Source organism: Acanthochromis polyacanthus, chromosome 24, assembly GCF_021347895.1.
Source record: "Acanthochromis polyacanthus isolate Apoly-LR-REF ecotype Palm Island chromosome 24, KAUST_Apoly_ChrSc, whole genome shotgun sequence".
Taxonomy (NCBI): domain Eukaryota; kingdom Metazoa; phylum Chordata; class Actinopteri; family Pomacentridae; genus Acanthochromis; species Acanthochromis polyacanthus.
The window spans coordinates 597,321-885,678 of record NC_067136.1 but is presented as its reverse complement, the minus strand read 5'-3'; the positions used below and the strand labels follow the sequence as shown (position 1 = coordinate 885,678).

The 288,358-nt window shown below is 41.2% G+C and overlaps 7 protein-coding genes and 6 long non-coding RNA genes across 24 annotated transcripts in view; 7 read left to right on the top strand and 6 right to left on the bottom strand.

Annotated features, from left to right (window-relative positions):
• Window positions 1-20,470: 20,470 nt before the first annotated feature.
• On the bottom strand, window positions 20,471-21,702 carry LOC127532645 (uncharacterized). The gene is made up of 3 exons (XR_007940175.1): window positions 21,657-21,702; window positions 21,481-21,570; window positions 20,471-20,567 (listed from the first exon to the last, which is right to left on the bottom strand). It is a non-coding gene; the product is annotated as an uncharacterized LOC127532645 (long non-coding RNA).
• Window positions 21,703-27,630: 5,928 nt separating this feature from the next.
• On the top strand, window positions 27,631-35,138 carry LOC127532631 (uncharacterized). 2 transcript variants are annotated; one of them, XR_007940155.1, is made up of 4 exons: window positions 27,631-27,675; window positions 32,838-33,029; window positions 34,327-34,548; window positions 35,071-35,138. It is a non-coding gene; the product is annotated as an uncharacterized LOC127532631 (long non-coding RNA). The 2 variants fall into 2 exon arrangements; XR_007940154.1 differs by having other exon boundaries at window positions 27,635-27,747.
• A 539-nt stretch (window positions 35,139-35,677) lies between these two features.
• Window positions 35,678-38,316, bottom strand: LOC127532627 (uncharacterized). 2 transcript variants are annotated; one of them, XR_007940151.1, is made up of 3 exons: window positions 38,204-38,316; window positions 37,199-37,293; window positions 35,678-35,897 (listed from the first exon to the last, which is right to left on the bottom strand). It is a non-coding gene; the product is annotated as an uncharacterized LOC127532627 (long non-coding RNA). The 2 variants fall into 2 exon arrangements; XR_007940150.1 differs by lacking the exon at window positions 35,678-35,897 and adding an exon at window positions 36,431-36,637.
• Window positions 38,317-38,945: 629 nt separating this feature from the next.
• LOC127532641 (uncharacterized) lies at window positions 38,946-40,633 on the top strand. Its single transcript, XR_007940170.1, has 2 exons — window positions 38,946-39,007; window positions 40,543-40,633. It is a non-coding gene; the product is annotated as an uncharacterized LOC127532641 (long non-coding RNA).
• A 1,540-nt stretch (window positions 40,634-42,173) lies between these two features.
• Window positions 42,174-49,351, bottom strand: LOC127532604 (uncharacterized). The gene is made up of 5 exons (XM_051944574.1): window positions 49,306-49,351; window positions 44,818-46,344; window positions 44,573-44,728; window positions 44,137-44,226; window positions 42,174-43,096 (listed from the first exon to the last, which is right to left on the bottom strand). Exon 2 carries the CDS (start codon window positions 46,325-46,327, stop codon window positions 44,939-44,941), a length of 1,389 nt encoding a protein of 462 aa, XP_051800534.1. The 5' UTR covers window positions 46,328-46,344; window positions 49,306-49,351; the 3' UTR covers window positions 42,174-43,096; window positions 44,137-44,226; window positions 44,573-44,728; window positions 44,818-44,938.
• Window positions 49,352-60,728: 11,377 nt separating this feature from the next.
• Window positions 60,729-175,167, top strand: LOC127532602 (uncharacterized). Of its 10 annotated transcripts, none has more exons than XR_007940141.1 (17): window positions 60,730-61,332; window positions 87,814-88,155; window positions 98,747-99,076; window positions 103,233-103,325; window positions 105,116-105,153; window positions 105,964-106,047; window positions 106,703-106,777; window positions 107,078-107,146; window positions 107,474-107,527; window positions 109,271-109,330; window positions 109,659-109,712; window positions 110,013-110,081; window positions 110,602-110,685; window positions 111,508-111,588; window positions 116,705-116,812; window positions 116,919-117,764; window positions 174,974-175,167. XR_007940141.1 is itself a non-coding variant. In XM_051944570.1 (17 exons), the coding sequence occupies exons 3-17, from the start codon at window positions 88,023-88,025 to the stop codon at window positions 117,057-117,059; spliced, it is 1,473 nt and encodes a 490-aa protein (XP_051800530.1). In that variant the 5' UTR covers window positions 61,260-61,332; window positions 65,236-65,975; window positions 87,814-88,022; the 3' UTR covers window positions 117,060-118,069. The 10 variants fall into 10 exon arrangements, 9 of the variants coding, with proteins under 9 accessions (XP_051800532.1, XP_051800525.1, XP_051800524.1 ...); XM_051944570.1 differs by lacking the exon at window positions 174,974-175,167 and adding an exon at window positions 65,236-65,975 and having other exon boundaries at window positions 61,260-61,332; window positions 116,919-118,069; XM_051944564.1 differs by lacking the exon at window positions 174,974-175,167 and having other exon boundaries at window positions 116,919-118,069.
• On the bottom strand, window positions 146,656-148,424 carry LOC127532647 (uncharacterized). Its single transcript, XR_007940178.1, has 3 exons — window positions 148,303-148,424; window positions 147,880-148,046; window positions 146,656-147,627 (listed from the first exon to the last, which is right to left on the bottom strand). It is a non-coding gene; the product is annotated as an uncharacterized LOC127532647 (long non-coding RNA).
• Window positions 168,372-171,358, bottom strand: LOC127532601 (E3 SUMO-protein ligase ZBED1-like). The gene is made up of 3 exons (XM_051944563.1): window positions 171,177-171,358; window positions 170,701-170,959; window positions 168,372-170,292 (listed from the first exon to the last, which is right to left on the bottom strand). Exons 1-3 carry the CDS (start codon window positions 171,242-171,244, stop codon window positions 168,874-168,876), a joined length of 1,746 nt encoding a protein of 581 aa, XP_051800523.1. The 5' UTR covers window positions 171,245-171,358; the 3' UTR covers window positions 168,372-168,873.
• Window positions 175,168-180,471: 5,304 nt separating the features above from the next.
• On the top strand, window positions 180,472-193,394 carry LOC127532608 (cysteinyl leukotriene receptor 2-like). The gene is made up of 5 exons (XM_051944578.1): window positions 180,472-181,224; window positions 183,635-183,800; window positions 189,412-189,579; window positions 190,257-190,424; window positions 191,738-193,394. Exons 1-5 carry the CDS (start codon window positions 181,218-181,220, stop codon window positions 192,240-192,242), a joined length of 1,014 nt encoding a protein of 337 aa, XP_051800538.1. The 5' UTR covers window positions 180,472-181,217; the 3' UTR covers window positions 192,243-193,394.
• A 7,741-nt stretch (window positions 193,395-201,135) lies between these two features.
• Window positions 201,136-245,423, top strand: LOC127532599 (kinesin-like protein KIF1C). Its single transcript, XM_051944560.1, is given in 30 exon segments — window positions 201,136-201,714; window positions 215,627-215,754; window positions 216,976-217,052; window positions 217,163-217,241; window positions 219,113-219,213; window positions 219,284-219,349; window positions 219,432-219,610; window positions 221,172-221,283; window positions 221,360-221,437; window positions 222,580-222,645; window positions 222,725-222,803; window positions 223,196-223,274; window positions 223,358-223,506; window positions 225,794-225,898; window positions 225,997-226,127; window positions 227,294-227,373; window positions 228,797-228,872; window positions 232,417-232,496; window positions 232,681-232,775; window positions 236,289-236,372; window positions 237,009-237,189; window positions 237,371-237,443; window positions 238,864-238,962; window positions 239,061-239,222; window positions 240,755-241,048; window positions 241,479-241,568; window positions 241,651-241,873; window positions 242,152-242,199; window positions 242,202-242,701; window positions 242,704-245,423. Coding segments are annotated over 29 exon segments (3,765 nt in total). The 5' UTR covers window positions 201,136-201,714; window positions 215,627-215,648; the 3' UTR covers window positions 242,977-245,423.
• Window positions 245,424-254,417: 8,994 nt separating this feature from the next.
• Window positions 254,418-262,767, top strand: LOC127532600 (platelet glycoprotein Ib alpha chain-like). The gene is made up of 6 exons (XM_051944561.1): window positions 254,418-255,826; window positions 257,465-257,560; window positions 257,660-257,851; window positions 258,006-258,101; window positions 258,216-258,395; window positions 260,086-262,767. Exons 1-6 carry the CDS (start codon window positions 255,668-255,670, stop codon window positions 261,352-261,354), a joined length of 1,992 nt encoding a protein of 663 aa, XP_051800521.1. The 5' UTR covers window positions 254,418-255,667; the 3' UTR covers window positions 261,355-262,767.
• Window positions 262,768-268,762: 5,995 nt separating this feature from the next.
• On the top strand, window positions 268,763-270,915 carry LOC127532638 (uncharacterized). Its single transcript, XR_007940166.1, has 3 exons — window positions 268,763-268,907; window positions 269,576-269,673; window positions 270,027-270,915. It is a non-coding gene; the product is annotated as an uncharacterized LOC127532638 (long non-coding RNA).
• A 10,776-nt stretch (window positions 270,916-281,691) lies between these two features.
• Window positions 281,692-288,358, bottom strand: part of LOC127532619 (uncharacterized) — a 46,035-nt gene continuing 39,368 nt past the window's right edge. The window contains exon 4 of the transcript XR_007940146.1: window positions 281,692-282,061. The gene's annotated coding sequence lies outside the window, so the exon portion shown is untranslated. The remainder of the gene's footprint in view (window positions 282,062-288,358) is intronic.

Here is a 288,358-nt window from a genome sequence, read left to right as displayed (position 1 = left end):
TTTCCACTTACAGGAGGGATTCTTCATCAACTTAAATATTAATATCATTATTCAATATTATTTATTAAATAACCCCTTTAAGCTGCAGTCAATTCCAGCCATTTTCAGTACAAAAAATCACTAATATTCTATTTGTAAATAAAAATATGACGAGAAATACAGGGAATATTGGACTCGCATTGCGAGGTGCATTTCCTTAAAAACGACCTATTCGTGGATCATATACTGACTTCAGGACATGTTTTGGATAAAATAGTTTACTGGCTTGTGTCGTCTGGATGTAAAAGGTTGGATTATGGCTGTTTTTTGTGGAATCTTTTCATCTGTGTGTAATAATGAACCCAGAAATGTGAGTCGCGCTGTGTACGTTGAAGTCGTGTATAGAGAACGGATGGATGGATATTCGTTGTTTGTTGGACAAATGTGTTTATATTACCCGCTGTGGTAATCACATCTGAAAGTGGTTTATACCGGCGGATTCATGAGAATCTAAGCCTTCCATCGGCGTATAGTGTTTGTATAATAACGTTTGTCGTTTCAGACATTTAGCAAATTGCTTATGCAGATCTTAAAGTGTACCGCGTGCGGGACACTGAAGCGCAACGGGTTAAATAACTTAAATATTATTTCGCCACAACTTAGCCCCTCCAGAAAAAACACAGGTAAAAATCCTTGATTCTGCGGGCTAAATCCTTGATTATGCATTAGCTAGCTTAGAGAATGTTAGCACGTTTGCTAAATTAGCATAATATGAAGCCTAAAGTGGTTTTAACGCCACAAGGTTCTGTGTGGAAAAATATTATATACTAATACGTACAAAGAGAAACAGACTTACTGGCGTTTTCGAAGTCCCAGGTCCAGGTGAACTCTCATCCATGCTTGGTCAAACGAAAATGGCGTTAGCCAGCACAGGGCAATCTGCTCCTATCCCCTTTCCTCAAAGAAGCGCGTTCTGGCGCTATAAGCCCCGCCCCCCCTAGCCCCCGCCCCTCACGTGAAAACACTGCCAGTAAGATTGAAAGTTCAATGTTTGTATTTTTGCTTTGAATTCAACATTTTTCAATGCCAAAACTTACTGTCAGCATTATGGCTCCATATTAATCTTGCACCTGCTATTCAGAAGTGATTAATATCTCCTCACCAAAACAACTCCTCTCCAAAATATATAGAATAATAACAAAATCTGGCCAAACCATAGCTCTACCAATACAAAAATGGGAACAAGACCTTTTCATTACTCCTGCTGCCAACTTCTGGTCCCAAATCTGTAAAAACATCTACCTCATGACAAAAAATGCTAACCTACAGCTCATACAATATAAGATATGTAACCCGGTTGAAACAAGAAAAAGAAGCACTCACTTCATTTGTGTTTTTTTAAAATTTCATTGATGTATTTATTTTAATGTCAAATGCATAGTTTATGAAAAAAAAGTGTTTATAAATACCAAATATTTATGTTGAGTTCTGTATGTAAGAAGATACCATTAGTCACCGTGTGTGAAAGGTCGAGCGGATGCGGAAGTGAAAAAAGAGAGGAAGAGGAGAGAGGCAGGTGGAGTGTGGGGCAGAAGACGGACGGATGATAAAAGAAAATAGAACTGTACGGGCAAGAAGTTGGTGGAGAAACGGACTAAAAGAACCCACGGACAGTGAGTCTAACAGCGACCGTTCAGCCAGTGTTGCAGTTTATTTTTCCAGTTGGCGGAGGAGAGGTTGGAAAAACGTTTCCACAACCCGAGCAGCTAAAGCTAACGTAACCCACACTAGCCACCTGGTGGTTTCACTCACGTGCGCTCCCACAGCGCTTGCATCAGGGAGACCGGCCAGTTTGCTGCGACTGGACTATGCCACGGAGGTGTTGTTTACGGCAGACGATGTGACGCCGCAGAGGTTTCGTCTACCGCCGATGCCATTGACGCCCGCCGAGGTCTCGTCTACCGCCGATGCCGTTGACGCCCGCCGAGGTCTCGTTTACTGCCGACTACGTTGCCGCAACAGAAGTCTCGTCTATCGCCGCCGCCACTGAGGTTTCGTTTACTGCTGATGAAGCAACGCCGCAGAGGTCTCGTCTATCGCCGCCGCCACGGAGGTTTCGTCTACCGACATTGCCGCTGACGCCGCCATCATCTGCGTCGCTTCAGGGACGACAATGGAGCTCCTGCAGTGAGTGTGTGTGTGAGTGTGTGTTTTTTTTTATTAGAGCTAAACAGTTTTGCACCGCTCATGAGCGAAGAAACAGACCTGCAACGGTTTTGACTTAAGGGTACCCATTTTTTGACATCCGCTTCCGCCCAATGGAGTGAGCTGCACACCGTGGCACCTCCGCTGAATTTTCACTGATTAAAGTACTTTGTCGCACCGGGAAAGAAATAATAGATGGTGCTTTGCACTTGTGATGTGGACCTCGTCATGACAACAAAAAAGAAACCCGTAAATACACGCAAAAGACCCTCCAAACAACCTTGACACCTACGGCTAACGCTACAGCTAATGCTGCGGTAGCAGAAGCTAGCAACATGGACGACTCCAAACAAGCCGAGGAGCAGGCGGACAGCGCAATCCTCACAGTGCGAGCCTTACAAAATGAATTAAAATCACTCCGGGGAGGAATTGTGGCTGATATGAAAGCACAAGTGGAGGATATGAAGAAGGAACTCCAGGAAGAAATGACCTTACTCCGCCAGGAATCTAAAGCTGACATTGCCGCACTCAGAGTTGAACTCTTGCAACAAATAGGATCCCTGGGAGATGAGCAGGCAAAGACCGTACAAACACAGCTTGAAATGGAACGGTCACTTAACAATTATAGTGACAGAGTGGTCGCATTGGAGAATGCTTATGAAACGCTGTCGAAAGAACACAAAAGAGCCTGGGAGAAGTGTCTGCAAATCGAAAATCAAAGTTGCCGTTGTAATCTACGGATCATTGGATTGACGGAGGGAATTGAACGAGACAACCCTGTACGCTTTGTAACCCACTTTCTGCAGCAGGTTCTTGGGGCTGACAACTTAAGCTCCCCTCCGGTTATCGATCGTGCACACAGGATTGGCCCCCGGAGCATAACCGAGGCGACCGCCCCCGTGCGATGCTGGCCCGCATGCATTACTACATGGAGAAAGAAAAGATCTTAAAGTTATCCAGAGAGAAAGGTAAACTCACATATAACGGCTCCACAGTGCACATTTTCCCTGATATCACCCCTGAAGTCGGTCGGCTCAGAGCTTCATTCAACCAAGTGAAAGCGAAACTACGCGAGGCAGGAGTCCCATACAGCTTGTACTACCCGGCGCGGCTGTCCATTACCGTGAAGGGATCCAGGCACATGTTCACCGAGCCACGGGAAGCAGAGAAGTTTGTCCGGAGCATCGCGCGGGCAACAGACGGGGATGAGGTCATTCAGCAGAAGTAATACGATGTAAGCCAGGAACTGAGCAACACAGACACAAGGCCTGACACTTTGCTTTGGCAATTTGTTTTTGAGAAGACAAGGTATTTTTTTTCATTGTTTACAACAAACGGGTATGAATAATGTTAACAGGCCAATTTTGTTATGCAAATTACTGCTGTCAGAAGTATTTTTATTTATACACATTTTCCTATTAAGTATTTACTTAATTTAACAACTAATTTAAAAAAAGGTTACATAGATCTTTTTCTGGTCTTCAAAGGCAATTTCATAAGCTGTTTATTAATAGCGGAGTTAAGCAGGAAGTTAAGAGTTAGTTTTCCTCTCCAGTTAGGGGGTGTTTTGCTTGTAAATATACAAGTCGCGAGTCCTCCGTTTGAAGGAGGACTGAGAAGGTTCATTGTGTTTTTCTTTTTCCTTAGTTTTTTTTCTTTATGCATTCTTCCCTCCCCCTCCTCCTCTTTTCCCTCCCGGGGTGGAACCGGTCTAAAAATTATCGGTATGAGCACTGAACGGCAAGTATGTCTTTAAATACAGTTAATATTGTATCTTGGAATTGTAAAGGAATAAATGGGGCAGTAAAACGAGGTAATATTTTATCTCCTCTTGGAAAACTAGGCACAGATATCGGTTTTCTCCAAGAGACACACCTTAAAGATAAAGATCACAATAGACTGTGTAAAGGATGGATAGGGCAAATATATCACTCCAAATTTAATGTCAAGAGTAGGGGCACTGCTATAATTATTAAAAAGTCAATACCATTTATTGTGGATAAAGTAACTCCAGATACAAGAGGCAGATACGTAATTGTGACAGGGAAATTATACAATAATCTGGTTTCTCTCGCATGTATTTATGCTCCTAACATGGACGACTATCAATTTATGCTATCTTTCTTTTCAACATTACCCAATATGAACACACACAAGCTCATCATTGGCGGAGACTTTAACTTGGTACTTGACCCACAACTGGACAGATCCTCACAAAGAGCAGCAACCCTATCAAAATCAGCTAAAACAGTCCATTCCTTCATGAGCACGTATAGGGTTGTAGATCCCTGGAGAACACTATATCCAGACAAAAGTGAGTACTCTTATTTTTCACCAGTCCACCATACCTACTCTAGGATCGACTTCTTTCTGATTGACCAAGATCTGTTGTCAAAAGTACAGAGTTGTGAGTACAAAACAATAGTTTTGTCAGACCATAGCCCAGTATTATTACAAATTGCAATTGGGCAATACATAACAAAAATGTGGAGATTTAATAACTCTATGTTATCGGGCCAGGTCGGTAGGAAGGAAGTTGAGAAACAACTGGATTTGTTCCAGTTCACCAACGATAAACCTGAGGTAACCAGATGTATTTTATGGGAGACCCAAAAAGCTTATTTACGTGGTCAGTTGATTTCATGGAGCAGCTTCACTAATAAAAAAAGACGAGAGAAGAAATCTACTATTATTGATACGATTAGAAATATAGATGAACTATATGAAACTTCCCCTACAGCAGATTTGTATAATAAAAAGCAATGTCTCCATACTGAACTTAATCTACTCTATAGCTCAGAAACAACTAGGTTGCTGAAACAGCTCGGTCATGGTTACTATGAGCATGGAGAAAAAAATGGCAGACTCCTAGCATCCCAAATTAAGGCACAAGAGGCATCACGATCAATTTCTGAAATCAGGATGGGTGCGGGACGAATCACAACAGACCCGAAAGAGATTAACAATGTATTTAAACAATTTTATATAAAACTTTATATATCTGAATCGAAGGGGGACTCTGAATTAATAGATATGTTTTTTAAGAATTTAAATATCCCTCAAATTACTGCTGACCGTAAAGCCACATTGGAAAAATCTATAACATTAAAAGAGATAAAACAAGCAATCACTAAAATGCAGTATTCAAGAGCCCCGGGGCCTGACGGCTACACCGTGGAGTTTTATAAAACCTTTAAGGAACAAATATCGCCACTGTTACTGAAGGTTTTTAATGAAGCGCTGGAAAAAGGCTCCCTGCCTCCATCGTTTTATGAGGCCAGTATTTCGCTTATACACAAAACTGGCAAAGATCCTTTAGAGCCTGGCTCATACAGACCGATAAGTCTATTAAATGTCGATTATAAAATCCTAGCGAAAATCTTGGCAACACGCTTAGAGAACGTTCTCCCCACAATTGTGTCCCAAAATCAGACGGGCTTCATGAAAAATCGTCATCTTTTTCTCAATATTAGGAGACTCCTGAACATAATATACACTCATGATAATAAAAGAGATCAAGAATTGCTGCTCTGCTTAGATGCGGAGAAAGCTTTTGACAGGGTCGAGTGGGATTATCTCTTCTCGGCCCTGTCAAAATTTGGATTCGACCCCACATTTGTTTCTTTAATTAAATTACTGTATGTTAACCCAAAAGCATCGGTCAGAACTAACAATATACACTCAACTTACTTTCCTTTGGGCGGTTCTACGAGGCAGGGATGCCCATTATCCCCTCTGTTATTCGCCGTTGCAATCGAGCCATTGGCCATCGCATTAAGAACAAATACACACTTCTCGGGTATCATTAGAGGTGGAGTTGAACATAAGGTATCGTTATATGCAGATGACCTACTACTATATGTATCAAACGCAACAGACTCCCTACCAGTTATAATGTCAATACTGAAAGACTTTGGAATAATATCTGGTTATAAAACAAATTTCTCCAAAACTACTCTTTTTCTAATCAAGAGCAAGGCTAATCAACCTTGCCCCTTTATTCATTTATATCCATTTACAATTTCTGATCAATTCAAATATTTGGGTATTCAGGTGACACAGGAGTTCTCTGGTCTGTTCAAGCACAATTACTTAACCTTGTACGAACAAACAAAACAAAATTTAGATAAATGGATCAATCTCCCAATCTCCTTGGCAGGAAGGATTAACATTATAAAAATGAATGTGTTGCCGAAATTTTTATTTTTATTTCAATGTGTACCCTATTTCATTACCAAGTCATTCTTTTCTAAACTACATAGTCTAATCTCACAATTCATTTGGAATAAAAAGACCCCCCGAATTAAGAAGTCATTTTTACAAAGACCTAAAGAGCTCGGGGGGATGGGAGTGCCATATTTCAGATTTTATTATTGGTCCTGTAATTTACGTGCTATGTCTTTCTGGTGTAACGCTGGGGAGGCTGATTGGGTCGGAACTGAGGAGATAAGTGCCTGTTCAACTTCACTGCAGGCAGTACTTTATGCATCTTTAAATGCCGCCATTCCCAAATTTAAAAACCTTGTACTTTCCCATTCAGTAAAAATTTTACACCAAATCAGACAACATTTTAAATGGAAAGACATCTCAGTATTAACTCCAATTGTTCACAATCATGAGCTTAACCCAACTCTAATGGGACTCTATTTTAATCAGTGGGTAACGGCGGGAATACACTCTATACAAGATTTGTTTATACAAAAAACGTTTGCCACTTTTGACCAACTTTGCATAAAATATGAGATGTCAAAGAAGGATTTTTTTCAAATACCTGCAGATTCGCAGCTTTGTGAAAAACTATTTCCGTCCTTTCCTTATCAGTCTCCTGAGTATGAAATTAACACAATCTTCCTTAAAGACCCATTGAAGAATGGTGCAATCTCAAAAATTTATAACTGTTTGTTAAACATTGTTGATATGCCCACACTGGACCATTTAAAGGGAGCTTGGCAACAGGACATTGGATTGAACATCACAGATCTTCAGTGGACTAAAGCTCAAGAAAATGTTCACACATCTTCAATCTGCGCCCGACATGGATTGATCCAATTCAAAGTTCTACACAGACTTCATTTGTCCAAACTGCACCTCTCTAAGCTGTTTCCTGGTGTAGATGCAACCTGTGATCGTTGTGGGCAGGCCCAAGCTTCACTTGCCCACACATTCTGGAGCTGTCCAAGTATTTCCACCTTTTGGTCGAAAATATTCAGTATGTTATCAGAAGTTTGTCAAACTCAACTCTGTCCGGATCCTGTACTTGCACTGTTCGGTGTGCCACCAGCCACTGCTCATCTTTCGAACAAACAGAAAACACTTTTCAAATTTGTTACACTGCTGTCTAGAAGGCTTATTTTATTGAATTGGAAACAAAATAATCCTCCTACTTATACTCACTTGCTACATGATGTAATGAAACATGTTGAACTAGAAAAAATCAAGTTTGAACTTAGAGATAAAGTAGACATCTTTCATTTAATATGGGATACATTTTTGGAATATTTTGAGAAAAATAAAAATAACTCATGAAAATAAATAACATCATCAACAATAACGATGTAACTAAAAACAAACTAATGAAATAAATTCAAATACTGATCTGAGTTCCACCCCCCACCCCCCACCCCCCACCCCCTCTATCCCCCAAATAGTTTTCACTTTTTGTTTTGTTAATGGTTACAGGGTTAATGGCAATGTGGTTGTTTTGTTCATATTTATTTAGTATATTTTTGTCATCTCAAAACAACTCTTCTTGGCACTGTCTACAACATTGTTAGATTGTTGATGATTTCTATATCTGTGCTGTAAAATTACTGAAAAGCCAATAAAATTTTTTTTTTTTTTTTTAAAAGGGTACCCATTTTATTTTGGTTTGTTTAATTTTCATGATTTGAATGGTCATAAAGGACAAAATTGCATTCAAGTGCCATTCTGACTGAAAGTTAAGAGGACATATCAGACTGTGGTTTAAAACCAAAAGTGTCCAGTATTCCTTTTGAATAGTATTATTGACTTATTATTGTCCTTGTTTTTTTTTTATTTTTCATATACTTGTATATATTTAATTGCATTTACCACAGTAAATAATTAATGCTTGCTTGGTGTTTCTTTGACAATGTTTGAGTTCCTCTTAGAGAGTGCTTTAGAACGACAACAATTCGCTCAAAGGGTATCCATATTGTACATAAGAACAGTTAAGTATCAGGACAGAGGCTACCAGTTAAAATTAATAGCACATCAACATTTGTTACTCCCATGCATTAGTTTACCATTAGATAGTTTTTAAAAAGAACTTGGGGAGCGCACCTTATTAAAAGGCTTGGGGTCTAGAGGGCGCTAAATAAAATGGAGGCACCGCTGGGATTGGGTTAATTAATGTAACAAGTGATTGGTGACTGTACTTCTGTGGTTTGTGTTTTTTTGTGTGTGTATGTAGGAGCTATTCAATATTTAGTCAGTTCATTGAAAGTAAAAGTAGCATAAAATGGAGGCTCGCACTAACAATGCTGACCTGGTAAAACAGCTCAGACAATGGTGTCGTGGAGAAGGGTTAGATGAGAAACACTCTCTGATGGTCTTAGTTCCTGAGGGAGTTGAGGTTTCTAAGATTGAGCAGACCCTGGAGACTATTAAAGCTTTGGGGCGGGTTCGTGTAAGAGGGCGCATGTTTAACCAAACGCATAACCTCTTGTCTGTTCTCTGTGAGTGCAGAGGGGCAGTGGACTCCCAAAGAGTTCCTTCAGAAGTGTTGCCAGAAGGTGAAACTAAAGCCTGGAGCCTGGTCATTGTGTCTGGTGAAGCCGAGGTGGTTAGTGAGTCGCAAGGGGCATCAGAGGCTTCTGGTATTGCAGCATCTGGTGGTTCAGCAGAGTCCATAATCCGTGCTGTAGGGGATCTGCTAGCCAAGGTGGAGAAACCGTCTGGTGAAGGTAGTGGTTACCGCCGCCTGCGATTGTTTTCTGGAACTTTGCCCATCCCTGCTGGGGAAGAGGCATTAGATCACTGGTTGGAGCATGCACGCCTTATGGTTGAAGAAAGTGACTGCTCTGCTAAAGAGAAAAGGCGACGCATTATAGAGAGTCTCAAAGGTCCTGCTTTGGGTATAGTGAAAGCTGCCCGGAACGCCGACCCTGAGGTGAGTCCATCCCAGTGTTTAGATGCCATTGAGAGTGCATTTGGGTCAGCTGAGTCCGGTGAGGATTTGTATTTCACTTTTAGGTTGTTGCAACAGCAACCCAAGGAAAAGTTGTCTGATTTCTTGAAACGGCTAGAGTTGTCTCTATCCAGAGTTGTTCGCAGGGGAGGTCTTCCAGCTGACCGAGCAGATCAGGCTCGGGTGGAGCAACTCCTCAGAGGTGCTGTACACTCTGATCTAATGTTGGTTCAGCTCAAGTTGAGGGAGCGTAGGGAACGTCCACCATCTTTCGTGGAGCTCTTGAGCGAAGTCCGCAGCGAAGGAGAATATGAGTCCTCTCGCATGAAACTGAACTTGTCTGTGCGGCGGGTACAAGTCAATGCAGATGCTGATGGTAGGGAAGGGGAAATTCACAGTCTAAAGTGTGATATTAAAGAACTGAAAGCAATGGCGGCATAGCTCAGTGGGTAGAGTGGCCATCTCGAAACCGGAGGGTTGCGGTTTGATCCCCCGGCCCATCGTGCTCATGTCGAGGTGTCCCTGAGCAAGACACCTAACCCCTAATTGCTCCTGATGGGTCATGGTTAGCACCTTGCATGGCAGCTTCCGCCATCAGTGTGTGAATGTGTGCATGAATGGGTGAATGTGATGTATCATGTAAAGCGCTTTAGATAAAAGCGCTATATAAATACAACCATTTACCAATGGTCACTGCTATGACGGCGACAAATAGCCAAGCCACTGCCAGTGAAAAAGAACATGAGCTAAGGGAGAATGAGCTTGTCCCTGAGACACGTGTTGACCCTGAAATTATTGCCCTGAAAAAACAAGTAAGTAGATTGCAAAAACAGTTGACAACAAAGAAGCAGAGAGTACATGATGCCTCCACTGCAGCTTTAAAAATGGAACCAGTACAACGGGCTCAAAATGAGAGCCGACAGCAAGCATTTATCGACCCAGATGGAAATTTCTGTTATCGCTGCGGTGAGAGTGGCCACTATTCTGCTAAATGTAGAAATCCAGAGAACCAATCCAAAGTCATTCAGAAGTTGATAAGGTCCTTGAAAAAAGCTAAACAGGGTGAGCCAGCTCCTTCAACAAGCAATAGCCCCACCAACTGTGCAGCTAAGAAAAGTGAAGTGACTGTTTTGAAACCCGACATTCCACAGGGATTGATTGGACCTTCTTCTGTCGTTCCCGTTAAGATCAATGGTCAACAGTGTGACGCTCTCCTTGATAGTGGCTCCCAGGTCACAATCATTTTCGAACAATGGTACAAGCGTCACTTACCTCGTGGTTATCCAGCCAGTGTCCGGATTGGCTATATGGGGGTTAAGTGACACAAGTTATCCATATCTGGGATACATGGTGGTTGACATGGAATTTCCGGAAAAGGTCACAGGGGTGAATGAAACCATCTCTGTCTTGGCTTTGATCTGTCCCAGCCCCCAAAGTCCGGAGCAAACTCCTGTAATTCTTGGCACCAATGCCAGTCTTTTCCAGAGGTTAGCCAGACTGTGCAAAGACACAGCTGGAGTTGACATTGGTGAAACTTTGGGTATACAAGCAAAAGCTTTGGTTTCCTTTCCAAACCAGTCTTCCCTTGATGGAGAAGAGGAGCATGTAGGTGAGGTAAAATGGATGGGGCCTGGGTCTCTTAACTTACCTCCTGGTGCTGAGTGTTGTGCCATTTGTGAAGTCGAGTTAAATGGGCCTGTGGGTAATGACATGCTGATGGTGGAAGCCTCACCTGTTACTCCGTTGCCATCTGGAGTACTGCTCCAGCCCATGGTCATTCCTGGTACTGCACTAGAAGTCAACCATCTCACTATGTTGGTTCACAATGAGTCACTAAGAGACACTGTCATCCCAGTTGGGACTGTCATAGGCCAACTGTGTCAAGTTGATACAGTTGTTCCATTGCCAAAGGTGGACGTTGAGACTGTGACTGCACCCACACAGCTAGACCCAGAACTTATTCAGTTTGGGGATTCGCCAATACCTCAGCAGTGGAAGGATCGATTACGCAAAAAGTTGTGTGAGCGACCTAATGTGTTCTCCTTGCAGGAATGGGACGTTGGTCTGGTGAGAGACGTCGAACATCACATTCGCTTGACCGATCCACGACCCTTCAGAGAGCGTTCGAGGCTCCTGGCTCCCGCTGACATCAAAGAAGTGTGCAAACATCTGCAGGAGTTGCTGCAGCCTGGCATCATTAAAGAGTCTTGGAGTCAGTACGCGTCACCCATAGTGGTTGCGAGAAAGAAAAATGGGCGTATTAGGATGTGCATTGACTATAGGACCCTTAATAGGCGTAAACTCCTGACCAGTACACCACTCCCCGCATTGATGATGCGTTAGATTGCTTGTCTGGGAGTAAGTGGTTTTCTGTTCTTGATTTACGAAGGGGCTACTACCAGATTGCCATGGCAGAAGAGGACAAAGAAAAACTGCCTTCATTTGTCCTCTGGGTTTTTACCAGTTTGAGAGGATGCCACAAGGCATTACTGGAGCACCCGCAACGTTCCAAAGACTTATGGAAAAAGCAGTTGGCAAATGAACCTCCTTCAAGTGCTCATGTACTTGGATGATCTCATAGTCTTTGGCCGTTCACTGGAAGAGCATGAGGAGCGTCTCCTGCGGGTGTTGGACAGGCTGGAGGAGGCAGGCCTGAAACTCTCCCTTGACAAGTGCCAGTTCTGTCAGCCAAGAGTTAAGTATGTGGGGCACATCATGTCCGCTGATGGTGTCACAACTGACCCAGACAAGATACAAGCGGTTGCCAAGTGGCCTGAGCCCACAGACCTAAAATCATTACGTTCGTTCTTAGGGTTCTGTGGGTATTACAGACGCTTCATAGCGAACTACGTCACAGAACTGACGAAGGGCTATGTACCCACCCAGCGTGGAAGAAAGCAGGGATTGGACAAGAACAAAACTTACCTGATAGAGTCAGAACCATTCAACGACAGATGGAATCAGTCTTGTACTGATGCATTCCAGAACATCATTCAGTGTCTGATAAACGCACCAGTGTTGGCGTTTGCTAATCCAGCGAAGCCGTATGTCCTGCACACGGATGCAAGCTTCAAAGGGGTAGGTGCTGTGCTTTATCAGGAGCATCCTGAGGGGCTAAGACCGGTGGTCTTTGCAAGCCGAAAGTTGAGCTCACCTGAACAGAGATATCAAGTGCACCAGCTTGAGTTCCTTGCGCTTAAGTGGGCCATCGTTGATAAATTTCGTGACTACCTCTACGGGGCCAAGTCCACGATGCGCACCGACAATAACCCCTTGACGTACGTGCTCACTACGGCTAAACTCAATGCAACGGGCCATCGTTGGTTGGCTGCATTGGCCACGTACGACTTTGATGTGTAGTATAGGCCGAGCAAAGCCAATGTAGATGCCGATTTGTTGTCTCGCAACATTGCTGAGCTTGAAGATGATGGAGAATGGGTGAACGTGTCTCCCACAGCTGTGAAGTCCATATGTCAGCAGGTGCAAGTTAGGGAAAGTCCAGATGAGTCTCCGAGATATGTAGAGCAGCTAGGCGCATCACCGGCCTGTATTCCTGATGCATATGCTTTTCCATCTCAGTTGCACCCGAGTTCTCTGGGGCAGTTCTCGAAAGCTGACTTGATCAAAGCCCAGAGAAAGGATGATGTGCTTGAGCAGGTGATCAGGGCGGTGACGCATGGTGATTGGCCTAGAAGCAAATATATAAGTCCGGAGGTAAGGTTGTTCAAAAGAGAAGCAGGCAGTCTGGAGATGAAAGATGGGCTTCTGTGTCAGGTTGGCAAGAAATCCAATGTGGAGACAGTACAGTTAGTGCTGCCTGGTGAACTTCGTGGAAGTGTTTTGCATGCTTTGCATGATGAGATGGGCCACCTCGGAGTTGAGAGGCTTGCTGACCTCCTCCGAGCAAGGTTTTACTGGCCCTGAATGACCAGTGATGTGGAGGACTATGTCCAAAATTGTGGGATGTGTGTAAAAAGAAAGACTCCTTGTAAGAGGGCTGCCCCTTTGCATCACATTGTCAGCAGTGGTCCAGTGGATTTAGTTTGTATCGACTTCTTGTCAATGGAGCCCGATTCATGAGGCATCAGTAATGTACTGGTTGTAACCGACCATTTTACTAGATATGCCCAAGCTTTTCCAGCTAAAAATCAGAAAGCATTGACAGTAGCAAAGATCTTGGTTGAGAAGTATTTCGTGCACTATGGGTTACCAGCGAGGATTCACTCCGACCAAGGTCGAGATTTTGAATCCAAGCTGATAAAGGAGTTTCTTTTTCTTTTTTTATCTGCAAGTCCGCTCAGAAATGACACCAACCACCCATGGTGCCATTGCTTAAGCTTCATGTGCAATTTTTTTCTTCTTTGTGACTGTGACCATCACCTGTCCTCATGGCAAATTAACCTATCATGTTTATTTCAAGCTGTTTCCTGCATTATGCCATTGAGGGCTGTGCACACCCAAGTGAAACATAAAACAAACACACGACAGACAGACAGGTGAGGCATAGACAGTGTTCTAAGAGAAAAGGTGCATTTTATTTGTTTGTACTCTTTAATTCACACCTTAAAACCATTTACAAATCTAAAACCCTTCACAAACACCTAATACGAAAAAGTCCCAACTGGATCAATCATGAAGATGTCAGGAGGCCACAAGAAGGATAGATAAAGCAGAGTGAGATCCACAGACACAAACCCAGCAACCTCCATAGACTCAGCAACCGGAGGAACACACTCGATTGAGTTTTGGTAGGTGCCGGTGTGGTGGGTCTGGCATGCATGAAAACCTCCACCAAAAGGAGGGAGCTGTCCCCTCCAGCCCAAGGAGGTCCACCCAGCCCCCCGCAGGAGCCACCAAGCGGAGACCCAGCCCAGGAGCCCGGAGCGACCCCCCCCGACACAGCCAGAGCCCCCAAGGCCCGCGCAGCAGAACGGGCCATAGCAGACCCCCACGGCGCCCCACCGGCCCACAGCCCCACTTCCCCCACGACCACCCGCCCCCCCCGTCCACCCCCACAACCCGCCCCCCCCGCCCCCCACTCATTCCTGGTACTGCACTAGAAGTCAACCATCTCACTGTGTTGGTTCACAATGAGTCAACACAGCCTGACAACCTTGGGCATACGGATACCAAAGGGTCAAAGTGGTGAGGAAGTTGCTGTTAGGCCTAAAACAACAAGCACCAGAAAGACAAAACGCATGAACAAACCAAAAGAACGCCTCTGTGAAGTAGCAGAATCTTCATCAGAGGGGAGAGTGCCAGACCTGGTAGATCCTATCGAGACTATTTAGACTCTCTGTTGAAAAGAAAGGTCACAGTCACGGAAAGTGAGTTGGTGAGCTCAGATGAAGAACTGGTCAGGGACATCAGTCCACAACACTCAGAGCAGGAGGGTGAGACAAATGGGGATGACCCTGGAAATCGGGGTGAGACAGAGTCAGAAGTCACTGACTGTGAATCGGAACAGGAGGTTAGCAGAAATTCGGTTAGAACACCCAGAGCCAAACCAAGCTTTAATGCCAAACCATACTGAGAGCTGAGACCAAGAACAACAGAAAAGAGACAAGTAAAACCAGTATTCAGACTCACCTATGATGAACCTGGCAAGGCCAGTGAGCAACCAATCACCATAGTTCATAGAGGTATTATCATCAAGTTTGGAAATTAGTTGTTCCCTTTAGTGCCTTTGAGTGTGTCAGACGCAGTTTACAGTTCCATGTTGGTGTAGTTCCTAAAAGGTTGACGTCTGATGAGGACATCGAGACGGTTAGTAAGGGGGGATGTAACCCGGTTGAAACAAGAAAAAGAAGCACTCACTTCATTTGTGTTTTTTTTAAATTTTGTTTATGTATTTATTTTAATGTCAAATGCATAGTTTGTGAAAAAAGTGTTTATAAGTAAATATTTATGTTGAGTTCTGTATGTAAGAAGGTACCATTAGTCACCGTGTGTGAAAGGTCGAGCGGATGCGGAAGTGAAAAAGAGAGGAAGAGGAGAGAAGCAGGTGGAGTGCGGGGCAGAAGACGGACGGATGATAAAAGAAAATAGAACTGTACAGGCAAGAAGTTGGTGGAGAAACGGACTAAAGAACCCACGGACAGTGAGTCTAACAGCGACCGTTCAGCCAGTGTCGCAGTTTATTTTTCCAGTTGGAGGAGAGAGGTTGGAAAAACGTTTCCACAACCCGAGCAGCTAAAGCTAACGTAACCCACACTAGCCACCTGGTGGTTTCACTCACGTGCGCTCCCACAGCGCTTGCATCAGGGAGACCGGCCAGTTGCTGCGACTGGACTATGCCACGGAGGTGTTGTTTACGGCAGACGATGTGACGCCACAGAGGTTTCAAATACCGCAGATGCCGTTGACGCCCGCCGAGGTCTTGTTTACTGCCGACTACGCTGCCGCTACAGAAGTCTCGTCTATCGCCGCCGTCACTGAGGTTTTGGCTGAGAGGAGAACCAATAACACCATCACAGTTAACTATCTAACTAGAGGAGCGGCATGGATCAGTAGGTAGAGTGGCCGTCTTGTAACTAGAAGGTTGCTGGTTCGATCCTCGGCCTGTTGTGCTCATGTCGAGGTGTGCCTGAGCAAGAGACTGAACCCCTAATTGCTCCTGATGGGTTGTGGTTAGCGCCTTGCATGGCAGCTCCCGCCATCAGTGTGTGAATGTGTGTGTGAATGGGTAAATGTGACATATCATGTAAAGCGCTTTGGATAAAAGCGCTATATAAATACAACCATTTAGCTAGATGACCCACTCTCTACCATGACGACACTCTGGATTTTATGCTCCAGGTGGATTACTGAGCATCAATAAGTGAATCTGGTGGATTCCCAGGATGCATCAGCTGGACAATGGAGACAAACACACCAACACAACCTATCTGCACACAGAGTGCTAACAGCAGTGATATAAGGCTTTTTCTTTCTTATTTGTACCAAATATTTCCACTGATTGGTAGATGTTTCTGAAAAAGAACTACAAACTCGCAATACTTATATTATCAAATCTAATTCTGTGAAATAAGCAAAGAAATTACTCGTCTGACTTTGTAACTCACTGTTTCATTCTATGCAGATGATGCTCATTTCTACTTGTCTGTGAGGATCACAGTAAATCAACTGGAATAAATGTGTGAAAGCTGAGATACTGATGTCTCTGAATGTTCTCAGGCTGACTGAAGCAGACGTCCTGATAATGAGCTCATCAGACTTCACAACAAAACTACAAACATCAAACTGCACAGAGTCATTTTATTCTATCCCAGATATTTTATACATGATCAGAAGCTCATTTACGGCTTCTCTTGACAGGAACGTTCTCGGTTTGAACAGCTTCTGACCTGAACAAGGAGATGTATCATCAACTAAACAATCTGTTTAAACACGCCTTCTGTAAAAAAAAAAAAAGGGGGGGGGGGACTTCTGTACAGAGTTTTCAGCAGCAGAGTGATGCTGTTTATAGTCTGCGGTTGTGGTTTCTGTAGGTTTGTTCTTTGCTTTCTACACTGAACAGACACACACATCGGTTAGCCACAACCAACCAGAGCCAGTCAAATTTTTCCATCCAACATCTCTGAAACCTGCAGAACCACATGAGAAGAACAGCAAGCAAAACTATTGATCCTGCAGAGAAACCTGATCGCTGTAGCATAAATAAGATATAAATAAACAGAACACAGAACGACTAGTTACCATTACATTCTGTTTCAACAGGAGACATTTAAGATGTTCTGGTTTTACTATTTTAGTTCTGCAGTTTCTTCATTCTTTTGTATGAATTTAATTGAGTGAGAACATTTAAAAATCTCCATAAAAGTGAATGTACTGTGTTGTGACTGGCTGTGTGGACCAGTTAGAGGCCAGCAGCTCACTGGTTGGACTGGTGGACTACTTCAGTGATGAGTAGATGACCTGAGGCTCCAGTGGAAACTCTGAACAAAACAGAGAAAACAGAATGAGAACAAGCAGCTCTGCACAAAAACAACACAATCATGTTAATATGCAGCAAAATGATGACAGGAAATTAAAAAAAAAAACCCTTGTACATCATTTTGGACAAATTCTGAGTCATTCTGGGAACATTTTTGGAAACTTTTGAACTCATTTAGATTATTTTGAGTATTTTTAAAAATATTTTGAGTTATTTAATTTTATATTTGGACAAATTCTGCATCATTCTGGACAAATTCTGAGTAATTTTAGTAAGTTTTTGAGTGATTTTGGGAATATATTCAGCCATTTGGACAAAATTTTGCATCATTTGGACAATTTTGAGTATTTTTGCAAACATTTTGAGTTATTTTGGGAACTTTTGGACCTATTTGTGTCACACCCCCTCCTGCTCCTGTGCTCTGGTTCATCTAATTAGGAGCGGCTGTGGAAGAGCGCAGCTGAGCGCAATGAGTAATGAGCTCTGTATAAAGCCTGGCTCTTCCCTCAGCTCCATGCTGGATCATTGCCTCATGCCTCATGTCTCATGCTACACGCTACACGCCGCACGCCGCACTCCGCCGCGAGCACACCGCTCTCTGGATCTAAGGATTACCTCATCTGCTCATCACCCCTGCTGCACTCTGCATTCTGCACTCCGTCATGAGCACACCTTTCCCTGGACTTTATGGATTACCTCGTCTGCTCGCCACCACTGCCCCGCTCTGCACCTCCCTTCGCCTGCTCCTGATCTGTCTGCTCCTCGGTCCTCTCCACGTCCCCACCGCCGGCTCCCTCAGCTCTGTCCTCCACCTCGCCTTCTGATACCCCAGACATTTGTGAGTCATCTCTCCTCTATTTAGTTTAAAGTTCCCCACCACAGACATCAGGTCCGTTGCTCTTAGTTTCGTTTAGCTCCCGTTTAGTTCCTCTTCCCTGTGCCTCCCGAGTGGTTATTTTCTGTTGTTAATTATATATATATATAAAACTTCCTTTTTAATTCACCCGCCTGCCTGTTTTCCCTGCTTTCATGGTTTCACACCACCTAGTCCATGACAATTTGGACAAATTCTGCATCATTCTGGTCAAATTTTGAGTAAGTTGGGGCACAATTTGTGCAACTTTGGGAGCTTTTCGTGCCATTTGGACAAATTTTGCGTCATTTTGGACAAAGTTTGAGTAAATCTGTAAACATTAAGAAATTCTGGGAACTTTTGGAACCATTTGGACAAATTGTGAATAATTTGGACACATTTTGAGTAATTCTGGAAACATTTTCAGAAATTTTGGGACCTTTTGAACCATTTGGGAAAATTCTACATAATTTTGGACAAATTTTGAGTAATTTGGCACAATTTAAACTATTTTGGAACCTTTTGTACCATTTGAACAAATTCCATCATTTTGGACAAATTTTGAATCATTGAGTGGATGGTGGTTGATGATGACTTCTCGTGTCCCCACTAGTTTCAGATGCATTTTTTTAGGAACTGAGCCTGAATAAACTCAGACCTGTGGAGTGAGCAGAGAAGCAGCATGATGTTCTACAGCTGGTTTTAATGTTGTGGCTGATCAGTTAAAACAGCTCAGATAGTAAAACACTGCTGAACATTTGATGATTAGGATTAATAATCAGACACTGCAGATAATACTCCTGTACTTTTCCAAGCATTATTTTAAATGATGAAGCTGTGACAGAATATTTTTGAAGTGTGGCATTGATTCTTGAAGGTCACTAAAGGGTCTGAGTACTCGTGGACATCCCTGTGGTTTCTCTCCCTTATGACTTTAAAGGAACAGTTCAACATTTCAGGAAACATTTCTCTTCTTTCTTTCCAAAGTAGAGAATAAAGATCAGCTATACCTCTGCTCCTGTTTGGTCTGATGACTATTTGTCCATAGCTGGTTTCTTCTGTTCTCACTGCTGAGTAAACTGCACTGGATCTCTGTCTGCACAATAAAACACAGAAAATACATCAGTTCAGCGACACTGACACCAGCACGGTTACTTTACAGTGTTAAACTAATTATTTTCCATGTAGCTTTATAATCAGACTCATTAGGAGCTTTATAAATGTTGTTCCCCTTCTTCTGCTGCTGTTAATGACTAACAGCTCAAATATAACTGGACATTATTCGTGTGAAACAGTAAAGAAGACGACCACAAAGCTGCTGAATTCTCAGAATAATTCAACTCAGCAGATAAAACCACAGCAGCAGCTTCCTTCCTTCAGTGAGGTGTGGTGTCAAACTGGCCTGTTTTCTGAACAGTGTGGTCTGCTTTGGCTGATGAGTTTAACAGAGATGAGTTTTAACTCTTTCTGTGTTCAGACCAGTTTAAGAATCGGTCCTTCTGCTCTTTCACATCGTCTTAGAATCACATTTTTATGCAAAGGTGCTGATGTCTAGTTTTTCTACTCAACAAAACAACAAAAACAGTAAAATTAAACATTAACATCCGTGAATAAATCGGTAGAGTGAAGCTCTGCCTGCCAGACAACTGTCAGGGTATGAAAACCCACAGATTCCTTTAGATACATCTGTGCATCAGGATCCAGGTTTTTACACATTTCTACAAAAACATCCAGATTGTTCTGCTCCTGCCTGGCACACCTCTTTCTCACTGACCTCAGTGCTCCCACCACTGAGCCCAGCTGGGGTCTCCCTGTATCTGCCCTACATCCTGGCCTTCACCGGTTCCCAGTCCAGCCTCCAGAGGGGTCCACCTCGGCTGCTGTGGACAACAGCCTGGTATTTGGGGAACTACAACCCTTGGGCCCGTTTTTCCAACCAGCCTCGAGACCACCCACCAGATGGTTTGTTTCTCTGACCAGCCTGACCTCCACCTACCCCTGGATGAGCCTCCTCAACAGGGATTCTAAACCAGCACCCTGACCGGCCTAGCTGTGAACCAGGAGGAGCACATAAGGCGCTTCTCCACCAGCACCTACTCAGCTCTACTCTACTTGGTTTGTGAAGTTTTCTATCAAGATGTACCTGGTACCAGGTACTATTTTAGTACCTGCTCAGCCGCAGTTCCAAGCAAGTTGAGTCGAGCCAATATTGTGACGTTCAGCTGCAGCTGTGTTTCTGAGCTGTGAATAAAGCTACCAGTGTCCTCTATCGGTCGTCTCTACAACTGTTGGACTCTTGTTCTGCAGCTGAACCACCATGGAGACAAAGAAGAGCAGCTGTACCTCTGTCTTTGATCGGCCTCCACCGTCTTTGAAGACCATCTGTCCATAAGTGACGTCTTCTCTTCCTTTCACTGCCGAGTAGACTGCAGCTGGATCGCTCTCTGTAAAGTCAGATAGATCCAGATCACTGCAGGTTCTACAGCTGATACCAGAACAGAACCAAGACACAATGATCCTCTTCATAGAGGCTGGAATGGAAGACCAGGTTAGAACGCAGACACAAGTGTTACCAACAACAAGTACAGTTCACACTTTGACAGTTTTTATCTTTTTAACACCTCTGCTGCTGTACAGGATGGAAACACTGACCTCAGAGCTGCTAGATTTAGTCAACGCCTTCATGCATCAACTTTATCTGAATTTAAACACAGATACACTGAACTTAAGTGTTGGTGTGACATAAAGTAGAACTGTGTGAGGGTCAGAGGAAGGAACTCTCTGAATAACAGTTTTTAGAGCAGCCTGCAGTGGAACAAAGAGTTCTGATCAGAAACAGGAACCTTGACGACCACAGAGCTGCTGGTTTCCTTTAACAGACTCACCACAGGAGACACAACACACAGTCCAGCACACCAAGAACACACTGAAAATAAATCATCAGACGTAGAAACTGTTCTGTAAAGATGTGGAGGATTAAAGCTGCAATAAGTTTAAATCTTGGTGATCTGTGAGCAGAGACAACAAAGAAGAGGGCTGTGACGCTCTGAGGGGGAATTCCTACAACTACCAGAATGCTTTGCAGTCTGTTACTTCCTGCTTCCTCAGCTCTGTGATTGGCTGAAACACTGATCCTGCCTTCTGCTGAGGACGGACTCTAACAGTCTGAAGTCAAACCTGGATCCTCACAACTCCATCCAGGAGACTGAAGAAGAAGACGTCAGTGAAGAAACAAAGAAGCAGTGAAACATTCTTCATGGAGAAACACGTCTTATTGTAGAGTGACTCTAGAAAGGTCAAATAAATTATTTATGTTGTCTCAGAAGAACTTTGGACACTCAGCACATAAAACTCTACCTCTGCTCCGTCTGATTGGCTGCTGTTGATGATGTAATACTCTGATGTCACTGTATGTGATGTCATCTCCTCCAGCTTCTCCTCCATCAGCTGAAATCAACCAAAGAGACAGAATTTACTCTGAAAGAATCTTAATGAACATTTAATTGATAACATTGTTTTTGAGTTTGTCTCACCTTTAGGTCTCCTGAGAACACGACGTCTCACCAGTAGAACCAGTAGTAGAACCAGTAGAACACAACAACACATGCAACAGACAGGACACAGGAAGAGAGAAGAGTAGAGGAGAACCAGGAGAGAGGTGGATGTAGGAGTAGAGGTGGATGTAGGAGTAGAGGTGGTGGTTGGTTTCCTGAAGAGATATTTAATATTTACGATCCATAATGTTGAAACCCTGCTGAACGTCCGGCTGCCAGAAAACACCCTGTCCTCACCCTGTGACAGAGATTCCAGCTGGATGGAACTCTCCGTGACTGCTGATGTTACACCCTGTAGAGGCCTCATCAAGACCTGGAAACATGGAGATGGTCATGTGAACCTCGGGCCAGGTCCTGATTAGGGAACCATCTTTAATAGAAGCAGCTGGGAGGCCGGGAGGCGGGGTTTGATTGACACTCAGAGTGAGGGCGATCTCCCCTCCATCACAGGGAGGACAGGACTCTGCAGGATTCACTGACCACCTCAACACAGAGACAAACTACAGCATTCAATCCATTCACACACGCTTCATCAGCATGACTGCCAGCTCATCTTACCAGAAACAGTGAGGTTTGATGCTCTGACTGGCTGCTGCCTCCATGGACTTCACACCAGTAAACTCCACTGTCACCTGGAACCATGTAGGTCATGGTACAGCTGGAACCAGATGGTCTTCCCCATCCATCTCCACACTGAGTTCTGGTTCTTCTGTGGTGTTTCTCCTCAGAGTCCATCCAGCAGATCTGTCTTCATCCTCACAGCTCAGAGAAACAGAATCTCCTTTAAAAAAACTGAGATCTGTTTGGACTCAGGTTCAGCTTCACCTGGTTTGTTCTGCAGCTCATCAGTGAGAGCAGAACTAAAGAGAAATCACACTCAGGTTGATCAGAGTTTGATATAAAAAGAATTATGTACAGAAAGTAAATAAAGCTGAAGTGAATCAGTCAGAATGTAAAATATCAGTGAGGAAGCTTCATTCCAGGGTAATTCTAAGGTCTGTAGTTCATAATGTCTGATCTCCATGCAGCAGATTCTTTGTGTTTTAACTTCTGTCTCATTTTTCTTCACTGTGGTTCATTTTTAATCTAAAGTCCTGCAGCTCTGTGGAACCAGAACATCATGAAGAAGGAGAGAGAACTCAGAGATGTTTTCTGACAGTAGTCTGGTGTCTTTATTTATTTATAAACTGATAAAAACAGTTGTGTTTTTTCTTTTCAAAATTAGGTAAAAATAGTCCAGAAAAGTGAACTAAAACTTCATCAGCACACTTCAGTATTTTATATTATACTCTGGCTCAAACCCACTGAGAATCTCTCCGAGGTATTAAAGTCACTTCAGTGCTTTTTATCTGCTTTCTTCTTCCCTACATTGTTAGTATTGAAGCACAATCCTGATTAAAAGCATCTTCTGTTAGTTGAAAACACTTTCATCCACTTTTAATGGCATCCATCATTGTAAAACACTAACACTAAAACTGAATAAAACAACAGTCATGGATGCAAAGCTAAGATGCTAAAGTCTAATAAAGTATAAATAATAAACTTTCAAACTAAACGACTCCCAAACTTCTTCCATCTCAGCTTCAGTTGAGTCTGAGTGTTTCTAGTCTGGAGGTCAGTTTCTCTCAGTTTCTCTCTGATCCAAACTTCCAGCAGTAAACTGATGTGTTCCATCCAGGCCTTTCTATCTAAAATCCAGTTTAACACTCGCTCAGTCAGTCTGGCCTCGTCTGCAGACACATAGAGCTGAGTGTCGTCAACATAACTGTGGACAGAGAAGCCTCAGAGCCTCCTGATCACTCTGATCATGGACTGATTACAAAGGAACATTCCTAAAGCTGACCCATGTGCTACTTTGCAGTCATCTATAGATCAGAACAATCTTCTAATAGTAAATATAGCACCTGACTGAACATTGAATTTCTACAATTCTGCTTTAAAAAGTGAGATTAGAAGCTGGTCTTCAGTTACTGGATGTATAAAGCAGTAAAAGTATAAAGCAGACACATTTTATGGCTCTAAGTTCATCCCAGTCTGTTTCTTTGTGTCCACTTTCCTTGTTAATGGTTAAAGTTCTTCTGCAGACCTTTCATGTTTCCTCCTCCATCATCAGTAAAATCAAACAGATTCTCTACTTACAGAGCAGACATCGTACAGACGTTTCCTCCATTGTGCTACTGAGCTGTCTGAGGGATGGTTTTTATTTTAATGTGACTCCATGTAAAGCCCGCCCTCTTCCTCTCTGTTTTTTCTTCCTCTCTCACTAAGACAGGAGCAGATTCAAGCTTTTAGGAGCAGATTCAAGCTTTTATTTTAAATAATGTGAAAATACAGATCATGTTATAATGAATCGGTGAGTGAAGGACCAAAATGTCAATGCTAACAGCAGGTATTAAGAAGCAAAAGTGAACTTTAATCACAAAGTGAATACAAAAACACACCACAGTCCTGATAAATCCAAACAACAGGAAGCTGGAAAAAATACTTTATAATCCCAAACGGTATAGAAAATCTCTAAGTATAAGCCCAGACACCCTACAGAGGAATCTTCCTCCAACCCAGAGGGAGCATTCTCATGATTTCCATCAGAGAACCTTGGCTTTGGACTTGGAGGTGATGACTCACATACCCGCCACTTCACACTCCGCTGCAAATTGCTCCATGAGCTTCAGAGATGAAGGTCACAGTCTGAAGAAGCCAGCAGAACCACATCATCTGCAAATAGCAGAGACAAGATCCTGAAGTCCCCAAACTGGACAACCTCCTCACCCCAGCTGATCTTTGAGATCCTGTCCATGAACAGGATCAAAGACAAGGGACAGACCTGGAGGAGTCCAGCGTCCATTAATAACAAGCACAGTTCTAACTTTGGTGTTTCAGGGACCGAATGGTTCATCAACTGATTTTTCAAAGGCATTCAACTCCATCCAACCCACCATATTCAAGACAAGCTCACAGAAATGGGAGTGGATCCTTCCTGTGTTTCTTGGATCATAGATTACCTGACAGGAAGGCTGTTGAAGGTTATTGTATTGTATTGTACTGCATTGTATTAGTGAGCCTGTTGCTGCATACTCGCACAGTACCCCCCACAGAGCCCTAATGATAGGCCTTCTCCAGATCCACAAAACACCTATAGACTGGCTGGTCAACCTCCCATGACCCCCTCAGCAGCTCCGCAAGAGTAAAGATCTGATCCACTGTTCCACGACCGGGACGGAATCCACATTTATAATTGCTCCTCCTGAATCTGACGTTCGACTATCGCTCAGAGCCTCCCCTTCCAGCACTCTAGAGTAAACTTTACCGGGGAGGCTGACAAGTGTGATGCCTGGTAGTTAGAACACACTCTCTGGTCCACCTTTTTGAAATGGGAACCACCACCCTGGTCTGCCACTCCCCAGGTACCATACCTGATGCCACGCGACATTAGTAGAGATGTGTCAACCAAGAAAGTCCAACAATGTCCAGAGCCTTCAACATCTCAGGGAGGATCTCGTCCACACTGGCAACTTGCCACCGAGGTGCATTTGCCATGGATATGGATGAAGATTCTCCCGAGTCTTCAGGCTCTATCTCCTCCACAAAAGATGTGTTTGCCAGGTTCAGGAGTTCCTCAAAGTGCTCTTTCCGCCGTTCAACAATGTCTCCAGTGTGAGTCAACAGTTCTCCCTCGGCTGTACACAACCTGGGCAAAGTCCTGCCTCCCCTTCCTGAGGCATCAAAAAGTTCAAATCCTCAAATCCAACCCAAAAGTCCTTCTCCATAGTCTGTATGAACTCCTCCCACACTGACTTTGAGCTTTCACAGTTGCTGCAAGCTGGCAGACCTTTTGGCCGACTCATACCTGTCTGCTGTTTCAGGAGACCCCCGAGCCAACCAGTCCTCCTTCTTCAGCCTGACTGCTTCCCTCACTGCTGGTATTCACCAGCGGGTTTTTGGGTTGTTGACAGGCACCATTGACCTTCAGACCACAGCTCCTAACAGCTGCTTCTGCAATGGAGGCTTTGAACATGGACCACTCAGACTCCATGTCCCCAACCTCCCCCAGGATGCAGGAGAAGCTCTTCCTGAGGTGAGAGTTGAAAACCCCCAGCAACAAAAGCCTCCGTCAGATGCTCCCAGTTCACTCTCACTACATGTTTGGGTTTACCAGGTCTGTCTGGCAGCCTTCATCAGTGTGGGATCCAACTCCCCACCAGGTGGTGATCAGTTGACAACTCTTCACTTCTCTTCACCCGAGTGTCCAAACATACAGCCACAGGTCTGATGATAAGACTATGAAGTCGATCATCGACCTTTGACCTTAGGTGTTCTGGTACCAGATACACATTTGAGAACCTTATGCTCCATCATGGTATTTGTTATGGACAGTCTATCACTATCACAGAAGTCCAACAACAGAACACACTGAGCATTGAAGTCCCGCAGGAGAAATATGGAGTCATCAAGAATCACCCCAGAGACTCCAAGAAGGCCAAATACTCTTTACTGTTGTTCAGTGCATAAGAACAAACAACAGTCAAGAGTTTTGTCCTCTGTTACATGCAGCAGCAAAAGGCAACCCTCTTAAAAAAAGTGTGTGTCTGTGTGTGTGTGGAGGGGGCGGTGGGCCCTCATCTTGGGGGCGGCTGCTCACGGCTTGGGGGTGCCCGTGGCCCTCGGCGGCTTGCCCTCTGGCCCCCCTCCCTACAGACCTCATCCCCCGGACCTCTCGCCCCCTTTGCTCACCCTCACACACACGTAGGGCTATGGGAGGCGTGCTCATCACACTGGGTGTGGTGGAGGAAACGGCCTCATTCACTGCACCCTCTGGTGGTTCGCCTCTCAATTTTAATTACACTTAGTCACTAAACACAGCAAAATACTGATAACACACACTGCATCTGGGGGACACAGCATGTCGTGTAAGGTGGGCGGGGTTGCTCAGGTAGGCGGGACCTCCGGTTGACCCCGCTCCCAGCATGGCTAAGCTGTTGCCCCCCAGTTTATTTGCAAACAACACAATCGCACCAACACTCATGAGTGGGGGGGTGGGGTGATGGGGCTGGGGGCTGGGGTCCTGTGCCCTCGGAGGGGCGGCCGCGGTGGGCCTGCCCTGCTGAAAAATTCAGAGAAACCATCAGGCATATTCGATTGGTTTCTAATGGTTCCTGATGGTTTGTAATGGTTTCTAATGGGTAGTCATGCTTTCCTAATGGTCAGTTCGTTTTTCTAATGGGAATATATTTTTTCCCACACAAATCTACAGGACTTTTACTAATAGTTCCTCCAGGAGTCTAATGGTTCCTACAGGAGTCTAATGGTTCCTACAGGTGTTTTTATACCAGTCTAATGGTTCCTACAGGAGTCTAATGGTTCCTACAGGAGTCTAAAGGTTCCTACAGGTGTTTTTATACCAGTCTAATGGTTCCTACAGGAGTCTAATGGTTCCTACAGGAGTCTAAAGGTTCCTACAGGTGTTTTTATACCAGTCTAATAGTCACTATACAATGGTCTAGTGGTCACTGCAGGGTGTGTTCTCTAATGGTTCCTATTGTGATGGGGGAACACAGATGTCATACCCTTCTTTAGCGATCACGTCTTAGCTTTAATATTTATAAAATATAATATATATTCCATGATCACCTTTGGCTTTTTGGCAATTGAATTTGTGATTAAATCATATTTGGTCTCTTGTAATAAAATCTTTGTTCATGACTCATCTAAGAGGAGGAAAAAGAAAAGAAAACGATAGAGGCACTAACTACAAGAGAAATGCAGGTCTTTTATTGACAAACATACACACACAAAACAACACTTTCATTTCATTTTATTAGTATGTATTATTATTCATGTATCATTTCATAGTATCATAGTATCGCTGGAAAGCAAATCTTGTTCCGAAATCACGCCAAAACCGGTGTTTTAGCACGAGCTATCGCGCGATTTCGGAACGAGATTTGCTTTCCAGTGTCCTGAGATTTGGATACAGACCACAACAAACAGCGATCGCCAAGTAATGTGGAGGTTTTCGTTCACTTCTCATCTCTACTATGTTATGGGACACTCGTTGAGACTATCCGAGCCGGTCAGTGTGGGGGAAAAAAAGCACGTTAGGGCGGACTTTGATGCGGGGGGGCAAGTTGCCCCATATTTTTCGCTAGCTGAGCTGCTAGCTGAGCTGCTAAGCCATAGACATATATACATAGATGTCTCATTGACTGCGGCCGCCTACTCCAGCGATGTGCCTGCAGTGCCGCCATCTTGGATCGGGGCCACTCGCTCCAACAATGCATCACTTCCATAGAGGAATGATGTGCTTATACAATTAAAGTTGTCATAAATCGCTCAATTCTCAAGCAATTTTGACGGAGTTTGCTTGTAACAAACGCCAGACATGCTAGATAGATAGACAGATAGACAGACAGATATAAAAAAAACAACAAAAAAAACAAACAAACAGAAAATGTTCAGATGTGCTCAGGTTTTTTATTAACTTTACATTTACGGCTTTACATTGCATTGGAGTACAATTATTATTTTTGTATTATTGTACTACTGCTGTATTACTGTTATTGCTATTCATTTAATTACGTGTCATTATATTCCTATAATATTGTATGATTATTGTTTATTATTTTTATATTACAGTTACTGGTATTATTATTATGATTATTATTATTATTACTACTACTACTCTTATAATTACTCTTACTATTATTATTGCTATTATTACTCTTATTTTTTATCGTTATTATTATTATTACTGTTATTATTACTACTATTACTATTATATCACGTGTATAAATCACATTCTTTGGGAAAGCTTAAAAAGTAGCCAGAGATAAGAATTGTCTAAAACAAAATAATTCCATCATAAATCAGGGCTATTATTAGATCTATCAGATGCTGTATTCTAACCCACCAGTTACTGCAGTAAGTCTGTTTTTTTTCTTTGTAACAGGCTGATGCTAGGAACACTAGATTCATAACATCGAATTTTAAACAAAAAAATGTCTCAGATCAGTTATTTCACCGGTAATCAGCTGTGTAATACACAGGATGATGTAGAGAGCTGTTAGATCATGGGTAGAAGCCAGACACGGAGCTGATGGGGTTCTATCCGTCTTGTCAGCGTTTATTTCACTCTAGCTATGACAACCTGCTAACATTATTCCTTACATACATCTTACATGTGAAAAGTAATCCCACATGCTCTTGTTTCCTTACAGCGCTCATTAGAGCATCCATAGGCTGAACAGAAGTCCGGCATCTTTAAATAACTATGCTGGAGTCAGAGGGAGACAGTGTGTAGCTTAAGTGTTAAGTGGCAAAACCAGCATAGTAAAAAAATATCCGAGCAGCTTATACAGTAGCCAAACCTGTGACATTTCTAAAAATCAAACAGTTTGGCAATCGGTTCAAAATTCAGCGAATAATTCCACTTTGAGATTCAGCAGTACCTCTTGTCTCCATAGATGTTGTAGCGATATTGCCTTATTAAACGTTAATTTAATAAGTCTGCACTCGTTGATAGTTTATTAATCGGGGCACCACCCAGTCTATTTACTGGGAAATTATTAATCAATCTTAATAAAAATATTATTAATAGATTGAATATTTTGATTAGTTAATCAGTCTAATATCTGAATGTCGAGAATCCTCGAAAAACATTGACCCCAGTCAACACATATAAACGCAAAAGAGACTGTAATTTTGGTCTAAATGAACGATATTTATTAACCAATATAATGATAAACACAGGGATTAATACAGTGACAAATATGGAATGAATAAATGCTGTGGGTGTATGTGTGTGTGTGTGTGTGCGTGGTGTAGGTTCGTGTGAGTGTGTAGGTTATTTATGTTTGCATTTCTAATCTGAGATTATGGCACTGAGTAATCAGACCGTGAAAAACAAATATCGAGGAGTTTAACAATTTGGAATATGAACGACGGTAAGTGATCAAACGGAGTGATTAATATTAAATCAAGCTATTATTTTTGATATCAACCATTAGTTTAGATCACACGTCAGCTGGTCTTACTTTGCGTTGGAGAAGAGGGATCACACGAAGCTCAGAGACTGGGACGGGTTGCTGTGGCAACGGCACTCGTTGGTTTCGAGAGTCGGCTCGGGAGCTGCGCTGTTTGGCTGCTATGGCAACGCTTCGTCGTCCTGTCTACTTCGAATCCCGTGTGTCCCACGGGGGTCTGGCTTGACCCGGTTCGTCTGGTGGTCAGCTGGCGGTGGCGAGGGCTGGAACAGCCGGCGTTCTTCTGGGTCGACTGGTCAAAAATAATGATTTCGACGGCTGAGGCTCACGTTCTATTTCGGCCGGTCAGGTATAGGTGAGGGCCGAACAGACTGGAACTCTTCAGCGGGGAATGATAAAGCGACGGAACAGAATCGAATTGGTTCCTATCAAAAATAAATCGCAGATAAAACAAAATTGTAGATCTGGTTGTTGGAGATGAGCAAAAATATCTATTCTGAGCAAAAAGAAAAATTGAATAAGTTGTGGTTAACAGAGAGCCAGCCTCTATAACCTCGAAGTTTGAAATGTGGAAAAAGAACAAACAGGGCGCGCCTAAAGAAAAAGGAAGATTCGCTTAGCGTAGTTTAAGATCGTAAGAGTCGAAAAAGGCGAAAGAGAGCGAACAAAGAAACGTGAAGCTTCTTATAGTTTTGGCTAGAGGAGGAGGGTACCTAGGAGTTTAGGCGCGAGTCTGACACTCTGGGGGTCCCCCTCCCTGTGGGCTCCGGATGGGAGATTAGAGCCGATCAGATAGTGAATTAAAATATTAAAGCGCGCAAACAAAACGATCTGTTTACTCTGTCATAATCCAGGACACTACTTTTAACACAACCAAAGTGTATAACACGATAGAATATGCTAGCTACTAAAATATGTGAGTTATTTGTTTAATCATAGGTTTGTGTACTCTAATGATTATGTGGGTCACAGTGTACATAAGACAACATGGTGTACATAAGGAGGTAAAGAAACAATTTCCAACTCTTTTCGACCTGTATAAAACACAATTTTATGATTAATTTCAGTGAAATCCTTGATAATGTCATGGCATTCCGATGTCAATAGGGGGCAATGTTGAACTGTGGAAGAAATGGGTTAGGCAGACAATAAACTTTCAGAATTAATATCTCAGGACAGAAATATGCTAGAGACGTCGGAGTTGGACTAACATGTATAACAACTTAATATTTCAACTTTGATATCTTCAAAATCACAAACAAATTTCAGAAGCATGATTTTAGAAAGAGTGTCCTTCTGAGCAACAAACAGGCTGAGTGTCTTTTTGCAGAGGTGATAAGCAGGTCCTTAGATATTTATGACCCTCGGTATCTGGTCGAGAGGGAGGGAGACTGCATGGCGTCTGTGAAGATGAGTTCAGTTAATCAAAGGATAGGAACCAAAAGGGAATAAACAGTCCTTTAGATGCAAATTTAGGAAGGTGTGAAACATTTGTGTCCCCTTCCACTTCTCTGCAAGGGGTCTTAGTGTCTTCTGTGAAGGTAGGAATACAAGAAACATGCAAATATAACAATCCATGTGAGAGTCTGAAAAAGGGGGGTTTCTCCTAGTCAGATCACAGGTCACCGTAAATGAATTTTACGAGGCTTTTGGTGAAAGGTGCAGATGTCTCTGAAGTCATAAAAATCCACTTTGGGGCTCTTAGTTTGTTTGTTTAAGCTTTCTGAGAGGGGAGAATTTTGTTTTTCCTGTGAGATGATGTTCCTGTGGAATGTCTGGGGCCTCTTGAAGCTGGATGTTGACTACAGATGTCTACACACCGCTGCCTCCGCTGACCCCGGTCCAAGATGGCGGCGCTGTAAGCACGTCTCTCGACAGCCTATGAGGCGTCTATGTATATATGTCTGTGTGCTAAGCTGCCTGCCTGGCTAAATACTGGAGCTATGTCGAAAATTAATTCCTCCATCACTCACATGTATGAAATGACATGAAAACAGACCCCAGGTTGAAAATAAACAAAGTTCCCCTTTAAGGCGAAGTGCGTCTGAAGTGATTTTTTATTTTTTATTTTCTATGTTAGTATTTTTTGAATGTCAGTGCTGGCCAATCATGTTCTACTGTAACATCATGTTATACTGTAACATGATTGGCCAGCGCTATCGTCATGGCATAGTTCTGACCAACCGGGTTGAGCCCTCATAGAAGACGGGAGCTGGCGGTCTTTCATTTCCATTGCAAGGAAAGCTTGGTAAGTCGAAAATATATGAATGATATTCAAGTCAACGTGAGTCAAAAGCGTTAAACTTTAATGTTATGATATACATGTTCAAGTCAAGTGAGTATGTGCAGCCAACACATTGGAAAGCTAGCGCCGTTACAGCTAACGTTGGTAAATATGGCTAATTAGCTAACTTGTTACCCGCCTTTTTTTAAGGCCTCCTTTAAATCTGAACAACTGTACAGCGCACTGTGTTTCGCACTTAGGGGTGGATACTGAAATGAGGTATTAAACGGCTGAATTAATGAAGACCGGAGTACTAATAAGCTCCAACATTTAAGTTTTAATGTAATTTATATACTGCAGCGCCCATAAAATACACACTTGCTGAGGAGGTCGGCAAGTTTCTTTTACTGTTTACTGTGTTGATTTTCTTCATCAGCACGATGTTTTATAAAATCAACCCAAAACCCAAATTCACTGCTGCATGTGGAGGAGACTTGTTGTTAATGACGGATTTTATAAAAAGAAAACACCTAACGTGATGTAAATGACATGGACACCAACCATTATAAGATAATACAACCTTATAAGGAGGCCTTTATATTAAACACCAAAGTGTGTTTCTGTCAGAAACTGTCAGATCTTCTCAGAGCAAAGTGAACTGGTGAAGGAGGGGAGGAGGGCAGATCATCACTAATCAATCTTGGTCCTGTCGGACTGCTAAAATAATAAAAAATAAGAATGCTCAAACGATGTTCAAACGAATACATGTCTTTAGATTTATTAGATTTATTTTAACAGTCATAATTATGGCTAACATACATGAAGACCTAAAATTCAGGATCCCAAAAACTAAAAGGTAACTGGTTATAAACTAACTCTCTTCATTGTTATTTTTCTCTTTCTGTCTAGTAGTAATTTTTATATGACAGAAAAAGTACTGATATTTATGTCTTTCAGGTTTGAAAATGTATGCATATGTGCGATACATTGCTGACAATGTCCGCAAGACTGTGTCCACAAAAGAATCCGAAAATTTCCATCCCCGAAATCTGGATGACTTCAATGCCAAGAAGCGGTATAAAACCCTCTGGAGAAGGACCCCAGAGGAAAGCGGCTCTTATTATTATGGGCAAATTTTAAAATTGGCAGGTAAAAATTCATTATGGCCTTACAAATGTTGCATCTTTGTCATGTTAGTCTTGATGAATTAAAGAGGACATGAAACAGTCAACTAAGTTGTGATAGTTTACTAAATGGACTTCCCCTCTAATTAACTATTATACATTAAACATAATAAATGTAAGCATTCAAGAGAGAAAAAAGAAGCTCTGTTTTAGATTTCGTAGTAAGTAAAAAATAAAGACAATGAGATGTTATTGGCTGAAAAGAACGCCAAAATCCAAAAATTACAGCACAAAAATAAGGAACTTTCTGAAGAGCTCAAGACAATACGAAGAGCAGCTCCTCAGTACCCCAGGTTTCTTCTCAAGTTGTTTTTCTTATTAGATTAAGGGGCTGTGTCCACCAAACACGCTTTTTATTAGTGCTCTCTCTTCAGAATGCCACAGTTGCTAGGTTACAAAATGAGTCCTTTCATATTTCCGTGTTCTCTCCAGTTGTGTTGCTGTCACTAACATATGCCTACTCCTTCTTTATTTTTATTGGTCAGTGTGAGAAAAGTGACATTGACGAGCATCACGCTGTTCCAAAAGTTGACCAGATTACAACTCATTACAACAAATAAAGTCAGCTCTGAGAGCATTATTTCTGCCAAGGGTGCTGAGCGCTGTGAGCACCAAACTACATAGGATCGGAATGTAAAGTAGATGCTCAGAGTTTGGTGGACATGGCCAATAAATTAGTGCTTTTGTGTTTGAGTGGCATGTGCAGCAGCTTTATTATCCAGCCTGTTTGTCTGAGTGTGAGAAGAATTGATGCAGTGCCTGTACTGTAGCGACAACCAAACTCAGAGTTCATACAGTGCTACTTACTGGGTGTGTTTATTTTTATACAGTGTAGAATGTTATTCATATTTTTTATTCTATCCTACAGGGATCCTGAAACAGTCTCTCCCCCAGTCTGGAGAAACAGGTCTGGAAGGACCTGATGTGATCACCCCAGAGCTGGATGAAGAAGGAAAAGTAACCATTTCACACACAGTTTTGGTTTGATAATGTCTTTCAAAGGGATGTAGTATACCATTTGAAAGATTGATCATTATTAATAGGGTTGTACGGGGTCACGGTAATACCGTTTAATAACGTTGTTAAAAAATGTTGATGGTATTAACAATGCTGTCGGTGTCATCATGGTTTGGTGCGCCGTCACATACTGTAATGTTGCTGGCTACAGATTTCTGTCGTAGGCCTTAAGGTGTGGAGGCTGACATGACATTTGGCCGGAGTTCTCCTTTCAGTCTCGGGTCTAACAGAACACTTGTTTTTAGTTTTATAGATCAAACTTGGCCCAGGAGTTTCCCTGAACAAGGAGAAATGGCAGAGGGTGCAGGAGGCCAAATCAAACTCCCAATTCTGCAAGTCGTTGGCAGTTTGCATTTGGGGCACAGAGGGACTGAGGGAGAGAAGCGTCACAGGGGCCAAATGAAACGTGGTCAAAGACTCTGTCCACAAGCGTCCCCTGACCCCAGAAAAAGTGTCTGTCATAAGAGGTAAGTACCTTATAACCCATTATACAACAGTTAGTTCCAGCTGAGTAATTTAACTGGATGAGAGGCATTCTGTGAGTGCTGATATACAGTACAACATCACTGGGACTTTTTACAGACCTGTCACTCCAGTGTACAGTCATCCTATTAACTGTTAATTAGCATTACAGGGAACCCCGACACGCAGCAGAGGGATTACAATCACCGGCTCAAAATACATGATCTGAACTCATTTTATTGATCAAAAAACTGCATGCGGGGACCCGTGGCCATAGTGTCATATTGTCTGGGCTTGCTGCGGCGCTGTGTACGGAAGCCTGTGAGGGCGCACAGAGAAACAGAGGGAACATCAATAAAAATAGACTTTTAAAAATTATGAATGAATTGAGAATTGTAAAGGATAATAATCCCGACTCTTATATGAATGGATTTTTTTCTCCTAGCCCTACCTCTTTTTTCTTTTAAATTGATTTCTCACAGCAGCTTCATAGTTTGCTAAGTCAAATACTTTGTCTTTGGTGACAGACTGCCTGAGGGACCGGCTTCAGAAGATGGGCGATCCAAAGGAGGCCATTGAACAGCAGCTGGCCCTACCCAGCGGGCATCTGATGTCAATGCAACATCAAGTTGATGTCATTCATTGATGTCAAAATTACATTCTGATTTGGTCAAAAACGTAAATCAACATGATGTCAAACTTTGACATGAATTTGATTGATGTCAAATTTCAGCCAAATAATGATCAAATTAATGTTATTTTGATATTGCTTCAATGTTAAGATTCCTTTATCTTTCAGTCAAATATTGATATTGACATAATTTTGACGTTGTTTCAATGCGATTCTTTAAACTTTCGGCCATATGATACTGATGTTATTTTGACATAATTTCAATCTAGTATTGAAAGAATTGTCTTACTCTTAGTCTCATGAAACTGACTAAAGGATCTCTGTCAGGATTTAAAGATGATGAATTTCCTGTGATTCTAATACAAAGCAATACAAGACAAGACCCTTGCAGTTTTGCAGTATTACATGCACATAACCTTGTCTACATTGAGTGACAGTCCTTCATTTGCTTTTGCTACAGCACTTTCCACCTGGGAATATCTCTCAATGATCAAGCATACATGTATGAACAAAATAAGAACAATTTTATTTTCTATTTAGAGTACAAAACTCTTTCCAACATCAACAGATGTTTTCAACATTAACAGGCACTAACAGCTGCATTGGTGTCAGCAGTCTTTCGCCCACCACCACCTTTCCTGTCAGGTGCCGATCTAAGGTATGTCCCAATTCGGGACACAACAGCTGCCTCAGTTGCCCTAGGCTGTGTCCTTAGAATGGCTTCTGAAAAAAGGAAATATTGCAAGTGTTAAATAAATTGAGTTTTTTGATTGAGGATTAAACAGAATGCCTGTCTTGTTTATAATGCACTGGTGGAAACCCAGTGCATTATATAGTACATACACTGCTCAAAAAATTAAAGGAACACTTTTTAATCTAAGTATTGCATCAAATCAATGAAACATGTGGGATACTGATCTGGTCAAGTAAGTAACTGAGGGGCTTTTTAGTCAGTTGCAGCTGCTTTGGTGTTCATAAAATTAACAACAGATGCACGAGAGGGGTAACAATGAGACACCCCCCAAAACAGGAAAGAGTTTACAGGTGCAGTGGTCCTGGATTCCTTCTGGTGTAGACAATGTCCAGTCTTATGTGGTAAGAGAACTCATGCAGTTCCTGGAGGATCAAATCAAATCAAACTTTATTTATATAGCACTTTTCATCCATTTAAAATGCAACACAAAGTGCTTCACAAAATAAAAGAATAAAACAACAGAGAGAATAAAAAACATAGTAAAACCAACTATTATATGAAGGAACTGATACCATTAGCTGGCCCCCATGCTCACCTGACCTGAATCCAATAGAACACCTTTGGAACATTATGTTTTGTTCCATCAGACACCATCAGGTTGCTCCTCAGACTGTCCAGGAGCTCAGTGATGCTCTGGTCCAGTTCTGGGAGGAGATACCCCAGGACACCATCCATCGTCTCATTCAGAGCTTGTCCCGGCATCGTCAGTCTGCATACAAGCACATGGAGGCCATACAAACTACTGAATACCATTCCGAGTTGCTGCCAAGGAATTTCAGAAAGATGGACCAGCCTGCCACATCAGTTTTTCACTTTGATTTTGGGGTGTCTTGAATTTAGCCCTCCTGGGGGGTTGATCATTTTCATTCCCATCAAACAATGTGGCACTTTTCATTCCTAACACATTATCCAGTCGATATTGATGCTCATATCCAGTTTGGTTTTCCCCGTATTGAAATATGATGTGTTTTCAAAGTGTTCCGTTAATTTTTTTGAGCAGAGTATATTATATATACTACATAATGTGTTACGCTGCATTATGTAATAATGTAATAAATTTTCAGTGTATAATGTATTAACGCCACATTTTGTAACATATATTACATATTGCGTTCAAGATTTTTATTACAAAATGCAGCAGATTGTTACAAAATGCGGCGTTATTACATCATACAGTGAAAATTTATTACATTATTACATAATGCAGCTTAACAAAGCCTGCAATACAACTTATTTCAACAGGTGATGCACAAAAAGAGATTCTACTTACCAATCATGACCTTGCAAACGGTCATTCCTCTAAAGGTAACCTTGCCATTGCCACCATCCATACTGAGCCCTGCCATGATTTTGTTTGCGAGGACTCTGTTGAACACATACACATCGAGGTTATTAGCAGACCTTCCAACCATGGCGAAATATTTTGAGTACCACTTAATCTCTCACACGCACGCGCAAACACGCACGCACACAACACACACACACACACACACTCAATGACTCGGTCCGACAGAAACGAAGCGCGCTCTACAGTACCCGGACTCACAGAAAATGCGCCCTTCCATGTACAAATTAGCTTAAAAGCAGCCTGTTATCACCGTTAACAGTTAACCATAACTGTTTTTCGTTTTACGACACAACCTTTAACATTGAACAATCATCACGTCTAAGACAGAAACCAATAAGCGCGCTCTCCAATACCCGAGCTGCGGTGTGGCTGTCAGACGCGACAGAGGAACGCACATCACCTCCGCCAAATTACGGGTTGACAGTTAAATGCGCGCGTTTAATTGTCATTACATCTGTACATAAAAGGTTTATGGAACTTACAGTAATACGCATTTCGCCAGTCGGCTAACGTCTGCCCCCGGAGAGTCGCCCTCAATCTATCCCCTTCTATCTAGCAGCTCGGCTGCAGCTCCGTGTGTGTGTGTGAGGGGGAGGGGGGCCATTGCCGCCCGCCGTCGGTAAAACACGTCCAGACATACCTAGCAGGCCTCGCTAGTAAAAACGAAGCACTGCATAGACACGAAGTTTAATATTGCCATTCTTTATGATCTTACGTGGCTGTAAATAACATGACCAACAATGCGAGATACCAGTCTTAGCTAGCTTACCAGTCCATGTTTTTGAAAGTAACCTGGTTAACGGTCTTAGCTAGCTGCAGCACAAACAACCCAGACGGTCTGTAAAGTAGTTGTCTGTTCTTCCGCTAAACATAAATGAGCACACAAATACGCACATTGCCCCCGGAAACACAAATTTAAGGTCTTACCTTGTTTAATGAAGTTATCTTACACAGGTCTTCTTACACACAGGTCGGTCTTCCCTTGCGAAGCGAGGGAATTGTGGAATGGCGGACAGCGAACTTCTTCAGACTGAATTGATGTGACGTCACATGGTCACGTGACACCCAGAAACTCTGGTATTATCACTCAAGTCAAAGTAATGGTTTTAAGTGTGTCCAGAGGGCCTGCAACTTGCTTTGATACAAGTGAAAACAGCTACTGAAAACCACAAATTTTCATTGGACCAATATAAATATGTACTTTGAATGAATTACACTGATGTTTTACTTTTTTCAGTGTATGTTCATGTGAATTTAAATGCAGTATTTTCCATCTATAGAAAAAAAGAATCAAATCCACCACCAACTGTATCCAGTTACTGGCCATTCACTTTTTTTGGTCCCATGGGGCTCATGGAAATGGTCAGTTTGGACATGTTTTGTCAATTAAATATTTAGATTTCAATAGCTGCAGATTGACAGTCACCCCTAAAACAAGCCAAAAAGCACAAAAAAAAAAAAAAAAAAAAAGCATCAAGGAGCAACGTTGATTTGATGTCAAGTATTTTGATTGTCAATGTAATTGCGCAGTAAAATGATGTGGGATTGATCCCTTTGTAGGGCCTCTTTACCACAATAATGATCTCAAAGTCTCTTCAAGCTATTTATGGTAGTAGTCAAAATCTTGACTATTTCTAAACATCAAATTGACTTCAAGGTGCCCGCTGGGTAGTTAGACGAGCCATATCAGAAAAGATTAGTGATATTAGGAAGAGGAGCCCTCAGACAGAGGTGAGTATTGTGTTCAAACTCTTGCTCTAGTTTTTCAGCAGCAGTGGTTAGGGACTTCAGGTCCAGAGCTTTTTTCAGTGTATTCAGAATACACACTGCAGTCCCTTGCTTTGTACTGGAACATTTGTAAATACTGAAAATCACACCACTCATTGAGTAGAGCTGTAACAGTTCACCTAACCTGTGGTTTGGTTCAAACCTCGGTTTCTGACTCACAGTTTAGTTCAAACCTCGGTTTTCAAAACTACTAAAGAAATGTTTTTAAACTTTTGAGACAAAATGTCTGGATTTTATGAAAGAAATGTTGCACTGCAATAAAGAACATGAACGTTATATTTAAGTGTAACACTTTTCGTACCAGATCACAATAAAAAAACTTCTCTTAATCTGTTAAAGCAGCACTGCTTGTGGCGGGATTCTTCACAAAAAATTGAGAATGGCAAAAACTGCGTTTTAACGTGCTTTATTTGGTGCTGAACAGTGCAGAAAAAGGTGCCAAAAAATATATGAATAAATATTTACAGTGAAAATGACCCAAAATGTTAAAAGTCCATCAGGAGTTAAAACCCAACTTTTAACCAAAAAAACATGTTACCCCTTTAATTTCTGCATTACTCAGACAGAGCCCATGTTACCTCCTGTGTTACCAGCAGCAGACTGACTTGTGGAGCGGGGACGCTCCCTATATACCCTGCTGGCTCCTCCCGGGATACACCCCCAAAACAGAAAACTGAAGAAAACTCCATTTCTACAAGTAAATGGGTGATATGCTATGCCTGCACAATTTCCACATTTATAACAGGAACCACCAGCCCCAAACCCCTTCATATAAAGCCTTAAACCCATCAGAAAAACCTTTAATTGCTAAGGTGCGCCTCTTTTGAAATCACATGACCCGCTGGGCGCATGAGAACGGGATATTTAATCTATGGGAGCGGAAACATCTAGGTTTTGCCAGTGCGCACCCAGAGCGTGAGAGGAGAGGACGCAGAGCACAGAGTCTCACAACATGGAAGGTGAGTGTGGAAATTAGTGTATTTAAGATGGAAATGACCAACGTTTCTAAGTGTGCACCCTTAGACACGATGGAAAATGCGCTAATTAAATGGCATGAAACGAGCATATTGTTGGTGTTTGTGGAAAATGAATTTGGCGCCGCGTAGTACGCCGAGGGGGAGACAGGCTCTCCCGGCCTGTCTATACTTAGAGATGGACTCGCTCCATCACAAGAGCATTTTACTTTGGTCCACTTTAGCGGCCACCAATGGTCTTTCGGGTGCGTTGGAGAGGCCATTCTCTCTGTTACAGCACCAAGCTCCACAGAACAGACTTGGAAGAGAATATTTGAAGGTTCAAAGGTTCTGCAGTGTTGCTTTAGCTATCCAGGAATACAAAAAAAAGTGGATGGGAAAATAGGACCAGGGTGGATAAAACCATACTTCCCATATAGTATTGAAATGTTCTTGAAATTGCTGTGTCACTTGAATGAGGCTGTGGCTAAAATATTTTTAAAAAAAAATTCTGTTTCTCTCTAGGGAAAGCAGTAAACTGCTGCTGTCGACGCCACATACTTCTTTGCCAAAGTTGTTGGTTGGTTTAAAAATAAATAAAAATGACAAACTGCAATGAGTTGTCACACCCCATATGTCCTGTTCCCAATTCGGAGGGGAAATATCCGAATACATACACAATTACACACATGCATAGATGTCTCTGGTGCCCAGTGTTAAGATATTTTTGTTGCAGCAATAGGTTTCAGTAAGTTTTAGTTTTCAATGGGACCAGTTTTCTAATGGTTTTACATCCTGATGGCACCATTAGGTTCCTAATGGTTTGACATCCTGATGGCACCAGTACATTCCTAATGGTTTTACATCCTAATGGGTAGAGTTGCTCCATCAAGGGTATTTCACGATTCGATTTGATTTCGATTATAGGAGCCTCGATTCCTCGATTATGCCGATTCTAAAATTTGTTGAATCGATTCAATTATTGCTGCCCACATTTTTCGATTATTGCGCTTTTTTTGTGCTTTTCCATTTAAGATTAATTTTGTCTTCACCGGATGCTACATTTGTAAATAAATAGCCTATCAATTAACTCAGAATTAATCTAAACCTTCACTCGTGAAATAAATGTCAAGATTTATGAAGCATTTGACTCGTCATAATAATGACTTTCAAAGACACAAAGCATTCAGACTAATGTTTTGATTGTGTAAATAAAAACCCAAAATAATCAGCTATCAAAATAATCAATATATCAGAAAACATTTCTGATATATTGATTATGTTGATACTCCATACATGATTTATATATGTAGTATGATTTTCTCTGATATATAACTTTTACCTATTATATATATATATATATATATATATATATATATATATATATATATATATATATATTTGAATGATGTTGATACTCATCTCTGATTTATATATATTTATCTTCTCTGATATATAACTTCTATCTATTGTTTTATATAGAAATATGTGTTCATTAGTCAGTATTTTGTTTATATATGTATATATATATTGTAATCATATATTGTCTCTTCAAATTATTAAAATAATTGACTTTACTGCCATTATCTGCTTCTCTAACATATATTAGTGTGTGTGTGTTTACAGTGTTTGCAAAATACCTGTCTACAGTCGAGCTTAATATCAGAATATTCTATTACTGTTAATCCCGCTATGAATATTAAAATACGCCGAACCATTTGTCCTGTATCATAGCTACATGTACACTCAAAAAAAATCTGTCATTTGAACACAATTCAATTGCGTGAAGTTTTTCCACGCAATATATATATGTAGCTCCAACTCAAACAAAGTGCATTATAGGGAAGTAATGTTTTACAATTAGACCAACTCAATTTCATGACATTTAGCAAGATAAAATACATACATTAAATAAGTCAAATAGAATTTCATTTGTCCAACTCAAACTAAAATGAGTTTAATGTGTTGGTGCAACTCATTTCTATCCAACAGAATAATTAGTATTTTTAATATTATAGTGGTTATAATAACTCTAATCATTAAATATAATGATTATAATAATTCTAATAATACATTATAAAATACACTGAATAAAAAAACACGATACAATTTTGGTGCCTTCATTTTTTATTGTTTGAGATGAGGCGACCCTTTTATTTTAGCTTCTCTTTTTAACTCTTATAGGTGAGAGCATATGAACTTTCTGTACATTTTGTGTGTACAGTATGTATTACAGATTCACAATTTCTGAAACACGTAAAACTTCTTTCCCCTTTAAAAATCATTAAGAGCAATAAAAAGTGCATCCAGAACAAGGGGGTTGCTTACACTTTTCAAACATCAAAACAACTGATCTGACAAGGTCAAGGTCAATTATCTGCCGTCAACATGAGATGACCCTTTTATTTTAGTTTTTCTTGTATATTTCAGGTGACAGCATGGCAACTTTTTGTACATTTCTGTGTATAGTATGTATCACAGATTCACAATTTCTGAAACATGTAAAACTTCTTTCCCCTTTAAAAATCATTCAGAGCAATGAAACGTGCATCCAGAACAACAAGGGGGTTGCTTACACTTTTCAAACATAAAAACCTGCTCTGACGAGGTCAAGGTCAATTATCTGCCATGAGATGACCCTTTCATTTATTTTAGCTTTAAGATGAGAACATATTAACTTTTTGTACTTTTTGTTTATGTGTGCTGTATCTCAGATACACAACTTTTTTACAAAACAAGAAATCAAAAGATCCGGATTGGTGCTGATCTATTTTGCAAACAACTTGATTTTCAGCTGTTCTACCTTGCAACTGAGCTTGTGTGCATCCAAATTCATTATGATTTTTTGGATGAACTCAAAGGTGTACTTAAATTTGTCTGGGTAGCTCAAGTCCAAAGCATAAATCAGCCCAAACAGCATGATAAAGGCGAGAATGACACTGTCGACGTTGTTCAAAACATTTACACCTTCAATGATGATGCCGACATCCAGTGGCTCCCCAAAGTCATCTCTCCCAGCTGCGTAGATTCCAATGACTTCCTCCAGGTCTGTCCTGGCATTCTCAGCATCATTTGAGTCCTACAAAACACATACACACAATATTATAAACAAAATACTTTGCTGTGGGGGTGGCACAAATTAACTATCTTGTTACGCCATCGTAGGACAATTTATATGATATTCAGTGATTGCCAAATGTGTAAATTGATGAAGACACAAAAGCAGCAATTGATATAGATCTGATTCTATGTGCTAACTCAAATTGCTGGACTACAAATCTAAACGTTCCCTGCCAAAGACGTCTTTTGCTTTGCTCTCAATTTGGAGGACAAAAAAGTGTTGTGATCAGTCAAGAGGACAATAAAGACACTAACAATCATAGGGAGGTGCTTCAGCAGCAGCAGCGGGTAACGTTGAAGAGCTAGGTGGTCAGCACCAGAGCGCATGCTTTCAGTGCTGCAGCCCAGCTCATCTGACCAATCTGGATCACTTGGTTTAATCAGGTGAATAGAGGCCAGAGCTGAGGATGGAGCCTCATCCCCAGACGAGCCAGAATAAAAAGACGATGGATATGACAGAGGTAAGAACCAGCCTGCTATAGAGCAAACTTGTATCGCTTTGATCTATCAGTTTACTGGTTATATGATCCAGCATAAAGAAAGGAAAACTTTTTTTCTCTATCACAAAGCAACAATAGTTGACACAACAATAGTCAGTGCATGAATCCTGCAGACTCTGCAGTTCGATGTTCGTTCCTTGCAGAGGAAATACTTTTATAGCAACAGGGGAGGAGGTGGGGCTTCAAGGTGAACCGTTGCTGACATCAGTTCCCACCCAACCTACGTCAGTTACCACCAAGTGCAAGGCATGGCTATGACGATGTTCAATTCAGATGTAATAGCCACGTTTCAACCTGAAGAGGGCGCTCCATATGCAGTTTTTGAACACAAAATGCCAATTTAAAACTATTTGCACTTAAATGTTATATATTATATATATATGTATATAATATTTTGACCCGAACCAATCATATGCACTACTAAAGACACAGATGAAACACTTCTCAGCAGGAAAAAAAATAAGGTTTCAGGGTTTGGTTATTCTTTAAACTAGCTTACCAAATACTCCTTGAAGAGCAAGTCAGGGTTCTCACCGAGGTACAGCATCAGGCACTTCAAGATGCGCTCCCTCTTTGTGTTTATGTGACACTAAAGTGAAGAAAAATAAAAAGAGAAAATAGTAAATAATACATAACCCCTAAATGCAGCCCCACAGAAGATATGTCCAGATATGTGAGGAGGTGCATCGACTTCTGTCTTCAGCGCCCAGTGTTTTGACAGCGAGACAGAATACAAAAGAATATCAGTCACACCACTGGTTTACACAGCCATTGGTGTAAGTGTATGAATGGAATGCAAACAATGTAAAGCGTTTTGGATGAGAGCACCAAATAAGCAGGTCATATGAGATGTGTGCATATGTTCAACTAAGCGGATATGGACATTACAGTAAACATCTCATCACAGTGAAAGATTGTGAAGCCATCTGACTAACCAAATCTGTGTCAGCAAGGATGTCCTTCATTTTCTTCCCCTTCTGTCCGCCTTTGCCTTGGAATATCTGGAGGAGACTGTTTGAGAAGTGGTCCCACTCTGAGAGGAATTTTGATTGTAGGGGCTTGGTAGTTATTCTCATGAACTCCGCATTTACCTGAAAAACATTAGTATTTTTAATTACCATAAAAGGACGAAGAATTATCCAAAAATACATTTTGCAAATGAACATACAGACTAACTTACTTCACACTGCCGGAACAGTGCAGGCCATCTCTCCTTGAATTCTCCCACCATGGGTCTTTGGTCAACTACTTCTAAACGTCTGTGGGAGAAGGTGGTATTCATTTTTGCCTTTATTACTGCTTCATTGTCCCTTTTTTTTTATTTCTGATACCAAAGCGATTCTCTCTTTTTCCAAGCTTGCTGTTGTTTCGCCTTTTGGGGGAAGAGGAATGTAGTTTACCTCTGCTTTTCTTGGTTTCTTGATTTTTGCAGCAGGTTTGCCTTTTCCTTCTCTTTTATGCTTCAGTGAATTAATTCTGATTTCAGGATGCCCGAGTCGCCCCAGCTTCGTCCGATAGTTTTGCATTTTAAACTTCAATGATGTTTTCCATCCCCCAAAACCATCTGTGGCTCCCATCTGTGCCAAACAAGGATGGGCCCTTATCAAAGCTCCAGCTACCTCTTCCCACTGGTAGTCTTTAGGGTATTTGGTGTACTTCATAATTTCCTGGGCTAAGCCTTCCAGGATCACTCTTTTCAGATTCAAGCCAGGGGTGAAGTATGTGCCATTTGATTCAAATTCTGCATTCTTCTGCTGCAGCTCATATTCAGCATCATACGTAAACTTTGGAATAACAAAAACTTTTGGCCAAGTGGACAATCCTGAGACCGAAACTTCGGGGGATGAATGTGGGGTGGATGTGCACCATGTATCATCACAGCAGGATGAGGCTAAAGATGAAGGAGAACTTCCACCAGATGCCATGTAGGAGGGGGTTGAGGTCCCAGCGGGTGGCATGTAGGTGGCTGTGGAAGTCCCAGAGGATGGCATGTAGGTGGCTGTGGAAGTCCCAGCAGATGGCATGTAGGCGGCTGTAGAAGTCCCAGCGGGTGGCATGTAGGCGGCTGTAGAAGTCCCAGCGGGTGGCATGTAGGCGGCTGTAGAAGTCCCAGCGGGTGGCATGTAGGCGGCTGCAGAAGTCCCAGCGGGTGGCATGTAGGCGGCTGTAGAAGTCCCAGCGGGTGGCATGTAGGCGGCTGTAGAAGTCCCAGCGGGTGGCATGTAGGCGGCTGTAGAAGTCCCAGCGGGTGGCATGTAGGCGGCTGTAGAAGTCCCAGCGGGTGGCATGGCTGTCGAGGTACCAGGTTGGTAGGTGGTGGTTGATGTATCAGCATCTGGGTCAACTGACTGTACCATGACGTATGTGGTTGAGGACTCTGTAGGTGGTTGGTAGGTGGGGGTTGAGGTACCAGTGGGTGGGTCTACTGGGTATAGTGTGATGTTGCCAGAATCAAAGAGAGGAGTGTATATTATTTTCAATGTGCCCCTATCTTCAAGTTCAGAGACTGAATCCAAGTTCATGAACTCATTGAACATAGGATCCATGTCTTGCAGCCGGAAGTCATCTGGCAACTGGAAGAATGTCTTTATTATGGCATGGAGTTCCGACACTGTTGCTGGAAATCCAGACTCCAGTGGCAATTTTCTAGAGTCAGACTCCTCTTCAAAGATGATCCGCAGCACCACCATTATGGAACTCTTTCAGTCTAGAGGAGAAACATGAAAAGACAAGAAAAACATTCAGGAATTATTTCAACAGTGAATCGTAAAACAAGACTTAAAGGCATAGTTCAAGATTTTCTTAAAATTGCCCTATCGCTGTGATCCCCGTATTGATATGGGGAGGTACATTCACTTTTACATGCTCCAGCTGCGCTGCTCTGGTGACAGTGGGCACAGATGAGTAAAAGTGACTGTACCCTCCCATATCAATACAGGGATTACAGCGATAGGGCAATTTTAAGAAAATCTTGAACTATGCCTTTAACATAAATCTAGAATTCATTTTCAGAATCATGCTCAGGTCTAGATTGGTGAACGGTGTCACTACCTTCCTACCTCCAACAATGATGTATCTTTTCAACACAACCATGCGCAGACCTCCAACTATGTACTCCACAAGGGGATAGGGATCTTCCAATTCCCGAAGCTCAATCAGGGCAACTTCTGTAGTTGATGAGGCAGACAACTCAAAAGCACGATAATGCTCTCTATACCAGGCACATTGACCTTTCAGTAGGAAACACAGCCTCTCTTTAAGAAAGCACAGTTGAATTATCTTGTGAAATTTAGGCAGGCCATCTTCAGAGCCGTGTACAATAAGCATGCCCTCCCTGTAATTTATGCCACTGCAAGTCACATTTTTTGCAATATGAATCTCAGTCACATCTGGGTACCTCTGCTTCAGTGCAGACACTACTCCCTCATTAAGAACATCAACAGGCATGATTGAGACATTCGTGACCTCCAATGATGACTTCTTTAGACTGGAGTGTGTGTGATAGGCAAGCATGAACTGGTGTTTGATAGCAAGTGAATGAGCTATATTCTTGAAGCAATTTGTATGATGAGCCACCTGCTTGAAAAAGCTATGTTTAGCCTCAAATCTCATGGTCCACAGTAGAACTAGAGGTCCAAAGCAACGGATCAGATGTGGATAGTGCTCCAAGTAGTGATGTTTTGGTAGTAGTTTGACTTGTGGAAAGAGTTCAAGGTAGCGCTGTTTATGATCATAGATCAAAGACTCAAGATACACAATAGTTTCTTCTGTGTGTACAGGGGCTACAACCAACTCCACTATGTCTTTAAGATCTAGAATCAACAGCCATGCAGGCTCATCTTCTGGTACAATCTGTCCGATCACAAAGGGAAGTAATCTTAGCAAGGTCCAATTTTCATGCGCATTGCCACCTATGGTGTTGCGAGATGAAAAAGATTTTGGTAAAGAGTGAGGCTGATTGGTTTTGTCCCCCCATCGGTATGGAAATGTCTTGATCAAAGTGTTAAGGCCATCAAGTGTGAAATACCTTTTGGAGAACAATGAACTAATACAGCGTGCAAGTTCAACTGGAACTACACCCTCAAACAGATCATGCACAATGTCAGGGGGATAACCAGTGCTGACATGAAAATGTGACAGGTGATCTGTTAACACACACTGTTGTTTGACACCACAGCAAGTGGCTGCATTCTCCAGAGCCGACTTGACATGCAAGTCATGGATCTCTCTGGTTCTCAGCTGGAAAGCACCTGACCTGACATCATTATTCTTAAATTCTGATTTATCTCCAGTACAAAACCGGCATACTGGCCCGCTATTAAAACTCTCAACAAAACCAGCCACCCCATGGGCTCCAAGATTGTCAGCAATTACATTTTGGACAGACCCTTTAACAAACTGACCAAGCTGAGAAATGAACACACCATCCTCTTCCAATATGCGCAAGTCTTGCAAGAGTGGCTCCAACACCTTTGGATAGCCGTAGTCTTTGACATCATCTGATTTGCACAGGGCAGCTAAATAGATTGAGGTTAAGGCTGAATGAGAACCTGGTGGCAAATTGCCCAAAACCCAGTACACCCCACAGAGTTTATGCTTCTTGCGAGATGTCCCAAGAGGGTTACATATCTCAAAATCGTCAACATACAGATTAATTGCTATTTTCAAGCCTTCAGAGAGAAATCAATTTTGTTTATAGTACTCACCATCTTTCACAGTTCTGTACTCTTTGGCACAAGCCAATGACTCATTCTTGAGATGGCTTAGAACACCGTCATGAGACAGTAAATGTTGTAAAGATGGCAATATAGGGATATACTGAAAAGTCCTATTGTCCTTGGCATCTAAAATCCACTCAACTGGCTTCACAACACCAAAATGGGAGGTATAGTAGTGTTCACGTTTGTATGAAGTAGAAAGAGAGCTATCCTTTTGAATAGCTGCAGCCAATGGATTAGATTTACACAGGGCATTGGAAAGCTCAGACACTAACGACTCTTCAACCTGTAATTCGTGCCTTTGGAACACATCATGAACAATAGCTTTTGTGTCAGGCAAAGATGCTGTACTTAGTATGTAGTGAATTTCAGAAAGAACCTCATCAATCACAGACTTTGGCGTATGAACAATATTCTCCAACTTTAATAAAATGCATGCCATTTTCTCCTCAATGGAATTTGGAAGTTCTAATTCTGCAGCATTCTCACAACTCTCACATTCATCATCTATAGCCGCAGTCTCTGATACCCTATCAGCAGTACTGTCAGACTGATGCAACTGAGTGCTTGTACTCACAACATTGTCTTTGAAGTCGTTGACTGACTGTTGCTTGTGTTTTCTATTTTTATGTGTGTAGTATGTACTATATACATTGGTTTCTTTTGTGCAACCTTTAAACACACATGGAACTGTCTCATCACGCCTGAGATTTATATGTTGGAAAAAAGCCTTTTCTGTTCCTAGTTCCCGGCATGGGCACACAGGACACTGGAATGTAATCACCTCTACTGGCTTTGGGGTTTGCTGTTTAGGATGACTTCTGTATGTATGATTTAGTAGCTGTTTCCACGTATTATATGTACATGGACAATGTGAGTAAGGACATGGATAACGAACACTGCCCCTAAAATGGCCATGAGCCTGCCTAAAATGTTTCAACAGTAAGTACCTGGTATCGGCCACAGCGCTGCACTCTTTGCACTGCCACATTAACCTAAAAATGAGATAAAGAATATTAGCAAATATTATGGAACTAAATGGCAATAATAGATCAGCTTGTACCAGCATTACTTACTTACCCTCCTTCTGGCTTGGAATGCAAATACAAAACTGCAAAAGATAATATCAAGAAGAAATGCATGTTATTTGATAGCATCGTATTTTTAGACTACAAGAAATGTGAATGCCCACAACAATCCCAAAATATAGGCAGTGGTAGAAAGAGTACTGAAAATCTGTACTCAAGTACAAGTACTGTTACATTGTTAAAATATTACTCAATTACAAGTAAAAGTACAGTACTGGTATTAGAAAAATACATCAGAAAAAGTACAGAGTATTCATCAAAAAAACTACTCTGAGTATTAGTTATTTTTAACCAGTGATGTCAGCTTCACCTCTCCAGATCAGGGCTCTAAATTTTGTGTATTTTGCTTTGCCAATACTTAAAACACTAATAATTAATCAATAATAACGGATAAGATACAAAATATGTCTTTTCCCCCTCATTGTGATTGGTTGTCTTGTTTGTTTTTTTTGGCTTTTGTGTCTTTTTTCTCAGTTTTTATTTGTCTATTCAGCAAATGTCTCAGGCACACAAACAACCAAATGAGATGATGGGTGCTACGACTATTGATTAAATATCCATGAAAACATTTTTTAGCTCAGAATCAAACAAAAATCAATTGGGGGGGGGGGGGGGGGGGGTAGAAATTAAATACAAATGACCAAAACCAGCCGATCAACGTCCTCAGACAGATAAAGGGTCTGGATATTAATGAAAATTGTACAGTACTCAACTATGATTTTAAAATTAACTAAGTAGATTACATGGCATAATGAATACTTAAGTACAATTAAAAGTACAGACCTGAACATTTACTTATAAAAGTACAAGTACCCCAAAAAACTACTTAATTACAGTAATTTTAGAATTTGTAATAAATTATTTCCACCCCTGAATAAAGGTGCATGGCAATGCAAGTTAAGAGAACGAAGACAGCAGTAGCACTACAGTGAATGTTCTTTCTAAAATGTATTTGCCTCACCAGGACAGAAACGACATGTTTCAGTTAATCAGCGTTCAACAATATTAAAGAGGACATGAAACAGTAGTCTAAGTTAGAATGGTTTACTGAAGGGACATCACCTTCAAATTCATGTCTGAACCATGGTGCTGCCTGCAGCTAGCACCAGTGCTAATGCTAACAGTTAACCCCGGAGCTAGGGTTGCCAACTCCCTGAACAATAAATAAGGGACACCTCGCTGGCAGGGCTGGCCGACCCAATTGCCTTCACCCCTCCCAGCATGGTGAAAAAAATTTTTTGCCTTTGTTTTTAGCGTGAAACGATTTTTAACCTTTTTTTGAGTCAAACCTGAGTTTAATTAGCTGCATGTTTTTGAGTGATACAAATGCATGGAAAACAAATTATTATTCAACAATTTATTTTTTAGTGGAAAATAACAACCCATTCACACCTGACTAGGGCACTGAGCAAACCCTACTGTGTGAGGGAATGACCTAATGACTCCCATAATGAGGTTATGTTATTTACAGTTTACCTCCTGCTACAAGAGTGTACTGATGGTTTAAGAAAAACACTAAAACAGAATTTGATTTTAATGTTTTAGTGGGGAAAAAACTATGAAATTAAGCTTTTTTTGCAGCTTTTATTTAATTGCACAGGGCAGTTCTCTCTCTGGGAACAAAGTGTCTGCTTCTATTGCTTCCTGGGAGGGTATGAGTAACTAGCATACGTCTGAATGACTGATCTGGAGAAGTTTGTTTGTTCATCACTGTAAAAAACATCCTCTCAACTCTCTATGATAACTATCAGGTAGCGATACTCCTTCCTGTTCAGTACCAAAGTTATTGATCTGCATAAGCAGCACATGGCTAATTGAATATTCATGAGATAAGCACGGTCGAGCCGGTTAGCATTCTAAAGGCTATCCAGGCTAGCAGCGGTGAAGACGTAAAGCTGATGGAGGGATAAAAAACAAAGGGACAGCACAAAACTACCAACAAACGGAGGACAACACCTAACTATTACTGGACCGGAGGAGCCATTTTTCACGGCTGGATGTTTAAGTTTAAGATGAACAGCAGCTGCAGCTAAATTCATTGGCTTATGAAGATCATAAGATTGACGTTGCTGTTGATTATGCCCGGTAGTTGTTATTGACTGAATTCTGGAGTTTAGTCAGCTGCCAGAGTGTAGCGTGAGCTCTAGACCTATATATTTGACAGTACTCTTGTGGTTCTGTAACGTTTTGATTACAAGCATATCTGCCGCTGTCTCAGCAGGCGGCATTTGGGAGTAGACGCGCTGTTACACCACAGTAATGGCGGCGCCCACAAATACGGGACAGTTGAGGTCCCGTATGGGACAAATTAATTTAGCCCAATTTACGGGAAGTCCCGGCTAATACGGACAGTTGGCCACCCTACGCGGAGCAGTAGTTTGTGAGTACAGCTTGTGAAATGCAAGCGAAATGCGAGCCGTCTGATGAACCTTGTAAATGCGCACTGTGCAGGCAATGGTCGCAAAATGGGTCAAATGAACCAGCGACGAGACTGAAGTGAGCGACAGGGTGCCTGCGTCCATGTGAACGCACGGGTATTAACACGCAAGCACCGCTCTCCCCCAGCCGCCGAACGTTTCGTATCCGCCGGCCACGTACAGCACCAGCACCGCCACACACTTAAAAAGATTGAAAGTTGCTGGAAGGTCACCAAGGCCTTTTCCTCAGGAAATGCTAACCCATCCAACCCTGACTTAACTAGACTGACCATTATCACTGCTTTTGCACATATTTGTCAGTTTTACAGAATACACATTTGACAACAAAGTACAGAAAGTACCAGGGGGAAAAAAACTTACCAGATATTGTTCTCCGTTGATGAACTGCAACTGTCTCAGAAGCTAACAGGGAGGGCAGGACAAGGGAGAGGAAATGTGGTTTTCACCTTAATTAAATTTCTTTGTGTTTTCAAATGACATTACTGATAAGATTTGAGTTATAAGAGTTAAGTTTAAATGTAAAATGTTAAAAGAATACGTTTTTTAAAAGCACAATTAATTTCATTTGAGTTACATGAATTAAATATAAATGCAAAATGTTAAATGTATATATTTTGAAAAAGCACTATTAATTTCATTTGAGTTACACAAATTAAATGTAAATGCATACGTTTTAAATGTATATATTTCTAAAAACTCAATTAATAACATTTTATTTACATCAATAGAATGTTTATTCATTCATTTTAATTAGATACAATTAAATGAAACAAACACAATTTATTTGCATCAGTTTCAGAACTATTTATAATCTTTGAATTACATCAACTAAATGTATATATATATTCCTTAAATAAGACTAATTTAAACAAAGCAAACACAATTTATATGTGCCGCATTTATAGAGGGCCTGAATCATTTCTTTGAGTGTATGACGTTTGCAGCAAAAAAATAAAAATAAAAAACGTGTGAAAATCAGTTTAATATTCAGAGTTAAGATGGATTAAATGCGCTGTCAAACAGCGCTGAGTGGAGCAGCTGACTGGACCAAGATGGCGGCCCCACCGCTCGTCAGCCCCAATAGGCAGTAGCGGTCGATGCGGCGTCTACTCTTTATTATGACTATGGGCGACACGATTTCAACATTTGGAGCACTTAGCTGCATAGATATATCTATGGTTAGCTGTGTCGGAGTACCCATTTGAAAAATGCCGCTCACGGTGGTTATTTCCCGTTGGTCCCACTCGCTAAACTGTCCAGCCGGCATGCAGGTCGCATATCTTTGGTTCCGCTTACTATTTTTTTCCCGTTTACTGCGGCAAAGCATTGAGGCTTAATTAATCGATGCTTAATTGTCATGTGAACCATCGTGATTCATCGCCAGATCGATGAATCACGAGCAACTCTACTAATGGGACCAGTAGGTTCCTAATGGTTTCTTCTAATGGTGTTCCAATTCCCATTAGACCGGTAGAATCCTAATGGTTCCTAATGGTTTTTTCTAATGGTATTCCACTGGATTTTTCAGCAGGGTGGGGATGGTGGGCCCGGGGGAGGTGGGCCCTGGGTTGGGCTCTTCTGCTGCCCTCTGTCCTCCCTCGCCTTTCCGCCTTCTGATGTGTGGTGGCTGTGTGCCTGTATGGTCGGCGGGTCTCTGGCTGCGGTTGCTGTGGGCACCGGTCTTGGTGGCGGCTGCTCCTGGCTCGCCCTGCGCTGGGGGGTGCCTGGGAAACAGGGGTGCCTATTGCCCTTAGTGGCTCACCCTCTGGAGGGAAGTTTTCTTCCCTACAAACCTCATCCCCGGACCCCTCACTTCCTCTGCTCACTTTCACACACATGTAGGGTTATGGGAGGTGTGCTCATTGTGCTGGGTGTAGTGCACTTAGATGGCCCCCTCCACTACACCCTCTGATGGCTCGCCTCTCAAGTTTTAATTACACTTAGTCACTAAAGACAGCAAAATACTGATAACACACACTGCATCTGGGGGATACAGCATGCCGTGTAAGGTGGGCGGGGTTGCTCGGGTAGGCGGGACCTCCCGTTGACCCCGCTCCCGGCACGGCTTAGCTACTGCCCCCCAATTTTAATTGCAAACAACACAGATCTCACCAACACTCATGTGCAGGGGAGGTGGGGGTAATGGGGTGCCCTGGATCTTGAGTTGCGGCGGAGGTGCCGGCCCATGTCGGGTGGCCGTCTGGGGTGGCTGGTTCCCCTGGTGGTGTTGGCCCTCTGCCTGGGGGGGCGGGGGTTGCCTCTTGGATGCCTGGGGCCCGGGGTCCTGGGCTGTGTCCGCCCTGGGCCTCGGCCGCCGGTCTTGGTCGTGTGGTGTCTGATCTGTTACATGTATTACTTATTAAGTTAGTAGTATAGAATCTGTTTTGTTTGTTCTAGTATCTGATATGAGTTGCTTGTTATATGTAGTGTCTGCTCTGGTGTCTCTGACTACAGATGGAACCTGCATTAGATGTGTGACTAATTCTACCCATGCCATGGGAAAGTGTTCTCCTGTTTACAGAGCCCTGCTGGAGGTGTTTTTATGAGGGTTCTTCTGTCCAAAACACTGATTTAGGGATTCTTCAGCTGTTGTAGAGAAGGGGAGTTTGTTTGGGGATGCTCGCTGCTTTCCCCATATGGTAGGCAATAAAGAACCATATGTTATGACCCCTCCTATATGTTGAAAACCTATAAAAGTGATCGATGACTATTGTCCAGCGGGGATTCAAATGGCCGGCTCCTTCCAGGCAGGTTCTGTCTGTACTGATGCTGCTCTTTCTTTTAATAAAATACTTTTAAAGAAAGTCAGTGTCACTGACATTTTCTCCTTCACCTGCACATCATGGACACCAGAGAGAGAAACAACGACAGTCGCTTGGGGCCCGGCCCTGCTGGATGCTGGAGGTCCTGGCCGGGTTCTCCCTCTGCCCCCTTCCGGGCCGGTCCGAGGTCGTCCTCGTGGTTTGGTGGCTCGGATCTCTGCTCTGGGATTGCTGCCGGCTCGCCTGGGTCTTGTGGGCTCTCGGGCCCGCTTCTGGCCTTCACGGAGGTCAGAGGTCATAGTTGCATGATCACAGTCCCAATTGCACCGTACTCTGCATGTGGACATAGCAACCATGTTGTCTTGTGGGGTGTTAAGTTTGTCCTGGTGCCAGAATATCAAAAGACATGTTTCCTCAGTTTCTTTGCTTGGCATAGATGATCTGAATAATTACTAGCTGTGTTTCCTAACAAAACCCGTAGGATGCGTTCCGGTGTGTCTTTATTAAGGTGTACTAGCTTGTTGTCTGTTGTGTTGGTTTCAATTGAAAGATAATTGTATTCTTGCACCCTTCCTTTTCTCTTCACTATCCCCCTTTGTTGTTTTTTTCTTTTCTTATTTCTCTCTTCCTGCCTCTTTGTTTCCCTGTCAGGTCTGGCAAATTTATGTATATTTAACTAATCAACAAGTATTCAAACTAAATAAATTACTGTACAGTATCAAGGGGAGTCTTATAAACCCCCCTTGGAAAAGCAAACTTGTGTGGCACAATGCAGCAGCCAGATCCCCATTCTGCCTGCTCTGTTGCTGGACAGGACAAAAAAAAAAAAGGGGGGGGGGGGGGGGGAATAAATAAATAAATAAAGTCAAGGTACCATTATGTACAGTGGTATGCAAAAGTTTGGGCACCCCTGATAATTTTCAAGGTTTTCCTTTATAAATCACCGTTTTTTTGGATCAGCAATTTCAGTTAAATATATCATATAGCAGATGAACACAGTGATATTTGAGAAGTGAAATGAAGTTTAGAGGATTTACAGGAAGTGTGCAATAATTATTTAAACAAAAGTAGGCAGGTGCATAAATTTGGGCACCCCAACAGAAAAATTACGTCAATATTTAATAGATCCTCCTTTTGCAGAAATAACAGCCTCTAAACGCTTCCTATGGGAATGGCTAGTGTGACGTCACGGACCACTTCCGTGTCCTACGCTGCGGCGCACCGAATGAAAACACAATGGCAGTAGCGAAAGAACCGGTCACCTTTTTCATTGTGACATCTTATTTTGCGGATTTTCCGAAGTCGGTAAAGCGAGGTCTTAACTCTTACGACTCAAACAGAGTTGTAAGAGTTAGTGTGCTGGCAGGTGGTTTTAAAGGGAAAGTGCAGGCGTCAATGAAAAGGAAAACGTACAGTGTTGAGGTGAGTAGCTAAGTAGTGTAAGCTAACGAACACAGGATGTCAGAAATAAAGCTAGCTTTATCATCTGTGTGAGGTTAAATGTCGTTTACTTGTCTTTGTTAGAGTTGTTATGTTAGATTAGAAAACTACACTCTGAAGATTCCCAGCAGCACACTCTAGCGCTAACTTCTGCCGGGAGCACATGGCTAATTTGCATATGTAAATAACTACGCATCTCTTTACACTAATCATGAATCCAAAACAGTTAAAATAATCTTAGCCAAACATTTTTAGCAAGTCAGTCCAAGTGTTGGACTCAATTAAATCCAAGTCACATAGACCCATATCCTAGTCAAGTCGAGTATTTTGGGCAGATTGGTCAAGCAAGTCCAAGTCCCCAAAACTGGGACAAAAGTCTCCCTCGGCAGACTTTATTCTTATAAATTAAAAGTATAAACTTATTATCAGAGACTTTAATCTCGACCACTTTTAGTTTCTTTTGTAATGTGGCCCAAACACTCCCCATAACACAAAAAGATAACATGATTCAAGCGGCTAATACTAGCTAGCGCACGTTAGCTCCCGGCGCTAAATGTATTTTCTAAGATTAGAAATCCGACTTACCTTATCAGTGTCAGCCATCTTCTCTTCTCCTTTTCGTCCAGAGGAAAGTGGTTGAAAGATATCGTTTTATTTACATCATTTCTATTGTTGCAACACAGGACACAACACAGCACCATTATATCGTTGGTTTGGTAGGACACGGCAGTGACGTTTTTGGACACGATGACGTAGTTACTAGCCATCCCCATAGCTTCCAATGAGGGTCTGGATTCTGGTTGAAGGTATTTTGATCATTCTTCTTTACAAAACATCTCCAGTTCAGTCAGGTTTGATGGTTTCCGCGCATGGACAGCCCACTTTAAATCACACCACAGATTTTCAGTAATATTCAGGTCTGGGGACTGAGATGGCCATTCCAGAACGTTCTACTTGTTCCTCTGCATGAATACCTTAGTAGAATTTGAGCAGTGTTTAGGGTTGTTGTCTTGTTCAAGTATCCAGCCCAACGCAACTTCAACTTTGTCACTGATTCTTGAACATTGTTGGCAAGAATCTGCTGATACTGACTTGAATCCATGCGATCTTCAACTATAACAAGATTGCCAGTACCTGCAGTGGCCACACAGCCCCACAGCATGATGGAACCACCACCAGATTTTATACTGTGGGCAGCAAGTGTTTGTCTTGGAATGCTGTGTTCTTCATCCGCCATGCATACCGCCCCTTGTTATGTCCAAATAACTCCATTTTAGGTTCATCAGTGCACAGCACCTTATTCTAAAATGAAGCTGGCTTGTCCAAATGTGCTTTAGCAAACTTCAAGCGACTCTGTTTGTGGCATGTGTTTAGAAAAGGCTTCTTCCACATCACTCTCCCATACAGCATCCCCTTGTGCAAAGTGTGCTGAACAGTTGAACGATGCACAGTGACTCCATCTGCAGCAAGATCATGTTGTAGGTCTTTGGAGCTGGTCTGTGGGTTGAGTTTGACTGTTCTCACATCCTTCACCTCTGCTTAGCTGAGAGTTTTCTTGGTCTGCCACTCTGGGCCTTAACTAGAACTGTGCCTGTGGTCTTCCATTTCCTCACTATGTTCCTCACAGTGGAAACTGACAGCTGAAATCTCTGAGCTAGCTTTTTGTTTCCTTCCCCTAAACCATGATGCTGAACAATCTTTGCTTTCAGCTCATTTGACAGATGTTTTGAGGCTCCCATGTTGCCACTCTTCAGAGAAGATGCAAAGAGGAGAACAACTTGCAATTGGCCACTTTAAATACCCTTTCTCATGATTGGCTCCACCTGTGTATGTAGGTCCAGGGTCAATGAGCTTACCAAACACATTTTGTGTTCCAATAATTAGTGCTAAAGGTGTTCAAATCAATAAAACAACAAGGGTGCCCAAATTTATGCACCTGCCTACTTTTGTTTAAATAATTATTGCACACTTTCTGTAAATCCTATAAACTTCATTTCACTTCTCAAATATCACTGTGTTCGTCTGCTATATGATATATTTAACTGAAATTGCTGATCCAAACAACCAGTGATTTATAAAGGAAAACCTTGAAAATGATCAGGGGTGGTCAAACTTTTGCATACCACTGTATGTTCTGATATTTGTTATCACCATCAAATGAAAGGCACAAATAACTCAAAGAAAGGACTGACATAGAAAGTTTGAGCTTTTCTAATAGACAACAAAATGTTGACATAACCATTGTTCACTTCAAATCATTGATTCTGTTATTTCTCTCCTGGATCTTACATTTAAAGTCACTTTCCTGGCAGCAGACATTTCTCAGGTCCTTCACAGATGGAACATCAGGTAGAAACTTTACTCTGAGTTTAACAAACTGTTGTTTTGTTCATGAACAAATAAATTTACTGTTTTATTGGCATCATTTCCTTCTTGATCAGAACACAGATGACTAACTATAAAGGCTGAGTAATGCTTTATGCATGAACGAATCCACGGAAAAAAGACGTATGGAAATCTTCTCGAGAGAATGGCTGTGTCCGAAATGGCACACTATCGTACTACATACTACATTCTCAATGAGTATATACTGTATACTACGTACTATAAGTATGATTAGAATGCCGACCGTTCACACTGTAGTATACTACTCCGTTTCCCATAATGCATTTCAAACCTCCGACGACAAAAACCGGAAGTACGGCTATCAAATATCTCGGCTGAATGCCGGCTTCAGGTCGATTTTACGCTAACAAACAGTCGCATAATTAATGTGGCAATTTCAAGCCGGCACTCCTCATGCAGTTATTAGCCAGATTATGCGAATCGTTTCAGTTGTAGCTGCAGGCTACTGGAGGTAGCTGCTACTTGTTCTGTATGCAAAGCGAGCTGCTGCAGCTAGCTGCTAGCATTCAGTAGCACGTTGTGAGGCGTCTGACAAATTTAAAACGTTGGTCAGAAAACACCTATTTCTCAAATCTGTGGGGTGATTAGGATGACTACTTAACCACATAAAATGAAATACAAATCGCCCCGGTCCGGCCACATATCCCGCGGAGGCTTCCATTTCGGTGGATAGCTCGCAAAGCATTATGGGGCGATTGAGTATGACTAGTGTGGTCACCGCGCATACTTAAAAATTTTCCGGATATAGTATACATCCGGGTATTTCTCGTGTACTCAATCTTTTCATACTATCCAATGTGAACGCACTACATACTTATTTTGACGTCACATTTAGTATGAGTAGTACGTTAGTATGCGATTTCGGACACAGCCCATGTGTGTGACTTTATACTTCATGCGATGTCTGCTTCCAAACTGCAGGGGGCAGTGTATCAAAACAAGTCAACCAAGGCTGCTCTCGTACTAAATTAGAGTAGAAGAAGTTTCCATTGTTTATACCACTAACAACATGACATTTTACCGAATAGTTGCATTTCAGCAGTTTTTCACACCATGAATTGTTCATAACCCGGTTGTCATGGTGATCTCATAGAAATGTCTGTATGTTTGGACTTCAGCTACGAGTAGGTCCTTGTCCTCTGCCATTTTTTTCTGTGCATTTCCATCCACGGAGTCAGAAAACTGTGAAGGTGCAGAAATTTTCCGTGAGCTGCACGAGGGGGCGTGGCTGCAAAAATGATGGAATTTCTCCACACGGAGCTGCACGGTCCTCATGGACGAGGAAAGGATAAAACAAGCTGAAACCAGTCTGCATCCTGTTACCTGTCTCTGTTCTCCAGGTGTGTTTCTGTGGCCAGCAGAGGGAGCTGTTTGCTTTGGAACAGTTCTAATGCTGAGGGACTGTGTGTGTGTGTGTCAGTGTGTATGTATAATACATTCTTTGTTCACACACTGAGCTGCTGCAGACATAGACATAATAAAGAGTAGACGCTGCTCGGGGTGCTGCGCAGTGAGAAATATATATATTTATATATATATATATATATATATATATATATATATATATATATACATATATGTGTGTGTGTGTGTGTGTGTGTGTGTCAGTGTATATATATAGTACATTCTTTGTTCACACACTGAGCTGCTGCAGACATAGACATAATAAAGAGTAGACGCCGCTCGGGGTGCTGCGCAGTGAGAAATACATATATATACATATATATGTATATATATATACATATATGTGTGTGTGTGTGTGTGTGTGTGTGTGTGTGTGTGTGTGTGTGTATGTATAGTGTAATCATATATTGTCTCTTCAAATTATTAAAATAATTGACTTTACTGCCATTATCTGCTTCTCTAACATATATTAGTGTGTGTGTGTTTACAGTGTTTGCAAAATACCTGTCTACAGTCGAGCTTAATATCAGAATATTCTATTACCTATTATTATTATTATTATCTATTATTCCCGCTATGAATATTAAAATACGCTGAACCATTTGTCCTGTATCATAGCTACATGTATGACGTTTGCAGTAAAAAAAATAAAAATAAAAAAAACCCCATGAAAATCAGTTTAATATTCAGAGTTAAGATGGATTAAATGCGCTGTCAAACAGCGCTGAGTGGAGCGGATGACCGGACCAAGATGGCGGCCCCACCGCTCGTCAGCCCCAATAGGCAGTAGCGCTCGATGCGGCGTCTACTCTTTATATATGTCTATGGCTGCAGAGATCATGAACAGTCTGGCTGCTAAACAGGAATCTTCAGACCTCAGGAAGGTTTCATGTTTCAGCAGCTACAAGCTCCACCTTCAGACAGAAACACAGAAACTATTTCTCTGAACAGCTTCAGTCATGATCAGACATGAACTGGAGTTTACTGCTTCACCTTTGGTTTATGCTGATATTTATACCAAACTAAGAACTGAATGCTAATAACAATAATAATAATAACAAGAAGAAGAAGAAGCAGCAGTCAGTAAACCATCATCATTCTGCTGTTTGCTGTTTTCTGTTCTCTCTCTGCAGTCTGAGGTCACGTGATTTACTGGAAACTCTGACTGACTTCAGAGCTCTGTTATCTGGGTGGAGTTCAATGACTTTCAGCGCCGTTTTTCTCTCGTTTCTCTGTGAAGCTGATCCTCACGGATTATTTTCTAAACTAATACTCAGTCAGCGACATCAACTTGTGTTTACTGATTAAACTTTGGGTTTTTTTTGTCGGTTATTTCCACCAAACTACCAGAGGATCAGAGGAGGAAGAAGACGGTAAAATGTCTGCTGGAACATCTGAGTTCTTCTGTCTGATCTGTTTACTGGTCTGTTCCTGTACAGGTGAGTTATAATGTTCATTTATTATAATATTCCAGTGTTTCCCCTAGGTTGAGAATTTACTTGTGGTGGTGGGCCGGCGGTGGAGGGGGACGTCGCAGTGTTTGATAAGTGCATTCAAAATAATCTAGTCAAACTGGTTTATGAACCATGTGTTATTTATTGCACATAGATACAACTTAAGCCTGCTGCAGACTTGCTTTAACACAAACAGAACCCAAAAGAAAATCGGGGAAAAAAGGGAAAAAAGCTATTTAAAGCTACTTGCAAAGCTAACAGTTTTTGTCAGAGCAGTTTCTTTTTCTCTGTTTTGAAAAAAAGATCTCCAATGCCTTTCTGTATGGAAAGGATTGGGGGTCAGGTCCATTTATGCTGATGCGCATGCATGCAGCAAGATGCTCCCCTTGCAGCCTGTTCCTCAGTTCAGTTTTGATCTAAAAGAGAAAAAAACTTGCATAACCATAATGCAAAAGAGCACAAGAAAATTTACTGAAATTATTCACATTGTGCTCTTATGCATTATGGTTTAAATCACTTACCCTGTCCATTGCTGAGAAATCTCTCTCACAATTTACACTTGCCACTGGGATGATGAGGGCTGCAGCAGCAAGTTGGGACAGGCAGGGGTAGACGACACCCCATTCATCGTACTCACTGGCCAGCAGTTCCAGGATTGCTCCTTGGCTTTTGTCCTAACCAGGATAGAAAGAAGTTGATATAAAATAGAAAATGTCATTATGGAATCCTGATTTACAGAGAATCCCTGAAAAAAAATAAATAGAATTTGAGTTTAAGAAAATAAATAAATAAATAAATAAATAAATAAATAAACATACCAAAAAAATCCATATTTTAGGGAAAGGAAATGAGTATAACCTTAAATGCTCCTGAAGACACATGCTCCTTGAATGACATCCACTCTTGGACCACTGTGGCTTCATCCTGTCCAGGAAGGAATTTCTTGATGAGGGTCTGCAGATGAGCAGTGTTTGCAGCATCATCCAACTGGGGTTCCTGTGGCTGCAGGACACTGAATGCTCCAAGGATGTATACAATAGTATATAATAAACAAAAACTTAGTGTATTCAAGAACACTGATTTTATTATTAAAAAGTCATCTGTTTAGCAATCAAAGACAGTTTTATTATTAAAAGGTGACTGAAAAATTTTCAGTCACCTTTTCCCCACTCAACAATATTTATTTATGAATATTTAATAGCAAAATGAAGTGCAACAGTGATTATCTTATTAGCCAATGACTGCAAACTTTCACTAGGAAAGTGAGTTTGTTTATTTGTTCTGTCGCATGTATTTTTAAATGAAGAAATACAGAACTTTCTTGCAAGGCCACATGTCCAAGTCGATTTACTTTACAGATGCCTTGTCCAATAACCAGTCTAGCATTACCATAACCCGCTGGAGCCGCAAACCTGAGAGATAACAAATAGGAGCGCTGTTGTTTTGAACTGGGAAGCTAATGCTAGCGACGGATGCTAGCCGCCACGGCTAACACCTTCTTCCCTGCTCGTTAACGTTCGAGGCTCCCACTGTCAGTGACTGCCGGCTACCTTTAAGATATCGTTGCTGTTAAACACAACAGTGCGTCTTTTCAGACATTTAATGATTTCAATTTAGGGGATGAAAATGTATTAAAGTTACTTACTTACCTCTGAGACACTTGAAGCAAGCAGGGCTGTGCAACGCTGCAGGTGGTGTTGAGCTAATGAGCGCTTGACAAGGTGGGTCAAGCTGGCGGAATACATGAGCGCTCGCGCATGTTGGTGTGTGCGCACCTGACAACCCAGTGAGAGACAAACAGGTGGACTGTTTTCCCTACGCGGTGCCAGTAATTATGACCGCACGTTTTTTTTTTTAAATTCATCTTCTTGGGTGGGTGTCAGTCTACTTGGGCGGGCCACCCAAGTAAAGTTTATGTAGGGGAAACACTGTATTCATTAATTCTCCCTCTAAAGGAGCTGGACAGGCTCTTATTTTGTATTTAGCAGCAGTATAATAATGTAATAATTAGATGTTTTCAGGAAGTAATAACTTCTAGTGCCTCAGAGTTTCTATGATTCAAACTGGAGCAGAAAGACATGATGTTTATTTTAGTGATGAATGACTCTGATTATGAGAGACAGGAGGAGGAACTTATGGTCTGCAGAACATTAGAATTTGTACATCTGTAAACATCAACATCCAAACAGACACTTTAGTAGTGTAACTGTGTTTGTTTTTAGCAGAGGTGTCCAACCTTTCTGACCAAAGATCTACCAGTCCAGAGTTAACATCACAAACACACACATCAGTTAAAGCCTGCAGAAACTGACCTACAGCACTATTTCTGTTGTCACACAATCACTAGATGTCACATCACACTCTCTCTCTCTCCTTCTCTCTCTCTCTCTATCTCTCTCTCTCTCTCTCTCTCACACACACACACACACTCACACACACAGTTTTCGTTTTTCTATACCGGTGGGGACTTACCATTGACTCCCATTCATATCTAACTCCTAACCCTAACCCTAACCTTAACCATCACCAAATCAATGCCTAACCCTAAACAAACGTTTTTGCACTTTTACATTTTTTATTAACAACAATATGGCCAAGAAAACGGTGTTGCCACCCGTGGGGACCTCATTTTAGGTCCCCACCGTAAGACAAGTCCCCACCGGTATACACACACACACACACACACACACACACACACACACACACACACACACACACACACACACACACACACACACACACAGAGTGTTGTTTGTTGAGTTCCTCTGGTCACATCATCATCATCAATAAAACTAACAAGAACATTCAGAATAGTGTCCATGCTCTGTCTAGTGCAGGGGTCGGCAACCTTTAACACCAAAAGAGCCAATTGAAAGACAGAAAACACTGGGAGCCGCGAATACTTTTGACATCTAAAATGAAAAAAAAAACGCATTTATTAAAAAGAAATTTTTAAAAAATGTATAAAAATAACAACTTCCCCTTCATACTTCGGGGTTCACCCCAGCCATACACTTATTAGTGCTTTGACTACCCTTTTGAAGATAGCCGCTATCTTATCTAAAATGAAGATAACACCATATATATTGCTTTTTCTTACCTTTACACTTTGTATAAACAACTATAGCATGTTGTTTATGAAATCCACAACGTGCTACAGAGAAAATTAAATTTTATCTATGCAATGAACACATTTTGAACATTTTGAATTCTTGAAAAAATAATAACAATGTCTTAATGTCTCTTTCAAATAAATTGAAAAGCTGAGCTTAAATTATCCAAGCACGGCCCAGAATTTGAACATAAGAAGAAGGCTAATGCTCTTCGTTATATAAAAGGACACGAGAATCCTTTTAGATCTGATTCTCTAGCTAAGAAGCTCCATAGCAATAGTGTAAATGATTTCTGGAAAAAACAAGATTGATCAATAACAGTAAACTCACTACCCTGTAATATAGATGGTGTCTGTGGGTGAGATGAAATCTCGCAGTTGTGGCAGAAGAAATATCAAGAGCTGTTCAACTGTGTTAAAAGCAATGTTGTTGCTGTCGCCAATGTACAGTAGGTACAGAAAGTATTCAGACCCCTTGAAATTTGTCTCTCTCTGTGTCATTGCAGCCATTTGCCAAAATCAAAAAAGTTCATTTTATTTCTCATTAATGTACACTCAGCACCCCATCTGGACAGAAAAAAACAGAAATGTAGAAATTTTTGCAAATGTATTAAAAAAGAAAAACTAAATATCTCATGGTCAGAAGTATTCAGACCCTGTGCTCAGTATTGAGTAGAAGCTCCTTTTCAGCTCGTACAGCCATGAGTCTTCTTGGGAATGACGCAACAAGTTTTTCACACCTGGATTTGGGGATCCTCTGCCATTCTTCTTTGCAGATCCTCTCCAGTTCTGTCAGGTTGGACGGTGAACGTTGGTGGACAGCCATTCTGAGGTCTCTCCAGAGATGTCTATTGGGTTTAGGTCAGGGCTCTGGCTGGGCCAGTCAAGAACGGTCACAGAGTTGTTCTGAAGCCACTCCTCTGTTATTTTAGCTGTGTGCTTAGGGTCATTGTCCTGTTGAAAGGTGAACCTTCGGCCCAGTCTGAGGTCCTGAGCACTCTGGAAGAGGTTTTCCTCCAGGATATGCCATAAAGCCCCGACTGGTGGAGGGCTGCAGTGATAGTTGACTTTTTGGAACTTTCTCCTATCTCCGACTGCATCTCTGGAGCTCAGCCACAGTGATCTTTGGGTTCTTCTTTACCTCTCTCACCAAGGCTCTTCTCCCACCATTGCTCAGTTTGTCTGGACGGCCAGGTCTAGGAAGAGTTGTGCTCGTCCCAAACTTCTTCCATTTGAGGATTATGGAGGCCACTGTGCTCTGAGGAACTTTGAGTGCTGCAGAAATTCTTTTGTAACCTTGTCCAGATCTGTGCCACAATTCTGTCTCTGAGCTCCTTGGGCAGTTCCTTCCACCTCATGATTCTCATTTGCTCTGACATGCACTGTGAGCTGTAAGGTCTTATATAGACAGGTGTGTGCCTTTCCTAATCAAGTCCAATCAGTTTAATTAAACACAGCTGGACTCCAATAAAGAAGCAGAACCATCTGGAGGAGGATCAGAAGAAATGGACAGCATGTGAGTTAAATATGAATGTCTCTGCAAAGGCTCTGAATACTTCTGACCATGTGATATTTCAGTTTTTATTTTTAAATACATTTGCAAAATTTTCTACATTTCTGTTTTTTTTCTGTCAAGATGGGGTGCTGAGTGTACATTAATGAGAAATAAAATGAACTTTTTTGATTTTGGCAAATGGCTGCAATCACACAGAGAGTGAAACATTTCAAGGGGTCTGAATACTTTCTGTACCTACTGTAGGTTTTGATGAAGGGGTGGTTATTACTCCCTCTGAGGTACATGAAGCTATCATGAAACTCAGCGACAATAAAGCTTGTGGTATGGATAATATAACAGCTGAACATATGAAACATGCTAGCAAGAAACTTTGCCCCCTGCTCAGCCTATGTTTCACTGGATGTCTGGTTCATGGAATTCTTCCAGATTCTATTCTGGCTGTTCTACTTGTTCCAGTCATAAAAAATTAAGGCTGGGAAGCTTAACAGCTCTGACAACTATAGACCAATAGCCTTAGCAAGCATAATGTCTAAAGTGTTGGAGAGACTTATACTTAGTAGATTTGAGGACTGTACACTGTAAGCCCGGATAAGTGGAATCTACTTAAAAATGTTAAGGAAACCTGTTAAAATAATTAAGTAATGTGTAAAGAAAACTTGAGTGCATTTAACAAAAATTGTTAAGTTCAATTCACTAGGTGCCAAGTTGACCTAACTTAATTATTCTTATTTATTTTACTTATTCTACTTAAGTTCAATGCACTAAATACAAAGTTTATTTTACTCAAAATCATTTGTAATATCAATTGTTTTACCCATTTACCCCACTCAGCATCTTAAGTTGAAGTAAAGCAAAACAGACGTATATTCTTTTTCTATTTTATTTTAGAATTTAGTTAAATCACTGTTTACAATGCACTTATTAAAAGTTAAATAAACAGTTAAACAAATCTCCATAAAAAACTAATAGAAATGTAAAAAAAAAAAACACAAAAAATCTCCAATAAAATTACTAATGAGAAATAAAATAAATACATAAATAAATACAGTGCAAAGGATCACAGTCTATTGAACATTGTGTTTTGTAGAGAAAAACTTCTTGTAGCACCTTGTAACATCTGTTTTTGGCACCAATGAACGTTTAACAATTACTCACTTTAACACAGAAAAATATTTGAAAATGAACATTGTCAGAAGACAATTGGCAACTACAAGCATCTGCTTCTTTCTGAGAGACTGAAAATATGTGAATATGTCACACACAACGTAGGAATGTTAACTGTTCCCTGGCTCCAACGAAGATGAGAAAAACATTAAGAAATTAAAAAAATAATAAATAAATAAAAGGTAGTTTTAAATGCTTGATTACGGCTTGGATGAATCCGCAGCTGCAGAGGTCATACCTCATATAACCAAAATAAAAAAGTGAAATATTTCTGCAATAATGTAATGCACTGCAAACAATATGTTGCACAACAATGTTTGTATGAAAGTACAACAAATATCTGAACTACTTCACAGAACCATGTTTTACACTGAGAACTGATTTTTCAAGGTTTGTATTTTGGGTGCCAGCTCACTTTTACCCAGGTTGAACATTACCTGCTGAACAAAGTGGAAGGTATTTCTCATACACTTGGGGTAGTCCAGGTGCAGGGCATAAATCAGGCCAAAAAGGACATAGAAGGCCTGAGGTAGGTTTGCCAGTTCATCCATGACCACACTACCCTCCAAGATTATCCCCACTCTGGATGGGTTGAGCTGAGGACTTTCCTGACCAATGCAGAGGATTCCCATTGGAGTCTGACTGTAGGAGTCTTTGTCAGTTGCATCCTAACAGCAAAAAATAGATTAAAAGGAAGAAACATTATTTTATGTTTAGTTTATGTTGTATCATAATTCAAAATATGGCTATAAAGTTAAAGTTCAAGTCTTCATTATTGGCTTCAATTGAAAAACAAAACATGCACCTGCATGATTTTCAAATAATAAAGTTGCCTACACAGGAAGTCTTGAAGAAAGCTGATGGATCCTCCCCCAAGATGACTGGCAGTCCTCAAAGACAAAGGCACCTGATGTCTGTTGGTTCAGTGGTCTGGAGGATAGTGGGCACAGAGAAAACAGCTTTGTAACATTGCATGAAAGGAAAGGCAGAGAGAAGAAGGTTGAGGGATAGAACAGGAAAACAAGGAGAGAGATCAGGAGACTAGAGGAAATGAGAATGATGATTTGAGAATGGAGAGGAAAGGGAAGAGGAGAAAAGAAGTAAGAAAAGGGAGGAGGAGAGGAGAGGTCAATGCACCTTTGTCTGACGCAAAAGCTCAGCCAACAGCTGGCCAGTGAGGCCCTTCTTCTTCCTGAAGATGTCCATCAGGCTTGGGGAGAAATGGTCAAGTGCATCACAGAAGTTCTCCCTGAGATTTTTCCCCACCACTTTGTTGAACTCAGAACAAACCTGAAACACAAAGCATAGCAAACAATTGTACAATCTTATTCACCATTACATTTATAGCACAAAAAGACATCGTTATTTGTGTAAACACTCAAAATAGTCACACAAACCTGGGTTTCCGTGAAAAGAGCTGGCCAGCGATGTATTATCTGGCTGATGGCAGGCTTGTCTATTACAACTTCTTTTCTCCGAAGAGCAAACGTTACATCCATCTCCTTTTTAATGAGATGTCCATTTGGCTTTCTCTTCATCATTTCATCAATCAGGATCTGGCGAGCCCCTTCAAGGTCATGGTCATCCATCCCTTCTGGATATTCGGGAAGGAAATTTATTTCCCCTTTCCTTGCCTTCTTTATGTTTTTGTTGGGAGGCTCGGTATTTGTAGTGTATCTTCCACGTTTACCACTGTTAAAAGTGACATCAACTCGACCCAGCTGGCGCATTTTAGTTCTATAATTGCCCATCTTAAACTTTAAACTGTTCTTCCACCCATCCCAGCCAGAGGGCGACCCTGATTCTTTCAGACATGAGTGAGTTTGTACTAAGGCCTTTGCAACAGCTTCAAACTGTTCCTTCTCTGGGTATGCTGTAAATGCATATATGGTCTCAGCCAGTTTCTCGAGGATATTGTAGCGATATTGCCTTATTAAACGTTAATTTAATAAGTATGCACTCGTTGATGATACTTTATTAATCGGGGCACCACCCGGAGTTTAATTTACCGGAAAATTATTAATCAATCTTAATAAAAATATTATTAATGGATTGAAATTTTTGATTAGTTAATCAGTCTAATATCTGAATGTCGAGAATCCTCGAAAAACATTGACCCCAGTCAACACATATAAACGCAAAAGAGACTGTAATTGTGGTTTAAATGAAAGATATTTATTGACTAAACTAATAACAAAACAGTGATTAATACAGTAATAAGTATAATGGTGTTTGTGTGTGGGTGTAGGTGATAATAGGTAGTGTGTGTGTGTGTGTGTGTGTTAATTATTCAGATTTGCATTTCTAACTAGGATTATGGACTGAGTAATCAGACCGCTGAAGGTATGACGAGACGATTAATAATTTGGAAAATGAACGACTGATAAGTGACTAAACGGAGTTATTAAAAGAGGACTTTGGAAGCTATTTAAGGAAGATTTCAAGCTATTTTGAGACGTCAACCCAATAATTCAGATCACACCCATGCGTTTGCTGGCTTACTTTGTCGGAGAATGGCTGCTCAGTCTGGGCTGGGACCACGTTGCGTCTGAACGGACCTGACTATACGGGTCGGCAGATTCTCTGGCCGTGAAGTCTGTCGCTATGGCAACGTCTTGGCGTCCTGCCTGCTGATGCTTTTGAGCGCCTCTGGTTCGGTTCGGGCCTGCGGGGTGGATCTCAGCAGATGGTGGAGAGCACGCAGGAACCGTTCGTCTTTCTCTGGGGTTGACTTGACCGAAAAATAGCTTGATAAACAAAACAACCGCAGGCTCTTGTCTATCTCTGCCGGTAGGGAGCGTTTAGAGAACAGATGAATAAAGAGCCGCTAAAAAAAACTGTCGGAGCCGTAAAAACGGGATCGAATTAGTTCTTAATTAAAAATAATTGTCGTCGAATAAAAATGGACTTGATTTGCTTAAGTAGTGAGCGTAGATATCTATTCTTTGATTAAAAGGAAAAATGATGAAGAAATCGCAGCTATGAGAGGCCTGCTCTGATGCTGGTATAGACTTAGAAGAAAGAAAAGAAGAAAGAAGGCGCCAAGAAAACGAAAACTCGCTCTACGTAGTTTCTGGTTAAAAGAATTAGGAAGAAGAGGCAAAGGCGAAAAAGGACGAGCCACGTGAGATGACTGGTTTTAAGGATTTTCTCTGAGAAGGGACGTGGAAGTGTCGACGGCGGAGGCGCGCCTCCCACTTTGGCTCAGAGAGGAGAGATGAAACCGGATCAAATAATGATTACAAATATTAAAACGCGCAAAAAGAACGATCTGTTTACTCCTCCATGATCCTTACAATATATTTTAACCAATCAAAGATAAAATAAACTGATTATACAAGCTAGTCTAAGAATATGTGAGTTCTAGTTTCTATTTATATGTTCGTGTGCATTCTAATGGTTATTATATGTATCACAGTGAAGACATGGTAACATACACTCATACAAGGTGGAATAAAACAGTTTTCACTTCTTTGAAACCTGGATAAAGCGAAGTTTTACGGTTAATACACTGTAAACCTTGATAATGTCATGGCATTCCGACGTCAATAGGGGGCAATGTTGAGCTGTGGAAGAAAAATGTACTGTTCATGAATAACACAATAGGTTTGATAACTTTCGATCTAAACCAGCTAGAAAAACGGGAGTTGATTCAAAATGCATGTTGACATCTCACTATATCTTTTGTAAACACAGAACAACAAAAATACATTTCTGAATATGAGTTTTAGAAGTTCTGTGGCTGAACAAAGGAGAAAGTCTCTGCTAGCCTCTGCAGAGGTGAGAGCAGGGGCCTCATTTATAAAACATTGCGTAGGATCCATACTAAAGTTTGCGTACGCTGAAAATACGAAAAGGGTGTATGCCCCTCGCCCCTGATTTATAAAACTTTGCGTAAGCACAGCTGCATGCAATTTCTTTATAAATCACACCCCAGCTGGAAGATTGCACAGGTGGATCCACCTCACATTCCGCCCACAACACACCCACATTTTACCATGAATGGTCAATGCAAAGTAACTCATGAATGTATCTGTATATAAATAAGCTGCTGATCCACGGCATTTCACACAGCGCCCCCTGCAGTCTTTTCACTGCTGTGCGTCAGGATGAATGAATCATGTGTTGACCCAGGCCACCCTGCCACTAAATTTGTTATGATCATGTCTGATGTACAAATAATTTGTACACTGATTGAATGTACATTTTTTCGGTTCACATAGACAAATTCATTTTCACTCGGGGGTTGTGGTGTGAAGCTTGTGTGCCTGTACAGAGCTGATTAATGGTTGGACGCTCATCCCATTCGGCCGCATATGGATAAATAAACAAAATTCTTTACTTTTTTTGCCTTTTTACTGTGATAGTTGCAGTGAAGAGTGACAGGAAATGGGGAGAAGAGTCTGGGGAAGACATGCATAAAAGTGCCGCGGGCAGGAACCGAACCTGGACCACTGTGTCAGAGACCAGCCCTACAAATGGGTCTTCTGCTTTCCCCGATGAGCCATACGGGCACCAGGTGATCAGTAAACAAAATTATTTAATAAAGATCACCGCACCGGCCCCAGATACCGGGCCTTCGGTTAAACGACCGAATGAAATAACGTTCAATCCGCCCCTGTTAATATATGAACATAGTTCTGCAAATACAGTCGTAGGCCGAATGACGCACGATATGAACATCTACAACAATGAGTGTTTATGATTATCCGGCTCTACAAGTCTAATATGTGATAACAATAAAGGTTTGAGATCAATCTGGTTTCAATTCACCACTTCACCCTCTGGCACTGCCGTTCCCTCCGTCTCCAAAATGTGCTTAAGCAAGAATCAAAGTTGGCGCACCGGTGCGCATATTCTCACGCCAAGTTTTTTTTAGAAATCACAACGAACACAGCGTACGCCACTTTCTACGCAAAGTTTGTGATTTACGCCCTGTTTTGTGCGTAAGGAAGCATCAAGAATCAAGGTTGGTGCACCGGTGCGCACATTCTCACGCCAAGTTTGTTTTTATAAATCACAACCTTTGCGTAGAAAGTGGCGTACGTCACTTTCTAGCCCTGTTTTGTGCGTACGCAAGCTTTATAAATGAGGCCCCAGGTCATTAGAATATTTATGACTCTTGTTTGTCTGATGGCAGACAGGGAGAGGAGCAGAGGTCCAGCTGCAAGGACACTTAGTTCATCAAAGCAGTTCTGTCGGTGTGGACCACAAACATTTGAATGGTAATTAAATTTAAAGGTGTTAACAGTTCTCTGCAGGGACTCTGGAGTCTCTCTGTAGAAGGGGAAACAATAGGAGAAATCTCTGATAGGAACACGTGTGTCTCTTCTTTGGAAAGAAAAGAGGTTTTCTTTAAAAGTCAGAGGTCATCATAAACATGAATCTAGGGTGTCCTGGCGAATGGTACAGATGTCTCTGAATCGCATCTGGGATGATACAGGTCTCTCTCTGGTCATAAAAAAGCACTTTGGGTCCTAGTCTGTTTGTTTAAGCTTTCCGAGAGGAGAGAGTTTGTTGTTATCTGAGGAGGGGATCGGCTGTGGAATGTTTTGGTCACTTAAACCTGGATCTCACTACAATATCATGTTTAAGTTCTTTTGTCACATTGAGACGGGTTCCATCCCTGAGATACAACAAGTTACCTTGACGGAGTCTGTACTCAACATCAACAGAAAACTTGGGAATGTCAAATACCTCTGGCCACTGCAAACTTCTATCCAGTGAAGAGTTGGACAGGATATCAGTGTCTGCTTGGCTATTTGTATCACTAAATGATTCATTTTCTGCAATGGCTGGTGTAAGCTCAATCATCGGAATGATTTTGATGGTTTGCTTCTCTGGGAGCTCGGTGAGATCTGTGAGGTTGCACAGTGCGTTGTCAAATTCAGGATCTTCATATTTGTAAGGTGAAGCTGTAATTTGCTTGGAGTGCGCCTTTGAGCCAGCTCATCAAATCTTCAAGTGTGTCAGGTCGTGCTGGCATGGTCATTTTTCTTATATCTCCCTCGGAGACAATAACTCTCATGGTTAATCTTGGTTGCACAGCCATCTGAGGAAAAAAATAGGCATTTAGCAAATAACATATCGCTTCAATGTTACCATAAGTTCTCCTTGCACCCTGTATGCTGATAATGGGAGGACATCATTCAGCTCTGACATCTTAAGCACACACATCCAGGAGACATCACTATGGAGAAGTTGGTAAGATCTCAAATGCTCACAATACCATGCTGTCATTTTGTGGCAGACAAACAGAATTTCAGTGTTAGCTGCAATGATTTTTTCAATCCGGGCAAATTCAGGGAGCCCTGAGCATGAGCCAGTAGAGAGTATCATGCTGGGATGGTACTTGATTCCGTCTACACAAACGGTTGAGGCTTCAAGAATTGATCCTGCCTTTGAAACATTTTGAGGGATTGCTCTCTGAACATTCAAAGGGAAAGAGGCAATCAAAACTGGGGTAACCTTTGTCATCTCAACTGATGGTCTGAAAAATGAGCTACAGTCAAGATGGTAACTGGCTGCTTTTTGATGTTTTGTAGCAAGTGTCATGGCAACATTTTTGAAATTTTGTGCAGTGCGAATTGCCTTTTTAAAGAACTTATGCTTGCCCTCGAAGCGCATCGTCCAAACCTCTGACAGCGGACCAAATTTCCTTACAAGGTGAGGGTAATGTTCCAGGTAGTGATGCTTTGGCCGTAAACGAAAATGTGGAAACGTTGCCTGCAGCAGCTGTCTATGCTCTGCTATCTTACAGTCCAGGAAATGCAGTGTCTCTTCAGTATGCCTTGGTGCCACAGCTAGTTCAACGATGTCTTTAAGAAGCATGAGAATTTCCCACGTGTTGTCACCCTCAGGGACACAGTGACCGATAAGAAAAGGAAGGAGCCTTATGAGACACCAATTCTCATGGGCATTTCCACCAATGGTGCCTTTTGTGGAAAATCCCTTTCCAATAATCTGAAGTTGGTCTGTTTTGTCAGTGAATGTGTAGTTGAAGTACTTGATGGCCTGATTCAGTTTATCTAGTGTGAAAAACCTTTTACCTATCAGGTCTGTAAGGCACAGGGACAACTCAGTTGAAACAATGCCTTCCAAGATGTCATGTAAGATGTCAGGAGGGTAACCTGTGACAACATGAAAGTGTTTGAGATTCTCAGTTAAAGGACATGCCCTCTTCACACCGTAAGTCTGACTCAATCCTGGGTCCTCTGTCACCTCATGCACCTGCCGATCATGCAAGTCTCTGTCTCTGAGCTGAAAGAATCCAGAACGTACCTCTTGTTGTTGAGTGTCCTTACTGCTTGCCAAACAGAATCTGCAGAACTTGTCAACACTGAAGCTCTCCAGGAATCCTGCAAGGGAGTGGGCACCAAGGTTATCAGCAGCAACATACAAGACAGTGCCTTTCACACTTGCACCTAATTGCTCCAGGTAAACACCATTTTGCTCCAATAACTTGAGATCATAGATAAGAGGCTACAGAACCTTTGCATAACCGCACTCTTTGACCGTGGAAGTATTGCATAGGAAAGCAAGTTGGATTGAGTTGAGGGTAGACCTATATTTTGTTGGTATGTTTGCAATGACCCAGTACACTGCACACATTTTATGTTTAAGCTTTGATGTTCCAAGAGGATTGGCTACTTCAAAGTTGTCAATGTAAATGCCAAGAGCAATTGTGAACTCATCCTTTGCAAGAAGAGAGTTTTCATTGAAGTACTGCCCATCAATGCAAGATCTGTATTCCCCCAGGGCAAAGACTTTGTCTGACATGGCCTTATCTAACACGTCTGGTCTGTTAAGCAACTTCTGGAGCATGGGACCAATGGGGACATACGCAAGTGGTTTTTTGCCCTTTTCCACCACATACTCTATGGGGTTTACCAGTGGAAACTCTCTACGTACATATGCTGCTCTTCTTTTAGCAGTTCCTAAGGATCCATCTTTGGCACAAAATGTCATCATGTTACTTTCTGACATGGCACTGGAAACCTCTCTCACAACTGTTTCATCCATGTCAGCATAGTACTTTTTCAGTACGGTCCTCACTCTGTTATGCAGAAGTGGCTGTGACAGTCTATCAATTTCAGAAAGCTGTTGTATTACTTCTTGCACAGTGCTCTCTGGTATGTGCAGAACACTTTGCATCTTTAACAAAAGGGATGCTAGGTTGTGCTCAAGCTGTTTCTCTAAATCGTTAAGGTCATTCTCGCTGACTTCTTGACTCGACTCTTCAAACTCCTCCATATGATCAACTTGTGACATTTGCTCTTGTGCAGCATCACAGTCATGGTTTACATAATCACAACCAATGATTTCTGATTTGAACTTCTTCCAGTTCTGCTCCTTGTGTACCCTACTCTTGTGCGTTCTGAAACTGGAGTAGACACTGCTTTCAAAGTTACAATCTTTATAAGGGCACCTGACTTTATGGTTCACTTGAAAGTGTACAGTACGTAGGTGAGTTAAGTAGTCAGTCTCAGAACAAGACTGAGCAAAACCACATGACAGACAACAAAATTTAACAGGTAGATCTACACTTGGTTGTTGCTCCAGAGTTTTGTTATGGAAGCGGGACAAGTGTACTTTCAGTGCATTTAATGATTTAAATGTACATAAACATTCCTGATGTAAACAGGGAAATGGTTCTGATCTTGCATAACTTCCATGTTTTAGTCTGTAATGCTTAAATAACTGTGTTCTCTTTTCACAGTTAAAAGGACAATACTTACAGCTCCACAGTATCTTGCTCTGTGACCTGCAATAGAAGAACACACAGACAAGGATCTTAGCTAGATGTCTTGTGTTTGAAAGATTACAATTTTACAATCTTAATGATTTTTTTGGTTAACACATCAGCTCACATTGCTTGTCTTTTAAAAAAAGAAACAATACAATGCTCTTGCTGTGTATAGACTGGTTACTAGCGTATCACCTATCAGTCATACAAGTATGATTGAAAAACTATGAATGTGTGGTCTTGCCTCTCTTTTTAATTTGTTCTTCTACATTTTGCGCTAGTAATATTGATCCTCAATAGCAAACACCACTGAACCTGGTGGGAAAAAGTCTGGAGCCCAGACTGTTCAATTAATTAAGTAGCTGATGATATGCTGGTAGCTAATACTGCTGAGTCACCTTATGGACCTAATGGGTTTGTCACATGCACTAACCAGCTTCACTAGCTTCAGTAGACTGCTGTACCGCAGCTACTGCTCTCTCTCTCCTTGGAAGCTAGGTGCGGTTTTCGCGCTCAAAGCGGTTCAGTCTTGAAAATGTAATGTTAAATTGCACTAAAGAACGTTCGCCTCTGATTAAACAGTCCCTAGAAATGTAGCTTTTAGCTAAGTTAGCCCATCGACTTCATAACTAAATAACTGAATGAAAAGCAACAGGTCAAAAATGCCCGGTGTGTTAAACGAACTTAACTGTGTCTTACCAGCTGCCCCACAAGTTCATCCACATTTTCACAAGATAAATAGCATACTCCGCAGCAACTTACATCCACATGCAGACAGTTTTAACGCACTGCTGTCCTCCACTTCTCCGTAAGGCAGTCCGGTGCCGTAGAATAAAACTTTTTAAAGCTGTGTCCAAAATGCTCTTGCAGCAGCTCCAAAAATGGCGGTACACGGACAACTGCAAACAAAAGCCACGTAGCTTCACTTCTTCCTCAGGAAAAAACACGTGTCCCGTGCCGTCGAATAAAACTTTTTAAGGTTGTGTCCAAAATGCGCTTGCATCAGCTCCAAAAGTGGCGGTACACGGACGACTGCAAACTTCATGTAGCTTCACATTCAATGCGTCAAGAGATAACCAATCAGGAGCTTCTGCAGTAAAACCAAAGATCCTCTATATGGTAAAATGGTGCTTCGGCTCAGTAAAACCGAGTAAAACCAACTTAAAGTTATTTGTATGTTCAAATATGCCCAGGTATTAGGAGAATGTACTCACTTTGGATAGTAATGCCACAAGATATACTTACATATGAATAGTAATGCTACCACACTTAAATTATTTTGGTATATTGTAATTACATTTTCAATTAGATATGAAGTCCGGGTTTACAGTGTATTCTCACCTCTGATCATCAATTTGGGTTTAAACACAAACACAGTACAGATATGTGTATTTTTGCTCTGAAGGAGATCTTAGATAATTACAATAGGCAAAATACGTCAATGTTTTTGTGTTTTATAGATGCCTCTAAGGCCTTTGACCTGTGAACCATGGTAAAATGTTTAAAAAACTGTGGCAGTGTGGGGTTCCTGCATATCTTGTTAGAATTTTGTCCTTTTGGTGTGCTCATCAGACCATGAGAGTAAAATGGGGCAATTCTACATCTGATCCATTCTATGTGAGCAATGGTGTTCACCAAGGTGGAATTTTGTCTCCTATACTGTTCAATATCTATATGGATGATCTATCTGAGCACCTCAATGCATGTCGTACAAATTGTATTCTAGGTGGAAATCAAATTAATCACCTCATGTATGCAGATGACTTGGTCATATTAAGTCCATGTACGGCTGCACTACAACAGCTGCTGAGTATATGCAGCCAGTATGGGTTAGAGCATGATATAAGCTATAATGCTGTTAAGAGCAACATTCTGATAGTCCATAGTAGAGATGACAGACATTCAAAGTTTCCAGTCTTCTATTTGTCAGGCTTGGCTCTCAGTGAATGCAATGCAGTTAAATATCTGGGACAGTTTATTACAAATGATCTTTCTGATGACAAAGACATGGATAGACAGTGTTGCAGACTGTATGCTCAAGCAAATATGTTATGTCGTAAATTAAATATGTGGCCTGTGCCAGTGAAGGTGGCACAGAGCACATATTGTGCCAGGTGGCCTATTGAAAACTTACTGTATCCCCTTTTATACTGCCCATCTTTGGTGCAGATTTAGACAGAACAGCCTTAGACGGCTTACTGTGGCCTGCAATGACAGTATGAGGCTGCTGCTCAGAGCTCCTAGGAGTTATGGTAAATGGTTGTATTTATATAGCGCTTTTATCCAAAGCATTTTACATGATACGTCACATTCACCCATTCACACACTGATGGTGGAAGCTCGACAGGCTGAGGATCGAACCGGCAACCTTCCAGTTACAAGACGGCCACTCTACCCACTGAGCTATGCCGCCCACTTGTAGTGCTAGTGATATGTTTGTAAGTATTGGTGTACCAACGTGCTCGGCAGTGCTCTGCAATTTAATGTACAGATGTATGTGTAGGGTTGATGCGTTTGAAAACAACATAATCTCTGTAATATACAATCCTCGGCGCAGCTCGGTAAGGTTTGCTTCAAGGCTTTGGAGCCATTGGCGCTCTTGCCTTTACTAGGCTTTTCTTTTATATCTGTGTGTATTTTCTGTTTTCTTTTTTAATATGTTCTATTTTATTTTAACGAAATGGACCACCTTGACGGTCAGTCTGAAATAGTTTCTATTCTGTTCTATTCAAACAAAAGCAAAAAAAAGTGCCATAAGCCGTCATCCTTATATCGCCTTTGGGCTTTCAGAGCATGTAGAGGAGCCTTGACCTGAATTTAAAAAATAAATTGGGGGAAAAAAAGCACTGTGTCACTAAACAATGAAATAAATAAAGATTATATAAATCTATAAATATTTGCAAAATATCTGCATAAATTATATTTTACCTGATTAATGGGACTTCTGCTCCTGAACCTCTGAGCACAGCGTCTGCAAATCGGGGCTGTACGAAGTCACTTTCATCTTTACGCAGGACTGTAAGCTGTTATCTGTGAGGGGTGAGCGGTGTTTGTGTTTAACGTAGTTCATGGTGGAAAATAGCTGCTCACATACATATGTGGAATCGAAGATCAACAGGACTCCAAAGGCATATTTCTTCATGTTCATGTAAGTGTCGGGGATGGCATTCCATGTTTCAAACATGAGTTTGTCCAGTCTTGGAAGGTTTTCAATATCACTCCATTTGTGATTCTGAGCAAGAGTGGAATTCTGATGGGCAACATCTTCAAGGTCCTCTGTCAAGTGTTTGAATTTGGACACCCACATGTCTTTGTCAGCTATGTCAGCCAGCTTTAGCTCCAGATCAGGTTGACTTACACCTGCAAATGCAGTCACATTTAGTAGGGATGGATCGATGGTCAGGGGAGTGACGGGGAAGGACAATGTGTTTTTTTCCTCTCTGAACTTGCTGAATCGTTTCCCAAACGATGCTTGCATTGTGGTGATTGCAGACTGTAAATACTCTGAATTGATCACCTTGTGAGCTTGTTTAAACTCCCTTAAAGAGGGGAAGTGAGACAGTGTGCCTCTCTGTAAATCTCTAAAACTGTCAGTTTGCGCTCAAACGCTAACACCTCCTCGAGCATGTGTAGCGCTGTGCCTCCACTCCCCTGAAGAGCTGTGTTCAGCCTGTTCAGGTTCGCTGTCATGTCCACCATAAAGTGCAGCTTTTCCAGCCACTCTGGCTGTTCCAGCTCAGGAAAGGCGAGCCCTTTACTGCTCATGAAAGTTTTCACCTCTCCCAGACATGCAGCAAAACGTTTCAGCACCTCTCCTCTGGACAGCCACCGGACTCTGTTGTGCAGCAGGAGATCAGAGTATGTGCTCTCCACCTCATCCAGTAACGAACGGAACTGGCGGTGATTTAAACCTTTTGCCATTATTTATTGACAATTTGAATGACAACATTCATGACCTCTGTGCATTCTGGAGGAAAAGTTTGCGTGCACAACGCCTCTTGGTGCAGGATGCAGTGAAACGTCAGCAGCTTTCTATCCAGTGACTTCTGCAGCAAGGCCACAAAGCCCCTGTGCGCTCCAGTCATACTCGGTGCCCCATCGGTAGCCACTGACACTAGGTGGGTTGTTCTTAATTCTTTGGCTCGTAAACAATCAAGCACAGCCTCACAGATGTCCTCCCCCCGTGTCTGGTTATTTTAGTGCTATCAGCTCAACCATTTCTTCCTGTGGTCCAGCAGAATTCACGTATCGGCAGAACAGCGCTATTTGTTCAGTGTCACTTTTCTCTTTGGACTCATCACAGGCGATTGAGTACGTTGCCGCTGAATTGATGTCTTTAATTTGTTGTTTTGTGATATTTTCTGCCATTTTTATGGTTCTGTCTTTGACAGTCTTCGCAGAGAGAGGCATCTCTCTGATTTTCTGCACAATTTCATACTTGTTTTTAAAGTCCGCGAATAGGTGTTCTGAAATCTTAAGGGACGTTTTTTTCATATAATCTCCATCTGTGAATAGTTTCCCATGCCTGACTATTTCATGAGCGACCAAAAAACTTGCATATGTGGTTGAATTTTCAAACTTCACCCACTTCTTGAATTGATTTTTCTTCAGATCAGCCTTCCGCATCATTTCCGAAACAGCTTTATTTTCTCTCTTCTCCCTCTGGATATTTTTCAGTAATAGTAGGGAGGTTAATCAACTTTTGACTTCAAATCATGATGCAAAGGTCCCCTTTGGTATGGAAGTACCTTAGGGTCATACAAGTAAATTTATCCTAAGGCACAAGTGAGATCACACTTTGGCGGCCATTTTTAAAATGGTCACCGACCTTCCTTGAGAGGTCCATATCTTTGCTTCTGTTACAGCTATAATGGCAAACTTGGTGTCAAAGTGTACATTTTTGGGGTCAAAGAATCCAATAACATAGCTTTCAAGACTAAAGAAAAGAATGATATTCTCCTCACCATGACAACTGAAGGTAAAATATGCAATTTATTAAAAAAAACATACCAAAAACACAGTTAAATCAAAACTCAATAATTTAATAAATACAACTTAAAGTGTTGAATATGTGTATTATGGATGCTAAGAAACTGAGTAGTGAGACAACAAGTCCATAACTACAATCAAAGAAAAAAATCATTAGACCTCCCTTGTTTTCTTCAGTTTCTTGTTCATTTTAATGCCCGGTACAACTAAAGGTTCATTACCTGAAGAAAGCAATGAACATGACAAAAAATACAACTGATTCCATAATACTTGTCTTATTACATCTTATTTAACATCCTCTGGCTTCATTGTATTCCCTGGTATATCAGAGTATTTTATGTCCTATCTGACATGCTTAAGCTTCATTGTTTTCCCAGGGTATCTAAGAGGACATTTCATGTCATCAGCAGCACTGCACATGCAAAGGTCTAGAGTGGTTTCCTGCTGACATTCAAGCCGTAGCACAACTCAGAAGTTGTCAGCTCTCACATAACGCCTAAAACTGAAGAATTATGTGAATCCACAAAGGCAGCCATCTTGGTCCTTCTGGAAATTGGCATGAGTGAGAGACAGGTAGCGAAGAAACTGAAGATCTCCAAGACAACCGTTCATTACACCAAGAAAAAACAAGCCCAACGTGGTTCTACCAAACTGCTAGCTGGTCACGGCAGGAAACGTCTTTCTACCCAGCAAATGACCGTCACTCATCCGTTCCTGTGTCAGGAATCATCCTCAGACCTAGCCTAGCCCATGTTTCTGACGGCACAAGGGTCTAGGGAAGCTCGACAGGGAAGTAGGCGGGCTAAAAGGTTGTCTATCAAATCCCTCTGCAGCAATTGGGTAGGTATACAACCAATCAACGCAACGAATAGGCTGACGTAGTTCCGAGAGCACCGGTGGATTGTGGCTAAGTCCCATTAGCTTCCCAACCAGCGGAGCCGCGGAGCCAACTGGTATATTAAGGATTTGCCATATCCCGTCGGCATAAGTCCAAATACGTCTTTCTTCTCAATGAAACACTTCAGTGCCGTCCTTTGTTTATCTTTCAAGTTGAATTTTATCTTCAAATCTTTAAGGGCTGTGGCCAAAGCCGAGTCGAAAGATAACTGTTTATTGTGCGCCGGTTGTTTCTGTCAGAATCGTCACGCCTCTGTCGTCACTTAGTTACGCCCGCCTTCTGACTCTACACTTCATGATGATTGGTCCGGCCAGTTTTAGGAGAATCCAGCCTCGAGCCTTATGGAGGGTAACTAAACCCACCCTGGCAGAGAATTAAATTAGTTGCCGTGGGTTGTCTAGCGCGGCTAGGCTACCTCAGACCTCCAGGGATCTTAAAATGAGTGGACACTGTGGAGAAATAGGACTTGACTGTTGATGATTGGACTAAAGTTCTCTTCAATGATGACTCCAATTTTCACTTGATGCCCACTCCAGCCAACTTACTGGTTAGGAGGAAGCCTGGAGAAGCTGCAAACCAGACTGTCTGCCCCTACAGTAAAACATGGGGGTGGATCAGTGAGCATCTGAGGTAGTTTCAGTCTGGGTGGAACAGCGTCAATGAACCAGGTCATGTACAGCACTACTCTTGAAAACAGTCTTCTTCCATCAGCTGGAAAACTCTTTCCTGCCTCCAATGACTGGGTTTTCCAACAAGACAAGGTCAGTTAAAGCCTGGATGGAGAACCAGAACATTGGAACCATGCCTTGGCTGCTCAATCACCAGATCTAAATCCAATTGAAAACCTGTGGAAAATCATCACCTGCTAAATCCTTCTTAAAAGCTGTGGTAAGACAGTGTTTATCAGCGGGCCCATACCGACTCTGTCTCGCGGTGCCGAGCGTTTCTCTAGACTCCTCAGTTTGAGCGTCTGGCTCCGGCACACCTGCACGGCCCACAACCTGAATATATTGACAATTTTAACCTCTTCTGGAACCGCCCTGCGTTTTATCGTTACGACGGACTGCATCCGAGCACACTGGGCAGCTCCATTTTAACAGATAACATACACCATGTGGTCCAATCATCTCCAGCTGACTGACTGGCAATAAGCCACGCCCACTCACCGCACACCTCACTCACTCACCCTCTGCCCACAAAAACACCGGACTACATCACCCATAACATCCAAACTGTTGTTTTTAACAGACCCAACAGAACAGACAGTCTTCTCCTGACAGAGACATGGCTTGGCACTGACGCACCTGTTGTTCTCACCGAGGCTTCTCCACCGAATTTTAACTTTTTATTCTCCATCAGACAGGGTAGAAGAGGAGGAGGAACAGCCTCCATTACTAAAAATGATCTCACCCCAACTGAAGTATTCTTTAACAGTTATGCATCCTTTGAGCATCATGCTTTTGTTTTTAGCAGCGCCCAGATCCTCTGTCTAACAGTCTACAGACCACCCCATCACTCCAGCCTTTTTATCAGTCAATTCTCAAATCTCTTGTCAATCATTCACACCAAATACAACAGAATTTTAATAACTGGCGATTTTAATCTACACATTGACAACATCTCGGACTCAAAGTCCAGAGACTTTTTAAATCTTTTAAACTGCCTTGATTTTACACAGCATGTCACACAGCCGACTCACAACAGAGGACACACCGTGGACCTGGTTATAACCCATGGCCTGTCCATTGGTGTGTCCTCTGTTGTTGACCTGGTTATAACCCATGGCCTGTCCACTGGTGTGTCCTCTGTTGTTGACCTGGTTATAACCCATGGCCTGTCCATTGGTGTGTCCTCTGTTGTTGACCTGGTTATAACCCATGGCCTGTCCATTGGTGTGTCCTCTGTTGTTGACCTGGTTATAACCCATGGCTTGTCCATTGGTGTGTCCTCTGTTGTTGACCTGGCTGTGTCTGACCATTACTGTGTGTTTTTTAATATCGCCAGTTTTAACCAGCAGGAGGCCCCGGTGAGAACAGTGAGGAAACGCTATCTAACTTCTGAGGTGGCTGCAAATTTTATTGAGATTTTACAGAGCACTCCTGCAGTAATTCTGCCTGCACCGTGTGATTTTATTGTTGACAATTTTAACAACAGACTGAAGTCAACTCTGGACTCAGTGGCTCCACTTTTAACAAAAACAATCAGAAAGAAAACGATACCCCCATGGAGAAAAAATGATAAAATCAATCACTTAAAAAGAAACTGCAGGAGTGCTGAAAGGAGATGGAGGAAATCAAAACTAAAAGTTCATCATGAAATCTTACGTCAACAACTCAAAACCTACAATAATGCAGTCAAACAGGAAAGAACTTCTCATTTCTCACAACTCATCACAGAACATAAAAACAACCCCCGGTTCCTCTTCTCCACTTTCAATGTTTTAGCAGGCACTAATTTTAATAAAGCTTTGAAGACACCATCAGACACTCTTTGTGAGAACTTTGCAGACCACTTCAGAACCAAGATCAAGGACATCAGATCCAGTCTTTTATCCCACCAAGTTTTACCTGTTAACACATCTGATCTGCTGTCCTTGCCTGAGGAAACCCTGGAGAGTTTTGCCCTGGTTGATGCAAGGACACTGGGTCGAGTTTTCTCCCAAGTAAATCCAACAGCCTGCCTTTTAGATGATATTCCCACACCACTCTTAAAATCATTTTATGGATTCTTTGAGGAACAATTTTTAAAAATAATGAACTGCTCTCTTCAGACAGGTGTCTTCCCCACTGCCTTTAAAACGGCGGTGGTGAAGCCCCTCCTGAAGAAGAGCAGTCTAGACCCTAATGTTCTTAATAACTACCGTCCTGTATCCAACTTACCGTTTTAGAAAAACTGGTTCTTAACCAAGTCAGTGACTTTTTAAACAGAATTAACATTTTAGAAACACATCAGTCTGGTTTTAGGATGAACCACAGTACAGAGACAGCACTTTTAAAGATTTTAAATGATATCAGGTGGAATTTAGATAATAAAAAACTAACAGTGTTGGTTCTACTGGATCTAAGCGCCGCTTTTGATACAGTAGACCATCATATCTTATTAAACAGACTCAGACACCTGGTTGGCCTCTCTGGTACTGTGCTTAACTGGTTCAACTCTTATCTTTCAGACCGATGTTTTTATGCAAGTATGGATACGTGTTCCTCAGGAACCCATGAAATTAGGTGTGGGGTTCCCCAAGGGTCAATTTTAGGTCCCATTCTTTTAAATCTTTATATGCTTCCTCTTGGGGACGTCATCAGGAGACACGGCATCAGTTTCCATAGCTACGCTGATGATACACAGCTGTACATTGCCGTGTCTCCTGATGACACAGGGCCAATTGATACTCTTTTAAAGTGTATTTTAGACATTAAGTCATGGATGGCAGCGAACTTCCTACAGCTCAACCAGGACAAAACTGAGGTTTTAGTTATAGGTCCTGAAGGTCAGAGAGAGAAACTTTTACTTAAATTACAAGTTTTTAAACCAGCAGAATTTGTAAAAAACCTGGGCGTTATTTTTGACTCTGAGCTGAATTTTATCCCACATATTAAAAACATAACAAAGATAGGTTTTTATCATCTTAAGAATATAGCCAGAGTCTGCCCGTTTCTCTCTCAGGCCAGCATGGAGGTGCTAATGCATGCTTTTATCTCTTCTCGTTTAGACTATTGTAATGCCCTGCTCTCTGGTCTTCCCAAAAAGAGTATTTTTAATCTTCAGCTTTTACAAAACTCAGCCGCACGCGTGCTGACAAGGACCAGGGGGCGGGAACACATTACACCAGTTTTAAAGTCGCTGCATTGGCTCCCCGTCCGTTTCAGGATCGATTTTAAGGTTCTTTTATTAGTTTTTAAATGTCTTAATGGCCTTGCGCCTTCTTATTTGTCCAGTCTCCTTTTAACATACCAACCCTCGCGGACCCTGAGGTCCTCTGGCAGCGGACTCTTAATTATACCACAAGCCAGAACTCAAACACACGGCGAGGCGGCATTTAGCCATTATGGCCCCCGCCTCTGGAATAGCCTGCCGGAGAACCTCAGGACTGCAGAGACTGTTGATGTTTTTAAAGGAAGGTTAAAGACTTACCTTTTTAATCAGGCTTTTAACTGATCTTTTAAGCCTTCTTATATTCTAATGTTCTTATCATTCCTTATTTTCTTATGTATTTTACGGTTTTTTACTTCCCATTATTTAGTTATTAGCACATTTATTTATTTGTTTATTTTATTTCTTTCAACTCCAGTGTTTCCTCAGGGGGGTCCTCCACACTGGGGGCTGTGTCTGGTCTGCTGCTGGGGGTGTTGTCCTCGGGTCTCCTCGGCTCGGCTAGTTGGGGGGGCTCCCTACCTCGGTGTGGGGTCCCTGTGTCTGTCGTGGTCGGGGGGTCTGGGTGCCGGCGCCTCCGGCGGGCACGGCCTGGAGCTCCTCCCGGTGTGGACGGCCCCAATGGAGGCGTTTTCCACAATCGTCAGTGCCACGCCATGTCTTCCTACAGCCATTGGTGACGGTGTGTGTGTGTGTGTGTGTGTGTGTGCGTGTGCGTGTGCGTGTGTGTGTAGTTGTGTTTCTATGTGGAGGGAGGGCGGGATGGGTATTCTTATTTTTAATGTTTTTAAATGTTGTACAGCACTTTGCGCTGCTTTTTATTGTATGAAAAGTGCTTTATAAATAAAGTTTGATTTGATTTGATTTGATTTGAAATGGAGAACCACAAGCCCAAAAACAAAGCAGATTAGTTAGAATTCATGCAACAGGAATGAGCTGCTGTCACAGCAGAATAATGTCAGAAGTTTGGAGAGAGCATGCTAATATGCATGGCTGCAGTCATCAGAAACAATGGTTCTGAATCAGTACTAACTCCTGTGTGGATCATGGGACTAAAACAGACAGAAAAGAAAACATGGAATCTAATAGCTGTTTTTGGCAGAACAAATGCCATAGCTATTGATGGAAAAACTGAAGTCATTTTGGTTATTATCAAGAAAACCATGGAAAATGTCTGATACCAGCTCTGAAATTAAACTCTCATGAGTTATTTTTGTTGTTGTCACTGTATTTGTCCAAACAAATGTACCTTTAGTGGTACCAGGAATTAAAATGAACAAGAAATTGAGGAAATCAAGGGTGGTCTAACATGTACATGTAGTGTATGTTCACATTTTAGAAGTAGGAAATGCCATAGTACCTACAATTTTTTACGGATGAAGACTAATAGCTTGGTGTAAATACATCACAAAGATGATTGTCTATTTAGATGTCTGCACAACTGTGGGAACATGAGCCATCACATCTACAGACAGACATGCAAAGCAGCCTCTGCATGCAGCATTTGAAAGGTGCCTTACAGCCAGGCTTAAACTTGCACATGACAAGATCTGACAAGTCCTTTGAAATAGTGACAGTTGTAGTGTAGACATGAGTTGGTGGAGAGTCTGGGGAACCCTGCTGCCATCCTCATAGACACGGCAAATTTGTCACATGGTGTTGGACAAGTGCCTTGCCCCATACATGTCCACTCGAAAGAGAAACACAATCCGTGATACCAAGGCCCTCCATTATTCTTAGCCATATTTACATCATGTTCCTACACATTTTTTATTTTCTGATAAGCTACTTGAAGGAGCTGCATCACTACTTGGTGGAATGTGGTGAAAATCTTTTCCTTTGAGAAAAAAGAGGGAGAGTTGTGCAGCATTCACAGTTGTGACATTCATTATACTGAAGTCAGACAACAACATGACAACACTTAGATCATGTTCCTGAGGCAGAAAAACACTTTGGAGAAAAAGTCATCAATGTGAGACAATGAAATAAAGTTCAGTCTAAAATAGAATGTAAATGTCAGATGTGGTCAGTCCTGATTCCTCTTCATCAACCTGATGGATCCACTGATGACTAAAAGAACAGAAGCAGCAGCTCAGAGTTCATGGAGGAGTTTAGTGGTTAAACTCTTCTCATCTGGATCAACATTAACTTCTTTCTTCTTTCTTCTTCAGCTCAGAAAATCATCCCAGCTAAACATGGACAGGATGTCATTCTACCATGTAAAGCTCCCAACATCAACAACAAAAATGACATCACAGCTGCAGAGTGGATCAGACCTGGACTGGATCCAGAATTTGTTCTCCTGTACCGGGACGGAAGCTTTGATCCAATCAACCAGCATCCATCTTATACGTACCGGGTGGATCTGCAGGACAAAGAGATGAAGGACGGAAACTTTTGTCTGATTCTGAAGAATGTGAAGATGGAGGACACTGGAAAATACGTGTGTCGTGTTTCTCAGAAAGGAAAGACTGAACCCTTCAGCATCATCTACCTGAAAGTTTATCTGTCAGGTGAGTTTGTGTTGAGAGTTCAGTTTGTGTCTCTGATGAAGCTGCTTGGTCTCAGATCAGATGTTTATGGTTTCTAAAGATGTTGCTGATGAGACTTTGGAGAAAACAGCTGATCTGACTGATGTTCAAACACCTGATACCTCTGATATCTCTGATACCTCTGATATCTCTGATGTCTGTAGGAGACCAGGATGAAACACTGGAGATGTGAACATGGGTGGAATCATTGTAGGACCAGTAGTGTGTGTGTTACTTTTTGATGTTGGTTTTCTGATCTATAGATGACTGAGACTGAAGTTATTCCAGTTATTCAATGACAGTGGCATTGTGCATATATAGTAAAGTACAAAGGTATAGTACATACAGTATATAGTATAAAATATTGGTATATTACACATATAGTAATATATAGTATAGTACAGGGGTATTGTAGGTATAAAGGTGGTTTTCATTTTTCTCTGTTAACTCAGACTTTCTGCTTCAGACTCATAAGACAAAGGTCAATGTTCAACGATCATCTGATTGTTTTCTCCTCTAAATGAACTGATGGTGTTCAGCTGCTTCAGTCAACAGGTTGTTTTAATGGAGAACTATGAGGAACACAAACATTTATGAGGGTTAAAAGCTGCTACTGGAAATGATGTAAGACAGGAATGCTTGTAGAAAACTGGTAAACGTGTTTAATATGTTTACTTTACTGATCAATGCAGCTTATTATTGATAACAGACAGTTGAACAATAAAACTATCAGGCTTCATATATTAAACTTATTGCATTGAAGTGCATGTAGGTCTGGTACTGTCTCATAATGAAGGAAAGCTCTTTAATTAGAACCAAATCAAAGTGAAACTAAAGTTACTGATTGAATATTCTCTGTGATCAATACTAATAAACTGATCAGTTGTCTTATTAGTGTTCTATCAGCTGCAGTAGCAGCAGTTTAAACAAAGCAAACATAAAAACAGATTTATGGGATTTCTGAATCATCAACTAAATACATCAGTCCCTCCGGGAATTCATGATGTTGCGATGGCGCGAATTCATGTGAAATCAACCAATCTCCATGACTTCTGTGCGACCTCTCAACTTTGTCCAATCACCGCAACTTTCCCGCAATTTTGGCCCGCCTCCCGTGAGTTCCACCAATCATAGCAGCTCCCAGCGCAAACATAATGCACGTATGTCACCGAATTCACTTCCTGTTTATGGTTTGAAGATGCAGACATGTGCGGTACTAACGTCTCTCATTTAACAACAAAAATTACTGCTGAAGACCGTGATAAACAATTAATTCACTGATGTTCTTCATCAAAGTAGAGCTAAACTGTTTTACACCCATGCAATATTGTGGTGGAATACAGAAAAGAAAAAAAATCATGGATTGATACGCACTTTTTTTAAAAGCACAAAACATATTAGAACGGCTGAAATGATCAGACAACAGACCAGACAAATCACCATGATGGAAACTGTTGCATCCATATTCATTAGAGCACTGAAAGAATAAAGATAAATTAGATTAATTATTCCACCAAAGAACACGGCAGAGTTATGTGACGATCAGCGTGTGTGAATCCTTCCTCTGTTACCAACATCACTCAAAAACAGTCTCAGAGGTTTGAATGAAGTTTTCATGGTCGGTCAGAAATGACACAAGGACCAAGTGATTAGACTTCAGCAGTGATACGGCTTAAAGTTTGGATCCATGGATTTGTTAAGGATTCATAGCGGCACGGCGTCTGATAGCAGCACAGTAACCATGGCAACAAGTGAACGCTACTTCAGCGGCCTGCTGATGATCACGATTGTGATCCTACAACAAATCTACCACTGTGGACGTATCGGAAATGGCACAAGGAACAACTGATTAAATTGTGGGGGTGTTTCTGAGTCCCATCAATTCCCGTCTATGCCTGCTACATATTTAGGTCACACGATTCGGTATGTACACATGCAGAACACACACCTGTCTTGGTTGAGTATTGCGCTCTCTCAGTGTTGTTCTTGTTAATTGACGTGACAAGCCGTGAACGTGTGTGTGTGAACACGTGTGTGCCAGGAAGTGAAATTAACTTTTTAGACCACTGACAGATATGTCCAAATATGATTCATTCAATAGTAAATTATCATTTTTGTAGGTACTATGACATTTTGTGTTATCATGTTAAACCAGTATGTGGCTGCTGCTAATGTCCCACCATGGTGTGCCAGCTTTTGTGGAAATGGGTTGGAACGTTTAATAATTAATTTCTGAATAAATTTAGTCAATTACAGTGTTGAAACATGTTCTACAAGCTGGAAAAAATGTAGCTGTTTAGCAGTTGTCACTGTAACAATTTCATCACAACAAATAAGCTTAAAACATCGCAACTTTTATCTAAATTTTTTTAGAAAAGCTGCCGCGAATTCAGGCATTTTCCGCCGCAACAATTACAAAAAACGCCTGCGAAATCCTGGAGGGACTGATGCATGTAGGTTCCCATGGCTTTGGTTTGAGTAGAATACTCTAAGGCACTCCACCCGTGTTCCTCCACGACGGTTCTTTCTGTTGCTCACTTCCTCGTTTGATGCCGTAAAGCCAAGGATAGAATACTGATTAGTAAAATTAAATTGTCAGGGCTCTCTCTCCTCACCCCCGTCCACCCTACCTGGCATCCAAATACCCTTTTCCCATCTGTCTCCCCACTTTTCTCTCCCTCTCGTGTCCTCTCTCCTTCTCCCTTTCTCTCTCCCTCTTCTTCTCTCCTTCTCCCTTTCTCTCTCCCTCTCCCCAGCAATGCACTAATCAGCCGCCTCACTGGAGTCTGGACAGCTGGAGCTCATTCCACTAATCATCCACCTCTGCAATAAGAAGACTGGTTCACTCCTCCATTCTCCGCCAGATTGTTGTACTCGACGTCCTAGTCAGTCGCTCTCGAGCCTGCATGTTTTTGTCTCTGTGTCTGAATTGCTCCTAACTAATTCTCTCTTCTCTGCTTCGTCAGAACCAGCTGTCTGGACTCCTGCCTGCCGTGCTCCATCTGTTTTCCCTCCCTTGGACCCTCCAGACACCGTGTTCCCCACCGGACCCCCTCCTGGCTTCCCCCCTCCTGGCTTCCCCCCTCCTGGTACCCCCCAGATCCACCTGCCATCCTTCAGCCCGGTTTGTCCCTCACTCCTTCCTGGATCGTCAGTGTCTGCCTCCCCTCTCCTTTCGGCGTTCTCCCTCCCTGGATCCTCGTCCACCACCGAGCTCTCCCGCCGCCAGGGATCCTCCTACCATCCGCCGCCACACTCGGCTAACCTCCCAGAAGCGACGACGGCCGCCGATCCCCGGCTCACCCTCTCCAGAAAGGGACCAACCCTTCACCCCCTCCCGAACGCACCCCGGACCTTCATCCATCATCAATAACCCTCCCAGACAATAAACCTCCTTCTTATTCCACCTCTGCCTGGGTAGCGTGGTTCCTCTGCTTGAGTCCAGTCTGAAATCTGTGACCGAATAATCTGGCCACCAAAATGGACTCGGAGGACCCGCTGCCGGGACCAGACCAGCCCTCTCCCCCCAACCTCATGCAAGCCGTTTCCGTACATGGACAATTATTGGGCCAACCCAGTAAGTCACTCCATGAGTTAGCTGATTCTGGACACCGAATAAATGCACAACTAGACACCTTATCTAGCCAGATGACACAGGTAGCCTCAGCCCCGACCATACTCAACCAACACAGCCAAGCACTCCAAGATCTAGCTTCCTCTGCCAGTCAGATACACACACAGATGGATAACATGACCACACAGCTCAATCAGGTTACCTCCGCCCTTGCCCAGCTCTCTGCATTCCAACCAGCTCCAGCCCCTCTGCAACCAGATCCCCTCAAGTCCCGGAACCTGCAGCTCCCCCCTCATCTCCAACCCGCGAACCATACGTCCCCAAACCAGAACGTTACTCCGGCGACCAGGGAGCCTGCCGGGATTTCCTGATGCAGGTCTCCCTGGTCTTCGGTATGCAACCCCTCACTTACAGCACTGATCAACAGAAGGTCACATACACACTCAGCCTGCTGACTGGAGCTGCGCTACGCTGGGGATCGGCGGTCTGGCTAAATAAGAAACTGGCCTGTGAGTCTTACGCTGCCTTTACGGAGGAGATGCGCCGCATTTTTGACCATCCAGTCCAAGGACCGGACGCCGCCAAATGCCTGGGCAGCCTAACCCAAGGGAGTCAGAGTGTGGCCGATTATGCAGTTGAATTCCGGATCCTGGTGGCGGATTGTGACTGGAATGATTCCGCCCTCCGCTATGCATTCCAGCGCGGATTGAGTGACAAACTAAAGGATGAGCTCGCCCCTAAGGAGGAGGCGTCAGATTTAGACTCACTCATCGAAATGACAATCTGGCTGGACAACTGGCTGCGAGAACGACGCCGGGAGAAGAAGACCCAGGTTCCCCAGTCTGCCTGGCCTCATCTCCCAGTCCAGCCCCGCTCCTACCCCGGCACCCGCGGAACCAGCCCCCCGCATTGGCCAGCCCCACTAACCCGGCCCCTGCCCTCAGCTCTGATCCAACCAGCACCCGGGGAGGAGCCCATGCAGCTTGGCCGGGCCCGCCTCACTGACGAAGAGAAGGTGTCCCGCCGACGGCTGGCCACCTGTTTGTACTGCGGTGAGGTGGGTCATTATGCTGCCACCTGCCCGGCCAAGCAGGGAAAAGCCGCGACTCGCCAGTGACCGGGGAGGTCCTGGTGAGCCGTACCATGTTCTCCTCTCCAACGACTCACCTCCGGGTGAAAACCTTGCTTCAGTGGGAAAATCACCAGTATTCAGTCGCCACGCTGGTGGAAATTGCTGAGGGCAATTTCATCGACGAAGCCCTAGTCAGACAACTCTACATACCCACTGAACCGATTCAACCCCCTCTCTGCGCCCTGTCCCTGAATGGCTGCCACCTAGCCCACGTTAAGAACCAGACCATCCCATCACCATCCGCATCTCTGGAAATCATACAGAATCCATCACCCTCTGTATCCTGCCCAACTCGCACACCCCTCTGGGCCTCGGATTCCCCTGGCTCCAGCTACATAACCCCCATATCGACTGGACCCTTGGAAAAATCTTAACGTGGAGCCCTGCCTGTCATGCCTCTTGCCTCATCTCTGCCCCTGCCCCCGGTAGTCCCACACCTCCTGTGCGACCCCCGCCTTCTGACCTGACCGGCGTACCCTCTGAATATCATGACCTCGCCCCGGCCTTCGACAAAGATCAGGCCCTGTCCCTACCCCCTCACTGGCCCTATCACTGTGCCATAGACTTGTTGAAGGACGCCCCCCCTACCGAGTGGGAGGCTTTATAATCTGTCAAAACCCGAACGAACCACCATGGAAGAGTACATCAGAGAGTCCCTGGCTGCCAGATTGATCCGCCCATCTACGTCCCCGGTCAGGGCGGGGTTCTTCTTTGTGGGTAAGAAGGACGGCGGATTGCGGCCCTGCGTGGACTACCGGGGGCTGAATAAAATCACCATCCGGAACAAGTACTCACTTCCCCTCATAGATTCGGCTTTTACTCCCTTACATGGGGCCACCATATTTTCTAAATTAGACCTCCGTAATGCATATCACCTAGTCCGGATTTGGGAGGGAGATGAATGGAAGACGGCTTTTAACACCCCCTGTGGCACTTTGAGTATCTGGTGATGCCGTTTGGCCTAACCAATGTCCCCGCCGTCTTCCAGAATCTCGTCAATGACATCCTGCGGGATTTCCTGAACCGGTTCATTTTTGTCTACCTTGATGACATCCTGATCTTCTCCCGCAGCCTGGAGGAGCACCGTTGATACATCAGAAAGGTGTTGGAGCGCCTTCTGGGGAACTGCTTATTTGTAAAAGCGGAGAAGTGCGCTTTCCACGTGTTGACGGTGCCCTTCCTGGGTTACATCATCACTGCGGGGAAGATCAGGATGGACCCAACCAAAGTGGCGGCTGTGGAGGATTGGCCGGAGCCCAGGCACCACAAACAGCTCCAGCGGTTCCTGGGCTTCGCAAACTTCTACCACCGCTTCATTCAAAATTACAGTCAGATTGCAGCCCCCCTAACCACTCTCACATCCACCTCCCACAAATTCCTCTGGTCCCCCACCGCACACACCGCCTTCCAAACCCTCAAGGCATGCTTCACCTCTGCTCCCATCCTCGTCCAGCCAGACCCGAGCCATTCATCGTCGAGGTCGACGCTTCGGACACCGGAGTGGAGGCAGTGCTGTCACAGCGCACCGGCGGAGATGACAGGCTTCACCCTTGTGCTTTTTTTTACCACAAACTCTCCCCGGCGGAAAGAAATTATGACGTTGGTAACCGGGAGCTCCTTGCCGTGAAGCTGGCACTGGAGGAGTGGAGACACTGGCTGGAGGGGGCCGAGCAGCCATTCCTGTTGTGGACCGACCATAAAAATTTACAGTATCTGCAAACTGCCAAGTGATTGAACCCCAGGCAAGTCAGGTGGGCTCTGTTCTTTGATCGTTTTCACTTCACTCTATCCTATCGTCCCGGAACCCGTAATGGCAAACCAGATACCTTGTCTCGCCTTAATTCCAAAGAAAGCTCCCCAAAAGACCCAGAGACCATCCTGTCCCCCTGCCACCTGGCTTGCCTTACGTGGGACATCGAGACCACCGTCCGCCAAGCACAACGGAACCAGGTTTTTCCGGAGGCCGGTCCCCCAGGAACGCTGTTTGTCTTGGACGCCGTTTGCCCGGACGTCCTCCATTGGGGCTACTCCAGCCAGTTGTCGTGCCACCCAGGGCTGTCCAGGATGCTGGCAGTTCTCCGCCGGAGGTTCTGGTGGCCTTCCATGAACCACGAGTGTAGGGATTACATCTCAGCCTGCTCCGCCTGCGCCCAGAATAAAACCTATAATCAGCCCATCCCTGGACTCCTCCATCTTCTACCCATCCCCCAGCGACCTTGGTCCCACATCTCCCTAAACTTCATAACTGGCCTGCCTCCATCCCGTGGGATGACCACCATCCTTACCATCATTGACCGCTTTTCATAATATGGCCACTTTATCCCACTACCCAAGCTCCCTTCAGCCCGTGAGACAGCAGACCTCCTAGTGGCCCATGTTTTCCGCGCACACGGTATCCTTCTTGATATCATCTCAGATCGTGGACCCCAGTTCACCTCGCAGGTCTGGTGAGCATTCTGATCCGCCCTTGGGGCCAAGGTCAGCCTATCCTCCGGTTTTCACCCACAGAGTAACGGCCAGAAGGAGCGGCTGAACCAGGAGATGGAGGCCACCCTCCGGTGTATAACATCAAAGAACCCCAGCGCCTGGAGTTCCCAACTCCACTGGGTGGAATACGCCCACAACACCCTCCCCAGCGCCGCCACTGGCCTCTCCCCGTTTCACTGTGCCTACGGTTACCAACCACCACTTTTCCCGGACCGGGAGGGAGAAATTGCGGTGCCTTCGGTGGAGGCCCATCTCTGTCGGTGCGCCTGCACCTGGCGCCAGGCCCGCGCCGCCCTCCTCCGAACATCTCGCCGAACCCAAGACCAGGCCACCCGACACCGGTCCGAGGCGCTGATCTACGCACCCGGCCAACGGGTCTGGCTGTGAGCCAAGGATTTACCCCTCCGCACCACCTCTAGGAAATTGTCCCCCCGGTTCATCGGTTCCTTTGAAGTAATCACGATCATTAACCCCTCCGCAGTTCGCCTCCGTCTCCCCCCTTCCATGAAAATTCATCCCACATTCCATATTTCTCAGATTAAATCGGTTCAGGAAAGCCCGCTGGCCCCTCCCGTTCCAGCCCCCCCACCCCCCTGGCTTCTGGATGGTGATCCCATTTATACAGTTTCCCGCCTTCTGGACGTCCGCCGCCGGGGTAGGGGCCTGCGATATCTGGTGGACTGGGAGGGTTATGGCCCGGAGGAGCGAACCTGGGTCCCCAAAAGCCGAATCCTGGATCCCTCCCTGATCCGGGATTTCCACCGTGCACACCCGGACCGACCTCGTGGGGCACCAGGAGGCGCCCGTTGAGGAGGGGGTACTGTCAGGGCTCTCTCCTCACCCCCGTCCTCCCTACCTGGCATCCAAATACCCTTTTCCCATCTGTCTCCCCCCTTTTCTCTCCCTCTCGTGTCCTCTCTCCTTCTCCCTTTCTCTCTCCCTCTCCCCAGCAATGCACTGAGTGGAGTGCAGCCACAAGGCTGCCTCCACTCAGGTAATCAGCTGCCTCACTGGAGTCTGGACAGCTGGAGCTCATTCCACTAATCACAGCCTCTGCAATAAGAAGACTGGTTCACTCCTCCATTCTCTGCCAGATTGTTGTACTCGACGTCCTAGTCAGTCGCTCTCGAGCCTGCACGTTTTTGTCTCTGTGTCTGAATTGCTCCTAACTAATTCTCTCTTCTCTTCTTCGTCAGAACCAGTTGTCCGGACTCCTGCCTGCCGTGCTCCGTCTGTTTTCCCTCCCTTGGACCCTCCAGACACCGTGTTCCCCTCCGGACCCCCTCCTGGCTTCCCCCCTCCTGGTGCCCCCCGGATCCACCTGCCATCCTTCAGCCCGGTTCGTCCCTCACTCCTTCCTGTATCATCAGTGTCTGCCTCCCCTCTCCCTTCGGCGTTTTCCCTCCCTGGATCCTCGTCCACCACCGAGCTCTCCCGCCGCCAGGGATCCTCCTACCATCCGCCACCTACACTCGGCTCCCTTCCTGGAACCGACGACGGCCGCCGATCCCCTGGACCTGTCTCCTGGACCAACCCTTCACCCCCTCCCGAACACACCCCGGACCCTCATCCATCATCAATAACCCTCCCAGACTATAAACCTCCTTCTTATTCCACCTCTGCCTCGGTAGCGTGGTTCCTCTGCTTGAGTCCAGTCTGAAATCCGTGACAAAAGTAATGGATAGAATACTTAGTAAAATAATCAATACAATACTGATTCCTAAAATAATCAATAGCTGCTGCAGTGTTGTTTATATCGTGTGTTGTTGATGCTTTTGGGATTTGAGCTCAAACTTTGTGATCCTCTCCCAGCGTGGGTTATTAAACAGCTTTGGTCCATATTAGGCCCTTGTGTCTTGTTTATCTTGAATTCATCGCTTTAAGTTTCCACTGGAGTTTTTCCAGCTTGTTTCTAACCTGTCATTGTTAAACCCTTGTTGAAGAAACCTGACTTTTATGCTGACTCCCTAACTAACTACAGGCTTATCTCAAACCTTTCCTTCTGGTCAGAAGTCTTTGAGAAAGTGGCCTCAAATCAGGTTTTGAAATATCGGTCATGAAATAATCTTTTTGAGCCTCTTCAGTCAGCTTTTAGGGCGAATAGCTCCACAGAAACAGCGCTGACTGAAGTGGTGAATGATTTGCTGCTAGCTGTTGACTCAGAGGCTTCATCTGTTCTGTTGCTGCTGGATCTCAGTTCTGCTTTTGATCCGGTGGTTCATTGTATTTTATTCCAGTGCTGGCCTCTCTGCACCGGCTTCCTGTTCAGCTTAGAGCAGACTTTAAGGTGCTGCTGCTAACATATAAAACTGTAAATGGAATTGCCCCAACGTACCTGTCCAATCTGGTGAACCCGTATGACCCCACTTATGCTCTGCGTTCCCAGTGGACTGAGCTTCTGAGTGTCCCAAAGGTCCATAAAAAGACTGTTGGGGAACGGGCTTCTTCTCTCTGTGTTCTCACATTGTGGACAGTCTATGTGCTGAAATCATGCAGACATCCTCCATTGATGGATTTAGAACTAAACCGAAGACCCACTGGTTTACTGCGACATTTGAGTCTGAAATTGTTTGTTTTGCTGATGTCCTTTTATTGTTTCAGCATGTTTGTGTGTGTTTGTGGATTTCTGATGTTTTTATTTTTATCTCTGTGTACAGCCCTTTGACTGAACACACTTTATTTATACATTTATTATTAATATTATTTTCTCCAGAATTCACACTTTTACCAAATGCACCTAAAATTTAGAAAATAAATATGAAAAAATCTGATATGTAAAGGATAAAACAGTGAGAACAGTCTTAGTATTCTGATGAAGTTCTCTCTAACAGAACAGACTACAGCTGGACTCTGTGTTCTACAACATGTTGTTTTATGTTGGACTCAAAATGTTCATTTTCTATTTTCACTGTAAATAAAATCAGTAAAAACTCCATTATAGATGAAAAACATCAACAGATATCAGTTTGTTCACCTGTTACTAAACTGGATCCATAAAAGTCGTCCTGAAAAAAACCTGGATGTTGAAATGGTTTCCTCCTTGACACTATAACTGTCATCAGAGTCCATCCTTTTAGTTGTAGCAGCTTCACTGTCATTATACTGAAGTCAGACAACAACATGACAACACTTAGATCATGTTCCTGAGGCAGAAAAACACTTTGGAGAAAAACTCATCAATGTAAGACAATGAAATAAAGTTCAGTCTAAAATAGAATGTAAATGTCAGATGTGGTCAGTCCTGATTCCTCTTCATCAACCTGATGGATCCACTGATGACTAAAAGAACAGAAGCAGCAGCTCAGAGTTCATGGAGGAGTTTAGTGGTTAAACTCTTCTCATCTGGATCAACTTTAACTTCTCTCTGCTTTCTTCTTCAGCTCAGGAAAACATCACAGCTGAACGTGGACAGGATGTCATTCTACCATGTAAAGTTCCCAACATCAACAACATCACAGCTGCAGAGTGGAGAAGACCTGGACTGGATCCAGATTATTATGTTCTCCTGTACAGAGATGGACACTTAGCTCCAGACAGCCAGCATCCATTTTATAAGAACCGGGTGGATCTGCAGGACAAAGAGATGAAGGACGGAGACTTTTATCTGATTCTGAAGAAAGTGACGATGGAGGACAGAGGAACATACATGTGTCTTGTTGACCAGAGTGGAAAGACTGAACTCATCAGCATCATCAATCTGGAAGTTTATGGTGAGTTTGTGTTGAGAGTTCAGTTTGTGTCTCTGATGAAGCTGCTTGGTCTCAGATCAGATGTTTGTGGTTTATAAAGATGTTGCTGATGAGACTTTGGAGAAAACAGCTGATCTGACTGATGTTCAAACACCTGATACCTCTGATATCTCTGATATCTCTGATGTCTGTAGTAGACCAGGATGAAACACTGGAGATGTGAACATGGGTGGAATCATTGTATGACCAGTAGTGTGTGTGTTACTTTTTGATGTTGGTTTTCTGATCTATAGATGACTGAGGCTGAAGTTATTCCAGTTATTCCATTCTCTGAATGGAGGTTTGGTTTAATCCACTCCATCCTAGAGTCCAGGTCACTGACTGTCTCTGATGTCTACGATCTATGCAGACCTATATCTATAATCAATAAATGATGAGGGGAATTTAAATCTGATGCTTCTATTTTACCAGAGCAGCTTTTCCAGTGTTTACAGAGTTAGTTTATCAGCTCTGGAAACACACAGACCAGTTAGGTACGAGTTCAGACATCCCATGTGACGCTGCTCAGCCAATGAAGTCTCTGCATTCCAGCTGCTAAACATCACAGCTGAGTTCACAAAACAGTTGAGAGGAACAGATGAGGGGAGGACAGAGAAAATAGAAAGACAAATAACACGACACCGAGAAAAAAGTAATCCTGAATATGCGGACTATGTTTGGATTGTAGTATCTCATCAGACATGTATTACTTAATAAGTTAGTAGAATGGAATCTGTTTTGTTTTTTCTAGTATCTGATATGAGTTGCTTGTTATATGTAGTGTCTGCTCTGATGTGGTTCCCACAGATGGAACCTGAATTACATGCGTGACTAATTGTACCCATATCATTGGAATGTGTGAACTGTTGTTTTTGGGGCACCCATGTCCAGCTAGAAGATGGATGTGGTCCTTTGGGATTTCAGAGCAGAGGGGTTCTATTCAAGGGTGGTCTTGTTTTGAGTAAGGGGTCTTCAAACATGAACCAAATGTTGTAATTCTATCTTTACCAGAAGGTATAAAAGCGACCTGACTTCTTTGTTCAAAGAGGAATCAATTGGCAGGCTCCTTCCAGACAAACCATGGGGCCTCTTCAGATCTTGTCTTTTTATAATAAAATTATTTCATATTACAAGCAACAGTTTCACCGGATGTGTTATTCAACCTCAGCACATCTAAGAGGAACCATGACAGGATCAGCATACAGCTGTAAGCTTCTCCACTATGAATATAATCCAAACTAAATCTGGTTCCAGACTCACCAATGAGCTCCAGATGTTTGAGAAAAACTCTAACACTGTTCAGACCAGATTCAGAATCCTGGCAGCTCAGTTCTAACATGAAGCAGCAGAGATATAAGGGGAGAGATAGAAGACAGAAAAAATGTGAAAGTGTTCAACTGTTTACACTGCAGGGTAACATATTATACTGTATATAAGTTGGTTCAGGCTGTTCAATCATTATTTTTCACTTTATTTTCTGATTATATCAAAAGTTATTTATTAATAAAAGTTGTCAAAATGTTTTTAGTGAATGTATTTGATGTGATGGTCAGTTATTGATTATAGACAGACACTAATAAATCTACCAGGTTACATCAACATAAATCACATTAATTCAGTTAGACGTTATGCTTTAATACATTTTCTCTGACTGGACCTCTTTGATTTTAGTTTCACACCTCTGCTCTACTGGATTGCTTTTTTTCCCAACTTGTCAATAAGTTTATACCGGTCTCTACAGATGTTTTTAAATTTTTGTTCTAAAAATATGACCTTTCTGTCAGTTTGTGTCCATGTATTCAAAAATTAGTGCTTGATTCAGTCAGCTGATGATGTTTTTGCCCCAGTCCACCTTTGTACAGAAATATAGTACACATATAGTATAGTACACATATAGTATAGTACATATATAGTATAGTACACATATAGTATAGTACACATATAGTATAGTACACATATAGTGTAGTACATATATAGTATAGTACACATATAGTATAGTACATATATAGTATAGTACACATATAACAACACGGTCTCACGGGGATTCGTGAAACTGTTACGTAAATTTTTTGTTTCTTTTTCGTGCGCACCAACACGATTTCGTCATGTTTTTCGTGCCGCTCACCACGAAATGTTTTTCGTGTTGCTCACAACGAAACCCGCTGTGGTAATCACAGCTGAAAGTGGTTTATACCAGCGGATTCATGACGATCTAAGCTGTCCATCGGCGTATACTGCTTGTGTGATCGCGTTTGCGGCCGCCGGCCGCCGGACATTCTTTAAATTCCTATGCAAATTGGTAAGTGTACCACCGGGTTATGGTTAGGTTATGGTTAGGGTTATGGTTATGGTTATGGTTAGGGTTATGGTTAGGGACGATGTCATGCAAAATATAGCGTTGGATTCGCCATGGTTTTACATTAAAAATATAATACACACATTCGTTTGAAATACGTTCTGGGTGGCACGAAAAGTCCGCCGTTTAAAATACATTGGTGCGCATTTTGTGGTGAGCGGCACGAAAAACATGACGAAATCGTGTTGGTGCGCACGAAACCGAAACAAAAATTTACGTAACAGTTTCACGAATCCTCGTGAGATCGGGCTGCATATAATATAGTACACATATAGTATAGTACATATATAGTATAGTACACATATAGTATAGTACACATATAGTATAGTACATATATAGTATAGTACATATATAGTATAGTACACATATAGTATAGTACATATATAGTATAGTACACATATAGTATAGTACATATATAGTATAGTACATATATAGTATAGTACACATATAGTATAGTACATATATAGTATAGTACACATATAGTATAGTACATATATAGTATAGTACACATATAGTATAGTACACATATAGTATAGTACACATATAGTATAGTACATATATAGTATAGTACACATATAGTATAGTACATATATAGTATAGTACATATATAGTATAGTACACATATAGTATAGTACACATATAGTACACATATAGTATAGTACATATATAGTATAGTACACATATAGTATAGTACACATATAGTATAGTACATATATAGTATAGTACACATATAGTATAGTACACATATAGTATAGTACATATGTAGTATAGTACATATATAGTATAGTACATATATAGTATAGTACACATATAGTATAGTACATATATAGTATAGTACACATATAGTATAGTACACATATAGTATAGTACACATATAGTATAGTACATATATAGTATAGTACATATATAGTATAGTACACATATAGTATAGTACACATATAGTACACATATAGTATAGTACATATATAGTATAGTACACATATAGTATAGTACACATATAGTATAGTACATATATAGTATAGTACACATATAGTATAGTACACATATAGTATAGTACATAAGTAGTATAGTACATATATAGTATAGTACATATATAGTATAGTACACATATAGTATAGTACATATATAGTATAGTACATATATAGTATAGTACACATATAGTACACATATAGTATAGTACATATATAGTATAGTACACATATAGTATAGTACACATATAGTATAGTACATATATAGTATAGTACACATATAGTATAGTACACATATAGTATAGTACATAAGTAGTATAGTACATATATAGTATAGTACACATATAGTATAGTACATATATAGTATAGTACATATATAGTATAGTACACATATAGTATAGTACATATATAGTATAGTACACATAGTATAGTACACATATAGTACAGTATAGTCCATTTTTTTCCTTAAAGCTTGGACTACAACCAAAGATCTTCTACAAAGTGCTGAACAGAGTCCAGAAATGTTTATTAGAGAGATTTCAGTTTTTTAAATTAAAAATTCTAAAAACATTTTGTCACTTTGACTTCAAGAGTTACTGAGACTTTATTAATACACAAAATGTTTATTTTTCTCTGTTTAGAATTAAATCTACATTCTGATTCAATTAAAATTCATTCTAATGATGTTTGATTGTAACATGTCAGAGAGCAGAGAGGATCTGATACAAGTTACTGGTAGTTTGGATTCAACTTGATAAAATCCACTGATCAGTTTGTATTAAAGGCCTCATTATTCCATGTTTTATCATTTCAGATTATTCCAGGACGACCTTAGGGATAGTTGGTTTTGTTGTTGGTGTGTTGGTCTGCCTCCTGTCAGCTGCAGCAGTTTACCTTTTTCAGAACAGTAAGTCACATTAATATACACACGTGGACAAAATTGTTGGTACCCCTCAGTTAAAGAAGGAAAAACCCACAATTCTCACTGAAATCACTTGAAACTCACAAAAGTAACAATAAATAAAAATTTATTGAAAATTAAATAATCAAAAACAGCCATTACTTTTGAATTGTTGATTAACATAATTATTTAAAAAAACAAACTAATGAAACAGGCCTGGACAAAAATGATGGTACCTCTATAAAAGATTGAAAACTATTTGACCAGAGTGACATGATTAACTCAGGTGTGTCATTTAATTGACATCACAGGTGTTTCCAAACTCATAATCAATCAGTCTGCCTATTTAAAGGGAGACAAGTAGTCACCCTGCTGTTTGGTGAAAAGGTGTGTACCACACTGAACATGGACAACAGAAAGCGAAGGAGAGAATTGTCCCAGGACATCCGAAAAAAAATATAGACAAACATCTTAAAGGTAAAGGCTATAAGACCATCTCTAAACAGCTTGAAGTTCCTGTGACAACAGTGGCTCATATTATTCAGAAGTTCAAGACCCACGGGACAGTAGCCAACCTCCCTGGACGTGGCCGCAAGAGGAAAATTGACGACAAATTGAAGAGACGGATCGTTGGAATTGTATCCAAAGAGCCCAGAGCAACCTCCAAAGAAATTAAAGGTGAACTCCAAGGCCAAGGTACATCAGTGTCAGATCGCACCATTCGTCGTTGTTTGAGCCAAAGTGGACTTCATGGGAGACGACCAAGGAGGACACCACTGCTGAAAAAAACTCATAAAAAAGCCAGACTGGAATTTGCAAAAATGCATGTTGACAAGCCACAAAGCTTCTGGGAGAATGTCCTTTGGACAGATGAGACCAAACTGGAGCTTTTTGGTAAGGCACATCAACTCTATGTTCATAGACTCAAAAACCAAGCATACGAAGAAAAGAACACTGTCCCTACGGTGAAACATGGAGGAGGCTCAGTAATGTTTTGGGGCTGCTTTGCTGCATCTGGCACAGGGTGTCTTGAAAGTGTGCAAGGTACGATGAAATCTGAAGACTATCAAGGCATTCTGGAGAGAAATGTGCTGCCTAGTGTCAGAAAGCTTGGTCTCAGTCGCAGCTCATGGGTCTTCCAACAGGACAACGATCCAAAACACACAGCCAAAAACACCCAAGAATGGCTGAGAGAAAAGTGTTGGACTATTCTAAAGTGGCCTTCTATGAGCCCAGATCTGAATCCCATTGAACATATGTGGAAGGAGCTGAAACATGCCATTTGGAGAAGACACCCATCAAACCTGAGACAACTGGAGCTGTTTGCTCATGAGGAGTGGGCCAAAATACCTGTTGACAGCTGCAGAACGCTCATTGACAAATACAGAAATCGTTTAATTGCAGTGATTGCCTCAAAAGGTTGTGCAACAAAATATTAAGTTATGGGTACCATCATTTTTGTCCAGCCCTATTTCATTAGTTTGTTTTTTTTAAATAATTATGTTAATCAACAATTCAAAAGTGATGGCTGATTTTGATTATTTAATTTTCAATAAATTTTTATTTATTGTTACTTTTGTGAGTTTCAAGTGATTTCAGTGAGAATTGTGGGTTTTTCCTTCTTTAACTGAGGGGTACCAACAATTTTGTCCACGTGTGTAAAACTCTTGACCTTTACAAAGTATTGAGGCTTTAATGAAAACTGTGACATGTGAGCTTTCATTTTATTATATGTGTAATTATCTGGACTACAGTCCTTTCTTTATTTAAACACTGATGATTTTATTTCCTCAAAGGGAAAGAGAAGAAGACTTTGGAAAGGACAAATCAACAAGTAAGTACAGAGAGAAGTTTGACTGCTGGTACATGAAGAAAGACTCCAAGATCATTAGATGACACAAAGTAAAGTCAAGTTTGATGTAAACAAACGATGATGGAATAAAGGAAGAAGGTTTGTGTCTGTAAAGCAGATCAGACGTCAGTATTGAAGCTGTGACAGGAAGACAATAAAGAATGTGGACAGAGGAGAAGAAAAACCAGATGGAGTTTATAATGAACAGAGGAAGTGGTTCAATACAGAAACAGAGAAGAACAACAGCTTTAGCAAACTTCAGTGGAGAGAAAAGAAAGTTTATATTAAAGAGAAACTCACAGGTTTCTATTTAATAACGACATATTTGTTGTAACCAAAGAATGTGAACCTGAACAGACGATCAGTAACTAAAGAGCAGGAGTCAAAGAAGCAGGAAAAGAAGTTAATGGTTGTATGTAAAGAAACAGCTTCTGGATGAAAAACACAAGATGGAGACTGAGCTGTAGATTCTGGAGGAAAAGATGGAAACTAACAAGTTTAACTCATGATCTGAGAGCAATGGAATATCAATGAAGGTTCAGTAATTCTGACTTTACCTGCAGAAACAGAAAAATCTCCTGAATTTGATGTTAATTTGAGTTAATAAATGTAAAGTTTGATCTGCTGTAGATTCTAACAGTTCCAGTTTACAGCAGAAGTGAGAACAAAACTGTTGAAAATCACTGAAATGGCACAACTGAATCACTTCTAAGATGAACAGTTTTCTGTTCTGTAGAACTAAAAACTCTCAGTCTCACACCTTAAAATCAGAACATGTTTCTTTACCTGCAGCTGGAGGGAATTAATTCAGAAACCAAGAATCAGCTCCTGGAGAAGAAACAGAAAAATGAGATCCTGGAGTATGAGCTGGAAGAGGTAAATGTCATCATGATGGTCTTTTTCAATCAAATAACTGCCATGTCACTGAACTCTGTCTCTCCATGATGAAATGTTGATAAAATTAATGAAATGATGTAAACTTTGAACAGAAACAATGATTTTCTAAATATCAACTTTAAATGTGATCATAAATCAGTGAAGGTCAGTAAAAGGAAGTAAAGTTTGGAAACATTGTGGTGTCACTTCCACTGCACAAACATCCATCATTCTGAAAGCAACAATTATCTTCATGAACCACTAAACTACATTCTCATTTGAAAACAAATGAAAACATGTTTGAAGACTTTCCTCCATTTTCTCTGTTTCCAGGTTGACAAGAAATAAAAGAAAAGATGTTGATTAGAAACATATTAGTGAGAATCAAACATGTAGATTAGTTAAATATGAACATGATTGTTGAGAGACAGAGTTACTGAATTAAAATAAGGTGATAAAGTGAATGTTCCAACCAGCTGTTTCAGAGGAGAACTTCCTCACCATCTAAAGCTACAGAAACAGAGATTTAAGCAGAACTCAGCTATGTTACATCAACATGCTTTTAATGAGTCTACAACCAACCAGAAGTCACACATTAATGTCATGGACAGATGTGTTCAGATTAATAGACTGTTTGTCTGTCTCTTGTTTCCAGTGTAAGGATGAAAACCTGAAGTCGATGAAGACTGAGAAAAAACTCAAGACAGTGGTCCAGAACGTGAACAAGGAGGTTGATGTTTTCTCTCAAATCATTGATCTGCTCTCATCTCTCTTCTCTTTTCATATAACACTGGTCTGTTGTTGAGACTAAAACAACTTCAAATATCCAGAAGAACAAGACAACAAACAGCTGTTTTCAGATTCAGTTCCACTGTGATCTCTGATTCTGATTTGATTTTCATGTTTGGTGAAAAAATGAAACTAGTTCTCAGACAAAGTGGAACAAGTTTGAAATCAGTTCTTTCTATGGTCAGCAATAATCTTTAATAACCTAGAAACTAAAACAGAGCATGTGTTTCTTTATTTGCAGCTGAAAAAAATGAACTGTTGTACCAACTCTAACCCTACTGGGAGCTTTAAGGAGAATCCACAGGAAGAGGTGAATCTACCATCTAAACCTTCTTCAATCAATGACTGATGTGTCTACTGAACTCACTGTGATGTAAAGTTTTAGCAGGAAAGTTAACTAGTTCACTGTTTATCAGATTAATGAAACGTCGTTAACTTTCTACAGAATCAGATCAAAATGTTAAATTGATGTAAACTATTAACAGTGAAAGTGACTGGTGTTAGAGATTTAAGCAGAACTCAGCTATGTTACATGAACATGCTTTTAATGAGTCTCCAACCAATCAGAAGTCACACATTAATGTCATGGACAGATGTGTTCAGATTAATAGACTGTTTGTCTCTCTCTTGTTTTCAGAGAATGAAGACTGGCAGAAAACTGAAGGCAGTGGTCCAGAACGTGAACAAGGAGGTTGATGTTTTCTCTCAAATCATTGATCTGCTCTCATCTCTCTTCTCTTTTCATATAATACTGGTCTGTTGTTGAGACCAAAACAACTTCAAATATCCAGAAGAACAAGACAACAAACAGCTGTTTTCAGATTCAGTTCCACTGTCAATCAATCTTTATTTATAAAGCCCTTTTCATGCCAGGAAGCAGCTCAAAGTGCTTTACATAAAAACAATACAACAATTAAAAGCACTTAATACAAGAGATATAAAAACAAACACACACACGCACACATAAACACACACACATAAACACACACTCACACAAACTTGGGAATTAAGAACACTTGAGGGAACGCTGTCTCACACAGTGGGGAAACACCAGAGAATAAGGAACAGAGTAAAATGGAAAAAATAGGATATATAAATAAAAGCAATACAAAATTAAGATAAATAAATAAAAGGATATATAAATAAAAATACATAAGATATATAAATAAAAGCAATAAGAGCAATAAAAATTACGATAAATAAATACAAGGAATAAAAGACTTCAGACCTGACTGAAGCCGACGTAAAAAAGTAAAAACACGATAAATAATAAAATAACACAAGTAGCTAAAACCAGACTAAAAGGTTAAAATAATAAACAAATAAATAAATATAGTTTAATCAAAAGCCAAGCTAAAAAGGTAGGTCTTGAGTTTGCTTTTAAAAATGTCCACATTCTCTGTTTTCCTCAGGTCCTCAGGCAGACTGTTCCACAAACGTGCACCGTGATGGCAGAAAGAGGCCTCACCATATGTTTTGGTTAAAACATGAGGAACAATTAGAAGAGCACTGCCTGAAGACCTGAGGGTTCTAAAAGGCACATATTTCAAAAGCAGATCAGATAAATAATTTGGACCAAGACCATTAAAAGCTTTAAAAACCATTAAAAGGATCTTAAAATCGATTCTGAAGCAGACAGGTAACCAGACTTTAAAATTGGTGTAATGTGTGCTCTCTTTCTGGTCCTCGTCAAAACCCGTGCAGCTGAGTTCTGAAGATGCTGTAGCGGGATAATACTTTTTTTAGAGAGACCAGAAAGAAGAGCGTTACAGTAATCTATTCTGCAGGTAATAAAAGCATGCATTAGTGCTTCAGTGTTGGCTTGAGATAAAAATGGCCGTACCCTGGAAATGTTCTTCAGATGATAAAAACCGCTCCTAACTATGCTTTTAATGTGAGCATTAAAATTTAATTTAAAATCTAGAATAACACCAAGGTTTTTTACTCGATCAGATGTGTTAAAATCCAGGGCTTTGAGTCGTAAGTTAAGCTTTTCCCTGTCTGGCTCAGGACCGATAACAAGTACTTCTGTTTTGTCCTGGTTGAGCTGTAGAAAGTTACCTGCCATCCATAACTTAATATCTAAAATACAATTTAAAAGTGCATTTATTGGCCTGGTGTCACCAGGAGACACGGCTACGTAAAGCTGAGTGTCATCAGCGTAACTATGGAAATTAATGCCGTGTCTCCTGATGACGTCGCCCAGTGGCAACATATAAAGGTAAAAAAGAGTGGGACCTAAAATGGAACCTTGAGGGACACCACACTTCAATCCATGATCTCTAATTATGCTTTTTTTATTTTCATGTTTGGTGAAAAAAATGAAACTAGTTCTCAGACAAAGTGGAACAAGTTTGAAATCAGTTCCTTCTAAGGTGAACATTCTTCTTTAAAACCAGAAACTAAAACAGAGCATGTGTTTCTTTATTTGCAGCTGATCTGTTGTACCAACTCTGACCCTACTGAGAGCGATGAGGAGAATCAACAGCAAAAGGTGAATGTCACCATCTAAACCTTTTTCAATCAATGACTGATGTGTCTACTGAACTCACTGTGATGTAAAGTTCTAGCAGGAAAGTTAACTAGTTCACTGTTTATCAGATTAATGAAACGTCGTTAACTTTCTACAGAATCAGATCAAAATGTTAAATTGATGTAAACTATTAACAGTGAAAGTGACTGGTGTTAGAGATTTAAGCAGAACTCAGCTATGTTACATCAACATGCTTTTAATGAGTCTCCAACCAATCAGAAGTCACACATTAATGTCATGGACAGATGTGTTCAGATTAATAGACTGGTTGTCTCTCTCTTGTTTCCAGAGGATGAAGACTGGCAGAAAACTGAAGGCAGTGGTCCAGAACGTGAACAAGGAGGTTGATGTTTTCTCTCAAATCATTGATCTGCTCTCATCTCTCTTCTCTTTTCATATAATACTGGTCTGTTGTTGAGACCAAAACATCTTCAAATATCCAGAAGAACAAGACAACAAACAGCTGTTTTCAGATTCAGTTCCACTGTGATCTCTGATTCTGATTTTATTTCCATGTTTGGTGAAAAAATGAAACTAGTTCTCAGACAAAGTGGAACAAGTTTGAAATCAGTTCTTTCTATGGTCAGCAATAATCTTTAATAACCTAGAAACTAAAACAGAGCATGTGTTTCTTTATTTGCAGCTGAAAAAAATGAACTGTTGTACCAACTCTAACCCTACTGGGAGCTTTAAGGAGAATCCACAGGAAGAGGTGAATCTCACCATCAGAACCTTTTTCAATCAATGACTGATGTGTCTACTGAACTCACTGTGATGTAAAGTTCTAGCAGGAAAGTTAACTAGTTCACTGTTTATCAGATTAATGAAACGTCGTTAACTTTCTACAGAATCAGATCAAAATGTTAAATTGATGTAAACTATTAACAGTGAAACTGACTGGTGTCTATGAACTGAGTTACATTTGAGCATAAATCTAAATGATCTGGAACACAGAATAAACTTCAACAGTCCAGTTTGTTCACTGTTACTTTCTGCTATAAACCACTAAAGAAACATCAACATCCATCAGTCTGAAAGTCAAATAATGTGACAAACACACAGAAGAAGTCACCATCTAAAGCTACAGAAACAGATTTAAGCAGAACTCAGCTATGGTACATCAACATGCTTTTAATGAGTCTACAACCAATCAGAAGAAGGAATCTTTACACAATTCATGTCATGTGTTTCTGTGCTTCAATACATAAACTGTCTTTTTATTCTGTCTACAGGATGAGAAGCTCCAGGAGGAGGACCAGAAGTTGATGGAGACTGGTAGAAACCTGCAGACAGAACCCCAGAACATGAACCAGGAGGTTTATCTGCTCTCATCTCTCTTCTGTCTCTTTTCATCAGAAACTGATTTGTTGTTGGGAACAAGACAACTTCAAACATCCATAAAAACTCATTTAAACATTTAATAAGTGAGACTGAAGTCCAGTTTGACTGCAGCAAAGTTTAATGTGATCTCATTCCTCCTGTGTTAATGTGTTACTGAGCAGCAGGTTTAATGTTCATAGAAATATCAGACTTATTATCAGACTATTAGACATTTAATCTGAACTCAACCTTTGAATGACCACAAGTTTAGTCACATCTTCCAATGAATTAGAAAGAAGAATTCAGTTCAATCTTGTGAGTTCATTGACTCAATGACATGAACTTGATCTTCCAGTGAGAGAAGATTTGAGAAACTCTTCATTTATTGATGAGACTTTAAGGAAATGTTTGTGTTGTATCAGATCCTTTAGAGGAATCCCACTTTGAGGTCTTCACTTTCAGTTTAGGTTAACGCTCTGAACCCCAGAAGATGCTGGTGGGTTTGAAGTACATGTGATTAAAAAAGATAATATGTTCTCAGCCATAAAGTGGAAAAAACAGAAAGAACTTTCAAGTTTTCCAGTTTCCAACAGTCCTTGAACTATCCATGTGTCACATTCAGTCTGTCAGAAAAATGATCCAAATCTGAGCTTAAAATCCAGATTTAATCACAATCACTTCATTCCACATTTCATTTAAAACTTTAAACCATTTGCTCTCACCTGAATTAGTTAAAAAAAAAAAAAAAAAAGCATGAAGCAATGAGTGACTTCTTGCTTCCACACACCTGAATAACTGACCTGTGTGTTGTCTCTCAGCTGAAGCTAGAAGGACCTATAACTGTAGTAGATGTCCACGAGCGGGGTGACGTCATCTGTCCTCAGAACACTTCCTCTGAGGTAAAGTTGTTTACATGTAGATGAAACTTCTGAATACTGTGTAAACATGTACAATAAGTTTTATATCAGTGTTGTGTTAGTTATTCAGGAAGAAGGAGTCATATGAACCAGTTAATCACTTTACTGAACTTGTAGCAGTGAGCATATACAGACATACGAGCATGGTAGAAAAAGGCTCTGTCTCCCACCACTTCTTCTACACAGTATATACACTTACACTCTCCTAGCGCCCTCACCGGTCACCTCTGGTAGTGTCACAATATAACTGCTATTGCATGTGTCTGTAAACACAACATCTCCCCTGTTACTCAGAAAGAATACTTCTTTGTATGAACAATCTTTAACTGAAGTAGAATTAGCATTACTGTATTTTTAACTGTTATTCAATGCAAACCAAAATAATATTTTTTTTCATTTATATAAAACACACTTTGGAAAGTAGCAGTACTGTATGTCGAATATTCCCAAACTCAAATAAAATACTGTATCCACATAATGTATTACCTTTAGCAATGAAATAAGGTCTGACTTCATACAGTTTATATAACAAACATATATTCTTCAGGCATTTCCAAATAACCCTACTAACTTATAAGACTAACTGAAAATGTGACTTATAGACTCAAGATGTAGCAACTGAAATTAAAATTACTGTCACCTAATCAACTTAGTTTTACTTTCGGCTTGGAGCTACTTCATTACATAATCTTTTGTCCAAGCTGGTTTCTGTCTGTCTCTGTGAGTAGTTTGTCTTGTCATATTCTTAGCTGGGCTACTGGTCTTTTCAGTACCAGCTCTCTGTGCTTCCTCTGTGCCGTCTGGGCAGAGAGAAAGGCGTGCTGCATTCCACTTTTTCCCGTCACTCAGGACAAAGGTGCTCAGTCCTGTCTGTTGCTCCACAGACATCAGGTGAGTGTACTGTCTCTCTCCTTTTCCCACACGAAAAGGCCTGCGCACCCGGACCTTGGCACCGACTGTGACCTTGGGAGTTTTTGCTCCTCGTTTCTTGTCTGTGTAGCGTTTGCTTTTCTTCTGTTGTATGGCAACTCTGGTTGCAACGTGTGCATATGTCCCGCTGTCTGTTGGTGGTAGCAGAACATTCAATTTTGTCCACATCGGTTGTCCTCTCAGAAGCTGGAAAGGGGATTCACCTGTCGTTGCATGAGCAGTTGCTCTGTAGCTCTGCAGCATTTCAGTGACTGCTGGTTTCCATGGGCGTTGAGCTACCTGAGCTGCTTGAACACAGTCCTGAAGCACTCTATTAAAGCGTTCCACACATCCGTTTGCTTGAGGATGGTAAACACTTGTCCTGATGTGCTTGATGCCCCTCTCTTTGAGAAACGCAGTGAAGGCAGAGGACATGAATTGTGGGCCATTATGGGTTGTAATGGCACAGGGATTTCCTTCCCGTGCAAAGATGGAAGCCAGGAACGTTATGACAGTGTCTGTAGTTGCAGATGAAGTAAAGGCAACTTCCGGCCATTTACTGAAATAGTCAATGAGAGTAATGGCGAATCTGCAGTCATAGGTCCCCAGTTCAAAAGGACCGACAATATCTACAGCCACATGTTGAAAAGGGCCCCCTGGAAATTCCACAGGCTGCATTGGGGCCGCAGGCGTTTTGGCTGTTTTGTCACAAGACTGGCAGATTGTGCAGGCCGACAAAACTGTGTGAACCACATCATCCATGCGTGGCCACCAGTAGAGTTTTCTGAGGCATTGTTTCGTGCGAACCACACCCTGGTGCCCTTCATGTGCCAGCTGAACAATCCTCTGTTGAAGAGACTTAGGCACCACCAGGCGAGCTGCACGGAAGATCAGCGGCGCCTCAATAGCAAGTTCATGTCGCACCAGGAAGTAAGGCTGCACATCACCTGGAAGAGCTTTTTATGAATTAGGCCATCCGGACTGAATGACTTGTCGCAACTTTGTAAGTTCAGGACAGTCCTCACATTCAGCTTTAAAATCTGTAAGTGGCAGTGCCATCAGGAGAGGAGAAATCTCAGCTCTCTGTGAATAATTCTTGCTCAGCTTCTGCAGCAGTGTTGGATGTAGTAAGGGGAACACGTGAAAGACAGTCTGCCATTACATTCTGTGTACCTGGGCGGTACTGCACATCATACTGAAACACATCAGTCTCGCTGACCACCTGGCGATTCTCATGCCAGCTCTGTTCATGCCTTTGGTGTTGAGAAGGGTTGTGAGAGCTTGATGGTCGGTTCTGAGTGTGAATCTGTGTCCCCACACATAAGTACACCATCGCTCCACAGCCCAAACACAAGCTAGGGCCTCTTTTTCAGTCGTAGAATATTTCCTCTCTGCAGCTGACAGTGTACGAGAAGCAAAGGCAACGATGCATTCATTGCTGTCTGGATGTAGCTGCGTCAGGACAGCTCCTAACCCATAGTCTGAGGCATCTGTCGTGATGAAGGTAGGAAGCTTTGGGTTATAGATGGCAAGTGCAGGACTCTCAAGAAGCATTGCTTTCAGCTTAGCAAAACTGTTGTCTGCTGCTGCATCCCATTGTAGTTCAGCCTGGGGGTTTGTTCTGAGTAGCTGTCGTAGTGGCTCGACCAGTGTTGCATAGTTGGGAAGGAACTTGCTGAACCAGGAAGTTAAGCCCAGGAAAGAGCGCAGTGCTGCCATGTCTTTTGGTGCAGGAGCCTCAGCGATGGCAGTCAGGTGATCTGGGCTTGGGCGCAGACCTTCCTTTGAAACCACATGTCCGAGGAAAGGAATGCTGGTGTGACCAAATGAGCTTTTGTTAAAGTTTATCTGAAGTCCGGCATTTGTCAGCCTCTGCAGAACAGCTTGTAGGTGTCGATCGTGCATTTCTTTTGACTCACCATAGATTATGATGTCATCCAAGTAGTTTTGAACTCCTGGTAAGTCCTTCAGGATCGTCTGCATCATTTTCTGGAAAGCAGATGGCGCTGATGCCAGGCCAAAGGGTACACGTGTGCATCTGAAGACACCATCACGTGTTATGAATGCAGTGAGATTCCGGCTGTCAGGGTGTAAAGGCAGTTGGTGGTAAGCGGAACTCAGGTCAATTTGGCTGTAGTGTGTAGCACCAGCCAACTCAGCAAAAATGTCCTCCATATGAGGGAGAGGATAACAGTCCATGATCACACTTTTATTGGGCTCACGCAAATCCACACACAGCCGTGGTCCTCCACCACGTTTCCGTGCCACGACCAAGGGACTCACCCATTCAGACGCATCCACACGTTCTATGATGCCAGCTTGAAGTAGGCGATTGAGCTCTGCCGACACCTCCTTACGTATGCTCAGTGGTAACGGTCTCAACTTTTGACGTACTGGCTGCACGGTGTTGTCCACTTGTACTTTGTGGATCAACCCTTTCACACATCCAAGCTGCTGCGGTGGGGTCACATCAACAATTTGTAATGCTGTGTTTTGATTGTCATTAGCAGCTGCATTTGAATCAGTCTCTGCACTGTAGTTCACCTTGCCCCCAATAATGTTGACATTGAGTGCTTTAATGAAGTCCAGGCCTAGCAAAGGTGATCCAGCTTTAACAATGTGGAATGAGGCTGGAACTCTGCTGTCTTGCCCTGCTATGGCTGCTGTTGCTGGCAGGCAACCAACAGGCACTTCACGTTTAGCATAAGTGACCAGTTTGACTTGAGGTTCAGTCAGCGAGCAGTCTGCAAATACTGTCTGTACATTGTCTCTGGCAGGATAGATACGGATGCTCCAGTATCAACAATCAATTCCAGGACATGAAAGTTTTCTTTAGGTGCTTCAGTGTGGACATTGCAGGTAATTTTGTCAAAGGTTGCTGCTGTAAATTTCACATCCTTCACCTGCAGTATGGCTAGTTCTGGAACAACAACCTCTCTTATTTCACTAGCAGCAGAGTTACAAACTTTGGCGAAATGTCCCTTTTTACCGCATTTATTACAGTTTACTGAAGCAGCTGGACAGTTTGTATCATTAGCCAAGTGCTTTTTGGAGCCACATCTGAAGCACTTGCGTTGTTGCTGGTTTCCATTCCTCTTTTTATCCCGTTCAGGAGCTGGGGCTGTAGCTGCACGAGCTCCTCTCTGTCCTCGGAAACGCGCCCTTGACGCGCCGACAGCTTGCACCGGCGCAGTCGGGACTGTCATAGTTGAAGAAAGCAGTGTAGCATTTTTAACCGCTGCCTCCACCTGGCATGCGATTGTAAGAGCTTTCTCCAGCGTGAGGTCATCTTCCAACAGAAACTTGTCTCTCACAGCCGTGAGATAAGCATTAGAAATCAGCTGATCACGTATCATCTCCTGCTCCATCAGTCCAAACTCACACGGTGAAGCTAACGCTCTCAAAGCCGCCACATACTATAATGTCGATTCATCCGCTCGTTGAGTGCGTTGTCTGAAAGTATGCCTGCAGGCTACGACGTTTACTTAGGAACAAAGTGCTTAACGAGGGCAGCCATAGCCTCATCATACGTCGTACCTTGTGCTGGCAAAGTGTAGAAAAGTCTTTGTCCCTCCGGACCCAAGCAATGAAGAAGCACCGCTCGTCGTCTTACATCTGGCCAGGCGTCCCCTCTGGCGTTAATGACGAGCATATAGTTGTCGAAGAGTTTCCGCCATGTTGCAAAAGGTATCGGTGGCTCACCCGCATGTGGAAGGAACGGCGGTGGACTCGGTACAGAACCGCTCATCCTCGTCGCCAATTTGTTGTGTTAGTTATTCAGGAAGAAGGAGTCATATGAACCAGTTAATCACTTTACTGAACTTGTAGCAGTGAGCATATACAGACATACGAGCATGGTAGAAAAAGGCTCTGTCTCCCACCACTTCTTCTACGCAGTCTATACACTTACACTCTCCTCGCGCCCTCACCGGTCACCTCTGGTAGTGTCACAATATAACTGCTATTGCATGTGTCTGTAAACACAACAATCAGTATGATGATCAAATCTATCCACAGATATTCTAAATGGTTCATTAAATAACAGCTAATGCTGTTAACATCAGAGTGTATTTTGTCTGTAGGTCAACATGTAAAGACGTCATCGTTTTATTTGTGGACACCATGTATGAAACACACACTGGACATTATTTAGTTTTTATACCTTTGGTGTCTAATTTTTCTCCTGCAGGAGATAGAACTGGAAGGATGGAAGTTACAACTACAGAAAAACTACAGAGAACCAGTCATTTACACGTTTAAGGAGTCAGACAGAATTCAGGCTGAAGATAGTTTCACTGTGAGTCTGAACTTTTCACTTTGTTACATTTTTACTTTTTTTTAAACTTCATTTTCATTTTTATTCTGTTTGTAATCTGAGATTGTTTCATTTACTTCATTTACAGGTGAGGTGCACAATTCGGTTCATCCCACATCCTGATGATTTTCATCTGTGGCCAGAAATGAAACGGAGGCCTGAAGACAAAGTGCAGTTCAACCTCATCAACAACAAAGGAGAGATCTTCAGACTGCTGGAATATGAATAAACGTGTGAAACATCATGTTTTATGTCCAGCAGAAGGTTGCCAACATCTCCATCATCTAGATTGATCCTGTGGATTGTTGCTGCTGCTGCTGGTCTTCATCAACTTTTCTGTTGCTTTGTCTGGAAATAAATGTGTTCCAAAGCTCTGCATGTTAGAACCTGATGAAATGTTGTGGATGTAAAGTGTTCTGTCAGATGAGATCAGAAGCAGATAGAAAAGTTCTGATTGTCCAGAATGAAGCAGAACTGATGAACAACTTCAGACTGAACTGGTTTGAATGTTTTATCTGTTAGCAGCTCTGATGATGCTCTGAACTTTTAACATGGTAAAGGTGCAGATAATAGAATATATTTTTGACACTTTTTTAACTGCTCTGAGTTTCTACATCATCCTATATAATGTCTTGTTCTGTTAATCTGTACAAAAACTTTGTACTCAGTTGCAGAATGTAAACTGATGATCAGATTCTTCATAAAGTTCTTGTTTTAATGTGTGTTTTAATGTTTTCAGTTAGCAGCTCTGCTGATGTTCTTACCTTTTAATGTGGTAAAGGTGTAGATAATATTGTATATTTTAGATATTATTGATAGTTTTTATACTGCTCAGTGTTCTGTGAGTTTGATCTTCATCCTATATCATGTTTAGTTGTTAATCTACAGATAAATGTAGTAAAATAACATTGTTTGTTACTGAACTGTAGTGAAGGTTGAACAGAATAAACAGAACTTCTACTGATAGAATGAACTGGGTTACTTCACAGAAATGATTGTTTATCCTGTTACAGACTGTAAATAAGGAACTTTACTGTAAATAAGGAACTTTTCTGCTGCTTTTTGTGCTTCAGCTTTGATTTTAAACTGTTTGATTCTCTTAGTTCTTGTTCTCTGAACAATAACACTAAAGTTGAATCTAATCAGTGATCTGTGGTTCATTATAATTTCTATGTAGAGTTTTAAAGCTGGTTTCGTCTCTGCAGAAGTGATAATAAAGGTTGTTTCTGCAGATTCTGATCCTGCTGCTTCATGTCTGACTACAACCTGTTGAACTGGTTCACAACAAACTCAGATCAGGGGCCTATTTCACGAAGCAGGTTTAGTGAAAACTCTGAGTTTGTTAACCCTGAAATGAGGGAAACTCAGTTTTCCGTTTCACGAAGCGAGGTAACTCTAACCAGGGAATGCGGGGTAACTCCAGCCTGTTTCACAAAGAGGGGTAACTTCAACTCTCGGTCAGTTACCGCAGTAACAGACTCTATGACTCTAACCTGGTCACCAGCAGGTTTATCTGAGAAAACCTCGAGTTTCTCTCTGTCTCCGCCCTCTTTCAGCCACACGCTGTTTCATTTCCTCATTCATTCAGTCAGTAAGCGAGCGAGTTTTGGCGTAGAACAGCTTTTATTAACGATCCAGTGGATAAAGGAGCAGCATTACTGCACAGATCATTAAATATTTGTCGGTAGATTGTTATCAGACCGAGCATAAATGTTCTTACATTTCCGGACAATTATCGGTTTGAGCGGTACCGTTTCGTAATCGTTTCAAGTCCATAATCTACATAAACAACCTAATCCGTCCTTACATTTACATTACCAACCAGTCATGCTCTCACATCCAGCAGATATTGTGTGTTGCGCTGCGGTTCTTTGCAAATGGAAGTTTTTATATAATGTCAGAGATGCAGAGTAAGACAGCTGTATGGAGGACAGTCAGAAAAGTGTTCCTGGCTCTGAAACGGCTTTAACTCATCATTGTGGTTTTCCTGGACACAAACCTGTCAGAACATCAAGGAGGATCCACAGGATTGCAGGTGAATGATGTAGAGATCTGTTAAATTCATTTTAAATCATATTCTGTTCATGACATTGTGCTGCAGCCTCAGACTGGGATTAGTCATTTGAATTTCTTTTAGGATTTCCCAGTGTGATTGGCTGCATAGATGCACACACATCCCCATCACAGCTCCCTCACATCATGAACAGGAAGTCCATTCACAGCATAAATGTGCAGGTAGGCTACAGGTAGACTGACTACTGTTTCTAAATGTTAAAGACTGCATCATAGTTCAACATCTGTCATTCTCTGCACTGTCCAGATCATATGTGATGCTGCATACATCATTTCTAATGTGGAGGCCACGTGGTCTGGGTCTGTTCATGACTCCAGGATTTATGGAGAGTCTAACCTGAGCAACAGACTGCAGCGTGGTCAGCAGCATAAAGATTTTCACAATAGAATTCTCTTGTCTCCCTCCTTTAATATACTCTGATGTATCCACTATACATTACAGGAGAGTTTGATGGCCTTCTGCTGGGTGACAGGGGTTACCATGACAACCCAGGCTGATGACCTCATACCCTGACCCTGAACCAGGCCCCCAACAGAACTTCAACCGGACTCACTGCAGGACCAGAGCCCGGGTGGAGATGACCATAGGCCTGCTGAAAGCCCGTTTCCAGAGCCTACGTCTCCTCAGGGTGACCCCTGAGAGGGCCTGTGATATTACTGTGGCATGTGTTGTTCTTCATAATATTACCACTATTAGAGGAGAGCAACACCCTGCCCTACAAACTGAAGACCCAGATGATGAGCCCATCCACCTGCAGCTATCCAGGACAGCAGAGCAGTCAGAGACACCGTATGCAATAATCACTTTAGAGTTTAAGTCTCCATCATCACCACCACAGCAAATAAAGACATGATACACATTTCATTTGCTCTTCTTTATTTCCTACAAATAAAGAGATAGTTTAGTTCATGTTCCAGTAGTTAACATACTTCTCCTGTGACCATCACCACCTCTAACTTGTGCTCCAGTATTTCAATTTCCAGATCTGCCCTCCTAATCTGTTTTTTCAGCCCGATCTCACGAGGATTCGTGAAACTGTCACGTAAATTTTTGTTTCGGTTTCGTGCGCACCAACACGATTTCGTCATGTTTTTCGTGCCGCTCACCACGAAATGCGCACCAATGTATTTTAAACGGCGGACTTTTCGTGCCACTCAAAACGTATTTCAAACGAATGTGTATATTATATTTTTAATGTAAAACCATGGTGAATCCAACGCTATATTTTGCATGACATCGTCCCTAACCATAACCCTAACCATAACCTAACCATAACCCGGTGGTACACTTACCAATTTGCATAGGAATTTAAAGAATGTCCGGCGGCCGGCGGCCGCAAACGCGATCACACAAGCAGTATACGCCGATGGACAGCTTAGATCGTCATGAATCCGCCGGTATAAACCACTTTCAGATGTGATTACCACAGCGGGTTTCGTTGTGAGCAACACGAAAAACATTTCATGGTGAGCGGCACGAAAAACATGACGAAATTGTGTTGGTGCGCACGAAACCGAAACAAAAAACTTACGTGACAGTTTCACGAATCCCCGTGAGACCGGGTTGGTTTTTTGGATTTTTCTCAGCAAATGCAGTTTGTAAATCTGTCTTACTGATAACTGGGAATACATAGAGGACATTAAATTATACAGTTGCACATGAATTCCACAGAATGAAGCTCTGGTGTTTCCTGAACATCCATCTCACTGTGTCAGTCTGTGCAGTGGAAGCTGAGGAACCATCCTGCTGCTGTCCAGCCATGCTCTGTTAAAAAGGATGAGAATGTGCAATACTTCAGTGTAGACTAAATGTCACACTCTATAGTCCACCTAAAATGTGAATGAGAAGAGAACTATCAGTAACATAGCTCTGTATGTCTTTCTGGATCCCCCTCTGTAAAGGCAGCAGACACAGTTTCATCCTCTTCATCCTAGATCAGTGACATGTTTCAGTAAACTTAAACTACCATTTGGAGAAATCTGTGGAGTGTTGACTACTTACAATTACAAGGTATATATATATATATATATATATATATATATATATATATACATATATATACATATATATATATATGTATATATGTATATATATGTATATATATATATATATATATATATATATGCATCCATGACATTTTATACCACCGTTTTACAGGCATCTGCTTTCTTTCTGTTGGCTGAGCAGAAGTCTATGTTAGTTTAAATAGGCTTAATTATTTAACAGGACATGATATGGATGCAGACATTTAGGCTATGTGTGGATAAAACAACTGCACAGTCAAACAGCCACTTAATATTTATGCTACTTTACAATGTAAAACATGATCAACATGAAGTACCTCCATGAGATAATGCCGAGGTCTGACCTGTTTGAACAGTGTTTTTATATTTCATCTTAAGCTGCTGCCCCGTCAGGATTTCCCCTAAATGAAATGACTTAATATTCTACCATTCAGACAGTTATTCCCTGTAATATTATTACGATTACAAAGGACTCCATTTAAACTTACGCATTGATCCGGGCTGTTCTCCACGCCGTCTCTCTCTCTTTTACAGCTGCAGCGGTGTTGCACTTCTTTCTAAAAACATGTTCAAACTCGCCACATGAGCGCGTTAAAAACTTCCATTTCAAAAACGCAGCCTTTCGCTTCCCCGTTTCCATGGTGACTCGTTGAATCGGGGTTCCATTGATGCTGTCTTTTCAATTAACTACTCCGAGTTAATTAAACCAACTCATATCAGTCGTTGTGAAACCGAAAACTCAGAGTTTTCTATCTCAGAGTAGATCAACTCAGAGTTGAGGATTAAACTCAGAGTTTCTTGAACTTGCTTCGTGAAACAGGCCCTTGGAGTTTCTCTACAGGATTAGTCACAATAATAATAATGATAAATAACCAGCAGAATAAATTCTCCTCTGCAGTCTGACTTCAGATCACCATCAAACAGAATTCCTCTGACAGATGTGTGAGTCTGGTTCTGTTCTGGTGTCGTTATCATGGCCTGATGCAGGATTCACAAAGAAACGACACAAAACTACACAAATCTCCTCCAGAAACTAAACAATCCTCTGCTCTACTGTTTTTAGGTTTACTGACTGAAAAAACTCCAGTTTGATGCATCTTAGTGTTCATCTTTCAGCTTAGAGTTCACAGTGGAAACCAGCTTATTTCTGATGTCCATCTGTAAAACACATGACAGCAGGAGATCCCTCACTGGCTTCCCACCACCAGAACAACCAGTGGACCTCACTGCTGACAGAACATCTGAAATCTGCAACAGCCCAGCATCGTCTGCAGCAGCTTTGTGGTCGTTCTGTTCTGAACTTCAGGACCAGGAACCTTCAAGCAGATGTAGAGGACATTCAGAAATCACATCAGCAGCCTCCAAAGTCCAAAAGTCAAACTGAAACATTCCTGGACTCGTTCATCTGAAGTCACATGATTTAGTAGAAATACAGAAATGAAGCTCCGCCCTCCAGGTCTGCTGTCCAATCAGATCACTTTTACACTTCATATTAAAGTATTCATCAACCTTTGATGCTTCACCTGTTGACTCTGTTAAAGTGACTGATCTAATCCAACAGAGGTCCAGACAGCTGATGGCAGCAGTGTTAGAATCAGTGAAACAGAGATCAGTAATAACAGGATAAAAACACCTCCTGGATCTAGAAGGTCTGTGGTTCATCAGGATTCCTGCTACAACTGCAACATGAAGACTAAAGAACACTTCAAGGAACTCAGAGGAAAGATCCCTGAACTGTAGAAGTCAGGAGATGCTCCAAAACTCACTGGACATCCCACAGAGTTCAGTTAAATCCGTCATTAGAAATGATTGGACGATGACTATGATGACATCATCGCTGCTGTGACCACAGAGCATCAGTTCTGATCTGAACTCAGGATCCTCCAATCAGAGAGAGGCTCTGATAAATGATTTCCAATGGTCCATATCACAGGTCACTTCTCACCGTCTCACTGTTTTTAAATCACATTTGGTATTATGGACTTTTCACTACTGTGCTGGATTTTGCAGTACACAGGTATTTTTACATATTTATTAATGTGGAAAGCTGTGACAAAATGGAGCTGGAGAACAGATATCTGCTTTTTATGCACTATGCAAACACCAGATGCTTTTATTTTGACACACACAGAGAGGAACACTGTAGAAAATGTGGCAGGAAGTCATCAAACACACAACACACTGCTGCTCCTAACACAACACTTAACCACACTAACTAGACTGACTAAACCACACAAACACAATAAAACACAAACACTAATAACACTGGAACATAAACCACAATAATGACATTTAAAGCCCCAACACCTGAACTCCCATGATGCACTGCAGCACCACAGTTCAGTCATAGACCGGCTCTGCATTATTTTAATTATTTATACGGTAAAATAAACATTTTCTAGCCAAAAGAATGAAAGCAATATATTAAAAAAATAGTAATTAAAACATATTAGAGGAATATTTAATCAGCGTAGCAATGGAACCTCCACTTCCATTGCTATGCCGACGATATCCAACTATACATCTCCACCAACACCATCTCCACCACCACCCTACACTCTCTCTCCAGCTGCTTGGCCTACATCAAATCCTGGATGAGTAAAACTTTCTTCTGTTAAACTGCGACAAGACTGACCTGGACCCAAATCACTCACACCATTTCCCCACTCCCCCATCACCACTGATAACACCACCCTGTCTCCTTCCACTCACATCATAATCTTGGTGTGACATTTGACCCCAACCTCACCTTTGAACCCCACATTAATCAGATCACCAAAACTGCTTTTTTCCACCTCCACAAAATCACCCGTCTCCGCCCCTTCCTCTCCTTCTCAGCCGCTGAGACCCTCATTCATGCCTTCATCACTTCCTGCCTCGACTACTGCAATAGCATTCTCTTCGGCTTCACCTCCAAAGCTCTCAATAAACTTCGATACATTCAAAACTCTGCTGCCTGACTCCTCACCCGAACCTGCTCCCATGACCACATCATCCCCATCCTGCAGAACCTCCATTGGCTCCCCATTTCACACCACATCCAGTATAAACTGCTTCTCCTCACCTTCAAGTCCATCCACAATCTCGCCCCCTCTTACCTTACTGATTTGCTCCTCCCCTACATCCCCCCAGGAATCTCCGCTCATCCCACACAAACCTCCTTTCCATCCCACACAGGACCAACTGGAGACATTGGGGGGACAGAGCCTTCGCCATCGCTGCCCCCACTCTCTGGGACTAACTACCCTTCACCCTCCATGACTGCACCAACCTCTCCACATTCAAATCCCTTCTAAAGACTCACCTTTTTAGAGATGCTTTCTTTAAGTGATACTGTATTTTATCTTTAATTTGATTGATTTTAAATTACTGTTTATTGATTTTAAATTAACTGTTTTTATTTATAACTTTTGTTTTATTTTATTGTATTTTATGTACAGAGTCTTTGAGTTACTTGTCAAGCGCTTTGTAAATAAAATTTATTATTATTATTATTAAAATAAAACTGGCAGTGTACAGTGCTGGGCTCTGATTGGCTCAGAGGTCGTAGCATCATCTCCTCTGTCTCCCCTGAGTATAACTGCATTCAGCATCTGGCCCTGGTTCCTAATGTAGTGCACCTTTGAGGTGTTAGATATTATCATCTACTGAGTTTGGATTCCTAATGTTTTAATTGGACACATTTAAACCATCAAGTAAAATAAGGAAAAGTCTCTATTCGCACGAAATAAGAAAAAAATGGCATAAAATGGTGGAAAACAGTACTGGAAAACACTTCTCATCACAGCTGATCTGACTGATGTTCATACCTCTGATGTCTCTGAAGTCTCTGATGTCTCTGATATCTCTGATACCTCTGATGTCTGCAGGAAACCAGGATGGAGTCCTGGTTGTCTTCAGTCCTCCGCTGGTCACAGCTGTGATATTTATGTTTCTGATTGGTCATGTTGGTTCTGTGATCTATCGTGAACAGCGTCCTCGTCGTTGAGAAGATGATGCCTTCACTGACAGTGTGATGCCTTCATGTACATGACAGTATGATGTCTTCAGGTACCTGACAGTGTGATGCCTTCAGGTACCTGACAGTGTGATGCCTTCAGGTACCTGACAGTGTGATGCCTTCAGCTACCAGACAGTGTGATGCCTTCAGCTACCAGACAGTGTGATGCCTTCAGGTACCTGACAGTGTGATGCCTTCAGGTACCTGACAGTGTGATGCCTTCAGGTATCTGACAGTGTGATGCCTTCAGGTACCTGACAGTGTGATGCCTTCAGGTACCTGACAGTGTGATGCCTTCAGCTACCAGACAGTGTGATGCCTTCAGGTACCTGACAGTGTGATGCCTTCAGGTACCTGACAGTGTGATGCCTTTACTGACAGTGTGATGCCTTCCATAGACATATATACGTAGACGCCGCATTGACTGCGGCTGCCCACTCGAGCGATGTGCCTGCAGCGCCGCCATCTTGGACCGGGGCCAGCCGAGACAGCGGTGCATAGACATCTATGGAGGAGAGAGGTATTGCTGAATCTAAAAGTGGAATTATTCCCCGAATTTTGAACCGATTGCCAAACTGTTTGATTTTTAGAAACGTCACACTACTATACAAGGTGCTCAGATATTTTTTTACAATGCTGGTTTTGCCATACTGCTATTATTACTACTGTTAATAATTATTATTATTACTACTCTTAATATTATATCAATTATTACTAGTATTACTGCTATTATTACTATTATTTTTATCATTATTATTACTGTTATTATTACTATTATATCACGTGTATAAATCACGTTCTTTGGGAAAGCTTAAAGATGTGAGAAAAATAGCCAGAGATAAAGAATTGTCTAAAACAAAAATAGTTCCATCATAAATCAGGGCTATTATTAGATCTATCAGATGCTGTATTCTAACTCACCAATTACTGCAGTAAGTTGCTAGGAACGCTAGATTCATAACATCGAATTTTAAACAAAAAACTGTCTCAGATCAGTTATTTCACCGGTAAGCAGCTGAGTAATACACAGGATGATGTAGAGAGCTGTTAGATCATGGGTAGAAGCCAGACAAGGAGCTAAGGGGTTCTATCCGTCTTGTCAGCGTTTATTTCACTCTAGCTATGACAACCTGCTAACAATATATTATTCCTTACATACGTCTTACATGTGAAAAGTAATCCCACATGCTCTTGTTTCCTTACAGCGCTCATTAGAGCATCCATAGGCTGAACAGAAGTCCGGCATCTAAGTGTTGAGTGGCAAAACCAGCATTGTAAAAAAAATATCCGAGCACCTTGCATAGTAGCTACACGTGTGACGTTTCTAAAAATCAAACAGTTTGGCAATCGGTTCAAAATTCGGAGAATAATTCCACTTTTAGATTCAGCAGTACCTCTCTCCTCCATAGACTTCTATGCACCGCTGCCTCGGCTGGCCCCGGTCCAAGATGGCGGCGCTGAAAGCACGTCTCTTGACAGCCTATGAGGCGTCTATGTATATATGTCTATGATGCCTTCAGGTACCTGACAGTGTGATGCCTTTACTGACAGTATGATGTCTTCAGGTACCTGAGAGTGAGATGTCTTCAGGTACCTGACAGTGTGATGCCTTCAGGTACCTGACAGTGTGATGCCTTCAGATACCTGAGAGTGTGATGCCTTCAGGTACCAGACAGTGTGATGCCTTCATGTACCTTGCAGTGTGATGCCTTCAGGTACCTGACAGTGTGATGCCTTCAGGTACCAGACAGTGTGATGCCTTCAGATACCTGAGAGTGTGATGCCTTCAGGTACCAGACAGTGTGATGCCTTCATGTACCTTGCAGTGTGATGCCTTCAGGTACCTGACAGTGTGATGCCTTCAGGTACCAGACAGTGTGATGCCTTCAGGTACCAGACAGTGTGATGCCTTCATGTACCTGACAGTGTGATGCCTTTACTGACAGTGTGATGCCTTCAGATACCTGAGAGTCTGATGCCTTCAGGTACCTGACAGTGTAATGTCTTCATGTACCTGACAGTGTGATGCTTTGATGTACCTGACACTGTGATGCCTTCAGGTACCTGACAGTGTGATGCCCTCGGGTACCTGACAGTGTGATGCCTTCACTGACAGTGAGATCCCTTCATGTACCTGATAGTGTGAAATTCCCGATAGTTGCTATTTCCTTTGCAACTTTCTTAGCTTGGCTGTACAGTAGCTTGGTGGTTAGCACTGTTGCATCACAACTAGAAGATCCCCAGCTCACGTTCCGTCTTGAACTGAGATCTTTCTGCATGGAGTCATGGAGTATGTGTGGGTTTTCACCAGGTTCTCCAGCTTCCTTCCCTCACTCTGAGCTGTCAATCAAAGCAGGACTCCCCCCTCCCAGCTGCTTTCTATAAAGATGGCTCCCTCATCAGGACTCAGCCACGAGGTAACATGACCATCCTCCATGTTTCCAGGTCTGATGAAGGCCTCTACAGGTGTAGCATCAGCAGTCATGGAGAAAAGAGAGAAAAAGAGACCGCTGCCACTGCACAACAGCAACAACAACAACAGCAACAACAGCACCATCGACAAGAACAGGAACGAGAAGGAGAAGGAGAACAAGAACCAGAACCACCTCAGAGTCCTCGGACCGAAACGCTCTCCTTCGGCCCTCCAGAGTCACACGAAGGAACCGTTGACGTGCGATGGACAACACTCGATCCGCAAGATGAGCGGGTAGTAGCCTGATGAGGAGCGGTGCGACCGAGCCTGAGGAGCGTGCCCGATGATGGAGACGGGAGAGCTGGGCACCCATCTCTTGCCCCGGGGGGAAACAACGAAGACGAGGACACGGCTTCTTCACCTCGCGCCAGCTAGCGGTCCGCCTCTTCTTCAGGGAACGAGGACTCGTCATCCTCAGCACCCTTTGGCGAAACAGACCCGAAATCCCGGCAGAGATGCTCGAATGCAAAGGCAGGGCAGTGGGCTCCTTGATGGTCGCAACCGCCACGGAGCCGGCAGGAGGCCCTTGGCTTGGACTGATCTCATACGTGGCTAAGAAAAACAAAAATGTCCTCATTCTCACCACGGATTGGAGCGTCCCCCCCCCCCCACCTGCCACCGCCTCCGCAGATCTGACCGAGCTCGAGGGAGGACAATTAGGAGGAGGAGGAGGAGGAGAAGGAGTGAAACCCGCAGCTGTTCTCAAGTACAACTGTACCAAGAGAGGAATGGACAACCTCGACAAGGTCGCGGCCATCTACAGCTGTAGAAGAAAAACGTGTCGCTGGCCCGTGGCGTTATTTCACAACATGGTGGACGTCTCGGCCTACAACGCGTTTGTCATTTGGCGTGAACTTCACCCTGAGTGGATGAGCGGAAAACTCAACAAACGAAGGTTGTTCCTGGAACAGCTGGGCAGAGCCCTGATCCAGCCTGTGTCGGATGTGACGAGACCCTCTGTCATCCCCAGGGTGCCAAAGGTCCACGGTCCTGCTTCTGCTGCTCCAGCTGCTACTACTACTACAGCTGCTGCTGCTCCTCCTGCTACTGCTGCTTCTGCCACTTCTCTTCCTGCTGCTTTTACTGCTGCTACTACTACTGCTTCTGCTGCTTTTACTGCTGCTTCTGCTGCTACGACTGCTGCTGCTGCTGCTTTTACTGCTGCTACTAGTGCTGCTGCTGCTAATTCTACTGCTGCTTCTGCCACTTCTGCTCCTGCTGCTACTACTACTGCTGCTGCTGCTTTTACTGCTGCTTCTGCTGCTTCTTCTGCTTTTACTGGTGCTACTGCTGCGTCTGCTGCTGCTGCTGCTTTTACTGCTGCTACTAGTGCTGCTGCTGCTAATTCTACTGCTGCTTCTGCCACTTCTGCTCCTGCTGCTACTACTACTGCTGCTGCTGCTTTTACTGCTGCTGCTGCTTCTACTGCTTTTACTGGTGCTACTGCTGCTGCTACTTTTACTGCTGCTGCTTTTACTGGTGCTTCTTCTGCTGCTGCTGCTGCTTTTACTGCTGCTGCTCCTCCTCCTGCCACTTCTGCTCCTGCTGCTGCTTTTACTGCTGCTTCTGCTGCTGCTAATTCTACTGCTGCCTCTGCTCCAGCTGCTACTACTACTGCTGCTTCTACTACTGCTGCTTTTACTGCTCCTTCTGCTGCTAAGACTGCTGCTGCTGCTGCTAATTCTACTGCTGCCTCTTCTTCTTCTTCTTTTTGTTTTATGGCGGTTGGCAAAAAACTTCAGGTTGCATTTACCGCCACCTTCCGGTAAGGAGTGTGGGCCAGGAAGGCCCCAGCATTCAACATCTTCTTAAACTCTCCTAATTAACCCAGTGACACGAAGAAACGTCAGCAGCTCTTTATATACATCGAACGTAGAGTCACTCTGCAAAACAGTCCCCAAAGAAAAGATTAACCCTCTATTCTCCAGACGTCTACTTAAAACTCTTCTTTGCTGTTCATACTTCCTGCATCTCATCAAAACATGCTCAACTGTCTCATTCTCCTCACAATTTTCACACTGCCCCGTAGGATGCTTTCCAATCAGTTTCAGAGTACTATTCAATCGTGTATGTCCAAATCTCAATCTCGCTACTACATCTTCTTCCTTCCTTGCCAACAGACCCCCAACCCCTGGCCCCCTAATCTTCTTTTGAAATGAATAATAAAACCGTCCCTTTACCTCCTCATCCCAATCTCTCTGCCATTCACTCTCTAACTTCTTTTTAACTATGCTCTTAATTTCAGCCTTGCTGTACTTAACTTGAGAATCCACCATCTCTTTTCTTGCCCCTCTCTTTGCATAGGCATCTGCCAGCTCATTCCCTTCAACTCCTATGTGTGCTGGTACCCAAAGAAAAACTAATTGTTTTCCAGACACGTTTATTCGATAAACCACTTGTAATATATCATATACTATATCTTGCCTCGACTCAGACCTCATATTTTGTATACTCATTAATGCACTACTGGAATCAGATGCTATAACTACTTGCATTGCTGCATTTCCTTCTACCCAGTGTAACGTGAACAAAATTGCCACTAACTCTCCCGTAAACACTGCTATATTATCATTTACTCTTCTAAAAACTCTAATATCAAGACTTGGAATAACAAAAGCAATCCCAACCCTCCCATCTTCTAACCTTGACGCATCTGTATATATTGTTAACCAGGAGGAAAACCTCTTCTCTATATATCCTGTTACACTACTACTACTACATTTCTTTCCCTGTAGCTCAAGATCTACATCAGGCCTTTTCAATATCCATGGGGGGACTACAGAGATCGGAACAGCAGGACTAACATCCATCTGTGCAATACCAAAGTCTCGAGCTTTTCGCCTACTTATCCTCCCAAAACTGTTCAGCTGAGCTCGCTCCCCTTCTTGACAACTACATAACAGTTTTAAACCTGGATGATTACTTTTATGACCCCTAAGACCTGCCCAATATGACAACAGTAGCTGCATTCTTCTATATTTTAGAGGCATCTCTCCTAACTCTACCTGAAGGGCAGACACTGGAGTTGACTTCATTGCTCCACAACAAATCCTCAGCGCCTGGCTCTGCACTACATCTAATTTCACTAAATTACTTTGTGCTGCCGAATTATATACTACACATCCAAAATCAAAAACAGATCTGATTAATGCTGTGTACACTATTTTTAAGCATACTCGACTTGCTCCCCAGTCCCGCCCTCTAAGGCATCTCATCACATTCACTACCTTCTTACATCTCTCCTCAGTTTTCCGAATATGCAACCTCCAAGTCAGCCTGCTATCAAACTATAGTCCTAAATATTTAAACTCATTCACTCTTTCCAAGTTTTGCCCATATAGTGTCAACTTAATATCATTGCTTACTCTCTTTCTAGTTAGAAACATGACCTTAGTTTTATCTACAGAAAATCTAAAACCCCACTTTAATGCCCAGCTTTCTACCTTATTGATACCTTATTGTACTTTTTTAACTATATACTTGATGTTCCTACCTCTTTTCCACATTACACCATCATCAGCAAATAGTGACACTCCAACCGAGGACTCCACGTTACAAAAAATTTCATTAATCATAATAGAAAAAATTACTGGACTAACAATGCTACCCTGTGGTGTTCCATTTTCAACGACATACGCCGAACTAACATCCCCCCCTACTCGTACAGCTATTGTTCTTCCTGATAGAAAGTCCCTAACCCACCTTAAAATCCTTCCTCGTAGACCCATCTGATGTAGCCTAATGATCAAACCCTCCCTCCACATCATATCGTACGCTTTCTCAACATCAAAGAACACGGCAGCTACACACTCTTTGTTACCTTGGGCCTTCTGGACCTCATCTTCTAAAATTAACGAAGGGTCTACTGTGCTTCTACCTTTCCTAAACCCATATTGGTGACCTTTTAATAACTCATTACTCTCAAGAAAGAACAGTAGTCTATTATTGATCATTTTTTCCATCAGCTTTCCCACATGTGATGTTAAAGCTATGGGTCTATAACTTGCAGCTTGGCAGGGATCTTTACCCGGCTTACATATTGGGACAACTATCGCCTTCTTCCACTGCTCTGGCAGATTACTCTCTACCCACACTCTATTATACAACCTCAACAAAACTCTCTTACTACTTTCGCTGAGATTCCTCAGCATGCAGTAACTAATATCATCCTCTCCAGGTGTAGTTTTCCCACAGTCATTTAATGCCATATTAAGCTCCTCCATTGAAAACTCTACATTTACTGCAATTTCATAGTCATCAACATCCTCAAGGGCTTCAATGTGGTTCCCCACTGTCTTTCTTCTTGCCCCTCTTTCTTCTACACCCAGATTTCCATTACTATGGACTTTCACAAAATGCTGTACTAACACTTCTGCTTTTCCTTTATCATCTAACACAACCCTATCTCCACTCGTTATAACTGGATATCCAAACCGTTTATTATTACCCGACATTCTCCTAATAGTCCCCCATACCTGACACACAGATGTTTGTCTTCCTAATGTGTCACAGTAACTCCTCCAGCATGACCTCTTGGCCTCTTTTACTACTCTTCTCACAAGTGCCACTTTCCGCTTGTACTCACAAAGATTTTGATAACATACATTTCTTTTAAATGATTTAAAGGCCTTATTTCTCTCCTTAACAGCATTAGTACACTCAACAGACCACCAGGGCACCATCTTCCTCTTACCTCTCTTTTCCTTCCTCCTTATTGTCTGCTTAGCTGCTTCCAATACTGCACTGCAAAAGGATGTATTAAAATCATTAATATTGGCATTTACATTTACTCTCTTTATTTCAACATCACAAATGAACTTAAACTTATCCCATTTAACCCCATCATAAATCCACCTTCCCACCCACCCCTGTGCAAACTTCCTCCAAACTGAGACCCAGTTCAACTACTATTGGATAGTGATCACTACCTATAGTTGTTTCACCATCTACTCTCCATGTGCAAACTCCTGCAATACATTCTGATACCAATGTAAGATCCACAGCTGATTCACTCCCATTATAAACATTAATCCTTGTCATACTCCCATCATTTAACACTACCAAATTCCTTTCATCCATCAATTCTTCTACCACTGACCCATTCACATCATCATACCCATCCCACAGTGAACTATGTGCATTAAAATCCCCACAGCATACCACCCTACCTTCTAAGTGAACACTTAACTCCTGCAACCCTTCCATTGATAGCCTGTTACATGGATTATAAAAATTTACCACTCTCATTTTACCCTCTTTTGCCCAAACCTCTAAAACTATAAACTCCAAGTTCCTTCCTTTCCCTACAACTCTATATTGCACTCCTTCCCTTAGAAATATTGCACATCCTCCACTACCCACCTGTCTATCCCTTCTTACACACTCATACCCTCTAATTCTAAATTCTAAAGATGGCCCCAAAAAAGTTTCCTGGACACAGATAATATCTGGCTTTTTTGTGCAGCTCTGCACATAACCCTTTAGCTCCTGACCATTTGCCATTAAACTTCGAGCATTCCATTGGAGGAAAATCAGGATATTCCAGCCGTCACTCCCCTCTCCTCTGCTCCTCCTCCAGTCTCATGTTAACTTGCTCCCATGTGACCCCTTTCATACCAAGGAACAACTCTGCTCCCTTCACAATTATTTTTACTTTATCAGTTTTATGCTTCACCTGTTCAGTGCAGTTTATCACATAAGCTAAGAAGACTATCAGCTCATCCATTGATACATTAGCTTTCTTCATAACATCACCTTGCTTAGCGCTGCCTTTACTTCCTACTGTGTTCTGCTCCTGGACTTTCCTTACAGCTTCAGCATACGAGATGTTACGTGCTACTTTAACCTTTTGGACTTCCACTGCTTTTCTCCTAACCACACACCCACCATAGGTCACTGCATGTTGTCCTCCGCAATTACAGCACTTTGGGCTGTTAATCTCTCTACACTCCTCTACTCGATGGTCTCCACTACACCTAGGACATTTCTGCCTTCCCCTGCAGACTGACGCTATGTGACCATACATCTGACACTTATAGCACCGGAGTGGTGGGGGTACATACTCTCTTACAGGGAAACTTAAGCAGCCCATTTTAACTCTGTCAGGGAGAACATTATCTTTGAATTCCAAAAGGACAGACAGGCTCTCAATGCTTCTTCCATCTACACGTTTCATCATTCTTCTAATTCCACTCACAACACCCCCCAAACACTGCTTAAACTTTTCCAAATCCTCATCCAAAGGGATGCCTGTTATAACTCCACGTGCAAATGTTTTCTCTCCTATTACTCTCTTCTCATTCACATGAACTTTACAAACTTGATCCAGTTGCAACACTTTTTTTCTGCTCTTCTGATTTACAAACAATTAGCAAACTACCATCCCTCAGCACTTTAGCTAACTCAACATCTCCCAATTTTTTCTTCAAATCTTTAGATAGCGCTATCAGACCTACCTTATTAATATCACTCTCTGGTCTAAACTTTAGGATCACCCTTGGGTTTTGCTGCTCTCTTACCGGCCTTTTTGGCGCTGCAACACCACTGCCCTCATCTGAACTATTTTGATCCAAAACTCGCTTCCTGGTTTGACTCATACTCACCCCCTCCTCTGCTCTAGATCCTCGCCTGGATCCCGACCTGCCTCGACCTAAATCCATATTCTCCTCCTCCCCCCAAGCCGGAGAAGCCATCCCGGCCCAGTCACAAACTGGATTATGCCAACCGTCCTCTTCTTCGCTCTCAGTCATCGGGCACGAGCTGTCGTTCAGCCGCCCAGCTGGAAGGCGAAGGGTACTGCTGCCTCTGCTGCTGCTCCAGCTGCTACTACTACTGCTGCTGCTGCTTCTACTGCTGTTTCTGCTGCTGCTCCTGTGTTGCCCCCGTAAACACAAGTTAGGTATTCTCCGTTGTTGACTTTCTAGAAATACAAAAATTACGTAATTTAGTGGTTGATAAACTCTCTCACTCCTCACTCCAACACAAAAAGCAGAGCCCTCCAAGTGACAGCTGATCGCTCTCCCTTAATCAAGGGAGTGGGATGGCTCAACAAGTAGGAGGCAGGTGAGCAGTTAATCATAATCACAATTTGCAAAATGATCAAAATAATTCAAATAATCAACATCATCTAAGTAATAATAATTTGATATATCATCAGTTAATAGAAATAGGCTCCAACAGACAGTTTGCTAACTGTTATCAAGTGAGTGTGTGTGGTCTGTTGGAAAGTCTGATACCAGCATGAAGGAAGGACCTGCAGTAATGCTCCTTCACACACCTGGGATAATCAGTCTGTCACTAAAGGAGCTGTCCAGTGCCCTCAGTGTGTCATGCATGGGGTGGGAGATGCTGTCCAGCAGGGATGTTAGCTTGGCTAACATCCTCCTTTCTCCGACCACCTACACTGGATCCAGGGGGCTCCCCAGGACAGGGCAGGCCATCCTGATCAGCCGATCAAGTCTCCTTTTGCCAGCAGCTGTGATGCTCCTGCCCCAGCAGACTACTCCATAAAAGATGGCTGATGCCACCACAGAGTCATAAAAAGTCTTCAGGAGTGTCCCCTACACCCCAAAAGACAGCAGTCTCCTCATTAGACAGTCTGCTTTGACCCTTTTTCTAAAGTGTGCTGTGGTCTGACCAGTCCAGTTTATTGTTCAGGTGCCCACCCAGGGACTTGTATGAGTCCACTCTCTCCATGTTCATGCCCTGGATGTTCACCAATGGTGGGGCTGTGTGACTGCATCTGTGGAAGTCCACCACCAGTTTTCTGGTCTTTCCTGAGTTGATCTGGAGGCAGTTCCACCAGTCCTCAGTCTTCCTTTCGTCCTCAGTCCAAATAGTTCAATAATAGTTCAATAGTTCGTTCACCTGGGCTGTGTCACACACACCCACAACACAGTTCAATCCTACCGCACATCACGCCTGTAGGTTGGTTCTTTTGGGCAGTGGCTTGCCATCCATTAATGGAGTTCTTCAAAGTTCTTCCAGAAATCCCCAGCAGAGTTTAGCAGACTTCCGTTCTCACACTAGTGCAATCAGGGATTGGAATCCAACTCAAAAAACCTGACCTATGGGCAAGGTCAGAATTCAATCACCATTTTTGTTTGAACAAAGTTATTGTAAATTATCTCTCATCTCATTTCTCATCTTGTCAAACATAGTGCTACTTCACACACTCAGTTCAAAAGTACTATCATCGGTTTTAACTAGTTTTTTCAAGTTAACGGTTGACATCATGAATTGAAACACTTCAGGGAAAGTAATTACCCTTGTGCACAATATACAACACACAATAATGATTGTTCACCTTAAAATATGAAAAAATGAGACATGAATACACCGCGTTTCACATTCTTTTAACTACCAATGAACACGTGTCAGAATGCTAACACATTTAGCATAAGTCAATGTAACTTACAATGGTAAAAATTAGCATAGCGGCCAGCGCAATTCCATGCTGATTTCAACTCACCGAAGCAAAACGTCAGACAATAAACGAAGAAATAGTCTCCTCCGGCTCTTAGGTTTCACTCTGGAGCATGGATATCTTTGCTTCCTTATTTATAACATTTGTACCAAACATAAACAGTGTATCTCTCCCACGGTTGTGGCTCTCCCTCTTACCGCGTGCCATTCTCTTGTGTGCAACACAACTTGATTTCAGAACAACCAAACACGGGCAGGACAAACGATCTAATTGTTGATGTGAAGTGCATTCACATCAACAATTGGTTGTGCACTCAAGTTTTTACTCAGATCCCACACTCCTGGCAAATCAAATTCACTTTGTATTTTAATGATATTTTAAACTTTACTGTGCATAGTTCTATTTAAAGATTTTAACTATTTCTGTAAATAATAACTATTTATATGTTTTGCTAGAGTATGAAATGTCAGCTTTTATGTACCCCAGCTTATCTCATTGTCTAGTAGTCTACTGTGGGCTACACAGAGGCTGCTTTGCATGTCTGTCTGTAGATGTCATGGCTCATGTTCCCACAGTTGTACAAACATCTAAATAGACAATCATCTTTGTGATGTATTTACACCAAGCCATTAGGCTTCATCACTAAAAAAATTCAGGTATGGCATTACCTACTTCTAAAATGTGAACATACACTCATGGAAATAAATGTTAGACCACCCTTGTTTTCCTCAATTTCTTGTTCATTTTAATGCCTGGTACCACTAAAGGTACATTTGTTTGGACAAATATAATGACAACAACAAAAATAACTCATGAGAGTTTAATTTCAGAGCTGATATCAGACATTTTCCATGATTTGCTTGTATGGCATTGGCATTGTTCTGCCAAAAAACAGCTTTTAGGATTCCATGTTTTATTTTCTGTCTGTTTTAGTCCCATGATCCACACAGGAGTTAGTACTGATCCTTAACCACTGTTTCTGATGACTGCAGCCATGCATTTTGGCATGCTCCCTACCAGCTTCTGACATTATTCTGCTGTCATAGCAGCTCATTCCTGTTGCATGAATTCTAACTAATCTGCTTTGTTTTTGGGCTTGTGGTTAGATGAAGCATATCGATGTTCTGAAGGTTAAAATGTGAAACCTCTGGTTAGAATGTGGTCAGATGGTTTATATGATGTCATTGTTTTACTTAAAATCTGTTTAAAAGTAGAACAACTCAGGTCCAACTGGTTTATCGCAGTAAGCTTTGAAAACAGTATTAGAACTTCTCTTGCTGTTTCTGTCTGACCGTCGGACTGAGGCCACAGACTGTCACCAGTTAATCTGATCGTCACACTCTGCCACAGTAAAGCGATATTTCCACTCCATTAGGTGGAAGTCCTCATTAAACCAAGTATTTTACTGGTGGACTGAACAGCCGTGAGTCCAAACAGAGCAATAACGACAATGTTAAAGCTGCAACAAGAACATTTTGGAACAGTTTATTGACGTCTGTGTGTTTTGAACAGGCATCGGTACAGTCACCTATGCTATGTGTTGCTCACTGTCGCTCACTGAATATCACCAGTTGATGGGAACACCAGTTAATCTTGAACACCGGACATACTCGTTGCCATCTGCTTGCACGTCGAGTCTCCAATGGTCTCCAGTCAAATCTAGTTGTAGTTGGGGTCCGTGACGTCACTTACCTGCGCCACTTGAGATTGCTTTTGCGTTTGAATTATGAGACACATTTTGCGGGGTGAGCACGAAAACGAAAAAGCATTTCTGAGTTTGCTTTTGTTTTTTCATTTAGTCACAGAATGAGCAGTCTTGAAGAAGAAAATGAAATTGCATTTTGGAATATTGCTTTTTAATTTCCTTTTTGAGTCAAATAGTGCAGCCACGACTTTGAAATTAAAAATCATTAGAAGGCCTTCGACAGGGTGGAATGGAGATTCCTTTTTTTTGTTTTGCAAAAATTTGGTTTTAATTCTGATTTTATAGCCTTGGTCGAATTGCTCTACACCAGACCAGTCGCCTCGGTCCACACAAATGGACTCAAGTCTGCCCCATTTCCTCTTCATCATGGAACCAGGCAGGGCTGCCCTTTTTCCCCCCTTCTATTTGCCATAGCCATTGAGCCTTTAGCCATCTGGTTGCGTCAGGAGGGTGGGTTTGAGGGCATCACCAGAGCTGGGAAAATTCATAAATTGTCGTTATATGTCGATGACCTCCTTCAATACATGTCTAGTCCAGCTGCCTCTCTCCCCATAGTTCTAGATATATTTGACAAATTTAGGTCCTATTCTGGCTATAAACTTAACCTCCACAAGAGTGAACTTCTTCCCATTAATTCACTGGCAAAAAATATTCCCCCATCCTTTTTCCCTTTCATACATGTTATAGATGGATTTAAATACCTGGGGGTGTATGTTACAGACTCAATTAATCGACTTTTCTCCAAAAATTTCTCTCCTCTCATCGAGAGGTGTAAATCAGATTTTGACAGATGGTCTGGTCTCCCACTATTCAATTCAATTCAATTTTATTTATATAGCGTCAATTACAGTCAAATCGTCTCAAGACGCTTTACAGAACCCAAATGCCTGACCCCCAGAGCAAGCCCAAAGGCAACAGTGGCAAGAAAACACCCTTTTAACAGGGAAGAAACCTCGAGCAGAACCCGGCTCTGTAAAGGGGGGACCCATCTGCCTGCTGGCCGGGGGGGTTGAGAGGGACAGAGGAGGGCAAGGGGGAGGGATGGGAGAAGAGGGAGGGGTGGGAAAGCAAGGAAAACACAACACACATTTGGATACATGTATGACAGGATATGTGACACAGACAAAGTATAAGCTAACATTGAAAACTGACTCATAGTTTACTCTGATGATGTACGGCTCTGACATTAAACATACTCCATATATAGCTAGCAGTAAAATTCAAACAGTATGTAAGTTAGCATAACAGTATAGTGAAGGCGATGCAGAGTTGACTGGTGGAAAAAGGGGAGCTGGAAGCAGAGGGCTGGAGGAAGGTCAGCAGCAGCATCCCACAGTGGACATGATGGAGACTGGACCAGCTGGTGGAACATCGACCGCAGATCTGAAGCATCCAGCTCTGGGACCAGGGACACTCGGAGAAATAGCACAGGGGGAAACAGAGTGAATGTACTGCAATAACGGTATACATATTAAATGTAAAGGTAGATAGAGAAGGGCTCAGTGCGTCAAGAGAAGTCCCCCAGCAGCCTATAGGCCTATAGCAGCATGACTAGAGGCAGAACGAAGGGACGTCCAAGAAGGAGTCAGCTGTGCAATGAAGACACAAGCCGAACCCCTGTGGGTCACCCAGTCAGCCCCAACTATAAGATTTGTCAAAAAGGAACGTTTTAAGCCTGGTCTTAAAAATAGAGAGGGTGTCTGCCTCCAGAACCCAAACTGGGAGCAGGTTCCACAGGAGAGGAGCTGATAACTGAAGGCTCTGCCTCCCATTCTACTTTTAGAAATTCTAGGAACAACAAGTAAGCCTGCAGTTTGAGAGCGAAGAGTTCTACTAGGATAATAAGGTACTATCAGATCTTTAAGATATGATGGAGATTGGTTATTAAGAGCTTTATATGTCAGAAGAAGGATTTTAAATTCTATTCTAGATTTAACAGGAAGCCAGTGAAGAGAAGCAAGTATAGGGGAAATATGATCTCTTTTGCTAACTCCTGTCAGTACTCTCGCAGCAGCGTTTTGGATCAACTGTAGATGTTTGAGAGAGCTATTTGGACAACCCGATAATAAGGAATTGCAATAGTCAAGCTTGGAAGTAACAAAAGCATGAACTAGTTTTTCTGCATCACTCTGAGACAGAATGTTCCTGATTTTTACAATATTACGCAGGTGAAAAAAGGAAGTCCTACAGACTTGCTTTATGTGTGAGTTAAAGGACATGTCCTGGTCAAAAATAACTCCAAGATTCCTCACAGTAGCACTGGAGGCCAACGTGATGCCATCCAGAGTAACTATTTGCTTTGAAAGCGAGTTTCTAAGATGTTTGGGGCCAAATACAATGACTTCAGTTTTGTCTGAATTTAGCAGTAGGAAGTTAAAAGTCATCCAGGTTTTAATGTCCTTAAGACAATCTTGCAGTCTAGCTAACTGATCAGTTTCATCTGGCTTCATAGATAAATACAATTGTGTGTCATCTGCATAACAATGGAAGTTAATACAATGCTTCCTAATAATATTGCCTAAAGGAAGCATGTATAATGTGAAAAGTATCGGTCCTAAGACAGAACCCTGAGGAACTCCATGATTAACTTTAGTATGCTCAGAAGAGTTATTGTTGACATGCACAAACTGGAACCTATCTGATAAGTAGGATTTAAACCAGTCCAGTGCTGTCCCTTTAATGCCAATTGAATGTTCTAGACGCTGTAATAAAATGTTGTGGTCGATTGTGTCAAACGCTGCACTAAGATCTAACAAAACAAGTATAGAGACTAGTCCATTATCTGATGCTATGAGAAGGTCATTAGTAACTTTCACTAGAGCTGTTTCTGTGCTATGATGCACTCTGAAGCCTGACTGAAACATTTCAAACAAATTATTCCTTTGTAAGTGTTCACATAATTGATTTGCAACTGTTCTTTCCAGAATTTTAGAGAGAAATGGTAGGTTGGATATCGGTCTATAGTTAGCTAACACATCTGGATCTAAAGTGGGCTTTTTAAGCAAAGGTTTGATGACAGCAACCTTAAAAGCCTGTGGTACATAGCCTGTTACTAGAGAGAGATTAATCAGATCTAACATTGAAGAATTAATTAAAGGTAAAATCTCCTTGAAGAGTCTAGTTGGGATAGGATCTAAAAGACATGTTGATGGTTTGGATGTAGAAACTGTTGAAATTAGTTCAGAGAGACATATAGGAGTGAAGAATTCTAAAGATTCATCAGGTCTAACAGCCAATTCAAAAGTATCTGTGACATTTGTAGGAAGGGCCAGATTAATTTGATCTCTAATCATAACTATTTTATGTGTAAAGAAGCTCATGAAGTCGTTACTGGTTAAAGCTAAAGGAATACAAGGTTCAACAGAGCTCTGACTCTTTGTCAGCCTGGCTACAGTGCTAAAGAGAAACCTAGGGTTGTTCTTGTTCTCATCTATTAAAGATGAATAATAAGTTGTCCTGGCATTACGAAGAGCTTTTTTATAGATTACTAGACTATTTTTCCAAGCCACATACACTTCCTCTGAATTAGTGGAATACCACTTTCTTTCCAGCTTTCGGGATGCCTGCTTTAAAGTCCGCAGCTGGAATTATACCAAGGAGCAAGTCTTCTCTGAGATAGAACTTTCTTTTTTACAGGTGCAACACTATCAAGAGTTGTACGCAGTGAGGCTGAAGCATTATTAACATAATAATCCACTTCTGTGGGGGTAAAATTATAATATCTGCCTTCTGATTTATCAGTAAATGTTGCTGAAGTAAACAGTGAGGGTATTATTTCCTTAAATTTAGATACTGAATTGTCAGACAAACACCTACTGTAATGATATTTGTTCTCAGCTGCTAAACAATCCTTTACTTTAAATTGAAATGTTATCATAAAATGGTCAGAAAGAAGAGGGTTCTGGGGAAATACTGTTAACTCTTCAATTTCTATGCCATAAGTCAGGACAAGGTCAAGAGTGTGATTAAAACTATGAGTTGGTTTATTTACATGTTGAGAAAACCCAATTGAGTCTAATAATGAATTAAAAGCTGTTGTAAGGCTGTCGCTGTCTACGTCAACATGAATGTTAAAGTCACCCACAATAATAACTTTGTCTGAACTGAGCACTAATTCAGATAAAAAGTCTGAGAATTGAGATAAAAACTCAGAATAAGGAGCAGGAGGACGATATATAACAACAAATAAAACTGGTTTCTGAGCTTTCAAATTTGGATGAGAGAGACTAAGAGTGAGATTTTCAAATGAGCTGTAATCAGGTTTAGGCCTCTGGTTCAGTTTTAAACTAGAATGGTAGATTGCTGCTACTCCTCCTCCTCGGCCTGTGATTCCAGGAATATGACAGTTAATATGACTAGGGGGAGTTGATTCGTTTAAGCTAACAAATTCTTCCTGCTGCAACCAGGTTTCAGTCAAACAGAACAAATCAATCTGGTGATCAGTTATCAACTCATTTACTAGCAGAGATTTAGACCAGAGAGATCTAATATTTAACAGACCACATTTAATTTTCCTGTTTCTTTGCTCTGTTGAAATAGAGGTATTAATTTTTATTAAATTTTTGTGGTTACTATTACTTTTGTATATTTTTGATTTGTTTAATTTATTGAATTTTGGTGGTCGGGGGACAGACACAGTCTCAATAAAGTTAACTGAATTACTGGAGGGTGACAGCTGTGAGGAAACTGCAGAGAGGTGTGTAAGACTACAACTCTGCATCCTGGTCTTAACTCTGGGTTGTCATGCTATCCCTAGTAGGTCGTGCTAGCTTAGTTAAAATAGTTGTTTTACCAAAGTTTCTTTATCTGTTTTCCCATATCCCCATTCTTCTTAAAAAGAATTTTTTTAGATCGCTCGACCGACTCAATGGCTCCTTCCTATGGGGTAAGAAAAATCCACGCATCAAAAGATCAGTGTTACAGCTCCCTAAGGCTCTTGGCGGCTTGGCGTTGCCCAATTCCTTGCACTACTATTGGTCCTGTAACATTCATAAACTTTTGTATTGGATTACCAACACATCAGATGAAGAGCGTCCTGCATGGGTAGATATGGAACTGGCATCTTCTAAACTTTGTCTCAGCTCCCTGATCTACTCTCAGCTCCCTATGACTGTCTCCAATTTTACCTCAAACCCAGTGGTAACTAACTCTGTTAGGATTTGGATTAGGGAAAGCCTGGGCCTCCTCAGGGCTTCAGACCTTCTGGGCCAACCAGTTAAACTTGTTTTTCAACAGGTTTGATACTGGTCTCATCCCCTCCCCCTCCAGCCTGAGTCCTGTCTAGCCGGCCTCCAGTTCCTCTTCCCTGCTCGCACCATCCCCCTCACCTCCTTCACCTCCACCATCTCTGGGGCTCTTCTCTCTCCCCCCACCCAAACTGGACTGGACAGAAAACACTGACTCTCTGTATAAGAAAGCTCAGTGTCAGTTATAACTGCTGTGGTGGGAACCATGGTCTTCTATGCAGTGGTGTGCTGGGGAGAGGGGTGTTCTGAGCGTCACAACAATAGGCACAGCAGAAAAAAAGAGAACACAAAAATCATCGTCTGTATATAATGTTTCTGCAATTTTGCACTGTTTTTTCCTTTTTTTTATTTTTCACGTGTTTATTAGATATTTTCGTTTACACATTACAGTAAATCAAGCGGCAAAATGCTATGATATGCAGCAAAGCAAACTTTTCCTCCCTTATTCTCTCTCCCACACTTCTTCCTCTCACCAAATAAGTATAAGAAAAACATGTTTAAACTCGAGCTGTCAAAATTAGCATGTTAATTAATCCATCGTCATAAATAATCTGACTAAAATTTTTTAATCCAATGTATGTTTTTGTGCTTGAAAATTCCTCCCTGTTGTAAAGTTAAACAAATACTAAAGGATAAAGTATTGTAAAACAGTAAAATGTTCTGCCTGTAATTTATATCTCTGTTGTTATAAGCATTACAGACCAAAAAAGAAGCTTTTTATTCATGAGATATTTTTTAAATTAATCGACCGGTTCATCGTTTATCAGAATTTTTTTCAGCCATATGTTGGAATCAAATCAACATATCCATATGGGCCAGGCCCAACTAAACATCACTTTGGCCCTCTGGTGGGAAATTTGAATATATATATAAAAAAAACAAGACGGAACAGTCGACCAGTAATATTTACACTCTGCAGGATGGAGTTTTCTTTTCACTGAAGCACTTCCAGCTTAAAGTCCCACATTAACATGAAGCATGCATTAGTTGGGGATTCTAACATAAGATAAGATAAGATAATCCTTCATTACTCCCCGTGTCTGGGGAAATTTCCCATGTTACAGCAGCATACAGCATACAGCAAGAGCAACAATAAACAACAGTATAATGATAATCATAATAACAATCACAATATGTCCAGGAGTGTAGGATGGGAAAGGTGGCTTATGGAATGATATGAAGTAAAGTAAAAGTAAAATAGCGCACGAACTGTGCAGATTATGTGGTAAAGGATGATGTGATAAAATCTAGTTTTATGTAAACATCAGCCAGTGATGCTGGTGTTATAAAGTTTTATAGCAGATGGAATGAATGACTTGTGATAGCGCTCCTTCTTCAGGGTGGGTGTCTCAGTCTGCTGCTGAAGAAGCTACTTTGAGACTTCACAGTGTCATGCAGTGGGTGAGAGGGATTGTCCATGATGGATGTGAGCTTTGCCAACATCCTCCTCTCACCCACCTCCTCTATAGAGTCCAGGGAACAGTCCAGCACAGAACCGGCCCTCCTCACCAGTCTGTTCAGTCTCTTTCTGTCACTTTCAGTGCTCCCTGCTCCCCAGCAGACCACTGCATAGAAAACAGCAGACGCTACCACAGAGTCATAGAATGTCCGGAGCAGAGTCCTGCACACTCCAAAGGACCTCAGTCTCCTCAGCAGGTGGAGACGACTTTGGCCCTTCTTGTACAGGACCTCTGTGTTGTGTGACCAGTCCAGTTTGTTGTTGAGGTGAACACCCAGGTATTTGTATGAGTCCACTATCTCAATGTCCAAACCCTGGATGTTCACCGGTGCAGGCTGAGGTGTCCTCCTCCTGCAGAAGTCGATGGTCATCTCTTTCGTCTTACTGGCGTTGAGCTGCAGATGGTTTCGCTCACACCAGTCTACAAAGTCAGAGATGACCGTCCTGTACTACAGCTCATCAGAGAATTTCTGGAGGTGACAGCTCCCAGAGTTGTAGTGGAAGTCTGATGTGTACAGGATGAAGAGGAAGGGAGAGAGCACTGTCCCCTGTGGGCCCCCATGCTGCTGACTACCAAATCAGACACAGTCCTGAAGCCTCACGTACTGTGGTCTGTTGGTGAGGTAGTTGATGATCCAAGCAGCCAGGTGACAGTCTACTCCTGCTCCCTCCAGCTTCACCCTGAGCAGAGAAGGCTGGATTGTGTTGAAAGCACTGGAGAAGTCAAAGAACATGACCCTCACAGTGCTGCCAGTGTCCTCCAGGTGAGTCAGCGATCTGTGCAGCAGGTAGACGACTCTGTTATCTACTCCAATGTTTGGTTGGTAAGTGAACTGCAGTGGGTCCAGATGTGGACTCACCTGGGGACAGAGGTTCCTGAGGATGATCCTCTCCATTGTCTTCATCAGATGAGAAGTGAGGGCCACAGGTCTGAAGTGGTTTGGCTCCCTGGGGTTCCTGGTCTTTGAGACAAACTTCAGTGGGCAGACATCCATTCTTACCTGATCGAGACTCCGAGTCTCTATTCTCGGGAAAGCCTGAAATCCTACCAAACACTGGATGCATACAGCTATGTAATGGACAACCATGTGCAGGATATTTTATTACATGACTACAGCCTAGAAAACTTGGTGGCTCTGAAAACAGAGGTGCTACCAAGTCAAAGACCAGGAAAGAGGACAGAGATGTACAAGGTGTGGGTGATTGTAAACAAAAAGAACAACAGCATTCTAACCGTGAACTGCACCTGCATGGCTGGGTAGGTAATACTGAATACTCTGATAACACAGACGTTATCTGCTAACTTATCACTTTGAGAGCAGAGGTGGGTAGTTGCTACTAGTAAATTGTTATCTACTTGAGTTAATTGTTGAGGAAAATACTCAGAGTTGCTTTACCATACAGTGCTTTTTACATCTAGTCAATAATATTACACTGAAGTGTTTGTACTCTTACTTCAAAATGTTTTACTGTCAATAAATATGTTGTGGCTAAAGCTAAATTTTACAGATTAGGCAGGTCATGTTTGTGTTTTTCTTTGCACCACAATCTTCAAAATAAGTATTTTTTTGGTTATTTATTGTCACAATAAAATATTTTATTTATTTTATATCATGTTTTGTTTTCCTCATAACATTCCTCTTAACCCCACTGATTTATAAATTAAAAATGTAAACTCAATCACAGGCTCATTACTCACAGTACAAATGTGAAATGTAAATTTTCCTTTGAGGGCTTTTTATACTCTGAATAATATTTTAGGTTGCTACTGTTTACTTCTACTTCAGTAAAGTAATTTCAAAGTACCACTCCTCTTACTGAAGTCAGTATTTTTACTACTCAGCCCACCTCTGTCACTCAGTCTCTTTCATTATTGAAAACATTTGTATGATCATTGCTACAGTGGTGCAAAGTGGCATAATGCTTTCTCTCTTTATTATTGTTCTAATCAATTTGTTTTTGTTTGTTCCTGTGTTTCTTCTTCTTCAGTTTGGGGTCATGCTGTAGGCACACAGCAGCTCTACTGCTTAAGGTTGAGTTGTGGGGTCAGATATGGAAAGACTGAAGTTTTGTACATCAGGGACCAACCAATGGCTTCTGGCCTCCAGAAAAGAGGTAAAGGCAGCCAGACTGAGTGAAATCTGTGTCAAAAGACCTAAGTGGCTTACTGCTACCTGTGAGAAGAAAACACCACGAGATCAACAACAATGTCAAAGGTATGAAGTTTATCATGGCCATAAATTAGTGCAGCCATCACCAGGAGGAAGAACTTTCAGAAGGGCTTCAAATAGTTGTTAAAAATATCACATTTCTATGATCAAAATTGTAAAATAATAGTGTATTATTGATGTGGTAGTACTCCTCTCCTAACGTTTGGTTTCATTGGGGTGTACCTTCTCTTCTGTCTGATTTCAGAGGTGACAGATGAAGACATGAAGAAGCTGAAACTTCTGAAACCCAAGGCAGCTGTTCTCACTGACCTGGACTGCAGTGACACAGACACCGCATCAGATTCAGACAAAGAGAATGAAGACCCATTGGAGCCACTGGCAGCTCTGTATGATGCAAATCTGAGAGGCCTCTCCTCAGCTGAATTACTAGAAAAAAGTGAGGCTATATTTTCCAGGCTTAGAAGGGAGATAACACAGGCAAAGTGTGCAAACCTTGAATCAATTACTAAAAAACAAGCCCAATCACAGGCTTGGCAAACACACAGATTAGGACGAATTACTAGCTCCACCATATATCGTGTTTGTACTGTTCAAACTGAAACAGCTAAAACCAACTTACTCAAACAGATGATGCAATATGACAACAAAGACTTATCTCATGTAAATGCAATAAAGTGGGGAAGAAACAATGAATGCACTGCAAGAAAATGTTATGCTGAGGCAATGAAAGCACATCATCACAACTTTAATGTTGAACTCTGTGGTCTAGTTGTCCATCCACATCTTGGAGCATCACCAGATGGAGTGGTGAACTGTGGTTGCTGCGGTAGAGGAACTGTAGAGATCAAGTGCCCATACAGATATCATGACAGGAAGCGGTGAGGACAAAGATTTTTGCTTAGACCAATCATTCTGTCTCAAAAAGAACCACAAGTACTACCATCAAGTACAACTTGACATGTTTGTATGTGAGGTAGAGTACTGCGACTTTGTGAAGTGGACACAGCAAGATCTAATCATCACTCGTTTTGCCAGAGATGATCCATTCCTTTCCACAGCCCTCCCTATTGCTGAACAGTTCTTTAAAATTTAAACTGCTTTTATTTCTTCATTCTCAGCTCTCAGTTGGTTGTTTTCTGCACACAGGTTGTCACACTCGATATTCAGTTGGTGGTATTTCTGTTTGAGGTCCTCATGGTCGGCCTTTGGGACTGCAGCTTCTGTAAAGTTAATAAGAAGAAAACATATGTCACTATTTTTTTCCCCAAATCTAATTCATAATTGCCTTCCTGGAGATAATTCAGACTTTGATAAATAATTAGGGCAGCCTGATAAATGTTATTAAGTAACCAGTCTAAAACGATTATCATATTAACATTAAAAACAAAAAAGAAAGGCACATAGTTTTGATTTACTTTTTTTTTCTTAATGATGGTACTGTTTTGGTTATGAAGAGTATTCAGAGTTCATACCATTACAAAGATCAGCATTTGGCTCCATTTCACAGTCATTCACAGGTGGAGTGGGCGTAGATTGATCAGGGTCCATTCCACTATCATTTGCTGGGGAAATGGGTGTAGATTGATCATTGTGTGGACATCTTCTGGAGGCTTCATCTCTTCATCTTTTTCTCTTATATCTGAAATGCACAGAAGAGAGTAATCAATTGCAAAGAAGGCAGCTACTTTTAGGCACAGGATTACTTTATCATTTCAAATCTGACTTTCACGTTTCCATGAGGTTCATTCAAAGATGTCCAGTAATGTTATTTCATTAACCAGAGTTATTTCAAATATATTAAAACGTCACCTTCCTATTTATTTTTCTAATGATCACACTACGTGGTAACATACAGTTATATCAGAGAAGCAACACAAGAAAATCAGAATATTTACTGCTCCAATTTGGCATCGCCTTCCTTGTCTGACCGGGATGAATAAGAAAAGATAGACGGGACAAAGTCAGGATTATTGATGTCATCAGATGCTTCTCCTGTACAAAATATACAACACACTCAGATGACTGATGTTACTGACAAAACCTACATCATCTCAAACATTTAGCATGTTAGCATTAGCAACAGTTTGCTTCACAAGTGTCAACAAAGAGAACTTGTGCATATAGTACATAGTTAACATGCTCCCACAAGCTTGATAAAATACAATTGATCATGGTTTTATAACTTAGCCATGCGGATACTTATTGTTAGCGAAGGCCAAGTTAGCTACCTGATATGAAGTGATCATTGCATATTCTGGCATTGCTAATCTGCTGATCGTTCCAGTTGGTCCTTCGGATGGCTTGCAACCATAGATGTCTCCTGTTTGCCTTAAAAGGGGTACGAGTACCTGGAATTCTGTGCAATTTGCGCGTTTTATGGTTTTGATCAAAACGATTTGCACAACCAACAGCACAACAAGACATTTTTGGTCTTCTTTCCGCGGTAAATACAGCGCTTTTTGCAGCTGTCATGCGTCGTCACTTGAGTGTGACGTAAGAGTGACGTCGGCTCCAAATCCATCTATAGAGCTGAGGTGTGAAGAAGAAGCTGGCTGGTCAGTGCTTTGATGTGAGGGGGGAGGAGTGGGAGCAGAGTCAGACCTGTTAAAGAACCGGTTCAGCTCATTGGTCCACTCCCGGTCTCCTGCTCCCCTCTCATGGCCTCCGCTGTAACCAGAGATGGATCTCAGGTCTTTCTAGACCTCCCTTGTGTTATTATCCTGCAGGTGAGATTCCATCTTGGTCCTGTAGCTGGCCTTGTCCGCCTTGATCTTCTTCTTTATCTCCTTCTGCACCCTCCTCAGCTGCTCTTTGTCCCCAGATCCAAAAACCCTTCTCTTCTCCTTCAGCAGGGCCTTCAGTTCTGGGGTCACCCAGGGTTTGCTGTGAGAGAAACACCGCACTTTCCTGATCGGTACGATGTTCTCTGCACAGAAGTTAATGTAGTCAGTGATATTGTCTGTCAGTGTGTCGATGTCCTCCCCATGTGGACCACACAGCACATCCCAGTCTGTGGTCTCAAAACAGTCCTGCAGCACCTCAGTGGCCTCGTCAGACCACTTCTTCACATACCTTATGGTGGGGGGTTGTTTCTTCACCAAAGGTATGTAAATGGGCTGCAGCCTCACCAGGTTGTGATCTGAGCTGCCCAGCGGGGGGAGCAGTGAGGAGCTGTATGCATCTTTGATGTTTGCATACAGTAGGTCCAAGGTTTTATTGTCTCTCGTCTGGCACGTCACGTACTGTGTGAACGTGGGGAGAGTGGCAGAGAACGATGCATGATCGAAGTCTCCTGAGATGATAATAAAAGACTGAGGGTGAGATGTTTGCAGCTGGGACACTTCACTATGGATGAGTTCACAAGCTGCAGCCGCATCAGCCGAGGGGGGATGTACACAGTAACAGCTATTACATGTGAAAACTCCCGTGGCAGATAGAACGGACGCAGACTGACCGCCAGTAATTCTACATCCTTAGTGCAGAGCCACTGTTTTACACTAATGTGCCCAGCATTACACAATCTCTCATTCACATACATCGCCAGACCCCCTCCCTTCCTCTTACCGCTCTCCCTCTGACAAGATGTAAAACCATCCAGAGTCAGAATTGGGTCCGGGGTCTGTTCTTTCAGCCATGACTCGGTAAACATAAAGAGACTGCTCTCCCTATACCCCCACTGCTGCTTGGTCAGCGCCGCCAACTCTTCCATCTTGTTTGGGAGAGACCTCACATTTCCCATTATTACGGATGGAACGGATGGCTTGTACCGTCTCCTCTTCTCCCGGTACTTTGCTCCTGGTCTGCATTCTCTCCTCCTTCTCCGGAGCGCCGCTGGGATGTCTGGTCTCTCCCACTGCTGCTGCCTGGCCTGGCTCAGAACCAACAGCTGATCCCAACTGTAAACAATGGAGCCGTGTTTGAACGGGTCGCCAGCTGAGAAACTTAAAAGTTCCGTAAAAAAGAGTAGAAAAAGTAGGGGAAGCGCCATTTGTACATCTACAGTGTGTACAGAAAGTATTCAGACCCCTTGAAATCTTTCACTCTCTGTGTCATTGCAGCCATTTGCCAAAATCAAAAAAGTTCATTTTATTTCTCATTAATGTACACTCAGCACCCCATCTTGACAAAAAAAAAAACAGAAATGTAGAAATTTTTGCAAATTTATTAAAAAAGAAAAACTGAAATATCACATGGTCATAAGTATTCAGACGCTGTGCTCAGTATTGAGTAGAAGCTCCTTTTCAGTTCGTACAGCCATGAGTCTTCTTGGGAATGACGCAACAAGTTTTTCACACCTGGATTTGGGGATCCTCTGCCATTCCTCCTTGCAGATCCTCTCCAGTTCTGTCAGGTTGGATGGTGAACGTTGGTGGACAGCCATTTTGAGGTCTCTCCAGAGATGCTCAATTGGGTTTAGGTCAGGGCTCTGGCTGGGCCAGTCAAGAACGGTCACAGAGTTGTTCTGAAGCCACTCCTTTGTTATTTTAGCTGTGTGCTTAGGGTCATTGTCCTGTTGAAAGGTGAACCTTCGGCCCAGTCTGAGGTCCTGAGCACTCTGAAGAGGTTTTCCTCCAGGATATCTCTGTACTTGGCCGCATTCATCCTTCCTTCAATTGCAACCAGTCGTCCTGTCCCTGCAGCTGAAACCCCCCCCCCCCCCCCCCCCCCCCCCCACAACATGATGCTCCCACCACCATGTTTCACTGTAGGGATTGTATTGGGCAGGTGATGAGCAGTGCCTGCTTTTCTCCACACATGCTGCTTAGAATTAACACCAAAAAGTTCAATCTTGGTCTCATCGGACCAGAGAATCTTATTTCTCATAGTCTGGGAGTCCTTCATGTGTTTTTGGACAAACTCTATGTCAGGCCAGCAACTGAGATAGTGAGAGGTGGAGATCTGATTAAGCTCGAGACTGAGGGATGGCTGTCTGGCGGCGTCAGGGACCCCTGTGTGATTCTTATCCTGCTTTTGTGGCTGAAATGAGGAGGAACTTTGACCATCCCGTGAGCGGCAGGGACGCGGCCACCCGGCTGGGGACAATCCAACAAGCTAACCGGAGTGTGGCCGAGTATGCCCGCCAGTTCCGGACCCTGCCGGCAGAGGTCGATTGGAATGAGTCGGCGTTAAGGCATACATTCTACCAGGACCTCAGCGAAGAAATGAAGGACGAACTGACCCGCCACGATAAACCAGGCTCTTTGGAGGCTTGGATTTCGCTAGCTATCAAGCTGGACAACCGATGGAGAGAAAGGAAACGGGAGAAAAGGACCGGCACAACCAGGACCACCATTCGCAACTTTTCTGCTAGTAGGACAACCACTACTGAGGCACCGGCCGAGGAATCAGAACCGATGCAGTTGGGCCGCGCCAAACTAACTCCGCGGGAAAGAGAACGTAGAAGAGCAGCTCGTCTCTGCTTCTACTGTGGAGAGTCCAGGCACTTTATTGCAACCTGCCCTCGTCAGCCGGGAAAAGAACAGGCTCGCTAGTAGTAAGGGGGCTACTGGTGGGCCAAGCCAACGCTACTCCTCTGCTTAGACTCCAACTAAGAACCACTCTCTGTTGGAACTCCGTTTCCTTGCCGGTAGCTGCGTTAGTGGACTCTGGGGCGGAAGAAAGCTTCTTGGACTCTGAGTTGGTAAAGCAACTAAACATTCCCACTGTACCTCTTAGTCATCCTTTAGTTGCTAGTTCCCTGAATGGTCTCTGTTTTGCTAAAGTTAGTGGTAAGACAGTTCCGTTAGAGGTACTTATTGCAGGATATCATCGTGAGAAGTTAGCCTTTTGTGTGTTAGAACACTCTAGACCTCCAATGGTGTTAGATATCCTTGGTTATCAAAACACAACCCACAGATTGACTGGAACTGGGGAGAGGTTACCTCCTGGAGAGCTCAGCTTGCCACCAACGCTGCTTGTCTTCAGCTCTAACGCCACCAAGTCCAGTAGCTCCAACCCCCCCGGAACCAATTGACCTTAAAGCAATTCTGCCACAGTATCATGACTTGGCCGCAGTCTTTAGCAAAACGAAGGCTTTATCTCTTCCGCCCCATCGACCATATGACTGCGCAATTGAGCGTTTACAGGGAGCCACACTCCCCACTAGTAGACTTTATGATTTGTCAAGACCTGAGTGTGTGGCCATGGAAAATTATATTCGAGACTCATTAGCGGCAGGCATTATCAGACCATCTTCCTCTCCGGTGGGTGCAGGTTTTTTCTTTGTAGAGAAAAAAGATGGAACACCTCGACCATGTATTGACTTTCGTGGGTTAAACAGTATGACGGTTAAGAACTCTTACCCTTTGCCCCTTATGGACTCCAGCTTTTCTCCCCTCCAAGGAGCTAACATCTTCACAAAGCTGGATTTACGAAATGCGTACCATCTAATCCCTATCCGAGAGGGACATGAATGGAAAACAGCATTTAAGACGCCATTAGGGCATTTTGAATATCTCGTCATGCCTTTTGGACTCCCAACGTTCCAGCTGTGTTTCAGAATCTTATGACGTGCTCCGTGACACGATAAACCGTTTCGTCTTTGTATACCTGGATGACATTCTGATGTATTCACAGGACCTAAAGGAGCACGTCATCCATGTTCGTCAAGTCTTTGAGAGACTCCTTCAGAACAAACTGCTTATAAAGGCTGAAAAATGTGAGTTCCATGCTACATCTGTAACCTTCCTCGGCTATGTTATCTCCCCAGGGCAAATCCAAATGGAACCAGGAAAACTCTCTGCGGTCCAAGAATGGCCTGTTCCTACTAACCGTAAGCAACTTCAGCGGTTCCTTGGGTTTGCGAATTTCTATCGCAGGTTTATTCGCAATTATAGCAAGGTTGCTGCCCTCCTCACTGCATTGACCTCCACACTCCGGAGTTTTCAGTGAACTCCAGAGGCCGAACAGGCATTCTTGGAGTTAAAACGCCGGTTTACCACCGCACCAGTTCTTACCCAACCTAATCCTTCTCTCCAATTTATTGTAGAGGTGGATGCATCCAATACTGGGGTGGGGGCCGTCCTGTCACAGCGTTCCTCCAAAGATCAAAAGCTGCACCCTTGTGCTTTCTTTTCCAGATGACTCTCACCCGCTGAACGAAATTACGACTTTGGAGACAGAGAACTACTAGCGGTCAAGTTAGCATTGGAAAAATGGAGACATTGGTTGGAAAGGGGGTGGGCCTGGGATCTTTCTGCATGGAGTTTGCATGTTCTCCCTGTGCATGCGTGGGTTTTCTCCGGGCACTCCAGCTTCCTCCCACAGTCCAAAAACATGCTGAGGTTAATTGGTTACTCTAAATTGCCCGTAGGTGTGAATGTGAGTGTGATTGTGTGTCTGTATGTATAGCCCTGTGACAGACTGGTGACCTGTCCAGGGTGTCCCCTGCCTTCGCTCAAGTCAACTGGGATAGGCTCCAGCACCCCCCGCGACCCTTATGAGGATAAAGCGGTGTATAGAGGATGGATGGATGGATCGTTGGAAAGGACAGAAAAGCCTTTTATTGTTTGGACTGGTCATAAAAATCTAGAATACGTTAAGTCAGCCAGAAGACTTAACTCTCGTCAAGCACGATGGGCTTTATTCTTTGGACGTTTTAACTTCTCGTTGTCTTATCGCCCAGGGTCAAGGAACGTCAAACCTGATGCTCTCTCACAGGGGGTACTGTCAGGCCAGCAACTGCTGGGCCCTGTTACTTTTGTTTTCCCTGCTCTCTCCCTCTCTCCTCCCTAGGTTGATCCAGTGGCATGATTGACAACAGGTGTTCCCTATCGCAGTAATCATTAGCTGGTGCAGGAGCAGCTGGGAGCGCTTAATCAGATCTCCACCTCTCACTATATAAGCAGACGCCAGCCATCTCTCTGTGCTGGATAGTAACAACCTCACCTGTAAAACATCTCTGTCAGTTATCTTGTCTCACTCCAGCCTGCCAGTACTCTAACCTTGCTCTCTGCTCTTTGTCTCAGCTCCTGGCTCCGCTGCTCCTGCTTGGTTCATATTCCAAACCATCTCCAATCTCTCCGACCGGGTCCAAGTACGCCACCGTCACCTGTGGACATCCCACCGTCAGACGTTCGTTCCACTCACCTGTTGTCGCCATGTCCTACCTATCGCCAGCTTCCCCAAGCCGCAGCCATACGTTCCGCCAGGCCCGCTGGAACCCAGTTCGAGCATCTCCGTTCGTTTATGTCTTGTTGAACTGAAACCTGATAGCTTAGTTTTGCTGACTAGTGTAGTAGGAGACTTGGTAATAGTTAGATTAAGATTGTACGGTTGCTGGATTATGTGAGTTTCGTTTTTGACTTCCTTGGATAAAGCTTATGGTTTAGCTTCGTTTGTTTAGAGAGCCTCATTGACTTTTAGTTCTATGTTTTTCTGAGTAGTCTTCCAGTCCTCTAGTGTCGCTGTGGTTCTCAGCCCAAGTGCCAGATTAACTACTTCCTGTTCTAAGTTTGCATTCTGGAAATTGTAGTCTTCGTGAGGAGAAATAAATCTCTTTCATTCTAAACCATCCGTCTGTGTATTTCCTGCACCTGAGCTCCCTTGTAAAACCCTGACACTCTATGCGGGCTTTCATGTGTCTTGCACTGAGGAGAGGCTTCCGTCGGGCCACTCTGCCATAAAGCCTCGACTGGTGGAGGGCTGCAGTGATAGCTGACTTTGTGGAACTTTCTCCTATCTCCCGACTGCATCTCTGGAGCTCAGCCACAGTGATCTTTGGGTTCTTCTTTACCTCTCTCACCAAGGCTCTTCTCCCACCATTGCTCAGTTTGGCTGGACGGCCAGGTCTAGGAAGAGTTGTGGTCGTCCCAAACTTCTTCCATTTGAGGATTATGGAGGCCACTGTGCTCTGAGGAACCTTGAGTGCTGCAGAAATTCTTTTGTAACCTTGTCCAGATCTGTGCCTTGCCACAATTATGTCTCTGAGCTCCTTGGGCAGTTCCTTCCACCTCATGATTCTCATTTGCTCTGACATGCACTGTGAGCTGTAAGGTCTTATATAGACAGGTGTGTGCCTTTCCTAATCAAGTCCAATCAGTTTAATTAAACACAGCTGGACTCCAATAAAGAAGCAGAACCATCTTGAGGAGGATCAGAAGAAATGTACAGCATGTGAGTTAAATATGAATGTCTCTGCAAAGGGTCTGAATACTTCTGATCATGTGATATTTCAGTTTTTCTTTTTAATAAATTTGCAAAAATTTCTACATTTCTGTTTTTTTTTCTGAGTGTACGTTAATGAGAAATAAAATGAACTTTTTTGATTTTGGCAAATGGCTGCAATGACACAGAGAGTGAAAAATTTCAAGGGGTCTGAGCACGGCGCCAACATGAACCTTCAAAGTTGTTGAACAAACACTTTAAATGTAGCTATATCTTCCTCTTTCTTGAGTCTTTTTGCAAAAGCAAAATTAAACTGGATTAATGTAGATAAAAAATGAATGATATTTAATGTTGATTAATTGAAACAAATCCACAGTAACCCTGTGATTAATATGATTAAAAATTTTAATAGATTCACAGCACTGCTTAAGACAATAAAAATGAAATGAAAGAAACAGAAAACAGAAATAATCACCCAATTATTAAGTTTTAGATGGTCCTTGAACTACTCATCTGTGGCTCCATACAGCTCCATCAGGATATATCACCAAATCTGACACGAAGTTTCTGGTATTTCATGAAACAAGGTTCAATGAGTAACAAACATAAAGGATAATAATTACTAATAATAAATATGAAAAATAATAAATAATAAAATAAAAAATAAAGGCTGAACTGCAACTTAAAGTGATATGAAAACCATTCAGAGTTTAGATCTAGATTGATCCTGTGGATTGTTGCTGCTGCTGCTGGTCTTCATCAACTTTTCTACTCTGTTGCTTTGTCTGGAAATAAATGTGTTCCAAAGCTCTGCATGTTAGAACCTGATGAAATGTTGTGGATGTAAAGTGTTCTGTCAGATGAGATCAGAAGCAGATAGAAAAGTTCTGATTGTCCAGAATGAAGCAGAACTGATGAACAACTTCAGACTGAACTGGTTTTGATGCTTTATCTGTTAGCAGCTCTGATGATTTATTTTATTTACTGCTGGATGGTTTGTGAGTTTCTCTCTGGGATCTTCGTCTTATCTTAAGGTTTTATTTGCTCATCTGTGTTTTGTTCTGTTAATCTGCAGAATGATTTTGTACTCAGTTACTTCATGATGAATTAACTGAGTATAAATGATGTGAGCAGATGATGATCAGATTCTTCATAAAGATTTTGTTCAAAGTGTTTTAATGTTTTACCTTTCAGCATGCTCTGAACTCTTTTACTGGATAATTTTATTAAATATATCAATAATAATTTAACTGTATTAATTTTATATATTTTTTTATACAACTCAGTGTTCTGTGAGTCTGATCTTCCTCCTATATCATGTTTAGTTGTTAATCTGCAGATAAATGTAGTAAAATAACATTGTTTGTTACTGAACTGTAGTGAAGGCTGAACAGAATAAGCAGAACTTAAACTGATAGAATGAACTGGGTTACTTCACAGAAATGATTGTTTATCCTGTAACACACTGGAAATAATGAACTTTACAGTAAATAATGCAACAAGCCCTCCAACTCATACGACCACACAGGTCGTATGTACGTGCCCCTGAATAGGTGGCTTGCAAATGACGTCACATCCGCCTCATTACCTATGCATATCATGAAGTGGTGGTCAGCGGAGCTGATTGTTGACTGCAGCGAGTGTGGCTAACGTTCACTCATCGGTCAAAAATGCCTTTTGCGTGTGTTGTTTTAGGTTGTTCTAATCGATCAAATCGCGAAATTAATAAAGGATACTTCAGGGTTCCTCGTGAAGAGATTAAAAAAAGGGCCTCACACGAAGGATTTTACGAAAAGACGCAGAGAAAAATGGCTCACTAACATTTCCTTAAGTTCGAAGGGAGCGGAGTCAAAGAATGCCAGAGTCTGTGGCGATCACTTCTTTAAAGGTTAGTGAATTATTATGATATACATGCTTAGAGCCTTTCTGTGTTGGTTTTAAGACCCATTCTTTAAAGATTGGTAACACTAACTACCCACTTAAGCTAACGTTCGCTGTTTTAAGCTTGTTTACTCTCGTCCAAAATGACGGTTTCTGTTGATAGGCAAACGAAGAAAAATTGTACAAATGAAAAAAATAAAACACTGCAATCACAGTAAACGGACAAGTATTTCTTAGACATTTTACATTAAGTTTGCCATCTTCATGTGCTTAGTAAACAGACCAACACGAAACACAAATTAAAGCAGGAACTGAGATGTGGCTAGCATATATACACTGTCACTAGCAAAACTGTCACATTGAAGGATTATTTACCCTGCCATGCAGTCGCAGTGCGCAGTTATTATTTCTCCATCTTCTTTTATCAACAACCAGGTATGAGTTGGTGTTTTTGATAAACATTGCGAATGTTTCACCGGAAAAGAACAGCAGAAACACGTTTTAGCATCCACCGAGCTAACACACCTAGCAAGTACAAGTTTACATAAATCGTTACTTACACGGCTTTTTATGATGCAGGATTTGTCTTTCAGGATCTTAACTCCGACTTCTTTAACCCATCCACAGACAAAGAAATTGTATGAATCCATGCTTTTCCAAGCCTTCATTTGTTTAGCAGTGCAAAAGCTTGTTTGTAGCACCAGATAGTTTGAGGTATCAGGGAACTGAACTGGCGGATATTTTTCCAACTCGTAGGTCAAATCCTTCGTGGATAACGCATACGGATCTATGCCATCACAAAATTTGACTTTTTCGATGTATCGAGTTTGAGAATTAGAATCTAAAGCACGAAAATACTCAGAAAAAGAGTCGTGTTTTCCTTGCTCTGCGGCAGCCATTTTGGTTGGCCTGACCACCACTTAATTAACCGGAAGTTAATGCCACCGCTAAAGTCACGTGTTTGCAAGCCGCCGATACGACCCATGAGAGCGTATTTACGTTAGCGCCCCTACGGGTGACTGGAAGGCATTACGGGATTTAATTTGCAAAACGGCTTTTCCCTCACTTTTGCAAGACGGGTTTAGGGTTATGGTTAGGGTTACGGTTAGTTAGGTCAACATTTGTTCATGGTGACATTTCAGCTGAGACACCGGAGTGTCGATATTTACTCAACCGCTAGAGGTCGCTTAACTTCAAAACGTAACACTCGGTCATAATAAGGGAGTGTACAGACGAGCTATGTGGTCGTTTTTTCAAGGAAGACAGTCTCAATAATGAACTTTTCTGTAAATAATGAACTTTTCTGCTGCTTTTTGCACTTCAGCTTTGATGAGTATGATGAAATTAGCCTGAGGAAGATGGTGCCAGTGTGTGAGGCGTGCCGTCAGCTGCTCCAGCTGTTCCGAATGCTATGTGTATTTATGCTGTTTGTATCCCTTGTTACACATGAAGTCAATGCTCTGCTGGTGTATGAGTGTCAAACTTTGCTAAATTTGAGAGTCTTCTCAAATGATCTAGTCAGTTTTGAGCTTTATGGACAGAGATCTTTGCCTTTATTCCTATCGGGCATCCCGACATACCTCTGCCGTACGCCGGTGCCACTCCCTTGGCGGAAACGCTACCGGTGCCGGGGAAAGCGGGGCGGTTGCATGGTGAGGCTGAGGGCCGGGTTGGTGCGCACTGTTCATGGTGGATATGGAGTGGTACCTCGCCTTGCTGTCTCCTGACGTTGGCTGGACCCTGTCGCTGCCTGTCTGGTACCGATGACCGGCTCGGATGACATGTTTCTGCCCCGCGGTCCCTGCTCTCCTCATCTCCGCCGGCACGGGATGGATCTGGGTAACCTGTGGCCTTTCTGTAGGGACTCCGTGTCAGCTGTTCTTCCAGACCCGCCAGCTCCTGCCAGGTTTGGCTTGGTTAACGCAAGATCACTTGCGAATAAAACATTCATCCTGAAGGATTTCTTTACATCTTGGGATCTGAACTTCCTCTTTGTCACTGAGACTTGGCTGAGTGTTGGTGAGTCCAGTGCCTTCACAGAACTTTTACCTGAGGAGTGCTGCTATTTTAATTCTCCGCGGACATCTGGTCGAGGAGGAGGAATTGCAACTGTTTTTAAAAGCGATTTTAAATGTAAACAGATGTTCCTGTCATGGACCCTCACCAGCTTTGAATTAACTCTCACACGGTGTTGTGTGCTGTGGTTTATCGAATATAACAGAGACTTTTTAACTGACTTTTCTGGGTTCTTGGCCGACATCATGCCGAAATATGACCGGGTCCTGATTGTCGGTGATTTTAATATTCATGTATGTTGTCCGGAAATCCCCTTGGCGAGGGATTTCTTAAATATAATTGACTCTTTTAATCTTGTTCAGTCTGTACTGGGCCCGACACATGATCGTGGTCACACACTTGATCTTGTTTTGTCTTATGGTCTGCCTGTTTTTAACTTGGAGATCTGTGAAGCGTTCTTCTCTGATCATATGCCTGTACTTTTTCAAGCTACTGTACATGATAACACCGTTAAACCTCGTGCTGCTGCTCACAGACGCCGGGCTTTTAACTCTTACACTGCTGCTCACTTCTCAGCCGCTTTCAGTCAGAACTACTTCACTCCCAGTCCTATGTGTGATGATACAGAAGCTCTGTGCTCTCAGTTTCTTGTTACCTGTCAAACTGCTATTGATGCTGCGGCCCCTTTAAAGAGCAGGAGGCATAAAGTTCTTCCAGAGCCTTGGTTGAATGAAACAACCCGCACTGCCAGACAGGAGTGTCGCAGAGCTGAGCGCAAGTGGAAAAAAGATAAACTGGAAGTGTCTTTTCAATGGTTGAGGGATTGTTGGCGTCGTTACCAGTCCATTGTGAAAGAGGCAAAAAGTAAATATTTCTCTGATACTGTTGTATCAAACTGTCACAAACCTCGTGTTTTGTTTAAAGTGATTAACTCTGCTCTGAATCCACCGCAGACTGTGGGAATTGAGCCCTCCCCTAGTGTGTGTGAAAACTTTTTGCACTTTTTCGTTGCTAAAGTCTCCTCTACCAGAGCACTTATTTCACCTCCTACTTATGACCCCTCTGTGTTTGTTCCTTGGTCTGCTGTGTTTGACTCCTTTGAGCCTGTGACCCTGTCTTTTGTGCAGGAGATTATTGATAATTTAAAGCCATCAGGTTCACCTAATGATTCTGTTCCTCCTCGACTTTTTAAGGAGGCTTTCCCTACAGTTGGGCCACATCTGCACAGCATCATTAACAGCAGTCTGTCCTCTGGAGTGGTCCCTGAAAATTTTAAACATGCGGTTGTGCAACCCCTGATTAAAAAACCTGGACTGGATCCTGCTATTATGGCAAATTTTAGGCCCATTTCTAAATTGTCTTTCCTCTCCAAAATCCAGGAGAAAATTGTGTACTCCCAGCTCACGGACTTTTTAAATGAACAAAATGTTCTGGAGATTTTTCAATCTGGTTTTAAAAGACTGCATAGCACGGAATCGGCTCTTTTAAGAGTTTTTAATGACACCTTCTTAGCTACTGACTCTGGTCACAGTGTGATCCTTGTGCTTTTAGATTTAACAGCAGCATTTGATACAGTGGACCATGACATCTTGGTTGCTCGTCTGGAGCAGTGGGTAGGCATCAGTGGTACGGCTCTGAAATGGTTCAGGTCCTACCTCTCTCATCGGACTTTCTGTGTCAGCCTTGGGGACTCTGTGTCCTTCACTGCTCCTCTCTCATGTGGGGTTCCTCAGGGTTCGGTGCTGGGCCCTCTTTTATTTTCTCTATACCTTCTCCCCCTTGGTTCAATCCTCAGGAAGCATGACATTTCATTCCACTGTTATGCTGATGACTGTCAGATTTATGTCACTCTCAAAAAGGCCAAGTCATTTTCCCTTAAACCTTTGTTAAATTGCTTGGATGACCTCAAGGCCTGGATGTCCCTAAATTTTCTGAGTTTTAATGAAAAAAAGACTGAAGTGATGGTCTTTGGTGGTAGCTCTGTGACTCCTCCAATGGATCTGGGTTTCTTGGCACAGTACGCCAAACCTGTTGTTAATAATTAACAGGATTAAAGTTGTGGTGAAAAATAGCTTCTTCTAGTTAAGGCAGCTGGCAAAAATTAAACCCATTCTGCAGAGAAAGCAATTTGAAACAGTAATCCATGCCTTTGTGACCACTCAGCTGGATTACTGCAATGCTCTCTATATGGGGGTTAGTGGGTCCTCCATTGCTCGTCTACAGCTAGTCCAGAATGCCGCTGCACGTCTTTTAACTGGTACGAGAAAGTTTGAGCACATTTCACCGATTTTAGCTTCACCACACTGGCTGCCTGTCCTTTTTAGAATTCATTTTAAAATGCTTTATTTGCTTTTAAATCATTACATGGTCTCACCCCCCAATACCTGTCTGAGCTTCTTCATCCATGTACTCCGAGCCATTCCCACAGGTCAGCTGATCAGCTGCTCCTGAGGATCCCCAAAACAAGGCTGAAGCTCAGAGGGGATCGAGCGTTTTCTGTGGCAGCTCCAAAGCTTTGGAATGAGCTGCCACTGCACATTAGACAGGCCTCCTCCTTGTCCAATTTTAAAACCCTTCTTAAAACCCACCTTTTCTCATTGGCATTTCACACCACGTAGGTTTGTTGTTTTCATGTGCATGTATATATATGTGGGAGGGGCAGCCCAGTTTGTTTAGTCTATTTATTGCTTTTGTTTTTATTGTGCAGTCTGCTTTTACTTCTTATTGTTTTTATCCTAGTTAATGTTTTATCTTTGTTTTTATTACTTTTATTTTTAATCTTGTTGTTTATGCCTATGTACAGCACCTTGGTCAACTGTGGTTGTTTTAAAGGTGCTTTATAAATAAATTTGATTTGATTTGATTTGATTCTAAACTGTTTGATTCTCTCAGTTCTTGTCCTCTGTACAATACCAATAAAGTTGAATCTAACCAGTGATCTGTGGTTCATTATAGTTTCTATGCAGAGTTTTAAAGCTGGTTTCTTCTCTGCAGAAGTGATAATAAAGGTTGATTCTCCAGATTCTGATCCTGCTGCTTCATGTCTGACTACAACCTGTTGAACTGGTTCACAACAAACTCAGATCAGGAGCTTATCTACAGGATCAACAAACAAAACACAAAAACCAGACTGGCGTTTAGTGTCGTTACACAACACCCCTTAACTACAGCTCTGCTGCTCCTCCCTCTGAACCAGGACGTGTTGTTCTCTTTACCAGGATAAATAGCAGAAGTATTTTGTTCTTCCTATAATGAGATTGTAGTATTCAGTAAAACCCACTGAGTCATGTGGAAAGTCCACAGTGTCACATTTTCTCAGTAACATGACAGTCATCGTCCCACTGAGACCAGGTTGTTAAATATCATTCAGATCATACAAACCATCAGCTGTCCCTCACAGCAGGTCAACTGGGCTTCATGTCATCAGGGTAAACTTTGTCTCATCATTTATTTAACATGTAAACACTGAAGAGTCACATGTTCCATGTTGGTCTTTCATTTGTGTTTTGTGGAAACAGAAAGTTCCTCGTTCATCACATTTAGGTTGTTGTGTTTCTGCATAGATCTAATTAGTGTAGAAAACATCCAGACTGTAGTTTACCAGAACTTCCTGCTGCTCTGTAGAATCTGTTTCTACAACCAGAGACTTTAGAGACAGTCTGTCTGAACACAGATCATGTTCCTCTGGACACACCATGCTAAAGATAAAGAGAGTTTAGGTTTATTATGAAAGTTTCGTTCCTCTTCCTGTAGTTCAGCTCTGAGTTTTGAACACAAACAACAAATTCTGGAACCTCATTAAATGTTTTGAGTTTCAAATGTGGATGTAAACTTTCTGATTTGTTCGTCTTCCTGTCTATTATCTTCTTTCTTATCTGATTTTCTCTGTCAGGTTGAATCATCTTCTAAAAACTGTAAATAATCAGAGATGAATGAAGACAGAGAGCAGCAGCCTCCATCTTTACTGAGCAGAAACCACAGCAGGAAAGTTTAACGTTGCTTCTTTCAAACATCCACTTACAGAGAATTCATCAGAGACCAGATTTGCTGCAGGTTGTCTGAGTTAAAGACACAGAAAAGAGACTATGGAGACAGGCCATCAAGACACATAGGACTAGTGTTGTGAAGCGTGGAGGTGGCAGCATTTTGTGGGTCTAAACACACACAAACCTAACACAAAGAGACCAAAAGGTCAGAGAAAGAGACACAGAATGATTTTAGAGACACATAATGAGCTTTCTGATGCTCACCATGCAGTGTGGAGCAATCCAGTCTCACAAGGATTCGTGAAACTGTCACATAAATTAATCTATGGTTACGTGCGCACCAACACGATTTCTCATGTTTTACGTGTTGCTCACAACGAAATTCAAACCAATGTATTTGAAGCAGAGGACTTTTCGTGCCACTCAGAACGTATTTCAAACGAATGGGTATATTATATAAAAATATAATGGGTATATATATAATATGGGTTTATATAATGGGTATATTATATAAAAATATAATGGGTATATATATAATATGGGTTTATATAATGGGTATATTATATAAAAATATAATATACCCATTCGTTTGAAATACGTTCTGAGTGGCACGAAAAGTCCTCTGCTTCAAATACATTGGTTTGAATTTCGTTGTGAGCAACACGTAAAACATGAGAAATCGTGTTGGTGCGCACGTAACCATAGATTAATTTATGTGACAGTTTCACGAATCCTTGTGAGACGGGATTGTGTGGAGACAGACAGCAGAGACTCAGATGAAGGTTTGAACTCTGAATGATGTGATGATCTACAGAAACACTCTGTGATGTATGAAGGACAGGAAAGAAGTTTGTGTTGCTCTGAGGGTCAGCTACAGATTTAATGTGATGGTTTACGTTGTTATAAAGGGCTATAGAAATAAACTTTTAAACTTTGTTTCTGGATTTTGGTCTCCAGAACTGCTGACAGAAACAATGAAGGTGTTTCAGACCAAGTTTATTATATAATCACATTATTAGATACTTTCACTCAGTACATTTTCAACACAAACATGAAGCAGGGACACCATTTAACACAAATGACCATTTTGAAGTGCAATAACACAGAATGCATTATTTCATTTATCTGTTGTAGTTTCAGTGGGGACATTCTGTCTCTAAAGTCTTGAGTGTTCTTTCATAATGAGGCAAGGCAAGGCAAATGTATTTATATAGCACATTTCAACAACGAGGCGATTCAAAGTGCTTTACAAAGACATTAAGAACAGAGGATGATGATTATTAAAAGAAAAACAAAAGAAAACTTTTATGAAATCATTAAAAAAAAAGTCAGAACAGTAAAAAGATCAAAAACAGAAGTCAGAAAACAAGGGCTGTTTAAAATAACTTTCAATAAATAATATTTAAAACAACTTAAAATAATTTAATCAAAAGCAGCTGAGAACAGGTACGTCTTCAGAATGGACTTAAATGTGCTGAGAGTTTCCGCTGATCTACAGTTTTCTGGGAGTTTGTTCCTTATATATGGGGCATAGAAGCTGAATGCAGCTTCTCCGTGTTTGGTTTTTACTCTAGGAACTACTAGAAGATCTGATCCAGATGACCTGAGTGGTCTGGGTGGTTCATACTGAGTCAGGAGGTCTCTGATGTATTTTGGTCCAAGACCATTTAAAGCTTTGTAGACCAGCAGCAGGACTTTAAAATCTACCCTCTGAGTGACAGGAAGCCAGTGTAAGGACTTTAAAACCGGAGTGATATGATCTCTTTTCTTGGTCTTAGTGAGGACTCGAGCAGCAGAGTTTTGAATCTGCTGCAGTTGTTTGAGTGTTTTTTTAGATAGACCTGTAAAGATACTGTTACAGTAATCAAGCCGACTGAAAATAAATGCATGGACGAGCTTTTCCAGGTCCTGCTGAGACATCAGCCCTTTAATTCTTGAGATATTTTTTAAGTGATAGTAAGCCGACTTTGTAACTGCTTTAATGTGTTTTCCAAAACTGAGTTCTGAGTCCATCACCACACCCAGATTTCTGGTCTGGTCAGCAGTTTTTAACTGTAAAGACTGAAGCTCTAGGCTCACCTTTAATCGCCCTTCCTTGGCTCCAAAAACCATTACCTCAGTTTTGTCGTTATTTAACTGAAGAAAGTTTTGACACAGCCACTCATTTATCTGTTCAGTACACTTTCCCAGCACCTGTATAGGGCCATGGTCTTCTGGGGACATTGTAATGTAGATCTGCGTGTCATCTGCATAGCTATGGTAACTTACATTATTCTTTTCAATAATCTGAGCTAGTGGGAGCATATAGATGTTAAACAGAAGAGGCCCCAGAATGGAACCTTGGGGAACTCCACATGTAATTACTGTCTGCTCAGACATAAAGTTACCTATAGACACAAAGTAATTCCTATTCTTTAGGTAAGATTTGAACCAGTTGAGTACTGTGCTGGATAGTCCCACCCAGTTCTCCAGTCGGTTAAGTAGTATATTGTGGTCGACTGTGTCAAACGCAGCACTCAGATCCAGCAGGACTAGGACCGACATCCTGCCGCTGTCTGTATTTAAGTGGATGTCATTAATTACCTTAATAAGAGCCGTCTCAGTGCTGTGGTGCTGTCGAAAACCTGACTGAAAAACACTGAAGCTGTTACTTTTTATTAGGTAATTGTTTAGCTGTTGAAAAACTGCTTTTTTAATTATCTTACTTAAAAATAGGAGATTAGAGGTTGGTCTGTAGCTATTCATTTGTAACTTGTCGAGGTTGCTCTTTTTTTAAAAGTGGCTTAATCACAGCAGTTTTTAAAGCCTGAGGAAAAACACCTGACATAAGAGACAAGTTCACAATCCATAAAAGATCCGCCAGCTGTACTTGGGACACTTTTTTGAGAAACCTTGTTGGCAGAATATCCAGACAGCAGGAGGAGGAGTTTAGTTGATGTATAATGTCCTCCAGGTTTTTGTGATTAATAGGATTAAATTGCGTCATGGTGTTTAAAATAGTTTTACGCTGACACAGGACATATCCTGAACCTGCTGTGGGGGCACTAACTGCTTGTCTAATGTTTTGGATTTTCTCTACAAAGAATGATGCAAAGTGGTTGCAGGCCCTGGTAGAATGCAGCTCAGGGGCTAGTGACACACAAGGGTTTGTTAGTCTGTCCACAGTAGCAAATAAGGCTTGTGTACTGTGACTGTTTTTGGTGATTATATCTGTGAAATAAGATTGTCTTGCATTCCTCAGTTGTAAATTGTAAGTCCACAGTTTCTCTTTGTAAATGTCATAATGAACCTGGAGTTTTGATTTTCGCCGCCTACGTTCAGCTTTCCTACACTCTCTTTTGCTATTTCTGACCAGTGTGGCATTTCTCCATGGAGATTTTTTCTTACCAGAAATAACTTTCACCTTAGTTGGAGCAATGACATCCATAATGTTTACGATTTTAGCATTAAAACTACCTATCAGCTCATCGACTGAAGCCCCAGACAGAGCTGGTGTAGAAGAGAAAGCTGATTAAATATTTCAGAGGTATTTTCAGTAATACACCGTTTTCTGGTTACCTCCGTGAAAGTTGCTATGGGGAGATCACAGCTCAAAACACCGTAAACAAACCAGCATGCAGCATGTGGTGCATTTCACATAGACAATGAATGGCGTGTGAGAAATTGCCGAATCTAGTGGACATGCCTTTATGCTCAGGAGCCATAATGAAGGACAAAAAGTTGGTTAATGGAGCTCAATCCAAGGTGGACTACAACCAGAGAATGGAAACAAAGCCATCTGATAGCAGCGATGACAGATTCCTCCACTCCGCTCTCCAACTGTATTTGTGTTTTTAGCCATGTTATGAGTTTACCTTCATGTTGCAGACCTGCCAACCTGTACGCATTTTGCATAGCAGGTACTCAATTTGACATCAAAATACGCTGGTACGCTCCGCCTCATTAAACTACTGAAAAAGCTGCAGACATCTGTGAGTGCTGTTAGAAATGTGGACGTGCAATACTCATACATGATGCAGCAGTGTAGTGGTGCAATTTAAACCAATCATCATAGAGTAGCGGAAAATAACGAGTCTGCAGAACACTTGTTGGCCCGCTCTCTCCTGTCCTCTGCCTCCCTCCACCTCTCTCCCCGTTCCCTGTGCCCCCACCCGCAGCAGCTGGTGGTTAAAACAGTAAAAGTGTGTGTGTGTGTGTGTGTGTGTGTGTGTGTGTGTGTGTGTGTGTGTGTGTGTGTGTGTGTGTGTGTGTGTGTGTGTGTGATAGAATAAAGTAGCTAAGCTAGTTACACAAGTGGTACTCAAAATATTTCGCCAAGGTTGGCAGGTCTGATGTTGCCTGAAGTCTACAGTTTGTAAGTTTATTCTCATGTTCACACCTTTTATTATGATCTCAGGAACAACATGAGATAAACATGTTGTGTTTGGTGTCATTTAAATCACCTGTTCAGTGTTATTTTAGATCTGTGATTGTCACTGATGTTGAACAGCTGGAATTCTACATTTAAGGAATGAACTCAGAGTAAGTTCTGCAGGTATCTGACCTCCTGGACAGTGAAGCTCAGCATCACCCCTCAGGAGGAACACATCCATGGTTGGCTGGATGCTGATCTGGCTTCAAAACTTTCTAAAAAGAGGAAGGTCACTGGAATGCAAAGCTCTTATGGAAAATAATGGAACTGGGCTTAAAAAATGCTACTTGGGCTTAAGAATAGAACCGTCCTGTTGAGAACAAAGAACGAAGAACAAAGAGAAGATCAGGCAAAAAAAAAAAAAGATTTTTGAAACAGGCCTTTTCGTAAAAGTTCAACTAAAACAGGATAAAAACTGTGTTTTTATGATGGCTTAGAGAAACAAATAACTTTAAACTCGGGGTTCGTTTTTCTGTTTTTTACTTACAGTTGGACTTCTTAAGTTAACTTTAACTGAACAACAGTGTGAATATTTTCTGTATACCTGTGAGTAGGGCTGCCACAAACGATTATTTTGATAGTCGACTAGTCACCGATTATCTTATCGATTAGTCGACTAATCGGATGATACGTAAATTCAAAGTAAAACATACAACTTATCGCACCAGCATGAAGCTGCTCTTATATAACCATAATTAGCTTTCAGCTTGAAGTGTTTAAGATACATGCCAACTAAAAATAAAGACAATTAAGATAACAGTTCAATAAACCTTTAATAAAATATGCTTGTAGCAACAAACAGTTGTTTAACTGTGTAGCATAAAGTGCAAACACCTGAGTAAAATAAGGAAAAGGCACTTGCCTAAACAACACAAAAAAAAACTTTATATTTATTTTTTAGGCCTTTTCTTTCCTTAATTTGTCTTTGGCATCAAACATAGCAACAATGAGGTAGGCACTTGTAACTAAGGAATTATTAAAGTTTTGGTCTCACTGACTCAAATGTAACAAAAGTGCGTTTTGTGCTCAGTGCTCACAACAGTATTCAACTTTACTATACTGTTACTCTATATAATGCCAAACTGCACAAGGGTCTTGTTCATAGCCAGGAAAGTTAGCATTTCTACATGTCCTGAAGAAAGGCTTGCTCTCTTTTGAGAGCAGATGTTCCCTGCTGCAGAGAAAATCCGCTCCGATGGGGTGGAGGTTGCAGGGATGCACAGAAATGATTTGGCAAGCTTTGACATTGTGGGGAAACGCCCCTCATTTGCACTCCACCATTCCAGTGGATCCTCGTTTTTAGGAAGTGAAGCCTCTCCGAAGTACAGCCGAACTTCATTTATCACAACTTGGATCTTTCTGTCCTCCTCAGATTCTCCATCCTCATTTTCACTCAAACTGTCTGTGTCAGACTGAAGAAGGGTTTCCAGAGCACTCTTTCTACCTGAACCATGGGCCCTCTGCATTGGCCCTTTTGCATCCTGTGTCCCAGTCGTTTTTGCTTCTTTGACAGCAAGCACTTCAATACTCCCCTGCAGTCTGATGCCATCTTCAGGAGTCAAAAACTTCAGCTTTCTGTATCTCGGGTCCAGGGCAGCTGCAAGAAGAACTGGATTTTCTTTGTCTCCTGAGATAGTGCAAATACTCCCCCACCTCTGTGTTATCCCCTTTTCTGCACTGGAAATGAAGGATTTTCCTGAGTTTGTCTCAAATTGGCTTTGGTGTACAGCCCGTGTCAGCCCTTTGACCACCTGTGGAAGACCTGAAATGGTTGTGTACTGCTGTGCACTAAGGTAAACAGTAGCAGTCTCAAAAGGTGCCAACCCCTGCTTCAATTCTTCAAGCAGCTCCCACTGCTCTGGCTTCAGGTCGAAGTAGTGTTTCCCCCTTGGAGTTACTTCGGGATCTGACAGAGTGGCAGTGAGAGGCCAGCGCTGTTCAAGGAGTCTTTCAATCATGTGGAATGTACTGTTCCATCTTGTACTGACATCCTGGATCAGTGCATTTTGCTTAACATTCATTTGCTCCTGCTTCATCTTTAACTTTGTACTAGCCAGCTCGCTTCTCTTAAAGTGCTCCACAAGCTGCCTGGCAGCACCGAGTGCTCTGCTAATGGTGGTTTCTTTGAGAGCAGTGTTGACTACGAGCTGGAGTGTGTGTCCAGCACAGCGGATGGAGGCCCATCCATGTTTTTCTTCAAGCAGTCGCATTGCTGCCACCATATTGGAACCACTATCATGAACTACTGCTTTTATTTTGGTGGGCAAGATGTCAAACTTTGCTAAAACCTGTTCCATCCATGTCAATATATTTGCACCAGTATGCCTCTCCTCAAGAGGCATGGTGGAAAGGTTGAACATCTTCATTTTCCAGTCTTCACTCAGGAAATGGAAAGACACTCCAAGGTAAGCCTCTGTTGCACGACTGGTCCACACATCAGCAGTCAGCGTGAGGAAACTGTTGACGCCCCTGAGGGTCTCCTTTACCTTAAAGACATGATTTGAAAGAATAGTAAGCATTATGAAGAAAATTATACACAGTATTTGTTTTCATTATTAACAATATTTGTCAGCTTATGCATTAAGCTTTAAATTTATTTGCCAGTTCAATAATTCAGTTATCATATACAGTTAAGTAGGTTAAATAATAAATATTAAACATATAAGTCAAAGAAAACAAAAACAAAAAATTACATTGCATGCTTTAACCATTATGAATTCTTAAATTGCTATTGTGAGTGAGTGAGTGATCTAAGAGCTTTTAATTCTTATGTATTTGAATGGTGCTTGTTTATTAAATCATTTCTTTATTTTACTGTGCTATTATTGCAATATTGTTTTAATACATTCATGCCAATCAATCAAATTGAAACTGAGAGAGAAAGAGAGACTGACCTTCTCAAAGGTTGCATGATATTTCTTCTCCATCAATGCGGTGAAGTGGGATCTGCCTGGTAGGTAGTTGTTGTGATAATCCGGGTTGAATTGTTTAATCATCTCCTTAAACCCTTCATCCTCCACCATCGACAGGGGTCTCATGTCCGTCACCAACATGTTCAGTATGGACTCAGTCAGAACATTTGCTTGCTGAGGTGTGCATGTAGCTAGCTTTGTAACAAATCCGTCCATTGAAGAAGAACGTACTTTTTTAGCACTGAAACATAACGTTAGAAAACATTAGCGTTACTACATTTCCTATTCAAACACATCACTGTCATAACGTTAGAGAAAGCACATGAAATATGTGTGCTAAGGGCGGCTAATGAAACAAATCGTCATCGCTACTGTTAACGTTTACAGCTTTATCAGTAAGTAGTAAGCTAGCTCTGTGTTTACGCTAATATTAGCAGCTAACTAGCCAGTTAACTTACCGAGACGACGGTCCCTCTTCATCGTTGTCACAAGCCAAAACGTGCTTCCTTTTCAGGTGCTCGTGCATCGCACTTGTGCTGCCGTGAAAGGAAAGCTCTGTCTTGCAGATATTGCATTGCACACTTTTGTCTTGTGTTTGCTTAAAATGCTCCCACACTTTAGAGTTCCGTTGCCGCCGGGTTGCCATACCATAGCCAGTCAGGTATAAATTTCCGGTGACATCGCGGCTGATCCCGATTACCCCTAGTGCGCATGTGTGTCAAGGACAGAAAGGCAGACGCGGCAGTGGAAGATGCCGCAGCAGTTTTGAGAGAAAAACAGTGATTTAAAAAAAGACGAAGCGTCGACTATTAAAATAGTTGTCGACGATTTTAATAGTCGACACAATCGTGACTAGTCGACTAATCGTGGCAGCCCTACCTGTGAGCTTCGGCTCTTCGTGTTTATCCATCGGCTCTTTTCCAACTCAAACCTGCCAAAGTTCCTCCTGGTCTCTGCGTTCCTGAACATCTTTTCCATCAGATCATCTCAGCTCCACATCCTGCTGCCTCCATCTTCCTCCTAAAGGCCATGCAGGTTCATCTTCCTTCTGACAAACAGGTGAAATTACAAATTATTACTGGTTCTAAACTCACCTCCTTCCTACCAGCTGTTTCCAGTGACAATCACAGTCCATTAGTTTATCCGCATTTATTCATTCATTTATCCACTGTTTGCTGTTGTTTATTGTGTGTTCCTAGTTAATAAATGTTTGTGTGTAACTATCATCAGTTCACTGTGTATGTCTTTGTTTTGGGAACTGGAGGTCAATGAAATCACAACTTAAGACTTTCAGGTAACACACTGATCAATTTCTTTTTCACCAAAGTCTCCTTCAGACTTAGTTTAAATTGATAATCTTCTCACATAAGCTGAGGATGTTGCCCCTAAATTAATGAGGGCAGTTTTAGTCATAAAGTCTAGTTTCTGCCATTACACTTTTATCTGTGTTGTTTGGTTCCTGCGTATGAGGTGAATCTCTGCAAAATTTTTGTACAATTCTTTGTTCACACACTGAGCTGCTGCAGAGGTCATGAACAGTCTGGCTGCTAAACAGGAAGCTTCAGACCTCAGGAAGGTTTCATGTTTCAGCAGCTACAAGCTCCACCTTCAGGCAGAAACACAGAAACTATTTCTCTGAACAGCTTCAGTGATGATCAGACATGATGTTGGATATTTGGATCAAACTAAGAACTAAATAATAATAATAAGAAGAGGGTAAAACATCATCATTCTGCTGTTTGTTCTGCTTCCTGTTCTGTCTGAAGTCTGAGGTCATGTGATTTCCTGGACACAGATTGGAAGCTTCGTCACTGGAGTTTAACAACTTCCAGAACCGTTCAGTTTTTCCTCCCGTTTCTTTCTGCTTCACAGATTCTTTAGTAAAACAGGTTTCACTGAACGACATCAACTTCTGTGTACTGATTTGGGGTTTGTTGGTGGATATTTTCACCAAACTACTGAGAGATCAGAGGAGGAAGAAGAAGAAAATGTCTGCTGGAACATCTGAGTTCTTCTGTCTGATCTGTTTCCTGGTCTGTTCCTGTACAGGTGAGTTATAATGTTCATTTATTATAAAATCTGTTAATTCTCCCTCTGATGGAGCTGGACAGGCTCTTATTTTGTAGGAATCAATAACTGCATGTATTCATGTTTGTTTTCAGGATGTAATAACTTCTAGTGACTCAGAGTTTTCTATGATTCAAACTGAGGCAGGGAGACATGATGTTTATTTTAGTGAGGACACAGTTGATAAAATAAAGTGGACTCTGTCTGTTCAGATAAAGCTCTGGAGGGTGTGGAGCTACGATGTGTTCCAACACTACTTTATGCTGACAGAGGGGGTTGGAATTAATCTAGACAAGCTGGGACTCCTGTAGGATTTGGTAGCTCCAACTTTCAAGACTTCATCAACCTCCACTGCTGCAGAACAGCTTTAAGTTTTAACCCATTACTGTACCTGATAAAGGCCTTTTTGCATAAGTCTGAAATATAAATTATTTTTCAGTTTTGGGTAACTTTACCTTTCTTTTAACCTCTCATAGTTCACCCCTTTCTGCTATTTCAAGCTCTTCATTGGACTTGAACTACTTCAATTTCAATTTTTAAAAAAAAATGTAAAAATTGGGGCGTTCTAAAACTTTTGTCAGGTAGTGTTCATGAAAAAACATGATTCCTCTTCATCAACCTGATGAATCCACTGATGAGTAAAACAAAGAAACCAGCAGCTCAGAGTTCATGGAGGAGCTTAGTGGTTAAACTCTTCTCATCTAGATGAACTTTAACTTCTGTCTTGTTTCTGCTTCAGCTCAAACAACCATCATAACAGGAAAAATCACAGCTGATGTCGGACAGAATGTCACTCTACCATGTAAAGTTCCCAACAACAAAAAAAGCATTGAGATTGTAGAGTGGAACAGATCTGATCAGGAAACAGGAAATGTTCTTTTCTCCTGGTCTGGATGGATTGAAACGGAATACCAACATCCATCTTATAAGAATCGGACAGATCTACAGGACAAAGAGATGAAGGACGGAGATGCTTCTCTGATTCTGAAGAATGTGAAGATGGAGGACACTGGAAGATATGAGTGTTGGGTTTATAAGACAGAAAAGACAATTGAACCCATCTGCATCATCGACCTGGAAGTTCATGGTGAGTTTGTGTTGAGAGTTCAGTTTGTGTCTCTGATGAAGCTGCTTGGTCTCAGATCAGATGTTTGTGGTTTATAAAGATGTTGCTGATGAGACTTTGGAGAAAACAGCTGATCTGACTGATGTTCAAACTCCTGATATCTCTGATACCACTGATTTCTCTGATATTTCTGTCTGCAGGAGACAGGGTTGGAATCACTGTAGGATCAGTAGTGGGTGTGATACTTCTTCTTGCTGTGGCTTTTCTTGGCTTTGTGATCTATAAACGACACATGAGAGAATCCAAACCTCCCAGTTCCTCCTGATGAAACAACAGCTAAACAGATACTATAACAGTTCCTGAACAGCATCAAAACAAACCAGAGCTTGTGTAACTTTGTTGAGCTGCACGAAAAACATGACGACATCGTGTTGGTGCGCACGAAACCGAAACAAAAACTTACGTCACAGTTTCACGAATCCCCGTGAGACCGGGTTGCACTTTGATGGAAGCAGCAGCAGCAGAACAAAGAGAATCCAGGTGTGGACCAACCATGTGGTCTCTCCTTTAACTGCCACCTTATGGTGGTGGAGGGTTTGTGAGCTCAGAGGATGCTGGGAGCTCTGCTGTCTGGAGTTCAGCTCCTGCTAGGGTTTCTATTGGCAGACTGGTCCAGAAACATCAAGTCCTCCCAACATCTCCATCATCTAGATTGATCCTGTGGATTGTTGCTGCTGCTGCTGGTCTTCATCAACTTTTCTGTTGCTTTGTCTGGAAATAAATGTGTTCCAAAGCTCTGCATGTTAGAACCTGATGAAATGTTGTGGATGTAAAGTGTTCTGTCAGATGAGATCAGAAGCAGATAGAACAGTTCTGATTGTCCAGAATGAAGCAGAACTGATGAACAACTTTAGACTGAACTGGTTTGAATGTTTTATCTGTTAGCAGCTCTGATGATGGTCTAAACTGTTTTGCATAGTAAAGATGTTGATAATATCAATGAATATTTTTTATACTACTCAGTGGTCTGTCAGTTTAATCTTCCTCCTATATCATGTTTAGTTGTTAATCTGCAGATAAATGTAGTAAAATAACATTGTTTGTTACTGAACTGTAGTGAAGGTTGAACAGAATAAACAGAACTTCTACTGATAGAATGAACTGAGTTACTTCACAGAAATGACAATTATAAATAATGAACTTAACTGCTGTTTTTTCCAATTCTGCTTTGATGCTAAACTGTTTCTTTGTCTTAGTTCTTGTTCTCTGTACAATGCCAGTTAAGTTGAATCCAATAAATGATCTGTGGTTCATTATTATTTCTATATCTTTAAATCTACACACACATTTCTGAATACAGTCAATTCACAGCATATTAATCACAGTTATTGTCATTGATTAGCATTTGACATAATTTGATGAACATGTAGGTATTAGATTTTTGTTTTTGAATATCTGGAATATGCCATCGGTGCCAGTCAGTTCTGTTCATAACCATCAAATATTCATTTTCAGAATTTTCTCCCTTTCATCCACACAAACCACAGCAGTTACAGCAGAGAGTTTAATAAAACAAAACCAACTAAAAGCAGCTGGACGTCATGGTGAAGAGAAACAGCAGCTCTGGTTCTGCTAAAACTGATGACCAACGTGTTTAACTGAGGTGCTGCCACCTGCTGGCTGCTCAGCTGTTTTCCTCTGCTGTCTTTTAACAAACATCTTTAACTGGAGTTTTATTCTATCATTGATCTGCTCTTCAGGTTATTTTGGACAAATTTGGAAATCAGTTGAATTGGTTTTTTTGTTTTTTGTTTTTTTACCAGGTTTTGAGTTAATTTGGACAAATTTTGGACAAACTCTGAACTGTTTTGGACTCGGTCTGTCATTTTAAACTAGTTTTAGTCAGTTTGGAGCATTTCCATTTAATTTTAAACAAGTTGTTGACATTTTCAAGAATTCATTCTAGATAAATATTGACTAATTTCAGGCGGATTCACGCAGAGATGAACTGCTTAAATCCAACCTGCTGATTGTTATCGAACTGGTCCAGAGAAACTCCACAGTTCTTACCTGGGCGTGGAAACTGTAGAAGTCCTGAATTTCTGGGCTCTTTGTGACGGTCGGCTGTGACTCTGGATGCTGGAGGTGGACAGACTCATTCAGACTCTGACGGTTATTTCAGACAGGATTTATCTTCTGGAGTTTCCAGGAAGTGAATCACAATAAGTCTGGTAATGATCTGGATGTGCCGTCTGAAACTTGTCGGGTTTGAAGGTTTGAGTCATTTTCTAACCACCTGAGTTCAACTTATTCTCCATCTTTGAGCCAGTTTGTCTGAAACTAAACTAGAATCTGATTTGTTGTTTTGGCTGCTATGGTTTTATTTGACCACCAGGTGGAGCTGCAGACTTTCAGATGAAGAAGTGGAGGAACAATCAATCAATCAATCAAAGTTTATTTCTATAGCACTTTTCATACATAGAGTAGCACAAAGGGCTTAACAAATTAAAAACAAACAATAAAAAGACAATGCCCCACATCCCTAACCAACACCTGCCCCCATCATGCTCCCTATCAACACACACACATACACACACAGACAGTCACACAGCCACGCACACACACACACACACTTCTATAACATAAATAAAAGTGTTGGTTGGCTGAGAGCAGAAGCACCAGAAAGAGGAAACACCATCATTGAGAGCCGCCCACACCCGGGGCAGCAGCAGACCCCAACAGGCCCAACAGGCCAGCTAGCTCCAGGGCCATCAGTCCCAGGCCCTGCCAACGCCCCAGATGCAGACGGCTCCCCACCAAGGAAACACTGGAATGTAAAATAGACGTGTTAAAAATAACAGGTAAAACTAAAAATTAAAGAATAAAATAGATACTAAAAGATAAAGAATAGTAAAATAGTAAGTAAATAGTAAAATAAATACTAAAATAGTGAAATAATAATATAATATACAAAATAATAAAATTAATTAAAAGGAAGACCAGGGAAAAAAACAGTATAAATCGAGGCATTAACATGAAATAAAAAGCATTACGTAAAAGCCAGTTTAAAAAGGTGAGTCTTGAGCCTGCATTTAAAAGTCTCTACGTTCTCTACAGCCCTCAGGTCCTCTGGCAGGCTGTTCACAGGCGAGAGCCGTAATGTTGAAAAGCTGCCTCGCCATGTGTCACTGTATTCACCTTGGGAATTGTTAAAAGGCCAGTGCCAGAGGACCTGAGGGTCCGTGAGGGTTCATAAAAGTAAATCAGATAAATATGAAGGCCCAAGACCATTAATACATTTAAAAACTGTTAGAATAATTTTAAAATCTACCCTGAAGCACACAGGGAGCCAATGCAGTGATTTTAAAACTGCTGTAATGTGGTCCCGCTTTCTGGTCTTCGTCAGGACTCGTGCAGCTGAGTTCTGCAATAATTGGAGGTGAGAGATAGTTTTCTTGGGAAGACCAGAAAGCAGGGCATTACAGTAGTCCATTCTACTGGAAATAAAAGCATGCATTAACATCTCTGTGTTTGCTAGAGAGAGAAATGGGCGGACTCTGGCTATATTCTTTAAATGGTAAAAACCTGTTTTAGTTACTTGTTTAATGTGAGGTATGAAATTAAGCTCAGAGTCAAAAATGACGCCCAGATTTTTTACAGAAACAGAGGGTTTAAAAGATAGCGAAGACAGTTTTAATAAAAGTTTCTCTCTCTTGGCTTCAGGGCCGATAACTAAAACCTCAGTCTTGTCCTGGTTGAGCTGCAAGAAATTCTCTGCCATCCAAGATTTGATGTCTAAAATACAGTTAAAAAGGGCATCGACTGGCCCTGTGTCATCAGGAGACACGGCAATGTAAAGCTGAGTGTCATCAGCATAACTGTGAAAACTGATTCCGTGTCTCCTGATGACATCTCCAAGTGGGAGCATGTATAAGTTAAAAAGAATGGGACCTAAAATTGAGCCTTGAGGCACGCCATATTTCATTTTGTGGACATCTGATGAGCATGTATCCAAACTTACCAGAAAACTTCTGTCAGAGAGATAGGAGTAAAACCATTTTAAAACAGTCCCAGAGAGGCCGACCAGGTGTTTAAGTCTAGATAAAAGAATTGGGTGATCTACTGTGTCAAAGGCTGCACTTAAGTCCAGTAGCACCAGAACAAAAAGTTTATGGGAGTCTGAATTACTCCTGAGGTCGTTAACAATTGTCAACAAAGCCGTCTCTGTGCTGTGGTTCGTCCTAAAACCTGACGGAAATTTCTCTAAAATATTGTGTCTTTTTAAAAAAAAACATTCAGCTGAGTAAAAACTATTTTCTCTAAAACTTTGCTTAAAAATGGTAAGTTGGACACTGGTCTGTAATTATTAAGAATGGCAGGATCCGGATTAGTCTTCTTCAGAAGGGGTCTCACCACTGCTGTTTTAAAAGCAGCAGGGAAGACCATTTCTATGTTTTATCACTCTGGACTGATCACAGTTTGGAGCTTTCAAGCCATTTTTTCTCTTTGAAAGTTTCAAATTGTTTTGGGCAATTTGGTAATACCACAGGACAAATTTCAAGTAATTTAATAAAGTTTCAGGCCATTCAGAACAAAGTTTTTGTTTTTGGAAAAGTTCCACATCATTTGGGACAGGTGTTTGCCGTTATGGACAAATATTGGAACATTTTAGGCACATTTTGAAGACTTTTAGAGAGGATTCAGATAATTTTGGACATGTTTCAGGCAATTTAGGCACTGTTTTGAGTCCTTTTGGGTGAATATTCAGGCTTTTAAGTCACATTTTTATTAACAGATTTCAAGTCATTTTGGACATGTTTGGGGTCATTTTGTGCAAATATGAAGTGTTTTTGGGCACTGAGTGATCTTTGACAAATTTTTAGAATTCTTGGGCAAATTTTTGTCATTTAAAACAAAACTGAAGTGTTTCTGGAACGTTACGATACATTTCCTGGACCTCATTCGTCAAGAGTCTTTTTTTTTTGTCCATGACTCCAGCAGGTAACACTTTTCGTTATTTTTTAATTTTACATTAAATTGAAGTAATTTGGTCAGCTAATGATCCGATGTGTCCCACGGTAACTGACTGAGAGAGAAGAGATACACTCTCTTTAGCTCGTGTACTGAACTTTAATAAACTATCTGCTGATGTAATTCTGACAGAGTTCCATTAGTTTGGTCTGCTAGTTTAGTCCATCAGTTTGGTCCATTAGTTAGGTCTGCTAGCTGCTGAGAGAAAACTGACAGCTGAAGCAGGTCAGACAAATAAACCATCAAAAGGTAAGAATTTTACTCAGTGCAACTTGTGTTAGAAAATGTGACTTATTCTATTTTTCAAGCAGAACATTCTGGTAAAATTGTTGTTCTCGTGATACAGAAAAAGTCAGTGGACCAAATGTGTTGGGTGTATTACTCTTACATGGGGCAGCAAATAGCACTAGATGGGTCACTTTAGCCATATTTTTTTCTTTACTGGTCAAATGTGTGATGTCTTTTGTGGTTAAAGATTTTTGTCAGAATAAATCCAGAGCAGAGAAGGTGTATCTCCAAGATTCAGGTGAGCAGAAGGACTGGTCAGCTGAGTCCCTCAATCCCCATGTATCATCATTCAGCTGGGACAGAACAGCTAATACCAGGTGTGTTGTGTACTTGTAGCACTTTTCTTTTTGTTTGTGTACACAGTAGGAAGCGCCACAATCTCTTAACCGAGGCACTTTTCAATGAGGTGTAGAGGAAAAGCATTTAACAACTTACCCAATTTTTTTTAGAACATATAGCCGGCCTTTATTTAACAGGAACACTTAGCAGTATACGATGAATACCTCTGGTGTACTTTTATGATACCCCACACTTCAAAAAGGACCAAACCTTTTTCAGTCCAATAGGATTCAGTTCGTTAGGACCCAGAGTTCAATTATTCTTTCCTTTCAGTTTATGTTGTCCTTTAAATTGTGAAACTCAGATTTTTCCAGACCTCTGCATCAGTTCAGTTTGGAAAGAGAATGAAATAAGAAATAAAATAATATCAGAGCTCTGACAAAATAACAAACTAAATAAAATGAAACCAGAGTTCATCTACCCGGGTAGTGTGTTTTTCCTTTTGCTGCAGTGCGACAATTATTCAGTGCTTATCTGTACGATGAACTGAAGAATGTAGATTGAAGTCCTCGTCGTCCTAATCAGCAAAGCAATCCTCTTCACACCTGCGATGTACTCTCAGTACAGATTGAATTTGCAGCATTTTTCTCTTGCGGTTGTTCTGGGGGTTTGTGTGTGTTTTTATATATTTGCAGCATTTTTCGTTTGCATCTGTTTTGTGATTTTGTAAGTCTTTGCTTCTGCGTCGTTTCTGTGATTGCAGCATGTTTCTCTTGCAGCATTTGTTTTCTTGCATGTGTTTTATGCGTTTGTGAGTTTTTGGTTTTGGATCATTTCTGTGTTTGCAGCGCTTTTGCCGTTTGCAGCGTGTTTGCCCCTGTCGGCCACCATAGTTACGGCAGTAGAAACGTGTTGTGGTATTTCTAATGGTAAATACTGAAGTCAACTAAAGTTTTCATAAAATCAGTAATCTCCTGTTTTCTATGACAAAAAATCCAGCTCCCTATTACTGTGATGGTATTTACAGTAAGGCAATTATTACCATATTAACAGACACTGTGGTAAAGTTTATCGTAAACATCCAGTAGAACAGACTACAGACTGCTGTCAGCTAGCTACTGGGTATGTCAGCTTTGTACAGTGTCATTTTTGAACAGTTTCAAATCATTTTTGCTAAAGTTTTAAGCCACACTTTACAGATTTTTAATAATCTGGAACAAGTTTGAAGTACTTTTAGACAATTGCAACAAATTTTGAGTCATTTTGGACAATTATCAGACAACTGTGGACAAATTCTGTGTATTTTTGCAACACACTGAATACTTTTAAACAATTTTTTGTCGTTTTGGACCAATTTTAACTCATTTTTGACAAGCTTCAGGTCACTAAGGACAAAGTTTGAATCATTTTGGACAAGTTCCACATCACTGGGGACAGATGTTTGTTGTTGTGGACAACTCATGGGCATTTTAGTCATATTTTGAGTACTTTTGGACAGACTTTAAGTCATTATGGACAATTATTGGGTAATTGTGGATGATTTTCGCATATTTTTGGACGCTGTTTGGTTCACAGGCTCAGAGCTTCCTGGTGCTGCAGTGAATGTATGAGAGCAGCAGTTGGTTTACTGCCCAGATAGCTGCTTCCATGGAAAACCTCCAGTGAACGTAACACCCACAAACACTGTCAGAGAAGGAAGAAGAGCTCAGATGGAGAGAGGATTAAGTCAGACGGACGGACGGATGAACGGAGGTAGAGCTGCGACGACATGAACGGTGAGTGACGCCTTTAACTCGGGTTAGATCAGAGTCAGGTTGAATTCCCTCTGAAGCCTTAAATGGAGACGAGCACAGGAGGATTCATCAGCAGTGTCTCTGCTGCTGGGTTACATCTAAACCAGCTCCAGTTGTGTGGTTGTTGTTGTTGTTATTCTCTGTCCATTATCTGGATGATTTTGTCAGCAGGAACTGGAGCATTCAGTGTTTGTGTGGAAACTTTAATGGTAAAAGTTATGTTTTGTGTATTAATGAAAAAAACTTTAACAGCTAAAGCTAAATATAAGAACAAAGAGACACAAAATGACCACAAAGAGACAAAGCAACCACAAAGAGACACAAAACAACCACAAAGAGACACAAAACAACCACAAAGAGACACAAAACGACCACAGAGACACAAAACAACCACAAGGAGACACAAAGCAACCACAAAGAGACACAACACAACCACAAAGAGACACAAAACAACCACAAAGAGACACAAAACAACCACAAGGAGACAGAAAACAACCACAAAGAGACACAAAACAACCACAAAGAGACACAAAACAACCACAAGGAGACACAAAACGACCACAGAGACACAAAACAACCACAAAGAGACACAAAACAACCACAAGGAGACACAAAACAACCACAGAGACACAACACAACCACAAAGAGACACAAAACAACCACAAGGAGACACAAAATTACCACATCGCACAAAACAACCACCAATAGACAGAAAACAACCATAAATAGACGCAAAATCACCACAAAGAGACACACAACAACCAGTGTTCCCTGGGTTTCTTAAGATCATGAGTAGTAGCAGTTTGGCTATGATTCACCGTCTTCAGTTTTTTGGTTTTTCATCTGTCGCTGTGTTTAGAGTGAAGCTAGTCTGGGGTCATGGAGGTCAAGCATCACAGTAAACTATCCTCCAACATTAGCTGCATTACTCAGTATTTTATTTCTGGGGGCGGATTCGTGTGGGAAAATCTCACAAAAATCGTCCTCAGTCAGCTGCTGGGAGGAGAAAAGCCAGAGGACGCTTTTACACAAACGTTTGTTTGGTTTTTAACAGTCAAACGTGTAAATTAAACCAATAAAACTGTCTCAGCTGCTGCGTTCCTGAACATGTGGATCACCTGTGAAACAAACAAGCTAGGTTTTAGCATAACAAGCTGTAGCATAGCTGTTACTTTTAATGGGAAAAATAGTGTGAAAGTGATCAAAGTTGGTTGTATACTTTACAATTTTTGTTATCTGCTGTTTTTCAGTTTATCTACATTACCTTTGCTGTAATAAACACATAATTCTACTCAACTGTTATCATGTATTTAAATCTCATTAGCATCACCTTCCACATTAGCTCATTTACTCCTCAGTTTGAAAGTCAAATGTCAGCTAGCTGTTAGCATTGTTAGCTGTTTGAGTAAGCAAGTAACACAATTAAATTAAAACAAGTAGAACCCATTTTATTTTAGTGTTGTTTTTTATGTTTTTATTCAAGAACAGAGCAAGAGTGAATATTTGCTCACCTAAGTGATGCTAACTAGTTAGCTTTGCTAATGTTATTAGCATGGCAGGCAGTTTTAGCCACACTGTGCTGTTGTTTTCAGTATATTTATATTACTATTTTCTGTTGTAATATGAAATTCATTATACTCAATTATCATCCACATTCGCTAATTTACTACTCAGTCTGAAAGTCAAATGTTAGCCAGCTGTTAGCATTGTTAGCTGGTTCAGATAGCAAGTTACACAACAATATTAAAACAAATAGAGACCATTTTATTTTAGTGATCTGTCACATGAGGTAGTGACAAAAGTCTCATGTTAACTTTTATTCAAGAGGGACTTTTATAACAAGAGGGAAATATCTTCTAACCCTAAATGATGCTAGTTAGTTAGCTTTGCTAGCGTTATTAGCATGATTTGCACTTGTAGCCATATTGTACAAATTTTTTAATGTATTGATTGAGATCATTTGTTTTTCAGGTCTAATTTAAATGATACCTGTTTAACTCTAGCATTTTAGAAACAACAAAACATTACATGTTAGCGCATTTACTCTTCAGGCTAAATTAGCTCTCTGTTAGCTTTGTTAGCTGATTCACAACTACAAAGAGACACAAAATGACCGCAAAAAGGCATAAAGCAGCTATTTATAAATACAAAATGGCAATAAAAAACACAAAACAACTATTTATGAACACAAAGTGACCACAAAAAGGTAAAAATTGTGAAGTTTCACTGCGGTTTTAATTTGGAAGTTTTTTTTTTCATCTCTCTGCTCCTCAGACTTTATTAGTTGATGATTTACATTCCTCCGTTAAACAGAATAAACAGAATAAACTCAGACCTCTGCTTTGTTTACGCCACAGCAGCAGCTTCCTGTTTGTTGTTTTTTTTTTTGTAGATGACGGCAACGCCTCCGTCGCAGCGGAGTCGCTGATGGCGTGTGTCCACGATGACGATGCCTTCAAGTACCAGGCGTACACCTTCACCTACCTGCTGGTGTTTCCTGTGGCGTTCCTCTGCAACGTCGGGGCGCTGGCCGTGTTCTTCCTGCAGAGCGGAAGCAGGTGTCAACAAACAAACAACACAAGCAAACAAACAAACAACAACAACAACAATCATCTTCTGTGTTTTAAAATCTGAATCAAAAACATTTTTTATAGATTAATGGTGCATTTGTGTTAAAAATATTTATTGTTGAAGAGGTTTATCTACAGAAAAAGACAGCTGAAGTTGTTTTATTTTTAAAAATGTTTATCTAATGTAAAATAACAATTAATAAATAAAAACACCACAATATTTTCTGTCAATTAATTATAGAAATATAATTTAAATCTAATATGACTTATGTGATAAATTAATGGAAAACCAAAAATCAGGAAACAAATATTTTATTTAGATTTTTAAAAATGTTTGCCAATAGGAGAAAAATGAATTAAATTATTAATTAAAAGATGTATATGTAGTAAAAAATAAACATGATAAAAAACAGGATATTTTCTAATCATTAAAATCTTATTTTAAAAAATCATAAAAGCATATTCTTATTCTTATTCTTATTCTTATTCTTCTTATTATTATTATTATTATTATCATGACTACTATTTTCATAGTGGAAAAAATAAATATAACAGAATACTGAACAGAAAAAAACTAAAGAATTTCTAATTTTCATTATTATTAATAATAATAATAATAATAATAATAATGCTTAGCTAATTAATGACATACTAACAGTAAAATAATTTATTGTTTTAAAAAGGAAAAAAGCTGCTCCTAAGGTAAAAATTAATTAATTACTTAATTAATTACTTTTTTAAGGTTGTATGCACAGGACAACATCCATCCATCCATCCATCCATCCATCCATTCTAAAATGAAACTAAAAAACAGCACATTTTCTATAAACTCACACATACCAACAGTGGGGGTAAAAATGTACATTTTATTATTAACTTTAATTTCTATTATGTCAAAGGCGTCCCTATGATTTAGAATACAAATATTAATAAAAGTCTCAATATTTGTATTTTTATAAATCACAACAAACATGTAGCTGTAGTTTAAAAAATGTATATTTTATCAATAAAAATATCAGTGAGACGTGATGCTGCAGCAGAATAAAGCGTGTTGACAGACTGCTCCCTTTATGCTGCCAGAGAATTTAAATAATTCTCTCCTGATAACGACGTGTTCAGACGAGTTCACAGTCCCAGCTTTGTTCTGCAGAATATTTACAGCCCATCTACTTCCTGGAATGTGTCTGTCACCTGCTGCTCTTCAGGTTTCAACACAGCTTCATTGTTCTCATAGTTTCAGTTCTTCCTGATATTTACTGGTTAAAGACATGCTTTCATTTCTAGAAATACTTACCTTGACCACAAGTTAAGTGTGGTGTGTCAAATATGGTGTGTCTTTTGTGGTCGTTTTGTGTCTCTTTGTGGTCATTTTGTGTCTCTTTGTGGTCATTTTGTGTCTTTTGTGCAAAGGTGGGTAGAGTAGCCAAAATTTTTACTCAAGTAAGAGTAACGTTACTTTCGAAAAATATGACTCAAGTAGAAGTAGTCATTTAAAAAATTACTTGAGTAAGAGTAAAAAAGTACTTGATGAAAAAACTACTCATGTTGTGAGCAGTGGCGGCTGGTGATAAAATATTTTGGGGGGGGCGGCACTAGCAGACGGGCATTACAACACAACAAAACAATTACGTGAACATAAATTTTGCTCTCCTCTCCTTCAGGCCAGCAAATTTATCAGTGACTTTCTGATTGAAATCTGTCATTTCACAAACAAGTCTCTTTTCCATCATATTACTGACAGGAATACTTATTACCTGATGTTTTCCATGTCCTGTTCAAACTGCTGGATGCTCACTTTTATGTGGACTGCATCTATGTTCTTCTTCTGGAGCTTGGCATAGAGGAGGTCCACATGTGGCATGATGTGGTGAAAAAGTTCCAGAAAGAACTTAAAGTCCTGATGTTCCAGCAGCATGGCCACGGCTCCTGCCTCTCTGATGGTACTGGCATCAAAGTCACCTGAGTCTCGTATGTTCTCAAAACACTGAATGAGATCCTCTCTGTGCTCAAACAGTGTTGATGGCTCGGCTGTAAAAGTTCCATCTGACATTGCTGGATGTTGGCAGTCTATGGGCCACCATTTTATCAAGAACAGCTGTACGCTTGGCTGATCTGGAAAAAATGCTGGCAAATCCACCCAGGTCAGGAAAACAAATTCTCACCTTGGAAATGTGAGCGGTGGCCTGCTGCATGATCAGGTTGAGTTGGTGTGCATAGCAGTGGACATAGTGGGCATTTGGGTACACATCTTTGATTTTCCTCTGAACACCTGCAGTGGCTCCATCATACGCCTGGCAGATTAGCTTCCTTTTCTGATCCTCAGGACTGATGGCAGCAAGACGCTCTGTTGGTGCAGTAGCAATGGACTCAGACGTAGCTGACTGCAGAGGAATGAATTCAAAAAATCTTTCCTGCACACTGTGTCTGTCATCAATGTAGCGTAGTACAAGCACAAGTTGTGACTGTGTTGAAATATCTGTTGTCTCATCTGCCTGGATTGACACAAAAACACTCTTTTGGGCTTCTTTAATTATTTGCTCCCTTGCAACAGACACCATACAGTCCAGGAGCTCATTTTGGACAGTTTTTGAAGTACCCTTAAAAACAGTGGCAGTTTCAAGGTGCTCTTTCAAAGCTCCATCCAGAGAGGCAACAAAATCCACCAACCCACGAAATATCCCAGGGTTAACAGAGCCCTCACTCTCATCATGGCCACGTAAAGCCAACTCAAAGGCCCCACAAAATTTCACACAGTCTATTATCCTGGACAGTATGTGATGATTTTTGTCACCTCTTCATTGTGCCTTCTAATGCCAGCTCTGTAGCCCTCATCTAGTTGTTCAGCAATGCTAACACGGCCAAACAACTGTAGCTTCATGCTGTTGTCAAGGTGGCTACGGCTACCTTCATGCCGTTTGCATTTTTCAGAGAGATGTTTCAGGTCTCTGACCCCCGTTGTTGTCCACAGAACTTCAGTGCCAACACTTTGAAAAAGCAAGCAGGGAAAGCAATACAGAGCATTGCTAACTTCACATCCAGCTAGCCAGCTGTGTTTAGCATAACACAGGCGGGAGAAGCCCCGGGTGGAACTCCGTCCACGGTCACTTGCCTGCTGCTGGATTTGTAAATCAGGTTGCTCAGGTCCTACCTCCTTTATCCTTTTTTTTTCCTCCAGCAAACGCCTCATAAAAGGATTATTTCGTAAAGAAACAACCGAATTTTCTTGTGCTGCCACCATCATCTTCTGTCTTGTTGTTGTGGTCTGTCTGTCTGTATGTGTCTGTGTACGCTGCCAGGAAGACTTTGATTGACAGGTATCATGAACCAATCAGATCAGATGAAAAATGACCACCCGATTCGCCAGAGACGCAGAGAGCTGCACCTGGAGGACAATCTTTAAGTAACCAATTAGAGACCAGTATTAAGTCACATGAAAGCCAAAAGTTTTAGAATGTACATGCACGCTCAATTGGCAGGCGCCCCTCGCTATTGAAACGTGTAAAACAACCCCGAAAAAAAACCCAATATGGAATGGAAAGGCTTAAAAAAATAAAAATGAGACCCATTGTATGAGTGAACACTGTGCAGATGTGTTAATTACTTTAAATACGTATTTATGTTACTGTGTCAATACCTTTTTCACAAAATCTTGATGGGGGCGGCGCCCTAGCGCCCCCTATTAACAAGCCGCCACTGGTAGTGAGTAACAGAAACATTTATTTGTCTTCTGTGCATGAATTCAATCAGACATACAATATAAATGTAAAATCAATAAAGTGTATATTCGGTCTTTTGTGGTCATTTTGTGTCTCTTTGTGGTTGTTCTGTGTCTCTTTGTGGTAAGGGATGTACATTCCTCAGGGTGGTGTTGTGGCGCTGCCCTCTGCTGTCGATCAGACCAACCTCCACGTTTTCTCTGCCTTCAGCCACTCCGCTGCATCTGATGACATCAGCTACTTCCACGCAGTGCGTCTGGAGCTTGAAATCATTGTAGAAACTTTGGTATATCCCTGCTGATATGCGAACTTGCTCCTGACTCCACCATTAGACCTTTCTCGTTGACAATAAGCCCTGGATGGCTCTCTGCGTCTCCATCGCTCATCGGGAATCCATACCCACTGTTGCATCTCTCCTCAGAAACTTTCCTGGCATTGTCTGGCTGCTGTTTCCGCCTACAGGTTGCGTCCCGGTGTGTTACTTCCATTGACATACTCTGGTTTTGTGTCCCTTTAGACCACATCTGTAGCACACGATGTCCGTGCTTTCGGCGCCCCGGTCATTTTTGGATCTCTCCCTCAGCCTCATTCGCGCCTTCATCACGTTGTCATCTGGAGCTGTAGCGCATCTTCTCCGTGTCGTCATAGCTCCATAGTTTTGTTTTGAAATCAGCGAACGATATTTCCACCTCACTTTGCGTGATATGAATAGCGAATGGTTTGAATGATTCTGATTCCAGCATTTCTAAGCGCTGTGATGACTGTCTCTGCTCGTAGAACGTATTCTGTCACGCTCTCATGGTTAGACTTATGAAGTCAAGTCAGTTCTGTCTACAGGCTTATTTTACAAAGTTTACCACTGCCTGCATAATAGCCTCTCAGAATCTTCATCTGCACCTTCTCGCATCACCAGTGATAAACTGTTATCGTCTAGAAACTGTATCAGCTCGGCGTATGCGTTGAAATTTTGCTCCTTGTCTTCCGGCGTTTCATCTCCATCAGTGGGTTCATTTAAAATAATGTCCTTAAGCCCTTGTAAGCGAAGATGGCCCAAAAATTTTGCCTCCCACAGTTGATCATTCTTTTCATCACAGTCAAAAATTAGCCAAGACCAGCAGCAGCCCGTCTACTCATGGTGCTAGCATAGCATGTTAGTGCTCACCAGACACGCAGTACATTGCAACATTTCTTTTGGTGGCTAGTCCCTGAATACCTTTCTCTGGGTGACCCTGGGCACAGAACCTGTTATCAGAGATGAATTCCACAGCGATTAGTGTAGTTTAGTTTAGTCTTTATTTAAGGGACAATGTACAGAAACATTAAGCTCACATGAGTCAGAGATGTGCTGCACCAGATTATAGCTTATTAGCTAGTTTCCATCTGCAGTCCCTATAACATTAATAAATAACAGTGCTAATACAATAACAAATAAGAAAACAATAAAATAAAACACACTTCTCACTACTGTCAGACCTTCACAATCAGACAGTCAACATGTCCAATTCCATTTGCTGTGTCACATTTTACATCAGTCCATTTAGCAATATAATTTACATAGCTCTACTAAGCAGAACAACTACATTGCATCACATCAATAAGTGCACCATATTATTCACGTTTAAATTTAATACAATTAATTTAAAAAAAAATTCTGGTGAGATTCTGGTGTGGACACCCAGTGCTAGACTGGAATAATTTCAGAACAAAAACAGTATATCAACATCAACACCCCCCATTGGCTCATTTTCATGACGTCATGAATAAAGGTCCATTTCCACAAACTGAGATCACACTTCTATAGATGTCAGCATCTCTAAACGATCTCCTGACTGTAGTTCGGTTATCATCTCAGCCTCTGACTCCATTTATTAATCTTCCTCCAGAAGCTCCGCCTCCTGCGTGGTCATGATGAACCTCGCCCTATCAGACGGCAGCTTCTCCCTCACCCTCCCTCTGAGATTGGCTTATTACATCGGGGGCGGGGAGTGGATCTTCTCTGATTGGCTGTGCAGACTGTGTGTGTTCGGCTTCTACCTGAACCTGTACACCAGGTAACACATACACACACACACACACACACACACACACACACATACACAAGCACACGCACGCACGCACACACACACATGCGCACACACACACACACACACACACACACTATGTTTTGCTATCATTGTGGGGATCTACCATTGACTCCCATTCATATCTAACCCCTAACCCTAATCCTTACCCTAACCTTAACCCAGACCAAAACAATGGCTAACCCTAAAGAAACGTTTTTGCACTTTTACTTTTTTCAGTAACAACAACATGACCAAGAAAACACTGTTTAAACTTGTGGGGACTGAAATGAGGTCCCCACAAGTGACATTGTTTTCGGTTTTTCTACAGTTGTGGGGACATTTGGTCCCCACAAGTATAGCCAGCACCTGACCACACACACGCACACACACACACACACACACACTATGGCGTCAGAATCGTTTCAAAAAGCGTGTGCAGCTATCAACTGAACGTGAAATACAATCTGCACGTTACAACGCACGCACGCACGCGTAACATAATAATCATGCATGTACACAAACGTTGCTGCGAGTTACTTTGATTGTTTTGAATCGATTCTGACGCATACACACACACACACACGCGCGCGCGCGCACACACACACGCACACACACACGGACGCACACACACACACACACACTAAAGCTTCGTCCTTCCTCCCCAGCATCCTCTTCCTCACTCTACTGAGCATGCTCCGCTGGTTGGCTGTGGCCCGCCCCCTCCGTCACCGGACTCTGGCCACACCCACTCGAACCTTATTGGTCTGTCTAGGAGTGTGGCTGCTGGTGGGCGTGTCCTCTGCCCCATTCCTGTCCAATGGGGTGACACACAGGTCAGTCTTATTTACTTCAAGAGACACAAAACAACCACAAAGACACAAAACCACAGTGGCGTGCACAGACATTTTGTGGGCAGGTGCTCAGTGGAAAAAAAAGGGCACCTTGTGTGGCATGTAGAACCACTGGCTGCCTTAATATATCCATCCATCCATCCTCTATACACTGCTTTATCCTCACTAGGGTCATGGGGGGTGCTGGAGTCTATCCCAGCTGACTCGGGTGAAGGCAGGGGACACCCTGGACAGGTCACCAGTCTGTCACAGGGCTACATATACAGACACACAATCACACTCACATTCACACCTACAGACAATTTAGAGTAACCAATTAACCTCAGCATGTTTTTGGACTGTGGGAGGAAGCCGGAGTACCCGGAGAAAACCCACGCATGCACAGGGAGAACATGCAAACTCCATGCAGAAAGATCCCAGGACCAGGCTGGGATTAGAACCGGGGATCTTCTTGCTGCAAGGCAAAAGTGCTAACCACTACCCCACTGTGCTAACATGACACTGATTGTGTGGTCATCGTCGTCACGTTATGTTGATTAATTGATTATTATTATGGGTAGTCCAGCTTGTTAAGCAGGTGGGCAGTTGGCTAATTTAGGCACAGTCGTTTAGTGCTGCATGAGACAGGCTACTTCACAACAAAGACAGATAAATACACTGTGTTTCAACTGAGGTTTATGAACAATAACTGGATTCATTTAGGTGTTACCTGGTTGGTGGCTACAGTCAGGGTGGAGATGCCTGTGGGCTGTGCAGCTGCTGCCACACATGTGTCCACTCCTCGTGTTCATGTTATGAGATAGGGTGGGGCGAGTCGTGGCATGGCACGGGTCGTGTGTGTGTGCCTCTGTGTCTGCATCTGTGTGTGTTTAATGTTTAATTGTTTTTAATAGTTGAGATGTGGAGGGCACCTGCTTGATACTGAGGGCCAGGGGCAGGTTCTTTAGCCCCATCTGGTGTCTGTGTACACCACTGCAAAACAACCAGAAAGAGACACAAAATGACCACAAAGAGATACTAAACAACTACAAAGACAGATATTTTGGACATTTTGTGTGTCTTTGCGGTGTTTTTGTGTGTTTTCCATTGTTTAAACTGTTGTTTGGTGTTAATACGAGTTCAGATGTCTAAAATCTGTTTCCTGAAGCAGAGATGACATCAAACCATAAATAACAAAGCTCCTTTAAATAAATGAATTAAAAATCTTTTTTTCCTACATTTACAATTGTTTCCTCCTTTGTATTTCCCTGTCAACACTCCTTCATGTCTTAAACTTGTGGTTCTGCTGTCGACAGGAAGGGGGTGCCGCGCTGCTTTGAGCCGTCCACTCCGTCTTCCTGGTCCCGCATCCTCATCCTGAACTACGTGGGATTGGTCCTTGGCTTCCTCCTCCCCTTCCTCACCATCATCAGCTGCTACAGCGACCTGGTTCGTCGGCTGATGTTTGGCTCCGCCCCCCGCGGCACCGGCGTCAGCAGACGCAGGCGGCTGCGCTCGGTGCACCTGGTCGCCATGGTGACGGCCACCTTCCTGGTCTGCTTCCTGCCCTACCACGCAGTGCGCTCGCTGCACCTGCACGCCGTCTGCGGTGGCTGGAGCTGCGGCGTGACGCTGCGGCTGCAGAGGGCCACGGTGGTCACGCTCTGCCTGGCCGCCTCCAACAGCGTGGCCAACCCCCTGTTCTACTACTACGCTACCAGGACCTTCAGGGACAGCATGAGAGACGCCTCGCTGCTTGCCACCAGGGGCAGCTCCTTCAGGACCGGACTGAACCGGCTCAGACGGAGGAACACCGCCTGACAATGTTTGACTAACACTGAAACCTAAAATCTAATTTATCCTCTGGGAAGGAACCAGGTGAAGATACAGAAGATGGAAAACAGCTTTACTGTTTATTAGCTTCAGTGCTCCGTAATAGACAAAGACACACAAAACGACCACAAAGAGACACAAAACCACAATAAAGAGACACAAAACAACCACAAACACACACACAACAACCAGAAAGACACAAAACAGCTGCAAAAAAACACACGAAACAATCACAAAGAGACAAAAAAATGACCAAAGACACAAAACAACCTCAAACTCACACAAAACAATTACAAGGATACAGAATTTTGGAGATATTGTGCATTTTTTGATGTTATTTGTCTCTGTTTTGTGTCTCTTTGTGGTTGTTTTGTGTCTCTTTGTGGTTGTTTTGTGTCTGTTTGCGGACATTTTGTGTCTCTTTGTGGTTGTTTTGTGTCTCTGTGGTTGTCTTGTGTCAGTTTGTGCTTGTTTTGTGTCTCTTTGTGAACGATTTGTGCCTCTTTGTGGTTGTTTTGTGTGTCTTTGTGGACTACTTGTGTCTCTTTGTGGACTACTTGTGTCTCTGTGGTTGTTTTGTGTCTCTGTGGTTGTTTTGCGTCCCTTTGTGGTGTTTTTGTTTGGGTTTGTGGTTATTTTTGTGTGTTTTTGTGTTTCTTTGTGTGTTTCCTCTGTTAAACTGCTGTTTGGTCTTCATACAAGTTCAGGTCTATAATCTCTTTACGTTCTGAAGCAGAGAGGATTCCTTGTATTTCAGTCCCGGCTGGTGAGCAGCGGTAGAGTCTCACAGAGTAACGCTGCCCTCTGCAGGATCACTGCAGTTATTCACTGTCAACAATACAACATGGAATTGTGTTTATTTAACTACTGACTTATTATTTCACAGATTTACCATTTTTTGTTAAACTAAAGATAATAACCAGTGAAATCACAGGAAAAAAATGCAAATTTACATGTTGACCAAAACTGTAAATAGTCATGACCTGATGTTCTGTATTTAAATCCACATAAAAATCATTATTTTACACTCAACTGCTGTTATGTATATGAAGTATGAAAATGGTAAATCATTGTTTTTCTTGTTTTTAAATCACGGGTAATATCAAATTAAGGCTGTTTATGGATTTACTTCATTCAAATGATCTGAAAATGTCATTATTTTACAATATTATACAAAATTGTGAAATATACATACATATATATATATATATATAGACTTACAGTCAATAGAAACTTTGAGACCATATTTTTCAACATAATTTTTATTTTGAAGCCCGAAACTGGATTTTCTTCATATGAATCATTTGTTTAGCATATTGGCATACAGAAACAAAAATCTAAAATTTCAAGAATGATTTCAAAATAAAGAATTTCACAAAAGAAAACGGCATCTGCCAAACACAAAGTCACAACAGTCAATACCGAGTACGGCCTCCGTTTGCTTGGATGCAGGCAGCAATCCGTCGGCGCATGCTTTGGACCGGGCTTCTGATTGTGGGTTGGGAACAGCCCATACGCCTGGATACATCACTGTAGCTCAAAGCGGCCTCCACCATACCCAGTGCCCGGAGACGTTGTTCATGTGATAGACGCGGCATGATGCTGTTCACTGGACTAACAATGGTGGCCTTTTTTGGGCCTTTATATAGGCCTTCAAACCCATTCTCACATTGTGCAGATACTCACTGAGTATTGCTTGGTGTGTATTTTGTTCACTTTTGCAAAGTGACCAACCCATGTGCAATGAATCATGACAAAATGACAACTCATCATTATCTCAACTACCAGGGCACTAGATCATCAGTAAATCCACAATGAATAATTACAACCCCCCTACAAGTAGAATTCTGCGTACATTTCTACCTCAAAGTTTCTATTCACTGTCAGTATCTATATATTTAAATATATATATATATATATATATATATATATATATATATATATATATATATATATATATATATATATATATACACACGTGGACAAAATTGTTGGTACCCCTCAGTTAAAGAAGGAAAAACCCACAATTCTCACTGAAATCACTTGAAACTCACAAAAGTAACAATAAATAAAAATTTATTGAAAATTAAATAATCAAAAACAGCCATTACTTTTGAATTGTTGATTAACATAATTATTTAAAAAAACAAACTAATGAAACAGGCCTGGACAAAAATGATGGTACCTCTATAAAAGATTGAAAACTATTTGACCAGAGTGACATGATTAACTCAGGTGTGTCATTTAATTGACATCACAGGTGTTTCCAAACTCATAATCAGTCAGTCTGACTATTTAAAGGGAGACAAGTAGTCACCCTGCTGTTTGGTGAAAAGGTGTGTACCACACTGAACATGGACAACAGAAAGCGAAGGAGAGAATTGTCCCAGGACATCCGGAAAAAAATTATAGACAAACATCTTAAAGGTAAAGGCTATAAGACCATCTCTAAACAGCTTGAAGTTCCTGTGACAACAGTGGCTCATATTATTCAGAAGTTCAAGACCCACGGGACAGTAGCCAACCTCCCTGGACGTGGCCGCAAGAGGAAAATTGATGACAAATTGAAGAGACGGATCGTTGGAATTGTATCCAAAGAGCCCAGAGCAACCTCCAAAGAAATTAAAGGTGAACTCCAAGGCCAAGGTACATCAGTGTCAGATCGCACCATTCGTCGTTGTTTGAGCCAAAGTGGACTTCATGGGAGACGACCAAGGAGGACACCACTGCTGAAAAAAACTCATAAAAAAGCCAGACTGGAATTTGCAAAAATGCATGTTGACAAGCCACAAAGCTTCTGGGAGAATGTCCTTTGGACAGATGAGACCAAACTGGAGCTTTTTGGTAAGGCACATCAACTCTATGTTCATAGACTCAAAAACCAAGCATACGAAGAAAAGAACACTGTCCCTACGGTGAAACATGGAGGAGGCTCAGTAATGTTTTGGGGCTGCTTTGCTGCATCTGGCACAGGGTGTCTTGAAAGTGTGCAAGGTACGATGAAATCTGAAGACTATCAAGGCATTCTGGAGAGAAATGTGCTGCCTTGTGTCAGAAAGCTTGGTCTCAGTCGCAGGTCATGGGTCTTCCAACAGGACAACGATCCAAAACACACAGCCAAAAACACCCAAGAATGGCTGAGAGAAAAGCGTTGGACTATTCTAAAGTGGCCTTCTATGAGCCCAGATCTGAATCCCATTGAACATATGTGGAAGGAGCTGAAACATGCCATTTGGAGAAGACACCCATCAAACCTGAGACAACTGGAGCTGTTTGCTCATGAGGAGTGGGCCAAAATACCTGTTGACAGCTGCAGAACGCTCATTGACAAATACAGAAATCGTTTAATTGCAGTGATTGCCTCAAAAGGTTGTGCAACAAAATATTAAGTTATGGGTACCATCATTTTTGTCCAGCCCTATTTCATTAGTTTGTTTTTTTAAATAATTATGTTAATCAACAATTCAAAAGTGATGGCTGATTTTGATTATTTAATTTTCAATAAATTTTTATTTATTGTTACTTTTGTGAGTTTCAAGTGATTTCAGTGAGAATTGTGGGTTTTTCCTTCTTTAACTGAGGGGTACCAACAATTTTGTCCACGTGTGTATATATATAATACAAAATTGCTCTTATTTCCACAGTTTGAACACTTTCTAACTTCTTAATATTTCACTGATTTTTAACCTTTGATGCCACATTGAATTCATTGTTTTGCTGGAGATGTGGATCCATCCGCCTGTGAAAGTAGTCCCTATAGGAAGCTTGTTTTATCTCCATCCACAACACATTAATCTCAGGTTTACTTTATAAATATATGATGCCGATGTTTAAATCACAAATACATTCTCTGACAAAAGTCTTGTCCACATTGTAGGAACAACAAATAACAGCTTGACTCATAGCTGATTAATTGAAATCAGAAATGTTTATATGAAAGTCAAAGCCCCCTAGATGATGCTTGTTCTACCAAAATAAAGTTTAGCATCATTCATTGAGTTTTATCATTGATTCCATTTATCATTGAGCCACAATAACATCAGAACATTAAGACCACAAAAATAATTGATATCGTCTATGAGTCCCATGTGCTTGGACGACTCCATCCCTACTTCTCCCCAACAACTGAAATAACTCACTGATGAAGTCTCCTGGAACAGCAGGACTCCCAGAGTTCATCAAGATGCTACGGTTTCATCTTCCAAGCTTGCATCTTACTCTTCATGCTTCAAGACGTTCATGTCAGGTAATTGGGCTGACCAATCCTGGACCATCTGGACCTTCTTTGCTCTCAGGAACTTTGATGTGGAGTCTGAAGTATTTACTCTATCTTGTGGTTTGGGATGTAACGGGCAGTAAGAACTTCTTGATGCTTCAGGCTGTTGATGTTTCCATCCACTCTGCAAATCTCTCCTACACCTCCATACTGGATGTCACTGTCAGGGCTCTCCCCTCACCCCCATTCCTACCTGACACCCCCTAATACCCCCATCCTATCTATCTCTCTCCTTTGCTCTCCTCCTAGTTCTCTCTCCCTCTCGTTCCAGCAGGGCACCGAGTGACGCAAAGCCACAGCTGTCTTCATTCTGACAATCAGTCACATCTCCGGAGTCTGGGGAGCTGGAATCCATTCCACTAATTACACCTCTGCAATGAAGACCGGCTGAACCTTCCAAACCCTGCCAGATTGTTGTACTCGACGTATGCAGTCAGTAGCTCTCTAGCCTTCTCGTCTTAAGTAAAAGTGATTCTTCACTAATCCTGTTTTCTCCTCCTTGCCTTGCCAGAACCGACTGCCCGGACCTCCGCCTATTGGACCCTGCTGGAACCCCTTCCTGGACTGAGCTCCCTCAGAGATCCTGCCTGACCCCTTCTCCCCCTCCTCCTGACACCTCCAAACCCACCTGCTACATCCCGGCCCAGTTCTGGATCCGAACCTGCCTAGATCGCCTCTGTACGGCTCATTCCTGCCCTGTGGGTTTTCCCTTCCTCAGTGGTTCCTCGTTCCCCGACTTGCTACCTGCAGCCAGGGATCCCATATCGCCCAGCGCCGCACTCTGTTCCCCCCTCCTCACGGAACCGTGACAGCCGCCGATCCCCGGCTCAAGTTCTGCCCATCCGGACTCACTCCCATTCCCTCCGACTCACTCTCCGGCCAGTCATCCACCATCTCCACCCTCCTCTGCCTTATAATAAATATCTTTCAATTCCATCTCTGCCTCGGTAGCGTGGTTCTCTGTTCGAGTCCTGTCTGTTCTTGTGACAGTCACCCCAAACCAGGACCTCTCCTCCACCAAACTTGGCTGTTTTCTGGGGAATCTTGGGTCCATGTGGGTTCGATCAGGTCTTCTGCAGCATTTGTGTTGATTGGGATGCATGATTCATCAGAAAAAATCGATCTTCTGACACTTTTCCATTGTCAAATGCAACACAATTTTCTTGTTGTCTTCTGTTCAACACTGGTTTCTGAGCACTGATTCGTCCATGGAGTCCACTGCCTGTTCTAGTAGATATGGGGGTTTCTGGTGACCAGTTGATAAGTGGCTGATCCTGGACCATCGAAGCAACAAACAGTCTTCTCTAACGGTTGTCTAATGGGTCTACCTGACCTGGGCTTGTCACGAACGTCACCAGCTTCTTCAGATCGTTTTCTTATCTTCTCCACTTGACATTTGGATGCATTAAAGATGTCCTCTTTCCTCAGCAGCAGACTGGGTCTTCAGGTTCTTGATGGTCTTTGGTTGGATCTTCAGCATGTTGTCAGAGGACAGGATGGACTTCACATGAAGGTCTGATGTTCTGGGGTTCTTTTTATAACACCTGGATATGAGTTAATTACAGTATCTGCCACAGGTGAAGTTCTAATCTGTGATTGGTTGAATCATTTAAAGACAGGACCAGACTTTTGTCCTTGTAAAACCAGATGTTCTGAACTCTACCCAGCTATGAACATCTGGACACCCCGTGATGGTTTCATTTTGCACCAAGGTATTACGGTGAAAGCCCTCGACATTAAATCCATGCTAATGTGCCTGTATAAAAGCTACACTGTTTTCCACCTTCACCAGTCATTGTCCAGATTGAGCTGTCTTCATGTTGACTGATTTCTACAAGTCAAACTTTGCTTTGAATTGAGAGACGACTCTGAGTGTTGATTTGGAGAAGTCAGGATTCCACTGGAGAGTTCTCCTGACACACTGATTGATTTTAAATCCAGTTGTACGCCATTTTAAGTGACATTGTCCTCATGTGACAAGACTTTAGCCAGAGACTGTGTGAGGTTCAGCTGTGAACATGGTGGTCAAATATTACACATAAAATTAAAGTAATGCATGAAGATGAAATATCCCCTACAAACAGTCAGATATTACACACAGAAACACAAGATGGTACAGATTATAATTAAGCAATGGACAGAAAAATGCATATCTTCACTCAAATATAAAGTTCTCATGAAACTGAATTTCTACTCACGTGTTTCCTCTAGGATTTATTTCAGCAGCAGCAACAGGCTCTCCAGGGAGTTGTGGTGGTGTGAACAAATGACACTTGGTAAATGGTAGTATTTATATAGCATTACATTATACGTCACATTCACACACCAATGGCAGAAGCTGCCATGCAAGGCGCTAACCACGACCCACCAGGAGCAATTAGGTTTGGTGTCTTTCTCAGGGACACCTTGACATGAGCACGACGGGCCGAGGATCGAACCGGCAACCTTCCAGTTACAAGACAGCCACTCTACCCACTGAGCTATGCCGACCCCACACTTGACTTCAGATTTTACTTGTACAACCTATTTATTGAACGTGCAGTTAAAAATAGCTTTTTAAAGGCTAAATGTAACTTAAAAAAGAAATATTTGAACAAACTCATCTGAAATTGCAGTCAGCAGTTACATCATGCAGATATTAGCTTAATGCTATCAATAGTTTACTCACGTTAGACACTGAGTTGGCACCGGGCCCAATTACCTGAAGCTACCGATATACTACGTAACGTTAGTTAGACACCAGTATTTAGAGAATGTCTGTTTAGCTTGTAAAATCTGTTATGAGTTATCTTAAGCTAATGGCTTTTCTCCGGTAAGCCGCTGCCTTATTTTCCAAGATGACACTTCTCTGACTGACCTGCTGCCTGGATGCTTGATGTGACGTCACTTTCAAGTAATTAACGTCATAGTAACCCGATGTACCAAAGAGTAGATACTGAGAAAGATACTTATCTGTAGTTTACCTTAGTACTCACCAGTACCCAACACAGTGCAGGACTCTGCTGTGAAGGTGGAGACATGGCGATGGTGTGTTTGAGACAATTAAGAAAAAAAAGGAAAACTGAAGGAGCAGCGACTAGGATTTAGGAATGCCGGCCCACCACTCCTGAATGAATGCAGAGGAAACACTGCATGTGTGTATATATATTGTAGTGGCCGTGGTTGCTGCTGTGACTGTGTTCCGGATAGGGGGGCCGCTATGCATCATGGGGGAAATTCTGTGTTCTTTGGGGTTTGTTTATGGGGTTGTTTGTGTGTTTGGGACGTTCTTTTATTCCTGGTTGCATTTGGTTAGTTCACGTTCTATGTTCTGAGTTCAGTCTGTGTGTTTCGTTGTTTTGATGTGTACCGTGGCTCAGGGGGGTTGTGGGAGGAGTGACTTTGGCCTGCGAGCCGGTAGGTGTGAGTTCTGGAGTGCTTATTGTGGTAGAGACAATAAAGCCTGGTGTGTTAACGTCAAGATCCCTCGTCATTTCCTGCCTTAAGTCGCCTCTCAGTGCTACAATATGTATATGCTGGTTTACATATTACATATAAACATGTGGTGAAGTCAAACAAACTGCAGTTAAAGTTCTATCCAGCAGGAGGAGCTGAAGATTCATCACCTCAGAGTGGGCCACAGTTAACACATAGACGTGTTTATGTGTGTTTATGTTTGTGTGTGTGTTTGTGAGTGTTTCAGTGTGTGTTAGTGTGTTTCTATGTGTGTTTGTGTGTTTCTATGTGTGTTTCAGTGTGTGTTTCTCTGTGTGTTTCAGTGTGTGTTTCTGTGTGTGTTTCAGTGTGTGTTTCTCTGTGTGTTTCAGTGTGTGTTTCTCTGTGTGTTTCAGTGTGTGTTTCTGTGTGTGTTTCTGTGTGTTTCTATGTGTGTTTCAGTGTGTGTTTCTGTGTGTGTTTCTGTGTGTGTTTCTATGTGTGTTTCAGTGTGTGTTTCTATGTGTATTTCAGTGAGTGTGTTTCTGTGTGTGTTTCCATGTGTGTATGTGTGTGTGTTTCAGTGTGTGTTTCAGTGTGTGTTTCTATGTGTGTTTCAGTGTGTGTTTCTGTGTGTGTTACTACAAACTGACAATAGAAATACTACAACCGAACAGTAGAAATACTACAAAGCAGCAGTAGAAATACTACAACCTAGCAGTACAAATAGTACAACCTTATATTCAGATTACTGTAGTTTTGGTGCATTAATGCTCATGTTATTGTAGTTTTGTCGTAAGTACTCAGAATACTGTACTTTTGGTGTATTAATATTCAGTTTTGTAGTTTTCATGTACTGAGTCTTTGAAGATTTTGTGTTTTAATACTCATATTATTGTAGTTTGTTATAGTAATATTCATTTATTGTAGTTGTCATGTTTTTATACTTATATTGTTGTAGTTTTGGTGTATTAATACTTATATTAGTGCAGTTTTGGTGTATTAATACTCATATTATTATAGTTTTGATGCATTAATACTCATATTATTGTAGTTTTGGTTTAGTAATACTGACGTTCAGTTATTTTCGGTCTCAGTTTTCCAAGAGGAGTGATCTCTCTGCCAGATCACAGCAGCAGTGCGCGGTCACCCACAGCAGGAGGGGCGGGGCTCTGCGCTCCGTCACGGGGACGCGCCCGTAGTCACACGCACTCAGCGCCGCGCGGCCAGGCCACCGGCCAGCCCGTCCTCCCCCTCCGGTCTTTCCTGTCCTCCGTTTTCCGTTAAACCTGTCCGCTCCGTGCCGGTGCTCCGGTAGACCCCCCCTCCCCGCCGCCGGCCCTCTCACCGACCGCCTGCCGCCGGTCCAGCCGCCGGATTACCGAGTTTCAGCGACCGGACCTGCCGTGATTCACCGCCCTGCCGGCGGGCCTCAACTTTCCTGCCCCGGTTCACCGTGTTACTCCGTCCGCCGACGGCCGCCGTTACCGGACGGTGACGTCAGCCCGGAGAAAAGTTGTGAGGGAGCCGCCGCCGCCGCCGGTACACCGGGAAAGAGCCGGATAGACCGGAGGATAACTTTAGTTTGACGGGACGCAGCAGCGCCCCCACCCAGCTCCCCCCCACCCCGGTACCGACAGGCCCGCACCGGAACCAGCCGTAGGACCGGCAGCGGGACCCACCGTCCGTTCGTCGTTCCGTTTACCGGGACATGGACGCCCTGTGACCGGAGCAGCGCGTGGCCTCCACGAGACAGTTTCCCCGGTAGAGGTGAGTCATCCTCCGGTAACGACCAGAAACACCTGTAGCCCGGTGGACCGTCTACCGGGACGGTCCGTCTACCGGGAGCTAAACTGCAGCAGCTCAGATTAACGGTTTTCCGGATTTATCCGGTTAGAAGGGAAAAAAAACTTTAGAAAACTTCAATTTAACAGAAAGATACGTCAACACTTCAATAAAACACAGAAAATACTTTAAAACTTCAATAAAACACAGAAAATACTTCAACACTTCAATAAAACACAGAAAATACTTTAAAACTTCAATAAAACACAGAAAATACTTTAAAACTTCAATAAAACACAGAAAATACTTTAAAACTTCGATAAAACACTTCAATACTAACAACCTTCACACTGATCAATAGAAACTCCTAAACCTGGCCTGTAATCCAGAAAAACATGAAAAAACTTCAGTTTAACACATAAATACATTAAAAACTTCAATTTAATCCATTCAAATAGTTTGAAAAACCTTAATTTTTACACTTTTAAAAAGCATTGTATTAAAGAACCACATTGTCAGAAACTGAAATATTAAAACACCAAACATTAAAAACATAAATATTAATGAATACTAATGCACCACAATATCAACAGTCTAAATACCAGAGAAATGTGGACGTAAATGCAGAAAATAGAAATATTTACCCAACAAACTCTGAATATTAATGAACTAATACACAGAATATTAATGAAACAAAACTTAAAAAAAAGATTTAAAACATCAAAACTAAACCTGGACGTTAAAACAGGAAAACTTGTGAAAACGGATTTTTAATTCAGTACATAATTATGGTTATCGTTTACTTCATATCAAATTTTATAAAATAAAATCAGATAAACTTCGCATTTTTATGTTTTTCTGGTTCTAAAGTGAAGAATTTGGAGTTTACATGAATCTAAAAGAATAAAAGAATAAAATGTCAGAAAACTGGTAGAAACACTTCAGTAAAACTTCATGAAATATCTAAAAATATATTTATTAACAATAAAATCTGAGTTTAAAAGTAATCAAATGTAAAAAAAAAAAAAGAATAAATCTCTGATGGTTAAAAAACAACAAACATAATCCTCTAAAGTTTCATAAAAATACAAACAAAATGTAAAAATATACCAAGAAATAAAAATATTTTGATGAGAATAAAATACAGAAACGTCTGAAAATTGTTTGAAATATTGAAATTAAATTTAATAAAATGTCAAAAATAGTCAAATCTCTCAGTGTTAAAAAGAATTAAATTCTAAAAATGTTTTAAAAAATAAAAATCAAAACAGAAAGATGTTCAGGTACAATTTAATAAAATAAACAACGTCAAAAAGTATTTTTAAAAATGTCTGGGGTAAAAATGGAGCAAAATAGAAAAATAGAAACTGGAAATAGAATTTAATTAATAAAAATTAAAAAAAAATTTATAAAAAATGTCAGAAAATGTCAAAAATGGTAAAAAATAAAATAAAAATAAAAATAATTAAGCAAAAACGAATTTAAAATAAAACAATCTCAGAAAACTGAAAAAAAAAATGTTTTTCAAAATAAATTAAAAAAGCAAAACAAAAAGATGTTCAAATTTAATTCAATAAAATCAAAATGTCCAAACTAAAATGGAAATATTTACATGATGTTTGAATATTTTTCAATAAATATTTAGTTTAAAATGATAAAAACTGTAAAATCAGAAATGATTGGAGGCGTTTTCTGTTTATTTAATAATTCTGTTCTCACATGAACGCTTCCCTTGTTTTATTCTCTGTATTTATTATTTCTTATATTTATTTTCTGTGTTTATTTAATAATTCTACTCACATGAACGCTTCCCTTGTTTTATTCTCTGTATTTATTATTTCTTATATTTATTTTCTGTGTTTATTTAATAATTCTACTCTCACATTAACACTTTCCTTGTTTTATTCTCTGTATTTATTATTTCTTATATTTATTTTCTGTGTTTATTTAATAATTCTACTCACATGAACGCTTCCCTTGTTTTATTCTCTGTATTTATTATTTCTTATATTTATTTTCTGTGTTTATTTAATAATTCTACTCTCACATTAACACTTTCCTTGTTTTATTCTCTGTATTTATTATTTCTTATATTTATTTTCTGTGTTTATTTAATAATTCTACTCACATGAACGCTTCCCTTGTTTTATTCTCTGTATTTATTATTTCTTATATTTATTTTCTGTGTTTATTTAATAATTCTACTCACATGAACACTTCTCTTGTTTTATTCTCTGTATTTATTATTTCTTATATTTATTTTCTGTGTTTATTTAATAATTCTACTCACATGAACGCTTCCCTTGTTTTATTCTCTGTATTTATTATTTCTTATATTTATTTTCTGTGTTTATTTAATAATTCTACTCTCACATTAACACTTTCCTTGTTTTATTCTCTGTATTTATTATTTCTTATATTTATTTTCTGTGTGTTTTAAATCTCTTTAATGCAGTAAGTCCGGGTTTTACCTTTAATTTTATTCATCCGATCAGATTAAAGCAGCATAAAATGAAAACTTTACGCCTGAACGGAGAAAAAATCAGATGAAAGCAGAAAAACGGTTAAAAAAGGAAATCAAACATCAGAGAGCAGAGCTGAAGGAAGACAGAGAAGAATCAGATTTATTAGTTATTTTCTACGGAATCTATGACCTGGATCATTCAGAGCAGGTTCACCTGGAGCTGTCAGCTGCTGCTGTTGTTGTTTACTGTTGTTGTTTACTGTTGTGTTGTTGTTGTTGTGTCTTCAGACTGACCAACCAGTCCTCCTCCTGTCGTAGTCAGACTGCTCTGCTCTCTGCAGCTAAAGTTAGCATGAAGCGCTAAAAGAATGCCAGCTATCCGAGTGTGTGTCTGAGTGTGTGTCTCTGTGTGTGTCTGAGTGTGTGTGTGTTAGAGAGTGTGAGTGTGTGTGTCTGTGTGTGTGTTAGAGAGTGTGAGTGTGTATTTTTAGCAGCATGTTGTTGGATTGATGTTATTCAGTAACACTACAGTCATCATGGAGTGTTTGTGTTCATAAAGTGTGTTTGTGTGACTTTTTGTGCTCATTTCACATTTATTGTGGTTCTTTGGCGTCTTTTTGTTGAAATTCTACCATTTGTGTGTGTGTGTTAATTTTGGGACTTTTTGTGGTAACAGTACATTTGTTTGACTTTGTTGTAATTTCGTACATTTTTGTGACTTCTTGTGTTAATTTTGGGACTTTTTGTGGTAACAGTACATTTGTTTGACTTTGTTGTAATTTCGTACATTTTTGTGACTTCTTGTGTTAATTTTGGGACTTTTTGTGGTAACTTGGTACATTTGTGTGATAATTTAATGTCTTTTTGTGCTAATTTAGTGACTTTGTGGTAATTTTTACCCGCTTTTATGACAATTTCACATTTATTGTGGTTCTTTGGCATCTTTTTTGTTGGGATTTTGTCTTTTTGTGGTAACTTTGTGACTTTTTGTAACTTTTTGTGGTAATTTAATGGCTTTTTGTCGTGACGTTGTGTCTTTTTGTGGTAAATGTTGCTTGTTTTTCTCATAATCTCACATTTTTTGTTGCTCTTTGGCATCTTTTTGTTGTGATTCTAGTGTGTGTGTGTGTTTAGTGTGTGTGTTGTGTCCTTGTGAGGACCTCTGTGATTCATTGCGTCTCTGAGGACGTTTCGGCTCCTTTAGACTTCAGTCAGACACTAATCGTCCTCATAAAGCCGGCAGATGAAGGTGTGTGTTCTCCAGGTGAGGAACGTTGAGTCACGTGTCGTCTGCAGGTGAACCTTGAACCAAACACACACTGGTTATCTGACAAACAGAAAGTAGACGAACCAACAGAGCAGCTGATGACCACGACAGGACAGGATTTACTGGATTATTATCTGATGATTTACTGGATTATTATCTGATGATTTACTGGATTATTATCCGATGATTTACTGGATTATTATCTGATGATTTACTGGATTATTATCTGATGATTTACTGGATTATTATCCGATGATTTACTGGATTATTATCCGATGATTTACTGGATTATTATCTGATGATTTACTGGATTATTATCTGATGATTTACTGGATTATTATCCGATGATTTACTGGATTATTATCCGATGATTTACTGGATTATTATCCGATGATTTACTGGATTATTATCCGATGATTTACTGGATTATTATCTGATGATTTACTGGATTATTATCTGACATTTAGTCTGAAAATAATCAGAAAAAACTCCATAATTATCTGAAGTTTCACTGTAGAAATTAAATCAGTTATATCTTTGAATTAATCTTTTTTATGAACATTTTATTGAACATTTAATGCATGTTTTCTGGAATTTAACTTCAAAGTTTCTACATCTTTTCTGACATTTTTCTTTTGTGTATTAATGAGATTTTTAAAATTTTAACTATGTGTTTTGATTTTTTGGGGGGACTTCTCATAATTTTTTCCCCTTTAAATTTTCTGAATGATATTTTAGATTTTTCTGTTTATTTTTTTATAAATTCTTTTTAAAAGTTTATGCAAATATTCAGACGTTTTTCATTTATTTTGCTCCTTTTTTCCCCTTCAGATTTTATTAATATGTATTTTTAACATTTTGATATTTATTTAATTTTTTTTTTTTTAATAAAAACATTTTTAGACAATTTTCTGACATTTTATAAAAATTTTTAACTCAGAGATTTTTTGCACATTTTATTAAATTTTATTTAAATGTTTCCAACAATATTCTGACAGTTTTTATCTATTTTTTATTTATTTTTTCCTTTTATTTTTACACATATGTATATTTTCTGACAGTTAATGTTTTATAAAATTCTATTTAAACATTTTATTTTATTTATTTAACCATTATTTGACTTTTTTTTTCATTTTTTCATCCTCAGATTTTTTAAATAATATTTTATATTTCACATTTTGTCTAAATGTTTTTTGATGAGTTATATTTACAAATTCATGCAATTATTTTGACATTTTTCTTATATTTTGCTCTTTTCCTCTCAGGAATTTTATAATTGATTTAATTTTGGACATTTTAATAATATTTTATTAAATTTGATTTAGATGTTTTTATTTTTAAATTATTTTTAGACAATTTTCTGACATTTTCTTCTTTTTTTTACCCTCAGAGATGTGGTATTTTTTTGACATTTTGTTACATTTTATAATTTTCAGACATTTTTCTTATATTTTTTGTTTTTCTCCCCTCAAAATATTCTTACATGTGTGTATGTTCTCTGACATTTGTTTTATGTTTCATGAAATTCTGATTTAGTTTGAGGTTTAACTGGAAATGAACCAAACCAGAGGAAGCGTCTTTCGTCTGCTGCTGGTCTGATCCTGATCTTCTGCTCGTCACGTCGTTTATCAGCGTTAAAATCACAGATTAAACACGAGGAGGAACCGTGAACCACCGATTCTCTGCTCCTGGAGCGCCACAAGAATCTGTTTTATTAGAGAGATAAATGTCAGAAAAACGTTTAGAGTTTAAAGCCCTGAAATCGACGCAAACTTTTAAATTTAACGTCATCAGAATCTGAACCAAATGTCAAAAAACTCTCAGGAAAAAAAAACATTTAACAAACAGGAAAGTTTCTTCAAATTAGCGGAAGCTTAAAAAAACACAAAAATCAGAAAATGTCTTAAAAGTAAACATCATAAAATATATTTACAGAGAATAAAGTGTCTGAAAAGTTCATTTAGATTCTAAGAGACGTAAACGTTCAAATATTTCCAGACTTAACGGATTCATTTGGTACAATATTTATATTTAAAATTAAAAAGACAGTCTTCTCCCAATTCCACCCAAATGTTTGATAATAATCTAATAAATGAACTCCTCTGTAGATTTAAAGTTAAAACAGACTCTTACTTCTGTATTTCCCACAGCACCTGAAGGCATCTCTGGACCTGTTCTTTGTGTGTGTGGTCGTTTTGCGTCTCTTTATGGTCGTTTTACGTCTCTTTATGGTCGTTTTGCGTCTCTTTGTGGTCGTTTTGCGTCTCTTTGTGGTCGTTTTGCGTCTCTTTATGGTCGTTTTGCGTCTCTTTATGGTCGTTTTACGTCTCTTTATGGTCGTTTTGCGTCTCTTTATGGTCGTTTTGCGTCTCTTTATGGTCGTTTTACGTCTCTTTATGGTCGTTTTACGTCTCTTTATGGTCGTTTTGCGTCTCTTTCTGGTCGTTTTGCGTCTCTTTGTGGTCGTTTTGCGTCTCTTTATGGTCGTTTTGCGTCTCTTTATGGTCGTTTTGCGTCCCTTTGTGGAGGTTTTATGTCACCTTTACGGCATTTTTTATGTAGTTTTGGTGTTTTTGTGTCTCTGTGTTGATAACTGGTCTCTTTGTGGTTGTTTTGTGTTTAGTGTTGTTCGTTGTGCATCTCTTTTTGGTGTTTTTTGTGCCATCTTGGTGGTTTTGTGTCTCCTTTGGTACATTTTATGTTTGGTGTTGGTCAGTTTCCATCTCATTCTCACCAGCTGCTCTCTTTGGGGTTATTTTGGTCCCATATTCTGTCACATATTTGTTGTTTTGTGTCTCTTTCTAGCTGTTTTTGGTCCATTTTGATGGTTTTATGTCACATTTGGGACATTTTATGTCTGGTTCTATAGGTTTTGTGTCTCTGTGTTGATATTTTGTCTCTTTGTGGTTATTTTTTTGTCCCATTCTGTCCATTTTTTGACACATATTGATAGTTTCACATCTGTTTATGGCTGTTTTTGGTCCATTTTGATGGTTTTATGTCACATTTGGCACATTTTCCGTCTGATTTCTGTGATTTTTTTGCATCTCTTTCTTGACAGTTTTTCTCTTTATGGTTATTTTTTGCAGAATGTTTGTCAGTTTGTGTCTCTTTGTGGTCGGCTTTTGTCAAATTCTCACCTTTTTGTGACAGACGTTCATTTTGTATGTATTTTTGTGTGTCTTTATTTTCCTGTATTGTTCCATTTTGGTGTTTTTGTGTCACATTTGGGACATTTTCTGTCTGGTTTTGATCAGTTTCCATCTCATTCTCACCAACTAGTCTCTTTGTGGTTATTTTTTATTCCATTTTGGCCTTTTTGTGTCTCATATTTTCCATTTTCTGTGTATTTGTGGTGTTTTTACGTCCCTTTATTGTCATTTTATGTCCTATTTTGGTGGTTTTATGTCACATTTGGGACATTTTCTGTCTGGTTTTGCTGGTTTTTGTGTCTCTTTGTGGTTGGTTTTTGTCCAAGCAGTGAAACGAGACGTCCGTCCGTCCGTCTGTCCGTCTGTCTGTCTGCAGCGCTGATGTTTCCTGCAGCACCTGAAGGCAGCACGAGGCTCTTTGTCATGTGATCAAACGGTTAAAATGTTCTTCAGAGGCTGTCGGCTATCTTTAGGAAGAGGGAGGTGCTGTGTGTTCTTTAGTCTCTTTAGTGTGTGTGTGTTTTAGTGTGTGTGTGTGTGTTTTAGTGTGTGTGTTTTAGTGTGTGTGGTGTGCAGACCATTCATTGTCACATTCCTCCTCTGATCCCTCCACATGCAGCCGTCAGTCTGAGTCATCTCCTCTGATCTGATCAGGTTCTGATCAATAATCAATAGTCCTGTCCCTGCTCCGCTAACACAGCGTTATAATCATGATCTAGGACATAAAACTCTGTTCAGTAACGATAAAGAAAGAGACGGTTCCTGACCTTTCCTGCTGTGGTTGTTGTCCACTCTGGGCTGCTGGGAGAAGATGTTCTTCACCATTTTATTCTAGTTTCACTTCCATGGAGACGCTTTCCTTTTCTTCCAGCATCAGAAGTCTGACTTATGCTGGGAGCCGTAATGGACAGAAAGTTAGAGAATGTAGAACAATCCAAGGTGGAGAACAACCAGAGAATGGAAACAAAGCGTCTGATAGCGCTGTGACGACGTATTCATCCGCTCATCAACTAGTTCCAGTAACCAGTTCAGACATAACAATGGAGCGCTGTAAGTCGAGGACCTGCTGTGTTTATGTACGGATGTGAGTTCTGACTTACGGCGTAGATTGACAACATCAACACTCCTTACTTTTTACTCTGTTTTCACTTATTTATGCTCATTCACTGCTCCAGTATTTATCTGTGACTTATTTATTTTATCTCAGGTCTTTTTTAACTGTTTTTATCACTGATCTGAATCTGAATAAAATCTGCCGACAGATTCAGTTGATTTAAAATAAAAACACAAATAGTAACTAATGTGATGTGAAGCTTCCTCAGACGTCCTGGTGGTTAAACGGCTGCTTTAGATGTAAAATAAGAAATACTGGATAAAAACGAGCTGTGGTTATGAAGGATTATTACACAAAGCATTTTCTGTCTGGTTTGGGTGATTTTGTGTCTCTGTGTTGACCGTTTGTCTCTTTGTGGTTGTTTTCTGTCCTGTTTTTGTCAGTTAATGTCTTATATTTTTCGTTTGGTCTGTATTTGTGGTCATTCTGTGTCTCTTTGCGGTCGTTTTATGTTACGTTTTGCTGATTTTGTGTCACATTTGGGACATTTTTTGTCTGGTTTTGGTCAGTTTCTGTATTTATTGCCAGATGTGGTTATTTTTTCTGGTCAGTTTGTGACACCTGGTGTTTATTTTGTGTCTTTTACTTGCCAGTTTGTCTCTTCATTGTTATTATTTGCCGAATATTTGTCGTTTGTTTTTAATGTTTGTTTAGTTTTTGTCCCATTTTACCCATTTTATGTCTTATATTTTTAATTCTCTGTGTATTTGTGGTCATTTTCATCTCTTCTTGGCTGTTTTTTGTTCCATTCTGGTGGTTTTGTGTCACATTTGGGACATTTTCTGCCTGGTTTTGGTGGTTTTGTGTCTCTTTTTTGCCACTTTGTCTCTTTATGGTTGTTTCTGGCAGAATGTTTGTCATTGTGTCTCATATTAATAGTTTTCTGTCTCTTTGTGGTGAGTTTTTGTCCCATTTTGGTGGTTTTGCATCACATTTGGGACCTTTCCTGTCTGGTTTTGATGCTCTTATGTCTCCGTGTTGCTGTTTTGTCTTCTTGTGGTTATTTTTTTCACATTCTGACCATTTTGTGACACTTATTGTCAATTTTGCTTCACTTTTTGGTCATATTTTGCTGTATTTTGGTGGTTTTGTGCCACATTTGGGACAGTTTGTTTAGTTGTGTGTCTCTTCCTTGATAATTTGTGTCTTTCTGGTTATTTTTTGCCTAGTTTGTGTCATTTTGTGTCTCACATTGATCGTTTTCTGTCTCTGTGGTCGTTCAGAATCCATTTCTGACTGTTTTTGTCACATTTTGCTGGTTTTCTGTCCCATCTTGGTAGCTTTGTGTCTCTTTGTGACACTTCTTTCTGTTTTTTTAACATTTTTCTGTCCATATTTAACGTTTTCTTTGCCAGTTTGACGTCTCTGTTAGTGTGGAGTCAACTAAGCGTCCAGTAAACGTTGAATAAACTCTGTCAGAGCGCTGTTTCTGCTGGTTTATCGGCTTATTTCCACGTTAGCAGAACGTCTGACTGCAGCTCAGCACACCGTCCATTTCCATCCTCCTCCCAGCCCGCTGTTGTGTAATTTGTGCCTGGCCGAGGCGTCTGATTGGCTGGCAGAGCCTCCAGCTGGTTTCAGAAAAAAGAGAAAAGCGACGGCAGGAATCTGCTGCTTTGAAGCTGAAAAATGTGTTTAAACAGCTGGTTAGTTTGACTAGCAGCAGCTGAGCTAACCGGTTCAGCTACAGGCAGACAGAGAGTTTTACTGTGTGTGTTACAGTGTGTGTGTTATAGTGTGTGTGTGTGTGTGTGGATGCCTGTGCAGTGAAGTCAGCGCTCTGCTGCTCACCTCATGCTTCAGACAATAAGATCAGAGTACAGTCTCTATCTGATCCACCATCAGTCTGTTGACAGAACAAACAGTAGAAACACAATGATCCTCCAGCTTTCATCAGCTCCACCGACGGAGGCTGAAGGCCGAGGGAGAGACGCTGAAGTTACACACAATGAAGAAAAAAGTGGAAAAAGTCAGATTAAAGTCGCAAAAATGACACAAAAAGTGGAAAAAGTGAGATTAAAAGACACCAAAATGAAAACTGTTCTTAAAATGACTGATAAGTTTATCATTAAATGCCTGAAAATTTTAAATGTCCAAGATGGAAAGAAATGCCTTGAAATATATAAATATGTAAAAAAAAAAAGACATATATATGTGTCACAGTAGAGACGTCAATCGCAGTCTCTACTAGGAGAATTGCCATCTCTACTGTGACACACACACACACACACACACACACACACACACACATGTACATGTATGTGTGTGCATATATGTCAAGTTAAAAAGAATATTATTATTATTAGTTTTGTTGTTATTATTGTTGTTTTAGTACTATTTATGTTTAAGGGAAAAATACAAAAACATTATTTTATAAATGTTAAAGGAAAATAAAATTACGGTATTTAAATACAAAAACATTGTAAAAAATGCGCAAAAAGGGCAAAATATTTTTTTAAAAATGGATTTAAAAAAATCAGGACAAATATTTTGCAGAAATGTCTGGGAAGAACATTTTTTAACTGCTCAGAAAAATAAATGTTCAGGGAAGAAAAAGAATGTTTTTAAAATTACAAGACAAAAATATACACTCAAAAGTATGATGGGAATAAATATTAAAAAATATTAATAAATGTCTGTGGGAATAAAAAAAATCAGATAAATATTTATTTAAAAAAATTAAGAAGGAAAACATTTTTAAAAAATAAATGAAATGAAATATATGAACAAAATGTCATTATTATATAAAAATATTTTAAAACAGCACATGTAGAAATGTTTGAAAATAACATGTTTAAAATGTTTAGGATAAATAGCACATCTGATTAATATTATTAAAAATAGTAGTAATAATAAATAAATTATAATAAATATCAATAAAATGTCCAAATGAAAAATATTTTAACGATGATGTTAAAATTAATAATATGTCTGACAGAAATCTGTAATGAAATGCTCTCAAAAATCAGAAAAAAATGACTGTTAATAATAAGAAATGTGTTGAAATGTTCCAGAAACGTTTCCTGAAAACTTGTTTAGTTCAGTGGCTTTGTTAAAAGGTGACAGATTTAATTGTGTTTCCACTCAGACGAGCTCCTGAAGCCGTCAGATGATTTGTTTTGGTGATTGTTCAGCTGAATAAAGGAATAAAGATCGCTGAGCAGCAAACTGTTTGTGACGAGCAGAAATGAGATTAAATCAGGAATGAGGTCAGGAGGAACTCATTCAGAGAAATAACTCAGACTGAAACACGCCAGACGTTTCAGATAAACTGAGCCAGTTAAAACCTGCTGCTAACTTTAATAAAATCAACTAAAATACAGCATTTATCTGAACATAAACTTACTGTCCGGGTGTTTCATCAGAAGCACTTTAAATTACATTTAATTCAGAAACACAGCAAAACTAAAAAAAATGTTCCAAAAATAAAATTAAAGGATGCAAAAATTACACAAAAAGAAACAAGAGTGAGATCAGAAGAGGCAACAGTGACACAAAAAGTGGCACAAATTACGCAAAAGTGACACTAACAGAAGCGGAAATTAGATTAAAACTGGCAAAAACGACAGGAAAAGAAGCAAAAAATTTGATTAAAGTGGTAAAAATGATGCACAAAGTAGCAACAATTAGATTAAAAGATACAAGAATGACACAAAAATCGGCAAAAATAACACAAAAAGACGCAAAAAGGACACAAAAAGACAAGAATTACACAAAAAGAAGCAAAAATGATGCAAAAATTAGCAACAATTAGATTAAAAGATACAAAAAGGACACCAAAAATGGCAAAAGTGAGATTAAGACACTAAAAGACGTAACAATTACAGAAAAAGAAGCAAAAATTAAACAAAAGAAGCAAAAATGACAGAAAAAGAAACAAAAATGGCAGAAAAAGAAACAAAAATGACACAAAAAGAAGCAAAAATTGAACATAAAGAAGCAATAGTGATGCAAAAATGACAAAACATGTAAAATATTAAGTAAATCTTTGTTTCTCTGCTCTGCTGTGAATGTAAACATTTAAATATGAGCTGTGTTCGTCTCTGCTTCACCTGTCCAGGTGTGACTGCGGTCAGAGGCTTTATTTGTTTATGTTTACATGAGGGTGTGTCGTCTGTAGTTGCCATGGAAACACAGGAAGTTTCTGATGTCGTGATTTAATGAGGCGTGACCTGGACAAGTGCATCTATCTTTAATACCAACAAACAGAAAAGATTCTCATTCTGGTCTTTGTTTGGATCAATCAGACAGAAACTCATTTATTAAGAGAGACACCAGACAGATGTAGACGAGAAAAAACCTGAAGATAACAATTAGAGATTCAGATCAATAATTTATCAACTAGTCGATCGATCAGCTGGGAAAAATAACATCTGCTGACTTCAGATGAATGTTCAGAGTGTTGGAATGTTTTCATTACAGAGAACAGAGGCCTTAATTACACAGAAACACACACAGTAACACAGTAACACACTCAGAAAGACACACACACAGAAACACACAGTAACACAGTAACACACACAGTAACACAGTAACACACACAGAAACACACTCAGAGAGGAAACGTAGAAACATGGAGGTCAGGAAGAGGCTGCTCTGGTTTCCACGGCAATGAGGAAACACAACAGATAGAGGAATGTGGAAGAAGAAGAAGCAGCTTTTAAAGAAAGAGAAGAAGAAGAGAGGAAAATGTATGGAGGAGAGTTGAGCAGGAATGTGAGGGGGGAGGAAAACCTCAGCTGGAAAAAGAGGAGGAGAAGAAATAAAAGAGCGGGAAGGAATGAAAGTCATAAAGTGGAGGGAGGAGACGTGGAAAAGAGGAGGTTCAACCACAAAACCAGGGATGGAGGGAGGAGAGAAGGTGGAGGGAGGAGAGAAGGTGGAGGGAGGGTTTATTCTGATTAAAGAAGGAAAGAAGGGATGCTGGAAACAGAAGGAACGTTAACTTCTGAATCGTTACAACTCACTGTGGTTCATGACACTAAAAGAAGCCAAAACGACACTACAAGAAGCTAAAATGATGCTAAAATTACACTAAAAGAAGCTAAATTGACAAAAAGGAAGCAAATATGATATGAAAAACAGCTAAAATCTCAAAAGAAGCTAAAATGACACTAAAAGGAGCTAAAATGATACTAAAAAAAAGCAGAAATTACACTACAAGAAGTTAAAATGACATTTATAAAGCTAAATTGACATGTAAAGAAGTTAAAAATGATTCCAGAAGAAGCTAAAATGACATAATGACATGAAAAGAAGCTAAAATGACAGAAAAAGATGCAAAAATGACACACAAAGAAGCTAAAATGATGCTAAAAGAAGTTAATGACACTAAAAGAAGCTAACATGATGGTAAAAGAAGCCAAAAGGACACTAAAAGAAGCTAAAATGACAGAAAAGGACGCAAAAATGACACACAAAGAAGCTACAATGACGCTAAAAGAAGCTAAAATGACAGAAAAATGAGCTAAAATGATACTAAAACAAGCTAAGATGATGCTAAAAGAAGCTAAAAGGACATTATAAGAAGCTAAAATGACCCTAAAACAAGCTAACGTGGTAGTAAAAGAAGCTAAAAGGACACTAAAACAAACTAAAAAGTCTCAAAATTTGATATGGATGAATTTATACTTTATCAACAGAATGTCTCCAAACAGGTTCAAAGTGAATTTGTGTTAGTACCTTGAAATGTTTTATGCCAGTAATTATAACAGGAAGAGATCATTTTCCTGTCAGCTGTAGAAAGATGTTTCACCCTGCTGAATGCATCCTCTATTCACTGTTTCTGAGCCTTTTCTTTCTGTCTCTTCTTTCTCCGTTTCTTTTTGGATGCACTAAATGGACAAGTCTGTTGATTTCACTGTTTTCTGACCGTGTGCTCTCTGATTGGCTGTCCTCAGGTGGAGTGGGCGGAGCTAGAAGATGGCGGGCGCATCGGTGAAGGTGGCGGTCCGAGTCCGACCGTTCAACTCCAGAGAGACGGGACGCAACGCCAAATGTGTGATCCAGATGCAGGGAAACTCTACCTGTAAGAGCAACACACCTGCAGCAGCACGAAAATGACCTGAAGAAATGAAAAGATGACCTTAAAATTCACAGAAATGATGCAAAAAGAAGTAAAAATTATACTAAAGAATCAAAAATGAGATTAAAAGAAGCAAAAAAGATACAAAAAGAAGCAAAAATTACATTAAAGATCAAAAAATTAAGCAAAATGTTCCAAAAATGAGATTAAAAGATGCAAAAATGGCGGAGACTATTAAATGAGAGGTTATGTATTAAATGTGGTAATGATCTATGTTTATAGCTCTGTCTAATCACATCAGTGCAGCTGGCATGTCTGGGAAAAAATCTGGAAAAAAATGATTCATGAATGAAATACGGCACTTAATGTACCTTCTTGTTTTGGTCTCCAGTAACTTTACAGTTTATTCCAAATAGAATGATTGTTTTTGTCTGTTTATTCTGTCAAAGTGTGAAAAATGTCACTATGGTTCCTGCAAATATTCTAAAATGTAAAAAAAATACTGCTGATGTTCAACTTGAAAACAGCAAGAGTAAAATCACTCCAAGTTGTGCTTTGAACTTCAGCTGAAGTTAGAAACAGCTGCCGTTAGCTTGAGGCTAACAATCCCTGTTGATCTTAGTGCAGAATGCTAACAGAGTAGAAAAGATGCAAAAAAAATATGCTAAATGTTACAAAGTGACACTAAAAGGTGCAAAAATTATGCTAAAAGAACAAAAATGTCACTGAAAAGATGCAAAAATGTCATTAAAAGATGCTAAAACTCATGCTAAACGTTGCAAAATGACACCAAAAGTTGTACAAATGACACCAAAAGATGCACAAATGACACCAAAAGTAGCAAAAGTGACACCGAAAGTTGCGAAAATGACACTAAAAGATGCTAAAAATTATGCTAAATGATGCAAAATGTTGCAAAAATGACACTAAAAGTTGCAGGAATGATTGCTATGATGATTAAGTTAAAGAGAAACAGCCGGTGTTAGCTCGAGGCTAACAACCCCAGTTGATCTTAATGCAGAATGCTGGTTCTGGGGTGCAGTAAATCAGGCCTCAGCTCTCCCAGAATGCCTCTGGGCGTCATGTGACCTCTGACCCTGCTGCTATATAAACACAGGCTATTATTAGACATATGTTTTTAGCCACCGGCTGAACTCTGCTACACAGATACTTGAACGTGTGTGATGTCATCACCTTCAGCTGGGACTTCTTTTTCTTCTCCAGGTATCTCCAACCCCAAACAGGCCAAAGATGGAGCCAAGAACTTCACCTTCGACTACTCCTACTGGTCGCACACCACGGTGATCACACAAACACACCGTCACACACTCGATACAAACATTCATACTGACCAGGATCTGTGAACCAGGACTGTGTTTATGTGTGTGTTTATGTGTGTGTTTATGAGCAGACCGAGGATCCCAGCTTCGCATCCCAGAGGCAGGTTTACAAGGACATCGGAGAGGAGATGCTGCTGCACGCATTCGAAGGTAAAGATGCTAACGAGGCTCCACTTCATGCTAGAGATGCTACAGATGCTAATGGTGATGCTGCAAATGTTAATGTTGATGCTACAGATGTTGATCGTAACTTCAGCTCAACTTGATGCTACGCAGGCTAATGTTGATGATGTAGAGGCTAATGTTGATGTTGCAGATGCCAGTGCTAATTCAGATGAAACCAGTCGTGATGCTAAAGATGGTAACGCTAGTGATAACATTTCAGATGCTAGCCACAGTGGTAAAGAATGTAACAATGATGCTAATGTGACTGCTGTTGATGCTACAGATAATGGTTCAGATATTAACCATGATGCTAAAAAATGTAATGATGATGCTAATGTGACTATTGTTGATGCTACAGATGTTAGCAATGATGCTAAAGAACGTAACCGTGATGCTAATGTGACTGTTGTGGATGCCACAGATGTTAGCAATGATGCTAAAGAACGTAACCGTGATGCTAATGTGACTGTTGTTGATGCTACAGATGTTAGCAATGATACTAAAGAACGTAACCGTGATGCTAATGTGACTGTTGTTGATGCTACAGATGATAACACTAATGATTATGCTTCAGATGTTTGAAATGATGCTAAAGAACATAGCTGTGATGCTAATGTGACTGCTGGTGATGCTACAGATGCTATTGTAGATGTAACTGAAATCAGTATTGATGCTGCATGTGCTAATGTTAATGATGTTTCTGATGTTAGTGATCATGTTACAGAATCCAATAATAATGCTAATGAGATTGGTGTGGATGCTACAGATGCTAATGTTTAAGCTGCAAATTCTTGGGCTAGCGATGTTCCAGACGTCAGTGATGATGCTACGGATATTACTCCTAATGCAACTGATGTTGATGCTACAAGTGCTAATGTTGATGCTACAAATGCTAATGGAGATATTTCAGGTGTCCATAATGATGCTAATTAGACTATTCTAATGCCACAGTTGCTAATTTTGATGCAAATTAAGTAGTGGTGATGCTACATATGCTAATTTTGATGCAGCTGGTATTGATCCCACACTTGCTAGTGGTACCACAAATTAAGATTGGTGTTCATAATACTAATGCTAATGTTTCAGACGTTCGCGACAATGCTACGTCGTTAATGATGTCACAAGTATCAGTGTTAATGCTAATGATACAAGGATGCTACAAGTGCTAGAACCAATGACTATCTTGTTGACGATGGTACACATGCTAGTAATGATGCCACAGGTGTTAATGTTGTTGGCTGTGCTACTTCTGACGATGCTGCAGATGCTAATGAACGCAACCATGAGGCTAATGTGACTGTTGTTGATGCAATAGATGATGCTTATGATAATGTTTCAGATGCAAGCATTGATGCTGTGCTTGCTAATAATGACCTCACACGTGTTAATGTTGATGTGTGTGCAACTGGTGATGGTGCTAATGCTGCTAACTGATTAAATGAGCACTATGCTGTTAGTAGTGATGATGCTAATGATGCTAATGCTGCTAATTGATGAAATGAACACTGATGCTGCTAATGGGGATGATGCTAATGATACCAGTCATGACGACTCTGATTATATTGATAGTCCTGATGCTGCTATGCTAACGGTAGCGATGGTAAAGGCTGCTAAAGCTTAGCACAATAATTGACCTTTTCATTATTATTTTTACTGATATTACTGCTGTTCTCTAGTATATAATGTGTGTATTTTATACTAATATTACTTCTGTTTTCCAGGGTATAATGTGTGTATTTTATACTAATATTACTGCTGTTTTCCAGGGTATAATGTGTGTATTTTATACTAATATTACTGCTGTTTTCCAGGGTATAATGTGTGTATTTTATACTAATATTACTGCTGTTTTCCAGGGTATAATGTGTGTATTTTTGCGTACGGCCAGACGGGAGCTGGTAAAAGCTACACCATGATGGGTAAACAGGAGCCTGGTCAGGAGGGAATCATCCCACAGGTAAATACTGCAGCACTCACCTGTTGAACGTGTCACTTCCTGGTTCTGATGTCTGGTTCTGTCTCCTCAGCTGTGTGAGGACTTGTTCCAGAGGACAGGAGAGAACTCCGACCCTGACCTGACCTACTCTGTGGAGGTAAACCCGCCTCCTCCTTCTACCTGCTTACATTCACACACCTTCTCCCATGCTGAGTGCTGATTGGCTGCCTCCCCTCCAGGTGTCCTACATGGAGATCTACTGCGAGCGGGTCCGAGACCTCCTCAACCCCAAGTCCCAGGGCACCCTGAGGGTCCGAGAGCACCCCATCCTGGGGCCCTACGTGGAGGACCTGTCCAAGCTGGCCGTGACCGGATTCCCCGACATCCGGGACCTGATGGACGCCGGAAACAAGGCCCGGTAGGTGATCCAGAACCAGAATAAAAGCAGAAAACACTGAGAGAGTTAAACAACAAGGTCCAGTAGGTGATCCAGAACCAGAATAAAACCAGAAAACACTGAGAGAGTTAAACAACAAGGTCTGATTCTTTTAGTTGAAACAAGTGTTTCTACTACTTTTTTTTAAAATAATGGACCCCTTCCCATAGCAATACAAATCTATACTGTTCAGTGTTTTTTTCTTTATACTAGAACCAGAATAAAACCAGAAAACACTGAGAGCTAAACAACAAGGTCTGCTGGGTCATTTTTGAGTCTTACCTTGTCGTGTTTGCTACTTTTAGTGCCATTTTTTGCATCTTTCTGTGACTTTTGCTTCTTTTTGCATCATTTTTATGTGTCTTAATGTCACTTTTTTAATGTGTCGCATCATTTTAATCTTGTTTGGTGAATTTTTGCTCCTTTTGGTCATTTTTGCATCTTTAGTGTTATTTTTATGTTTTTTTGTGAATTTAAGCATCTTTTTCTGTGATTTTTGCTTGTTTTTGTGTCATTTTTGCTTCTGTGTGTCACTTTTGCAACATTTCATGTCATTTGCATGTTTTGTGAATTTTTGCATCTTCTTGTGTCATTTTTTTGTGTCTTTTATTGTCATTTTTGCTTCTTTTAATGTCATAATGTTTCATTTCATTTTCATTAGGTGATTTTTTGCATCTTTTTGTTTCATTTTTGTGTTATTTTTGATTCTTTTAGTGTCATTTTTTGGGGTCACTTTTGCAATGTTTCATGTATTTTTTGCTTCTTTTAGTGTCATCTTTGCATCTTTTTGTCTTTTTTGTGTCTTTTTGTGTTATTTTTGCAATGTTTCATGTCATTCTTGTCTTTTAGTGTCATTTTTGCATCTTCTTGTGTCATTTTTTTGTGTCTTTTATTGTCATTTTTGCTTCTTTTAATGTCATAATGTTTCATTTCATTTTCATTAGGTGATTTTTTTGCATCTTTTTGTTTTATTTTTGTGTTATTTTTGATTCTTCTAGTATCATTTTTTGGGTCACTTTTGCAATGTTTCATGTATTTTTTGCTTCTTTTAGTGTCATCTTTGCATCTTTTTGTCTTTTTGTGTCTTTTTGTGTTATTTTTGCAATGTTTCATGTCATTCTTGTCTTTTAGTTTCATTCCTGCTTCTTTTTGGTCATTTTTGCATCTCACTGTCATTTTTATGTTTTGTGAATTTTTGCTTCTTCTTTTTTTGCTTCTTTGCATCTTTTTCTGTCAGTTTTGTTTCTTGCAGTTGCAGTTTCATTTGACAGTTGCAGTTTAACCTCTTAAATGTGTAAAGCTGTTAACTTGTTTAAAAAGTGCCGGTGAGAGCAGCTGAAAGATGAGATTAGTGTCAGCTGATTATCTAAATGTCACAAGACAAAGTCAATAAACTGAAAGTTAAACAAAGTGAGCAGCTGGTTAAAGTCTAAATGAGCATGAAGTTCAGACAGTAAACCACCTTTAGTGTTTGTTACAATGAGTCTAAGGAATTGTGGGAGGTGTAGTCCATGACTCTGACGGTTCTGGTTCTGTGTTGCAGGACGGTCGCAGCCACCAACATGAACGAGACGTCGTCCAGGTCCCACGCCGTCTTCACCATCGTCTTCACCCAGAAACGCAGAGACCAGATGACCAGCCTGGACACGGAGAAGGTCTGAACGTAGCCGTCATGTATCAATGTTTTCTTTTTATTTGAACTCAGAGGTAACTGTGACTCTTTCTCCTCAGGTCAGTAAGATCAGTCTGGTGGACCTGGCAGGAAGCGAGCGAGCAGATTCTTCTGGAGCAAAAGGAACTCGACTCAAGGTCAGACGTCAGCATGTTCTGAAGCTTCACGCTCTAGATTCTGGGCGTTTTCACCAAGGTTAAAGAAATAGAAGCAGATGGGAACAAAGGAGAAATGACAAGAAGGACAAGGGAGGAAGGAAGAGAGGCGTAACAAGAGGAAGGAAGAAGGAGGGATAAAAGAAGAGAGGAAATTAGGAAGAAAGAAAAAGTAAAAAGACAGGAAGTGAAAGAACAGAAATGCCTTAAAGAGAGAGAGGAAAACAAAGAGCTAAAACATTGCAGAAATGACACAAAAAGAAGTGAAGATGACAAGATAAGACACAAAAATCACAGAAAAAGAAGTAAAAATTACACTAACTGAATTGAAAATGACACAAAAAGAAGCAAAAATGTAAATAAAAGAAGCAAAAAACAATAAGCAGAAGGGACACTGAAAGAAGCAAAAATGACACTGAAGGAAGTAGAAGTGACAGAAAAATGAAACTAAATAAGTAAAAGTGAAGCTAAAATAAGCAAAAATGAAACTAAAAAGTAAAAATGAAAATAAAAGAAATAAAAGCAAAAGAAGCAAAAATGACAGAAAGAAAAAAACATGAGACAAGAAGAAGTAACAAATCACAAAATGACATAAAAATGACAAGAAATGTTGCAAAAGTCACAGAAAGACGCCAAAATAGCACTGTTTTTGTAGTTTTTAGTTCTAGTTCTGATAAATGCTATAATTTCTGACAGTTTTATAGAGAAACCAGATGGATGGTCTGACACTTAATCTGATGATTAGAGCCTTTGATGATCTGAATCCCAGAAGAACCCGTTACAGACTAAATAAAAAATGAAACAAAGAAATGTTAGCATTGCATTTAGCATGTAGCACACAGATGAACAATCATCCGATCACTGAAAACTTCACAACATTCTAAAGGTTTATGTCAAACACAATTTATTTACACAATATTACACAAATACCGACCTCAGAGGGGAACTCGTGTCCTTCAAAATAAAAGCACCATCATTTAGAACAGGAAGTAAGATGAAACGCATAGGAATATGCATAATTTACTAAATAAAAACCCCATAAATGATCTTAATCCGTCAAATCGAACAGTTTGTTGATGCCGCTTACTGCTTTTATCTAATATTTCCTGTATTTCATCCTTCAGGAGGGAGCGAACATCAACAAATCTCTGACCACGTTAGGAAAAGTCATATCAGCTCTGGCCGAGATGGTACGTCCACACATTAGTACTACAAAGTACCTGTTATTGTACTGCAGTAAAATCTGAAGTTGTCGTGTCTCTTCTGCAGCAGAGCAGTAAGAAGAGGAAAAGTGATTTCATTCCCTACAGAGACTCTGTTCTCACCTGGCTGCTGAAGGAAAACCTGGGTCAGTACGCAGATACAGAGTCGTAGTCGTAGTACCGGAAAAACAGAGAAGTATTGGTAGTACCGGAAATACAGAGTAGTACTAGTAGTGTCAGAGATATAGAGTAGTATTCATAGTATCAGAAAATATAGATTAGTACTTGTAGTATTAGAAATATAGAGTAGTACACGTAGTGTCAGAGATAAAGAGTAGTGTTCGTACTATCGAAACGCAAACAGAAATACTTCAGGCAGCCTTAGTAGTACCAGTGTGATCTGCTGTTGCCAGAACCAACACCAAGACTACTATTATTAGCATTAGCATAGATGCTAGCAGTATGTTTAAATAACATTGAACTGCTGTTAGCATTAGCATATCACAAAGACGCTAATAGCACGTTTAATGTGTTCCAGGAGGAAACTCTCGGACGGCCATGATCGCTGCTCTAAGTCCTGCTGACATCAACTACGAAGAGACACTGAGCACTCTGAGGTCCGTCTGGTCACATCGGTGAAGTCATCATGCTTTGTAAGGCTGAGATAAACCCGGTTTGATGTGATCTGTTGCGGTTGCAGGTATGCCGACCGCGCCAAACAGATCCGCTGCAACGCCGTCATCAATGAGGATCCCAACGCCAAACTGATCAGAGAGCTGAAGGACGAAGTGGAACGACTGAGGAACCTGCTGTTCTCCCAGGGCCTGCAGGAGCTGCTGGACAACACTGGTATATACGCATTTATATGGTGGTTAATATACTGGTATATACACATTTATATAGTGGTCAATATACTGCTATATACGCATTTATATAGTGGTCAATATACTGGTATATACACATTTATATAGTGGTCAATATACTGGTATATACGCATTTATATAGTGGTCAATATACTGGTATATACACATTTATATAGTGGTCAATATACTGGTATATAAGCATTTATATAGTAGTCAAGATACTGGTATATGTGCATTTATATAGTGGTTAATATACTGGTATATACACATTTATATAGTGGTCAATATACTGGTATATACGCATTTATATGGTGGTTAATATACTCGTATATACGCATTTATATAGTGGTTAATATACTGGTATATACGCATTTATATAGTGGTTAATATACTGGTATATACGCATTTATATAGTGGTCAATATACTGGTATATACGCATTTATATAGTGGTCAATATACGTTATATACGCATTCATATAGTGGTCAATATACTGGTATATACGCATTTATATAGTGGTCAATATACTGGTATATAAGCATTTATATAGTGATCAATATACTGGTATATACGCATTTATATAGTAGTCAAGATACTGGTATATACGCATTTATATAGTGGTCAATATACTGGTATATACACATTTATATAGTGGTCAATATACTGGTATATACGCATTTATATAGTGATCAATATACTGGTATATACGCATTTATATAGTGATCAATATACTGGTATATACGCATTTATATAGTGGTCAATATACTGGTATATAAGCATTTATATAGTAGTCAAGATACTGGTATATGTGCATTTATATAGTGGTTAATATACTGGTATATACACATTTATATAGTGGTCAATATACTGGTATATACGCATTTATATAGTGGTCAATATACTGGTATATACACATTTATATAGTGGTCAATATACTGGTATATACACATTTATATAGTGGTCAATATACTGGTATTTACACATTCATATAGTGGTTAATATACTGGTATATACGCATTTATATAGTGATCAATATACTGGTATATACGCATTTATATAGTGATCAATATACTGGTATATACGCATTTATATAGTGGTCAATATACTGGTATATAAGCATTTATATAGTAGTCAAGATACTGGTATATGTGCATTTATATAGTGGTTAATATACTGGTATATACACATTTATATAGTGGTCAATATACTGGTATATACGCATTTATATAGTGGTCAATATACTGGTATATACACATTTATATAGTGGTCAATATACTGGTATATACACATTTATATAGTGGTCAATATACTGGTATTTACACATTCATATAGTGGTTAATATACTGGTATATACGCATTTATATAGTGGTCAATATACTGGTATATACGCATTTATATAGTGGTCAATATACTGGTATATACGCATTTATATAGTAGTCAAGATACTGGTATATGTGCATTTATATAGTGGTTAATATACTGGTATATACACATTTATATAGTGGTCAATATACTGGTATATACGCATTTATATAGTGGTCAATATACTGGTATATACACATTTATATAGTGGTCAATATACTGGTATATACACATTTATATAGTGGTCAATATACTAGTATATACACATTTATATAGTGGTCAATATACTGGTATATACGCATTTATATAGTAGTCAAGATACTGGTATATACACATTTATATAGTGGTTAATATACTGGTATATATGCATTTATATAGTGGTCAATATACTGGTATATACACTGGCTGGCTGGCTGGCTGGCTGGCTGGCTGGCTGGCTGGCTGGCTGGCTGGCTGGCTGGCTGGCTGGCTGGCTGGCTGGCTGGCTGGCTGGCTGGCTGGCTGGCTGGCTGGCTGGCTGGGTGTGTGTGTGTGTGTGTGTGTGTGTGTGTGTGTGTGTGTGTGTGTGTGTGTGTGTGTGTGTGTGTGTGTGTGTGTGTGTGTGTGTGTGTGTGTGTGTGTGTGTGTGTGTGTGTGTGTGTGTGTGTGTGTGTGTGTGTAGATTTTTACAAACTGTTCTTTACATAACCTGCATTACTCAGATTCCAACCTGTTAGAAATGAAGTCTGACTCCTCCTTCTTCTTCTCTATCTTTTTCTTTTCCTTCTTCTCCTCCTCCTTCTTCTTCTCCTTCTTCTCCTTATCCTACTCTTCCTCCTCCTCCTTCTCCTTCTTCTTCATCTTCTTCTTCTCCTTCTTCTTCTTCTTCTCCTTCTTCTCCTTTTCCTCTTCCTCCTCCTGTATCTCCTGAAGTCAACAACAACGGTCTGGCGGCTGTTCCAGGTGTGTCCCCCTCCCCCCTGCAGCTGGCCCTCACAGCCAATGGGATTGTGTCTAATAATGGCTCCGCCCCTCCAGGTGTGTTCAATAGTGAACTAAATACAAGTAAAACTAATCTATAAAAGGATGCGTATTTTAAACTTTAAAGTCATTAGAACGTTCTTCTCCTTGTCCAGGTGCTGAACCTTCGTCTGCAGGTGATGTCGTACCTGCCGACCCCAATCACCTGATCGAGGACGGGGAGGAGGGGGAAGAGGCGGTCGCCACGGAGACCATCAGCAAAGAGGAAGCAGCTGAGAGACTGATGGTAGGATGAGAGTCGCATTTTCTGAGAGTCATAACTCTCAGAACAAGAATCAGTCTTTTTTTAGGTTTTCTTCAGTTCCACTGCGATCTGTGATATTTATCTGTGTGTTCATGATCACATTACAAACAGGAGATGCTAACAGAGAAAAAATGAGGTCAGTTTAAGAGAAAATTGAACAAATACAGACTGGAAACGGTCTTGAATTAGCTCCAACACTTTGAGCTCAATTAATTAATCACTGAATCCTTTCTGAAATTACTCTAAAGTTGTCTGGAATTACTAGAAATCTGCCCAAGATGTGTTAAAACTTCACCAAAATAACCTGAAGCCTGTCCAACATGCTTTTAAAGGTCTTCAAATTGATTCAAAAATGATTTGAGACACAAAACATCTCAAAACTTGTCAGAAGTGGCTCAGATGTGCCTTAGCTGATTTAAAGCCTGTCCAAATTGACTCTATATTTGTCCAAAATGACTTGAAACGCATCCAAAATTGCTTATAGTGTGTAAAGTGACTTTCCTTTGTTCTTTTTCCTTTGTTTTTAAACAATGATGACAGTGACTCGATATTGGTCCACAATGACTTGAAACTGTCCAAAATTACTCAGAATTTATCCAAAATGGCTAAAACCTTTTCCCAGCTAAGTTGAAACGTGTCAAAATTTACTCTTAATCTGTCCAGAATTACTATAATTTGTCTGCTCAGGTTCAGATTGGCCAGAAATACCTTTAAACAATGACTCCAGTGATTCTAAATTGGTCCAAATTGACTTGAAACTGACCAAAATTACTCAGAATATATCTAGAATGGTTAAAAACTTGTCCCTAGTGAGTTGGAACTTGTCAAAATACACTTTAAATGAGTCCAAAATAACGATGATTTGTCTAGAAAGTCTGAAATTTGCCTTAGATGTCGTCAAACAACAGCTCCAGTGACTCTAAATTGGTTCAAAATGACTTGGAAGTGTCGGAAACAATTCAAACTTGTCCAAAAGACTCAGAATTACCCTGAAAGACCAATGGGTTTTTTTCCAAAATGACAAATCTCTGCCCCAGCTTCATTAAAACTTGTTCCAATTGACACTATATTTGTCCAAAATTCATGTTTCAGATAAAGAATTACTGTTTTATTGTCGCTAACGAGCCATCTCTGTTCTTCTGTCGCAGGAAACTGAGAAAATAATCGCAGAATTAAACGAGACGTGGGAGGAGAAGCTCAGAAAGACTGAATCTATCCGTCTGGAGAGGTAACTCTCTGACTTTGGTGTTTTATTTCTGTTTCCATGGGTGGTTGTTGTGTTTGTATTAAATGTGTCCAAAATAATGATGATTTATCTAGAAATTCTTAAAATGGCCTAAAATGACTCAAAAGTGTCCCAAATGATTGAAATCTGTCTAAATTTGACCCTAAATATGTCCAAAATGACTGATTTGCCTAGAAAGTCTCAAATTTGCCTAAAATGTATTTAAACAATTCCAGTGACTCTAAATTGGTCCAAAATGGTATGAAAATGTCTTAAATGATTCAAACCTGTCCAAACTGACCCAATATTTGTCCACAGTGACTATACTTTGTTCATATCTGCCTAAAATGTCTTAAAACAGCGACTCCAGTGACTCTGAGTTGGTCCAAAATGTCTTGAAACTGTCCAGAATTCATCCAAAATGGCGAAAACTTGTCCCAAGTGAGTTGAAACTTGAGCAAATTGACCCTAAATGTGTCCAAAATGACTACCAATTGTTCAGAAAGTCTCAAAATTGCCTGAAATGTCTTTAAATAATGACTCCAGTACCTCAAAATTGATCAAAAATAGCTTGAACATGTCCAGAATTACTCATAATTTATCCAAAATGTCTAAAACCTTGTCCTAACGGAGTCTAAACTTGTTGAAATTGACTCTAAACGTATCCAGAATGACTATAGATTGTTCAGAAAGTCCATAAAATTGTGTCCAAAATTATTAGGATTTGTCTAGAAAGTCTCAAATATGACTGACATGTCTTTAAACGACGACTCCAGTGAATCTAAATTGGTTAAAAATGTCTTGAAAGTGTCCTAAACTATTCAAATTTGTCCAAATTAACTTAATACTTGACTTGAAACATGTTCAAAATTGCTCACAGTGTGTCCAAGGTAACTGTATTTTGTTCAAATTTGCCTGAAACATCTTGAAACAATGACTCCAGTGACTCTGATTTGGTCCAAAATTACTTGAAATTGTCCAGAATTACTCAAAATTCATCCAAAATGGCTAAAATGTTGTCCAAAGTGAGTTGAAATTTGTGGAAGTTGACTCTAAATGTGTCCAAAATGACTACAAATTGTTGAGAAAGTCTCCAAATTGCCTAAAATATCTTTGATTGACTTCACTAACTCTAAATTTGTCATAAAAGTTTTGAAGTTTCCCCAAACTCTTTGATTTCAAACCGACCTGAGGTGCTTCTGAAATCACAAACTGTACGTTATCGGAAGTTAAAGCTAATGTGGTTTTTATAGCGTCGTGTTGTCATCATGAGAAGACCCAGAGATTCCTCGGCCGAGGAATCTCTGGGTCTTCTCGTGACGACAACAAAGACTCGTTGGATGAGTAGAGAGATTTACAAACACAGAAAAAGTGATTATGAAGCGGTGAGACACCTAGTGGATGATTTCTGTGTGTTTCCTCCCAGAGAGGCCCTGCTGGCTGAGATGGGCGTCTCCATAAAGGAAGACGGAGGAACTCTGGGCGTCTTCTCTCCTAAAGGGGTGAGTTTACTGCCTCTGTCGTCACTTCCTGTTTCCTGTTTCTGTATCTATCGTGTGGAATTCATCCTGAAAACACTCTGCTCTTTTAAAAGTCTGAAAACACTTTGTGGTGTTCTTTAGGCTGTGTTCCAAGTTATTATGTATATGTAGAATTTTTTTTCATATTTCCTATATTGTCATTAAAAATGACCGTCGGTACAATTTTTTTTATCCTCAACTGTTACATTTTAATCAGGATTTTATTAAACTAAACTTCAGATGATGACGACAGTATTTTTTTTTTTTAAATAACTCAAAATACAGCGTTCCAAATTATTATGCACAACAGAGTTTCAGAGCATTCAACAGGTTATAAAGAATTGAAAATGGAAATCTGTAATATTTTCTACATTGGGAGATGTTTTTTTTCTCAAGATAAATGCTCTTTCAATCAGAAACATCTTTACAGGTCGAGTTACACGTTATCATAGGAGCCCTTCTTGGATGTCACCTTCACAACTCTCCCCTCCATTGAGCTTGAGAGTCCATATGGAGCTTCTGCCTGGATTTCGTTTGCATTTTGTCATTTTAAACTCATTTCAACTTATTTTTGGGGGAGTTTTCTATTTAAAAACAGTCTCAGGGAGCTAACATTGACAAATCATTTCTCCTCCTCCTTGCCAAAATCGACCCACTTGTGATAGACATCAACAACAAGCTTTACAGTCTTAAATAGTCCATCTGTCTGACTTTACATAGAAGTCCTTTTAGTTCTATTTTTTTGTCCTAAATTGACTCAAATTGACCAGAATTGCCTCCCAGAGCAGCTGTTTTCAGGTATACTGGCACCCATCCTGATAGGTCTTCCTCTTAAGGTCTCTACACAATGAGTGACTTTCAGCTGTCCCAGATGAAAGATACCAACAGTGAGAGAATGATGGCGATATCTTTGGTCTGGGCTCTAAATCAGTGGTCCTACGTCACACTGTGATACAGGTTCAAGGACGGCCGTCGTCATGGTGACCAAAGACAAGCTGCCGTAAAATTCTGACTGTCAGAAATTTAGGGTGCGACCTTCATCAAATAACTAACCAATAGAAATGCAGTATGAAATGACATGCTGATCAATAAACCCAGATAGATGATTTGACAAAATGCATCCAAACAAGTATGTGGGATTTAAACAGAAAACACAGCATGGTAGCCTTTTGGACATGTCCTCCTGCTTGGACCACAACCGGACAGAAAAGGATGAAGCGTGGAAGGATATAGCAGCTCCCTGGTTAGCAACCTAGCATTAGCGGCTACTAAACACACAGACACTGCTGTAAATAGTGGCCACATGACTTAGTTTATATTATTACATAAATGAAAATTAAATCCGTTCATGTTTGGCTAGTTTCCCTGTGATTGTAGGGTTCATGTTTGGCTAGTTTCTCTCTGATTGTACAGTTTATGTTTGGCTAGTTTCCCTGTGATTGTAGGGTTCATGTTTGGCTAGTTTCTCTCTGATTGTACAGTTTATGTTTGGCTAGTTTCCCTGTGATTGTAGGGTTCATGTGTGGCTAGTTTCCCTGTGATTGTAGGGTTCATGTGTGGCTAGTTTTCCTGTGATTGTAGGGTTCATGTTTGGCTAGTTTCCCTGTGATTGTGGGGTTCATGTTTGACTAGTTTCCCTGTGAATATAGGGTTCATGTTTGGCTAGTTTCTCTGTGATTGTAGGGCTCATGTTTGGCTAGTTTCCCTGTGATTGTAGGGTTCATGTTTGACTAGTTTCCCTGTGAATATAGGGTTCATGTTTGACTAGTTTCCCTGTGAATATAGGGTCCATGTTTGGCTAGTTTCCCTGTGATTGTAGAGTTCATGTTTGGCTAGTTTCCCTGTGATTGTAGGGTTCATGTTTGGCTAGTTTCCCTGTGAATGTAGGGTTCATGTTTGGCTAGTTTCTCTGTGAATGTAGGGTTCATGTTTGGCTAGTTTCCCTGTGAATGTAGGGTTCATGTTTGGCTAGTTTCTCTGTGAATGTAGGGTTCATGTTTGGCTAGTTTCTCTGTGAATGTAGGGTTCATGTTTGGCTAGTTTCTCTGTGAATGTAGGGTTCATGTTTGGCTAGTTTCTCTGTGAATATAGGGTCCATGTTTGGCTAGTTTCTCTGTGAATGTAGGGTTCATGTTTGGCTAGTTTCCCTGTGAATGTAGGGTTCATGTTTGGCTAGTTTCTCTGTGAATGTAGGGTTCATGTTTGGCTAGTTTCTCTGTGAATGTAGGGTTCATGTTTGGCTAGTTTCTCTGTGAATGTAGGGTTCATGTTTGGCTAGTTTCCCTGTGATTGTAGAGTTCATGTTTGGCTAGTTTCTCTGTGAATGTAGGGTTCATGTTTGGCTAGTTTCCCTGTGAATGTAGGGTTCATGTTTGGCTAGTTTCTCTGTGATTGTCGGGTTCATGTTTGGCTAGTTTCCCTGTGATTGTAGGGTTCATGTTTGGCTAGTTTCCCTGTAAATGTAGGGTTCATGTTTGGCTAGTTTCTCTGTGAATGTAGGGTTCATGTTTGGCTAGTTTCTCTGTGAATGTAGGGTTCATGTTTGGCTAGTTTCTCTGTGATTGTAGGAGCTCCGTTTATGCTTCGGTTGTTTATTTTTCATGGTTGAACGGCACACGCTGATGACGTTATATTCTTCGTTCACGTCGACTCACGTACATCGTAGGTTGAGATTCAGCTGCGTTTTCATCATGCATCTGCACAGAGCAAACTTCACGTTGTGCCCAAAGATTATTAGAATCATGTTGTTCAGCATAGCAAAACTGTGGACTTAGAAGAACGCATAGTGTGTGGAGAGACCTTTAAGGAAGCTCCATAGGTTCTCAGTAGGGTTGAAGTCAGGGGGTGATGGTGACCACACCATGATTTTCTCATGTTTCTCATACCAGCTTACTCCCCATTATTCCGGCCTAAAACATCACTCTACCACCTCCCTGCTGACGACGCAGCCTTGTTGGGACATGATTGCCATCCAACAGACATCCAGAGCTCCATCCAGTGTAGCACGGCATTCAGCAGTGAACAGGGCTGGTCTTTATGTATTTCTCAGCCCACTGTTCATCCTTGTGAGCATTGATTAGGGGTGGTGAAAATACAGCTTTAAGCACAACTGCAAACCTCTGAAGGATCACACATGTATCTTTTCACAGTCAGGTGATCTCTCTTACGTGGTAGTGAAATTTCCAATGTTTTCGTACCTTTTGCAAGGCGTTGCAATGTTTCATGCTTTTCATCTGAAACCCGTGACTTGCTTGATAATGTGGAACGTCCTCCTTCAGTGGTTTACCTTTAATTAGACTCACCTGCCGAATTAATGATCAAACCTGTCTTTTAAACAGACAGCAAAACGTTTCATTGGAAACCACAAACCAAATGTTTATTTAACTGAAATCCTTCGTGCATAATCATTTGGAACACAGTTTTCATTGCAGAACGGCTCGTAAAGACGGAAAACTGGTTTTTAAGTGTGTTTAAGCTCCTCCAGTGATGAAGAAATGAATCATTTGAAGTCCTCGTGTGTTTGCAGACACCTCATCTAGTCAACCTGAATGAAGACCCTCTGATGTCCGAGTGTCTCCTCTACTACATCAAGGAGGGATTCACCAGGTGAGTCGTCCACATGAGTTTACCTTCATCTGACGCTGGTCTTCTCTTCCTGAGACGGTCAGAGCAGCTCCAACATTCAGGAGTTTGATTGAAAATCATGTCCTCTTTCTACTACTTCTTTTTCTTCTTCTTCTTCTTCTCCTATTATTATTATTGTTATTAAAATCTGTCCTGTGTGTCTCAGGGTTGGACAGCAGGACGTGGACATCAAGCTGTCGGGTCACTTCATAAAGGAGATCCACTGTGTGTTCGTCAGTGAGACCAATGATCAGGGAGAAGGTGAGACGTCTGTCTGTTTCAGATTTTCGTCCTTCTTTGAACTCAGATGTTCTTTAAGGACTGAGCAGAGTGAGAGTGGCTGAGAGTCTGAGCTCCTAATAAATAAACACAATAACACAATAAAGGTCTGCAGAAATTCAGTTCTGTGATGTTTTCCTCAGAAGTTATGAAGCGTTAACTCTCCGAACTCCAAGCAGTTTATGGGTTTTTGTGGGTTTTTTTGTCTAAAATGATGATAAAGTCTCAAAGTTGCCTAAAGCGGCTTGAAATGACAACTTAAGTGACTCTAGATTTGTCAAAAATGATTCCAAACTCTTGCAAAATGACACGAAACTCGTCAACAATGACAAAAATCGTGTTCTGAAACATGTTCAGATTGACTCAGAATTCTCCAAAATGTCTAAAAAAAACTTGTAGACTTTCCAAAATGATTTACAGTTCATCCAAAATGATAGTAAATGTGTCCATAGGTATTGATATTTGTCCAAAACGTTATAAATATCACAAATTTTAGTTATCCAAATTGACTAAAACCTGTCTAAAACATAACGTTGCTCAAAATATACCAAAAATATATTTAAAACAAAAATCACTGAAACCTGTCTGAAATGACTTTAAAGTTGTCTGAAATTACTAGAAACCGGTCTGAAATTATTTAAAATTTCCCCACCATGTCTCAGAATGTCTCCAGATTGACTCAAACTTGCTCTGTGTTCAAAGTGATGTAAACTTTGACTAAAATTCCATAAAACTTGTCCAAAACATCCCAAAATTTCTACACGACGACTCCAATTTGTACAAAGTGACTGAAAATTGTAGACAAGCATCCCCACAATGGCTATGATTTGGTTAAAAAGTCACAAATTTGCATAAAAGGTTTTTAAACAATGGCTTCAGTGACTCTAAATGGGTCCAAAATGTCTTGAAACTGTCCAAAATGACTCATAATTTATCCAAAATGGCTAAAAACTTGTCTCAGGTGAGTTAAAACTTGGCAAAATGGATGCTAAATCTGTCTAAAATGACTATGATTTGTCTGGAAAGTCTGAAATATGCCTTAAATGTCTTTAAACAATGACTCCAGTGACTCAGAATTGGTCCAGATGATTCAAACTCATCCAAAACACTCAGAATCAACACAAAAGACCAATTTTTTTTTTTCCAAAATTATGAAAACCCTGCTCCAGCTTTTTCAAAGCCTGGGCAAATTGACTCGATATTTGTCTAAAATGACTTGAAACTCTGTAAAATTACTCAAAATTTATCCAAAATGGCCAAAAACGTGCCCCAACTCAGTTCAGACTTGTCAAAATTGACCCTAAATTTGTCCAAAATGACTACAAAACATTCAGAAATCCTCAAAATTGCCTAAAATATCTTTAAACAACGACTCCAATGACTCTAAATTGGTCAAAAATGGCTCGAAAGTGTCCAAAATAAGTCAAATTCGGCCAAATTGGCTCGACATTTGTCCAGAATGACTTGAAACATGTCCAAAATTGCTCATGTGTCCAAAGTTACTATTTTGTTCAAATTGGCCTAAAACGTCTTTAAACAGTGACTGCAGTGACTCTAACTTGGTTCAAAATGACTTGAAACTGTCAAGAATTTCTCAGAATTTACCCAAAATGGCTGAAAATCTTGTCCCAACTGAGCTGAAACTCGTGGAAATTGACTCTAAATGTCTCCAAAATGACTGCAAATTGTTCAGAAAGTCCATAAAATTGCCTAAAATCTCTTGAAACAACGTCTCCAGTGACTCTAAATTGGTCCAAAATGTCTTGAAATTTTCCAGAACTCATTTCTTAACCATCCCAAATTTAAGCTGATATTTTGTTATTTTTCAGCACATTTTACAGTTTCAGTCTGATAAAAGTTGTCTTGTTTCAGTGATATTATTGTTTTGGGGTTCGGAGGGTTAAACAGATGTTCAAACAGCTGCTTTGTGTGGGTGTGTCCAGTGAGTGACTCTTTCTTCTTCTTCTCTCTGTAAAAGCTGCCAGGAAATCTGTCAGGTATCGTTCAACAGTCACTGCTACTAGTTGCCATGGTGACGTCACCCGCTCATTCATGTTTCCTGTGCCCCTCGCCCCGCCCCAACATCCTCTCTACTGTGTGTCTGACTGTAAATTCACCCATCGTGTGTGGTTGTCCACGTCAGACCAGGCAGCCTGGAGGCCTCATCTCACCACAAATCAAGACCTTGGTCACCACAAACCTGTCCAAAAGGACTCCAAACCTGTCCAAAGGGACTCCGAACCTGTCCAAAAGGACTCCAAACCTGTCCAAAGGGACTCCAAACCTGTCCAAAGGGACTCCGAACCTGTCCAAAGGGACTCCGAACCTGTCCAAAGGGACTCCGAACCTGTCCAAAGGGACTCCGAACCTGTCCAAAAGGACTCCGAACCTGTCCAAAAGGACTCCAATCCTGTCCAAAGGGACTCCAAACCTGTCCAAAAGGACTCCAAACCTGTCCAAAAGGACTCCGAACCTGTCCAAAAGGACTCCAAACCTGTCCAAAGGGACTCCGAACCTGTCCAAAGGGACTCCGAACCTGTCCAAAGGGACTCCAATCCTGTCCAAAGGGACTCCGAACCTGTCCAAAGGGACTCTGAACCTGTCCAAAGGGACTCCAATGACGCCAAGTTGGACCAAAATGACTCCAATTAAAGTCTATATGACGGAGCCAAAATGAGTCTGAATGTGTCCAAAATTACCAATAATAACTCAAAGCAACTTCAAACTTGTGCTAAGCTCTCAACATTTGGACACAACACCAACTTGTCCAAAGTGACTAAAAATAGTCGAGAAGCATGTCCAGATTTTTTTAAAATGTGTCACAAATTACTTGAAACTTGTTCAAAACATCTAAAAAAAAATGTGTCCACAATGACTCAAAATGAGTCCAAAATGGCTAAAACGACGTTCACGAGTCAAAATGTGTCCTAAACTTTGTCCAACTTGTCTCAAACTTCCCATAACTATGGGAAGAAGTTACATTCCCGTAACTTTAAACCTCTAAAATGACTAAAACTTGTCCAAAATGATTCAAACTTGTCCAGAATTATTATAAATTTGTGCAAAATAATTTAAAGCTTGAAACTTGTCCTAAATGTCACAAAACCAAAACTTGTCTGACATGCCTCAAAAGGTCCCTAACTCAACTCCAAAACACCCTGTCCAAAAGACTTGAAACTTGTCCAAAATAATACAAAATGGTCCAAAAATCATTTTAAACTTGTCCAAAATGACTCAAAATGTATGAAAATACATTACAACCTGTCCAAAATAACTAGAGACTTGTCTGAAATGTCTCAGGAGGTCTCTAAATTGACTCAACTGTCCAGAATGACTTTAAATGTGTCCAGAGACTCTACAAATGTGTCCAGAACTCCTTAGACGTTGTCAGACGCTCCAGCAGGTCCTGATCTCCAGATGAGGCCTCCATATGTTTGGTGTCCTTCAGGTGTTTGGTCCAGATGTTGAAGTTGTTTGCCGCTCGTCTCTCTGCAGTGGTCGTCACTCTGGAGCCGCTGGTCGGAGCAGAAACCTACGTCAACGGGAAGCAGATCAGTGAAGCCGTGGTTCTGAAACAAGGTTCGTTAACTGATTATTATATTCAGGACTAAAGAACCATTAAATCAGGGTCAGTTGGGAGTCTCTCTGGGTTGTTCCTCTCTCTTGTTGGCAATGTTTCATGTCTGTTGATGTTTGTTTTGATTAGTTTTGCGTGTCTTTTCTTTTGTTTTGCATCTGTTTGTGTTTATTTTTTTCTATCTTTTTCACCAATTTTAATATCTTTTTCATCATTTTGTGTGTCTCTGGTTATGCCATGTCTCTACAATTATTTGATTTCTCTTTGCAATCGTTTTGCGTCTTTGTGAATAATCTACATTTTATTCTGGTGTTTTTCTTTGTTCTGCATCTGTTTGTGGCATTTTTGCATCTTTGTTTAGTCAGTTTTAAGGTCTTTCTCATCATTTTGTATCTTTTTTTACTTGCGTTTGTCTGTTTTTGGTCTTTTTGGGGGTCTTTTCAGTAGTTTTCTGTCAGTTGTGATCTCTTTCTCACCATTTTTGGGTTTCTTTGATGATATTTTGTGTCTTTTTATTCTTTTGTGTCTTTCTCTGTTTTATTAGTCTTTGTGTTTGAGTTACTTTGTGTGTTGTTGTGATTTGTTTTGTGTCCGTTGGCGTTTACTTGTGTTCATTTCGGCTTCCTGTCCGTTGCCAGGTAACCGCATAGTGATGGGGAAGAACCACGTGTTCCGGTTCAACCACCCGGAGCAGGCCAGGCTGGAGAGGGAGCGCAGCGTCACGGCCGACCAGCAGGGGGAGCCAGAGGACTGGAACTACGCCCAGAGGGAGCTGCTGGAGAAACAAGGCATCGACATCAAGCTGGAGATGGAGAAGAGGTGGGAAAAAAATACGTATTTACATGTTGACTGGGGGAAGAAAAACAGTACAACTCTGTGTATTATTTAATGGTAGTTGGTTCTTTCACCTGGGTTTTGCCGTATTTGAAATCTCAAAAATAATATATTTCTTGATGAAACAGACTCTTATTTACTTGATGTATGTGTGTTGTTGCTGCAGATTACAGGATATGGAGACTCAGTACCGTAAAGAGAAGGAGGAGGCCGACCTGCTGCTGGAGCAACACCGACTGGTACGAATAAATCAGCATGTTCATATAAAACCAAGCAAATCTGGACAAAGTTCCCCTCAGAACCTCCTCAGAACATCTGGCTCTTCATCTCCAGAGTTCTACCTTCATACTGTAAATATTTCCAGTTCCAGTTCCTTGGAGTCTATAGAGGAGAACGTCCCCTGTTCAGAATGCTAGAGCAGGCATCACCAGATGGCGGACCTCCGTCCAGATCCGGACTGAGTGATGGTTCTGTCTTTGGCCATTGATGAGTCTACAGATGTTACTGATAATGCCCAGCTTTCAGTGTGTGCCAGATTTTTCACAAAAGTAGTCTCACCAATGAAGACCTACATATCTGCATGGGAATGGTACTGACTCCATTCCAACCAAGACAGAAAATGCTGGTAGAGCAGTCACATGCACATTTCTCTCATTAAGAAAAGAATGAAGCAGTAGAAGAAGAAAAAGGTGGTGTTTAAAGCTCTGTTTGCATTTTTTACCTAAACGAGACACTTTTTATTTATTGTCTTCTGAAGATGTTGACCTTTTACACTTAAAGTGCAGACCTTCGTTTTTTTAGGCTGGGACCTCTTTAATTTAAGAAAAAAGAGCTATAAGACACAAACTGGACTTTGGTTTGGACCTTTTACTTGGAGGAAATTTTAATAGCTGGATGTCAGTGACGTTTAATTGAATACCCCAGCTACTCTAGAACTTTCGCTAATTGCCGGTAGGTCTATTCTAGAACTTTCTCCAGTTGCCGGTAGGTCTATTCTAGAACTTTCTCCAGTTGCCGGTAGGTCTACTCTAGAACTTTCTCCAGTTGTCGGAAGGTCTACTCTAGAACTTTCTCCAGTTGTTGGTAAGTCTACTCTAGAACTTTCTCCAGTTGTCGGTAGGTCTACTCTAGAACTTTCTCCAGTTGTCGGTAGGTCTACTCTAGAATTTTCTCCAGTTGTCGGTAGGTCTACTCTAGAACTTTCTCCAGTTGTTGGTAGGTCTACTCTAGAACTTTCTCCAGTTGTCGGTAGAGCTACTCTAGAACTTTCTCCAGTTGTCGGTAGGTCTACTCTAGAACTTTCTCCAGTTGTCGGTAGGTCTACTCTAGAACTTTCTCCAGTTGTCGGTAGGGCTGCTCTAGAACTTTCTCCAGTTGTCGGTAGGTCTACTCTAGAACTTTCTACAGCTGTTGTCAGATCTACTCTAGAACTTTCTACATTTGTCGGTAGGTCTACTCTAGAACTTTCTACATTTGTCGGTAGGTCTACTCTAGAACTTTCTCCAGGGGACGTTCTCCTTTCCTGCTTCCAGTCTTTAAGTTTAGTCTCACTTAGAACATTCCAGGTCCTTGAATTCCATAGAGGTAGATCCACATTTCAGTATGCAGACAGGACCTAGAACTAGACTCTATAGAACCTCTAACTCTGACTATCTTCAGTATGCAGACAGCGACAGCGGCGACGACTCCGACAAGAGATCATGTGAAGAGAGCTGGAGGCTGATCTCCTCCCTGAGAGAGAAACTACCTGCAAACAAGGTACACCTGGACTCCTGTCTGTCCGTCTGTCCTTGGATGGACTGATGGTCCATGATTAAACTGTTCTATGAGCTCTGTCTCTGTGTGTTGTGTTCCAGGTGCAGACCATAGTGAAGCGATGTGGTCTACCCAGCAGCGGGAAGAGGAGGGAACCTCTCCGAGTCTACCAGATCCCCCAGAGGAGGAGGATCAGCAAAGACCCCAAACGGGTCACCATGGACGATCTCCGGATGCAGGCCGTCAAGGAGATCTGCTACGAGGTCTCGCATTTACACAACGTCCCCCTTTATCTGTCTGGTTTTAACCCTCTGAACCCCAAAACCTGTAATAAATAAGATATTTTCTTCAGAAAAAAATCAGCCAGAAACAATGGAAACATTAAGAATCCAACGGTCCTTGAATGTATCATCAGTGACTTCCTGTTCTGTTGAGAAACTCAAACAAATCTAAGCTTAAAACCATGAAAATTCATTAAAAAAAATCTCTATTAGCCATAAATAAATGGTTCTAACCAGATTCTGTACAAAAAAACCAAAACAGGTTGAACTGCAGGCAGTGAGAGGAAAACCAAAGCTAATGGATGAATAAGTAAATGCAGCAGAGCCAGAGAACAGAGGAGCAGGTTGTTGGAGATACATCCAGCCTGATGGAACATCTTTCTACAGATAATGAGCAGAGTAGAGAGGAAACTAGCAAATCTGACACAAAACGTCAAAAACAAAACAGTCGAAATCAAAAACAGAACAAGGGAAAGTTTAAAAACTGTCCCAGAAAGGCCAAAAAATTGACATAAGCGAGATGGAAAACAACAAGAACAAGACACACATGGTACTTTTCCACCAGCGCCTACTTGGCTCAACTCTGTTTGTGAGGTTTTCCATCAGGGTGTAGTACCTGGTATCAGGTACTATTTTCCAAGCGAGCTGAGTGGAGCCGATAATGTGACGTCTACAGAGTAAAGGAAACTGATTGGACAGGGAGTGATGACACACGAGAGTGACTCATTCACAAAAACCAGTGGGTGTTTCATGACTTTAAGAAACTTTTACATTATTTATCCCACTGGTGGTAAACTCACTTTAAACAAACAAGTGTATTTTGAAAGTAACGTTGTTGTCTCCTGTATGCAGACAATAAGCTAGCTAGATAGCCATCAATGCTAACTGCATGGTCGGGCCGCCATTCTGCCACAACTCCACCCACAATGAGGTGGTACTCAACAATAATGGAAAACACCTAAACAGTGGAATCGAGTAGATACTGGTGGAACAGCTTCTAAAACGACTACGAAGAGACAAAACTGAACAACAGACAGATAAAACTGCAGCAATGAGACAGGCACAGTGAGGAAAAATGAACCTACAGCAGTGTTTCTTACACAGCATGACACAACCTGAGCTTTCTCAATATCCAGTATGCAAGTATAGACTCCTGAGAACGGGAGAACGCATCGTTAATGTGCATTTGGAACACCGGCGTACTTGATGACCGCGCCATCTGGTCTCTGATTACATTTACCAGGGGTGACACAAACCCAGCCCACGGGGGACGAAAGATATTTGTCCTAAAAAGTGGGTCCTGACAGAAAAAATTGAGAACCACTGAACTACCGTGAGGAAAAATTAGACAGGAGTAAAGAGAGAGATAAAAACAACCTAGTTAGAATTCAGAGGGTTAGCTATTCGTTTAAGTTGACTTTGACATTTTCCTTCTGCTGTCGTAAATAAACCGGACATAAAGTAAGAAATTAACATAAGCTCAGAGTCTGACCTGCCCTGTGGCGCCCCCTCAGGTGGCTCTGGGAGACTTCCGTCACTCCCGGCAGGAGATCGAAGCGCTGTCCATCGTCAAGATGAAGGAGCTCTGCCGGATGTACGCCAAGAAGGACGGCAGCGAGAGGGACAGCTGGAGGGCCGTGGCCCAGGACGTGTGCGACACGGTTGGCATCGGAGAGGAGAGGAGCCCCCCGGCCGAGGACGGAGGAGGTGGAGGAGGTGGTGGGGGAGGAGAGACGGGGGAGGCAGGGGAGAAAGGAAAGGTGTACGACCTGAAGGCTCACATCGACAAGCTGACCGACATCCTGGAGGTGAGTTCATCCGCTAACACCACACAGCTAGCAGCTAGGAGGCTACACAAACACCACACAGCTAGCAGCTAGGAGGCTACACAAACACCACACAGCTAGGAAGCTATGCGACAAGATTGAATTAGAAAAACGAGACACAAAATGACAGTAATTAGACAAAATTACGCAGACGAGACAAAATTATGCCGAAGAGACACAAAATTACTCAAAGGAGACACAAAATGACAAAAACGAGACACAAAATTACGCAATCAAGACACAAAATTAAAAGTTAAATGAGATTTAAAAATGAGATTTGGAATTTAAACTGTTGGTTCGTCTTAGCATGCTATCATTAGCCTTATTTTGAATTGAATTTCCTTTCGGGGATTAATAAAGTTGTTGTATTGTCCTCATTGTATTAGCATGCTAACATGAGCTGTGTCTACAGGAGGTGAAGCTGCAGAACAACATGAAGGACGAGGAGATCAAAGCTCTAAGGGACCGGATGATCAAGATGGAGAGCATCATACCCGTCCAGGTATGTCCTCTCCTCACCTCACGCTCCGTCAGCTGATCTCCGTCATCCCAGTAACTCCTCTTTGACCCCCTCTCTTCTCCAGGACGACGATGTGAATGGCGAAGGAGGCGGGTGTCCCCAGACGGAAGGGGGTGGAGCCAATGACGGCCAGCCGGAGACCCGAGTCCAGCGGCTGATGGACGAGGACCCGGCGTTCAGGAGAGGGCGCCTCCGCTGGCTAAAGCAGGAACAGCAACGCATCCTGAACCTGCAGCAGCAGAACATCACCAAGAAGCTCCGAGGACAGAACCAGAACCAGAACCAAGGTGAGAACTGGCCAATGGCACCAGCGGTTAGCTGTAAATAACCTTCTTCTGAGTAAATGTACACTGTTTAAAACTAACAGCAGTTTCAAGCTAACAAAGACTGTTATTAAAGCTAACAACAACAGTTTAAAGCTAACGAAGGCTGTTTTAAAAGCTAACAGCAGTTTAAAGCTAAGGAAGGCTGTTTTTAAAGCTAACGAAGGCTGTTCAAAGCTAACGAAGGCAGTTTTAAGCCAACGAAGGTTCTAAAGTTCTGGTTCTGGTCCCACCTCCTGCAGGTCAGAACTCCCCCGTTGTCCCGGTCCACCTCCCCGGTACTGGACGCTTCATCCCCCCCAGGAGTGCAAGCTCAAGTTCCCCTTCAAGAGTAACCCCGCCCACCGGTTGTCATGGGGACCAGCCAGCGCCGCGCTGCAGGCCCTAGGTCTGGGGGAGGGGGGCGACGGTGAGCCGAGGGAGGACGTGGGGGAGGGAGAGCCCTTCCCTTCCACGCCTCCCCCACAGGGTCCCGCCCTCCTGCCCCTCCCCTTCCCAGCCCCACCCCCTCGCATGCGCACCCCCAGTCCCCACCGCACCTGGCAGCAGCGTAACCAGGGCAACCAGGGCGGCTTCGGCTACCATCACCAGGGCAACAACCACAACCACCAGCGCCGCTACCGCCGCAACTCCCTGGACAACACTGCTCACGGTAGCTATGACAACGACCAGCAGCATGGCAGCGGGGGCAACAACGGTCACCAGGGGCGACCCAGACAGAGGAGGGGGGCGTCGCCCGGGCCAGGGGGGGAAAGAGGAGGGAGGGGAGGAGGAGGAGGAGGAGGAGGAGGAGGAGGGGTAGGGACAGAGACGGAGGTTTCCATTATAATCAACGCCAGCACCATCAGTACCACCACCACCCCTACTACAACCCCCACAATGCACCATTCCAGCCAGGACCTCATCCCAACTACCACAGCCTGCCGCGCTCTGGGGCCCCACCCCTTCCTGCTGACATGCTGCTGGGGGCGGGGCCGCCGCCGGGTGGGTGGGGCTTCACGCCACCGAGAATGAGACGGCAGTTCAGCGCACCGGACCTCAAACAGAACAAGGACACGCCCATCTGATGCATGGAGGCGTCTGATTGGCCGCGGGGACACAGGACGATCCTGATGCTGTAGCGACGAGAGCGTGTGTGTGTGTGTGTGTGTGTGTGTGTGTGTGTGTGTGTGTGTGTGTGTGTGTGTGTGTGTGTGTGTGTGTGTGTGTGTGTGTGTGTGTGTGTGTGTGTGTGTGTTTCAGCACTTTTACATTACTGTCACACACATCCTTCTGTCCTGCTGTGTGTGTTTTGTGTAGGTTGCTCCTAGCTTTTAGCACGAGTTAGCTGTTGCCATAGCGACACTGTTTTAGGAAATTTATATTTTTAATTTTGCGTCGTTTGTCTGAGGCTGTCGAACGGGATTTATTAGCACATTTTAGCTTCTCGTTGATATTCTGGTGTCAGATCGGTCTCTCTTTTTTGTGAGCATTAGCTTCTGTTAGCATGAAGGGTAAAGCATGTCGGTTAGCGTTCCAGTGGCTGGATGCTACGTTAACTTCAGGCTAGTCAGTTAGCATTCTGGATGCTACGTTAGCTTCAGGCTAGTCAGTTACCATTCTGGATGCTACATTAGCTTCAGGCTAGTCGGTTAGTGTTCTGGATGCTAAGTTAGCTTGAGGCTAGTCGGTTAGCATTCTGGATGCTACGTTAAGTTCAGGCTAGTTGGTTAGTGTTCTGGATGCTACTTTAGCTTCAGGCTAGTCAATTAGCTTGAGCAGGGAGCAAAGGAGGCAACTAGTTTAGCACAAGTGGAAGTGTTAGCTTAGCCAAGGCGGCGTTCATGTTGCATGGGAAACCCAGTTTGTACATTGACATGTTTAGTGGATGTGATACTCAGAAGATAATGGTTTTTGTTTTATTCTTGCGTTCACCACAAACAACAACACAGATGTGAGATGGTTGAAACCAAAACTGTGGAGGATGATAGAAACAAACCTGCTAACGCTGACGTGAAACATGGTTTTTATCTTGTATCCTGCAACAAACGTCGTGCCGGAAGTTTAGCGATTTATCTATCGACTGTCCCGTGTGACTTGAATGCTGCATCAAACCAAAGAGCGTCTCTGTGGCGCCCCCTACAGGAACACAGAGATATTAGCTGAAGAAGAAAAGGAGGTGATTGTGACGTTTCAGTTTTTAAAGAGCTGTGTGTATATTTGATGCTTTTATTTTTGAAGAAACGTAATGGCGGTGAGTTCACTGTCTCTGGCAATCGTGGGAAATGTGGGAAGTGACTTGTTTGTGTGAGGATGGTGACAGGTTGTGGTTTAGGAAGGACTTCTGGGAAATGTAGTGAGAGAAGAGACGCCTGAAATAAGCTTTGAAGTAGAACGAGACACTACGACACGTTTGATGTCGACTTCCTGCTGTGAGGATCTGACACTACTTTACGCCACGCTGCCTTCAGGGCGCCGCAGGAAGACGGGGATTCTGGACGCCGTTTTCCAGATGTTCTCCACAGATTCTCGGCTTCCTGCGGCACCCTGAATGCAGCGTCAGCCTGCCCTGAGTGACGATGCATTCACTGTCGTCTGAACCCCGCCCACTCAGAGCAAGGCATTGTGGGAGATGACGAATGGAGCGTCTGCGGGCTCCGTGACTTTAAGACTTTTATTTTGAAGGGAGAGCTCAACACGAGTCACCACGACAATATCAAAAACACAAGAGGTGATTGGCCCGAGAACCATGACGTCAGCCGAGTTTTAGTTCGCTCTGCTGTCTCCGGAATCGACCAATCACAGGACAATCCTGAAACCTGCTGCCACCACCGGGCTTGATGGGAAATGGAGTTCCCTCTTCGTTTATGGTTTTTATCTTTTTCTTTTTTTATTTCCAGCTTGGAAGGCCTCTGATTGGCTGTTTGTTTTACTTTCTCATGTATTCATTGGCTTCCTGTCTCTGAGTATTTTAACCCCGCCTACATGTTTGCTTTATGATGTCATCACGTCATCATCACTACTATTAATACAATTATTATGAAGTCGTTAATGTTTGGTTCTTCTGGAGGAGGTGTGTGTGTCTGTGTGTTAATGTGTTGTTATGTGTGTGTTTGTGTTACTTTTGACTCTTGTTTTCCTTCATGAAGCTGATTTTGTTGTTTTTTCTTCTAATCGTTTTTAGTTTTTATTTCTTTCGTTTGGAGGCTTGTGGAGGAGGAGGGGCCTGGGGGGGTCGTTGCCTCAGCAACCTGCAGTTTTCCCGCTGGCCCCGCCCACTCCCTCGCACCTCTGCTCCAATCGCAACCTCAGAATCTGTGACGTCACGACACGACGTCGCCTCCAGGCTCGGCAGACGTGAACATGATGACATCACGGTGTAGCCATCTTCCTATTGGCCCAGAGCTCCTCAGTTGCTTTTCTGTCTGTCGGGTTGTTTTTGTTTTTGTTGTTGTTGTTTTTGTTGTATCAGGAACCAATCTCAGGCTCTACCTGCAGACAACATGATGGCAATAAACTGTCAGTAAGAATCAAACCCAGACTCCTGTTTTACTGTGGTCCCTGAATGCCTCGAGCTTACTGATGTTCCCTGAACACCTCACCTGCCTCCAGAGCAACTACAATTTACAAATGTTCCCTAAATGCCTCACATGGCTCAGTAGATGCCACACTTTACAGATGTTCCCTAAACATCTCAAATGCATCAGTAGGCGCGACAATTTACCGATGTTTCCTAAAGGCATCACATGCATGGCAGATGGTGCTATTTACAGATGGTTTCTAAATGTCTCGCGTTCATCAGCAGACCACAGCTAAGTTCGCTAAGCAACTCACATGCATTAGGTCCTACACTTTACCGATGTTCCTTAAAGGTGTCGCGTTCATCGGAAGATGCTTCAATTTACCAATGTTCCTTAAATGCCTCCTGTGCAGGCTTTCCACAGTTAACTGATGGCCCCTAAACGTCTCACATTTATCAAATACGATAAAATTTAGTTGTTCCCTAAATGTATCATGTGATGCAGTGAATTATGCATTTTACAAATGTTCTTGAATGCCTCATGCATTAGATGCTAGAATTTACTGATGTTCCCTAAACACCTCACATGCATGGCAGATGCTGGTATTTACAGATGGGCCCTAAACATCTCGCATTCATCAACAGACCATAGTTTAGCGATGTTCCTTGAACACCACACGATGCAGCAAATTTTACATTTCACTTATGTTCCCTGAATGCCTCACACAGCTCGGTAGATGCTGCAATTTACAGATGTTCCTTAAACATCTCAAATGCATCAGTAGACATTGCAGTTTACCGATGTCCCCTAAATGCCTCGTGCAGATGATAATTTTTACCACTGTTGAAGATTTACTGTTCCCTAAACGCCTCACATGTCTGGAAAACGTTACCGTTTCCACATGTTCCCTGAAGCACATCATGGGCACAAGATGCTACAGTTTACTGATGTTTCCTAAACATCTCGTCCATCAGTAGGTTCTACAATTTACTACTGTTCCCTAAAGGCATCACATTCATTGGGAGACCCTACAAATTATTAATGTTCCTTAAACGACTCGCATGCAGGGTATCCAAAGTTTACAGATGGTCTCTAAACGTCTCACATTCGTCTACAGGCAAAGTTTAGCTGTGTTCCCTGAACACTTCACATGATGGGCAAATTATACATTTTGCTAATGTTCCGTGAATGCCCCACACAGCTTGATAGATGCTACACTTTACAGATGTTCACTAAATGCCTCACACGCATGGCAGACTCTACTATTTACATATAGTTCCTAAATGTCTCGCATTCATCGACAGACCATAGTTTTACTATGTTCCCTAAATGCCTCACACACCTGAAAACATTACAGTTTCCCCATGTTCCCTAAACGCGTCACACGCAATTAGGTGCCACACTTTACAGATGTTCCCTAAATGCGTCACATGCAGTGGATGCTCCTGTTTCCTAAAATTCAAAAATGCCTCACATTTGGGGAGACAGTATAATTTACTATTGTTCCTGAACGCCTCACACAGCTCTCCAGATGCTCTAAAGTCTAAAACTTTCCCGTCTGAACATCTGCAGCTTCTGTTGTGAATAAAAATCTTGGTAAAAAGCAGCTTCTTCTGGAGGGGACTTTAATATGACTTTAAATCATAAATTGGACACAACAAGCGTTCATAAAAATAAAACGTCCTTGTCTAGATTTGTAAAATTATCAGTGGAGGAAGTAGGATTGATCGATGTGTGGCCAACTTTTAATCCCTTTAAAAAAAGAGTATACTCACTATTCTGCTAGTCATAAAGTAGATTCATGAATCGACTATTTCTTTGTAAACTAATCAGATGGCCATAAAGTGGACGAATGCAAAACTGGATGTGTGGACGTGTCAGATCATAACGCTTTATATATGAAAATTAATCTATCCAGCAGGAAGAAACAGACCTTATGGAGGTTAAATGTTGGTATCTTGAACAGTGAAATAAAAGAAGAAATTAAACAATACATAGAACATCATGATAACGGGGAGGTGAAGCCTACAGTCACATGGGATGCTCTTAAAGCTGTGATTAGAGGAAAATTAAGATCTAAAACAGTGTGGATTAAAAATGAAAATGCAAACTGATGAGGAGTGTTCTGGAAAGCTCAAAGAACTGGAACTGCAATTCCTGAAAACAAAAACAACAAACTCATCAGCAGATTCTTGATACTAAAAGGTGTATTAATAACATATTAGAGGAGGAAATGGAAAAAAAAACATTTATTTTAGACAGAGGTATTAGGAAACGGGACCGAGATCTACAAAACTCTGAGCAAAAAGGTTCAGAAAACAACAAATGATAAATAGAATTCATCAAATTAAAGATCCATACACTGAGCTAGAAACCCATAAGCCAGAAGAAATCCAAAGTATCTTTAAAACGTTTTATAAAAACCTCTATACACAACACAAGAAACTTTCTTCAAACATTAGACCTTCCATCAATAGGAACAAACCAAAATGATCAATAACAGCTGAAATTATAAAAGATGAAATACTAAAAACTTCATGGTCAGAAGCAGTAATTTCAGTTAAACCAGGTCAAAATAAGGAGAGCTGTGCTAACTACAGACCCATTTCTGTGCTAAATATTGATGATAAAATGTAGACATCAATCATTTCCAAAAGGTTAAATACCTTTGTGTCAGAATGAAGTGATGAAGATCAGACAGGGTTTATGTGGGAAAGACAAACATGATAATATCAGGAAAAGTGTACATAAAACAGAGAGCACAGAGAGAGAAAAAAGCACAGTTCTACTGAGTAGAGATGCTGAAAAGGCGTTCCATTGAGTTCACTGGGACTTTCTAGATTTAGTTTGAGAAAAAATGGGCTTCAATAATAGATCAGTACAAATGATTCAAACACTATACAGCCGACCAACTGGCCGGATTAAAATCAATGGAAATGTTCCAGATAAAATGACTCTCCAAAGATCAACAAGACAAGGCTGTGGGCTTTCCCTACGCTCTGCTCAATCTGTATCCAAGCCCTGGCACAAGCAGTAAGACAAAATGAAGACATCAAAGGAGTTCTGATAAATGGAGCAGAACATAAGATTGCTCTCTTTGCAGATGATGTGACAGCATACCTGGAACAACCACATCAGTCTACCTACATTCATTAACTTATTGGAAACATTTGGATATTTGTCAGGATACAAAATAAATATGTCAAAAACTCACATTTTAAAATGTAACTATGGACCATCTGAAGACATTAAAAAATGTAGAACTTTAACTGGGAAATGAAGTCAATCTGATACTTAGGAATAGAAGTCACACAAAACTTTCAAGATTTAAATCATCAAAATTATTCAAGAAAGTAGATTAAATGACACAGAAAGACGGGCTGCTTTGCCCTTAGATTTAAGTTCCAGAATCGAGATCGTAAAAATGAACATTTTGCTGAGATTCCTGTTTTTATTCCAAGCCCTACCAGTAGAGGTCACTCCAACAGCACACTGTAAACCCGGATAAGTTCAGAATACTCCAAATGTTTGTGGAAACCGAGTACCTACAAATATTTAAGTTGGCAAACTAGTATTTTTGAGTCAATCGTTCAGTAAAGATTACAATCTGCTCAAACTTAAAAGTTTCCAATTTATTATTGTTGTATTTAAGTTAAGTGTAATTATAATTGTTGTAAGCTGTTAATAAACTTTTGATTGACTAAAAGTTAAACATGTTTTGTCCTTTCTTTGTCCATTTTAAGTTTATTGAACCTGATTATATTAACATATGTATCTGACTCCCAACTTAATTATTTTTGTTTACCTAAACTTGAATTATTAAAACTCCAAACTCAAAGACTACAATTTAGCAGAACATACGTTTCTTTTGAACAGCCTTGAATAAAAACACAAATCTTCAGCTGGTCAATTCTTTGTTTTATTTGTCAGTTTTTTAGAACATGTAAGCAAAACAGTGTGTTTTAAAACCCACAGCAACACAAACCATTGATGAATACGTCCATTTTTAATTGAACATATGAACTGTGGTTGTTTTCATAGTGAGACTGTGCAAATGTTTATCTCTGTACAACACCATAAGAAAGCTCACCACTGATTGGTTCAGTGCTTGATTTAGAACAGCCCAAGTTCTCCAACACATATTAGAATGTACATTTTTAACCAACACTGTAACGTCAAATAGAGATAAGACAAACATGATACTTAAGAAGTCATCATGTTTGAAACACTTTTCAGCATCAACACAACTGTGTTGTATCAAAAACAACGTAGTGCAGACATGTTTGATCAAACAATCCAACTGCTGTAAAAGGTTTTTTTTCCCTGATTTTAACAAGAAGTCATAAAAAGTTCAAAGCTGTAGTTCTCCTGTAGTTCAACAATGCCAACTCTGACTGGAGCAGGTCATTTTGTAGACCAAGCAGGGTTTTAGTGTCTTACCATCATCAAAGCCCATCACCACTCTTTGGATGAATGTAAACATAATGGTGAGTTTGCAGGGGTCGGCCAAATGCAGTGCATACATCAACCCAATCAGTGTAAATGCATCTGAGAATGTGGGATCCTCATCATCATCATGCTGCCTTCACCACAATGGAGGAGCTGTCCAGAGTGAAGGGGACCGTCATGATGAGGGCAACAGGAGTGATGTGATGTCCGGCTCGTCCCGCTCCTCAGCCTAAAATATGCATAAAATAAGGTTCACATATTTACTGAAAGGAACTAGATAAAGGATTTCTATTAAAGATCATCTTCAGCTATTGACTAAAATGTACAGTTCAGGATTTTCTGTTAAACTCAACAACTAGTACGCTACCAAAGGTACAATCCAGTTAAAAAGCTGCAAGAATTTATATTTTGCATTGTTGGATATTAAAAGTAGAGCTTCAAAATGCAAAAAGAAGAAATGGGAGTCAGACAAAAAATATTTGAGTAAACAATTTATTGCAAACAACTTTTGAACTGAAAGAGGATGTTCATCAAAAGTTTAAGACCACAGCCTTTAAAAGCCAAAATCTCTGCAAAAATGTGGATTCAGTGTCATTTTCTGTCAGGAATTTACACTGTCATGACCTCCGAATGGCCAAGACAAAGAAGCTTTCCCTCTTGGAAAGCAGGCGGATTGTTGAGCTGCATAAGCACGGCCTCTGTCAGTGCACCACTGCTGCTGAGGTTTGATGCAGGAAGACAGTCAGTTTAAACTTCTTCAAGATCCTGAGGGTTATGCAACAAAAAAGTCCAGTGGTATACTCAAAAACATTTCACCGGCTCTGATCCAGAGGATCTGATTGGATGTTACCCAAGACGATCATCAGCCCGATTTTAGATTTTTACTGGTGCAGTCTGCAAGCCAATAATCAGATGGTATCTGCCACAGAAGGCTGAAGAACAAAAAGGCCTCGACTCCTTCAACACCACAAAATTTCCCATTTGGAGTTTGAACCAGAGCCCCAAACATGGGAAACTGAAAGGGGAAGAAAGTTTTATTCTCTGATGAGAAAAAATGTGACCTTAATAGTCCCGATGGCGTCAAAGTTACTGTAATGAGCAGGAGATCCACCAGAGATGTTCTCTGCAGTACACCACCATGACCCTGGCTGCTTCTTCCTTCAATGGAGCTTCAGGCTGTGCAGAGATGTCAAACGGCAGCTGGATGAGTGGAGATGTTGCAGGGGGCATCCCTCTTGACCGAGGTACGACATTTTCACCTCCCACACGATACCAATATCACAGCCTCGAGCATTGGCCGATACTGACATCCATCTGATACAATATCAGCAGGAATCATACTTAGTTTTATTACTTATTTTGTAGTAATGACTGTAAGAAAGGCTTGATCAAGAGATTATCTAAACAGAATAGTAGTCAGCAATAGTTATGAGAAAAAATGACCCATTTGTGATTAACTAATGGATTAAATACATTTGAACCTTAAACAAAAGAATATACTACAATTAAATAAAATGAATAAAATAAATTAGACCCTGAAAAATGACCACAATAAATCCAATAAAACAAACATTTTTAAATTACAAAATGACCACTGTGAACCACAACTGAAATAAAAAAAAAGAAGAATGGACTGCTTTATCAGAGTGTAAAATCCAACATTTGTTTTTTTGCTGATATCGGGCTGACATCCTGTATCAGTACTGGATCAGGACTGAGGACCTTCATCTGCTGTGGTAATGACTGTGTTTGAACAGGACACTGGAGTTCACAATGCACACCTGGAAAAGGACTTTTTCCAGAGGAATAACATCACTCTTTGAACCACCCTGCGTGTTTCCCTGATCTTAAGTCCAACTGAGAACATTTGGGGATGGGGGGGGTGAGGGAAGTTTACAGAAATGGACATCAGTTCCAGACAGTGGATGTCCTCCATGGAGCAGGACTTCCACTAGCCTCCCACAAACACTGACATCACGTCACACTTTTAGGAGGTGATTAACAAGAACGGTGCAGCTACTCACTACTGAGGCATTTTTTAAACATTTTATTTCTATTTTAGGGGTTTGTTTTTTTAGCTTTGGTCTTAAACGTTTGATCAGTTGATGAACAGCCTGTTTCAGTTTAATGGTTGTTTGCTTACTCAAATGTTTTCTGTCCCACTCCCGTTTCTTCTTTTTACATTTTGAAGCTCTACTTAGAACATTCTTAAAAGTGCAAAATGTAAATTTTTTGCAATTTTTCAGCTGGTCTTAGAATGTTGATCAGGAGCGTATGAATGCTACCTTCAAAACTGCTTCCAGAGAACCTCATTAACTAACCGCTCTGAAACCTTTTTTTTTACATGGCTTATTAAAGGATACTTTGTAAAATCATTAAAAGAAGATGATCAATGACAATGTTAGGAGGATAACATAACTGGATTGTTCACATTTTATTATAGATTAGTTCATTCATTCCAAGTTCTGCAGAAATCTGGGTCACCTTCACACAGGTAGCAGAAAGGGCCCAAAGAGCTGTGTGTGTTTGATGTCAATGTCCGGTATTTGATGGAAGGACAAGGAAAAAAGTACACATCCTGATCCACTGGATTTCTGTATATTATTATACCGTACTGCATATTCCACTACAGTGTAGGACTGGCCTTCTATGTGCCAAAGCTGTGACAGAAACAGAAAGAGTGAAACTCAGTCTTTTCTATTCTTTGCAGATCTTGAACTAGACCAGTTTGACATAAAACTTACCTGATCATACAGCTGTGTGTAAATCTGGGAAAATCCACACACTGTTGCTGTGAGTGATGGCAATCATTGTGAGTCTGTGTGTCACCTACCATGAAGTTACATCTGAAATAAAACTTTCAAGACTTAGAGGGTACTAATAAGAAACTGTAGATTTCAAAACATTTCTCTGAGACAATGAGGACAAATATGATGCATCTATACAGTTATCTTTAAAATGTAATGTTTCACACGTAGGTCACCTTTATTCTGGATGTGCACCTCTTCACATCCACTTCAGCTTTAAAGAAAAACTAATACAAGATTAAATTTATGATTAACTGAACCAACAGTAAATATGCTAAAAATGTCTTTAATCACAACTCACCAATGTGGCGTTATGAATGACCAAAACAGAGTATTTGCGATTTTAAAAGGTTATCTGGAAAAACAAACAAACGTCAAAGCATATGAGGCGCGCACTACGGCTGTCAGTTTTCCTCAAACTTGAACTGTGGTCAAGTGAGCCGCCCACACTCTGGACGTCACGCGTCTATTTAGTGTTATATGGTGATGTATCACCAGGATGAGAGACGTCTGCTGAAAATATAGACTGCTTCTTCAGATTTTGACCGTCAGTATCAGGAAATCCTTATGAGGTGACAAAGATCTGTCACTGTGGCTTGTCAGGGGTCATCCCAGCTACCACCATGCACAATATCACCTGATTTTACTGTAGAATTTCAGAGAAAATTAATGTCAAAGTATGCTGCAATTTCAATCGCCCATGTCCATAATGGCTGACTTTGACTGTCCATATCTGGAAATCACCGCTGTTCATGTCTTAACTGGTGGCTGGACTCAGAACCAAACGGTGTAATAGTGCAGGCGAAGTTAAAAAATGATACGACAATACAGCCACAGTAACAGAAAACACTTACTGAGGGTGCGGTCACACTGTGCATATATGTAAGATATATAACATATGATAAGCATGTTTACCAGATAAGGACACACAGTATGAGGATTAAAAACATGCTGAACACAAATTCACTGACTGAGAGAGATAGTTAGAGGCTAAACTTGTTCACAGCTTAAACACGATGATGTTAAAGGAAAATGGCGGACGGCGCGGCGTGGAACGGTGAACTAGCACTACATCTGAAACTTCCTACAGATATTTAGCATTAATGAATAAACTTTCTGTAGTTAAAACACAGCCATTTAACACAATCATTTTTAAATTACATTAAACAAAGCAGCTTTTTCATGCTTACAAATGACTCCACGTGCAGCAGACAAGCAGCCAAACAGAATTAGACTTTCAGAAAAACGTCAGCTTAAAGACAGCGTCATGACGTCACTGTACGTCTCCTTATGGGCTTCAAAGTAATAATGAAACTGGCTGTGGGAACTTAGAAATGCTGGGTCAATCAGACTTAAAACTGTGTAAGGGGTTCAGAGAAAGAAAGTCTATTGAGTTCTTCTAACTAGATAACACATTTCAGTACAGTGTAATCACTGTATAAGTCAGCAGTACTGTTCAGGTTTACAGTCCATGTAAACAGATATCCAGGTTTGTTTGGCAGGGCAATAGTCAGATATGATACTCTCCAGCTTCCCAAAGAGAAAGGAGGAATAGCACTGCCAAAACTGAAAGAATATGATCAGGCAGCACAGCTAAGATCCATGTACTGTTGGTGTGATCCAGATTATAGCAGGAAGTGGAAAGATGTTGAGAAGGAACTCTAGAACAGCCAATTCAAAACCTCCTCTGTGACAGTGAAACCCATGAAAAACATCAAATATGTTTAGATTCAATAACTACTCATACATTCAATGTTTGGTTTAGAACGCTCAAGAAACATAAAATCCAACAACAAAGTAAAAAGTTTAAATGGATAGTGTATGATATTAAATGTGTGCCTGAGATATTTAACCAAAGCTATAAATATTGGACAACTAGGGGAGTTCCAGCTTGGTGTGTTCTGGAGAATAATGGGAAGCTGGAGAGTTTCCACAACCTGAAACAAAATGACCAACTTGGAAAACATCTTCAAATGAGAGACTATTCTAAATAAAAAAGAACTCCAGGTAGATTCCTCCATGGAAGAGAGCGATATGGTTCAAATAATGACCAAAGCACACAAAGGCAGCAGTGTTAGGACAATCTCTATTCTATAGAAAGCTTTAGTAAATGCAGACAAACATACAACTAAAAACGTTAAGACAAAATGGGAAAAAGAATTCAATATAATAATCAAAGAGAGAGATTGGCTGAACATGTGGAAACTTCATCACACGACTACTAGCTCTGACGTGGAGGGAGTTCACCTGGAAACATCTCAGAGCATTTTTATTCCACCAAAGCTAAAAGTAAACTGTTACAGACACATCAGAAATGCTGCAGAGAATGTGGAGGATTAGATGTCCACCATTCACACATTTTCTGGAAATGTCCAAAACTTTCAGAAAATCATCTCTAATGTCCTGAGAAAAGTACTTGGTTATACGATCCTGATGAAACCTGAATTCTTTGATTGATGTGATTTTGATGATGGTACTGTCCATGACTGTGATGAATATTTGATAAAGATAATGTTAATGGCTGCAAAAAATGTAGAACAAGGAAATGGGGACAAAACACTGTCCCATCAAAGAATCAATGGAGGACGTATTCACCATGGAAAAACTAAGCCATCGACTGAGACTACAAGAACCACAAATGGACAAAATGGACATTCTACATACAAAATAATTAAGACTGTGCAACCCAGACATTTTGTTTGTTTTCTTGTTTGTTTTTGTTACTGATGTATCGTATAATAAAACATAATTGTCAATAAAAAGCAGCTTCTTCTCCTGCAGAAGTTTTCCTTCAGTTTCCTGCATCGGTGACGGTTCGGTTTGTCAGTGAAGGCAGCAGGCGTGTCAGAGTTGTCGGAGCTTTATCGGAGTTCCTGAACGTCCCCTGAGGTCAGATATCAGCTGGACTCAGAGTTTTATCTCACTTCCTCCCGTCAGTTTTATGCTCGGTGAATTCCTTCTGTCGTCTTCATTCTCAGACCGACGGTCCTTCAGGCTCCACCATGAGGCTCTTCGTCCTCGTCCTCCTCGTGTCCCACGTTGCCATGGTTGCAGCGGTGGCCGGTTGCCACGACGACACAGACAAAGACCACCGGCCGAGGAAGAACTGCACGGCGGCCGGTTTCAGCGACATCCCGGCGGGACTCGAACCCACGACACAGGTACATCTGCAACCAGAAGATCTGCAGAAGGTTCTCATGAATCCAGGGCTTTCCTGTAGGTCCTCAGATTAATTAAGTTTAAAGTTTTATTAAAGTTGAAGTAAAGTAACTTTATTTGATGCTGTTTCCAGTCCTTCCCACTTAAGCATTCGTTCTACCTAAATATAAAACATGGTCTAAACCAGGGTGTCCAACATGAGGTCCGTGGTCCAAAAGTGGTCCTCCAGAGGGTCCAATCCGGCCCTCAAAGTGTAAAAATCACAGAGAAGACATTAACTGCAGATTGTAAATTAGTAAAACTATAAATTTAAAATAATTTCTAGACCATGACAAGTTGTTTGGATCATAAAGTAAAATACTAGATTGTTCTTTTGTCGTTTCGTGTCTCGTTTTTGTTTTTGTCTTTTATTTTGTCTGCCTTTTGTTGCTTGTCTCATGATTCTGTTGTTTTGTTTTCTTTTGTCTTGCTTGTGTTTTCTTTTTCATTTCTTTGTCGCTTCATGACTTTCGCCTATTTTTGTTTTGTATTATGTCGTTTGTCTCATTTTTAATCATTTTGTTTCTCATTTTTCTAATATTTTGTCAAGTAAAATACGAGATTTTTCGTTGTTCTTTTTTGTCGTTTTGTGTTGTTTTTCCAATATTTTTCTTGTTTTTTTGTCTGACTTTTCTCTCATGTTTTTGTCGTTTTGTTCCTTTTGTTGTCATTTTTTGTCTTGGTTTTGTCCATTTTTTGTCACATTTTGACTGTTTTGTCTAATATTTTGTCTCATTTTTGTCGTTTTGTTTCATTTTTGTAATATTTTGTCTTGTTTTTGTTGTTTTTTGTCTTGTTTTGTCTGTCTTTTGTCATGTTGATCATAAAGTAAAATCCTCTGTGGTTCAGCTCCAGGTGACTAAATGTTGTGTTCCTTTGTCGACACTCTGTGATGTGGAGGTTGTAATGTGGAAATAATGAACTTGAATTTATTTTTCTTCGTGAACTTCAGGTTGTTCATGATGTTAGTAAAAAGATCATCCTTAAATGTGAACATTTGTGCAGTAAAACAAAGGAACCATGAGGAGCTGTGGTTATTTACAGGTTATCATGCTGTGGTTTGACTGGATCAAACTGGACTAGAAGGAGTTTAACACCCCTGGTCTAGTCGGTGCCGTTCTTTCCTTTACATTAATTTGTAAACAAAATGAGAAGCTTAACAGTTATTTTCAGTTTAACAGAGCAAAGTGTAATTTAGATGATTTCTAAACGGCTTAACTTCATCTATAAATGTTTTATTGCTGCTGTTCAGCCTGAAATACTTAAGAATTTATGTTGAGTCAAAACTTTCCCCAACCAGCTGCTCCAGATGTTTTATAAACCTGCAATTATTAAAGAGCTAACCCAGAACCATCTTTTTAATGATCTCCAGGTACAAATGAGTTCTGATGATTACAATTAAACGCCTCAGAGTGACGAGGAAATTCCACTTTCTGTGTTTATTTTTGGTACTTTTGAAACTCTTCCGCACAGTTTCCTCCAGAGGAAACGTCTTCTTATCTGGGTTCTGCAGAGCTTCAGCCTCGACAGAACAATAAAAACAAACGTTCAGTTAAACGTTGAGATGAGTGGAAACCTGACAGATCCGTTCTCTGCTTCAGGTTCTGCTGTTCCCCAACAACCTGTTCTCCAGCCTGTCCTGGTCCTCCTTCCAGGTCTTCACAGAGATCCATGAGATCGACCTGACGGGAAACAAGGTGTCGTTCCGCCCGTCCGTCTGTCCGTCCGTCCGTCCATCTGAAATAAAGCCCAGTGAAACCAGCTAACGTTGATCTTTCGGTGATTTCTCCCTCCAGGTTCCAGACATGACCCCCAGCGTCGCTCCCATCCTGCCCAGCCTCAGTGTCCTCCGGCTGGGCTCCAACCGGCTGACGTCCCTCCCTGCCGACTCCTTCACCGCCTGTCCGGCTCTGACTGAACTCCACCTGGGGAACAACGTCATCAACTCTCTGAACAACGGCAGCTTCAACGGACTGAGCAGGCTGGAGGTCAGAGGGATCCACCAACACTACAACTGGACTTGTTTCTGTCTGGTCGCTGTGTCTCTGTTTGCTGTGAATTAACATCCGTTTGTGTTCATGTTGTGTCACTTTTAGTCCATTTTAACCTATTTCTGTTTTTTCTCGTGCATCCGCCCATCAGATCCTGGACCTGTCATCCAATCACATCAAGGTTCTTCCTGATCTCATGCTCCGCCCCCTTGCAGCCATAGAAACCATCTACCTGGAGAGTAACAAGGTGAGAAACATCAACAGATCTAAACTGAGGATACGAGCTGCTGTGGACTCTGTCACCTGTAGGGGGCGACAGTCTGCAGGTCTAAAGCTGGAGGATTTTTCTGTTTGGTCTCAGATCAGCGTGATGCCGAATGATTGGTTCAGCGAGAAGGAGGAGGTGAATTACCTGTACCTCTCAGCCAATCCCTGGGCCTGCTCCTGCTCCCTCGATTATCTGCACGGCTACCTGAAGGAAAACGACGACATCATCTACGTGAGGGATGGACCTATAATTAGTCGCAACGTGGACAGTGTGGTGGGTCACACAAACAGAATAAACTAGCAAAGTAAAGACAGAATAAGTAGACTGAAATCTGAGCTTTATTGCTTTGACTTCTCATATTTGGGGATTTTTGTTCCCAGGTGCTCAGAAATAGTTAAATATCTATAGTATGCGGTGACAAAAAAAATACAAACTAGACAGAAAACAACAACAAACGAAACATAAATTACAAAAAAGAGACACAAAATACGAGGTAGAAAATGACAAACGCAATACTGAGTATAATATGAGAAAACCAAGACAGAATAAAAATGACACTGTCCACCGTATCACTGGGGTTTTCTTTATTAAACCAAGTGTCTGCTGCCTCAGGTTTTATTTACTCCACTGATCAGATCATTGTTGAACTAATTCCACTGCCGAAAATATTTTTCTAGTGACAGAGCAAAACACTTTGCAGGTTTAATATCCTATAGGATGTGGAGAATACCGAGTTTGTGGAGATTCTCAAAGGAGAACAGCAGTCACTTCTATAGTGGATCAGACCGTCAGAACTTCCTTTTCATTGGTTAGTTTACATCGATGTAAATGTACCTCCATTATTAGTTCCATGCCACATAAGAACAAGAAAAGTAATAATGTCTGTTGTTGTTGGCCTCCGACCTTCTGACCGTTTTCAACACCTGTGGAACCAGAAGTTCTTCTACTGACAGAAATAGTTCCACAGCAGCGACACATAGATCATAAATGATCATCTAAAACATCATTATTGGTTTTACTTTAAGTATACACTCAAAAAAAAGTTTGATTTTGCATTGAAACATTGTAAAAACAAGAACAGGAGGTACTCGACCTACAGCGTTTCAGCGTTACATCAGAACTGGTTTCATGGAACTAGTTGATGAGCACAGTGGATGAATACGTCGTCACACGGCGCTATCAGACGGCTTTGTTTCCATTCTCCGGTTGTACTCCACCTTGGATTGTGCTGCATTCACTAACTTTTTGTCCTTCATTATGGCTTCTAGCATAAGTCAGACTCTTCTGATGCTGGAAGAAAAGGAAAGCCGTCTCCATGGAAGTGAAATTAGACAGAATAAAACACTGGGAACAGAAACACCGACCAACATGGGTCAAGTTGTAGAAACAGGTCAACATATTGTAGCGACCCTCTGTGATGAATGAGTGAGACTTTATCTGGTTCTCTGCTGGTTTATTGAACCTAACCTAACCCCATAACTTAGCTCCAGAATAACTAGAAAAACTCCATAACTTAGCTCCAGAATTAGCCGCCGTTCCCAGCTCTCTCTACTGCTGACTCTCAGCCAATCAGAGGTGAGCTAACTGAAAATGGCACGTTCACTGACATTAGGTAAATCTGGAACTGAACAATAAACATTGAAAGATCAACAACAATATCCGTCTGTTACAATATTCTGTTATCTTCTAGTAAAATGATTCATACGTGCATGAAAGTCGGTGGTATTCATGACTTTATGAAGAACTGATTGATATTGTGATGCACGGAACAGCTTTGTTTGTTTTTTTACGGAGTTCTGAGTTATGGGAAAAACTGACTTACGATGCTCTGTAGGAACGTAAGTCGAGGACCTCCTGTATTCTCAGATTTTCCCTAAAGTCTGCATCAGTTTCATCTTGAGACTTTTCTTCAGACTTTCTGTTGGGATGCTGTAAGTTACTCCTTTCGGGTTTCTGTTCTCAGGTGTGCGACTCTCCAAAGCATCTCGAGGGGAAACCTGTGGTCGAACTGGAAGAATCAGACTTTTGTTCACCTACAACAGTATCGAGTTCACGTGGAGATTTCTACCAGCCGAAAGACCCAACTACTACCATTGTTCCTGTAACTACTGCTGATGCTACTCCTTCTCCTCCTCCTTCTTCTCCTACAACTACTACTACTACTACTGCCGCTACTACTACTACTGCTCCTACTACTACTGCCGCTACTACTACTACTGCTCCTACTACTAGTACTACTGCCACTACTACTACTGCTACTACTACAACTACTGCTACTACTGCTGCTGCTCGTCCTACTACTCCCACATTTAGCATTATACCACCATTTGTAGAGGTATACACTGACCACCCAAGAGTAGTCACATGGTACCAAACTTTCACCAGACTCATCGAATGGTTCGATCATTCAGGCTTAGAGGAAGAAACACAGGAAGCGTCCATTGAGCTGCAAGACTTTTCTACTCGTTCCACTTTTACCACATCAACCGAAGGTCTGACCGAACCCTCTCCAGTAGCCGTAACGTTGATGGAGCTCCCGACAAGAACGACCATCGAGTCGACCCCATCGTGGGGATCTGGCACCAAATCCGGTAAGCGGTGGCGCCGTAAAGTAACTGCTGCAGGGGTTTTCTGCATTTGGTTGTTCGCCGGCTACTTCCTGTTGAGCGCAGCGACGGCAGCATGCATGGTGGTGACTCTAGTGAGGCTTTTGGTCTGGTACAGGAGATTGTACCGGCCACTGTTGAGGAGAATCGGAGGCAGAGTGATGATGGTGACGTACGGCCAGACGGAGCAGGAGGAGGCGGCAGGAGGAGGCATGACGTCGCGGTATCGCTCGGTTCTGTTCATCAACAGAGACAGAGGCGACACCACGGCAGCAGAGGGTGATGGCGAAGAGAGAGGAGTGTACCGGAAGACTCTATACCGCCTGCAGAACCGAGAGGAGGAGGTGGAGAACTGGAGGGATGTGGTGGAGCAGTGTCGGGTCTCCAGGGAGGATGGAGGGAGGAGGGCAGGACCGTCCAGGAAGCGCTACAGCATCATCCTGAGGGAGGAGCGAGGGGAGGCCGGGGGAGGCAGGGAGGAGCTGGACTGGGTGGTGGGAGGCTGGGAGGTGATGGGAGGAGGGCAGGCAGAGGCGAGGAGCAGCTGGGGGGAGTGGCTAACGCAGTATTTACCCAGCATGCCCTGGGGAGTTACCACGCCCCCTGAGGACAAGGCGGCTCAGTGACGTCACATTGGTCATCGCTCAGTTTTACAAAGTTGAGACCGACGTAGAAGAGACACAAAACAACAACAGAGACACAAAACAACCACAAAGAAACACAAAACAACCACAAAGAAACACAAAACAACCACAAAGAAACACAAAACAACCACAAAGAGACACAAAACAACCACAAAGAGACACAAAACAACCACAGAGAAACACAAAGCAACCACAAAGAGACACAAAACAACCACAGAGAAACACAAAACAACCACAGAGAGACACAAAACAACCACAAAGGGGCACAAAGCGACAACAAAGAGACACTAAACAACAACAAAGAGACACAAAATGGACACAAAGTCACAGAAAACGACCACAAAGGGCACAAAATAACCACAAAGATACAAAACCACAACAAAATCACACAAAATGACCACAAAGAGACACAGAACACCACAGAGATACAAAATGACCACAAAAATATACAAAAACAACAACAAAGAGATTGTTGTTTTGTTGAAATAAAGAGACACAAAGTGATCACAAAGATACACAAAACTATCACAAAGACACACAAAATGGCCATAAAGACACAAAACAACCACAAAGAGATGCACAATGATCACAAAGGGACACAAAACCACCACAAAGAGACACAAAACAACTATAAAGAGACACAAAACAGTTGCAAAAAGACACGTCATCCCTACAAAAAGACAGAACAAAACACATAAAGACACACCAGCAAATAAAACACACCTGGGGGGTATTCCCTGAAGCTGGCTTAGGTCTAAGCCTGGCTTATTTCGGTCAGCTTCGCTAACTTTAGTGAGAGTTTTGTTCCACCAACAAGGCTTAGGGCTAGCCTGGCTTGGTAACCATGGTAACTCAGCCACAGCGACAAGCCTGGTCCGGGGCAGGCTAACAGTCAAGCTTACTTTAGCTCCATGTCAGAGAAGGTTCTGACGAGCTTCAGAAAGACGCCTGTGAACCGCATGTTACACATTAAAATCATCTTGATCTGTAATCAATGATGTTCTTGTTCGGTGACATACATTGAGACCTTTTTTAAATAAATAAACTCTATCATATTACACTACACATTTTGTCACAGTGGCTCAGTGGTTAGAGTGTAGTTAAGTAGATTAAATGTGGTTTTACTTTTCATTGCGCCATGGGTTGGAATCCACCAGCGGTAAATACTTGGAAATATCTGATTTTCTTTCTTCTTTCACCCTCAAAGTGCAGTCAACACGTAACAGGAATAGGCACAGATTGTCTTAAAATAAGCAGGACACAACAGCCACAGTTTTCCATAAAGAATACCTTCCTTTTACCAGCGGTCCAATCTGATCATGATGAGAATCCAAAGGTGAGGCCAAATGATGAGAACTATTTTGTGTACAGCTCATTTGTGTCTTCTCCCTTATTTAAATGTAGGGCATGTCACTACCCGATCCGTCCCGGAAACCTGATTTGTACTGCGCATGTGCGAAAAGTACGTCACTTCCGCTACTCGTTTTTCCATGCATTTTACAGCATTTTAACCTTTAACCCGAAAAAAATTGAATTTTCTGTCAATTACTTAATGATTCAAGAATTATAGGGTTAAGCTAGTAGTAGGAACCTTTAGTAGTGAAACTGGGCGCCATCCTCCTCACTACAGCGATCTGCTTCTGTCAGAGGAATCACTCCGTTAAACTGCGGCCAAGTGAGCCGCCCGCACTCTGGGCGTTGCGCGGCTATTTCGCGTAATACGGTAATGTTATCACAGGCGCTGAGCAGCCAGGCTGACAGACGTCCGCTGCAAATGCATGCTGTTACTCACATTTTGACTTTCAATATCTCCAAATCCTGAGGCGGTGACAAAGATCTCTCACTATGGCCTTGTCAGGGGTCATCCCAGCTACCACCTGCACAGTATCACCTGATTTTACTGTAAAATTTGAGAGAAAATGTCAAAGTATGCTGAAATTTCAGTTGTGTTGATGCATAATGTCTGATTCTCAATTCAATTCAGTTCAATTTAAATTTATTTATATAGCACCAATTACAATTAAAATGTTTCAAGACGCTTTACAAACCCATATGGCCTGAAACCCCCAGAGGAAGCCCTCAGATGACAGTGGCAATGAAAAACTCCTTTTTAACAGGGACAAACCTTAAGCAGAACCTCTCTCATACGGGCCAGCCCATCTGCCGTTGGCCAGCCGGACGATTGAAATTTCAGCTACTAGCATAACCCTATAATTCTTGAATCATTAAGTAATTGACAAAAAATTCAATTTTTTTTCGGGAGTAGCGGAAGTGACGTAATTTGCGCACATGCGCAGTACAAATCAGGTTTCCGGGACGGATCGGGTAGTGACAGGGCACAGTAGCACTATCATCTCTAATAAAAATGACATCTCCTCTGTAGGCCTACATGTTTTTTTCGGCTTTCTCATTCAAAGTTTGAGTGTTTGATGAAACATCTCCACATGAAGTTGCCCCTTTTTTCCAAAGTATTCCTACTTTGGTTTTAGGTGTTACCTGCTGCTTTATTCATCTATGGTGGATATATATTTGTCAAATCAAGAACATGAATTAGGCCTACCAGAGTAAAAAGTGAAAACCACCATCACATTACACAAAACCAGGCTGTAGCCTCTTTCTCTCATATATATATATATATATATATATATATATATATACACGTGGACAAAATTGTTGGTACCCCTCAGTTAAAGAAGGAAAAACCCACAATTCTCACTGAAATCACTTGAAACTCACAAAAGTAACAATAAATAAAAATTTATTGAAAATTAAATAATCAAAAACAGCCATTACTTTTGAATTGTTGATTAACATAATTATTTAAAAAAACAAACTAATGAAACAGGCCTGGACAAAAATGATGGTACCTCTATAAAAGATTGAAAACTATTTGACCAGAGTGACATGATTAACTCAGGTGTGTCATTTAATTGACATCACAGGTGTTTCCAAACTCATAATCAGTCAGTCTGCCTATTTAAAGGGAGACAAGTAGTCACCCTGCTGTTTGGTGAAAAGGTGTGTACCACACTGAACATGGACAACAGAAAGCGAAGGAGAGAATTGTCCCAGGACATCCGAAAAAAATGACAGACAAACATCTTAAAGGTAAAGGCTATAAGACCATCTCTAAACAGCTTGAAGTTCCTGTGACAACAGTGGCTCATATTATTCAGAAGTTCAAGACCCACGGGACAGTAGCCAACCTCCCTGGACGTGGCCGCAAGAGGAAAATTGATGACAAATTGAAGAGACGGATCGTTGGAATTGTATCCAAAGAGCCCAGAGCAACCTCCAAAGAAATTAAAGGTGAACTCCAAGGCCAAGGTACATCAGTGTCAGATCGCACCATTCGTCGTTGTTTGAGCCAAAGTGGACTTCATGGGAGACGACCAAGGAGGACACCACTGCTGAAAAAAACTCATAAAAAAGCCAGACTGGAATTTGCAAAAATGCATGTTGACAAGCCACAAAGCTTCTGGGAGAATGTCCTTTGGACAGATGAGACCAAACTGGAGCTTTTTGGTAAGGCACATCAACTCTATGTTCATAGACTCAAAAACCAAGCATACGAAGAAAAGAACACTGTCCCTACGGTGAAACATGGAGGAGGCTCAGTAATGTTTTGGGGCTGCTTTGCTGCATCTGGCACAGGGTGTCTTGAAAGTGTGCAAGGTACGATGAAATCTGAAGACTATCAAGGCATTCTGGAGAGAAATGTGCTGCCTAGTGTCAGAAAGCTTGGTCTCAGTCGCAGGTCATGGGTCTTCCAACAGGACAACGATCCAAAACACACAGCCAAAAACACCCAAGAATGGCTGAGAGAAAAGCATTGGACTATTCTAAAGTGGCCTTCTATGAGCCCAGATCTGAATCCCATTGAACATATGTGGAAGGAGCTGAAACATGCCATTTGGAGAAGACACCCATCAAACCTGAGACAACTGGAGCTGTTTGCTCATGAGGAGTGGGCCAAAATACCTGTTGACAGCTGCAGAACGCTCATTGACAAATACAGAAATCGTTTAATTGCAGTGATTGCCTCAAAAGGTTGTGCAACAAAATATTAAGTTCTGGGTACCATCATTTTTGTCCAGCCCTATTTCATTAGTTTGTTTTTTAAATAATTATGTTAATCAACAATTCAAAAGTGATGGCTGATTTTGATTATTTAATTTTCAATAAATTTTTATTTATTGTTACTTTTGTGAGTTTCAAGTGATTTCAGTGAGAATTGTGGGTTTTTCCTTCTTTAACTGAGGGGTACCAACAATTTTGTCCACGTGTGTGTATATATATATATATATATATATATATGTTTATACACACATAAAAAATGTCTTCAATGGGTTTTAAAAAGCTTTATTTCATCAGATTGATCTCCTCTGGGCCACAGTAGTGTGACAAACGTCAGGGTGAGGAAAAAAAAGTCATTAACCACTGCAGTTGTGGGTTATCCCTAATCAGTGTCAAAAACTTGCCCTCTGAAAACTAAATTTTCAGACGTGTGCGTGTGTACGCTCAGACTAAGTGCTTCATTAAAAAGAAAATAAACACGCATTTAAACAGTCGGCAATGCTTTGCCAGGCAGCGTCTGGAGCTTTATTTATCAACCGTGTTGCCTTTTCTTGTGATAATCTCCCTGTAGTCCTCATACAACTCCGTGAGAAGTTTCTGCTCCGCCGAAGAGAAAGTCTCCGCTCTGTTTTTAGACATAATATCATCATTTCGACGATCGACACGTCGGGGCTTTTATCTCCCCCGGACGCGCGCTCAGCCGCAGCTTGGATCAGCCTGGCTTGAATAAGCGTCTCTGAAAAACAGCTGAGCCTCGTTCATGGAACTACTTGCAGCTGAGATTAAAGTTGCCGCTTATTCAAGCCACGCTTACCGGCGTAAGCCCAGCCTGTTTTAGCCAGCTTCATGGAATACCCCCCTGATCACCACAAACAGACGCAAAATGACAACAAAGAGACACAAAATCGCCACAACGGGACACAGAATGATGACAAAGAGACACAAAGCAGTCTTAAAATAAACAAAATCACCCAAAAAAGACAAAATGACCACAAAGACAAGCTCGCTTTCCGTCCATCATTTTGAACAAAATTCAGAAACTCTGACAACTTCTTTGACATCGGTTAGTTTGGAGTCGATGATTCCATCTCTTTGTCTCTGTTTGTCGTAATTTTGTGTCTCTTGGTTTTTGTTTAAAAATATTTTTGTGTCTTTGTTTTGTCTGTGTTCATTCTGCTTCTCTTTTTTTTTTAATTTTTCTTACATCTGTTTGTTGTTGTTCAGTATCTCCTGGTTGCCTCTTTGTACATCTCTGTGTTTGGTTTTGATTTCCAGCATTCAAATGAAACTTTAAATGAGCAGAATGAGTACTTTTTTAGGCGTATTTCTTGGAATAGATGAAAGCAGATCTTTTATTTCTCAGTACTATAGTTTCTACATGAAGATTATTATGGCTGATGTGTTGTGCTACTAACCTGAATGATCTACTGTTAAATAATACTCTGATTGTTGTGTTCTTTTGCTCTGATGTGTTAGGATAGATTTAATAAACGTTACACATTAATATCCTTCAACCACCTCTGAGATAGGAGTCACCAGTCCTCACTTAAGCATTATCAAAATTGCAATATTAAAACGTTTTAAAATCATGATTCATGTGGCAAATGTAATTTTTATTGGTGGGGGTCTTGTGCACTGTGATAAATATAAATGTTATTTAAAATGTTCAGGAAAAATCAGCATGATTTTGTAAATGTTTTCTCAGTGCTAACATTTATAGGGTATCTCTCCAGTATGCACTTTTTTGTGATATGTGTATGCAGCATTGGAACTGACCAACCTGTCACATATCTCACAGGGAAAGTGGTTTCACGCTACATGTGTGGCGGTTTCCATGATTCTTTAAATCGTCTAGTGGAACGAAACTCTTCCCACGCTCCTCACAGCAGTGTGGTTTCAGTTCAGTGTGGTTGAGAGGCATCTGGCTGCAGACCTCCACTGTGAGGTCGCTTCCGGTCCAGGCTCCACTGTCAGGACGGGAAGTAACCATAAGCGTCCGGTAGGTGGCCGTAACACACCTGAAGTTGGTTTACTAACCGCTAAATAAATCAAAAGAAGAAGCCATTTCACGCGAGTGATCGTCTGTATCGTTTGGCATTTACGGTGAGTTGTTGATTTTTATTATCCACAGAAAGTGTAAATTATGGTGGCTGACGGGAAAATGAGGTGCATATACACAAACGAGCTGCAAATACATGAATGCGCTGCATAAACTGAAACGCACTGCAAAAAGAAAACACTGCAAACAGAGAAACGCACTGCAAAAGAAAAACGCACCATATACAGACGCGCTGTATAAATGAAAAGAAATGCAAAAAGAAAACGCTGCATATCCAGTCACACAGTGGAAGTAGTAGTGACAGTAGTGAGCTTTTCACCTGAGAGGCAGACCATGGTGACAAGTAACGTTAGTTGAGGGAAAAGCTGTATGAAAAGGTTTGTCTTCTCTCATCTCCATGGATAAACATAAATAACAGAGAGAACACAGGGAGATGGTAGTAAAACACCACTTCAGCACCCATATAATCACAGTGACTGAAAAGCTAAGGACTTAAAAACTCCTAAACATTTAGGGAAACTAGATGTCCACTGTCTCTGACATAACCTAACATAACTTTTTATGTGTGCGAGTGGGGGTGTGATGTGTGGGTTTATGTAGGCCTATCAGGGCGGGGTGGGGGATGGGGGGACCTGTGTGGTTTTTTTTGTTTGGTTTATTGGTTTTTTTGTAAAGCGCTTTGTGCTATATTTCTTTTGTATGAAAAGTGCTCTATAAATAAAGTTTGATTGATGAATTGATAACCATGCCGACTTCATGTGTGACTGGATATGCAATGTTTTCTTTTTGCATTTGTTTTCATTTATGCAGCGCGTCTGTAGATGCAACGTTTTCTTGTTGCAGCGCGTTTCTGTTTATGCAACGCATTCATGTATTTGCAGCTCGTTTGTGTATATTGTACATTTGCCCCTGTCAGCCACTGTAGTAAATGCATGTTTTTTGTGTTCTTCGTCAGTATAGCTGTTGCAAACTCATGTAGGAGTAATTAATGATGCAGTTATTGGATATAGGTCACTTTTATAAGTAGATGTAAACAGGCGGTACAAAAAGTCAGATATATACATCAAGTCAGTATTAGGCAAAAAGACCTGCAGTGTAAATGAGGCCTAGAAATGTATGTAGAAATTAAGTTTTTTCACATTTTAACTGTAAGCAAAGATAAATGAATTTGAAATAAAGTTTATGTACTATAATTCAAACACATAACACAATTTTATATCTTTTTCAGATGCACCATTCAATTTCTAAGTCAGTCAGAAAGCCTGCAGTAGAACGCTGCACAACATGCTGCAGTTTGTTTCACTGCCCCCTTTGCCCCAAAGGCATGTTTAAACCAAGCATCCCGTCGAAGCTTCAGCGACATTTGGAGGTCCACCTAAAAATGCCATTACATTTGAAGGTAATGTCATTGCATTTTAGATTAAAGTTATACGCACTTGTTTGTCATTGTCTAATCTAAACATTTTCTTGTCACAGCTCCCTTCTCCTCTGCCCTGTCTGTCTTGCTGTCTCTCCCCCTACAGCTCGGTGCCTGAGTGGAGTCTGGCTTCTCAGCTGACTGCACTCAGGCAATCAACTATCTCCACGGCTCCCGGACAGCTGACGACCATCATACTAATGACTCACCCCTACAATAAGTACCAGCTCAGCCTTCCACTCCCTGCCAGAGTATTGAACAAGAACCACACAGTTCAGTTCACTCTCTTGTCTCTCACAATATCTGTTTTGAGTTCCTACCTGGTTTTCTTACGTTGTTTTTTCCTGCCTCCTCACAGTTCAGCTGTCCGGGATCCCCCGCCATCCTCCTTCCCCTCCGGCTCTCCCCAGACCAGTCATCACCGGTTTCCCCTGCCTGGACCCCCCCACTCCTGCCTGGACCCCCACTCCTACTTGGACCCCTTCTGTCCCTGCCTGGAACCCCCCCGCTCCTGCACCCTGGTTTTCCCCCACCAAGCCACCATTTCACCCCCAGCAATAAAACACTTCATTCCAACCAGCCTTGGTGGTGTGGCTCTCTGCTCGGGTCCAGCCCTCCTCAGATCGTGACATTTCTTGACTTGCTTTTAGATAAGAAGATCTGGACAGATACATCAAAAGCCCTCCTGTGAGGTGAGGTGTCACCAGTGTTTAGACTGAAGAAAAGAAGGGTGGATGACATTACTACAGTAAGATTTTAATTTTGTTTTAGTCCATTTGAGTTTTTCTTTTGTTTCAGGTTGGAAACCAGCATTTCTATTTCCCTATTTTTTTCAACAGTCTTTTTTCCAAATTGTACTCCAATTGTGGACTCGCTTTAAAGAATATGCCATTCATGAGTTAAGGTCACACCTGCTGTCTCTAAAAATAAACAGTGTCTAGATAATGCATGATTGGATTGAAAATTAACATTTGTTGAGCTGACTAATATGTCAGGGTGGACTACTTGAACAGGTCCTGATGGGATCTTTTCTTTTTCTTCTTTTTGGAGGTTAGGCTTGAATATTACAACTGATCTTTTTTCTTATCTATATATTTTCAGGAAGAAGAGCAGCAAGCTGAGGTTTCAGTCAGACCTGCTGATGTGAGCACACCAGTGGAAGGGGTAGGCTATTCTCACTGTATCTATTGGTCAGATACTGTTGGTGCAGCAGTTATGGTACAGAAAGACATATTTTTTATTTCTGTCTTTTCTATAGGACTCGGTTGAAGTGCGTATTCTGTATGATTGCAGACATGCAGCAGAGTGGGTTGAGGCCAATAAGACACTCTTCTCTGCCAGAGTGGACCTGCCTCATGTTCTATACATGGGGGAGGAGGAACAGGCTGAGGCTGCTCTGCAGTAAAAAGACATGGATGAGCAGGAAAGGGAAGAAATCCTGGAGGTCTTCAAATTCACATTTTACAACATTGAGGACGTGGAAATTTTGTGACATAGTAGTGCACGAAAACAATTATTTGGCATATTGTGAATGTCACAAAGATGAATAATTGAAGGATAACAGAACATTTGATCATGTTGTGACTTTGTGTGTTCATGTTTTGTTTTCTCATTGAGCACTTAATAATTCACTTGAACTACACTGTAGATCTCAAGAGTTTGGGTAGTAGTTGGTGGTATTTAGGTGCTCCAGCAGCACAAGAACATAATTAGCATAGACAAAAGATCCTCGGCTTTATAGGCTACAAACAGACACTTGAGCCCCAAGTCACCCACGTTTATGTTTTCCGTAATGACCTAAGCTGTAATATTACACAAAACTGTGTATATTGCTCTATGTACATGGCAATCATTAATGAGAAGTGTTTTGAAAAAGACAAATGCTAATGCTTCACTTGTCCAAATAAAAAGAACCAGAAAAGCACTCAGAGAGCGCAGTACTCCTTCAAGGCTGTTCATTCCCCCACATGGCATTGTCAGAAATGTAGCGTTTTTTATATAAATGCATTTGTTTATTAACTAATAATTTATTTCATTAAATATGCAGCGGACGGCATGAATTGATGCAGGCAACTGAAAAAGCGTTTGCTTGTTGTCATAGTTACAGCGACGCCGTGCCTGCCGCTGTCTCGCTATGGGAAATGTTTAACAAATCCGTGGATCCAGACAATAAGCCGCATTACTGGCAAAATCTAATGAGGTGGTCCTTGTGTCATTTCTGACCTTCCCTGAACATTTCATCCATATCTGTTATTGCCTTTTTGAGTAGTGTTGCCAACAGCCGGATTCACAGAAGGACAAACGTACGCTGATCGTCACATAACTCCACCGCGTTCCTCGGCGGAGTAATTATAAATTCTCAATATACTCTTGATACGGTTACTGGCAGAATATGAACGTGTGCTTCACAGGCATAAAAAGTCACAGTGGGGCTCATCCATCCATTAATTTTCTTCCGCTTATCTGGAGTCGGGTCGGCTGCAGACCTCCACTGTGAGAGCGACCTCACAGTGGAGGTCTGCAGCCAGGGTAGCTCCTCACCCTGTCTCCAAGGCTGAGCCCAGCCTGCCTGCGGAGGAAACTCATTTTGGCCGCTTGTATTCGCTGTACGGTGGGGCTCATGCGTAACATAAAAGGAAAACAGAACAAAAATGACAAAACAGAAATTTAATATATAAATAAAAACAATATATAATATAGACAAGGGATTAATAGATTTTATGTTCTATTAACTAATTAATGCATTAGCACGAAAATCAATTCCACCGGAAGTCCCTACACGATTTTATTTCGATTTTATTTTGTAATGCATCCCGTGCATTTCCCGTCCTGACAGTGGAGCCTGCACCGGAAGCGACCTCACAGTGGAGGTCTGCAGCCAGATGCTTTTGGTGTGGTTGGTGAACTCTTGTGACTGAGTGAATACGTTCCCATGCTAATCACAGTTGTACTGTTTCTCATCACATTGCTAATGAAGAGTTTGTCCAATTACTTTTTATACCCTTTCTCACACTGATCTCAACTGTTTAGTATCTCTTCATGATGCCTGACAGTGTGTTGTCATGGACATTAGACAGAAGTGAAAGCTTCATCATGCTGGTCACAACTATATGGTTTCACTCCAGATGACTTTTTGTTTGTTGTCTGGAAAGTTTTCTCACACTGACAACAGATGTGAGGTCTCTCTTTCCTATAAGTGATTTTGTGTTGGCTTAGTTCACTTAGACTCCTTCAGAGGAGTCATAGGAGTCTTGGTGGCCTCCCTCTCTAGACTTTTTCTCCTTCAGATGAGTCATCCCAGAGGAAAGCAAAATCCAAGAAGAGATATCATTGTTGTCTCTTTTATTTCTCCTAGACACAAATGAGATATTATTGATACTAAGGTGAGACCAAAGGCTTTTTCTCCTGCTTCTCAAATTTGACTCGGGAGAAACAGTCACATATAATCTCATGCTGGATCAAAACACGAGATCTCTATATGATCTCAAATAAGTCTAATTTCAGCCTCTTGAAGGTGAGACCATGAGATCAAAGAAAGAGCTCAAAGAAAACTCAGCTATGGCTCCCAAGATCTCATAGTTTTCTCATAGTGACCTCAGGAGAAAGAGCTCATCTGTGTCTTATTCTGATCAAAAGGAGAAATCTCTACCTGATACTAAATAAGTCTAATTTAAGTCTCCAGAACATGGATCAGAAGCTCCATAAAATCTCATAAATCAAATTTTACTTTACTTTTACTTGTAATTGAGTATTTTCATTTTAGAGGACTAGTTTTATACCACTATATTCCGAAGTCTGCATTGTACTTATTATAACACTGAACCCTGCAACTGAGAAGAAAACAAGACAGAAAATAATTCGCTTTTAAATTCCATTTTTTCCAAATTATTAACACCATCAGAAGTAAAATGAGACTAGAGATGGTAGATAACATAGTGATATTGAACATAAAATCCTCATTGGGGCAAAAAAAACAACTGCAGTAGCAAGTTTGAAGCTGGCACAGAGAGCAGGTTGGGTCATGATAGGCCCATAATTGGTGCATAGTTTCCTGTTGGTCAGGTAGGCTGTCACTTATTTACTGGTGACTACAGAGCTGCCTGATAATAAGAAGTCGTCGCTGTGGGACACGCCCCTTATCGGTTGGACCGTTATCAGTTTTGCGAGTGACACCTGTTAACACTGTCCAGTGGAAGTTATGGAGGGGAGGTAAGTTTTGAACTTCTTACAGATACTTTAGTTACGTAACTGTCAGCAGCATTATACACTGACACCCTTGATGCACAGATCATCAGCAATCTTTTTTTTTTTTTACATTTTGGGCAGTGAATTTTGAACCACCGTGCATTTAAGGTAGCTGCTAACATTACAGGTAACGGTTTTCCCTTGATTTTTAACCTATTGCTCAAATGTTATGTGTGGATATCTTTCTCAGAATGTCAAATATTCTCTCAGGTTCAACTACTATGAAATAAGACCTGCATGCAGATGTGCTAAAGTAGCCATTTTCAGTGGTGAAATGCATAGAAGGTGAATAAATGTCAACAGTAAATATTAAATGCAAACATTTCCAAATACATGTTCCTATTAAATTCCATAGTGAATACATTTGGATAATTTTGGATCATGTTAAAAATGACTTCCTGCAGATGCCTCCTCCTGTACGAATGCATTCTTGAAATCTACCTGGGGCTATCTCAAGAGTAAAGTGTACACGACTCGACCAAGAACTCTGGATGAGTTAAAACACAGAATTCAGGATGAAATTCACAGTATTCCAGCTGAGATGTTGCAGCGGTCAGTGAGGAATGTCAGCAGCAGATTTCAAGAATGCATTCGTACAGGAAGTCGTTTTTAAAAAATGAAAATTCCATCATTGTTTCTTAAATGGCATGTTTTAAGGTTTCACTTACTATGAATAAAATATTTTTCTTCCATCACTCTTGGTTTTATTGGATTGTTAAAAAGTTCCCGGTTTTTTGTGTCACCCTGTATAAGTTTGGACACGCCCTTTCATTTAAACGCTTATTATTTAGTTGTGTTATTTTCTTCATTGTAGATTAATACTGAAGATTAACACTTCTTTTGTGCTGCAGGAGGAGGTGCTGCACAGAGCCAACGTCACCACATTGGGTGTGGCTGCAGGTGTTGTCACCATGGATATGAGACGAGCTCCTCGTGTGGTTGAACAGCTCAAGGCTGGCTCTTGTTTTATCAGCTACATCAGTCCTGTGAAGGTGCCTTATGGAGGCTTCAAAATATTAGGCATCAGGCGGGACAATGGCCAGGTAACAACAGAATACTACAGCCAGCTGAAGACTGTTTGAGTAGTGTGTGTGTGTGTGTGTGTGTGTGTGTGTGTGTGTGTGTGTGTGTGTGTGTGTGTGTGTGTGTGTGTGTTTTAACATTTGCTACATTGTGGGGACCAAATGTCCTCACAACTGTAGGAAATCCGAAAACTATGTCACTTGTGGGGACCTCATTCGGTCCCCACAAGTTTAAACAGTGTTTTCTTGGTCATGTTGTTGTTACTGAAAAAAGTAAAAGTGCAAAAACGTTTCTTTAGGGTTAGGCATTGTTTTGGTCTGGGTTAAGGTTAGGTTTGGGTTAGGGTTGGGGTTCAGGGTTAGATCTTTTATCTTTTAAGGGCACGGGCCTACCAAACCCAGATAACACTTGCCCCTCCATAAAGAAGGGGCAAATAGTGGTGTGGGGACCTGCCCTTGTTATGCCCAGTCCTCTCCCAGCCCAGACGACGCAAAAAGAAACAAAAAAAGAGGGAAAAGCAAATTAAGGAAGAATCATCTGTGCACCCTAAGAAAAAACAACATTACCTTTGTTTGGTTTTGAACCCAGGGTCCTCAGTTTGAGAGTCAGGGTTCAAACCAGTGAGCTATACACTGTTTTACTCTAACTTTAATATAAGGAGCCCAAATAGTTAAGGTTAGAAATGGGAAAGACACACGTCTTAAGACCCAAACCTCCTCACCAAATCAACTATCCTCCTGGGGTTTCGAACCTGCAGTTCTTCCTCTAAAGGTAGAGGTTCAAACCATTGCACTATCGGTGTTTCGTTCTGATATAAGCCTTTCAAAAGGTCCAACTAATTAGGGTTAGGATACCCAAATAATTAAGATTAGGGTTAAAAAAGGAAAAAGACAAATATCTTAAAACCCAATCACCCATCATTAATTCAGCTATCCTCCTGGGGTTTTGAACCTGAAGTTCTCCATCTAAAAGTAAGGGTTCAAACCGTTACACTACCAATTTTTCACTTCAATTTAAACCTTCTAAAGGCTCCAACTAGTTAAGGTTAGGAAACAAGAAAGGGTGAGGGTTAGGGCGCACAGTGAAAAATAAAAACCAAATATAAAGAAAAACAATTATTTTAATCAGGAGCGGGACTTAATCGAAGAATCAGGAATTGTTCTGTGGTAAAGATTCATAAAAGTGTCTTTTATGAGTGGGCCCTTATTGGGTCCCAACCCCGACAAAAAAAAGTGTACTGAAAAAAGTAAAAGTGCAAAAACGTTTCTTTAGGGTTAGGCATTGTTTTGGTCTGGGTTAAGGTTAGGGTTAGGGTTTAGATATGAATGGGAGTCAATGGTAAGTCCCCACAATGATAGAAAAACATAGTGTGTGTGTTTGTGTGTGTGTGTGTGTGTGTGTGTGTGTGTGTGTGTGTGTGTGTACTCTTTATATATATATATGTGTGTGTGTACATGTTGGGGTTTTTATGGACAGCAAAAAAAAAAAAATCCAGTATTTTGTTCCCTGCTTTCCTGCTCCACATGATGCAAAAAAGGGAGCTAATTTTTCTGTGATCAAAATACCAGGGAAATCCAGGGAATCCATACCAGGGTATCCCATTTGTATTACTGCCTACAGAACTTTGACTTTAAAGCAGCATCATAGCATGTCCCTCCTTGTAAATGAGTTAAGTGTTCTTCTGATGAGTAAAACAGAAAAGTCCTGTATCACAGTGAATATGGAGTGGGATTTTTCTTTGGCACTTTCGTTATACACTTTGTTGGAACCATTTGTGTATAGTACAGTCATTTTACAGATAGCCAAATGGACAGAATATCCATCTATCCATTCTATACACCGCTTTGTTCTCACTAGGGTCATGGGGGGTGCTGGAGTCTATCCCAGATGACTCAGGTGAAGGCAGGGGACACCCTGGACAGGTCACCAGTCTGTCACAGGGCTACATATACAGACACACAATCACACTCACGGACAATTTAGAGTAACCAATTAACCTCAGCATGTTTTTGGACTGTGGGAGGAAGCCGGAGTACCCGGAGAAAACCCACGCATGCACAGGGAGAACATGCAAACTCCATGCAGAAAGATCCCAGGCCGGGATTTGAACCAGAGATCTTCTTGCTGCAAGGCGAAAGTGCTAACCACTATCCACTGTGCAGCCCTGGACAGAATATGCTAGAAAAAAATCTCAATTAATCTAAGCCCCTTTCCTTGTTTTGTTTGCCGCCTACATGAGGCGGTGTACGATGATGGAGAACTGGAAACCAGTAGAGGAGGCCAAGCTTAAAAAGGCACGCATAAATAAATGTTGTCAGAGGTCAGTAAAGTGACTGGCTCTTCAGACATAATGTTTACAACTGCCCCTTGTTTACTAGTCCTGTTTTTTTTGTTTTTTTTTACCATTGTTTGACATGTTTTTAAACCAGTGGTTCTGAACTGATAGGTCAAAACCCAAATGTGTATTGCAGGGGCTTTTTTGATGGGTTGTAAATTCAATAATCTTGTAAATTTTGTATCTTTTTTCAAAGTTGAAACTTGTTTTTGTAACTGTCCTTTCAAAAACTGTGACTTTTTTCGCTAAAAATCCTCCTGACTTTTTAGGAGCAAAAAGCAAGACATGAATAAAGATACAATGATGAGATCTCATATAATCTCATTTTTTTCCAAAGGGGGTTTTAGGAGCCTTAATTCAGACTGAGATCATCTTAAGATGAAAGGCAATTGAGATCTCTCTTAAAACTCCTGAGTGCTTCTCCTGGCGTTGTAGGAGCAATAAGCAAGACATGAATGAGATCATAAAGATGCAATGATAAGATCTCATCTATGACTTACATTTCTCCTACAAGTCTCAAAACATCAGTCTCACATTATCTCAGTTTTGCTCCTAAGGGGGTTTAGGAGCAATAAATCAGATTGAGGTGAGCTCAAAAAGATCTTCAATTGAGATCTCTTTGCTGTCTCAAGAGTTCAAGAAAAGACTATCTTGAGCAAGAAAATTTTCCTCTGGGATAGAGTCTTTGTGGCCTCCCTCTCTAGTCTCTCCTTCAGAGGAGTCATAGAGTCTTGGTGTCCTCCCTCTCTAGTCTCTAACTCCTTCAGAGGAGTCATAGAGTCTTGGTGGCCTCCCTCTCTAGTCTCTGTCTCCTTCAGAGGAGTCATAGAGTCTTGGTGGCCTCCCTCTCTAGTCTCTAACTCCTTCAGAGGAGTCATAGAGTCTTGGTGGCCTCCCTCTCTAGTCTCTTTCTCCTTCAGAGGAGTCATAGAGTCTTGGTGGCCTCCCTCTCTAGTCTCTGTCTCCTTCAGAGGAGTCATAGAGTCTTGGTGGCCTCCCTCTCTAGTCTCTGTCTCCTTCAGAGGAGTCACAGAGTCTTGGTGGCCTCCCTCTCTAGTCTCTGTCTCCTTCAGAGGAGTCATAGAGTCTTGGTGGCCTCCCTCTCTAGTCTCTCCTTCAGAGGAGTCATAGAGTCTTGGTGTCCTCCCTCTCTAGTCTCTAACTCCTTCAGAGGAGTCATAGAGTCTTGGTGGCCTCCCTCTCTAGTCTCTTTCTCCTTCAGAGGAGTCATAGAGTCTTGGTGGCCTCCCTCTCTAGTCTCTGTCTCCTTCAGAGGAGTCATAGAGTCTTGGTGGCCTCCCTCTCTAGTCTCTGTCTCCTTCAGAGGAGTCACAGAGTCTTGGTGGCCTCCCTCTCTAGTCTCTGTCTCCTTCAGAGGAGTCATAGAGTCTTGGTGGCCTCCCTCTCTAGTCTCTAACTCCTTCAGAGGAGTCATAGAGTCTTGGTGGCCTCCCTCTCTAGTCTCTCCTTCAGAGGACTCATAGAGCCTTGGTGTCCTCCCGCTCTAGTCTCTAACTCCTTCAGAGGAGTCATAGACTCTTGGTGGCCTCCCTCTCTAGTCTCTTTCTCCTTCAGAGGAGTCATAGAGTCTTGGTGGCCTCCCTCTCTAGTCTCTAACTCCTTCAGAGGAGTCATAGAGTCTTGGTGGCCTCCCTCTCTAGTCTCTTTCTCCTTCAGAGGAGTCATAGAGTCTTGGTGGCCTCCCTCTCTAGTCTCTGTCTCCTTCAGAGGAGTCATAGAGTCTTGGTGGCCTCCCTCTCTAGTCTCTAACTCCTTCAGAGGAGTCATAGAGTCTTGGTGGCCTCCCTCTCTAGTCTCTCAGGTCTTGGGGACATCCTGCTCTAGTCAGATTTATTTATGTTCCAGCTTCTTTTCATTTCTTCATGATGGATTTAACTGGATTCCAGGAGATCTTCAGGAACTTTAAATGTCCTTTTATATTGCCCTGACTGATGCTTTTCAGCAACCTTTTCTCAGAGTTTCTTGGTTCTTCATTCTTCATGGTGTAGTTCTATCCAGGAGTCATCTTTAAACAGAAACAACTCCATCCTTAATCTCTGATTCTCATATTTCTGATCATTGTGGCCAAATATCTCAGTTGATTTTCTTCCAAAAGTCCTTTGCAATATAAACAGTAAAAAATCATGATTGTTGTTTCATTATTTTCAAAGATTCTGTGTTTTTAGCATTTCATCACAGAAAATTTAGAGCTGCAGAAGTGTCTAAAAATTCAAATCTGTCATGATAAACATGATTTTTACAAGTCTGTCTGAACGCTGTTTCCTGTGAAGCCCTGAATGAAGAACAACTCTGTAGACCTGGTTTCTGCCTGCAGGAAAAGAGTTTGAAACTGAGCTCCAGTTCATTCGGAGCTGCTGAGAGCTGCTGAGAGCTGAGCAGCCAGAAGGTGGCAGCAGAGTCTCTGCTTCAACACTGGGCTAACTGTTTCCTCATCGCTGACATTAGACCAGAAAAACACACAAAGATGGAGAAACCTTCTGATGTCCAGAACATGTTTAATCAGAGCAGCTGTAAATGTCCACATGGTGATCAATTCACTAGAAAAGCATCCACGACTGACAAGTGTCAGAAATTGTCTCAGAATTTGTCCAAAATGAGGTAAATATTGTTCACAATGACAGAAATATTCCAGTATGACTCCAAAGTTCTTCACAATTACTAAAATGTTTAAAATTCCTAATATTTGTGTATAATGACTCAGATATTGTCTAGACTCATTCAGAATGGTCCAAGATTCCTAAAACATGCCCATAATGAATCAAACTTTGTCCAAACTTTGGATAAAGTTACTCAAAAATAAAAACACGATTTGTTCAAATTAATTTGAAAATTGTACAAAAATACTATAAATTGCCTCAGATGACTAAAATGTGCTACACTGACTTCAACTTTGTCCATAATAACTCAGAATTTGTCCAAAAATGACCAAAACGTGTCTAAAATGACTCAAATCTGTCCAGAAGAGTCAGACAATGTCCAGATTTATTTGTTAAACCTCTGCAGGATTGTTTGTTTTTCACAGTGTTGTAAACGTTCATTCTGTTAACTTTAGAAGGATGTTTGGGGTTCAGAGGGTTGAAAGACATTTTAACAGTGACAGTTTATTAATCTACATCTGGACAGGAAACACAACAGATACAAACACAATGAGGTCATTTAAACTCCAGAACTCTGTTGTACTTGGATCAGGCTATCTGCCAATAATCTTATTTTTGTGATTTAACACATCAAACCTGGTCAGTCATCTATTAAAGTTCAGTGAAAAATAACTTTCTTTTCAATAGTGTGATGAGAAAAAAACTGTGAAAAATTCAGGTTTTTATCTTTTATAGTTCCTGAGATACTGTTGTTAAAAACAGCCAAACACATTTAATTTGTGGGAAAAATAAACTGCTGGAACTGAGTCATGTTTAGAAATATCATTGAAAATGTTCCCACTTAGACTGGTGTATCAGAAAACACAAGTTAATGTTGTTTACTGACTGTTTTGTACTGAAGCTGTCTGACAGTGAAATGGTTTCTCTGGGATTCAGATTCAACGTTATTTCTGTAATAAAACAAGTTCCATAAATTGACGAGTTCATTTAAAAACACATGGAGGATTTCAGGATGATTTAATGACACTGAACTGTCAAGGTGAAGGGTTTAGTTCAGGAAACTGGACTTATTTTTGTGATCTTGAAGATGTTTCGCCTCTCATCCGAGCGGCTTCTTCAGTTCTAAAAACTAGTATGGAGAGTCCCAGGTATTTAACCACTAGAGGTGAAGGTGGAGCTAAGGCTGATGGTATCTACTGAAAAACTAAAGAAATCTTTCAGCAGAAGGTGTTGAAACTGTCAACAGCAGAAACAAACTGATCTGGTTGGCATAGGCGTTTCTAGCCCATTTTTGGGGGTGCTTCAGCACCCCCAAATTGAATCCCAGCACCCCTAAAATTTAAAAGATTTTTATTTTTATTTTTTGTATTGCATGTCCTTTTTTTTTTTTTAACAAACCAGAAAAGTGTAAAAAAGCATACAGTACATGGTTGATAGGTAATGTTTTAACAACAAAAATACAGCACCCCCTCCCCCCATCTTGCCTCAAAATGGTTTGATCCTGCTCAACTTTCCCAACTTGGGCTCTGAGCTTCTACCTGCAGAGCTAAGCGCTGCCCCACAGAAGGTAATGTGCCGTAGTGGTGTGAGTACCTCATTTGAACTTCTACCACTCAGTACCAACACATTATTATCATTACCAGTCCTCATTTTTGCTGCATTTAATCAAAGGTTACTGTTTATGTTGTTAGGTAGGAGTTAGCTTACGTTTTTTCTAGCTAGCAAACGTTCCAGGTGGTCAGTGTCTGTTTGAACTGGACTGAGAGAAGCTGGCTGTTGTCTCAGTGCATGAATTAATATTAAAGCCAAGGTGCTACTGACTAGCTAACTAACCGGATGCCCATTAACATTATAACTCCTATTGTGTGTGTGTGCAGACAGACAGCCTCATCGTGGACATAAGATTGTTTTTTTGAAGAACAGAGCCAGGTTCAGGTAAGAGTGTAAGATCAAATGGTTTATCTATCAAGAGTAATGTTGTAAGTTGGATCAATGTATCAGTGTTTATATCTGTTATCAGATATAAAACACATTGTTTGGTTATTTTCCTTTAGGTTGACAGTACAAAGAGAGAGAGAGGACGTTATTTATTTGTATTCTTATTGGTATTTTTTCATATTTATATAATTTTTCCTCGAGTTGAATGCAATCTATTTGTGTATGATTGTCAGTCCAAAGAGGGAGAGATGGAAAAAGGGGAAGGAGAGGAGAGAGTGCAAAGTCAGGAAGAACCAAGTAAGAAAACAAACAGAGAATAGTGGCAAGCAAAACAGCACCTGTTAAGATGACAAAGAAAAACATTCATTCACAATATAATTTTACATATATGTCATGGATGTTATGTGTTCTCCCCACAGTAAATGCTTTCCAGAAGCACACTTAACAGATATCAGTGGACTTCATTCTAAACAGAACATCATTACATTTTCCTAATTATCCATTTGTTTAATTTCACTATAAAAGGAAGAGAACAAGGAGAGACTCTGGGAGATGAGAGCGTGCAGACCAGGGAAAGAGATGCTGTGCATCACATTTCAAATAAAGTTGTTCATCAGTTCTGCTTCATTCTGGACAATCAGAACTTTTCTATCTGCTTCTGATCTCATCTGATAGAACACTTTACATCCACAACATTTCATCAGGTTCTAACATGCAGAGCTTTGGAACACATTTATTTCCAGACAAAGCAACAGAAAAGTTGATGAAGACCAGCAGCAGCAGCAGCAACAATCCACAGGATAAATCTAGATGATGGAGATGCTGGGAGGACTTGATGTTTCTGGACCAGTCTGCCAATAGAAACCCTAGCAGGAGCTGAACTCCAGACAGCAGAGCTCCCAGCATCCTCTGAGCTCACAAACCCTCCACCACTATAAGGTGGCAGTTAAAGGAGAGACCACATGGTTGGTCCACACCTGGATTCTCTTTGTTTAGTTCACATTTCAGTTGGTTCTGCTGGTGGTGGTTCTGTCAAAGTTTCAGATGCTGTGGCTGGTTCTTCTGCTGGTGGTTCCGTCAAAGCTTCAGAAGCTGTGGTTGGTTCTTCTGCTGCTGGTTCCATCAAAGTTTCAGAAGCTGTGGCTGGTTCTTCTGCTGGAGGTTCCGTCAAAGTTTCAGAAGCTGTGGCTGGTTCTTCTGCTGGTGGTTCCGTCAAAGTTTCAGAAGCTGTGGCTGGTTCTTCTGCTGGTGGTTCCGTCAAAGTTTCAGAAGCTGTGGCTGGTTCTTCTGCTGGTGGTTCCGTCAAAGTTTTAGAAGCTGTGGTTGGTTCTTCTGCTGGAGGTTCCGTCAAAGTTTCAGAAGCTGTGGCTGGTTCTTCTGCTGGAGGTTCCGTCAAAGTTTCAGAAGCTGTGGCTGGTTCTTCTGCTGGTGGTTCCGTCAAAGTTTCAGAAGCTGTGGCTGGTTCTTCTGCTGGTGGTTCCGTCAAAGTTTCAGAAGCTGTGGCTGGTTCTTCTGCTGGTGGTTCCGTCAAAGTTTTAGAAGCTGTGGTTGGTTCTTCTGCTGCTGGTTCCATCAAAGTTTCAGAAGCTGTGGTTGGTTCTTCTGCCAGTGACTTAGGAACTGCTAACATTGGTACAGCTGCTGCTTCATCAGGAGGAACTGGGAGGTTTGGATTCTGCCTCATGTGTCGTCTATAGATCAGAAAACCAACAAAAACCGCAGCAAGAAGAAGTATCACACCCACTACGGATCCTGCAATGATTCCAGTCTTGTTTCCTCCATCTCTGGTGTTTATATCCTTGTCTCCTTCATCTCCAATGACTGCACCCTTATCTTCTGCAGACAAACATATCAGAGATATCAGAGGTATCAGGTGTTTGAACATCAGTCAGATCAGCTGTTTTCTCCAAAGTCTCATCAGCAACATCTTTATAAACCACAAACATCTGATCTGAGACCAAGCAGCTTCATCAGAGACACAAACTGAACTCTCAACACAAACTCACTTGGTGGAAGAACTTCCAGGAAGGTGATGCTGATGGGTTCATTCTTTCCTTCCTCAAAAACACGACACTTGTATGTTCCAGTGTCCTCCATCTTCACATTCTTCAGAATTAGAGAAGCGTCTCCGTCCTTCATCTCTTTGTCCAGCAGATCCACCCGGTTCTGATAAGATGGATGCTGGTTGTCTGGATCTAAGTGTCCATCTCTGTAGAACAGAACATGATCTGGATCCAGTCCAGGTCTGCTCCACTCTACAGCTTTGATGATGATGTTCTTGGGAGCTTTACATGGTAGAATGACATCCTGTCCAGGTTCAGCTGTGATTTTTTCCTGAGCTGAAGAAGAAAGCAGAGAGAAGTTAAAGTTGATCCAGATGAGAAGATTTTAACCACTAAACTCCTCCATGATCTCTGAGCTGCTGCTTCTGGTTCTGTCTGGATTTACAGGACATTAAATGTGAAAATGTGTTTCCCAGTTCTCTTGTTGATGTCATGTTGGCTCCATGTGGATGGATTTTGCTGGATGTTATTATTCTGTATATTTAGTGACTGTCTGTCAGTAGACAACAGGTTGTGTTTCTGATGAGCTCCACATGTGACCAGTGATCACAGCTGACTGACTTCTTATATTTGCAAACAAGGTTCTAAAAACTAAAACAGATCTCGATAAAGCAATCTGAGACAAGTCAAATCAAAGCTGCAAGCAGCGTTGAACGGATCCTCGCACACCAACGTATGTCCAGGTGTGGCATACGAAGGGCGGCATGGATCAGTGGGTAGAGTGGCCGTCTTGTAACTGGAAGGTTGCTAGTTCGATCCTCAACCCGGTGTGCTCATGTTGAGGAGTCCCTGAGTAAGACACCTAACCCCTAATTGTTCCTGGTGGGTCGTGGTTAGCACCTTGCATGGCAGCTTCTACCATCAGTGTGTGAATGGGTAAATGTGATGTATCACGTAAAGCGCTTTGGATAAAAGCGCTATATAAATACAACCATTTACATCATGGTGTGTTACAAGATGTAGCTGACCAGTTCTAAGATTGTGTCACAAATTTTGTAGAAACGGTACATGCCAACATAGACTATTTTCAGAGTTACAGAGTGCTCTAAAAGGAGGTCAAATGACAAAGACAAATGTTAAAAAATGCTAAAGCTGAAACTGGTGTTTAAAAGAGAGGACAGCATAAAAGTCAGTTTAAATAAGCTGAAACATTCGGCTAGCCAACAGAAAGATGACAAAACACACCAGGAAGCAGTTGTCAAGTTTGAAACACATCGGGGTCCAATATAAAGAGGCAGAAATAACAGGAAGCCAGTGTAAAGAGAATGAAAGAATAATGAACGTGAATATGGGCAACGGGCTAACAGTAGTACATCAAAGTGTTAAACATTTCCTCTTCAGCAGGTGTGAGTGAATATTGGAATATGGAATTCACATGATGATATCCACTCACACACTGTTTGTTTCTCATAAAGGTCTGACTGGAAGCATAGATACACTTTAAAGCTCCTATTGGTGCCAAATGACAGGAAACAAATCATCCTGTGAGGGTGAAAATAAAGGTTTTCTGTTTGTGGAATCAGGTTCTGAGCAGACGTCCACCATCATAGAACTGGTCTGTATTATTCTATCAGAGCAGGTTGAACTATTGGAGACCAGATATTCACATCAATGTTCACTTTCAGGACTCCAGCTACATTATTTCTACAGTTTCTAACATTGATCCACAGATTGGTGGAAGAAAACGCTGCTAAAATCAACAGAACCTCCTTCCTGAAGAAGTTCTAACTCCAGAACTAATGTTCCCTCTGAGCCCAGATTTTACACGTTTACAGCTGGAATGGTTTGAGACTGTTTGTTGGAACGTCACAGTTTATAACCTGAATCAACTCCTTGTCAGGATTCAGTGTCTGTTTTAAATAGAGGAACAAGGAAAATGTTGAAGGAAACTTCCAGAAACTAGGCTGTCTGTTGGAGACTCAGCAGCTCAGAGACCATAAAGGAGAAAAGACCAAGTTTCTTAAATGTGTCTTTATAAAACAACGTCTTGAATATTAGATCTGAACGTATGAACATGATTAACTCACCTTCAGAGGAACAGACCAGGAAACAGACGATCAGACAGAAAAATGCAGATGTTACAGCCGCCATTTTACCGTCTTCTTCTTCTTCTTCTTCTTCCTCTGATCAACTGCGTCTGGGAACTATATCCAACAACAAAAACAAAGTTTAACCAGAAAACACGAGTTAATGTTGCTTCCTGATTATTATTATTTTCTGTGCGGTTCAGCAGAGTAAAGAAACGGGAGAAAAATGTTGCTCATGGAAAGACGTCAACCTCAACAGCACTGACTGATCTGCCAGAGTTTAATTTCTTTTTTCTGATAAATCACATGACTCAGACTTTCACGAGTGCAGGACATTAATCATTTATCTTCACACCGAAACTGATACCTCCTCCTTTGATCTGTTTTATGGGCTTATTGATTACTGATGATTGACTGATCAACCAAACACTGTTTTTATCATCTGTCCAGCATGACGTTATAAACCTGAGACATAAAACATTAATAAACATCAGTACTGGGTGGTGACAAAAAGTTTAACCGCCTCCTTTCTCAAAAATACCTTTCTCCTTTCCTCACAAACCTATCAGTGGGTTTTACCTGTGAAATATTTCTGCTGAGCTCATCATAACCTTAGATTCAACTCATGAGTGCAAAGAGAGTTCTTGTACTTCTGCCTTTGTCACCTTATCAGAACTTCCATTGGGTTGCAGTTTACCAGGATTGTTTAGTAACACATGAATTCAGTTTATAGTCATGGGGCCTGTTTCACGAAGCAGGTTCACTGAAAACTCTGAGTTTGTTAACCCTGAAATGAGGGAAACTCAGAGTTTTCCATTTCACGAAGCGAGGTAACTCTAACCAGGGAATGAGGGGTAACTCTAGCCTGTTTCACAAAGAGGGGTAACTTCAACTCTCGGTCAGTTACCGCAGTAACAGACTCTATGACTCTAACCTGGTCACCAGCAGGTTTATCTGAGAAAACCTCCAGTTTCTCTCCGTCTCCGCCCTCTTTCAGCCACACGCTGTTTCATTTCCTCATTCATTCAGTCAGTAAGCGAGCGAGTTTTGGAGTAGAACAGCTTTTATTAACGATCCAGTGGATAAAGGAGCAGCATTACTGCACAGATCATTAAATATTCGTCGGTAGATTGTTATCAGACCGAGCATAAATGTTCTCGCATTTCCGGACAATTATCGGTTTGAGCGGTACCGTTTCGTAATCGTTTCAAGTCCATAATCTACATAAACAACCTAATCCGTCCTTACATTTACATTACCAACCAGTCATGCTCTCACATCCAGCAGATATTGTGTGTTGCGCTGCGGTTCTTTGCAAATGAAAGTTTTTATATGATGTCAGAGATGCAGAGTAAGACAACTGTATGGAGGACAGTCAGAAAAGTTATCCTGGCTCTGAAACGACTTTTACCATCATTGTGGACATAAACCTGTCAGAGCATCAAGGAGGATCCACAGGATTGCAGGTGAATGATGTAGAGATCTGTTACATTCATTTTAAATCATATTCTGTTAATGACATTGTGCTGCAGCCTCAGACTGGGATTAGTCATTTTAATTTCTTTTAGGATTTCCCATCATCATCATCATCATCATCATCATCATCATCATCCTCAACAGAAGCTGTTCAATGAACCCATCAGGTCAAACACAGACTACTGAAAGTCTTGCGTTATTTAAATTAGATTCTAACACCACATAAAAATAATAATAATGATGTATTGAAGCTCTGAGCCAAAATATAAACACAGCAAAAATTATTCAATCCTTAAAACAAAAAACAAAAAAACAAAAACAATATGAGTAATCACATTATTACATTGTTGGTAAACACATGGATTCCTACAAAATAAGAGCCTGTCCAGGTCCATCAGAGGGAGAATTAATAAATGTTATATATAATTAACTTTAGAACTCACCTTCAGAAAAGCAGATCAGGAAACAGATCAAAAAGGATAACTCAGATGTTCCAGCAGATATTTTACCGTCTTCTTCCTCCTCTGATCTCACTGGTAGTTTGGTGAAAATATCCAATTAAAAAACCCCAAAGTTTAACCAGTAAACACACGTTAATGTTATTTACTGATTATTATTTTAGAGTAGAATCTGTGAGGAGCAGAAGACTAAAGCAGAAACACCTGTGATAAACTCAGTATCCTCTCCAGAGCCCACAGGTCTGCAGGTGGAGCTTCACTAGCTCTGATTCCTATAAATCACGTGACTTCTTCAGAACTCTTTCAACGACTGATTTCAACTGGACGAACTTGTCTCTAAATCTGGCGACTTTCCAAGTCCTCCTGGTGACTTTTTTTTTATTTGTTCATCTTTTGTCAGCAGCGATCAACAATAGATCAGCAGCTTTCTCTGGTGTTTGTAGACTCTGACATATAAAGCTCTTATGGTTCTGTTGCTGCTGAAACCAACCAGTATTCAGTTTAGCTTTCACCTACAGTAGTAAAGGCCAGCTGCTTCAGGAGTTTAAATTTATCTGTTCTTAGTATTCACAGGTCTCATTTATCACCTTTAACTTCACCTAAATTCAGTCTAAAAGCTCCCTGTTATTTAGAGCATCTAAACACCAACACATCCATTATTACCTTTACTGCACATTTATAAACTAGTTTTGACGCCTTCAGGGAGAATCTACGACATAAAAGTCCTTCAGAGGAGTGAAAGGTGGTAAATCTGGTCTCTGATGAATTCTCTGTAAGTGGATGTTTGAAAGAAGCAACGTTAAACTTTCCTGCTGTGGTTTCTGCTCAGTAAAGATGGAGGCTGCTGCTCTCTGTCTTCATTCATCTCTGATTATTTACAGTTTTTAGAACATGATTCAACCTGACAGAGAAAATCCCCTGAACTCACAGATCAGTTTCATTTTGACTTCATCACAAACTAAGGTGTGGTTTATTTGTTGATCTTGGCAGACTGTCAGAGTTCAGAGGCAGGAAGAAGATAATAGACAAGGAGACCAACGAATCAGAAACTTTGCATCCACATTTGACATTCAAAACATTTAATGATGTTCCAGAGCTGGTTCTCCTGCAGAGTCACATCAGCTCTGAGTCAGTTTAACGTCTCAATGCTGAGCTGCTTTTCACTCAGTTAATGAGGTCTGAGAACTTCTTCATGTTTGTGTTCAAAGTCAGAGCTGAACCACAAGAAGATGAGCTAAACTTTCATAGTA

Coding starts and splice junctions, on each gene's coding strand:
- LOC127532601 (XM_051944563.1), bottom strand. CDS start 171,244: ATGCACGAGCACCTGAAAAGGAAGCACGTTTTGGCTTGTGACAACGAT. Junction 170,960..171,176: donor GAAGAGGGACCGTCGTCTCG/GTAAGTTAACTG, acceptor GTTATGTTTCAG/TGCTAAAAAAGTACGTTCTT. Junction 170,293..170,700: donor ATCATGCAACCTTTGAGAAG/GTCAGTCTCTCT, acceptor CATGTCTTTAAG/GTAAAGGAGACCCTCAGGGG.
- LOC127532602 (XM_051944564.1), top strand. CDS start 61,272: ATGTCTGCTGGAACATCTGAGTTCTTCTGTCTGATCTGTTTACTGGTC. Junction 99,077..103,232: donor CATCAATCTGGAAGTTTATG/GTGAGTTTGTGT, acceptor TTATCATTTCAG/ATTATTCCAGGACGACCTTA. Junction 110,082..110,601: donor AGGAGAATCCACAGGAAGAG/GTGAATCTCACC, acceptor TTCTGTCTACAG/GATGAGAAGCTCCAGGAGGA.
- LOC127532604 (XM_051944574.1), bottom strand. CDS start 46,327: ATGGTGGTGCTGCGGATCATCTTTGAAGAGGAGTCTGACTCTAGAAAA.
- LOC127532608 (XM_051944578.1), top strand. Junction 183,801..189,411: donor TTCCTGCAGAGCGGAAGCAG/GTGTCAACAAAC, acceptor ATCTTCCTCCAG/AAGCTCCGCCTCCTGCGTGG. Junction 190,425..191,737: donor TCCAATGGGGTGACACACAG/GTCAGTCTTATT, acceptor TGCTGTCGACAG/GAAGGGGGTGCCGCGCTGCT.
- LOC127532600 (XM_051944561.1), top strand. CDS start 255,668: ATGAGGCTCTTCGTCCTCGTCCTCCTCGTGTCCCACGTTGCCATGGTT. Junction 255,827..257,464: donor GACTCGAACCCACGACACAG/GTACATCTGCAA, acceptor TCTCTGCTTCAG/GTTCTGCTGTTCCCCAACAA. Junction 257,852..258,005: donor ACGGACTGAGCAGGCTGGAG/GTCAGAGGGATC, acceptor TCCGCCCATCAG/ATCCTGGACCTGTCATCCAA.